Source organism: Lissotriton vulgaris, unplaced genomic scaffold (assembly GCF_964263255.1).
Source record: "Lissotriton vulgaris unplaced genomic scaffold, aLisVul1.2 SCAFFOLD_1409, whole genome shotgun sequence".
NCBI classification, from domain to species: Eukaryota; Metazoa; Chordata; class Amphibia; order Caudata; family Salamandridae; genus Lissotriton; species Lissotriton vulgaris.
Genome location: NW_028251882.1, coordinates 88,530 through 349,814, shown reverse-complemented (window position 1 = coordinate 349,814; position 261,285 = coordinate 88,530). Strand labels below are relative to the sequence as shown.

General features: G+C 46.9%; 1 protein-coding gene across 1 annotated transcript; it reads right to left on the bottom strand.

The window, feature by feature from the left end:
- Nucleotides 1-83,021: 83,021 nt before the first annotated feature.
- Nucleotides 83,022-258,071, bottom strand: LOC147662715 (uncharacterized). The gene is made up of 3 exons (XM_086950954.1): nucleotides 258,000-258,071; nucleotides 244,960-246,761; nucleotides 83,022-84,922 (listed from the first exon to the last, which is right to left on the bottom strand). The coding sequence occupies exons 2-3, from the start codon at nucleotides 246,128-246,130 to the stop codon at nucleotides 83,022-83,024; spliced, it is 3,072 nt and encodes a 1,023-aa protein (XP_086807080.1). The 5' UTR covers nucleotides 246,131-246,761; nucleotides 258,000-258,071.
- Nucleotides 258,072-261,285: the final 3,214 nt, after the last annotated feature.

The following is a 261,285-nucleotide window of genomic DNA, read 5'->3' as shown; positions in this document are numbered from 1 at the left end:
TAATCTAGAAATTCTTGCAGGATAACTTAGGCTGCCCGCATGCAACCTCCAAAGAAATTTCAGACCTTGAAAATGTTTTAATTGCAACAAAATCCACAATTTGAGTATCTGAAAGTTACAAAACTCTCAAGGTCTTTACTTGACACAGAGAAGTGTTAGTACTTGCAAACATCAACTAATTAACAAAAAATTCACAATATTAATGTCTTAAATTTTCTCCACCCAAAAGGTTTCTACCCACACTTGTTTCTTAACATATGACTGAAATCTAGATTTTCATGCTAAGAATAGGCCTAGGCGGTGTTTCTCAATGAAGAACTCGGCAAAGTGTCAAAAAAACTCAACCGCTCAATGCAGAGTTCTGCGAGCAGCAGAGTGTGTTAGGGTCAATTTGAACCGCTTTTTCGGCGAGTGGCACGCTACTCCAGGATCCAAAAATGATTAGTGGTGAATTAGTGTAGGGAAATATAAAATGTATTTGAGAGATGGACATGTTGGTCTGTTAGTTGGGTTGAAAAAGAGACTGGACGGATAGAAGAGGGAAGGTTTTGCATTTATATAGCGCTTGCTACCCCTGATGAAGTGTTGAAGCGCTTTTCAGGGAGTAGCATGCTACTCCAGAACCCAAAAAGATGAATAGATAGATCAATTATTGTGGGTAGGTTGTTTTATTATATAAATACAACTGTATGAAAATTTATAAAATTCTCTTGTAAAGTTGTATCCAAGTGGCAAGTATAGTCTCTGATAAGGATTAGTTACTTACCTGTAATCCTAGTTCTCTTCCAGGGGTATCCTCATCAAATTCATAAGCATTAGAATATTCCCGCCCATGCGCGGGACCCCGGAAACAATATATTATATGTGCCCCACATATATATAGACATATATATATACATTTTCTTTTCACGAGTGCCGGTAGTGGAGAAGCACTGTCGGCGGGCGGTCCGAGCCGGGCACCAGCAATCCCAGTTACATCTTTTCAAGAATCAGTTCTGTATGAATTGATACCCCGGACACTTTTTCTGTGCAAATATAATGTAGATTTATTGGCAACAACAACGCGTTTCGGCGGTTAAGCCTTGATCACGCGTTATGAAGGGCTTTATCTGCCGATGAACTAATCATCTGGTTTGCCACCAAACAGCCCTCTGTCACTGTCTCCTCAAAGTCCTTCTGGTCCTCCTTGGGCAATTTCTCCTTGAATCGTTCCATGGAGTCCCATAGGGCTCTATCGTACCTTCCCAGAAGGGCTGATGCACTAGAGACTTTCAGGGATGAAGCTGCTGTGCTGCATACCCTGCGTCCCCACGAATCTTGCGTCTTGCTGTCTTTGTCCGGCGGGACCGAAGAAGAAGGAGCGACAGTGTGAGTCTTTTTAGCTGAGGCTACAATGACTGAGTCTGCCGCAGGCTCTCCCTTAACAAAGATAGGATCTGACTCGGCCGGCCTATATTTCTTCTGGATACGTGCCGGTACCGCCTTGACCGTTGCTGGCGTGAGGAAAAGCTCTTTGATTGGATCCATTATCCCTGGAACCAATGGGAGTAAAGGCCGGGTATATGATTTGTGACGAAGGGTCTCAAAAATCACAGTAGCGGACACCTCTGGAACAGCCATCTCTATATTTAGCTTGTGAGCCCCCCTTTGTAAGACGTCCAGATACGTGTTGACGTCGTCAATCGGGGAAGCTCTGGAGCGAGGGCTGTCTACCAGCGTCGGAGAGTAATCCCCTTTAGAAGATCTAGATGAAGATGAAGAAGAGGATGATGTAGTTCTCCTTCTCTGATGAGATTTCTCCTTCCTCACTGGTGATCTTCTCGGTCGTTCTTCCCCTCGAGGAGAACGTTATTTTCTCTGATGCTCCCTTCGGGGAGATCTCGATCTCTCCGCCCGTTCCTCCCTTCTCGGTGTTTCTCGGAGATCTGGGTTGCTCCCTCCGTGGTGATCGGGAGACCCTGGGGGTATGCGACCTTTCCTCTCTCCTCTCCCGAGAGCGTGATTGGTGCCTGGTAGGACTCTGTCTGTCTGCCTCTTCTACCAGCTTCTGAAGAGGTGACCTGTAGTGTGGACTTAAATATCTTCGTAGCCTCTCCGTCGCTCCAGAATCCTTCCATTTACTCAACGGACCATACCATCTTGGCGAGAGTCTTGCCTGTGTGATATACCGTCACTGGGGTGTCTGTTGCACCGGACTCCTACTCCTAGAAGAGGACCTCGATGAACCAGAGGTACTCAAGGAGGAATGGTGAGAAGCAGATTGCGTCACTAGAATGGTCGAAGGCACTCAAGGAGATCTTCGTCTCACAGGTGTTGGAGGACGTCTCAAAAGTCTTTCCCTCGACGTCGAACGCCTCTGCGGCGTCGACGGAGTGATAACCTTCGACGTCGAACGCCTCGACGTTGACCTGTGGTCCCTCGACGCCGACCGGCGATGATGAGCCGACGACAGAGTCTTCTCCCTCGACGTCGAACGGCGTTGCCCTGCCTTCGAAGGAGGTCTCGACGTCGAACGGCGTTGCCCTGCCGTCGACGGAGGTCTCGACGTCGACCGACGTTGGTCTGCCGGCGACGGAGATATCGATCAACGTTGTCCTGTCGTCGACGATGCCCTCGACGTCGACCGAACACGTGGCGACGGCGGAGGATCAGACAACCTCGACGTCGAGCGCCGACGCGCCGTCGACGATGATCTCTTCCTCGACGGCGATCGTCTGAGGGGGCTCTTGCTCCTCGACGCCGAGCGCCTCCGTGGAGACGTCGGCGGAGGTGTCACACTCTTAGAAGTCTGTCGACATTGAGACGACGGCGAGTGTGATCTGTCTCTCGACGCCGATCGTCGCCTGGTTGACGACGGCGGAGTTGTCTTATGTCTTGACGCCGATCTTCTCGTCGACGGTGACCTCGTGGCTTCTCTCGACGCCGATCGTCGCCTAGTAGACGACGGCGGAGCTTTCTTCGTCGTCGGTGAACTTCTTTTCGATGACGATTTCTTCATCGACGCCGGTCCCGACGTCGACAGAGTTTTCTCTCTAGAACTGTCCATCAGATGTTGTTTTTTCAGCGCCGAGCCCGGCGCTGAGGTTGATGGACGCTCTGACTTGCCTTTGGAGGGAGTTCTGGGTCTCTTTGAACTCTTCCTCTCTGTAGATCTTCCCCTGGTGGATCTCTGGGCCAGACCATAGAGCCTGTTCCTTTCTCTGTCTTTAAGAGTCCTCTCAGACAGGTTTCTACAATGTGAACAGTCTTTAGGATCATGATCCTCTGGCAAGCATAAAATACAGACCTCATGAGAGTCTGATTTTGCCTTCTTGTGGCCACAAGAAGGGCATTTATCAAATAGTGTGGGCATCCTGACAGGAAAACCTCACAAAAAATTGTCTGCTATGCAGTTATTTACTTGACACTGTTGTTAAAAGTCAAAGTAAATCAAAAAATTGTTCTTTAGAAGATTTTCTGACTGAAAAAGGCAGAAAAGTGTGGAGCTGTGTATCCAGGGTCCTTCCTGAAGGAGCCGGAAAGAACAACTGACCTAACTGTAACCCCTGAGGCATGATGGGAAGCTAGGGGCAGAGGTGCCTTAAAGGCACGGCGTCAGTTTTAGTACATACAGCTACAAGTTAGCTTTTCAGTCTTTTTAGACTGGGTATTTGCAATGTAGCCTGGGAGCTGTATATGCTTACAGTGTGTTATAAGAATTTCTACTGCTTTCTAAGCATTAAAACAGTTTCTAAACAAGCATTGGTGTTGTTTCTTATGTTTTTAATGCAAATACACATGTATGGTGGAAATTCTTCACAGCATATTCCAGCTCTACTGTTTTATTTGGCTGCAATTGCTTATTTTTTTATATATATATATATATATATATATATGTATATATATATGTCTATATATATGTGGGGCACATATAATATATTGTTTCCGGGGTCCCGCGCATGGGCGGGAATATTCTAATGCTTATGACTATTGATGAGGATCCCCTGTAAGAGAATAATGTATACAAAGTTGGCTTGCCATCAAGACTGATGCCCCGTAATATTGATGCAAAGTCAGTTGTGCTGAAGTATTTTAGACTCTTGTTGAATTGTAACATCCACCTAGTAGTGTTGTAGTTGAATCTAGGACCCTAGTGTAATTTTCCCGATTCATGCCCTTATATAGGTATAATTTATTATATCCTTATATAGGCATAAGAATCATAACCATATTTAGACATAGCCAATGCAGTCCAAATACGACATGGCTACTTCCACAAGTTCCTAGAATCCACAACGAATTCTTGGAGAAACTAAACTTCAGCAGTCCGGGACTTCCCCCTGCTTAAGTATTGATTTGTCCAAGAACTCAGGAAGTTTTCAAAGAACTGCGAGTTCTTAGTGAGGTTATTATGTCCAATCTTACGTCGAACTCTGCACCTTCCAGGTATAAATATACCCACATCTGCCCTAGCAAACACACAGTGGTTTGGAGCTGATCGACTAACTACTTTCCCGATACCCTGCTGTAGCGAGTGCCGAAGGAAGCCGACCTTCCAGCTGATGCACTGAGAAAGGCGCTGTCTTTTCTCCTGCCGAGAAATCCAGCTCCAGTGTTTCCCTGCTACCCTTGCGGGTTACTGGGAGATTGAGTCCTGAGACCTCCTTCATTCTAAAACCAAGGTATGGAACTCATTAGACCCTTAGAGAAATTTTGGATAGATTCTTGGCAGAAAATACTGAACTTAAGCTATACCTCACTTACTTCTTCCCTCGTACTAGACTTAGGTTAGGTACACCGGGGTAGGTGTATTTTAGAAGCACCAGTTGAGTACTTATAGTCAATATTTATCATTGTATGTATTTTATCTGTTTTATGTATCTTATGGCTTAGAAACCATATCATGCTTTTACAGTAATATTTCATAATACTCTTTTTACTGTACGCACTTTACTTTATAACAAGTATTGCCATTGTAGCAATTCACTTCTCTTGCATGAGAAAGAAGACTGCTCAATAAATAACCTTTTTTATTGAAAACACCCGTCTCTCTACTTCTCTGCAAATCCTGGTGAAACGAAGCATGCACAATTGACTGAGTGAAATCGCAATGTATTGTTTCCGCGACTCTAGAGATATATTTCTTATTCTTGGGGAACAAAGTTGTCATGTTTATGCGGTTGTCAGAAACTAATCCCTTCTTGTGAATTCGAGAAAGTTTCTATTGACCTCTGATCTAGCTGGCATTCACAATTAAGTCTAACATATTCAATAGTGACCTAGTCGACTTCAGTCCTACGTCTAAACTATTGTTTATGTTATTCCAATGCGCAGAGCCTATTGGGAATATAGGAACTACACTACAGTAGGTACTGTTGTTTGTATCATGTCCACATTGTAGGCAGACACAAACGCCGAAATTGTGCACTATTTATATTAAGCATAATGTAGGTGAACAGATTACAGTAACCAATGTACAAGCTGTAGTAGGTGCTTAGAAGTAGAGTGACATAGAGGGCAATAAACACTCATTTTACTCTATCACTAGCTTAGTACAGACGAACGCCAAAGGCTTCGTACATGATGAAGCATCAGAGTGCACCCTCTTTCTGCGTCCCATGGGCATTTTGGCTTTTGTTCTACAGAAGAGGCTGCAGACACTTACATAGCCCTTTATGTAGCGTGGATCACATAGGAGAGATTCTCAGCGGGCATGCTTTCCTTTGTATTGGGCATGGCCACATTCAAATGTGGGAATACCTTTTGTCTTGCGACTGCACTGTATTATTGACACGGGCGAAAGGGCAAACAAGCAGTTAGGAGTCGCACTGATTGTATACCCCCACCTGACAGGATGGTGACAGACCCCAACCACCTGCAGGGGAAACGTGCCACCTCGTTTAATAGCTGCCAGACGCTTTACTATGTAAGCAGACTGGTGGTTTACAACTGTACCTACGTTGGGGCACAACATGCTTTTTCCAGCATAATCTGGTGTACTTCCCCTGTGTGACATGACAGCACCCACTGAAGACTGCACCGTTGTGTAGTCTGGGACAGTGCACCTTACCTGTAATTCTGAACTGGGCCTTGAAATACGGTACTATTTTGTGTGCCTATTTAATTCAGGTATACAAAGAATGTGGTACTACTTGTATACTAAGGTACATAATGAGATGACGTAGATTACACCCCTCTGTGCCTAATGCTGCCATTTGCATTTCAAGACCAGTGATTAATGTGGCTTTATGAAGTTCAACGCCATTGGGTGTTCCCGACCTGTCTGATACTTGCATATGGAAAAGATGGGTCATTTGAACCTAAAGATAGATAAACATATTCATAGGTCACAATTTAAGTCTGCATCTAAAATAAAACTGAAAATTAGGAGAGGTGATAAGTGAGATGTTAAAAGGCAGCCGCTTATCGAGTTGCATTTGTAAGTAGGCCTCCTGATATTATGAGATCTATTCCTGCTTCAGTCCTTAATTGCAATGAATACTTTAATACCCAGGCATGAAGTCATTGTCGAGCTGTTTAAATATCCACCTGTCTCCCCACCTCTTCCCCAATGCATCCTTAACCAGTGGCCTAGCCAGTGTGCCCTGGGCCCTAAGGCAAGAAAGGAAATGTGACACCTGCCCTCTGTTTGGACTGTGGAAAACAGCAATAATTGTTCTGTGGGCCCCTCATGCCTTTGTCTGAACTGTGACAAACTGCAGTTATCAGGGTTCAGTGGGCCTTTAAGGCGTCTGGGACCTGGTGCCACTGCATCTCTGCACCAATGGGAAGCTAATCCCCTGCCCTTAACAGCTTCTATTCTAGCCCCACTGGTAAACTGAACCAGCCAAGTACTGATCTGGCCATACCTGCAAGCATGCAGCCGCCTCTTCGACTGAAGGGATTTAAGTCACATGAAAGAAGCATGCGGGAAACAACTATTTCTGAGGCAGTCAGCCAACCTGAATCCATTTAAAACCAGGGACGAAAAAACTGTTCATCCTCATCTCTTGCTTATCAAAAGTGTAAAACAGATTCATCTAACACTACAGTGTACCACATACAAAATTGTGGTTCTGTGTACAAATTAACACTAGCATGCATAAAGAAAGGGGAGCCTTTGGCCAAAATAGCCATTTTCCCTACCCATACTTCTAACGCATCTTATAAAAAAAAAGGCTAACTACATTGTCATCCGGAAATAGTCATTAGCGCCTACTCATAAGCAAATGACATTTAGAATTCACTTTCACTTCAAGCTTTCAAAAGTAAAATGATATAAAAGCAGTTTTTAATTTTTATGACATTGTGTAGTCTTACCAAAATTTAGAGCATCTATTTTATATGACACGCCATAGAAAACAGGACTTCTATACATATACTAAACCTCCAGAAGCATTCGATTAACCAGTTATAAAGTCACGTCTAGCTTAGTTAGTTTATAGTCTTCTTTTTTAAGAGAAATTCTTTCACATTGCTACTGGATCTGCATGGCTAAACACTTATAAGGTCCCAAAGGCGAGACCTATTGGCTATGCTAATGCTTGTTATTGACAATGAGCAGCAGCACTTTTGATTAGGTCCTGAAGAAAACCGCAAACACCTCCTTGGAGGGTTAATAGGCTGAAACATGTTGACCTCTTATTAACTTTCACTCGGCTGCCCCCACTACCCTGAGCTCATTTTTGTGGTATTTAGTATACCTTTCTCTATAACAAAACATGCCTGAACTCCTCCATCACAGTGAGGTGGCTGTACCCTGTACTGTGACTAGTTATAACGGTGGGAGGAGATTCCGAATGAGGAAGCATGCCAACTATGGTGGGTGAAGGAAATCTTCACTTTAAAGGGATATTTCATCTTAGCTAGGTCTTCATTTGCAACAGTAATCCTCATAGACTCAAGGGTTTCTTGATTGTGGTAGAAATACAAATTTGATTTTTGATACCACAAGGTTTAAGAAATTAGGGGATCTTTATCTGATATCTTTATCAGTAAATTATCTGAAATTATTGGACATAAACTTTTGCAAGTATTATTTCTAAAGATAAAGGAAGTTCTATATTTGTCTTTTCTAAACGAACCCCAGTGCGTATGACTACAATAACCACCCCTCTCAAATCAACATTGTGCTTGGTTTAGTGAGAAAGTTAAATAATCTAGGAGAAAGCAGGACTGCGCGTCAGTAATTTTCTTAGGAAGCTTTAAGTTAGAGAGTGAAAACACTTTTTAGAATGCCCCAAAAATTGTGATAAAGACATTTCAATATGTTTGACAAAAATAATAGGTACATTTCATGACAATATTGCAATGGGAAATAAAATATTAGAAACAAATATTTACACCACATGACAAAAATATTAGAGACTACATTTCAGCAATATATAGGAAATACTGAGGTTCATGTATTAATAATCCATTTGGTAAAAGTGGTTGCTTGTGGAGTCAGCACACTACTCTGTCTGTGATTGCTTTTAAATAAAGGCATTTTTAATGCACCCCATTTTACTTTCAGATTCACAAATGTCCCCTCGGGTTACTACCTCCTGTTACTGTTTATCAGCCCACGTATGGTTTCAAAGCTTAATACATACCTTAAGGATGTATTACGTATTGAGAAGGGACACTATTAACATTCCCCTTCCAAATTCTTAATTGTTAAATGGGCTTAGTACATTTCAAAAAGGGGGTTAGCATTTGCAAACTCCGTGAATTACCGAACCAGTGGATTTTTGAACAATAAAACCCTTGGTACATGGGTCAATTTTTCTCAATTCCCTCCAAATTAAGTTTGCTAATAATGTTAGTTGAATGATAACCGGTGCACATACCTATTTAATGTTAGTGTTACTTCAGATCAAATAAAAACCATCACACAACGCTTAAAGACAGAATTTCTGACATCCAGCTTTAATGTTTTGTTCAATATATTTGCAAATGTTGTCACTTAAACAGGAAAGCATCTAAACCGGTCTCTGGACATAAAATAGGATGTAATCAATTTCTGAGTTTCAGGAACAATGTGTGTCATCTATGTTTACTCTAAACCACTATAATAAACATATTCAATGCTTTTATATGTGATCTGTTTGCACTGGTTTCTGTTGCAGACAATAATCTAGATTTAGACCAAGGATCAATTCCACCCATGGCTTTTAAAATCTATTTATCATTGATCTCTATCAGTGTTATCGCAAATAAAACAGTAATAGAAAGGATTTGAGAGATTTACCTTCAAGTATTATGCCTAGTCAATTTATTGAACAAACTATGGAGTTAGAATCTGAATAGATTAGATCCACAAGCATTGCCTGACCACTGTATTAAACATCAATAGATTGCTTATCAGCACATGTTGTCTAAGTACAATTCACTCATCTTCAATTTTTCATGGAGCTCATCATGGGTCTGTTTGAATTCTTTTAAAATGTGACATTTAAATGTCCAAAAGTTCAGGAATTCTAGTTTCAAGCCTGGTCAAACCTCAATGAATGCTATACCTAAAGATGCCCTTCTGTTCCTACATTTTATTGTGCACCATGATTCAGAAATGGCATGTTTTTGCTTTCGGAAGTAAAATACTAAACATATCTATTGTTTTTGCCATCTGAAACATTATCACTAATTGGGAAAATAACAACAAATGGCCCTGTGATGCTTGCTGGAATGGGAAGCGTTTAATCAAAAGGTGGATTGAATTCAAGTTAAGGTGACCATTTTACAAAAGTTTATAGATTTTGTATATATTTAAAATTGTTGATTCCAAAAAGGCCTAAATCAATAAATTGCATTGAAATTCAAGTTTATCACTTTAATCCTATTGTTGGAAAAGATGTGATTTTGAACCCCATGAGGCGGTTCCTTTCCCGAAAGCATTCAAGATGTAATCATGAGTCAAATAATGCCGAGGAGGTTAAAATATTCAAATTGAATTCTAATTACACATGAAATGTTCATTGTTCAATATATTTCTCTTAGTATTTTAATGTGAGGACTTTATTGCTTAAGGAAAATATTTAGTATTTGTTTTTCTATACGTAGGAAGCATTACATTAATGAAACTACTGTATCCCACCTTCTTTCTCTCCTTTCCTGTTCTTTATTAATGTTTCTATTGTTAAACTTTATAGATTGCCTGAAATTAAGAATTGTGCTCCACATAACTTTGCTGTGTTACAGTATGTTGATTTGTATGTACAACTATTGTCTCTTATGTGTAGGGCAACTGATGTTCTGTTTTGCTTTAATAATCAGCTTATGTTTATTAGGTTTTATTATTCAATAAAATGTTTCAAACACAACAAATGGTAGTTTATATGTATTTATAACTGCAGCATTTTTATTGTATGGGCACTTTCAAAGGGGCCAAAAATATGGTCTGTGGGATTACGGAGGACCACATTGGCATCAGCAGGGAGAGGTTTGAACAGGTGATTGGGGGTATATGTAAGGTTGGAAGTAGGGGGAACAACGCATGTACATTGTGTGGACTGTGACTCCTGGAGTTATTGTGAGGGATACCATGCTACCCTGTAAATGAATCCCCTAGTGATTATTATCAACAAACTTGATTCGGTTTTATAAAAGAAAACCATAAAAGTCATACATAAAATTATAAAACTTCTTCCAAGTTACAGATTGACAAATATAATATGTCCTAGTTAATCAGAACATCAAGATAAAAATTTCATGAATTACAGTACAGAAGTTTATCTCAGCTTGACCTGAGTCTAACAGCGACCCATAAAAAGTTAAGCGTATGCAAAACAGTGTCATTAGAGACGAGTTGTTAAAAGATAAGAGCTGGTCTCACCCACCTAAAACCCGCTATTTTGAGAATGGGAATAATAAATAACTTTCTAGGGACAGCATAAAAACTACGAAACATTAAAAAAGTGCATCATGTCCTGAGGAGACTCACCGTTGCAGCAACAAGGCATGAGGCACGAGCCTCTGTGGAAGCCGCGAGGGTGTGCCAAGAGGTAATGGAAGAGGCTGAGCCGAAACCGGTCCAATAGAAAACGATCATGGATGCTTTTAAGCCCTAGAAGATAAGGCTAAGGTGGTTGGTGCAGTTTTTAACACAATGTACTTACGCACACTAGGCTTACACAGCTCATTTCCCTCTCTATCACAGCAAGTCATTCTTTAAAAAACACTCTTGGACCAGAGAAAGGTCCCTCTCACATATGCGCTCAGGGTTAGCAAATAGTTCCTACCTACCCTGACGAGGCCAACTCTTATATACTGGAGCCATCAGATGCTTGAGACATGGTCAAGTGAAAGGCGTTCCTGTAGGGCGTCTTTGCTAAGTGTATTTTCTTAATTAGCCCAAATATTAAGCCACAAAGCCAGGGGACGGAAAGTCAGTACATCTGAGAGGAAAGACACCCCATCTCTTCGTGCACGGCATAAAACGGGGTGCTTTGTAGGACAGAAAGGGCCCATCGCAGGAAAGAGTTTTCAGCACTTTGAACTGCCCCTACCCCAAAGTGGCCCCATATCTCACTCCCATAACTAACCTTTGAAATATATTTGTCTTCATATGTCTTCAAAGGAGCCCCTATTGCTTTCCCTCCCACTCTGCTGGCAAAGTTAAAAACAGCTGCAAAAGCTTTCACTAGATCCCCTTTCTTCCAAGTAAGCAAAGGAGGCAGACATTCCAGCACCTCCCCAAAGGCCCACTAGCTTAGCAGCAGGCATCAGCAGTGAATGTACTCTTTCCTGGTCTGCTGGAGCCTGCCATTGTCAGGTCAAGAGAGCAGTCGGTCTGCAGCAACCTAGTGCCAGATATCAGTGACAACTCGAACGACATCATGTCTGCAGCCAGCAGACTCGCATTCAGGTGGACTAACAGCAGCCCTGAGCCTGGGTCCCAGCATGAGCACCACTGCCACGTCACCAGTGAAGCGCTCCGATGGGCAGACACGCTACCCCACGCACTTGTGAACTGACAGCCTGGGGGAGTCCTGCAATAGGGCCCAATTGACAAATGTAAAATGAGACGAAAGTCTATGTATACTACTCGTAAATCCCCTTTGTGAATACCGAAAGTCGTAAAGTTAGACCTTTGTCTCAGTTTCCCTTGGTGAATCAGGCCCGGAGTCTGTACTGAAGTTCACTCTGACGCTGCAGGCATATGTTGTAACAGTGGTAGGCCGTAATTCCAATCAGTTTACACCAAAATGAGACAGAGGCATAGTTTTCTTCATTTATATCTCACTCTTTTGAAATGGACAAAAATGTTATGCAAGAGTGAAGGAAACATGCACGAAAAATATGAAATGAATGTTGTGTCTTCAGGGACTTCTTAGAGTTTGTCTTTGCTCAAATGGGTGTCATTTCTGATATTTATGTTCCCTATATGTTTCATTGCTTGATTTTCCTTGCGAAAAAGTGTCACTCATAATCATTGAAATGTCACTCATAATTACACTGAAATTATGAAAATGTCGCACATAGCGATCTGAAACCTTGGCAGCTCTGTGTATGTTTTTAAGATACGCTCATTCAAGTGCAGGCCTCACACTTGGTTGCTGCTAGAAAAGTAGTTATAGCTTCACTTCACGTGAGCATCTTCCAAAACCTGCTATTGAGAACTAAAAGTCTATACAGAAAGTTGACATTTGGAAGTGACAGATTGTATTTCATGGGATAAATGAGAATATCGGACAGTGGTGCAATTTTTAAGAACGTTATCAGGTTTTTTCAAATGCACAGTGTGGAACATAGCAAAGCAAACAGAGAAAAATACCACACAGTTTTATGCACTAGATCAAATAAATTGTGTGGCATAGTTCATGTGTCAAAGCAAACATTTTAAGAAAAGATTGCTAGTTTTCCTATGTCTGTGGAAAATTCCTAATATTTAACATGGTTTGACATAATTTTTTTTTTTTACAAATGTTTTCTTTATTAATGGAAACAACTTACAATAAGACTAACAATCCCAGCTCAGAGACAGGCAAAATTCCTATATTGAGATCCTAATAAAAGTGGGTCATGACAACGAAGCTCACACATGAGGCGGAGCTTCATAATAGAAAATTGAAAAACAATTCTTGCCAGGGGCACATGGCCTGTTGGATCAGCTTAACAATTAGCTCTTCTGATATCTATGTTTAAACAACTGGCACCAACCTTGGCCCGTTTTGTTAGGTGCTACATTCACATTGGGATCATTCACAGATCTCACCACTACAAATTGCTTCCTGCCTCCAAAAATCTTTTTTTTTTTTTACTTTATTTTTTCAGTTTATTCAACAGGTAAAAAAAAAAACCTCAATTTGCATAATTACAACACATGTACACAGTTCGACCCTCTCATTATCGCACCTGGGGATATAGGCTTCACCTGGATAGGTACGGACACATGAGGAATAACAGTTTAGCAGGCAAATAAATACCATCATGAGGAACAGGCCAGGCCACGCACAACTCCCTGTAATAAATAAACACTAGGAAACCCCCCTCCCTCCCCATCAGATCCCCACCCTATTGGCGATAACAATTCGCCACTTGCCCCATCAGACTTGCCCTGGGAAGACCGCCCTCTCTCCACTAGTCCCAAGGTACACATGCTTCGCCAGGCAAGTAAATCTTCCTGCAGTTTCTCATCCCTCCGAGTGAGATGCGTATGAGTTTCCTCAGCCAGGGACCACTCTCTCACATCTCTAAGCCAAGTGGGCACCTCTGGGGCCCTCTGTCCCATCCAAGTAATCGCCACCCTATGCCTGGCAAGCACCAACATCAGTTGCAATAGTTTATAGGAGAGTTTCCTTTTCTTAGGCTTGGGGGCTTAGGGACTAACGCCAGTAAACAATGCAAGGGATTCATTGCTATCTGAAGGCCTGTAGTGGTGACTATGTGATCTACCACGCCCGCCCAGAAACTCCTGATCAAAGGGCAGTCCCAGGCTAAATGCTGGAAGCCCGCTCCCCCTGCACTACATCTGGGGCAGCTGTCCCCCTGTCTCCAGACAAGCGCCTCAACGAGATCGGGGTTAGGTAGGTGCGTGCAGGAAATTAAAGTGTATCAATTGGAGTCCTGTTTCATAGCCACATATAGCAGAGAGATTAGTCTACGCCCCCTGCAACAGCAAAGGAGAATGTTTAAGGTGTGTGTCATTGGTGGGGCGTCCGGGCACTGAGGCCAGGTCACCTTTACCACATCCTGCAGTCCCCGATAGTGCAGGTACTGCCCTCTTCCTAGGCCGAAGGTCTCCTCTCTCTGCTCATAAGTCAGGAAGGACTTGTTGGGGTAGAGAGCGGCCAAAACCTCGCATCCCCCCTCCCACCAGTGTGAAAGGACATATGTTTTTCCATAGCAACAAAAGGGGCCAGTATCCAGACCGGTAGCTACCTATGGAAGGGCGCCAGCCGCAAGACTCTCTCCCCAAACCGCTGCCAGATGGCCGCCGTGTGACGCACAACATAAGGCAAAGTTTCGTCCGCTCCCCTTCCCTGCATCAATGCGACCTGTAGCTCCTGTACGGTCACTCTGCCCGCCAAAAGGCACGTCTCCCATTTATCCGCATCTGCAAACCACCTGGCTGCAGGCTGTAGTTGTGCCAGGTAATAATAAAAGTCGAAGCGCGGTGCCTCCAGGCCTCCCTCTTCATAGTTACTCACGACAGTGTGGAGAGCTACCCTGCTGCGCCGACCCGCCCAAAGCAGGGACGTGAGCAGCACGTTGAGAGTGCGAAAGACTCGTGGGGGCAAAGGACACAGCGAATTCTGAAGGACGTATAGCGTCCTGGTAAGCATTACCATCTTGGCGACGGCTAGCCGCCCCATTAAAGAAAGCGGCAAGGAATTCCAAAAGGACACCGATTGCTGTAGGGACTTAAGTATCCGATTGATATTCCGGGCCAGCAACTGTGAGTCCGCCGGGGCCACCTGAATTCCGAGATAACGGAATCCCTCCCGTTCCCGGCGCAGCCGGAGATCTGGCAAGTCTTCTAGTGGCACCGAGTCAAAGCCCGCCAGCGGGAAAATCAAAGACTTGCCACGGTTGATTTTCAGCTCCAACGCCTCACCGAACTGATCCAGGTGGTGCAGCAATATCGGCAGTGCCTCTCTCGGAGCTGTCAAATAAAACAAAGGGTTATCCGCATATAAAGAGATGACACTGCATGTGTCTCCCACCTCGATGCCCCACTGTGCCATCTCTGTTCGGACTCGAACAGCAAAGGGCTCTATGGCCAGGGCAAACAGGAGTGGTGAGAGGGGACACTCCTGGCATGTACCCCATCCTAGTCGCCACTCTTCCGACCGTGCAGCTCCAAGTCTTATCCTGTCGCGAAGGGCCATATATAGGATGCGAATCCAGCTACAAAAGTTGGGGCCCAACCCCTCTGCCCGGAGGACCTCCAGTAGATACTCCCAATCGACTGTATCAAACGCTTTAGCGAGATCGATCAACACCAGAACAATCTGCTCCTCCCCGCCACGCACCTCATGCATAATGTGATTTAATCGCCACAGGTTCATGGCCGTGTTGCACCCTGGAATAAACCCGCACCGGTCTGCATGGACCAGGTAGGACATATACGGCGACAGGCGCGTGGCTAATAGCTTGGTCAAGATCTTCACGTCTGTGTTGATCATCGTGATCGGACGATGCGAAGAAGGGTCATGCTTGTTCCCCCCCCCCCCCCCCCCCCGGCTTCAGGATCATACAGACTTCCCCTGTGTCATACTCAGCGGGAGAGTTTCGTGCTCAAATGCCTTGAGAAATACTTGCAAGACGAGGCGGGAAAGTGTACCCTCGAATGCCTGATAAAATTCAGGAGGGAACCCATTGCTCCCCGGGGACTTAGCACGCGGCAAGTGGCCCAATGCTGCACGCACATCACTCAGCGTTAGGGCCTCATCTAACTCCTCCTGTGCCACCTTGGGAAGGGTCTGCAGGGTCAACCTCTGGAGGTATGGGAGATAAGGCCACGGTGATAGCGGGGTCTGCGGCATATACCTGTCGTCAGTGGGACTGGAGAACTCGGAGGATGCCCACTTTTGAGTGAACCATGGCCCCTGTAGGGTCCTTCAGGGCTACAATACGCTCCAGGGCCTGCTCCCGCCGAAGGATCCAAGCCAAATGGTGACATTATTTATCGCCCTCCCTGTGAAGGCGCTGTCTATATTGGCCGAGGGTATATTTGTCAAGCCGATCGAGGATGTCATGTACGCGAGACTGAGCAGTCTGTTCCTCCTCCCGCTGTAAGGCATCAGGGGTTGTTGAGGTTTGCAAGTTTAAGAAATTATCCTCCGCCTTCCGTAGGTCCTGGTTGAGCTGTCTCCGAACCCCATAGGTGAGACCCATGCACGCCCCTCTCACCGCCGCCTTCAGGGCATCCCACCTAGTGGTTAAGGGAAGCCCCCCCCTCCCAGTTAAGGTCCACATAGTCGTTAAGACCTTTCCCCACGTGGTCCTGAAGGATATCTGCCGGCAACCTCCAAGTCCGGGGGCGGGAAAACGGAGCTCCCCAATGCACAACGCACACCACTTGGGGAGTGATCAGATAAGAAACGAGCCTGAGGGGTAACCTCGAGGGACATATTTGACTCTGTGTTTGCCACTAGTACCCTATCCAAGTGACTATGTGTGTTGTGAGTGGGGGAAAAGCAGGTGTACACTTTCTGTGTCAGGTTTCTCTGGCGCCAAACATCAAGAGCTCCTATATTCCCCATGACCTCCCTAAGCTTCGCAGTCATACGTGGCTTTGTGCCAGCTCGGGCGGAAACCTATCCAGTGCGGGATCAAGGACACAGTTAAAATACCCGAACCAAAGCACCGGCGCCTCCAGGTCAGGGATTAGGACTTCCTGAAGGGTCTGGAAAAAGACAGGGTCATCTGTGTTGGGTGCGTATGAGTTCAGTATGGTGACTTCCCTGTCATCCAGTTTCGCCCGGAGGAGCAGGTAACTTCCGAGTATGTCCACCTCCACATATTGGATAGCAAACGGGACCCCGGGTACCACCCATATCAGGACCCCTCTGGCATATGTGGAAAACGAAGAGTGGAACACCTGACCCGCCACTTTTTTCTCAATTTTTGGGCTCCATCATCTGCAAGGTGGGTCTCCTGGAGGCACGCAATGGAAACCCTATGTCTGCGAAGGAAGGGCATGACCCTTTATCTCTTACTGCATGTGCCTAGCCCCCTCACGTTCCAGCTCATAACTTATACCCCATGTCTGATGATGGGGAGAGGAGTTGGCCTAACGGCTTAATGGCTAGGGCGCTCGACCTCGGACCTGGAGAACCTGGGTTCGAGTCTCGGTAATGACGCCAAAACATCCTGCGATTCTGGGCAAATCACTTAATCTCCCTTTGCCTAACAAAAATGAATGTGTGTCCTCATGTAACATAACTGGTACTATGTAAAGCGCTCTGATACCTGATTCAGGTCTAGTTCGCGCAATATAAAACTCTAAAAAAAATATTTTCAAAAAAAAGTTGGATGGTAATCTTTCCATGCAGGCACAGATCCAATCAGTGGCTGGTTCTTGCGTTGGCCTGCTCAAAATGCTGAAACAGTTCCTGCCCCTCCTGTCTATCACCCACAGAAAAACGGTGGTCCAGGCATTAATAATCTCCAGGTTGGACTACGTGAATGTACTCTATCTGGGGCTGCCTGAGTATGTACCGACTAGACTGCAGGTGACCCAGAACGCTGCAGCAAGAACCATACTCATGCTTGGCCCCAGAGCCCGCATGTCCACACAGCTGAAATCCCTACACTGGCTCCCGGTCCACAAAATGATCCATTTCAAAGCCATGGTTTTGGCTTTTAAGGCTCTCCACGGTTTAGGGGCTGGGTACATCACAAAGAGAGTCCAATTTTACCACCCACACCGTGTACTCAGGTGTGCAGCATTGCAACTGGCTTGGACCCCCAGATACCTTCGGGCACGTATCGGGGGTCATTCCTTCCAGGTGCAATTGTGGAACAATCTACCAGTGGATTTAAGGTTGACACATGATCTCCTTGTGTTCAGAAAATCTCTAAAAACGTGGTTGTTTCACCTGTAAAAATTCCAGAGCTTGATTTTTCCCACCTGGCTTGGCCTTCATCCTGCTTCAGCGCCGGGACACTCAATTGAGTAGTTGTGCGCTCTACAAATAATCATTTAACATAACATAACATAGTCCAGACGGCTAAGCACAAGAGCCTGCATCAGGGTTTTTCTTGTGGAGGAAGGTAGCATGGGATACACTCCTCCATGAAGGCTGAGTGTGTGATAGCAGATACCAGCGGTGGTAGTGGTGTGTGCTTCAAGGGTAAGATTCTTGTTGATCCGGACACCTTGGTTCTTGACCACTCCTTTTGGAGTGGGAGCAGACCCCAGTTCCTCCGGCCACCAGCTGGGAGTCCAGTTTATTGCTGCACCTCCAAACAACATGAACTCCAACTTTTCAGCATTAAGTTGTAGGTATTTAGCTCTCATCCAGGCAGCGATGGTCTTTATGCCCTCCAAGAAGGAGAATTGTATATTGGAATTGTATTTGTCGAAGGTGAGTAGGAGCTGGGTGTCGTCTGTATAAGAGATGGGACTGAATCCCAGGGTTCTCATCAGATTGGCCAAGGGAGTGACATAAATGTTAAAGAGGGTAGGGCTCAAGCAGGAGCATTGGGGTACTCCCTTGATGACTTTGGTGGTCTTAGATCTGAAAGTACACAAAGTGACTGCGTTCTATCTGTTAGAAAGTCTGTCAACCATTTTAGAGTGACCCCTTGAAACCTGATGTCCTGGAGACTCTCCAGGAGTATTTGGTGAGAGATACTCCACACTATGCCACTCCACTGTAAGACACTCCGATCTATCACACTACACTCACCCCACTGCACTCCTCCCAACTCCACTGCACACCAATATACCCCACCCCCTTCAGTTTACAGCAAGTGGATGGGGTAGAGTGGGGGAGTGGAGTTGGATAAATTGGAATGGAATCAAGATTGGAGTGGAGTGAGGTAGAGTGCAGTAGATTGGAGTGTAGAGGGGTACATTAGGGTGGAGTGGGGGTTGAGTACATTACAGGGGTAAAGGCTGGATTGGAGTGAATAGGGCAGATTCTGGTGCACTGGATTGGGGTAGATTTGAGTGGAGTGTGGTAGACTGGAATAGAGTAGATTTGGGTAGAGTGGAGTGGACTGGGGTACAGTGTGCTAGAATGGAGTACATCGTGCTAGACTGGAGTGGGGTCAATTGGAGTGGAGTGGATTGATATGGCGTGGGATAGGTTGCAGTGGAGTTTGGAGTGGAATATTGGAATGAAGTGTGGAAAACTGGACTGGGGTAGATTGGAGTACAGTGGGTTGGATTGGAGTAGGCTGGAGCAGAGTGTGGTAATCTTCTCTGGAGTGTGGTAGACAGAAGTGGGATGTGGTACAGTTGGGTGGGGTTGATTGGGTTAGATTGGAGTGGAGTAGATTGGAGGGAAGTAGGGTAGATTTGATCAAAGTGAGTAGATTGGGACAGATTGGGTTGGAGTGGTGTGGGACAGGGTAGACTGAGTGGGGTATATATTGTTGCAAACTGTATGTTGGTGTGCAGTGGAGTGGGGAGGAGTGCAGTGGGGTGAGTGGAGTGTGATAGATTTGAGTGTCTTACAGTGGTGTGGCATTGTGTGGAGTATGTATTGTGTGGTAGCCCACTGCCATTACAGACAACACATTTTCAATTGAAAGGACCATTACATGCGCACCGAAATATGGAGTTACTGCCTAAAACCGATAATGTGTGCTAATGTCATCACGTAGTGTATTGATGTGTCACATTCAAATATTTGTTTCCACCACACTTCAGAATAAAACATAAAAGAAAATTTGTACTACATCAGCGTAGTTCAATTTTGTAGTGTGCTAGGAAGAAAAACGACCAACAAACTCTTCTCTTACATGGGTACTTAGCAGGACTGTCACATAAATGCTCTCTCTTTGAAGTCAGAAAAAGAAAAATTAACACCAATCCCTTTGAAAGAGAAAGCCTGACATTTGACCTCTGTCTTTTGAATGCACAGCAAATGTGATAAGATAAGAACAATATTTAAAAGTCTGTTAACAGATAGCACATTTGTAAGAATACAGTAAACAAGGTTTGGACAACAGGAGGCGCGAACTTGTGCTGGACAGCCGAAAGCAAAATAAAGCCAGAAAATAGAAAGCCAGAAAAAGTGCTTTACAAACCACAAAGCCAATGGTAAGCAAAGGGTGAATGCATTCCTAGGTCAGTTTTCTGAATCTCCCCAAGATGTTTTCTGCAAACCAGACAACTGCGCTGTTCGGCAGGCTTTCACCTAAAAAGGAGCTCTGTTATGTAGATTAAAAACAATAAAGAAAGGAAGAGTGTGAAACATGGTAGGAATAACGAAATTGTGATGAAACAAAATCGAGAGGAAAGTGACAAAAGTAGAAGGGGAAAAGAGAATAAAGGGTAGAGAGAGGAGAAAGAGGAGACCGAATGAGCTTCAAGAAAAAATTCTTTTCTAGGTTATTCAGCCCAGGTGTTGGGGATTTCCCTAAAAGTATTCATGCAATAGACGTAAATTGCAAGGACGTTCATGCAGGCCTCTTCTTCCACTGGCCTGTTGTGTCATTTACATTTCTGTCCCACCCAGTGCAGCATAGAGCATGGTCAGAGGGTCAGTCAGCTCAATGACTAACTTCAAAGTGACCCCGCTCTTACTTTCATAAGGAAGACATTGCGAGACTGCGTAGTTCCTTTCAGTAACTGCTATAGCAAGTATGCTATCTGAGTACAAAACAAATCCTAGCTCTTAGCTATTTGTTTTAGGCTCAAAAGGACGACGAAGCTTCTGCTAACAGTAAAGTTTTGCAAAAGACATGAAGGTTCAAAACGAGCAGAGACAAAGTCAGAAGGCTGGCGGGCAACGTCAGACCTTTTTTCTTTGCCTGGTCCGGTTTCCCACTGTATTCTGTACCTATAGGGCCAGTTTTATATTCTGATAAATATGACCACAAAGCCCAGGCTCACCTGACTGTACATACATGGATGTGAGAAACTCAGAGGTCTGCTTGGATCTGAAACAATCATGCAGGAGGCCAAAGTATTCCAACACTGTGTTTCAACTACCCCGACATCTACATATATGTTTTACTGCGCACATGATAGCAGATATTGGCATTTGAAATAGTTGATTGCAGAGTTGGGGAGATCCAAACAGCTGGGACCTTATATCTGACACCCCTGTGTCCCTTACCACGGGCAAGACTCAAAATCAATGTCTCCAGGGAAAAGGGCACGAGTCAGGAGCAGTCATTGTCGCAATGTGTAGTGTTCATAGAACGTTGGTGTAAAACAACGCTATTCACAGCATTTCACCAATCAAGGCACAAGTGATAGGAGGGTTGATTGGAAAGACATACACTATTATCCTGGTGGTTCCTAATGTTGAAAATGTCTCGCCCCAGCAGCCAGACCCAGCAGTGACTGAAGAATAGCTTTGCAAATTGCAGATCCCATGTGAGGTGAAACTCAGCCGTGCGCCCGGAAGACGTCTCAAATCATGGTGGATAGAGGACATACCCCCGGAAAAGCCGGAGGACTGACCCCATGATGAAAAGCACACGGACAGGGGTTGCAAATACGGAGTCCAAACCTAAAAGCAAGCATTTGCAATTCAATAGGTCTCGCATCAGGAAAGTCTGAGCTATTGGTATTGTAAATGACACATTTTTTAGTTATGTGTTTGTTTTGAAAATAGCTAAATTAATAGCTTTGCCATTTACAATGCCAATAGTTTTAACTTTCGCAAATGTGACACCTATAGCATTTGAAATGCAATATGTGTTGTATTTAAGTGACTTAGATGCATTGATATTACAAATAACAATGGCTTTTAATTTTTTTAAATAATTAAAACGTAAATAAAAGGTATGGTAATTTATAATGGCAATAGCTTAATAGCTTACACTTTTGTAAATAACTTTTGTGAAGATTATGTTCAGTGTATTTTATTGTGACAAAATCCAAGAACAGTAGTGAAATATCTACATCTTTTTGTGACATTTGTAATAAAGCTTGAAACATTGAGAGAACATATTTGAACCAGTTATTGTTGAATGGCTGCACAGATTGATGCTGTGGTGGCTCTGAATGATGTTGTGGCGTTCAGTGATGCTGTGGTAGCGCATAATGATGTTGTGGTGCCCCTGAGTGTTGCTGTGGTGGTGCCGAGTGATGCTGTGGTGATGCGATAGATAGTGAGGGCGATGGATAGATAGAGGGGCGAAAGATCGATAGAGGGAGGGCGAAAGATCGATAGAGGGGGGGCGAGAGATAGAGGGAGGGCAAGAGATAGAGGGAGGGCGAGAGAGAGATAGAGGGAGGGTGAGAGATAGAGGGAGGGTGAGAGATAGAGGGAGGGCGAGGGATAGAGGGTGGGCGAGTGATGGAGGAAGAGTGGAAAGGCCAAGACAGTGAAGGGGCAGGAGAGATTGAGACAGAAATAGAGGAAGAGTGGAGAGGCCAAGACAGGGAATGGGCAGGAGAGAGTGAGACAGAAATAGAGGAAGGATGTAGAGGTCAAGACAGTGAAGGGGCAGGAGAGAGTGAGACGGAAACTGAGGAAGAGTGGAGAGGCCAAGACTGTGAAGGGGCAGGAGAGAGTGAGACGGAAACAGAGGAAGAGTGGAGAGGCCAAGACAGTGAAGGGGCAGGAGAGAGTGAGACGGAAACTGAGAAAGAGTGGAGAGGCCAAGACAGGGAAGGGGCAGGAGAGAGTGAGACAGAAACAGAGGAAGAGTGGAGAGGCCAAGACAGGGAAGGGGCAGGAGAGAGTGAGACAGAAACAGAGGAAGAGTGGAGAGGCCAAGACAGTGAAGGGCCAGCAGAGAGTGAGACAGAAATAGAGGAAGAGGGGAGAGGCCAAGACAGTGAAGGGGCAGGAGAGAATGATACAGAAATAGAGGAAGAGTGGAGAGGCCAAGACAGTGAAGGAGCAGGAGAGAGTGAGACAGAAATAGAGGAAGAGTGGGGAGGCCAAGACAGTGAAGGGGCAGGAGAGAGTGAGACAGATATAGAGGAAGAGTAGAGAGGCCAAGACAGTGAAGGGGCAGGAGAGAGTGAGACAGAAATAGAGGAAGAGTGGGGAGGCCAAGACAGTGAAGGGGCAGGAGAGAGTGAGACAGAAATAGAGGAAGAGAGGAGAGGCCAAGACAGTGAAGGGGTAGGAGAGAGTGAGACAGAAACGAAAGGCACATGGCGAATTGCAAACAAATGTGAACATTAACCATGCAAAAATACAACAAAGCAAGGCGAAGTTGTGGTGTGTATGGACCTAGCACTGTCTAGGCTCGGCCTAAAAAGAAGAAAGATCAGATTGTTTTATTAAAAAGCAATCAAAACCATGGTGGTCTCCTGACCCCAGCAGACCACCATCCCTGTGGTGACTACAATCTCTAATGGGTCACAAATTGGCCGGCCTTACTTCCTCTGCACCCCCCCTGGAGATGCCTCACCTCCTCTCCACCCCAACGTGACAGGCCTAACCTCTTCTGCACCCCTCAAGCACAGGACAGGCCTCAGCAACTCTGCCCCCTCTGGGCAGGCCTCACCTCTTCTTCATCGTTAAGGACAACCTGCCTCCTCTGCACCACCTGAACAAGTCTAACCTCCTCTCTACACTGATGGACAGAACTTACTTACTCTGTACCTTTCTTAGACAGGGCTCACCTTCTGTTCACCCCTATCAGGACAGGCACCCCTCCTGGGCAGTCCTCACACCCTCTGCACCCCACAAGCACAGGACAGGCCTCACCTCCTCTGCACCACTTGGACAAGCCTCACTTCCTCTGCACTCCGAAGCACAGTACAGGTCTCACCTCCTCTGCACCCTTCTGGACATGTTTCACCTCATCTGCACCCCCCTGGACAGGCCACACCTTTTCTGCAACCCTGGACAGGCCTCACCTCCTCTGCACCTCTGGACAGGCCTCTCCTCCCCTGCACCCCTGCACAGGCCTCTCCTCCTCTGCACCCCTGGACAGGCCTCTCCTCCTCTGCACCCCTGGACAGGCCTCGCCTCCTCTGACCCAACCCGCCTAAACCCCCGTAGAGGCCTCACCTTCTCTCACCCCCCACCCCACAGCAAAACAGTGGACAGACCTAAACTCCTCTGAAACCCCCAGCACATGACAGGCCTTGCTTCCTCTGCACCACCTGGACAGTCCTCACCTCTGCACCCCCAGCACAAGACAGGCCTGACTTAATCTAAACCACCCCTGGACAGTCCTCACCTTCTCTGCACCACCCCTGTACAGGGCTCACCTCTTCTGCACCCCCCTGGACAGGACAGGCCTCACCTCCTCTGCATCCCTTGGACAGGCCTCACTTCCTCGGCATCCCTTGGACAGGCCTCACCTCCACTGCATCCCCCTGGACAGGCTTCAGCTCTTCCCACCCATTGGATCGGCCTCACCTCCTCTGCACCCTCTGGACAGAACAGTCCTCATCTCCTCTGCATCCCTCCTGGACATGTCTCATCCCCTCTGCATCCCAAAAACACAGGACAGGCCTCACCTCCTCTGCACCCCTTAAACAGGCCTCACCTCCACTGCAACCTACATGACAGGCCTCACCTCTTTTGCACCCTGTGGACACCACCGTGGCACCCCTTTGGAGAGGCCTTATCTCCTCTGAACCCCCTGGACAGGACTCTTCTCATCTGAACCCCCCAGCACAGGACAAGTTTTACTTCTCTGCACACCGCCGGACAGGCCTCATCTCTGTACCCTGAAGCACAGGACAGGCCTCATCTCTTCCTCACCCCCCTCGACAGGCCTCACCTCCTCTGCACCTCCCCCCCCTCCCCCCGGACAGGCCTAACTTCTTGTGGACCCCCTCAAGCACAGGATAGGTCTCAGCTACTCTGCCCCTTCTGGACAAGCTCCTCTTCATCGCTAAGGACAAGCCTTGCCCCCTCTGATGCACCCCTTGGACAGGCCTCATCTCCTCCTCACCCCCTGGACAGGATTCACTTCATCTGCCTTCCCCTCGACAGGCCACTCCTCTTCTGCACCCCTGGACAGGCCTCACCTCTTCTGCACCTCCTGGACAGGTATCTTCTCCCCTGCACCCTTCGGAAGAGGTGTGGAGTACCGGCCAGGGCTCAGCACCATGTGACTCTGTGCAATAGCTTGCTTAATTTTCCTGACAGCCCCAGCGCCTTGACGCCCTTGGGCAATTGTTCGCGCTTTTCAAAAACTGGATTTATTCCTGGACACAGGCCTCACCTCTTATGCATCCCCATGAACAGTGCTCATCTCCTCTGCACCCACCCCACCCCAAGAAGAAGACAGGCCTCAACTGCTCTGCATCCCTTGTACAGGCCTCACCTGATCTGCACTCCCTGGCAGGCCTCACCTCCTCTGCACGCTTCGACCGGACTTATGGCATCTGCACCCCCTGGACTGACCTCACCTCCCTCCCCCCGCAGCCAAACACAGGACAGGCCTTGTAAGAGAGTAGGGTCTGCTTTCCTATGATCACAGTGTACTATAGGTACCCAGGGCATAGGTGCACCCAAGGCCTACCAGGGGCTGCAGCATATCTTTTGGCACCCCTGGCTGGCCATACAAGCTGAAACTGACACAACTGGCTGATCACTCGGCTGGGGCAAGGTCGTGTAATCACCCCTTGCTTAGATATAGTATTCCTATGTCTAACCTTATATCTAGACACATATACAACTATAAGTCCCTCCTATGGCAGGCCTTAACAATCCTGAAGGCAGAGTGCTTGGTTTTATGTGAGATGGTGCTCTAGCATGAGCTGAGCCTGTCTGCAGCTTTCGGAACCATGTCCTTATAACTGTTCTAGGATATTGCCATACCATATACTCTTAAGTGCATTATGAACCTCGCGGTTAGATGCTAACTTTGGTTTGGCTTTATCAAAACATGTCGTGTAAAGTGTCATATGCTTTGGAATACTACCCCCTCGCCAATTCTGGCGACGGGGTAGCATTCCACCCTTCTATAGAGAGAAGACATGTTACTTCCATTAATCCCGGTTAAAGTTAACCAGAGCCTCAGCATCACAAAATGGACGCTGCTGCCACAGACACAAGTCTGACCTCCTGCTGCTGGGAGTCCTTCCAGCGAGGGAGGCTTGGACAATAGGTTTCCTGTCACGGGGAGGTGCTAGCACCAACCCAGACAGGCTATAGTGTATTGGGGCAGGGAGGGCTGAATGAAAAGAGACACTGCCTGGGGCACACAAGGTGTCCCATGCATAGTCCAGTTCAAACCGGTGCTGGAGCAGTCCAGCCCCAGCTCTGGCGTGAAACTGGACAAAGGGAAAGGGGTGTAACCACCCCCTTCCTGGGTCCCACCCATAGGAGGGACCTAGCAGGTAATCCAGCCCCTAGATTTGGTATATAGGTAGGAGCTGAGTCCCAAGACTTTAGATGTTTTCCTGACTGAAACTCTGAAACAAAACTCTGGACCTTCGACATCCTACTCGACGTAGAAGACTGAAGAATCTCCCTTGTGGTCAATGAGTGACCACCCTGAGCAAGCAGGCACCATCAAGGGCTCAACGGTTTGCTTTGTTGTTCCTCCCGCCGGAGCCCGAACACAGAGCCTGACAAGACCTGGACTTCCAGACATCCAACAGCCCTGATCCACAGTCACAGCAAAGTTGAGACCCTTGGAGGCGACGGGAGACGTGGGACTGGCCATCTTGTAAAGCCAGTGAGACGCTTTCCGTGCAGCTTCTGAGGCATCCTCAAAGTTGTGCATTGGGGATTAAGAAGCCCCAGCCCCGAGCATTCACTGCACCAAAGATCTCCTCTCCGCACTCACCGAGTGCTGTGTGGGGCCCTTTTGCATTTTCCTGCTCGACGCGTCTGTCCGGTCACTTGCTTGTTGGCTAGTGGCCTCTGTGACGACAAAACCCGAAATCTACACCACTGGTCTGGTTGCTCCAGACTGGCCCTTGCTTCCCTGCGAAGGAGAAGCCCCTCAGTCCTTGCTGGCCTAAGTAAGAAGCCCTCTTCGAATCCTGCGTAGGTTGCCTTTGCCAAGGCTTGTTGATCCAATCCGGAAGCCGACACTGCCAACAGCGAGAGCCTTTGTGGGACAGTCTGTTCCCAGCTCCTGGTCGTTGTCAACACCTCCTGGTTCACGTGGCAGCAGAGACTAGCTTCGCGACATCACCTGATTGCTCCCTGACATCGCCTGGTTCCTTCCTGGTTCCATCCTGGTCCCTGGCTAGTGACCCAGACTCTGTCCCCTCTGTTTTCAGGTACTCTTCATCCTCGATCCGCCCTTGGATCCAACCGGACTCTTCTCTCCTGGTCGCCTGCAGCATCTGTTCTCCAGGGCTCTATAGAACTCCGACACACTTTGGGACCTATGCACCCGCTTTCTGTGGGTGAGGTAACCCGAGTACTGCAGTGCTCCTGTGAAGATTAACTCTCCTAGTTTCCTAGTTTCAAGTGGTTAGCTTCTAGTCCAGTCGGAAGACTCCTAAATCTTTAACTTTCTAACTTTACGTACCCATTGACTTCTATGTGTGCACGCGTGTGCATTTAGACTCTGCACCCGCATCCCGTGGGCCTCCTGCTTCCTAACTACTGTTAGTCCAGTGTAGTCCCAGCGATTCCCAAGGCCCTAGGCCTTTCCTTTGTTCGTGACGTGGTTCTTATACCACTATTTTAGTATATGGTTTAGCGGGCCACCAGGGCCTATCCATATTGTGCAACTTATTGTATGTTATATTGAGTTACTTGTTATGCGCTTGTGCTTCTGTGCTCATAAAGAGTTCAGGGGATTGATTTAGAAATAAATACATATATATTTTGAATATATAACCTATGTGGTGTCCTTTCATTTGGTATCAAAAGGATTGCATATGGTAAAACAGCTGGCTTCACATGCCCTCTTGAGTTTAGCCTAAGACTGCTTTTGTCCTTGCTACCCCTAGGATAGCTGGTCTATAAGGTTGACTTTACAACCATCACCATAAGGGTTGTTTGGACTGGTGCAAGGTGCTCACTAGAAGAGTGACATCAGATACCAGGCCAACTTCTCACAGGCCTGACCTCCTCTGCAACTCCTAGCACACGACACGCCTTACTTCCTCTGCACCCCCCTGTAAAGGCCTTACTTCTTCCGCAGCCCTTGGAGAGGCCTCTCCTTGTCTGCACCCCTGGACAGGCCTCACCTTCTCTGCACCCCTGGATAGGCCTCACCTCCTTTGCACCCTCTGGACAGGCCTCACCTCCTCTGCACCATCTGGACAGGCGTCACCTCCTCCGCACCCCCTGGACAGTCCTCACCTCCTCCGCACCCCCTGGACAGGCCTCACCTCCTTTGCACCCTCTGGATGGGCCTCACCTCCTCTACCCCCCTTTAGACAGGCCTCACCTCCTCTGCGCCCTTGGACAGGCCTCACCTCCGCTGCACCCCCTGGACTGGCCTCACCTCCTCTGAGCCCCTGGACAGGCCTCACCTCCTCTGCACCCCCTGGACTGGCCTCACCTCCACTGCTGCCCCTGGACTGGTCTTACCTCCTCTGACCCCCCTCTATCCCCAGAGAGGTGTCACCCTCTCTGCACCCCCAGCACAGGACAGGCATTACTTCCTCTGCACCCCCAGGACAGGCCTCACCTCCTCTGCGCCCCTGGACAGGCCTCACCTCCTCTGCACCCCCAGGACAGGCCTCGTCTCCTCTACACACCCCAGACTGGACTCACCTCCTCTGCAACCCCTAGACTGGACCTACCTTCTCTACACCCCCTGGGTATGCCTTACCTCCTTTGCACTCATTTGACAGGCCTCACCTCCACTGCACCCTCCTGGACAGGCTTCACCTCCTCTGCACCTACTGGACATGCCTCAGCTCCTCTGCACCCCCTAGACAGGCCTCATCTCATCTGCACCCCCTTGGACAGGCCTCGCCTCCTCTGCACACTTGGACTTGCCTCACTTCTGTAGTAGGGGATCTCTGTGTATAGTCATAATCTAGTGAATAGTCCCGCTCATGTGCGGGGACCCCGGAGCAATCAATAATAATCTCTCTTTATGTGCAGTCCTGCATAGATACTGAAGAGAGAATTTAAAGACAAATAATGCAGCCTATACTTATCAGGTTACACTGTCCAGTACTTCAACTAGATATTCCACCAAAATTAAATGCAGCACAGCCCGCCAAGTTTCTCTCGTAGAAAAACTTCCCCTTTTTACCAAGAAAGCCTCTGGAAGATAGAGAGGAAGGGTTGGACAGACAAGCCCAATAGGCAGCCATTATGTGCCTCAAAAAGGGATACTGTGCCTTTAAGGAAACGTTCTAGAACTCTCAGTATCCCATAATGCACAGCAGCTCCCCTCCACTTCCAGTTCTTTTTTCCGGCTCCTGCTAGCAGGACCCTGGGGCATTGAGCTCTCCCTTTTTAGGGTTTATTTATTTATTTTTTGCACTTTTAAAGTGTTAGAGTGTGTTCACTCTACGTGTTTTTGAGCCTTCTTTAATTACTGGTGTTTTTCTGGTAATTCTGAGCCCTCATTTATCAAATATGCCTGCCTTATTTGATAAATACCCTGAGTGCTCTAGGAAGAAGGCCAAGTCCGATCCACACGAGGTGTGTATCCTGTGTCTCCCTTCTGCACATGTTCCTGAAGAGTGTGAGATCTGCCAGACTTTCACCTCCAGGACCCTGAAGGACAGACAGAAGATCAGGCTCCAAGGACTGGAGCAAAGAAAACATCAAGGTCAAGGTGGGTCTGGGCATGCTGGATCTGCTTCATCTGCCTGTGCTGAGGCCTCTGGGGGGTCCCCAGTGAGAAGAAGGCCAGAAAATGCCACCAGTCTCCGTCGACGTCGATAGCCTCGACGTCAGTGTCGAGAGGAATGACCACGGTCTGCTCCCCGTCTCCCCAGGGCTCTGGGTCGAAGCGGCGTCGACGTTCGATGTCGAGGGGACTGATGTCGAGACCTCCGTCGATGTCGACGTCGGGTACAGATTCATTGTCATCGACGTCGAGAGAAGTCACGACGGCGCCGGCGCTCGCCGTTCGCCGCCGACGTCGACTCGGCGTTCGACGTCGAAGAGGAGATCGTCGACGTCGAGAAAATCATCGACGTCGAGACAAAGAGCATCGAGGTCACGGAGATCTTCGACGTCGAGAAGGAGAAGTCCGACGTCGAGACATAGATCATCGACGTCGAGACGCCGCTCGTCCGCGTCGAGAAGGCGTTAGTCGATGCCGAAGAGGCGCTCGGCACCTAAGAGGAAGGCTTCCTCCTCCAGGAGACGTTCTGACGCCAGAAGCTCCTCCAGATTATCGGGGGCACAGCGACGACGTCGTTCACCGACAGGGGGCACGGCCTCTCGGTCTCCCCAGTCGGGTCAGGCTAGGAAGAAAAGGAGAGAGAAGTCTCCAGGCTCTGTGTACTCTGTGGTATACTCGCCCCCTAAACCGAGGTCGCCTTCACCACCGCCTCCGTTGCCAAAGGATCCGTCCCCTCGGATTCTGACGCCACCTCTGGCGCCACCTCCTCCTCAGCACCCTCCTCCTCCGCCGCCTCAAGGGCTGCCACCGAATCCACTTCCGCCACCTCATGGGGGGCGGCCTACTCCACCGAGGTCGACCTCGTTGCCGCGCTTTCGGACTCCGCCTGCAGGGCCTCTTCTTCCGAGGCTTCCGGTCAGGCCGCCACAACTTCCGCCGCTGAGACCTGAGGAACGACCAAGGCCGAGGAGGTCTAGATCCCGCTCCGGCCGGAGAGGAAGATCCAGGAGTCGCCGTCGTTCGTCTACTAGATCTAGACGGTGCCACAGGAGGGACAGGTCTAGATCTCGTACGGATTCGTCCAGCGCCAGGGGCTAGTCTCCTACCCTGTCGGGGTCCCCTCGGACGAGGGTGTCCCTGTGGACGACATTATATCCTTCCAGGATGTACTGCTGAGAGGGGCGAGCAAGCTGGGCATAACGTTTATTGTGCCCACACCGACGACCTCAGTCATTTTTGAGACCCTTCATAAGAAGCATTTGTCTCGACCTCTGTTGCTGTTAGTTCCGGGATTGGAGGAGCCCACCATGGAGTTGTTCCTCACTCCTGCGACTACGAAATCAGCCCCCTCCAGGCTCCAAAAGAAGTACAGGGCTCCTGACTCGGACCCAGCATTTCTCAGGGTGGATCCAGCACCGCATTCGGTGATAGTGACGGCGGCGCGAAAACAACATGCCACCACCCCGTCATCTACCGTGCCTCCAGACAAGGAGAGCCGCTGGATGGATTTGGCAGGCAGAAAGATCTGCGGGACATCCGCCACCTCCATGAAGGCCGCGAGTGCATCGGCGTTGTTGGGAAGGTACGATCGGGCTCTGTGGGAGTCCCTCCAACAGTTTGCTGACCTCCTTCCCAAGGAGAAGAGGGAGGATTTCATGGAGATCCTGAACGAGGGGCTGCTGGTCTCTAATCAACTGATCAGCGCAGCTGCGGATTCATCACTCCTGGCAGCCCTTGGGTACTGCCATGGAGTCAACCAGAGATGTCATGCCTGGTTGCGGCTTACGTCCTTGAAACCTGAGGCCCAACAGAGAGTGGCCAACTTACCCTCTTTGGAAAGCACGCTGACGATGAAATGGCCCAGATGAAGGCTGAGGCTGAAACCCTGACGGCTGTTGAGTTGGAGAAGCCCAAGGAACAAAAGAAGACCTACCGCCCGTTCCAGAGACGGTACGGGGCGCAGGGCAGGGGGCGAGGCCAGCAAACTGGACAGCAACAACAACAGCAGTTCCAGAGGAGGCCCTTCTAAAAATGTCAGAAGGGCCGGGGTGGGCAGCAATCTGCCACTGCGACCCAGGGCCCGGCCGGGTCTAGGCCCTGAGCTGTTACTCTCCCGTCCTCCGTTACGCACTCCGGTGGGGGGAAGTGTCCAATACTAACTGGCAGAGTGGAGAAAAATTACTCAGGACAAGTGGGTGCTGAATATTGTTTGCAATGGATACAGTCTTCGGTTCATCAGCCCGCCTCCAGCAATTCCACCGGTTTGCTCGCAGTTTCAGCTGCGCGAGCTCCAGGCGGAGGCCAACACCCTGTTAAGAAAAAAGGCGATAGAAGACGTCCCTCTGTCTCAAAGGGGAAGAGGTCTTTACTCACGGTTCGTTCTGGTACGCAAGAAAGACAAGAACGAGTTCAGGCCCATTCTGGATTTGCGGCAAGCAAACATGGATTCGCAGGGAAAGGTTTTGCATGCTGTCTTTGCACCAGATTTACCCTCAGCTGCAAAGGGGAGACTGGCTGTGCACGATAGACCTACAGGATGCATACTTCCATGTGCCCATTGCACAGAAACACCGGACGTTCCTGCGATTCCAAGTGGGCGCCAATCATTATCAATACACAGTACTACCCTTCGGGCTGAAGTCTGCTCCCAGGACCTTTTCAAAATGCATGGCAGTGGTAGCGGCACACCTGGGAAAGAACAAGGTGTTTGTCTACCCTACCTGGACGATTGGTTGATCAAGGCATCCTCCTTCGCAGAAGCTCAATCGCACCACCAGAAGACGTCCGTTCTCTTGAACAAGCTGAGGTTGCACATCAACATGTCCAAGTCTGTCCCGACGCCGGTCCAGTGCCTCCAGTACTTGGGAGCCTCCATCAATACGCTGTCAGCAAGCTTGTCTCCTTCGGAGGAGAGACGTTTATCACTTCTTCGGAAGGCTCAGGCTCTTATGACCGTTCCATCTACAACAGTGAGGATGGTGTCTTCTCTACTGATGTCGATAGCCTCCTGTATCTTCCTCACGCCACACGCACGTCTGCACATGAGACCGCTGCAAGAGTATCTGGAGGATCAGTGGGACCAGTGGCGAGGGAAGTGGGACGACAAAATACGACTGTCTATGCATGCTCTGCAGTCTCTGAAATGGTGGTGTTCAGCGGAGAACCTCCTCAAAGGGGTTCCCTTCCACAAAGACATTCCCACTCAGACCATCGTGACGGATGCTTCTCTCCACGGCTGGGGAGCGCATTCCGGAGAGTTACAAATACAAGGAACGTGGTCCCCGACGGAGTCCACGTATCATATCACTTTCCAGTAACTCTGAGCGGTTCACTTGGCACTGAAGGCCTTTCATCCGTCCTTTCAGACCAACTCTCTGCTTGTACAGATGGACAATACGACCACAATGTATTACCTCAACAAGCAGGGGGGTTCGAGATTGCGTTCTCCGTCGCAAGAGGTGCAGACGCACTGGCTGCTGGCCAGAGGACTGACGATAGCGGCTACCCATCTGCCAGGTGTGCAGAATGTTCAGGCGGACGCACTGAGCAGACTGATTCAGGAAAACCACGAATGGGTCATAAACGACGAAGTACCCAGAGACGTCTTCGCCAGGTGAGGCACTCCAGACGTGGATCTGTTCGCCACCGCCGAAAACAGCAAATGCTGATACTTTTGCTTCCAGGTATTACCAGCATGGGACGCTGGGGAATGCGCTATGGATCAACTGGTCGAACAGCTTTCTGTAGACTTTTCCACCCATTCCCCTGATTCCGGCAGTGCTCATCAAACTGTCCCTGTCCAGGGCGCGGATGATCCTAATTGCCCCGGAATAGACCAGACAGTGGTGGTTCACGGACCTGCTTCACCGCTCTCTCCTCACATACGGCTGCCGTGCCGGCCGGACCTTCTCACGAAGTTCGGGGGACAGATGGTATACCCCAACCTCTCGTCTTTGAGTTTGGCGGCATGGCTCCTGAGATATATGGCCATTTGAATCTCCGTGCAGATTGTATGGACATACTGAAGGAGGCTAAGAGACCTTCCACTAGGACTTCTTATGCTTACAAGTGGAAGAGATTCTGCATCTGGTGCAAGTCCGAGAACTATGATCCGACGACATGTAAGGAAGATGTCATCCTTCCATACCTTTTACATTTGGCGCAGTCTGGCCTTAACTTCCATTCCATTAAGGTCCATCTAGCTGCGCTGACTGCCTACAGAAAATGCCTTTTTCCAAATTCCTGTGATAACGGAATTCTTGGAAGGCTTGAAGAAAGTGTTTCCTCCTGTTCGTCTTCCCTCGCCTTCATGGGAATTGAATGTGGTGCTGTCCAGATTGATGAAGGAACCTTTTGAACCTATTCATAAGGCTTCGCTACAGCACCTGTCCTGGAAGGCGGCGTTCCTCGTGGCCATTACATCGGCCCGCCGGGTGAGTAAAATTCAGGCATTGTGTTGCCAAGACCTTATACTGTATTTCATGCTGCTTAGGTTGTATTGCGTACTCACCCTAAGTTTCTTCCTAAGGTTATTTCTGATTTCCATGTTACCCAGACTATAATGTTACCTACATTTTTCCAGAATCCTTCCGCTCCAGCGGAAAGATCTCTCCCTGGATGTCAGAAGAGTGTTAAAATTTTATCTGGATAAAACCAAGGATATTCGTAGGTCAGACCAATTGTTGGGTCAGTCAGGACTGGTCTTGCTACCTCTAAACAGTCCATCTCGAGGTGGATTGTGTCCTGTATACAATTGTGCTATCAAAAGGCTAATAAGACCTTAGGGGTTAAGCCTTAGGCTCATTCCACCAGGGGCAAAGCGGCCACGACAGCTTTGCTCCGTAATGTTCCCATTGCAGAGATCTGCAGAGCTGCCACTTGGAAGTCGGTCCATACCTTTGCTAAGCATTACTGTCTGGACTCTGATGCCAAGGCAGATGCTCAGGTTGGGCAGGCTTTGCTGCGAAATCTGTTCGCACAGTAGTGGTGTAGTATTTCTTCTTCTCCACCGCCGCTTTGGTGTTGGGGATGGGCTTGCCATTCTATTCACTAGATTATGACCATACACAGAGATCCCCTACTACAGAAGGAGTAGTTTCTTACCTGTAACTCCAGTTCTGTAGTAGGGGTATCTCTGTTATAGTCATAAGCGCCCGCCCTCCTCCCCGGTGGACAAAGATGTTCATGTACTGAATGCTACAGGTCTAGCTTTATATGCCTCCAAAAAGAACTGAAAGTGGAGGGGACCTGCTGTGCATTCTGGGATACTGAGAGAGTTCTAGAAAGTTTCCTTAAAGGCACAGTATCCCTTTTTGAGCCACATAATGGCAGCCTATGGGGCATGTCTGTCCACCCTTCCTCTCTATCTTCCAGAGGCTTTCTTGGTAAAAAGGGGAAGTTTTTCTATGAGAGAAACGTGGCAGGCTGTGCTGCATTTAATTTTGGCGGAATATCTAGTTGAAGTACTGGACAGTGTAACCTGATAAGTATAGGCTGCATTATTTGTCTTTAAATTCTCTCTTAAGTGTCTATGCAGGACTGCACAGAAAGACAACTTAAGAGATTATTTTTGATTGCTCCGGGGTCCCCGCACGTGAGCGGGACTATTCACTAGATTATGACTATAATAGAGATACCCCTACTACAGAACTGGAGTTACAGGTAAGAAACTACTCTTCCTCTGCAAACCCTAGACTGGACTTACCTCCTCTGCACCCCCTGGCAGGACTCACCTCATCTGCACCCCTTGGACAGGCCTCACCTCCACTGCACCATTCTGGATAGGCCTCACCTCCTCTGCAACCCCTGGACAGGCCTCACCTCCTCTGCACCCCTGGACAGGCCTCAACTCCTCTGCATCTCTGGACAGGCCACACCTCCTTGCACCCTCTGGACAGGCCTCACCGCCTCTGCACCCCTGGACAGGCCTCAAGTCCTCTGTACCACCCTGGACAGGCTTGTGCTCTTCCTTTATTTCTGTTGTTTATAAGACCGCTTTCAGGCTTCATAGCAGGTTTACTTGCTCTGAGTAGGCAACGAGCAGACAAAGACGTCGGTATCTGCATCTAGGTACGCGCTTGTTAGCTGGTACGCTTTGTAAGATCTAATGACCGCTCTATCTAATTGATTGGTTTTAATAGTGATGTACGTCATCCTTTGCACTTGCATTTTACGTCAGATCATGGATGATTCGCAAAGTGTTGTAGTTTTTTAGGTCTCGGCTAAAAGACGCGCGTAAGCGCGTCTCCGCCGAGATCTTATGTCAGCGAGTAGCAGTCCCAGGAGACAGTCCAGGTCACGCACATCCTTCCAGGCGATTTGTAACTGGAACGCGCGCTGTGGCCAGGCGCTGTCTCCTGGGAGGCGCAAGCACAACACACGCATGCGCATACACACACACACGCGCCCATGCACGCACGCACATACATACATACAGAGACACCACCCCTGACTCATACTCACGCGCGCGCACACACACAAGTGCACCGAGGCCCCCCCTCCCCCTCCCCCGCCGTCACGCACATACATACACACACACACACGACCATACACACACACAAGTGCACCAATCGCGCTCCAGACCCCCCTCCCCCGCCGTCACCGTCGCGCACATACATACACACACACACACACGAGCATACACACACACAAGTGCACCAATCGCGCTCCAGAACTTACCTTACCTCAGCACGCGGCGCCCAACCTCCTGCTGGCGCGGCCCCGGGGCTCTACACCGCTCACAGGAGCCCCGGGCCGCGAGACGCTACGACTCCGCCTGCCTCCTCTTCCGGTGTGAACGTGGCCCCGCCCCCGTCACAGGCGACCGTGCCTGACTTCCGGGGCGGCCGCGAGTTCAATGATGAAAGACGCTTTGTTTACATCACCCATTGATTGAACTCATGCAAGAAAATCGCTTGCCGTACTGCCAAATTCTGTCTCTCTCTCGTTGAACCCGCATCAACATTTTGGATTAAAGCATACAGTGAATTCCAACAGCCCTCAAGCCAACGTGCGATAGAATGTGAACGTTTATATTTTAACATATTCAGAAGGACGCGACCACAGAGTTAAAAACAAGCATTGGAAAAGCCAATAGGTCTCGTCTACATAAGGTATTGGGTTTGTCAATGCTTAACCCGCATCAACATTTTGGATTAAAGCATACAGTGAATTCCAACAGCCCTCAAGCCAACGTGCGATAGAATGTGAACGTTTATATTTTAACATATTCAGAAGGACGCGACCACAGAGTTAAAAACAAGCATTGGAAAAGCCAATAGGTCTCGTCTACATAAGGTATTGGGTTTGTCAATGCTTGGTGGTGGTGAGTGGTGAGTGCAGAGTGGTGAGTGGTGAGTGCAGAGTGGTGAGTGCAGAGTGGTGAGTGCAGAGTGGTGAGTGGTGAGTGCAGAGTGCAGAGTGGTGAGTGCAGAGTGGTGAGTGGTGAGTGCAGAGTGGTGAGTGCAGAGTGCAGAGTGGTGAGTGCAGAGTGGTGAGTGGTGAGTGCAGAGTGGTGAGTGCAGAGTGGTGAGTGCAGAGTGGAGAGTGGTGAGTGCAGAGTGCAGAGTGGTGAGTGCAGAGTGGTGAGTGCAGAGTGCAGAGTGGTGAGTGCAGAGTGCAGAGTGGTGAGTGCAGAGTGCAGAGTGGTGAGTGCAGAGTGGTGAGTGCAGAGTGGTGAGTGCAGAGTGGTGAGTGCAGAGTGGTTAATGCAGAGTGGTGAGTGCAGAGTGGTGAGTGCAGAGTGGTGAGTGCAGAGTGGTGAGTGGTGAGTGGTGAGTGCAGAGTGGTGAGTGCAGAGTGGTGAGTGCAGAGTGGTGAGTGCAGAGTGGTGAGTGCAGAGTGGAGTGGTGAGTGGTGAGTGCAGAGTGGTGAGTGCAGAGTGGTGAGTGCAGAGTGGAGAGTGGTGAGTGCAGAGTGGTGAGTGCAGAGTGCAGAGTGGTGAGTGCAGAGTGGTGAGTGCAGAGTGGTGAGTGCAGAGTGGTGAGTGCAGAGTGCAGAGTGGTGAGTGCAGAGTGCAGAGTGCAGAGTGGTGAGTGCAGAGTGGTGAGTGCAGAGTGGTGAGTGCAGAGTGGTGAGTGCAGAGTGGTGAGTGCAGAGTGGTGAGTGCAGAGTGGTGAGTGGTGAGTGCAGAGTGGTGAGTGCAGAGTGGTGAGTGCAGAGTGGTGAGTGCAGAGTGGTGAGTGCAGAGTGGTGAGTGCAGAGTGGTGAGTGCAGAGTGGCGAGTGCAGAGTGGCGAGTGCAGAGTGGCGAGTGCAGAGTGGCGAGTGCAGAGTGGCGTGTGCAGAGTGGCGTGTGCAGAGTGGCGAGTGTGCAGAGTGGCGAGTGTGCAGAGTGGCGAGTGTGCAGAGTGGCGAGTGTGCAGAGTTGCGAGTGTGCAGAGCAGTGAGTGCAGAGCGGTGAGTGTGCAGAGTGAGTGTGCAGAGCAGTGAGTGCAGAGCAAGTGTGCAGAGCATTGTGTGCTGTTGAGTGCAGAGTGCTGTGTATTGGCAATGTTAATGACAATGGCCATTTATTTTTGATTTAAAGAAAAAAAAAGAAATGTCATGAGCAATGCCAATAGCTCTACCTTTAATGATGCCGAGACCATTGCATTGCAAATGCTTGTATATGAACTGTGCTTACGTTGTTTTAAGTGAATTATGATTATTTTATTATGTGCTGCAATTTTCAATGTTTTTATTGCTATGGCATAAACTGCTGACAATAAACTTTTGCTATCAAGTACCATACCTGCAGGAACGCTCAGTGGGTTGTGCGAGGCTACATTTATCCTGGATTCCCTTACTTAGTGATGGTGCACTCAGTCCTTTAGCCTGTGGGTTAGGAAACTAAACCCTGGAGACCAGACCTGGCCCCTCTGCACCACAATTAGCATTATGCTCTTTACTCCTGCATGGGGTGGGGATCAGACTAGACACAGCTCGTGAGCCCCGGCCCCAAAGGTTGCATTTCCCTTCTTGTGCCCGTAGTTTTGGTTCGGAGTGAGGATAAGACAAGACACCTCATTTGTCCCTTTAAGGTGACAATGCCAATTATTGTTCCCTTCAGCTCTGTATGGGGGAGGATCAGACTAGGTACAACTTGCACCCCCCCAATTTGGCAATACACTTGTGGTGCCATTTGCTCCTGTACGTAATGAGGCTCAGACTAGACACACCATGTACCCCCAATACAAGAAAGGCTTCTCAATGGAACTATTGTATCAGAAGTCACCTCAGTTTGTGGGAGACGGGCTCAGGGAGTGGCCTTCAGCCTTGCCCTGTTTATCATACCTGGGCAAAGCTGTGATAGAGAATAGCTAAACACGAGAGAAGGTACGCTGTGTGATCCATCTTAAGAAACTGTTTTCATACTGGGGCAAAGCTGTGATAGAGAATAGCTAAACAGAGAGAGAAGGTACGCTGTGCGATCCATCTTAAGAAACTGTTATCAGACTGGGGCAAAGCTGTGATAGAGATAGCTAAACAACGAAAGAAGGTACGCTGTGCGATCCATCTTAAGAAACTGTTATCATACTGGGGCAAAGCTGTGAAATAGATTAGCTAAACACTGAGAGAAGGTACGCTGTGCGATCCATCTTAAGAAACTGCTATCATACTGGAGCAAAGCTGTGATAGAGAATAGCTAAACTCCGAGAGAGAAGGTACGCTGTGCGATCCATCTTAGGAAACTGTTTTCATACTGGGGCAAAGCTGTGATAGAGAATAGCTAAACAGAGAGAGAAGGTACGCTGTGCGATCAATCTTAAGAAACTGTTATCATACTGAGGCAAAACTCTGATAGAGAATGGCTAAACACCGAGAGAAGGTACGCTGTGCGATCCATCTGATAAGCGTGGCTCAAATCCACCCGAGTGACTTACCGCACTCACCTATAGTCACTATATAGGAAGTCAGCCGGACAGTGGAGAAGAATAAACAAAAGTCTTTATTAGGCCAAACAACACTCATATGAGAGGGCCCTGTCCGACCTCACTCCTATGAGTGCGAACGAGAGGACTGACTCTCCGCATTACGGCAATACATTATAATGCAGTATAGTTCGTTTAGGGTACGCCCCTTCCGGAAAATTACTGAAACCCAGACCAGTGGACAATGCCATCATACAGCAGGCATCTGCACCTGAAAAAGAAACATCGCTATCTTTACTCAAGGCCATGGAGCTAGGCTTCAGCGTCTCTGGGGCATGAGAACATTACTGATAACGAGACTTGTTAGTTTCGGCCACAGTAAGCCGAGAAACGAAACCTGCTGTCTTAGTGAAATTCTCTATTCCTGCGGGAGGGGTAGATGAGCGAGTGAGGCTCGCGGACACAGAGGAATACACAAAATGGCGGCACTCAGGCTAAGCTAAGGAACTAATATATTCACACATGCATTTGAATAATAAGGTAGCAAATGGAATAATTCAACATAGGTACATATACGAACTTCATTAGTTAGCCATATGATGCTAACTTACATATGAGAAAGGATGATTGGGGCATCGAAAAGTGAATTCTATCAGACCCTCCTTTTAGCATCATTGGCTAACTATGGCCACATTTATTTGTCAAAAGGTAGTGTCGACATCCATTCTAGGGGCAGGACATTTCTACACCTTTCTTTTTATTTCTTTAGTCTAGAACAGGGGTACTCATAGTACGGCCCGCGGGCCGGTGGCGGCCCGGCAAGCCTTCCCTGGCGGCCCGCGGACCTTCCAGACATCATACCTGAGTGTTTTTTTTTAATTAAAGGCTGTCTGCAACCAGAGCTCGACTCAGAGACTCTGCTGCCTGTAGGGGCCGGGCGATTCCCGCCGTAGTCAGAGTGGGGCTGCAGGGCCTGAGAGGTGAAAATAGCCTCATTAACATGCTAATGGTCTTCTAAAGACCTGTGAAATGCTTTGATGCGGCTGTGTGAGCATGCCTGGAAGCTGTCACAGCCCGGGAGGGGAGGGCACACAGGCAGGTTCACCCTTTTGGCCATGTCAGAGCAGTGGAGCACTGCGCAGTTCTTGACGCCTTTGGCCCTGTCAGTGCTCAGATTACTTAATTGGACAGAATCCCTCAGCGAATTAAACACTCACGATTGAGACATGCAGTGATCTGCAGGTCACAAATTCGAATCCTCGCAAGGCTGCCTGGGACTTCTAGCCTTCTGGTGTCGTTCAATGCAGTTCTGTGACTTTAAGTAATAGAAACATCTTTTAATCACGGCACTTACAAAGAATAGATGTGTGGCTTGATGTGCTGTATACAGGTCTTTCAAAGACCATTTGCATGTTAATGAGGCTATTTTCACCTCTCAGGCCCCTGCAACCCCATCGCCCGGCCCCCACAGGCAGCAGAGTCTCTGAGTCGAGCTCTGGTTGCAGACAGCCTTTAAAAAAAAAAAAGGAGTGAGACGGAGGGAGGGAGGGAAAGCGAGGGAGGGAAGGAGAGCGAGGGAGGGAAGGAGAGCGAGGGAAGGAGAGCGAGGGAGGGAAAGCGAGGGAGGGAGGGAAAGCGAGGGATGGAGGGAAAGCGAGGGAGGGAGGGAAAGCGAGGGAGGGAGGGAAAGGAAGGCAGACCGAGGGAAAGGAAGGCAGACAGAGGGAGCGAGACAGAGGGAGAAAAAGGGAGGGAGAGCGAGAGGGAGGGAAAGAGAGGGAAAGTGAGGGAGGGAAAGGGAGAGCGAGGGAGGGAAGGAGAGCGAGGGAGGGAGGGAGAGCGAGGGAGGGAGGGAGAGCGAGGGAGGGAGGGAAAGCGAGGGAGGGAGGGAAAGGAAGGCAGACCGAGGGAAAGGAAGGCAGACAGAGGGAGCGAGACAGAGGGAGAAAAAGGGAGGGAGAGCGAGAGGGAGGGAAAGAGAGGGAAAGTGAGGGAGGGAAAGGGAGAGCGAGGGAGGGAGGGAGAGCGAGGGAGGGAGGGAGAGCGAGGGAGGGAGGGAGAGCGAGGGAGGGAAGGAGAGCGAGGGAGGGAAGGAGAGTGAGGGAGGGAAAGGGAGAGCAAGGGAGGGAGGGAGAGCGAGGGAGGGAGGGAGAGCGAGGGAGGGAAGGAGAGCGAGGGAGGGAAGGAGAGCGAGGGAGGGAGGGAGAGCGAGGGAGGGAGGGAGAGCGAGGGAGGGAAGGGGAGCGAGGGAGGGAAGGAGAGCGAGGGAGGGAAGGAGAGCGAGGGAGGGAGGGAAAGCGAGGGAGGGAGGGAAAGCGAGGGAGGGAGGGAGAGCGAGGGAGAGCGAGGGAGGGAAGGAGAGCGAGGGAGGGAGGGAGAGCGAGGGAGGGAGGGAGAGCGAGGGAGGGAGGGAAAGCGAGTGAGGGAGGGAAAGGAAGGCAGACCGAGGGAAAGGAAGGCAGACAGAGGGAGCGAGACAGAGGGAGAAAAAGGGAGGGAGAGCGAGAGGGAGGGAAAGAGAGGGAAAGTGAGGGAGGGAAAGGGAGAGCGAGGGAGGGAGGGAGAGCGAGGGAGGGAGGGAGAGCGAGGGAGGGAGGGAGAGCGAGGGAGGGAAGGAGAGCGAGGGAGGGAAGGAGAGTGAGGGAGGGAAAGGGAGAGCAAGGGAGGGAGGGAGAGCGAGGGAGGGAGGGAGAGCGAGGGAGGGAAGGAGAGCGAGGGAGGGAAGGAGAGCGAGGGAGGGAGGGAGAGCGAGGGAGGGAAGGGGAGCGAGGGAGGGAAGGAGAGCGAGGGAGGGAAGGATAGCGAGGGAGGGAGGGAAAGCGAGGGAGGGAGGGAAAGCGAGGGAGGGAGGGAGAGCGAGGGAGAGCGAGGGAGGGAAGGAGAGAGAGGGAGGGAAGGAGAGCGAGGGAGCGAAGGAGAGCGAGGGAAGGAAAGCGAAGGAGGGATGGAAAGGAAGGCAGACAGAGGGAGGGAAAGGGAGGGCGAGGGAGAGCGAAGGAGAGCGAGGGAGGGGGAGGGAGGGAGACAGAGAGAGGGAGGGAAACAGAGGGAGGGAGTGAGAGAGTAAGAGTGAGTGAGACAGAGGGAGAGATGGAGACAGAGGGAGAGATGGAGACAGAGGGAGGGAGTGAGAGAGTAAGAGTGAGTGAGACAGAGGGAGAGATGGAGAGATGGAGAGATGGAGACAGAGAGACAGAGGGAGAGATGGAGGGATGGAGACAGAGGGAGAGAGGGAGTGAGAGGGAGTGAGAGAGAGTGAGAGGGAGTGAGAGAGAGTGAGAGGGAGTGAGAGGGAGTGAGAGAGAGAGGGAGTGAGAGAGAGAGAGGGAGTGAGAGAGTGAGAGGAAGTGAGAGGGAGTGAGAGAGAGGGAGTGAGAGAGTGAGAGGGAGTGAGAGAGTGAGAGGGAGTGAAAGAGTGAGAGGGAGACAGAGAGTGAGAGGGAGAAAGAGAGTGAGAGGGAGACAGCGAGTGAGAGAGAGACAGAGAGTGAGAGGGAGACAGAGAGTGAGAGGGAGAGTCAGAGGGAGAGGGAGAGTCAGAGGGAGAGTCAGAGGGAGAGTCAGAGGGAGAGTCAGAGAGAGAGAGAGAGAGAGAGAGAGAGATATGTGTGTCTATGCCGGGTCTGGTGGCGCAGTGGACGAAGGCATCCGCTGCAGGGACCTATGATCAACCTCATGGTCACAGTTTTTTTTGTTGCTCTAGCCCCGCCCCTTCCCCACTGACCCCGCCCCCACCAGTGCGGCCCTCGGACACAAACCACACTGTAAATTTGGCCCCCGAGAGAAAGTTTGTGAGTACCCATGGTCTAGAACATCCTCTGCAATAAACATCAACCAACTTGCATCAGCAGGAATTTCAGTAATCATAGAAGTTGTGTATTGACCAGGTAACTTCTTTTTCGGACGTAAATTCGTAGCACACATAGAGCAACATGGAGGGAGGCAATATACACAAAGGCAGCATGTCAGTATTACGCTCACCACTCCAACCGAACCCATCAATATTTTCCAACCCCAGGAAGAGAAGGCACCCCAGAGCCACCCCTGTAAGGACCATGTCCCATTATCCTGATGCAGTTCAGTCGCTAATCTATGTAATTTCTGTACTGCCAAGTTAACAGTCGGAGCTGAGTCAGGGATATACACGCAACAAGATGTCCCGATGACGCGACAGGCCCGCCCCTATCTGCCAGGATGACGTCAAGCACCATCCTATTTTGAATCGTAAATAATCTCATAGCTTGAATCTCAACGGACATGTTAGTTGAAATGTCAGCTTCAGTAAGAACTACCTTCTCCATTACCCTGGACAGTCGTCGGATGGCTCTACTATTAAATATCGGACCCCAGAAAGGTAACAAGCCCTTAAAAAAAGTCAGTCCATTGCTGGTACGAGGTGTCTGTCTGGTCAAAGTCATCTACCTGAAGCTCCCTCCTTTTTCGCTGCTCTTGGGGACTGGGGAATCGACGATGAGTTTTGTGGTAATCAGAAGGAGCTACATATACAGGAGGAATCATGTAGGCTAGGTAACACACCCCACCCCAACCCTCGGGCAACCATAAGTATCCATTATCTCCACACACGAAATAGATGCTGGGTGGGGCAATCAAAGAGGGGCTGAGAGGCAAACGTATCGATGCAGTCACATTACAGGAGCTATTACCAACTTTGATGGGACCCCTTCCCTCTATACAGAAAAATGGAGAAGGACCTACCACAGCCAGGGGTATCAGAGACTTGGCACTGTTGTTACCCTTCGGGGGGTGTCTGTAGGACAGAGAAGCATTCAATTTCAGGAAACTTTCCCTAACTTTGTCAGTATCATTTGGTATCAGAAACCGGCCCAACTTTTTCTCACACGTCTCTATAAAGGTCTGGTCAAAACGTCCGTCAGTGTATATTCGTCCAAGGGAAGATGGAGGCAGAGGGCGTACTCGCATTGTCATTGTCCACCCCCTATTCTGCAGTCGAGGAGTCAGGAAATCTGGCTGCTGGAAATATTTAACAAGACCTATGAGAGTATACCACCCCACACAACTATTCACAGGCGTCAAAGGGAGTGCTAGAAATCTATCTTTCTTATAGGCAGCAGAAGGCAGGAGCCCACAAACCCAACAATCTGTCAAATTGGTGGTGGCATGTGCATGGTGCAAAGTCTTAATAAAAACATTTTCTTTGTAACACTTTCTCAACATTCTTTCACCATAATCTACAGTAATCATATTATGTTCAGGAATGGCAGTGGGTGTGGGTGCAAACACATGAACGGGATAAGCTTTATCCAGGAAAAACAATATTCCAAGAGTCACTATAAAAGCAATTAGGACAATTATTATCACCACTATTTTTCCTTTTCGGGGAAGGGCCAACCAGGGGGAATCAGGTACAGGTCTCGGAGGAGCCGCAAAGGGCTGCTCCTCATCAGGGATGGGACGGCCAAAGGGATACATTTTCAAGAGCGTCCAAAATATATCAAAAATGAAGAAAAGGAAAAAACACTTCTACTAAAAAAATAGTCCCAGACAATCCTCGACCGGCCAGAGGGGTTCTTCAACCCTTAAAAAGGGATCTTCTCCCTGTGTCCTTCAAAGCCTCACAGGCAGGCTTTTACCGTCCATACCTTATTCCAACGTCGCTTTTAACAATTGAAAACAGGGGAGCACTTAATCCGGGTCCCGCACCACTCTATAGTCTCATAAAACGCAATCTTCGGCTAAACACCAGGGCTCTTACAAGTCCATCCCTACCACTAAATCTTCGTATTCAGGATGTTCACTAAGCCCTTCTTCCAGTGTTTAGTCCATCATATTCATCACTGTTACTTATCTTCTTCGGGCCGCAGATTATATCGAGTGCTCCCTGGCACTTTGGGGTCAGTGAACAAAGCAGGTGTATCTGTGGCAGATGCTGGACTCTCTGGTGTCTCTTCACTAGTAGCAACAGGAGTAGTAGAGCTCACTGAATTCTCTATTCCGCTTCGCTCTTCTCCAATCAGTGAAGCATCCGAGAAGGGAACATATCTTGGTATATTCTCATGCTCCTCATCAGCAATGCCGTCCTTTACCCACTGGTCATAGGGCAACGGGAGCGGGACCCTCTTCACGTGTGAGGCGTGGGTCCACGCCTTCCTTCCTTCCACCCGAAGCGCCGTACGTGGCTCCGACCACCTTGGCTCCAGACAGGACTTCCACTGATATCTTCGGACGACAACCCAGTCCCCTGGGTTGATGGAGTGTCCTGGCCCCTCCGGCAACGGCTTCAGAGTGTCTGCTACCTGCTGATGAATAGAACGAAGATCTTTAGTCAAAGCATACAGATAGTCTATCAACAAAGGATATGGTACTTCTGAAAAACACTTAGGCCTGGGCACTCCCCAGATATTGGCCGGGCAGCCGAATACCACTTCATGGGGGGAGACGCCCGTTTTCGAATTCACTGTTACTCTCGTTGAAAGCAAGGCTAAGGGAAGGGCATCTGGCCAACGGAGACCTGTACTCTCATGTATTTTGGCCATTTTCAATTTGAGCGTTCCGTTAAACCGCTCCACAAGTCCTGCTGCCTGAGGGTGTAAGGCCGAATGAAATTTTTGGGAAATCTGTAAGCCTTTACATATTTGCTTGACTAGTTCTGCATTAAAGGACGTGCCATTATCACTCCAGATCACCCTAGGTAATCCAAAGCGAGAAAAATACTCCTTTATCAACATTTTTGCAGTAGAAATGGCCGTGCAATCTTTCGTTGGATACGCCTCCACCCACCTACTAAAAGCGCATACGACTACAAGGACGTACTTTAAGTTGTTGACCCTTTCCATTTCGATGTAATCCATCTGAATCACCCCAAAAGGGAAAGAAGGAGGTGCAAAGTTTCCAGCTGGGACAGGGGTACCCTTTCCAGGATTATGCCTCAAACACACCATGCACTGTCGAACCAAGTGAGTCGCCACTTTAGAGATATTCTTATTGCTCCACACTGGGTCTAACAATTTACAAATCCCTTTTGCACTAATATGTGCAGGCCCATGCGCCATCGTCACTACTGGAAGAACATATGCATTTGGGAGTAACCATCGTCTCTTATCTGTCACATCTGTCCAACATTCATCCGCATCCAATCGTCCCTGCCCATCCTTCCATGCCCTCAATTCAGCTTCGGTCGCTTTTCCCTGTATATTCTTTACACTCTGTACAGTATCTGAGAACATATGAACATCTGGGACCCATCTAGCTGGTCCTGCCACAAACATTCGTGGTAATTTTTCCCGAGCAGTCTCTTTTGCTGTTTCGTCGGCGAAGGCATTGCCTCGCCCTACATCATCCACTATTGTCTTGTGTGCGCTACACTTTATCACAGCCAATCTTTTGGGTAGTGTCAGTGCCGCTAGCAGTCGTAATATCAGTGGGCCATGTTGTATGCGTTGTCCATGAGAAGTCAGAAATCCCCGTTCTGCCAAAAGTCACCCATAATTATGAGCCACGCCAAAAGCGTATTGGCTGTCAGTATAAATGTTCACGTCTAGCCCCTCACTCAATTCATATGCTCTCAGTAAGGCTATAATCTCAGCAGCTTGGGCCGAATTATAAGGTATCCTAGAGGTCTCCACTACCGTCTGTAATGTTGTTATTGCATATGCTGCTGTCGATGTACCATCTGGCAGTTTAAAACAGGACCCATCCACATACAACTCCCCGTCTGGTTCGTCCAAAGGCCTGTCTGTCAGATCCACCCTCCCCTTTGTCTCCTCCTCTGTCCTAAACAGACAGTCATGTATGTCATCGTCCTTTGTATCTGTGGGGATAGGTAACAATGTGGCAGGATTCAATGTAGCACACCTTTTGATCGTAACATGGGGCGCAAAAAGAGTCATCTCATAACCCGTAAGACGAGCACTAGTTAAGTGCTGCGTCTGTGTTCTGTTCAACAAAATGTCCACAGCATGCAGTACCATGACTGTGAGATCTGATCCCAATACGAGCCCTGCCGATTGTCTTATGGAGACCGCAGCACCCGCCGTGGCTCTCAGACAACTCGGCAGCGCTCTTGCCACATTGTCAAGCATTGCAGAAAAATAAGCGCAGGGTCTCTGTTTCCCCCCGTAACACTGAGTTAAAACAGACAACGCGCAACCTTCCGCCTCATGTACGTAAAGAACAAAAGGCTTCTGGTAATAAGGGGCTCCAAGAACAGGCGCAGAACATAAAGCCGTTTTTAGTGACTCAAACGCTTCTTGACATGCGGGGGTCCAGGGTAGGGGTTCGCGCACTTCCTTGGTAGTCAGATAAAATAGGGGTTTTGTTAGTAACGCATAGTTAGGTATCCACTGGCGACAGTACGATGTTATGCCCAAGAATGCGCGCACCTCTCGCTGCGTGTTAGGTACCTTCATGTTATTGATAGCTTTTATGCGCTCTGGCGTCAATCTCCTCCCCACTTTCGAAAGGAGGTGACCGAGGTAGGTTACTTCCGTTCGACAATATTGAAACATTGGAAGGGACACTTTATGCCCCCTTTTTGCCAAATGGTGCAGTAATTTCACAGTAGCATCCCGACAACCCTTCTCGTCGTCCGACGCTATGAGGATATCATCCACATACTGCAACATGATGTTGCCAGGTGGAAGTTCCAGTTCATCCAATTGTCCCTTCAGAGCCTGACTATATATGCTCGGACTCTCAGTGTACCCCTGGGGAATTCTCTTAAAGTGGAAGCTTCGGCCAGCCAATGAGAATCCGAAGAGATAACGGCTTTCTTCATGTACTGGAATACTGAAGAAAGCATTTTTCAAATCCAGGACAGAGAAATATTTAGTGGAGGGGGGAATCATTGTCAATATTGTAGTGATGTCCGAGACCACCACTACTCTATTTACGTGGCGCAAATCAATCACAAACCTATAGACATCAGGAGTATCATCAGTAGCTTCAGGTGACCGTCTTTTAAGGATAGGTAAAATAGGGCTGTTACATATGTTCGAATCCGTCTCTTCCACTACACCAGACCGTATTAAATCTTGTATTATTTGTAACAGGGCCTTCTCTCCCTCCCTAGGAATCCTGTACTGTGGAACCCTGGGTAATTTTGCCCCCACCTTCACTCTTATGGTCACCGGGGCAATATCCATTTTACCTACATCGGTATCATTGACAGCCCACAAGCTGTCGGGTATGCCTTGAAATTCAGGTGGTAATGGGTCATCTTTTGAAAAACACTGTAATGGGCGGGCGACATTCGGGCCCAAAGTAAGGTACACGCCATCTGGGGAACAATAGATGGTGGCGTGCAACCTTTTCAATAGATCTAAGCCCAACAAATTTTCCCCACAATTCGATGTCAATAGAAACGGTGAATCAACAGTGAAAGGGCCAATCATCAACGTGAGAGGTTTAGAAATGGGGCTAATCACCGGGGTACCTGCGAAACCCACAGAGATGTTATTTTTGCCAGACAGAGCCGCCCCTGGGACCCGAGAACGAGCCACTGAACTTTTCATTGCACCCGTATCCACTAGAAATTTTTGTTGAGACCCCAATAAGTCTGCCTCGACATAGGGTCCCCTCTGATCAACTTCCACAAGTACTGGTCCCATGCTCTGTCCTACGCTGTCCTAGTTGTGAGAGAACCCTGTCAAATCGTCCACTGAGTAATCATCGTTATAGTACTGACCACCGCCCCTCTGCAACTGTTGTCTGTCTGCCCCATTGTCAAAGTAATTTCCTCCCGGTCTCCCGCCTCCTTCTGACCGTGCAGCCTGTCTCCCAAAATCACCACTACCTCTTCCTCGTCCTCGCCCTGGACCAGCATTCGACTGAAGCAGTGGGCAATCCCTCCACCAATGCCCCTCCTGCTTACACTTCGCGCACTGATTCGGTCCCAGCCTTTCCCTGCTCTCACCTCTCTCAAAGCCGCCCCCACGACTCGGCGCTGCACCCCTTCCTCTGCCTCTAGCCACTTGCTGCAACAAAACCCTTGTCTTTAGATCCTTAGCCTTCTTTTCCTGCTTGTCCTTACTCTCATTTTCTCTGTGCTCATAATACTGTGCCATACTGAGGATACCCGAAGGAGAGGACGTTGTCCACGTGCTCTCCGACGCTTGCAATCTCGCTGAAATTTCAGGCAATAAGTTCATGACAAACCTATTAACAAAAAGCCGTAACCCTCCATCCTGTGACACATCTTGCCCACTAAAATCTATGAACTTTTCCTCAAACCTCGTAAAGAAGTCCGAGACTGCCTCATCCTTTTTCTGCTTACAAGCCGTCAACTTGTCCCAATCTACCTTTTTCGGGGGAATGAGGGAATGCATATATTTTATTATGCGCCCGGTAAAGCTAAAATCTCAGCCTTCGGCTTCTCCCCTGGCTTACGCTCCTTATCCCAGTCCTGCAACTCCTGCCACGTACCTCCTAACTCTTCCGCATGATCAGTACCTTTCACTTGCCGCCACACATCAACTGGGACCAAAAGCCCGAAAAACAATTCAACATCAGCCAAAGTCATTACAGTGGAAGACGCAGCTTCTGTTATCTCTTTGTAGTAGGCAGTCGGGTTCTTTCTAGAATCTGGTAGCTGAGCCTTCAATGATAATACCTCACTTCTCTTCCATGGCGTATACACCCATTGCTCCTGGAAATGCGCATCTATCCTGTCCCTGGTGACAGCCCTCGTGACTGGATCTACCAACTCGGGGATCTCGGGATGAAAAATAGGGTGCACCTCGCGCATTAGATGGAGACCTGGGAAATGGGGTGTGCCTGCAGAGGGCAATTCATTTCTGTATTGTAATAGAGCACGTAAACTACTCATCACTTCCTTCACTCCAGTATTCGTCTTATAGGCTCCGTTCTGTATATCTCGTAAAGTCGCTGGAGCCACACCTCCATACCCCTGCTCCCATAGCGGTATCAATACATTTGACATGTGCCACAAAGCGTGCTGTTGCATCAAAGGCTCAAAATCTTTCATAGTGGACCAAATATCCTCAAACGAATAAATATTATTCCTGGCCCACTGACATGCCTGATTAGCCACCATACTCTTCTCATCTAAACCAACTGTAGAACGCGTAAGCAACTTCCGTACCTGCGAGAATAATCCGCTATCTGCGCCTCGACTCGGCGTTAGCATCTCCTGACTGGGGGTGGTACTAGCTGAAACAGTAGGGAGTGCTAAAGAAAATTGGGAGGGTGCAGGTGAAGTGTTCTGGAGTAAAGAAACGAGGGGTGTCGATTGTTGGGGGGCACTTGCTGAAAGACCCGGAACTCCACTAATGGGGGCCGGAACTGGCAAGGAGGGGTACAAGGGCTGTGGGGCATAAGGGGGAGGGGGTCGGGTATTCAAAATGTCTTCCATCTCATCTGGGTCGTCCTCTCGCACGACATAACTTTTATTTTCTTTCAACCTACAAAGTCTATCTGAGCGCTCCATGCGTAGCGCATTCTCATTTCCAACCTGTTCTCTCGCCTTCTGCGCCATAGTCTGAGTGGACTTTTTATAAGCCTCTTTCTCGTCTCTCAGCTACGCCTAGCAAACAATTTGTCCTGCAAATAATCCAATTTAGCTTCATCGAAAGAACCCGTTAAAGGCCATTGTAAATCCACATTATCAGCAGTGTACCGGTGCCACAAAGTACCAAACAAAAGCGGAACCAATCCATGCTTGACATACATATCAAAGCTTGGAGTGCCTTCAGGGGGTGCAGGTTGGCTCTCGGCCAGTCTAGTATCTGAGGGTCGACAACAACATCCAAAACATCGTAACTTACTAAAACACGGCATCTCTACTTCGGTGTGAAAGAAACACTTCTCCACAGACTACGTTACCTTGAGTCGCTAGTTCGAGCTCGTTCATACACACATATAGACATACATTAGGAAACCACACACGCACGTATACAATACCTCCAAACACGTGTTACCAAATGGGACAAGGCCCGTCGACCAAGTCCTGGGGAACCTGGACTCTACCGCAGACCGAACAGTACACTAACTGTTCTGAGGATGGGGAAACGAATCCGCTCCCCGTGCGGCACTACGGATCACTGCGCACTTTACCACGGGAGACCCAGGACTCACCTCCACTGAACCGCCACTCTAGGAGTTCAGGGCAAGCACCGGAGTCCACCCGCGATGAGCCACTCCTTCACCACAGTACCACCCGGTCGGATCGCTACAAACAATACATCTAGATATTTCCCCAACCTCGTCAAGTCTGTCAGCGCACTTACTCGTACTCTGAGTTCCCCGGAGCACACTAGCCCCAGGAGCACACCGGCTCCTCAAACCACTGGAGACACCCTAGTCTCCCGGAACACTCCTGTTCCTGAAACAATCACAGGTGGACCACTCACCTTCCGTAGGCGGCACCGACCTCTACCGTTCTCCACCTCTGGCTGCCAGGACCAACACGGTCAGCTTCGAGTTCCGCCTTCTGGACCCCGGCGTAAGATCCGAACCGGGACCTCTCCCGATCAGCAGGGTGGGGCAGCGCTGCGAGAACCAAGTTCAGCATCAGATGGGTACCCGGGCCCACCGTGCCGACCAGCGGGTCCCCGGTCTTCTGCTACCCACTTACGGGTGAGAAAGATCCTTATCGCGGGGTCCCTATTCGGGCGCCATCTGATAAGCGTGGCTCAAATCCACTCGAGTGACTTACCGCACTCACCTATAGTCACTATATAGGAAGTCAGCCAGACAGTGGAGAAGAATAAACAAAAGTCTTTATTAGGCCAAACAACACTCATATGAGAGGGCCCTCTCCGACCTCACTCCTAGGAGTGCGAACAAGAGGACTGACTCTCCGCATTACGGCAATACATTATAATGCAGTACAGTTCGTTTAGTGTACGCCCCTTCTGGAAAATTACTGAAACCCAGACCAGTGGACAATGCCATCATACAGCAGGCATCTGCACCTGCAAAAGAAACATCGCTATCTTTACTCAAGGCCATGGAGCTAGGCTTCAGCGTCTCTGGGGCATGAGAACATTACTGATAACGAGACTTGTTAGTTTCGGCCACAGTAAGCCGAGAAACGAAAACTGCTGTCTTAGTGAAATTCTCTATTCCTGCGGGAGGGGTAGATGAGCGAGTGAGGCTCGCGGACACAGAGGAATACACAAAATGGCGGCACTCAGGCTAAGCTAAGGAACTAATATATTCACACATGCATTTGAATAATAAGGTAGCAAATGGAATAATTCAACATAGGTACATATACGAACTTCATTAGTTAGCCATATGATGCTAACTTACATATGAGAAAGGATGATTGGGGCATCGAAAAGTGAATTCTATCACATCGCAAGAAATTGTTAGCATACCAGGGCAAAGCTGTGATAGAGAATAGCTAAACAGAGACAGAAGGTACGCTGTGCAATCGATCTTAAGAAACTATTATCATACTGGGGCAAATCTGTGATAGAGAATAGCTAAACAACTAGAGTAGGAATGCTGTGTGATCCATCTTAAGAAACTTATCCTACTGGGGAAAAGCTGTGACAGAGAATAGCTAAAAAGAGAGAGAATGTACGTTGTGCGATCCATCGCAAGAAACTGTTAGCATACCAGGGCAAAGCTGTGATGGAGCATAGTTAAACAGAGAGGGAGGGTACGATCCATCTTAAGAAACTGTTATCATACTGGGGCACAGCTGTGATACAGAATAGCTAAACACAGAGGGAAGGTACGCTGGGCGATCCATATTAAGAAACTGTTATCATCCTGGGGCAAAGCAGTGATAGAGAATAGCTAAACAGAGAGAGAAGGTATGATGTGCGATCCATCTTAGGAAACTATTTTCATACTGGGGCAAAGCTGTGATAGAGAATAGCTAAACACAGAAAGAAGGTACGCTGTGCGAACCATCACAAGAAACTGTTAGCATACCAGAGTAAAGCTGTGATAGAGAATAGCTAAACACTGAGAGAAGGTAGGCTGTGCGATCGATCTTAAGAAACTGTTATCATACTGGGAAAAAGCTGTGATAGAGAATAGCTACACACAGAGGTACGCTGTGCAATCCATCGCAAGAAACTGTTAGCAAAGCTGTGATAGAGAAAACCTAAACACCGAGAGAAGGTACACTGTCCGAACCATGTTAAGCAACTGTAATCATACTGGGGCAAATCAGTGATAGAGAACAGCTAAACAGAGCAAGAAGGTATGCTGTACGATCGATCTTAAGAAACTGTTATACTGGGGCAAAACTGTGATAGAGAATAGCTAAACTCCGAGAGAAGGTACGCTGTGCGATCCATCGCAAGACACTGTTAGCATGCCAGGGCAAAGCTGTGATAGAGAATAGCTAAACACCGGGGGAAGGGATGCTGTGCGATCGATTTTAAGAAACTCTATTTACAGCTTTCTAGTTACTGCTTGAGCTAAGTTTTAGCATAGAGCTTGGAAACAGAGTTAGGGTCGCGGGATGATAGAACTTGCAAATCATGTTAGAAATGTTCCTTTTGTTTTCACTGACCATGTCATGCACTACTGCACTTATTTTTGCATTCTATTTAGTTACTGTTCATATTAAATACACTAAGCTTGGGTTTTAGAAGTAAACATTTTTAATCATATCCCATGTTTCTTATTGCAATTTTGTTTTTAACAATATATTTTATTGAGTTTACGCAATATATACCGGGCATTGGCCAGGAGGATACATTTTGATGGATAAATGTGACAATGCATACTTCTAATCGTGATTTCAAACAAAAACAGCATTGCGCAGCTCGTCTCAGCTTATTGCAATTTTGAGCGTATTATACACTTATGAAAGAGGTTTCGGAGTCCCTCTTTGTCGCTGACTTCACCCATTGAGGCTGATAACCCAAAAACACTTCCTGCACAGTGCTGCTCAGTGGGTGGTGTATGGGTGGCAGTTCAAAGTGGTTTCCTAATCATATTGGTGCACTGAAATGAGTCCTTGCACCAGGGGGTTTGAAATCCAACCCTTGGGGGTCATAAGGTGCGGGCAAGATTGTGACACTTTCATCCTTGAAAGTTTGAACTTTCCAACCATCACTTGACTATGCTTTCCCACCCACAATGAAAGGTGCATTGATCTGTCTAGCAAATGAGTTATGAGTTAGAAAATCCCGCCTGATGGGCATTAAAAGTAAGCCTGGGCAGAGTTCATGGGAACTCAGCGAAGTGACAAAAAAACTCTACTGCGCTACTCAGAGTTAGGGTCATGTCGTTTGTGGTGATTTTGAGTGCCGGGTGTTTGACCAGTACTGTAAAATCATTGCGAGCAGCACCATACGCAGGGAAAGAGGGCGCACATAGATTTTCTACTCCAGCTGCAGCTTTCTCAAGGTGAACGGAAGGTTTCTCAATGTGAGTGGTCGCGCCCTGCCGTGACCACTTGCACTGACAAATCCGACCACCCGTGTTCAGAAATCTTGAGAGGAGGTTATTTATTTATTTATTAACAGTTTTCTATAGTGCGGACATGACCCATGGGTATCAGAGCGCCTAACATCATATGGTATGGGTTAAAAACACAATGTACATAGAGCAGTAAGATCGTACAGACTTAAATATTGTCATTTTAGACCTAGCAACTAAAAGGCTAATATAGGGGAACAATAACGGATCGGTAGTGATTAAGACATGAGTTAACAATATTCTGAGGTAGTATTTCTTTAAGGCTCTATCATTTCTATTCCCATATTGGGTATCTGGTCATCAAATCAATGATAAGTCTTCGGAGGCGCTTGTCTTGTTTATGGGAGGAACTTACTCATAAGAAAGATCTTAATTTCTTTCTTGAATGTTGCAGTGTTTGTAATTATTCTGATGTTTGCGGGAAGGGAGTTCCAAATCCTGGGAGCTACGCCTGAGAATGTCCTCTCATATGTTTTTTTCTTCTTAAAGATAGGTGGTTTCAAAAGCAGATAATTGGCACTCCTGACAAGTCTGTTTCTTCCTGAAATTTCTATTTTGTGGGCGAGATATTTAGGTGTGTTGCGATGAATCGCTTTATGGGTGATACATGCCATTTTCAGCTGTACTCTGGCTTCGTACGGTAACCAGTTTAAGGCTTTCAAGTGTGGCGAGATATGGTCAAATTTCCTCGACCCTGTAATAAGCCTTGGCGCTGCATTGAGGCAGGCTTTTAGGGGTGCTGTGGAAATTTTTGGTAGACCAGCAAGTGTAGTACAACCATATTCAATCCTAGAGACAACCAGTGATTGCACAGCTAGTTTCAAGTCTGTCTCCGTTAAAAAAGATTTCTTCTTTCTCAGATAGTTCAAGTGGAAAGAGGCGTTTTTTGCCATCGATTTAATGTGGGTTTTCATATCAAGGATCTTATCCAGTGTGATCCCGAGGGATTTCGCCGAGTCAACTAGAGTAGGGATGCAATTTAATGCTGTGATCATTTTGGACCATTCTTTCACTATGGATTGATTTTTTTGTGGTGTAATGAGTAAGAATTCTGTTTTGTTAGCGTTAAGCTTGAGATGATTGTTAATTAGCCATTTTAGCAATATTTTGAGGGCATCATTCACTGTGGTTATGTCTTCCAGGCTAGCAATCTTGATGTAAAGTTGCGTGTCGTCTGCATACATGTGGTAGGATATTTTGATTTCCGCAGAATTTCTGTAAGAGATTCGATGTATAAGTTAAACAGTGAAGGAGGTAAGGTGGATCCTTGCGGTACTCCGAGTGTGTTTGGGCATGATGGCGATAGTGATTGGTTTACTAGGAATATCTGAGTTCTGTTCTTTAAAAATTATTCCAACCATTTCAGTACCGTGCCAGACATTCCCATCCTGTCGTGAGGTCTGTTCAGTAATTTTTCGTGGTTAACTGTGTCAAATGCTGATGACAAGTCTAGGAGGATAAGTAGGCAAGATTGATTGCAATCTAGAGCTTGAAGTGCATCATCGACAATGTGTAGGATTGCTCTTTCTTTTTTTTAATTTTTTTTTTTTTATATTTTTTATTAAGAATTTTTTCCCCATTTTCTTTATAACATGAGCAGGGCACAATAATTACAATACAATATAACACAGAGCCATATATACATATTCAAATATTCATCTAGACAGATTCTTGGTCTTTTAACAGTCAGTACCTAACTTCCATCGAATAAACGGACCCCACATTTGCATACCCAATTTCTTACCCTTTTTTCCCTTCCTAGCATATATGGCTGATTCCAGTTTTTGTATTGACAGTACTTTACCTAACCATTGATGGTATGATGGAGGGTTAGGATCAAGCCAAGCAGAAGCCACTAACAATCTCAGGATTGCCATTGCTACAAATATAAAATTTCTACAACTCGACTGCCCATCAGCACTTATCCCCAATAACATAATAGCTGGTGTTAACTCTATTGTTGTTGACAGTGCATTCCGGAAAAATTTCACAATATCCTGTTTCGTCTTCTCCAAATGGGGACAAACTAAAAAAATGTGTATCAAATCAGCATCTGTACTGCCACATCTAAAACAAGTAATACCAGATGTACCCCCCCACTGGGCAATCTTCGCGGGTGTATAATATAAATGGTATAATATCTTATAGTCTTTGGCCTGAAGAGACGATGAGCACAGCATTTTTCTCCCCATTTCTAATGACTCAGTAAAGATATCCCTGCCTATATCTAAATCTATGGACCATTTATCTATCCATTTCTCTAAATCATCTTTCTTTAATTTCGTCATTTCTGAATAAAACCTCTTAATAGTGCAATCAAAGCCACCTTCTATAAGGTCCATCACCATATTTCTTTCGAATCCCAATGTGCCCCCTTGTTTATTTGATATGCAGCTTCTTATCTGAAGGTGTTTAAAGAAATGTTTTGTGTCCAAAGCATAGCTGTTTTGCAATTCCGTAAATTGTAATATACCATGGCGGCCCAACATATCTCCAAACTTTCTTATCCCCCGCCTCTTCCATTCTTGAAAGACAGCTCCTGAAAAAACCTCACTAGGTAGGGAAGGGTTATCTTTTAATCTAGTATATGCATCATACTTCCCAATTCCCACCTTTTTAACAAACCCTTTCCATATATGCAGCCATTACTGTCTTGAAACGTGTTCTTTTGAAGTAGCTTCCCTCCGTGAATGTCATAAATACATTTTCAGCATTTGTACCCAGAACCAAACCATAAATAGCGAGCGAGCCAAACTTGTCCCAACCATCCACTTCTGCACCTCCAATCAAACCCACCATACATTGCAATGCTGCTGCCCAATAATAAAGCTTTAAATCCGGTAGTGACCAGCCTCCTCTTTCCCGCGGGAGCGATATGAATATCAGTGCCCTCCGCGTCTTGCCTTTTGCCCAAATAAAACGGTTAACCATTTGTTCACAAGTTTTAAACCACTTATTGTCAACTAAGAGTGGAATTGCTCTAAAACATACAAACATTTTGGCAAAACCAGCATTTTGATAATGTTGACTCGTCCTACTAGTGACAAGTGTAGATTCTCATATCGATCCAGATCTTTCTTTACTTTGTCTATTATTGGGTCGATGTTTTTTTCCACCAAGGTATCAAGATCAGCTGAGATATTAATCCCTAAATACATCCCTGCCGGGACCACTCGGTTATCATCACAGAGAGTCATAAGGTTTTTGATGATCTGAGTCTTTAAAGTATTGAGGGCATAACCCGACACTTGCCCAAATCTGCGAGCCTCTGCCTCTACCAACTCAATCGCCTCCATGGGGTTTGGTGTTATCACTGCCACATCATCGGCATAAGCAAGTATCTTACAGGGGCCCAATAATGTATTTAACGGGGTGATATCTTTTTTTTTTTTTTTTAAACCTTTATTTGGAGATAAGCCAGAGAAAAGGCAGTGCAATCATGATACATACAGTCGTACATGGACAATACAAAAAAGCGATTCAATCAACGAGTCCGGAATACAGGGTGACATATAAATCAGTGCAGTCAGTAACGGATAAAGGCAAGTATCACTCACAAATGGGCATCACATAGTACATACTAACAGAATGGCATACAATGGCATGGGCAGAAGCTGTCAGAACAAAAATCCAAATGAAAGGGAGAGTCCCACCGTACCAGCAGAGAAAAGCACCCTCCAAGCACGATATAGTCCATACAGGCCCCCCCTCGTTCGCCAACAGAAAGCAGACAGGGATTGGACCACCAACGCGGTCACAGGAGTGTCACAGAAGGGAGTTTAAACCCCTCAACTCAGCAGGAGAAGGAGATAATCCACCCCCCACCCAACGCCAGAGAACCAGCAAATGCAATAAAATATCTCAAACTCTACGCCGGTGTTAACCAACCCCAACCCTGTCCTCACTTTCAGATTCAGAGTCCTGCACCGCTCTAGTGAGGAGGTACACCTGTAACGGGCTCCAAAAATCCTTGGGCCTACACCTCACGGGCATCAACTCCGCGTAGACATTATATTGGTCCTGACAATAAATGAGATCACGTAGCCAATCCTTGAACTGTGGCACCCTGCCACGACCCCAACAACAGGCCACTCTACGTTTGGCTAACAACAAGGCCACGTCAGCAAATCTACGGTGGAGGGCAGGCACGTCCCTGGAATAACCCAGCAGCATCACTAAGGGGTCGAAAAACACTCCATCCTCAGTCATAATCTGAAGGGCCGCATGGACCTGAACCCAATACTCCAAAACCCCTGCACATTCCCACGCCAAATGCAGAAAGTCGGCACCCTCTGCTCGGCATCTAGCACATCTGTCATCGTCCGCTAAATGAAACCGAAGTTTCCTCGCCGGGGTGTAATAAAACCTTTGGACGAATTTGTAATGTATGATTTTCAGACGGCAACTGGAGGAGACATTGGCAGTAAGACCACAGCAGTACGTCCATTGCTCGTCAGTAATAGGGACGCCCAACTCAGCAACCCACTGCTCCCGTACCCGACTGGTCGGGACAGAACGTTGCCGCCGAATGGCACCATACAACTTCGAAACTAAATGACGACCATCTGAGACCAGGAGCACATGGAGAGGGAGGGTCACCTCCGGTTCCGAAGGGAAATCTGGCAACAAGGCACGTAAGCCCTGTCTCAGACGCACATAATAAAACAGCTCCAAAGGGGAACAGTCGGCAGTTCCAAAAAACTGAGCCTGGGTACGGAAAGCACCCTCATGAAAAACGCCACCCCACGTAAGGATTCCAAGCCGCTTACAAAGTCGCTGAAACCCCGTTTCCTGCAACAGAGATAAATCAGGGTGATAGGCTAGAGGCAGTGCCGGCGAGTAGAGAAAGGAAACACCCAACAATCGCACCACCCGTTTCCAAGCGTCTACTGTGCATGTCACCGTCGTTTGATGCGTGTTCACATCAGACACATTGCCCAGCACCAGTCCCTCCAGTGGGAGCGGATGGGCAACCCAATGTTCAGCCGCAACTTGTGGCATAAACGGCGTGGGGCGCATCCAATGGTAAGCATAGTGCGTTTGAGCGCTAAGGTAGTAAAGCTCAAAATCAGGGACATCAAAGCCCCCATCGGAATAGGGTAACGTAAGGGTAGTCCAGGCCACACGTGGCTGTTTGCCCCCCCAAAACAATCGAAGGAGCTCCGAACGGAGCCTACGAAAAAAGTAAGCCCCAGGGTGATACGGAATATTTTGAAAAAGGTATAGAAACCGGGGCAGGACCACCATTTTGATAAGGGACGCCCGACCAGCCATGGAAAGAGGCAATGACATCCATCTAGTGACGTCATCCGCCAGCTTGGTAATCGCTACGCCATAATTAAGCCTGACAGTCTCCTCCCTGTCCAATGACACAACAATACCGAGGTACCGCAGCTCTGAATCGCACCACTCCAATGGGAAGTCAAGAGGAAATCTACGAACCGCCGCAGTGAGCGGGAAGAGTTGGGATTTCTGCCAGTTTATGTGTATCCCGGAGACACCCCCGAAAGCGACCAGCCCACGCAATAGCGCATTAAGGTTGTTCTGTGGATCCTTCACATAGAGCGTGACATCATCCGCATATAAAGAGATCCCGACCTGGCGTTGAAAACAATTGAAAGCGCTCTGCTGGTGTCGCTGGCGAATCCTGCAGGCTAAGGGCTCTATGGCAATGGCAAATAGGAGGGGCGAAAGGGGACACCCCTGTCGGGTTCCCCTAGTAAGAGGAAATTGGGGGGAAAGCACACCATTCACCACCACTCTCGCCACCGGGTCGGTATATAAGAGCTTGACCCAAGATATAAAGATCCGGGGAAACCCCATCCGGCATAGGACATCAATAAGGTAACCCCACTCCACCGAATCAAACGCCTTAGTGGCGTCTAGGAAGATGGCGGCGACCGGGATCTCAGGAGCAATGGTCGGGATAAGGGAAAACAAAGTCCGAAGATTGTGGGAAGTAGCGCGACCAGGCACAAACCCCGACTGGTCAGGCAAGACAATAACAGGCATGAGCTCAGACAATCTTACCTCCAAAACCTTTGCGAGTATTTTGACATCACAATTAAGTAATGAGAGGGGCCTATAGGAACCCACGTCCAGGGGATCCTTACCCGGCTTGAGCAACGAAGTAATAGCGATTTCTCTCATGGAGCACGGCAGTCGTCCCTCCTCCAGGGACTCCTCAAAAACCTCGCGGAGAACGGGGGCCATAATATCCACATAACATTTATAGAATTCAGCAGGAAGGCCGTCCAAGCCAGTGGCCTTCCCGTTATTCAGAGACATGATGGCACTCCTGATCTCTTCCACCTCCAGAGGTCTACCCAAGAACGCCCGATGATCGTCCAACAACCAACAGTGCGCCAAATCATCCAGGAATCCGCCATATCGTGTCTCCCCTGACTGCTGTGTTGTGTACAGTTGGGTGTAATGGTGAATAAATGTACGCTGAATCTCCGCAGTGTCCCGACAGCGAGTGCATCCGGCAAAACCAATTCCAGCACGTCCGAACCATACCTTTGATGCCTAGTAAGCGCAGCAAGGACCTTCCCCGGCCTCTCCCCTTCACAGTACCTCCTCGCCGTCCAGTACTTCCCCCTATGTTTAGCCTCCCTGGCAGCCTCTTCCTCATATTCAGAGAGCTTGGTGCGGAACTGGCCCAGTAGATCCGGATCAGAACCAGCCTGCAATCTGCGCTCCAAGTTTCGTAAATCCCCCTCCAAGCCCTCGAGAGTTCGAACAATCAATTTAAGCATCCCACAACTCTTGGATATTGTGACACCTCGGATCGTAACCTTAAAAGCCTCCCAAATAACTCGACACTATCAACAGAGCCTTTGTTCCTCAGGAAGAACGCTTCCACCTCCTCGCCAAGTTCCGCTTTAAACACAGGGTCAAGCAAGGCAGTCGGGAAAAGGCGCCAAGGTGGGCGCGGCCTGTGCAGCCCGGGCACAGAAAGCACAACCCTCACCGGGCAGTGATCTGAGTACGTCCGAGCTAGATGTACCGCCTCCCGCAGACCAGCTACCAGCCCCCTGGAGAGAAAGACATAGTCCAGCCTCGCCCATGAGCGTGCATGCGCTGTGTAATGTGTGCCCTCCCTAGTGGCAGGGTGAGAATACCTCCAGCTGTCAATCAATCCAGCTTCCTCCACAATACCCCGCAAAACATCCCTAGCTTGCACATTGTACTGAGGGCATCCGTCCGACCTATCCATCTGAGCTTGAAATGCAAAATTGAAATCCCCCCCCCCACACAATATGGGAGGCATCGACAGCAAGCACATGGCCCCACAGGGTAAGGAAGAAAGCTGGTGTATCAATATTAGGAGCATAGCAATTGACAAACAGCACAGTGATCTGCCCAAGCCGCCCCCATAACAGCACATAGCGTCCCTCAGGATCCTCCACAGATCCTAGTTCTTGAAAGGCGAGCGATCTTTTAACAAGAATAACAGCCCCACGAGCATACGAGGAGTACGATGTAAATACCCTAACCGCAGCCCACCGCCCACCAAACCTAGGAGCAGGCCCAGGCCGCAGATGCGTCTCCTGCAGGAGGGCCACATGAATAGCATGCCTATCCAAATACTGTAGCACATTTCGACATTTCCTGGCATCATTAAGACCCCGTACATTCCAGGACAATATTGATATCTTGTCTATAGTTTCAGTCGACATCAGCCATGATCGGGCCACCATAGGACCCAGTGATACGGGGCAGTGTGCCAGACTCCCAGCGCCAGACAGCAACACGTCACCAGCCCAAACCACAATCGCCCCACTACATACACTCCACAGACATCCCAGCCATCTCCAAACCAACCAACCAGAACCCCACCTCCCATCCCCAAACAGCACCAACCGTGCAACAGGCACGCAAGAAATACAACACACAATGCGCAGCATACACATCTCTCCCGGTCCTCAAGACGCACGCGCATTCCCCATGTAGCACGCCCACTTCCATCCAGCAAACGGAGATAGCGGCCATGACGTTCAGGCCCAAGGAGCACGAAGGCATGGGTCCCAGGACCATTAATGTCCAGCACGTCAAAGGACCAGCCAGTGCAGCGGAAATGTATCCGTATCTGCGCAGACACACAGCAAGAGCAAACAGCACAATAATCCAAAGGACCGGGCCGAACATGTGTCACCCACATAGTCCCCTCCCCCACCTCCCACCTGACGAATCCCCAACTATCAGGACACTCGAACACCAACCCCCCTCCATTCCCAAACACCCATCCAGTCAACCAACAAAGGACTAGAAACCAAACCAAAGGTAATAGTGGGGAACACCCTATGGGGTACCCACTAGAGGTGCACAGCACCACTCCCACACACCACGCCAGTCTCCGAGACAACGAGTCACACACGGCCCAGGCGCAGTGCGGGGGGTGGGTGCCCGGAGCGCAACAAAGGCGCCAACCATCGTTCCCATACTGTCCCCAAGGACCGTCACTCAAACATAAATCAGCAATCCACCACGATTATCCCCCACAGTACAAGGCAAGGTAGCACCGAGGCCACAGAAACAGTCAAGCGCATGGGCGCGCAAGGCAGGCACCATGAACGTCTCATGAATGTAAAATCACCCCATTCAAGCGACCTCCTCCTCAGCCGCCGAATGGTCGCCGTCGGGGTCCCGGTCACCTCTCCAATCCGCAGCAGATCGTTCACGCTTGAGACGCTTTACAAAGTCCTCAGCATGCTGCGGGTTGGTGAAAAAGTGCTGCTTTGCCTGATGAGTCACCCTCAGCTTAGCAAGATAAAGCAAAGCATAGTCCACTTGAAGGTCTCGAAGTTTCTTTTTTACCCCTAGGAACTTACGACGCTGGTCCTGCACCATCGGCGTGAAATCCGGGTACACAGTAAAGGAAACCCCATCAAAAGAGAGGGTACGATTAGTGCGGGCAGCCTTGACGGCAGCGTCCCGGTCGCGGTAATTTAGGAGCCGTGCAATTATAGGGCGCGGCGCAGCCCCAGAGGCCAGCCGTGGCCCCAGTGAACGGTGCGCCCTCTCAACGATGAACTGCGACGAGAAGGCCTCCGTACCAATGGCACCAACAAGGAGTCTCTCCACATATGTCTCCATTTTCCCAACATTCGTCGACTCCGGCACACCTACTATGCGTATGTTGTTGCGCCTACTCCTCGCCTCCAACTCCTCATTCTTAGCGGCAATCACCCGCAATATATTGTCAATCCTCGCCAACTGGGTGGTATGGGTGGCAGCAGTATCATCGTGGTCAGAGATGCGCTGTTCCGCCGATGTTAGGCGTTCCTCGTGCACATCTAGCTTCTGCACCACCGCATCCATGCGCGACAACAGTTTGTCCACTTTGTCCACTATAGTGGCAAACCCTTGCCTCATCTCCTGCATCATCTGCTGAAAGTCCGGGGCTTGTGGCTGCGGCTCCGCATCAGCGACAGGCGGGGGGGGGGAGACCGCGAAGTCCCAACGTCCTGCACCTGGCGCGTACCCCTCCTGGCCACCCCCGAGTCAAAGGATAATTTGGACTGCTTAGTGTCCGGTTTCCCCATGATAAACCGCTACCAGCTCGGGGGGGCAACAAGTCAATAAAGGTCAAGTTGTAGGCTGTTCCCAACACGCAACCACTCACCACAGTCGGGGACACGAGCAGGCGTGGATACCCCGCCACTCCCGACGAAACAATGGCCGCCGCTCCCCTCAGGCCAAGGGTTCATCTACTGAGCGCCTAAACGACAAGCCGCGGCGTCTTCGCAATTCAACAGCTCCAGGACAGTTAGAAGTGGAGACCGTCACCCAGTCCCGTCCCAGGGGAGCGCTCCGCAGCGCGCCCAGTCGGCAATCAGGTCCGGAGGAGGGAGGGGGACCCGGGCCTCTACCCCACGTGCGAAGCCTCGGGCTAGAGTAGAAGGTGACGCCGGGCTATGGAGCACCCGACATCCAGAGCGCGAGTCGGGGAAACTTGGAGCCCTCGTAACTTCGGCTAGCAAGCTCCGATCTGCACAGGAGTTGGACCGTGGGTGGTCAGTCGGTATACCAGCAGAAATCTGGGGTCAGATCAGGGCGCAGTGATGGTCAGCAGGATGGTCAGCAGGATAATAGCTCCGGGCAGCAGGAGCCTCACGGCGGTGCGGCCATTCTGCAGTGCGCCCCCTAGCGCCCCCCATTTAACGGGGTGATATCTGCACATAACTCTATCCTGCGGATTAGTGGATCCATGTACATGGCAAATAGCAGCGGGGAGCACGGGCACCCCTGCCGTGTGCCTCTCTTAATCTGAAATTGCCTTGTAGTGCCCCTGTTTACTCCTAAAGCCGCAACCGGTTCCCTATACAGAGTCTGTAGAGCTTTCACGAAACCCCCCTTAATCCCAGCTCTTATTAGGGTGTGCCACAGATAGTCCCAGGAGACCCGATCAAACGCCTTCTCAGCATCTAACATCATTACGGCCATCGGATCTCCTGTGACCTCGGTGGCATCAAACATGGTTATAACTTTCCGGGTGTGGTGTGTCGTCCCTCTTCTGGGAATAAAACCATGCTGGTTGCTACTGACTAGGGCACCTATTATTCCTGCGAATCTCGTTGCGAGGGCTTTTGAATATATTTTTGTGTCATTATTCATCAGCGTGATTGGTCTGTAGGACCCTGGCTCGGTCGCCGGCTTCCCTTTTTTAAATATTAGAACAATATCTGCACCCCCCCCCCCAAGATTTTGGGATAGACTCCCCCATCTGAGCGGCTTGAATCGTTCTGCTTAAATCCTGCCCTAGACTCCCCCAGAAAGTTTTTATAAAACTCTAAGGGCAGCTGGTCCGGGCCAGCGGCCTTTCCCGAAGGGAGGTTGCCCATGGCTTCTTTGATTTCAGTATAATCCAGTAGCTTCTCCAGTCCTTCTGCGTCTTCAATAGAAACCCTCACAACTGGAATATTCTGAAGATATTCACTTATCTCTTCAGCGTTACTGGGGTATTGATCATCATATAGTGTCTGATAAAATTTCCTAAAGACTTCCCTAATTTCCTCAGAGTCTGAGTGTAGCCTTCCATTTTCATCCCTAATCTCCCTGATAGTCCCAGCTGCCGCTATCTGCCTAGTACGCATGGCAAGAACATGTCCAACTTTTTCGCTAAACTCGTAGCATCTCTCCCTTCTAATAGTGTAGTACTGAGTTGCCTTGTTTGCCAAGTCATCCTCGGCTTCACTTTTTGCTTTCATCAATTCTATAATTGATTGTTCTATCGGATCACCCATTATTACGCACTTATGAAGCTGTTCCTCCGCCTCTGAGACGGCCCTCTCTATGCCACTATCCCTAAGTCGTTCTAATTTCCGTTTATATGCGCTAAAGCTGCATGTCTCTCCACGAGCACCGGCCTTAAAGGCATCCCATATAACTCCTACCGGAGCACTCCCTCTATTATTCTCAAAAAACTCACTAATCCATTTAGACATATGCTGTATATAATTATTGTCCAGAAGGAGCCCTCTTTCAAAGGTCCAAACCCTACTTAATGTAGTTCTCCCTTCTAGCTTCATTGTTAATATTAGAGGGTTGTGATCACTGAAAATTCGTGGGAGCCTGTCAATTTCTACTCTAGTCATCAAGTCAATAGATATCAAGAAATAATGTAATCTGACACATATACGATGTGGTGCGGAGTAATATGTAAAGCTTGTTTGATCCGATCTAATTCTACCCCAGACGTCTTGCAGAATATTATTCTCTAAAAGATCAACCAATGCTTTATGTACTCTTTTCTTCCTGTCTTTATAACTTCTAGTCAGTCCTACCCCAAGCCCATCCGCCCCATTCATATTTAAATCACCTCCTATAATAACCTGAGGAGGCCAACCCGCTAACTCGGCATCTAAAAACTGCAAAATTTCTGGATCATCCTAGGTTGAAATGCGAAAAGTACAAGGGACCGCTGCACTCCAGGTGTACTGAGTTTTACTGAGTATTTCAAAGAACGATAATCCGTTTAGGGTGCTCAGGATGTTGTCCCTGCTGTCCGAGAGGGACAGGGTAGAATAAGCACAAAGAACCTTGTGGGCACAAGGTGGATAACCTGAGCACTCCTATGTGCTGAACAAAGCAATAGTCAGGTACTTTGTAGATGTGATAAATAGTTTTATTCACTATATATCATATTGTAGTTCAAGTCAATTTCAAAATCAATTTCAAAAGCTCTCATTGTAATTGTATGACATGTTTCAAACTACAGTGTTCAACAATGTATCCGAACGTGAATCTCAATTCCAATCATGGAACAATATTTGTAATCCAAATGCCATAGGTGATCAAAATCCCCGATGCATTTCGAGCATCAAGCTCTTCGTCAGGGGGTTGGAGTCATACTGTAACAAATAGAAAGGAGGTGGGGTCAGTCAGGAGCCGGGTGTTTCAAGCAAGGGTGTATGTGAATCTGAGATACTCCCAATTGGTGCCAAAGGAAATGAGGTCGCCGGACGGAGGTGTCTAGCATCTCAGAAAAGTGATGCTGGAAAGTGACATGCCAAGAAATGAAACGAAAACAGGGTGACCAAAAAGTGGAGTACGTGGTGTGAGATAAGAAATGCCTTTCCGTGGTGACCAGATACGGCAGGAGAACAAGCGGGAAGTGCATCCGATGCGATAGGTAGTCTGACTGTGATGTCGTGAGAGCCCATCCGCCCCATTGATATTTAAATCACCTCCTATAATAACCTGAGGAGGCCAACCCGCTAACTTGGCATCTAAAAACTGCAACATTTCTGGATCATCCTGGGTTGAGCCATAGACTGCCACCAAAGTTGTCCATAGTCCCTCTATTAGGATCTCAACCATAGCCCATCTACCCCATTGGTCTTCTAATTTTTTTCCAATTACCACATTTTTACTTCTTGAAAGAATAGCTACCCCTCTGTTTTTCGTCCCTTGCTTGGACCTTGCTATTAAATGGAACCCCAACTGCTTAAGACAGAACTCCTGGGTGCTCATTATATGTGTTTCTTGCAGAAATACGTAGTCTACATTCATCTGCCGCAATCGAACTGCTATCTTTTGTCTTTTTTGGACATCGTTTAACCAGACATTCCACGTTATGAATCTAAGAGGCATATCTAGTTTTTAAGGGGCTACCGACTGACTGCTCACTACTAATTACCAATCTTCCAGGCTTGTTCTTCAGTACTTCTATTTCAAAGACTCCCATTTTGGTACTCTCAATCCATTCGACTCGATACCCATACTCATATTTCCATTCTAGATCAACTTCTTCATGATCATGACAAATTCCAATGCCCATGTGCCCTGCCCCTGCTCCCCACCTCCCCCACCCCGGACAACCCTCCCACAGATACCCACCCCCCCTACAGGCAAATAGGTCCAAAGGACCTATGTCTGGCCGACGATGCCTACAGGATGTCACGCCCTCTCTCCCCTGATTCTCAAAAACCATAAATTTCACTCATGGTGCTCCCCCAAGGATAATGTTGAACCCCATCTCCCCCCGATATTACCTAGAACTATTAACACCCACCAATACAGCAATACACACCGATACACACCTGCCCCTCTCCCGACCTAAATAAGAAATATGCAATCTTAACTCATAAGTCAAATATTTAAACAAGCAATAGGCTTCTCCTACTGCATAGTGTTATTAATCTCTTCTTTTTACTACTTCTTCCGGGAAAAGTCTCTAATAGCAACCACTTGGGCGTCATGCTCCACAAGCTCCTTATGTTGTGCCTTATGTTGACCTCTGGTCTCACGCAAGAAACTAAGGTACTCTTGTGCCATAATTTCAGAATAGAAAATCTTAAAGTTTCCATTTAGTCCAATCTTCAATCGTGCTGGGAACATAAGATAAGCCTCACAACCAATGTTCTGAAAGGGGGTGATTATCTGCCTCATCCGCCATCGCCTTTCCACGGTGGCGTGGCAGAAGTCAGGACGGGCAAAGAAAACAACATCCTTATAAGTACGCTTTGCCTGCGGTTTTGCCTTACGGATTATCTCTTCACGTAGTAAAAAGTTCCCTACATAAAGTAATATTGCTTACCCTGTGTCTCCTTCCGCGTCATCGGGAACCGGTGTGCGCGTTGTACCTCGTGCTCCCAATCCCATGAATCCATCTCCGGAAAAGCACCCTTTAATAACTCAACAACAAACCCCCGTACATCCCCCCCCTCCTTTCCTTCCTGTACTCCAAGTACTCTGATGTTATTACGCCTTTGTCTATTTTCGAAATCCTCCAGTTTCCAGAGCATATCCGCTGTTGTCTTATCCTGATCTCTCTTGGTTTCCTGCAGTTTCACGAAATCGTCCTCCAATTTTCCCGTTCTGTCCTTCACCTCAGATACTCTCCCGACCACTTCTTCGTACATTTTATTGATTTTATGCAAAGAAGTTTGAATTTTTTAATTTGCATGCCTGGCTCTTCTGCTTGCCCTTTGACTCTCAGCTCGAGCCTCACCCTGTATTTGCTTTAGAGTAGAGAGCAGGACTTCAAAGTTAGAGGCACTCCCCTCAGGCCCCTGAGAGTTAGCGTCGTGGATACCCATATTCGTATTCTCGGGCCCTCCCATAGACAGTGCATGACTTTCCAGTGTATTGTCTCAGTCAAGTTTCTTTGCAACTGATTTCACCGGAGCTCCCCGAGATGCTCTGGCCAAGTTCTTTCGTCTAGAGTTATTTTTAGCTTTACTCTTACATTTGGATTTGCTGTTCAGTACTGGCTTATTCATCTCTATGGCAGCGGTCTTTTGACATACCTTTGGGACTTTTTGAACTGTCTCTTGCTCCAAATCGATAGACTCCCTGTCACTATCCAGAGAGACTGAAGCACTGTCCGATTCTGTCTCATTATCAATATCTAAATCAGTACCCACTTCAGAGCCTACTGACGTTTCCAGATCTGAGTCTGGCTCCAATTCCGAACTACTGTTCTCACTCTCATCCTCGTCATCTGCCTCATCATTACCTGTGAAGAAAACATCCTCACTAGGGGAAGCCAAATTAGATCCTGATATAATTGGTAGTTTTTTTCCAGTTTTGTGGGCTATATTTGCGTTTGCAGACTTCTTGACCCCTGATTTCACTGGGTCGAGGGCTGCCTCTTTATCCACATTCTCTTGGGTCAGCTCTGATGTTGATGTTACAATAATATGCCCATTCTTATCAGTCGCGTCTGCATCAGCATGGGCTTTAGGCGATTCATGGGCTGTCTCTGTCTCTTTAAATGTAGTTTCTTTTGTAGTTGTAGTTTCTTTCGCTTTTGATTGGTCAGCCCCGCCCCCTACCATGTCCGTAGAAACCCCTGACGATCTCGAGGGCTCTGTAACTTCAATGCGGGTAGCGGGCTCCACCAAGCCGGTCGTTCCCTCAGTCGCTCCCGCGAGGCTGTTAGGCTGTTTCTCTCCAATTGAGCTGCACAAGGATGCCAATGACGGAACCACGAACACCCGATGCAGAGCCGGCTGGACACTCGGTAAAGGTAAAGGTGAGAATGTTTCCACTATCGTAGTTTGTCGAAGCGACATCTCTCTCCCTACCATCTCGCCAGGAAAAATCTGCGCCACGTTTCTTTTGTTAAGTGACGCAGTCATCCTTTTCTTCTCCATTTCTTTTTCTCGGATCTTCCGCATTTTGCTCTCCTTCGCAGCCTTTCGTCTCTGTTGCGCCTTTGATCTCGCTTTACCTCTCAGGTTAGAAGCTGGGGCGCCTGAGTCATCTGTGAGCGCTTCCTCCTCATCATTGCCCCATCTATCTCGATCACAAGTTTTCTTGGGTGACCGCAGGAGTTTAGGAGCCATTACTCTTGTTAGTCTCTTCCAATGAGTCTGTCTAGACCACACAGCCCGCGCTGCAAAGATGGAAATAACCTTGGATAGAGTCCTTTCCTTTAGCTGAGTTATATATTCTGCTCGTACAGGCCAAAAAATAGACACTCCGAGCATCGCATCTAGCATCCGGCAGCTGACTGTTCTCTTATCTATTTTCTCTGGAACCAATTGAAAAGAAGCCAAGGATTGAGCACCAGATGTACCTAATACACCACCATCAGGAGGAGAGTCAGGCGTGACTTTCCTCTACAGCGTCTCGGCGGCCATCTTGCCCCAAATCAACAGCCGGAGTCGTAGGATTGCTGTTTCAGTGCTATGATTTGCTCTGAATCCCAATTGGCAGTCATCTAGCAATGAGAAATTGTCCATATGTTTACTCAATTGATTCTGTACACATTTCTCTATCAGTTTGGCAAGAATAGGGATGTTGGTCACTGGGCGATAATTATTTGGATCTGTTGGGTCCACTGTGGGTTTTCTGATGATCGGGACTACTTGTCCAGTCTTCAGGCTTTCTGGGAGGCACCCCTGTGTGAGTGAGGCATTTATGATATCTGTCCATATTGGAATCATAGTATGGCTGATTTCTTTCAGGCATTTCGATGGTAGTGGGTCATTATAATGGTTGTTGGGTTTCGTGGTCGCAAGCGTTTTATCAATTTCATTCTGGTCTAATAATTTGAAAGTGTTCCAGTGTGCTTTGTTTATAGTCGTCTTGTTCGCATAATTCGGATCATATAGTGATGGAGGCGTGTTGTCTTTGATGTTATCTGCGGTGGTCCTAATTTCTTCTTCCAACTTATTGGCTTTGTTAATGAAGAAGGTAGAAAATTCATTGCAACTTACTTGTGTTTTAGTGACCTCTTGGACAGATTTTGCCAACTTGTTAGATTGTTGTTTTATTATTTTGAATAATTTACGTGGTCTGTTTTTGGCGTTATATAATTCTGTTCTGATAAATTCCTTTTTTGTGTTGATGATCTTCTTGTTATATTCATTTCTGATTTTTCTGAGTGATTTCAATGTAGGGGAGGATGGGTGTTCATTTTCTTTCTGCTCGTCTCAAATTACGTCTCTCTTCATTCAATATTCCAATAAACCATGGATTTGTTGTCTTTTCCGTAACTCTTTTTAATTTGAGTGGTATGGTGGCATTGACTATTTCCGTTACTGTGGTATTGTAATGGTTCGTTAGATCGTTCACATTTTTCAAGTTGTCAGGTGGGTTTAAGTCTCTCTTGCAATTTTCAGATAGCAAATCCATATTTGAGTCCTTGGTATCTCGGATCCATCTTTTCATTTTGTTAGTTTGAATCATTTTTACTTTCTACCGTGATGATATTAGGAAGGTTATGGCGTGGTGATCTGACCAGTCACACTGTTCAATGGAGAGGATTGAGATGTCCTTGTTCTACGAGATAATCCAGTCCAGTGTATCTCCTTTTGAGTGTGTTGGTTGAAGACATGCTTGGGATAGTTTTAGATCATTTAAAAATTCTTTAAAGGCGTTGACCAGTTTGTCGTTGTTGTCGTTCCAACGTAGATTGAAATCACCTAAAAATATATTATTAATGTCGGAGTTGGCGTTAGCAGTGATGATCTCCATCAGTTGGTCAATGAAGTTCATATTGTTTCCTGGTGGCTGATATAGGGCATGTAAGTTGCAGATCTGCTTGTTTGCCGATCTTATGTTGAGCCCTAGGTATTCGCATGATTCGAGGGGGTCGGATTGAAATTGGCCAACTTCTAAAATCGATCTATGGATACGGGTAATACCTCCCCCTGTCTTTATCTGTCTGTCCCGTCTTAATATGTTATAGTACGGTGGTACAAGAAGGTCCAGGACTGGGGATGAGGATTCAGATAACCAGGTTTCAGTCAGGATTGTTATGTCTATTTCGATTGATGATGATGTCGGCTATGTCAGAAGCATGTTTCACTGCAGATCGACAGTTGAGCAGTAGACATTTTAGAGATTGATTAGAGGTTGATTTTCCTCACTCGCGCTCACCAACTAGACCTTGGCGAGCAAGGAAAAAATCTCGCTGGGAGGTGGATTTTCCTCACTCAACTCACCAACTTGACGTTGACGAGCACAAGCGAGGAAAAAACTCCGCTCCTTGAAATTCTGCGTGCTCCGTGGAGTGCAGAAAACTCCTGAGCGGAGGTCACTGCCCAGGCTTATTTAAAAGGATATTTTAAACCATCTCTGAGTTCCATGACCTAACAAGGAGCTTTGTCATCAGCCTCGTTATTCTACATGGTCACAGAACCACTTAGTGACTTGCAATATCTGTATAATGTATGACAGAGGGTAATTTACAACTTGTGTAGCCTGTCTGCTTTAGATGTTCATCACTGGGTACTAGCCGAGCCCATCAACACTTGCGGTGCACTAACCCCATAGCATTTATGTATCACAGAATTAGCCTCTGTGGTAACAGGGCGATTTACATAATGAGGATAGAAGCCTGGTTATTCCTGGTCACAGAGTGCCACCATGTTCTTTACACAGAGATGAGAAATAGGAGAGGTTGTTCTCGATTCTAAAGGGCACCACACCTCAGCTTGGTTACTAAAAGTACAATGATTCTGGTTGCAGACGGCACACAATCTTGTTTACATGGCGAGGAGTCACATTAGCCTCGTGCATGTGTACATATGCACAAGCGAGCCGGGCTACAGATGGCACACAGACTCATTTACATACACGAATGGTGGCTCCTGGTTGGAGATGGCACACTAGCGTGTTTACACAGGGAGGAGGATGGGAGCCGAGTAACAGGAAGACCTTTTAAGAGATCATGCGTCTGACATATCAGGTCAAAACATTCAATCACAAATGGAAACCAGTATTCAGAACATAGCTCCCCACATCACATTGTAAGAGGGATGAGTGCTAATGAAGTTTGGACACATTTTACCTTATATATATATATATATCCTATTAATATAACCTGACTATCACTGGAAGGCATCCAAGCTCTGCACATGGTCCAAGACACTGACAGTCAACATGTGATTGGAGGGTAAATGGTTTCTATGAGTGAGAGGAGTGCTGATGCATCATAATGTGATAATCTTTAAAGAGGTACATTTTCAGCTCTTTTCTGTCACAATTTGCAGCTCTGATGATTTCATATATTTCTGAAATATTATCCCTATTACAGTGCCTTCTGCCTTGAGAAGGTTCATCCTGGACCAACATGACGACAAAACACATGCCGTCAAATCGAGGGCAAAGGGATTGTGACAAGGTTGAGGTACACTAACAACATATCCTACATCCAACCTCATGATTAACTGATGGAGCAAAGAGGGATATGAAGAAGCAGGTTGAAGAGACTGCGTTGATTTGGTTGGCCATGGTGAGTTTCGAGTCGAGGATGACTCCCAGGTTGCGTGCGTGGTTGGTAGGAGTCGGGTCAGTGCCCAGGGAGGTGGGCCACCAGGAGTCGTCCCAGGCAGAGGGGTTGGGTCCGAGGAGGAGGATCTCTGTCTTGTCCGTGTTCCGTTTGAGCCGACTGTCTTCCATCCAGTTGGCGGCAGCCTTCATAACACTGTGCAGGTTGGCTTTGGCGGTGAGGGGGTCCTTGGTGAGGGAGAGGATCAGCTGTGTGTCGTCGGCATATGAGATTATGTTGAGGTCGTGGAGTCTGGCGATGCGTGCGAGTGGAGCCATGTAGATGTTGAAGAGCGTCGGGCTGAGGGATGAGCCTTGCGGGACGCCGCAGATGGTCTTGGTGACTTCTGAGTGGAATGGGGGAAGGCGAACTCTTTGGGTTCTGTCGGAGAGGAAGGAGGTGATCCATTCCAGGGCCTTGTCGCTGAACCTTGTGCGGTAGATGCGTGTGAGTAGTGTGTGATGGCAGACGGTGTCGAATGCGGCGGAGAGGTCCAGGAGGATGAGGGCTGCTGTCTCGCCGTTGTCGAGTAGGATCCTGATGTCGTCTGTGGCGGCGATGAGGGCGGTCTTGGTGCTGAGGTTCTTGCGGAAACCTGACTGGGAGGGGTCGAGGATGTTGTTATCTTCCAAGTAGTGGGTGAGCTGGGTGTTGACGATTTTTTCGATGACCTTTTCCGGGAACGGGAGCAGGGAGATGGGCTGGAAGTTCTTGAGGTCGCTCGGGTCCGCCTTGGGTTTCTTCAGCAGGGCGTTAATTTCGGCGTGCTTCCAGCACTCAGGGAAGGTCGCGGTCTTGAATGAGACATTGATGATGTTACACAGGTGGGGTGCAATGGAGCTGTTGCCTTGCTGATGATGTGGTGGGGATGAGGGTCGTATGAGGCGCCGGAGTGGATGGTGCTCAGGGTTGTGCTCAGGGTTGTGATGGTGTCTTCGGTGGTCACGCTGGTCCATGCGGTGAGGTGGTCGGTGGGTGCTGGTGGTAACGGTGCGGTGGGGTTGGTGGGGCGCGTCCGGAGATTGAGGCTGTCGTGGATGTCGGTGATCTTGCGGTGGAAGAAGGCAGCGAGGGCATCGCAGAGGGCTTGAGATGGCGGGATGTCGTTGGTGCAGGAGCCAGGGTTTGAGAGTTTCTTCACGATGTTGAAGAGCTCCTTGCTGTTGTGTTTGTTGTTGTTGAGGCGGTCTTTGAAGGAGGTCTTCTTGGTGGTCCTGATGAGGTGGTATTGGTTGCCGATGGCATCCTTGAGGGCTGTGTGGCTATCAGGCGTTTTCTCGTCGCGCAGTTGTTTTCCCGTTTCTGACAGGGGCGCTTGGAGGCTAGGAGTTCCGGGGTGAACCAGCTTGCTTTTTGGCTGGGGTCCCTGTTGGTGTGCTGTTTCATAGGGGCTAAGGTGTTGGCACAGTCTTCCATCCAGTGTCTGAGGACGCGGGCCCCCTCCTCGGGGTTGGTGTGGTTGGTTGGGGGGTTGAGTGCGAGGTGAGCTTGTAGTAGTTCCTTCGTGACTTTGCCCCAACGGCGTCTAGGGATCTGTGGGGTGCGGTGGTGTGAGATGGGTTTCTGGAAGCTGAAGTGGACGCAGTGGCGGTCGGTCCAGGTGAGCTCGGAGGCGTGGCTGAAAGCGACATGGGGACTGGAGGTGAAGATGGCTTCGAGCATGTGGCCGGCGATGTGGGTGGGTGTCGTGAGGATCTGTGTCAGTCTGAGGGTGGAGAGGTTGTCGATCAGGGTGGATAAGTTGCTGTCATTGTTGTTTTCCAATTGGTAGTTCAGGTTGCCAAGGAGGATGTAGTTGGTGGAGGTCAGTGCTTGCGTGCTGGTGAAGTCTGCGATGGAGTTGCAGAATTGGGGGTGGGGTCCGGGTGGTCTGTAGACGAGGGTGCCTCTTAGGGTGGTCGTGGGGTCCGTGTGAATCTGGAAGTGCATGTGTTCAGTGGTGTTGAGGGTGTCGGTGGTGCTTGTGGAGACTCTGATGGTGCTCCTGTAGATGATGGCAATTCCTCCGCCGACTCCTTTAGTGCGGTCCCTGCGGGTTATCTTGTATCCGTCGGGGATGTCTATGGTGATGTCTGGGGTGGCCGTTTCGTTCAGCCAGGTCTCTGTCATGAAGGCGATGTCTGGTGATGTGGAGTCGAACAGGTCCCAGAGCTCGACGGCGTGTTTGCTTGCGGAGCGGGTGTTGAGCAGGATGCATCTGAGCTGATTTGGTTCCGTCGTGGTTGGTGGCTCGGTTTCTTTGGTGCAGGAGAAGCTGCAATTCCGGCAGGGGAAGGGGCCGTGGGTGCGCTTGGGTGCGGCCTTGTTGCATTTGGATGGTTGTCCGAGGTTGAGTGCGATGAGGGTGTTGGCATCGTACCAGATGTGGCTTCGTGGGTGGTGCTTGGTCCAGGGGTTGTGGCGCTGGGCGCGGTCCAGGCACGGACAGGCGCAGATGGGCTGGCCAGCGGTGCACCCATTGCGCGCATCCACTGCGCGGCCTTGCAGCGGCCGCCATAAATGGAGGAGTGGGAGGAAGGCTCAGCTGGGAGGAGGGTGGGTCTAGTGGGAGTGACGAATCGGCAGCAGGGGGGCGGGGACGCAGGGAAGGCAGCATTGGGAAAAACCTGGCAGCAAGCGCAGGGAGCATGGGAGGGGGCGGGGTACAGAAGGAAGGGGTTGGGGCAATCAGCAGGAAGGCGGCGTAGCAATCAGGGCGGCGAAATCACCAGGGGCCAGGAACCGTGAGGCCAGGAGCACACAAAGTGCTCAGGAGTACAGGCAGGCACAGGAGCAGCGCACAGGCAGGTCAGGAGGCGTTCACAGAGGCAGATGGCGGCGGAGCTGCAGCGGGAGGGGAGCGACCTACCAGAGGGTCAAGGGCACGGCGTGACTTGGAAGCCGATTACTTCCCAATATTTCTCAATTATTTCTCAATACATCCCTTGTTTGTGATTACCTTACAGTGCTCACATTATCATCCGCACTAGAACAGATGGGAGCTTGGGGTGTCTGCTCATAGAAGCTCATTTACATACAAAGAGGGGTGCTGTCTGTTTACAAAGCACAAATTGTTTATGTTAAATGCCTACACAGCACAGGGTAAAGTGACTCAGGTACCAGTGCAAGTGTTGTATGACAGGAGCGGGCAGTCTTAGTTGTTGAGACCTGAATGTCTGACGCATGCATCTTTAAATACTTCAACTGTTTGAGAGAGGGTGGCAGTCTCAAATTCTGGGGACCCAGCTACCAACAGCTCCCCTCATAGTCTTTACTTTTTGCATCCACAGCAAGTGCTGATTCCACCTAAGACAGTAAGCTTTTCAGCTCAGTGGTCGGCTTCCCGGAGTCACCCTGCCTTGTTCTTCCCATACTTCTTTCAGCAAAGGTAAATGTGTCTTCTATTAAAGTGTCCTTAGCTCGCTTTTGGTAATATGACTTGTGCAGTACGGCCTCGTTTGATGGTAAAGCAAAACAGTTCGAAGTCACAAATTTCAAAGAAAAAAGGGACAAGAACTTCAAGATTCTAACCAAGTTTAGATAAAGAAGAATATTTAATAATTATTCTGAAGCAAAATCAAAAGAATAATTGTGATTTAGGGATTATTAATTAGCAAAAACAACTGCCCCAAAGGAAATAAAGGATACAGTTAGTCATGTATTCTAAACCAAAAACAAATGCAAAAAAAAATGTAAATTAAAATGCTGATCCACTGATGCAGTGTTGAAGCCACATATGAAATAGTATTTGTCCTCGCTAGCCATGCTCAAGGGAGAAAGGTAAGTCTAGTCTCCGGTAATGATTAACACTGGAATTTGATGCAAGGGTTTGGAATGAACCAATCACAGAAGGTGACGAGGTGCACAGAAGTGGCTTGGAGTACAAAATTCTCAGAGTAGAGTTGGGTTATCAAGTCAAACCAAAATCTACGGCCATCAAAACGTCTGAAACTTCAGGTAGTTATAACAGGTGTGAAGTCTTCAGAGTTTCCAGGTTATGGATATGGTCCAAGGTTGATGATCCAAACCAACTCAAAGAACCAGCCAAACAAACACATCGGACGAGTGCTTTGGTGTTCGCGCAGGATCATCCCATTCGCTCTAATAATAGCCCAAGTGCTGCGTTCACTTTTGAGTTACCACAAAAATTAAACACCCAGGTTGAGTTGGACACCTCGAAGGCTATTCACAAAGGTACCTTACACCTGTGAGTAATCTATACATGCAAGCATGCTCGTAGAGTAACGTTGCTAGTTTTAGCTATTCACCATTACGAGTATAAAGTTATTCAAAAATGTGGACTTGCACATCTGTACACGCTTAAACAGAGGTGGAGTAAAATGTACAAATGTAACTTACTAGAGCAAAAGTGGAGCAATAGAGAGTGCAGCACCACGCATGGCCAATCACTGGTAATGCAACACCCTGCCTTAGAAAATAAGGGAGACAGATACTTAACAAGCATTGACAAATCAAATAGGTTTCAGCAATTTGAGAGCTATAAACGTTGTCACTGTGAATGTCTTTTAGCTAAGGATTTTTCACTTAGTCCTGTTTTGAAGATGTGTGTTGCAAACATGGTATGAAAACATCTTTACTCTGGGTGGTATTTATCACACTTGAAACATTCTGACTCAGTAAAGTTGTATTTTATTTGGTGCAATAAATATATCACCAATTACAAACCACATGCAGTAAGGGACTGAAATGTATAAGAAACACCATGTGATGTCACTTTCTGCGATGTCACTTGGTCAAAGGTTATGTGAGGTCACTGACTCAAAGACCATGTAATGTTCACTTCCTATGATGTTGCTTTGCTCAAAGATCTGCTGGTGTGGCTTCCTTCGTTCAAGCTGCTCTGAAATGCTGATATTCATGTTATATGAAATGTTCTATAGGAGGCTCGTTGACCCTAAATAGCTGATTTACGATGATTGATAGAATGGTAGCAATGGGATTCCTGGTTGGCTGAGGTATGCACCCAGGCCAGGCAGGAACCACCGCTCTCTACAGGGCAAGCTAGATACACACTAAAAGATAACCTGTGCTCAACCTCTGATAGCTTTGCACAGAGCAGTCAGGCATATCTAAAGATTTGTCCACAATTGTCTTCACTGGGAACCAAACACCCCATTGTAGCACTTGACTCTCACAGGTTAGCTGGGAGGAGCAGTCCAAGGCCTACTCAAGGGAGGTGATGTGGGCTAGTAATCACCAATCACTGGTACGCAATGACAACACCCAATAACTGATTGTCCAGTCAGTACCTTCTCTTTAGAAGAAGCAGAAGTACATTTATTTAAAACACACTTCTAAAAACTACAAAATATTTTACAAATATGTACATTGTCAGATGGAACATACATAGATGACATTGTGTAATCATTGGGGACCCCTTGGAGGGTCACCCAAACATCTCCTATTCGTTCAATCATTTGTTTTGTGACAAACACATACCTTTTGCAAAAATCATTAACATTACTGTGATAACCAATAAAACATTTGCAATCATTATGGTAACCCCAGTAAGATTTTTTCAGTAATTAACCTTGTGTTTGTGTATTCTTTCATGGGTTTGATATCAAAGCTGCAATGGTAAAAACAACCCGTAGAGGCCATCACACTGAAAAAGCATTGAATTGCAACCATACAGCCAGTCCCTAGAGGGCATAGGATCAACATCACATTTGTGGATTTCCAGGCCTTCCAGGTCTGATTAAATGCCATTAAATTACCATGCATCTGGCCCCTAGGGGTTGAAACACTACCGGCTGTAGAGTAAAAGCTACAGCCGTGGGAGAGCTCAAAAAGACACGGAAATCCAGGGGAGGTGATCGTTTTGCAGTCCCCACTAAGAGTGAGGACTCTGACAATACCTTTAAAAGAAAGGCTGTATTGTGTTGACTTTTTGGTGGTGGTCCCGTCATCCTGGGACCACCACAAGCAGAGATATGGGCCAAAAAAGTGTTCAAACAGCAAGGCCCCGAAGGCATTATGTGGCTATTTTCTGAGAAAGCAGTAAATACGGTAGCAGTGGCTCTCTCGCTGTGCTAGGGCCTGCGCAAGTTTTGTTACTTTGTGTTCCCTCCTTTTTTAAGCGGCCTCGTGTTGCGCTTCGTTTAGGGTAAAGCAGTCAGCAGATGAGACAGCATCTGACAATTGATCTCAGTCTTCAGTTTTCATGTGCGTTGTGAGGCGCGGCAGTGGGGGGGGGCGTAGAACGGTGTAAGGGATGAGAGAGACAGATGCAGAACATAGGGCGGAGCCATTGTATAGAGAACGGTCAGCAGATGTGACCGCGTCTGACTTTTGATTTCGGGCTTCAGTTTTCATGCACATTGTGAGGCACAAACACGCTGTATGGCGGTGGCGGTGGGGGGGGTGCAGGTAACGTGAATGGGGCGGAACACAGGGCGGAATCATTGTGTATGATAGCAGTCAGCAGATGAGACAGCATCTGACATTTGATTTTGGTGTTTGAATGGACAGCAAATATTATGAGATGAGAACAGGAATTTCATCCCTGTTTTCAGCGGTGCTCCATAAACCATGAGCGCCCGTCTCAAGTGCTCTAAATTAAAGAAAAAAGTAGCACTGATAACAAATGCTAAAATGGCAGCTGGGGATGGATAGTAGTAATTGGTCTATGCTCTCGTAGGTAGAGACATGACGAATGTATGCCATGGACAAATGGGGATAAATAATATTAGATCGATGGTGGAGACAGCAAATGGTAAGTCTGTGAGTGGGCTGAAGCCCATAAAGGAGATAAGCATGTCTCTTTGAGACAGCACAAGCAGTGTCTTGCCGAGACCTAGAAATAGAACCTCTTATGAAATAAAGGTACATTAAAATAATGTGTTTTGTCTTTTCAAAAAAATATTTCAATTAATTCTATACAAAACTTTTTTAAAGGCTTTGTCCCATCTGAGGCAATTTAGTAATTTAGAGTACATAATAAGAAAATACAGGGATTTTACTTTCAGTGGGATTTTTTCAACAAATCTTTAAAAAAACATTTTTAACATCTTTAAAATCAATTACATATTTAATTAAAATACAAGTTAAAGGTATTGAAGCATTTTGTTCTACATTTAAAGTATATCAAATTAATTTACAATAATATTTAACTTAAAAAGATTTATTTTTTTAAGTTTAAAAAACATTCAAAATATTCCATATATTTTTACACAGGGAGATTTCCACCCTAGTTGAACATATTAAAGATTATATTTTTTCTTAAGATTAAATTAAAGGTTTCCCACCTGAAGTAACATCTTGTTTATGTATTAATAATTATTAAATGTGCTGAACACATGTAATTTGACTTTACTAATAATTCATGTTATACTAGTGTTTAAATTTAAAAAATGCATTACAACATTAAAAAAATAATGAAATGTTTTCTTTTAAATATTTTTTGCCATTAAATGACATTTATTTAGATTTTTTTAACTAGTTTTAAATATTTAATTTAGCATTATTTCCTATAGGGTTTTATTTTATGTCCCTACCACCATTATTATTTATGGGAGTTTGCTGCAGTTCCAGTGGATGGCCATGTGTGATGTTGGACTTAATCCCCCTCTGAGCACAAGTACATTTACGATTGTTTTAGGTACATTATGACTTAGTGACTTTAGAGTTGTGGTTTTTAAACAGAAATGGGCTTACTCTTTAGTGGGTGAGTGCCTGTCTTTTCCCTAAACCCCTCCCTAACTCGTCCTTAGTTCTGCCTTCACCCCTCCCCTTTATTTATAAGCATTCCCCATTTTACAGCCACTCCTTCTGTCCCTTCCACATTTACTACTAAAAACTATACTAACGTGTGCGGAAACCGTGAAGTCGGGGCAGACAACTACACACAGAAAAAGATAGGAGAAGCAGAACAGCCGCACGTAATTTGTGAAAAGCATTTTTTAGTTCTTTAGTAGTACTAAAAATGTAATACTCAGATTATCTGTGAGACTCTCTTGGGTATGTCTGATGGGATTTTAAAGCTTGTGAAACTATCCTCAGCAGATGGGAAGTAGGTTCCATTTGTAACATAAATGGACCTGGAAAGAGGTCACTAAAGTGGATCTTTGTAATACAAAGCTGTGTCCCATTGGAACAGAAGTCATTAGGACTTTTTAGGGTAGTGACAGGAATGGTTAGCATATGGTTGGTCTTGTCTTTAGTGGCACAGAAACACAGAGACTGGAGAATGATGTGGTGGGATGTTGCTGAGAATAATGACCAGTCCTTCCATCTCATTTAGTTTTTTTCAATAATCAGTCACAAATTGCACAGGCATGAACAGACGTTGGTCCCATAGAGTCCTACGACAAAGGGACTTCTGCCGCTGGTACCTGCTGAGGCTCATTAAGGCTGGAAATAGTTTGAGGTTACTTGGATTCCAGATCCTTGGAGGCGTGGCCTCAAAGTTCAGGATCGAATGCACCTTGTGGGTCAGAGCCATGGCTTATTAACACTCAGGAAGCAAAATACACGGAATGGAATGAGGCCACAAATAGTCACTAAGGAATGAGGTTAATTCACAAATTTCTATCCCTCATTGTGCGCTTTTCTCAGTAAACAGTTTGTTGGACGATAAATTGATTGATGTCTTTGTGGCTGCTTCATGTGAAGGTTTTGTAATGCTGAAAGCTTCTCCTCAGAGCACCTTTTACTCTCCCACCTTGTCTCTGTCATGTAGAGAGGTTGCTTTTATAACTGAAGTTTTTGTCACACTGAGAGCACTGATAAATTTTTTTCTCCTGTGGATTTTCTCATGTTGAATCAAACTGAGTCTCCAGCAGATGCTTCTCTGGCATTTAGACCAATGACAAGGTTTTACCCAGTGTGAGTTTTCTCATGTTCAGTGAGACCAGATTTCTGACTGAAGCTTTTCAAGCATTCAGAGCACTGATACGGTTTTAGTCCAGTGTGAGTTTTCTCATGACGAGCGAGACCAGATTTCTCACTGAAGCTTTTCAAGCATTCAGAGCATTGATATGATTTTAGTCCAGTGTGAGTTTTCTCATGTTGCGTTAGACTTGATTTCTGACTGAACCTTGTCTGGCATTCAGAGCACTTATATGGTTTTAGTCCAGTGTGAGTTTTCTCATGTTGAATGAGACCAGATTTCCGACTGAAGCTTTTCAAGCATTCAGAGCACTGATACCGTTTTAGTCCAGTGTGAGTTTTCTCATGACGAGTGAGACCAGATTTCTCACTGAAGCTTTTCAAGCATTCAGAGCATTGATATGGTTTTAGTCCAGTGTGAGTTTTCTCATGTTGAATGAGACCAGATTTCTGACTGAAGCTTTTCCAGCATTCAGAACACTGATACGGTTTAAGCCCAGTATGAGTTCTCTCGTGTTGAATGAGATTGGCCTTACAACTGAAACTTTGTTGGCACTCTGAGCACTTATATGGTTTTAGTCCAGTGTGAGTTTTCTCATGTTGAATGAGACCAGATTTGTGACTGAAGCTTTTCAAGCATTCAGAGCACTGATACGGTTTTAGTCCAGTGTGAGTTCTCTCATGACGAGCGAGACCAGATTTCTCACTGAAGCTTTTCAAGCATTCAGAGCACTGAAAAGGTTTTTGCCCCGTGTGGGTCCTTTCATGTAAAGTAAGGCTGAATTTCCGGCTGAAGCTTTTACAGCATTCAGAGCACTGATAATGTTTTTGCCCAGTGTGAGTTACAGCATGTCGTGAGAGAGTAGATTTCTGGCTGAAGCTTTTCCAGCATTCAGAACACTGATACGGTTTAAGCCCAGTATGAGTTCTCTCGTGTTGAATGAGATTGGCCTTACAACTGAAGCTTTGTTGGCACTCTGAGCACTTATATGGTTTTAGTCCAGTGTGAGTTTTCTCATGTTGAGTGAGACTAGATTTCTGACTGAACCTTTTCTGGCATTCAGAGCACTGATACGGTTTTAGTCCAGTGTGAGTTCTTTCATGACAAGTGAGACTATATTTATGACTGAAGCTTTTCCAGCATTCAGAGCACTGAAAAGGTTTTTGCCTTGTGTGGGTCCTTTCATGTAAAGTAAGGCTGAATTTCTGACTGAAGCTTTTACAGAATTGAGAGCATTGATAATGTTTTTGCTCAGTGTGAGTTACCGCATGTTGTAAGAGAGTAGATTTCTGGCTGAAGCTTTTCCAGCATTCAGAACACTGATACGGTTTGAGCCCAGTATGAGTTCTCTCGTGTTGAATGAGATTGCCCTTACAACTGAAGCTTTGTTGGCACTCTGAGCACTTATATGGTTTTAGTCCAGTGTGAGTTTTCTCATGACGAGCGAGACTAGATTTCTGACTGAACCTTTTCTGGCATTCAGAGCACTGATACGGTTTTAGTCCAGTGTGAGTTCTTTCATGACAAGTGAGACCAGATTTATGACTGAAGCTTTTCCTGCATTCCGAGCACTGAAAAGGTTTTTGCCCCGTGTGGGTCCTTTCATGTAAAATAAGGCAGAATTTCCGACTGAAGCTTTTACAGCATTCAGAGCACTGATAATGTTTTTGCTCAGTATGAGTTACTGCATGTTGTAAGAGAGTAGATTTCTGACTGAAGCTTTTCCAGCATTCAGAGCACTGATACGGTTTGAGCCCAGTATGAGTTCTCTCGTGTTGAATGAGATGGTCTTTCTGACTAAAGCACTTCAGGCACTTAGTGCACTGATAAGGTTTGTGCCCAGTGTGGATTCTCACATGTTGAATGAGATCGCTTTTCCGACTGAAGCCTTTCTGGCATTCAGGACACTGATACGGTTTTTGTCCAGTATGAGTTCTCTTGTGTTTAGTGAGGTGGGATTGATAACTAAAGTTGTTCTCACATTCATTGCTCTTATTCAAGTTATTTGTATCTCTAAGTTGGGTTTCTTCCTGGCTACATGCCATCTTAAGTCTGAATCTAATTCCGGAGTCTGTACTTGTTTATGTTAAAACTCAACATTAACTTCTAAATTACGCTGCTGAAGCTCTTCTTCACATTTGCATTCACCTAATTATAGCTTTTATTTGGAGATCAATGTTCTTATCTTTGATGCCAGCCTATCTAAGTTGTCTTATAAACTTTCACTGAGGGGCCCCTTATTTTTATTAAGATACCCCTCATGGATTCATTTTCTCCAAGTTATGCCCACAAGGATTCCCTCAAGTAGAATTAAGCTCATTCTGACTGCAGTTTATCGCATTTAATTTAGGAGTTTTAAAAGCACTGATAGGGTCTTTGAGGATTAGTACTTACAAGTGAGGTACATTTTTTATACAAGTAATGAACATGGATTAAAACATGTTAGGGTAGTTCTCAAATTATCAATAGTGTAACACTGGCCCTTTTTAAGCTTCCTATTCCGGTGAGGCCCAAAAAGGTACACCATTAACTTTGGAGGTCTGGCACACTTGGAAACAACATAGATCAACCCAAGAGACAGAGTTGGTGGGACAAATCTTTCTATATTGTAGATGTTAATCCAGTGTCTTTGCTATAATGACATCTGAGAAGAAAATTTTCAGTTATTTTTTAAAATACAATGTTTTCTTTCCTCCGAATCACAGGAGATGGAGACATAGGCTTGCTCGTGTAAACTGAGGTTATTAGCCTTCCTGACACTTCTGTCACATCACATCACGTCTACGGATACTGATTTGCTGGGAGAGGCTTAGGTCTCCAAGGCATTTCTCATAAACCATCAGGCAGAATTTGCAACACTGAATATTCCCAAGTGCTCTGTGTGAGGATCAGTTGTTGCCAATGTTCTTTGCTTGACCAACCGTGAAATGTTTCCTTTAAGTGAAAATATTCTTATATTTAGTAGCTGCCGTAGATTTTCAATTTACATGCAGGTACAGTTATTATTTCAGAGGCTATTCAATCCCAATAACTGACACTTGGTAAATGTTCCTGGTCATTGTACATCAAGGTTTGACAACAAATAATGATTGTAAGAAAGTCGATAAATCACTTTCACATTCAGCAGTTTCTTCTGCACCAAATTCCTCACCATTCCTGGTGCATAGAACTAGTTTTTCTTCAGAGATTTAGAGTGTTTCTACTTTCCTCAAAATAACCCTTTATAGAAATGTTTCCAACATTACAACATTTCTTTTTCTTTTTGTTGCTTCAGTGACCTGTAAAAATAGAGTTAGAAATTATAAGTGAGTTGCACTCCAAGGGGGTAAAACAGTTCATGGATACTGCATAGACAGGGAACTTGGGACCACTGAGACTCAATGTTGTGAGAGCAAAAGTAGTGAATTTAGAAAGAAACACAAGTTACACATGTATCATGACACAGATTCTCAGAAGCATCCAACACCAACAATTTACTCTTCCTGTGATGATGACTGGCATCACAGTAAGGTATTTGTACCTCCTTTAATGAATTATCAGATGTTGTGTACTCCCCTGCCCATTTAAAGGACTCTGCTATTCCTTATTTCAGGCATCCATGAAGGGACATTTCATTGAACAAAGGAATCTGCCTTGTTGTAATCACTGCTTTAAATGCCACTGGCGGAGCGTGATTATTTTATTAAGAGTGTTTTGGTCACTCAATTCCTGACCCTTGGGTGTGATACTGATACATAATACATACTTAAGAAACATGACTAACAGTGTGCCTCGTGAAACACGTGAGAGTTTGAAACTGCATCGTAAAAGCAAGCAGAAGGGTCACAAACTGGTTTGAGATTAAGTCATTCATGACAGAGAGAGAAACCTACTAATGTGCTATGAAAATAATATGAAAGGTAGTAATGCAGTCTGTAGTTTTAAAACAAAATATGATTATGAGAATGCTCAAGTAAAATTAGTCCTGCTTATGTTTTCTTTGAGATGTAAATCCGAGAGAAAGTGATTGCATGTTTCTTAATGAAACGTAATTAGACTATGCCTACAAGTATAATGAAATGGTGTTTTTATATTATTTCTTATGCATCTCTAGTTCTTTAATGTTTTCAACATTAGCATGTTTTTTCTTTAGAAAATAGTGATTTAGTGGTTTTCCATGTAGGCCTCAAAAATGTATTTTGTCTTTCATTATTTCCTTCGAATAATCTAAAGATGCCCCGATTGCACTGAAGCTACGAGTATTATCACTGAAGTTTCTGTCCTACAGTTTGAAAAATGTACATCCTTTCTGTTAGAATAAAACTGTATTGACTATGTTGCAAGCTCAGAAGAGAGCGAGTGGAGTGGACACGTTGAGTTGCAAATGTATTTACTATTTCCGAAGGGAAGTGATATTGCACATTCTTAACCCTTTCGCTGTGGCGGCAATTCCGCCGCAGCGCTAAGGGGAGAGGGGGTGCGCGCGGCGCTCCGACGCTTGTGACGGAACCGCTCCGTCACACCCCTCGGGTGGGCTGTGCTTGTGATGGAGTGGTTCCGTCATGGCCCCGCCCGCTCAATAGAACACGCCGCGCAGGCGCAAGATCAGCGCTGCGCAGGCGCGGCGAGCGGGCCATGACGGAACCGCTGCATCACCAGCACAGCCCACCCGAGGGGCGTGATGGAGCGGTTCCGTCATAAGCGTGGGAGGGGTTAAAGAACAATGACCACTGAACAAAGGTATTACGTATGGGTTCCAGAAGATTTGGGTTAGAGAACGATCACATCACGGTTACACTATGGATTTTGACCAATGGAAATCATGCAAACTACCTAAAAGTTATTTTGTGGGCAGGAACTGAAATCGTTTGGAGGCATAATTGCCCCTTGGGAAAAGGACGGCACGCTGCTATTTTCCCTTGCAAATCCTTGGCCTGACCTGCTGTCGGTCTGAACTCTGATTTTTCCCTGAACTGAAATCTCCTGATTACCTCCGCACTTTACCGGCTGGTGAAGTTGAGCAGGTAAAATCTTTCAGCTGAAGAATTTATTAACCGTGGGCAATGAACTCAGGTCCGCTAGTGGAGGTTGCAGAGATTAGCTAACAACGCATTAAATTGAAAACACAGAGTTCATGCAAAAACTCTGACTCTGCCACGTAGGGAGTTAGCAACTACACCCACAACCCTTTGATAAAACAACTTTACCTTTGCATGCTAAAAAGCATATAACCAATTCACAAAAGTGAGCTTCGAAAAATATCAGGCAATGAGAGAGGTGATGATTTTGGGGTCCCCCCTAACCTAGGGGAAGGCACAAGCAGATGCCTTGAACACAAAGAGCATATCATGCTGAACGATCCAGTGGTGGTCCCATCCTCGTAGGACCACCCAAAGCAAAGTTATGGGCAAAAATACAATGCTAACCAGAGGCTCAGCAAAGCATTATGGGATGAGATTCTAGAGTGCAGTGAATATTATAGTATTAGCTCTCAGTTGAGCCGGGAGAGATGCAGCTTCAGGAATGTTTTGATATTGCATACTATAATATTCACTGCACTCTAGAATCTCATCCCATAATGCTTTGCAGGGCCTTTGGTTGGGATTGTAATTTTGCCCATAACTGACTGTGCTTGGGGTGGTCCTAGGAGGATGGGAGCATCATTGAATCGTTCAGCCTGATATGCTCTTTGTGTCTAAGGCTTCTGCTTAGTTCTCCCCTTAGGTTGAGGAGGACCCCAAAATCATCAACTCTCCCATGCTTGCTAAATTTTCATTTTCACTTTTGTGAGACGACTATATGCATTTTAGCATGTAATGATAGAGTTACTTGTTGTTTTACCAAAGGTATGTGAGGTTTCTGTTTCATTAATTGGGATGAGACGGGACGGAGTTATGGAGTGGAATTTCACCAAGTTTTTGTTCAACTCCGCAGAATTCTGCGTAGTGGTACTCCGCCAACTTCGCCTACCCTTAGAATTCATGACTCCGGCTAATGCACGCTGTGCTCTAGCGTTCTACTGGGTCCACCTTGTGTCCTGATAAATCTACAATGAATTCTTAGTTTGTATGATTCCAAATAATGTGTTCTATTTTGCAATATGTTTTCTCTCTTTTTCTCTCTTCCTTCCACAGTAGGTGTTATTTGACGATGTATTTGTTCTGGGCTGTGATGTGCTGTGACTTACCTGTATACAAAAGAATAACCGTTATTACATGATTCTAGTGCATTTTTGTGCTTTGACCATTCAATCTTGAAGTTTAGATAAAGATAACTTGATAACTATTCCATGTGTTTTTCCTTACTTATTGTTGATTTTATTAATATTGTGTGTATATTATTAGCTAGGCACTTCTTTATTACAGGTCCTCATGAAGGAGTGGCTTTCCATCTCTAGTTATCTGAGTCCCTATTAGCTCATACGGAGGACCTTAAGATTATGATTAAATTGTAGAGTTTCTATGGGTCAAACTCTGTGTTATTGTGAATTGTGTTGCTGAGGATTGAGTTTACGATGTGGTGGGTAACCTATGTTTGAGCTCACAAATTTTACACCTCTTCCCCTGGATCACCACCGTAGACTGAGGCTGTGTCCAGTTGGCTCAGTGGAATTCATCATTTCAAATTATATGGAGGATAAGGACTTACCTGGTGGCCCGGAACTTGTCACACTCCTTTGACAGGACCCAGACACTGCAACACCTAAAAAAAGAAAAAAAACTGCATAACGGGAAAGGAAAGTAAAATGGGATAAGAAAAGACGAATACTACAGAAACAGAAGAATAATAAAAAAGAGGCTATCTTCCACTCTTCTTCAAAGAGACCCAGTGCGGCCCTGGTGGTGACAAACAGGACAGGAAAGGGCAGGCTGGTGAAGAAACAAATATTTACAATACTCCTTCTCAGGGGTCTTACCAATAAGTAGTCCATTCAAGAGTGGCAAAGAAATCAACACAGAATCTGAAATATGAAAAGACATCTTTATTATCATTAATTGTGAGGCTCCGTCGCCCAGCCACGCTTAAAGCAACTGGATGAGAGAGTCTGCCTGCATGGCCTTCGCACAGGCCTTTTATACAGAATATTTCGCTTTAAGCACACATTCCTGCTTTGAAGTGCATTATGTTGGAAATTCCCAGGACGTGCATACAAAGCACCACTTTCAGGATAAGTCCAGGCTAAGAAAAGAATTGCACACATGCTTGGTTTCCTGTTCCATCAGGCCGGACAAACCCACCATAAAACCCTTCAACTAGATCGATGAACATGTCTTAAAGGAAAAGCAGCAACAGATGGGACGGAGATAGAAGCCGTGGGAATGGTGCCATAAAAGGTCGGACATGTCCTGCTCTTTGAACTTTATTGCGCCAGCTGCTGAACAAGGAACTGGCTTGGGACTGGCTTGGGAGGTTAGCCTCGAGCAACAGGGTCAGCTGTCGTCAGGTCATGCAGAAGTCAGCACAAAACCCATGCTAAGGTTATGTCCTTTAAATGCTTACTCTGCCATGGGAGAGAGCCTACTGTAAGGGCAACAAAATAACATGGCTGCTATTTACAAGATGAAACCCAAGTGTTCAATGCAAAACCTTCAAATGCACAGTGAATCCATTGGTGTAACATGACGAAAATACTCATGAATAACGCATTCATTATTTGCGGTTCACTGATACCAAATTCATAACAGAGTCATGACATTTAAAACACAGGTTCAAAATGCCAAGAACCACAGAGCATCCTTTTGCCCTTACATAGGCAATAACCTATACATGGCTATATTCATCACTAGCTGGTGTTGATGTAAATACTGTACCAAAGGAATTATCAGTAAACTCTGACCTAACCAGTTCATGTTCAGGTAAAATGTGAAACTCATGTGAAGAAAAAGAAAGAGTATGTTGGGAAGTTGGTGCAGACGTCAATAGTGTAGGGGAAAACATACCAAAATATAGTAGCCAATAAAATACATAAAAGTATTAAATCGTCATTCCTCAATACAATCTCCATTTTCTAATGTCGCTCACGCAATCTTGGTAGAGTACATCAGCTGTGATTATTAGCAGGTCATAGGGACACTGCAGGTCCTGCAGGCCTACTGCCACTACTCAGGTCACAAACTGAACCATTTGTACTCCTACGTGACCCTGCAACTGGCAAATGGTAACCAATCAAAAATTTAACAAAAAACCATAATACAATTCAGCAAGGGAAAAAGAACAACAAAAGGTCAAATGCGTAATACTTGCACAGTCCTAAGCAGACAGCAAATCCTAGAATTTTCTAATAACGTTTTATATTGCTTCCTACGCATTTCAGTAATTCATTATATGTTTAAGTGAAACAATGGTGTTCTTGATCAATGCTCTCAGATGAAAAAGGGATACTCTTCCACAGAGAGTGGACTTAATTCTGCTTTTACTAAACAGAAATACTTTAAAACAATGCCAGCAAAGCAGCAAAAATTATTTTCCAAACTTCAAGTCTATATAAGCTCACAGAAAATACCCAAAGTCCATCAGATCCGCTTCCAGTGTTTTCTTCGCGTTGGGCCTCTTCAAGTCAGGCCTTTCATGAGGAGACAATACTGTTTAGTTGGAGTGCCGTCCGGGGAAAACACTCACAGCTCACTCGAAAGTTTCAATGTTTCAAAACAATGCACCAGTGTCTCTTCTTGGTGGCAGGCACTACAAATGATGTGCTGTTCATTGATCAAGGGCACAAAGCATCTCGTGCAGATCCAAGCACTGTTTAGCAAAATCAGCAGCACTTTCAGGCTCCAACACTCATCATTTAGTGTCAGAGGACGCTCAAGCTGCTCTCTCCTGGGCACCAGAATGTAGTGCCTTTTTCCAAACGTGGATCCTTGGGTGCACTGCCTTTCCACTGGTGCAAAGCAAAAGAGGTGTGAATGTGGCCAAAACTCGGGCCAATGGCTCAAGGGAATGTACACTGACAGAGGTTTACCAGCACATAACAGGTACAGAGCCCAAACAACAAATAAACAAATCAGCTCCTCCTTTCTTCTGCAACGCCTTTCGCAAATCAAATGCCTTGCCTTGGAGGAATCACCGATGTCGCGCTGATGATCGTTCGTGACTTTCTTGTTGTAGAGCCAGGAAATCTGTTCATCTTAGAGCGGTCACTGATGGGGTGTGAGCTTAGTGTTGATCACAGGTCTGCAGGGAATCACTCTTCCTTTAACTCTGGAAGATCTTAGCAGGACCTGTTAATGATGCAGGATATGTAACACAATTGTTAGTTTCCTTCAAATCAAGCACAAAAAGCAGTTCATGTGTTTTAACAAAAGGACTGGCAAGCAGGTGACCTACAATCTGCATGGGAGTGACAATGTGCTATGAGCATAAAATACAAGAGCAAAGGCAAAAGGGCCAATCAGTATCTTTAGAATCTTCAGGTATGTTCTTTTCATTATTCTCTGTCATCTATAGCTACACAGGATTTCTATCAAAATGAATTTCCTCACACAGTGGCATTGTCTAATGGGGTAAATACATGTGTTCCCTCAATGACTAAGCCTAGGTGTTCCTAAATTCCTTATCTAGAACATCTCGAATAGAAAGATAACATCATTCACATTATCAAAGACATGAAGAAAAGTCCCTTTAAAAATGTGCATTAAGTGCACTATGCAATACAAAAGGCTAATGATCAAATGTGAAGACAAAGAACAAACACTAGAAAGTCCTGGTATTTGCATGTTTAGAACACATCTAATCCCACCAAAAAAAAAAATTAAAGCAGCAGGAACACAAGAAAGCTGAAAAATTAAAAATAGACATTGGAACCAACCTATCACTACCTTGACAGTCAGTCTGAAAAAAACATTTTACATAACATGGGGGGTCCCTAATACATAACTACAGTCTAGAAGTGTGCACATAAACAATACACCCATAATAATAAATGGGCTGACTGGTGAAAGGAATATGGGAAAAGGGGAAATGGAATTAGGACACAACTAAAATGCCTAATAACTAAGCATAATGCGACATTGGTCAGGGGCATTGGTCAGGGGCGGAACAACAAAAGGAAAATCTATAGGAAGAACAAGAGTGTGCTTGGGTGCCTCAGGCATGTAACACAGCACCAAGAGAACGGGGAATACACAAAAGACCAAAGTTACACAAATTCTAATTCTATGTTCCTGTTCTCTCTTCAGGGAGAGGAAAAAAATTAAACCTGGCTTCCTTTCAAGGGGACAAAGCCATATGCTATTTGGGAAACAAAACATAATCAAATAACGCAATATAAAAATTAGATCACCGTGAGTCACAGATCTATAATTCTATCCTTAGGTCCAATCAAGGATACATAACAATTTAGGGCTGCCTATTCCTTTAAGGGAATGTGCAGTACGTAACATCAGGTGATACACTTTGAACCTGTTATATTTGTTTAGTTATTTATTTTCAATACAGCCAAATGTATAGCCAAAGGTAGGCATGCACTGGTAAAAGTGCTGCCATCCTTCCTCACAGTATGCAAACCATATCTGTGAAATTTATCATTATACCAAATTCATCCAATACAGGAGAACTTGTGATGGTAACAACATGAACAAACATACAAAAATGCAGCACCATGGCATGTGTATTTTATGCACTTTAAACCTGCAGTCAAAAACCCAATATTTGGGCCTGTCTAAATTGTCAGGTCCAAACTCCATACAAACTCTATACCCAGCGTTTGACATTTGAGCACAACGCAGTTGTAGATCAATTGTCAAAATATAATATGTCATGACAGCTGTAAATACCGCAAACAGAAACATGTACATTTTTTTTTCTGTTAAAGAAATGACGCAAAAACACATCTTTTGTCAATTAGCCAAACTCACGTGTCTTCTCTTCTTAAGAACAATCCATGAAAAAATCTGTTGGCAAAAACAGAAAAATACACAACACAAAAACATTGTACCATACACAAAAAATAACTGTGTATTACTTAACTGTTAATGAGCAAATCTGTACTGAACGTAGGCCTGTAACCTATAACCTTCAAAATTGTGTGAAAAAGGCTGCATGTTATTTTTATCTAAAACTGGATGCATCATTTCGTTTTCCGTAAAATAAAACACAGCTAACAAACATTGTATCAAGCATTTAACACGATGTTTAAAGAAACCCCTTTTCATCTCCCTGTTTAAATCAAGGTCTTTCATGTTACCACGGTGAAACCAGAAACCAGAAACCTCACCCTTAGCAGCCCGTGCAGAGAGGTCATTCTGCATTCCTCGGAAACAAAGGCCTAATTAAAAGGCTGTAAATGGCAACACATGAGGGGCCTGCTCCATAATTTATGGGGAAACACTTAAAAGAGAACATCTCAGCGAGCGCGCTGAGCCAGCTGTTGCAGATTCTCCCAGCCCCCAGCTTCTGCCACAGTGGAGCTGACAAAGCCAGTAGGCTGGATCTAATCAACAATAATTCAAGCTATTTTAAAAAAATAATTTCTCTTTTTAGGCGCTAAAATGATCACTATTCCCATATTATTAGACTACATTCACTGTCAATGTGTCTCAAAAGCTGAAGACACACAGACCAGTTTTTAGAGTAATTTACTTGTTGCAATCCTATGGCACACACTGCATCAGTGTTAAATAAGCAAACTGTCCGTAGGCCTAGCTTGAAAGTAGAACCTCCAATCCTGATATTAAAACAAGCCTGTGTACTGGCACATTAACCCACTGAATCACAAGAAAGCACAACCTTATGTCAAAACCTAAATGCATGCATTTGCTTAAGGCTGAGACACTTTAAGGAAAGCAAAAATGCAGTTTAAACAGTGAATTTACTCAAAATCGACTTTCTGATTTTGGGCATTACAAAATGAATATTTTACAATTTTCTTGCAGAATATGTATTACTAGAAAGTCTATTACATAATCCAAGAGTCAGGTATCTGAAAATAATAATTTATACGTTATAAAAATGAGCTTGCTTGCGCCTATGGCAAGCGAATTTATACACATGTATTCTTGTCATTTAAGTGATGCAACATAGCGCAAATCACATTTTAATGCTAAGAGGTCATAGCATGAGTGTTACGCTTTATGAATATTAAAAAACGATTTTGGTAGCACTAATTTTTATGAATTATTTTTCCATAATTAATAATTTTTGTCTTCTAATAAAACCCAATTATTTCTGTTTGTGATTGGTTTTACATATAAGAGCCCGCTACATCCCTTGCCTCTTATTGAGATGCATTAACTCACAAACCTTAGCGCATATGCCTAGTTTAAAAAAAAACGTCAAATTCTGCGACACTTTCTAGGGCCCCTTTAATGTACAAGGGCCATCATGCAAAATTCCACCCGTGTTTAACTACAAAAAATGCTGGCTGAAAAAACATTCCTATCAAATATATTGCAGCTAAAAACGTTTTGCCTGTGAACATTTAATACAGTGCATTTAAGTGCAAAACGCTGTAAATGCATTTATTTCTGCAAAAACATGTTACTTCGTTTTTGGCTGGGGCCTAATTTAAATCCATTAAATGTGAACCACACACATTGAGCACATTTCAGACATAAACAGAAAGTGTGGAAAACATTTAGGACACACAATACAGCGCTCTCCAACCATTTCTTGTAAATCGCGTCGTCGCAATGTACAACAAAACTCACAAACAAAATAGACATGTAAACACACATTTTAACCACGCATTCAAACACACATTTAAACCCACAAATCAACACTCAGAACGAAAACAGGACAGTCCGGACTATACGTAGCTGTAAGTCATATTTACAAGAAACACTGCTCAACAGTGTAAAAACCAAAAATACACTCAATTCACTAGCTGCAGCTGGCAGAACACCAAAAATCGTTCTGCATATCCATTCATAAAATTATACAGAGTAAAGCATCCTTATTATGTATTATTACATATTTTAATTCCCTGCGAATACAAAATCACCAAGGAAGAAATATGTTTGTAAATCTAACCTATTTAGATAAACCGGCTAATTCAAGCGCATACAAAGTTGGCCAATACAAAGCTTCAAATTCGCTAAGATCAGGCATCTTATAGCTCACTAATCCAGCATCAAACTTCAAGGGTTACGGGATTTACCAAGTCCCTGCAAAGAACAAATACCCTCGGTTTTTGGCGTCTGCAGGCGTCAAATAACACAACAAAGAATCAAGTACTAAGAACCACAAATGCAATGGAACCATGCAACAACAAAAACGCTAGCAAAGTGTCACCGACAAAAACACTAGCAAAGCGTCAACAACAAAAACACTCGCAAAGGTGCATACGACAAAAGCACCAGCAAAGTGTCAATTACTAAGGACTATGGGAGCGACCCACATATACTTATCACAGCTGTATCAAAGAAATAGATGTCCAAATTCTAACTGCCAATTTCTAACTGCACTAACAGTCTCTTTAAAAAAACTTGCGCCAAAAAGGGTTGCTCAGTCAGGAGTGACATCTTTTGGAGAGTTTTAAGTCAGAAAAATCAAAAATATGCCAGGCCGCAAAGACAGAGAATCCCCCAGAACCTCCGTGCACAGAGTACCTCTTTTAGTAGATTCCTGTCTTGCCTTCCCCAGCACAGTTCTTTTCTCTGAAAAACTCTCTCCTCCAGGTATTCACTTCCATGATGAGCCCCCGAGTTGGGCGCCAACTGAAGAAACAAATATTTACAATACTCCTTCTCAGGGGTCTTACCAATAAGTAGTCCATTCAAGAGTGGCAAAGAAATCAACACAGAATCTGAAATATGAAAAGACATCTTTATTATCATTAATTGTGAGGCTCCGTCGCCCAGCCACGCTTAAAGCAACTGGATGAGAGAGTCTGCCTGCATGGCCTTCGCACAGGCCTTTTATACAGAATATTTCGCTTTAAGCACACATTCCTGCTTTGAAGTGCATTATGTTGGAAATTCCCAGGACGTGCATACAAAGCACCACTTTCAGGATAAGTCCAGGCTAAGAAAAGAATTGCACACATGCTTGGTTTCCTGTTCCATCAGGCCGGACAAACCCACCATAAAACCCTTCAACTAGATCGATGAACATGTCTTAAAGGAAAAGCAGCAACAGATGGGACGGAGATAGAAGCCGTGGGAATGGTGCCATAAAAGGTCGGACATGTCCTGCTCTTTGAACTTTATTGCGCCAGCTGCTGAACAAGGAACTGGCTTGGGACTGGCTTGGGAGGTTAGCCTCGAGCAACAGGGTCAGCTGTCGTCAGGTCATGCAGAAGTCAGCACAAAACCCATGCTAAGGTTATGTCCTTTAAATGCTTACTCTGCCATGGGAGAGAGCCTACTGTAAGGGCAACAAAATAACATGGCTGCTATTTACAAGATGAAACCCAAGTGTTCAATGCAAAACCTTCAAATGCACAGTGAATCCATTGGTGTAACATGACGAAAATACTCATGAATAACGCATTCATTATTTGCGGTTCACTGATACCAAATTCATAACAGAGTCATGACATTTAAAACACAGGTTCAAAATGCCAAGAACCACACTGGGAGGACGCAAAGAGCTGGAAGTCAGATCTAGAGAGAAAGAACACGGAAGATATAGACCAAGGAGAGGATAGAATCATGAGGTGTGGAGGAGACAAATGTGTTGATGGTCAAGGGACTGCTGGGGAACATGGGAGGCAAGCGTGCTGATGGCCCAGTGCCTCCCGACCCGAGAAGGGCCCAGACCTGCACTAGGGCCCCAGGACATTCATATTCCTTGAGGAATGTGGCTGCATCAGGTGGGTGCCAGGGTTAGTGGGAACTCAAAAAATGATGGGGGAGGTTTGCAGGAACATGGGGTGGCTGCCCACTGCTACAACGACCATGTGTGGCGGCACGTTTTGCCAGATAAACCTTAGTATTTATAAGAGCCCTAAAGTAAGAGGCAGAAAGAATAAAACTGTTATGAAGAGAATACACTGGCAGAGTTCAACAGTTCTTTATTAGCTTCCAAACCTTCAGGCCAACGGATGATAGAGCATTCCAAATGTGGCTGGACAAAGGAGGAATAGTGGGTTGTACCAAGTAGGTTAATTATAACAAAAAAATCACACAATTTAGGAACCCGGAGATAAATAGCCTGACCCTGCAGTATACCAACATTTGTACAGAAACACGCTTAAAACAGCTAGCATAAAAACAAATAAGGAAGAGGACTACGTAAAAGCCATGTGTTTGTTTTATTTTATTTTATTTTTTTAAGATCATAAGCTATCTAGCTAGAGAATGGTCTGGAGAGGCAGTCAAATTCTTGAAGCTGAAGAGAGATAAAAACAGAGACACAGAGATACACAGAAAGAGACTTAAGAAGAAATAGAAGAAAAGGAAACAGAAGGCACTAGGAAACGTTACCTGATGGTTATCTTGTTTATTCCTCCAAGGGAGGCAGCCGCACCACCTGGCCCGTCCCAGAATACCTTGAAAGGAAGTAAAGATTTGCTTCAACCAAGAGCTTATCTGCATCAAACGTGAATCTCACTTCCTCTCATCTTCCAAAACAACTGTCCTTAACTTACAAAGAAAAACAAACTCTTGTTCTCTGCAAAACCGTTGTAAAGCACCGTTGGTCTATGATTAAATAGAATATTTTTTTTAACCTTTTTATTCTTCTGGTATCTACGACCAAATCCACAACACCCTCCAAATCCAAACCTTGCACTGCAATGGACACACAATGAACCATGATCACTTGCTGAACAAGGTCCGAGTGAAGACACAGCCCACCAACAAGCTAAACAAGGTCTGAGTGCTCATACAGCGCACCCACAGGCTGGACAATGTTCGAGTGACGAGACAACGCACCAACAGGCTTAACAAAGTCTAAGTGCACATTCAGCGCACCCACAGGTATAGGAGACTCTGAGTGAACAGACAGCCCACCCACAGGCTGAACAAGCACTGAGTCAAAATGCAGCCCACCCACAGGCAGAACAAGCACTGAGTCAAAATACAGCCCACCCACAGGCGGAACAAGGTCTGAGTCAAAATACAGCACACCCACAGACTGAACAAGGTCTGAGTCAACATACAGCGCAACCACAGGCTGAACAAGGTCTGAGTCAACTTACAGCACACCGACAGGCTGAACAAGGTCTGAGTCAACTTACAGGACACTCACAGGCTGAACAAGGTCTGAGACAACATACAGCGCACTCACAGGCTGAACAAGGTCTGAGACAACATACAGCGCACTCACAGGCTGAACAAGGTCTGAGACAACATACAGCGCACTCACAGTCTCAGAGAGCATATCCAAACAGCTAAGCTCACTTCTTCATGACCCAATTTTTCTATTTAGAGCCCATGAAATATACAAATTAAACCAACCTGGTTGACAAACAGCAAGTTTAAGTATTTGTACATATTTCTGCCCACCCTCCATAAATCAGTCAACCACACTCAGATTTACAGAAACCATGCAGCGTCCGACCGAATGCTGAGAAATGGCAGCAATAAGGCATCAATGCATCCAATCCCTGCCCTTAAGGTGAACTAGGAGTGGAAGCGAGGAGACCCACCTGAAGGAACAATATGTGAGCCAAATGGCTGGTGGGCGATGTTGGAGTCAAATGAGGAACATTTGAGATGGCAAGACCTGAAGGCCCTCCGTTGTGATGGGAACCAGTCAGCCCATGATCAAGTGAAAAAGACGCAGATTGGATGATGACCTGCAATTAGTGACCTCTGCCCTGGAAAGGCAAGGGGTGAAGCAATGCCTTGAAGGATGGATGGTCACCCATTCACTGGCTGTCAATAGTGAACGGAGGGCAGCAAGGCTTCCCAGCACAGGGTGGGGCAAGTATATGAGCGAACAGGGAAACTATACAAGGGCCCACTGGTCATGCTAATATGGATGAATGTATGTATGTATGTATGTGGTATTACTATCAAAAGACGCACAATTGATGGACGCAATGCAGAACAAATTAACATTCACCCCCATTCAAGAGACCTGGGTTAAATCCATCATTATTTTGCTCACCATGCCACCCAGTTTAGACCTGACAATATGCAAATCAGTCTTGACCCTGTGCCCCAGGGGAACAGTCCAGCCCGAACTGTTAAGCCAGGTCCTCCCTGAACCGGAAACAAGCATCCTTGGACCTATTTCAGGGTTTCACCCCCCTTCAGCCAGGATAGCTTGAATCCAGTGGCACAGGGAGCCCGGACCCATGTCTGGGCATACTTGGCGCACTTGGGGCGAGGAAGCAAAGACACACAATTGAAGGGCGGAACACAGAAAAAACCAAAACATTCACCCCCAGTCAAGAGATCTTGGTTAAATCCATCATTCTTTTGCTCACCATGCCACCCCAAGTTTAGACCTGGCCATATGCAACTCAGTCTTGACTCTGTGCCTCATGGGAACAGTCCAGCCTGAACTGCTAAGCCAGGTCCTCCCTGGACTGGAAAGAAGTATCCTAGGACCGTTTTCAGGGTTTCACACATCTTCAGCCAGGAAGGCTTGAATTCAGATGCACAGTTGCCCGGGACCCACATCTGGGCATACCCGGTACGCTTAGGGCGAGGAAGCAAAGACACATAATTGATGGACAAAATGCAGAACAAATCAAAACATTCACCCCCATTCAAGAGACCTGGGTTAAATCCATCATTATTTTGCTCACCATGCCGCCCCGGTTTAGACCTGGCCATATGCAAATCAGTCTTGAACCAGTCTTGACGCTGTGCCTCATGGGAACAGTCCAGCCCGAACTAAAAGCCTGGCTGATGAGGGCTGTTAATCCGAAACCGGTCCCAGGAGGCTTGTTTCCAGTCCAGGGAAGACATGGCTTGGCAGTTCGGGCTGGACTCTTCCCATGAGGCACAGAGTCAAGACTGATTTGCAGATAGCTATGTGTTAGATTTGGGGGTCTCTGATTGGCACAGGTAAGTACTTGGGACATACAGGGACCCTCTCCTCTAGTCAGGGCAAGGGACTTACTCTTCAAAATAACCCCTGCTCACCCTCTAGGTTGCGTGGCGCGAGCAGACACGGCTAATCTCAGAGCATTATGGGTTAAGCATTTGTAAATACGCACAGTAACTCAATGACAACACCACAAAAGGGATACCACACTATGTTTTCTATCAAAAATAATTACTTTTATATAAGGCTTAGCACAACAACCAATTACGTTTAAAATTAGGCCACAATACTATTCAGGCAAAGCGTCCTTCAACAAATGCGTGATTCTTTTGTTCTGCGCATGTTGCGCACTGCATACATGTTGCGGACTTCACCGGTCCGGGGCACACACCCTGGGGTGCACGTCGAAGTACAGTACCTTTAGAGATGGGGAGTCCGGCTCGAATGAGGCGTGACGGCGGACTTGGAGCGGTGTCGGCCTCTCAGGGCGGTGATCCCGGCTGGTGGCGGCGTGATCTGGACGAGGCGTAGAGCGGGGGCCACGGGGCGATGAGGCGGATGATCCGGGTCCTTAGGAGGTCACAGTGCAGTGTGTTCGAGCCGTACCTTCCTTTCGGGCTGCTGTGTGGATGCGGGCAGCGCGGCACGAGGCAGCCAGTACGAGGCATACGGGCCGGCTCTTTAGTGCGGCGCGGTCACAGAAAGCAGGAGCGCGGTGTGAGGCGGCCAGTACGCTTTGTGCGTACGGGCCGTACTTCGCCTTGCACTGCACTCCGGTCTGGCTTCCAGTGGTGGGGGGGCCGCAAAGCGAGCAGAGCGGCTCAAAGGGGAGAAGGAGGTAGAGTGCGGGCGGCCCAAGCGGAACGGTGCGGACACGGCTCAGGTCAGAGCGGAGTCACCCGGGGCATGGCGGCCAGGCACAGGCTGGACAACAGACGGGGGGGCGAGGCACACTTGGTATCGCGGCTCCAGCGGCACAGAAGATCGGGCAAAAGTCCAGCAGCTCGTCAGGGAAGGCAGGGGAGAGTCCAATAATCCTGGGACTCTGTTCAGGGGGCAAGCTCTCCCACAAGCCCTTGGAGATTGTTGAAGCACAAGTTTGCAAAGTCTCTTTAGTCTTTTCCTCTCCTTTCACAGCAAGGCACCCTCTGTAGGCCAATCCCCCAGGTTAGGGACAGTACTCCTCCTTCAGCTTTTCCAGGTCCTTCTCGTCGGGCAGAGGTACTTCGTGGTTCAAGCAGGATCTGATTTCTTAGGAGCAGGGCTCCTATATTTATACCACATTCCTTTTGTTCTTGCAGGCCAGGGGGCCTTTGCCCAGTTCAGCCCAGTTCTGGAGCACTTTGTTTACAGGACTCTGGCTTCTTCTTTCAGTGTGCAGGGCAGAGACATCAGACGCTCCACTGGAGGTGGAGCCAGCATTGTGGTGGCAGAGCACAGCCCTATTCAGAGTCAAGGGGCACTCCTCCCACCCATCCTGGCGTAATCTTCCTATTCACCACCTGGCCGCCCAGACTGTCTCCTGGAATCCCCCAGCCCTGTCACACACAGAAACCAGACAGCAGATACACATCTGAGCAGAGGCGGGCTGACATGGTTAGGCAAGCAAACACCAGCTTTCTAAAAGTGGTATTTGCAAACACAGAACATTAAAATAAACCTCACTAAAAGATGTATTTTATTATTTTGAGTTCAGGCATACTAAACTCGAATTTCTACCATGTTCCCTGAGTCTGTTAGGATCATAGGATGTAACAATTCTAACAGCCCATTCTGGCCTATGAGAACAGGTAGCCTTGCAATAGTGAAAAACAAAAATGGCTGTAATTCACTATTAGGACATGCCACACACATCATGGCTTGTCCTACCTTATGCTTACAATGCATCCTGCCCTTGGGCCTACCATAGGGGTGACTCACATGAAGTAAAGGGAAGGTTTAGGGACTGGCAAGTAGGGGCACTTGCCCAGTCAGCATGACAGTACCAGACTGCACGCAGTTTCTGCAATGGCAGACCTTAGGCACATTTTACAAGGCTGCTTCTGTGTGTGGCACAATCAGTGCTGCGAGCCCACTAGCAGCATTTGGATTTACAAGCCCTGGCACTCCTGGTGCCATTTACTGGGGTCTAATAGTAAACCAAATAAGCCAATCATGGAATCCAATCAATATATACATTTTACACAGGGAGCACTTGCACTGTGGCACTGATTGGCAGTGGCACAGTGCTCTGAGCAGCTAACACCAGCAAAACACATGAGGCAACAGCAGCAAAAATGGAAGGGAGATCCACACCAAGGATGCCAGGTCTAACACTATGTCTGAACTGGGGTAGCGAAGTCAGCTAAAGAACGATGATGGATTCAACCCAGATCTGTGACTGCGGGTGAGTGTCTGAAAAGTTTCAGCGCTCCGTCTATCATTCCTTGTGTTTGCTTTGTTTGCCCTAAGTTGGCAGGGTATGCCCAGAAGTGGGTCCCTTGCTCACTTATCCACTGGATTCAAGCTAGCCTGGCTGATGAGAGCTGTTAGCCCAAAACCAGTTCCAGGATGCTTGTTTCCGGTCCAGTGAAGACATGACTTGGCAGTTAGGGCTGGACTGTTCCCATGAGGCACATGGGCAAGATTGATTTGCATATAGCTGTGTCTGAACTGGGGTGGCGTAGTGAGCTAAAGAACTATGATATATTCAACCCCGATCTGTGACTGGGGGTGAGTGTCTGAAAAGTTTCAGCGCTCCGTCCATCATCTCCTTGTGTTTGCTTTGTTCACCCTAAGTTAGCAGGGTATGTCCTGACGTGGGTCCCTTGCTCACTTTATCACTGGATTCAAGCTAGCCTGGCTGATGAGGGCTGTTAGCCCAAAACCAGTCCCAGGATGCTTGTTTCCGGTCCATTGAAGACATGGCTTGGCAGTTCGGGCCATGAGGCACAGGGTCAGACTGGTTTGCATATGAACATGTCTGAACTGGGGTGGCGAAGTGAGCTAAAGAACGATGATGGATTCAACCCAGATCTGTGACTGGGGGTGAGTCTGAAAAGTCTCAGCGCTCCGTCCATCATCTCCTGTGTTTGCTTTGTGGTATTACTATAGCATGAACCCAGCGAAAAAGGCAATGGAGTGCTGTAGATGGCCAAAGACAAGCAAAAAATTCAGGCGAAAATCCAAGACGACCTCGCGGCCATCTCTGAATGGATGGTAGTTAACTACTTTCAACTGAAGTCCACCAAGTCAGAAGTGCTCCTGGTGGGCTGAGATGCTCATCGATGGGGCAATCAATGGTGGCCTGTGGCCCTTGGAACCCCACCTCAACCGAAATCCATGGTCAAGAAACTGGGAGTTTCTATGGATGTGCTCTCTCATTTGAGGGGCACGCTAAGAAAGTGGCTGGCACTTGCTTTGGTGTCTTACATGGCCTGAAACCCATTTTGGGACTTTGACGCACCTGCTCGATAGTTGATTGTCCTATCCACCGTGCTGTCACGACTAGACTGCTGTAATGGGTTGCTACTTGGTGTTAATTGTGCTGTGACCAAAAGACTTTAATGGGCCCAGAACGTAGGCCTCTCCCCTACTACAGAGCCTGCATTAGCTCCCCATAAAAGAGAGGGTAGAGTTTAAGAGTTTATGCACGGCCCATAAGGCAATTTATGGCCATGCACCTGCTCACATCAGAGACTGTCTGGAAGTGTATAGCCCAAAAAGATCACTCAGATCTTCTGATTCTCAGCTGCTGGTCTGCCCTCGGTACAAACTGGGAACCAAGGGAGGGAGAGTCTTCTCAGTGTTGGTCCCTCAGCTATGGAATAAGCTGCCTGAGGGGCTACGCAGAGAAGTGAATCTCCTGCGGTTTAGAAAGTCCTTAAAAACATTGCTGTTTGGAAAGGTTCTGGGTGCAATGTAAGTTGGCTGCTGCACTACCTCTTTGTGTTGCATGAAGGTATTGTGTACATTCCATCGATTTCCGAGCGCCTAGAGACCTGTAGGTGATTTGGCCCGATATAAATCTAATATAACAATAACAATATAACAAGTACTGCCGTGTTTCAGACCTTCTCTGCCAGCTCCACTGGCTATCTAAAGAACAGAGAGTCTACTTTAAGAATCTGTGTATGACACACAAGATCCTGTATGGCCTGGGTCCACAAATTTTGAGCGAGCTGTGCTCTCTGTATGTCCCAGCTCGAGCCTTGCACTCTGCGGACCTGCATTTAGCCTGTGTCCCACCAGTGCACCGGACAAGAACAAGGGGGCGCTCGTTCAGAGCACTGGCATCAGCCCTTTGGAATTCCATTCTCCTTGCTGCCCGTAGCACGCAAGACCATTGGCCTTTCAGGAAAAAGATCAAGTAGTGGCTTCCTCACCGTCTGCCCTATCAGATTTAGCGCTGTGACACCATGTTGTTGGGGCAGCCATGTTCTCTACAAGTGCGTATAACATAACATAAAGTGATGGAAGAGGAGGCAGTTTGTTCACGGTTAATGCACTAGTGATGTAGGGTTCTTTAAAGAGATGCATCTTCAACTCTTTCATAAATCGGAGCAGCTTTGGTGCGTCCTGATGGATACGAGGAGGCTGCTTGAATGTGCACTGCTCACCTCTCATCCTTTAGATGAACCTGGTGAAATCTTTTGAGATGAAACATATTTTTGATGGAGAGAAGTTTGTTTGGAGAGAGATCTCCCTGATTTGGGGCCGATTAGAGCACTCGAGGGCAGTCATGTGGGATAAGATATTGGGGGGCTTCTGACATTCTGACAGGTAAGGTCAGGGAATGTACCTGAGTGCTTTGCTTCTGTGCTGCCGCAGCACCGATGGGACTGCACTCGATGGGGAGACTAACAGGAAGTGTCCAGTGTCCACCAAGTGGAAAGGTTCTATTCTGTCTGTAGTTGTTTCAACAGGTGAGCCTGCATTATCTGGAGGGATCAAGAGGGTGGGGTGGGGGAGTGTACACTGGTTTAATATGGACTGAAGGAGGGGCAAAATGAGCAACATTTCTAAGAAGTATTCATGTATTCGTAAATCATGCAGAGTCAGGACAGGCCTCACCCCACCAGAGGACAGGCCTCACCTCTGCTCTGTACCATCTAGACAGGCCTCACCTCCTCTGTACACCGTGGACAGAACTCCATTCCTCTGCACCCCCTCTGTATTGGTCTCGCCTCCTGGGCATCTCCTCTGGACAGTCCTCACCTCGTCTGCATTCCCTGGACAGGCTTCACCGCCTCCTCACCCCCCTGGACAGGCCTTGCCTCTTCAGCACCCCCTAGAGAGGCCTCACCTCCTCTGAACACCTCCCCCAACACAAGACAGGACTCTCCTCCTCTGCCCCCCCTGGACAGGCCTCACCTTTTCTGTACCACTTCCGGACAAGTCTCATCTCTTCTGCACCCCTCCTGGACAGACCTAATCTCCTCTGCACCCCTCAAGCCCAGGACAGACTTCACCTCCTCTTTATCCCCAGCACAGGACAGGCCGTAGCTACTCTGACCTTCTGGACAGGTCTCACCTCCCCATCACCTTTCCTAGACAAGCCTCACCTCCTCTGCATCCCTTGGACAGGCCTCGCCTCCTCAGCACCTGGCACTGGCAAGTTATACGTGAACATCGGGCAGCTACAATTCGAAAAAGATTGGATTATCGGTATTAGAATCAGAAGCTCAAAATCTACCAAACAAATGCTCTTGATCAACGTAGATATTTCACCAAGCGCCAGGGAGAAGAGGCTCAATTTTGATCACCTGCTCCGGATCATGTGTAACCTATTAAGTGAGTATGAATGTCTGACAACTGGAGATTACAACACAAACCTCTTTCAAGACTCTCCAGACAAGCACGACTAATAAGTCCTCCCATCATGAAACAAACAAAGCCTACCAGCAACAAATACAGTAAACTTGGTGAATAGGTGGTACCACAGTTCCACATCTGGGCTATATAACTTTGAATGGTCTTTTCTCCATGGACAACCCTACAAACTGGTCAAAAACAAATGGCCGCACTTATTCTTTTCAAAACTAAACTATATGCAATAAGGAGATGCTCGCACTGATCGAAAATAAATTACACCATCGCTGCACGAGGTGATAGTGACCATCGACCCCAAGTAATCACCTTGTCACTTAGTATAGCTCGGCACTCCACGACATGTCTGACATCAAAAGGAATTTTTACAGAGAACCTTAAAAAGCTAAAATGGTCAAATCCTTTGATAGCAACAATAATGACAGCATGCGAAGCCCAGTTAGCGACAAGGAGCCTTGATGATACCCCGCTCTCTACATCATGGGAGATCTTTTCTAGCCAACTGCTCACAAAAAAACAAAAGAGGCAACTCAACCACAACATCTGCTGAAATTAGGAAATTAAAGCACCTACGTAACTCAGCATTGTTGTGTGTTGTCATCCCTCCTTTTCAACCTCTTCATCTCGGATCTAACACAGTCACGTGAAGATGTGAACTCCCTCCCTCCAAAACTCGGGGGAACCAGGGTCAGCAACCTTTTGTACGCAGATGACTTTATCCTGATTAGTCACACCAGGATCGGGCAGCAGAGGCTGCCTGATCAGTTGTTCTCCAACACCACCTCAAATGACCTGGAATTAAATCTATATCAAAGACAAGGGTGATTACCTACGGGTGAAGGAAACAGCAAGGAGGTGGATAGCAGTATGGAAAAAGCATCGAAAAGCCCGCCTCAGACAAATATTTAGGGGTCCACATGGATAGGAGGTGCACCTTCTCAAAACCCTCTAATACCTGTTTTGAAGGCCAGAATCTCCAATTATCTTACTTACAGTCAGGAGATTATGTTAGGGAAGGACAACAGTTGTAGTGAATAAAATAACAACAAGGATCTTTAATCAAGTGTTGAGCCGACCAAAATCCTGATCCCCGGCATTAATTCGACTTGAGTTTGCCCTCCAAATCCTCGAGCAGTTGGAGCTGGAGCATTTATCAAGCTGTGCAACAAGCTACGCTCGCCCAGAGAATCGAGCCTGGAGGCTATGATGTGGCAGGAAATATCAATTGGTCAACAGAGACCATCATATCAATACTACTTAGATGATTCTTTACAACTTCTGGAGGCAAAAGAAATCTGAGACACTAATCCTTCTCAACAAGCCTCAAAATGTTGATTAAAATGACCATTTGTTCCAGGTCTTTTCACTCAGACAGAGCGAAACTGGCATATCGTAAACATACTTGGACGGTTTTATCAGGGTTTAAGGCAGGGGTTGAGGCCCCATATCTGTCATATACCTATACAGAGTACTGGAAAAAAATATGTTTGGCACCATACAAATGATAACACCATGTGTAGGGGAGCGGGAGTAGTAAGGAACCCATTGAGCACATGCTATGTCTTTGCCCTGTATTTCTTAATGACCGAAGAATGTTGTTACGGGGCGAATGAAACAAGCTTGGTGTTCGCTCCTGCCGTCAAGCCAGCCTTACATCCATGAACAAGAGCGGTAAAAAGGCTTACTCAATGTGAGAGCCGATGAGCCAACAATAATCAATTAGCACTGGGCTGCTCCAACACCATAAAAATGCTAATTTGCACATTTTCCGAATCCCTTTAAAGTTGATCTGTACTAAATAAGTGGGATTGTTAGTAGGTTTTTAGTAAAGACGAGAGCCTAGCTCCCTTCTTTTAATACGAAGTTAAAATTTAACAAATTATTAGTGACTTTTGACTGTAACGTAATTGAAGTGGTCTTTGGTTCAGAACTCACCTGGTGACGCAGTCCCACTTGAAGTAGAATGACCCTAAGAGCCCAAAAGATTTGAACAGGTGCTGACTAGGTTTTATGCAATTATTATTGTTAAATATCATAAGTTTCTACCAACTGCTCTCACACATAACACCTTTATTGGCCCAAGGCCGCATTTGGATTTTATAGATTGTGAGGAAACTATGTAGCATGAATTCAGAAATAAGTGAACCTCCTTTTTATTCTTTTCATTGTGAGTAAACATCTTAACTGCCAATTGATATATGCTTTAGTATCTGTACTTAAATTTTGTAATGATTTTTATTAATCAAATAATAAAGTAATCTATCTATCCTCTGCACATCTATCCAGACATGCCTCACCTTCTCTTCATTCCTAGCTGGACAGGCTTAACCCAGGCTGCAACCCCAAGCACAGGACAGGCCTCACCTCCCCTGCACCCTCTGGACAGGAATCCCCTCCTCTGCACCCCCTGAAACAGGCATCACCTCCTCTTCACCCCTGCACCCCTGGACAGGCCTCACCTCCTTTGCACCCCCTGGACAGGCCTCACCTACTCTGCACCCGTGGACAGGCCTCACCTCCTCTGCACCCCTGGACAGGCCTAACCTGCTCTGCACCCCTCTGGACGGGCCTCACCTCCTCTACACCCCTGGACTGGCCTCACCTCCACTGCACCCCTGGACAGGCCTAACCTCCTCTGCACACCCTGGACAGGCCTCATCTCCTTTGCACCCCCAGGACACCCCTCCCCTCCTCTGCACCCCTGGACAGGCCTCTCCTCCTCTGGACAGGCTTCTCAGGTGCTTCTAACAGGAGCTCTGGTGAAGGATTTTCATTAAGGACAGAGGAGCCCAGAGTTCATTCCACCCCATACAGCGCCTCTGACTTCGCCCTGAGTCTCGGGCGCTATACACAGGCCCGAAGAGAGACACTGCTCCCCTGGATAGGCCTCACCTGCTCTGGACAGGCCTCACCTCCTCAGCTCCCCATCTGGACAAGCCTCACCTCCTCAGCCCTCCTGGACAGGCCTCACCTCCTCTGCACCCCCAGCACAGGACAGGCCACACCTCCGCTGCACCCCTGGACGGGCCTCACCCCCTCTGCACCCCTGGACAGGCCTCATCTCCTCTGCACCCTTGGACAGGCCTCTGCTCCTCTGCTCTTCCTGGACAGGCCTCACCTCGTCAGCACCCCTGGACAGGCCTCACCTCCTCTGCACCACTGGACAGGCCTCATTTCCTCTGCACCATTGGACAGGCCTCTGCTCTTCCTGGACAGGCCTCAGCTCCTCTACCCCCTGGACAGGCCTCCCCTCCTCTGTACCCCTGGACAGGCCTCACCTCCTCTGTACCCCTGGACAGGACTCACCCCCTCTGCACCCCTCTGGACATGTATCACCCCCTCTGCACCCCTGGACAGGCCTCACCTCCTCTGCACCCCTGGACAGGCCTCTCCTCCTCTGCCCTCCCTGGACAGGTCTTGCCTTCCCTCTACCGCTGGACAGGCCTCACCTCCTCTGTACCCCTGGACAGGCCTCTCCTCTTCTGCACCCCCTCCTCTGCACCCCTGGACAGGACTCACCTCCTCTGCACCCCTGGACAGGCCTCTCCTCCTCTGCACCCTGGACAGGCCTCTCCTTCTCTGCACCCCTGGACAGGACTCACCTCCTCTGCACCCCTGGACAGGCCTCACCTCCTCTGCACCCGTGGACGGGCCTCACCTCCTAAGCACCCCTAGACAGGCCTTTCCTCCTCTACATCCCTGGACAGGCCTCACCTCCTCAGCACCCCTAGACAGGCCTCTCCTCCTCTGCAACCCTGGACAGGCCTCTCCTCCTCTGCTCCCCTGGACAGGCCTCTCCTCCTCTGCAACCCTGGACAGGCCTCTCCTCTTCCGCTCCCTAATCAGTCTCAGCAGCAGGAAGAGAGCTCCTACCTGAGCAGAAACCTGTCCGGCCTCTCTCCTCCTCCTGGGGGCCTGGGGGCAGAGGCAGATCTGTGGTGTGAGGGGGGGTCTGTGGGGGTCTGTAGATGGTGGTATCTGCCCACCAGACAGGGCTCCTTCCTCCTCTGCAGCAGGCTGGACACATCAGGAGAGGCCGGAAGTGATGCCACAGCTGCTGGTGCTGTCTCTGCCGCCGCTGACCCGGAAGAGGAAACCCTTCTTCCTTTCATCCAATGTGTGCTCAGTGGATTTCATCGGCAGGCGAAGAGCGCCCTCTGGTGGCTGCGGACGGAATCACAGCCTCCAGGCTCCAGCAGTAAATACATTTCACACAAACAAGCAATTATACCTGTAAAGACCTGGGATTTCAGACGTGAATGGTTTTAAGGGTCATACAGTTCAAGTACAGAGCCTCACACTTGGCTGCTGCTGTAAAAAAAGTATTTATAGCTTCACTTCAGAGGAGCGTCTTCAAAACACTGACGTAAAGGACTTGAGAGTGTTTACAGAAAGGTGACAACTGGAAGTGGCAGTCTGTATTTAAATGAACATATCTGAATTTCAATGAATATATCGGTATTTTAATGAATATATGAGTATTTCGGTCAGTTTTGAAATTAAAATGGGCAGCTTATTTATTCTTTTAAATAATTTATTTGGTTTTTCAAATCCACAACGTGCTAGATAGCAAAGTAAACAGAGGTAAATACCATGGAGTTTTATAAACCATATCAGTGACAATGAGGCATAGGTCATGTGTCAAAGCGACAATTGAAGGAACAGCTTATTTTTACTTTTGCTGTGTCTGTGGCTTATTCCTTATATTTGATACGGTTTTATATCCTCGAACAAGACTGAATTGTAGGTTCTAATTAAGTTTTGAGTTTCTGGTTTAAGAGCACAACTGTCTCCTAAAATATTAAGATAGCGGCCTCTTCCAGGCTTTGTTGTTTTGTTTACAATAACCACCATCCTCTCTCAACAAAGATTCACTGACAAAAAATAAAGCAATTTATCTTTGAAACAGCTAATTCCTAAGACAGAGATATCACGTATGAACCAGAAATTTCTCACACAGTTTGCATTGTATCATAAAAATGAGTGGGTGTTACTGATCTGAAGAACAGGGGAGGGGCATTTCACTACTCGAAAATATTCTACTCCTTCACAGAGGCCCCTATATCATAGTACGCTCGTCATCAATACACCATTGATTAGTGAGTGTGTCAACTCTTTGTAGCATTGTCATGCAAGCAGTCTTGAATGCCTCGACAGCAACATTAGTTCAGACATGCATACATCAGAGCCCTCAAACCTCACTCATCACGAGTGACACTCACATATTTGGAGGTCGGTCACTCAAACCTGGCTCATTCTTCCAAAATATGGGGATTAACTATAACTTCACACGTGACTATTTGGCACAGAGCAGACCCTCCGTCTCACATTTTAGGGGCAAAACTTTTCTCATATTTCACCATAAGTATTGCACACAGTTCAGTGGAATGTTAAATTGAATGTCAATTTTAGTGAGACTTGGTTGTTAATTTTATCACTTTACATTTGTTCTGATCATGTCTATAAATTTAGTAATGTCTCTTCCTTTGGAACTGTCAAAGTCAAATGTTAAGTGACCGCACTTCCTGTGTCTTTTTTAAATATGTAATTTTTTTATTGACTTTTCATACACAATGAGCATATAACAGGGATTGAAATGTCTATCAATTCAGCAGAGTCGAAGGGGGGCGTGGCTAGAGCGCCGATGTTGGAGGTCGCCTGAGCGCTCGGCTCCGCAATCGAGCCGCCATTAATCCTGTTTCCCGGGCATTAAGGGCTCCCCAACCCACCGATTGTTAGGTGAGGAGGGACGCTAAGCCGGGGGGCGACAACGGAGAGGCGCAGCGAGGCACGGCCGAGGAGAACGAAGACCGATCGAGTGCCTGCGGACCGGACGGCGCCGAGCTCAAAATGGCGCCTGTCCCGTCTTAATGCTCCTGAGACGGCCTGCGGTCCTGGGAGGCTGAGGAAACCGGCGGGGACTTCCTTCCCTTTCCCCACTGTGGTGGAGCGACGCAAGTACCAGCTGCCTGAGCGGTCGACGGCGCTCGTAAAATCTTCGAGCGGTGCCCGACGAGGACGCTGCTCGGTTGGACCCCTGGAACGCTGTGTGGCCCGGAGTTGGGGAGAGCGGGGGAAGTGGACTAGAATCCCATCGGACTCTGTGCGCCATTGGCCTTCGCCGCTCCGGACCTCTGGCATGCCGACTCGCGAGCCCGTCCTGGCCACGCTGTGAAAATACTGAGCCCAGTGTAGACGGTTGGAAGACGAATGCGGGGGAGGGGGCGGCCGGCCTAGCCTTGGGCCCAACGAAGGTGACGGAGGAAGCCTGCAGTTTGAGTCGGTAGTGGAGGTGGTTCGAAAGAGGTGCGGCCTCTGGCCGACTACTGCATATTGGTGGTAGCCCTTCTCCCGCCTCCCCGCCCCCTTCTCCGAGGGAGACTGCTGCCATCCCACGCTTGGCCCCCTGATACCGCAACCCAACAAAGTGACGACTTGAGTAATTCGAGTGGGCCCACGCCACGAGGCGAGTGCCATTGCTATTTGATCTGAGCAACCCCGGCGGCTCCACTACAGGCCTGACGACAAGTGTTAGTGGACTATAGACACAATTACGAGCGGAGCGACTCGAGTGGGCGAGTGGGCGAGTTCCTGGCTCGGCACTCCCAGACCACGAGCAGAGAAACCTAGCGGTCGGGACCCTTCCCGTCGCCACACCAGGAGCTGGCTGAATAGAGACCCGTTGGGCCGTGCCGATCCACGAGCTGAGGCGGTGGCTGGCTGCGGCTTGGTTGGTGTCCCTCGGCTGGGCATTCGCCCGGTCCACCGCCGGAGACCACGGCCACCATGGGGAAGCCGAAAGGACCCAAGGGCAGTGCGCAGGCTACCTCGGATGCGGAGGCACCGGACAAAGGAGACCAACTGGGTCCGGAGATGTCGCGGGACCCACACCTCCAACACCAACTGGACAAGATCCTTTCGGCGATAACCGACACGAGATCGGCACTCCAGCAGGACATTGCCCAGGTCGCGACGAGCCTGGGATTGCTCAGGGCTGACCATGGCAAGCTCTCGGACAGAGTTAAGGAGGTGGAGAGCTCGGTTAGCACCCTGGAGCCGGCGCAAAAAACACTGGCTGCCACCATGAAAGACGCCCTGATTCGTATCGACACATTGGAGAGGAGAGCAGAGTACGCGGAAGGACGCAATAGAAGGAACATTATCCGCATAGTGGGCCTACCCGAAAAAATTGAAGGTGGGGATATGGTGGCCTATCTGGAGGAATGGCTCAGAGCGGTGGTGGCGACCGAGGGGCTCTCCTCTTTTTACACCCTGGAACGAGCACATAGGGTCCCATCCAGACCACCCCAACAAGGCCGACCTCCGCGACAGGTGGTGGCGCGGCTGCTGCACTTCCGAGACAGGGACCTGCTTCTTAATAATGCTAGGATAAGTGGACTGTTGGACTTGGCCCTTTTGCAGGTTCACCCCTGAACTTTTTGCTTCGTGTTTGTGACTCAGTGATAGTGATTTCTGGTCTTTGCGCACTTTGACACTGTGGCGCAGTGTAAAGTGCGTGCGCTCCCTGAGTGCGTGTGTGAGATTGGCCTGCTCTCCCATAGGAATGCATGGGGAATGTCTGTGTCCATGGTAGTTCCTGATGCGTGAGGTGTGCATGGTCAAGTTTGGTATGTGCGAACTCGTGAGAGTGAATGCTGCGCAATGGTATGTGCGGCGTGTATGTGTCTTGTGCGGAAGCGCCACTTCTAGACATGGCTGTGTATGTGCTGTGAAGGTGCTGGCGTGTGATTGGCTGGAGCTGGCTGGGATGCCAGGCTCCAGGAGTCTGTGTGGTGCGACTGATGACCCTAGCCTGCCTGATGAATGAAAGGGGTGATTGAGCCATCAACAGTGCTCACAGACCAGCTGCGACTGGTTCTGCCCCCACCCTGCACCTACAGACAAAAGAAAAGGTGTATAAAAGAGGGGCTGTGACCCCATGAAAATGTTCTTGTTTCTGCTTGGATCTACCAGGGGCATGCTGCTGCTTGGGCCCAGGGGAAGGCTTGCCCCCCCCCCTGGGCCCTGCCCAGCCCCTGGCTTGCTGATGGACCTTTTGCTGGACTCTAAGGGTCAACTAGCGCTGGGGAGCGCTTTCTCTGGACCCTTTTCTGATTTATAGCGCTGGGAGCGCTGTATTCATCTGCCTAACGCCTGAGAGCGCTTTTCTTTCGCTTATAGCGCTTGGGAGCGCTTCATCCCCTTCTAGCGCTTATGAGCGCTTGATTTTGCATCCAGCGCTAGGAGCGCTTTACTTTTGGAAGCCGGAGCCCACCCGGCGTTTGCCCCGCTCCTTGCCGCTTTTCGAGTCCTCTGGCAGGTGCCCACCCTGCCAGGGACATTGCCGCCTTTGGAGCGCGTGCCCACCGCGCTTTATGGTAATTGAAGCCGGTGCCCACCCGGCATTGCCCCGTGGAAATCGCCGCCGCAGCCCGAGAGACCCGGCCGGGCCGCCGCGTTGCCTACGGCGGCCCGGAAGTCCCGCCTCCAGTCTCCCAGGGCCGCGCTGCTATTGGCTGCAGCCGCGACCCGGAAGACAGGCACAAGAAGCCCGGACGAGGGCAGGACCGGCGAGTCTCCCTTCTGCTTCCCCCGGTCTGGGGAAGCCTAGGCGTGTCCCTGGGAGACACAGCAGAGGAGCCGCGCCGAGGAGGAGCCCCCGCCCGCCAGACTCCCGGTGAGTGCGCAGTGGTGGCGAGAGAAGGGAGGGGGCGGCGGGGCACATTGTCGGTGCCCGCCCCTCCCCCCTAGTGAAAGGCTCGTGGGGGCTAGGCATGGGCGGAAAATCCGTTCCGCTCGCGGATTTTGCGGATTTTCGGGAAATCCGCAATCCGCGAGATTTGCGAATTTCCTGCAAAATCCGCAAATCCGCGAGCAGCGGATTTTGCTCGCACTGCTCGCACTGTTCGCGTGAGTTCGCGCCCCGCGAATAAGTGCGAAATTGCAGAAATATGATCTAAGCAAAACTGAAAGTAACTACTTACCAGGTTCAAAAGTTCAGGCACATCATTAGTAGCCATTTCCTGTAGTGCTTCCTGAGGGGCCCCTCCAGAGTTCAGTTGCCAGTTGAAACTATTATGTGACCCTGCTCTGAACCTCAGAATAGTTACACATATGCCACAAAGGTCATGAATTACAGCTAAGGGAGACAAGCAGGAGCCAGGCTGGAAGTTAAAATCCATTAATCAGCCCCTAATTCATTATTGTCAGTTGGGGCAGGGCAGGTGTTGTAACTAATTTTGCAACAATGAAAGCACTTAGCAAGTGCAAAAGATCACTAATCAGGGCGCACTAAGGAAGCAGGTGCCAGCTAAAAAAATATTCTGTGACACATTAATCAGCCCCAAATTAATTCAGGTCACTTGAGGCAGGGAAGGTGTGCTTTGCTTTGCCGAAAATAATGTACACTGGACAACCAGAGGGTGTGGTGATGAAACAGAGGGTGGCATGGGTGGGCCAGAGGGTGGCATGAGTAGTCAGAGAGTGGCAGTGGTGACAGAGAGTGGCAGTGATGAAGAAGAGTGTCCCAAACAGGTTGGACACGTAGAAACAACAAGTTCGCAAAACTTGCGACCCGACAGGTAAGTTCGCAAATTGCGAAATTGTAAAAACCCTCGCGAACTGGCAGAAACACGGGCGAACACAAAAAAAAAAAAATCCGCAAATTCGCGGGAATTCGCGGATTTTGCGGATTGCGAGTTCGCAAATCCGCAAATTCGCGGATTGCCAATCCGCAAAATCCGCTCATGCTTAGTGGGGGCCTTACCTGTTGTTGAGCCGGCTGAGGCTCTGGGGGCATTTACTTTGTTTAGGAGCCCAGAGGGGCTTACAGCGCCACCGTGATTCTGCGAGCCCAGAGAAGGCTCAGGGGCATTCCTGTCTTCGAGCCCAGAGAGGCTCTTGCCCCCACAGTCGTTTTAAGAGCCAAGAGAGGCTCTGAGAGTGCCATTATCTTTATTTAAGAGCCAGAGAGGCTCGAGTGCCCATTTCGTGTTGAAGAGCCTGAGAGAGGCTCAGGGCGCCATTTCTTGTCCAGGAGCCCAGAGAGGCTCCGCAGTGCCACAGTGGTGGTTCTTGAGCCCACGAGGCTCCAACGTTGCTCTAACTTTCCCTGCACCAGTTGCCCAGCACTTTGTGGGCAACTGCCACGTTTAGGCCCTGACATTGGGACACAGGGACTGTCACAGGTGGTGACTTATTGGAGTTTTGTGCTGTTGTGTTGTCCTGCACCGCTGAATGTGTTGTTGATGCATCATGTGCCTTGCTCCTTACACCGCTGAACGTGTGTTGATGCGTCATGTGTTCCTTACACCGCTGAATGTGCTGTTGATACATCATGTGTTTTGTCCCCAGGTCTATGCCCCTAAATGTATGTGATATTTAGTTGGTTGTTCTTGCTAGTACAGGTGGTGCTAGTGAGGTCCTGGTTCCCTGCGTGACCTGTTCCTAAGGTGGTTAGGATTGCGTAGGGAGTACTTACCTGATTACCAGTAGTTACTTGTGTTGTGCTACAGTGATTTTCTGTTATGTTCTAAGTGATATTCCAAGGGCTTGATACTGAGCTCGCCCCCTGACCAGAGTCTCAGGACCAGTGGACTCTATTGTGCCTTCCCTGACAAATTGCTGGGACTTGTCTGATCTCCCTTGGGCCCCTGGGGCCTCGCTGAAGTGTGCCTCGCTCATTCCCCTCGGCAGCACGTGCACGGCAGCCCGTCCAAGCCTCGAGCAGCGCCGCTCTACCCTGAGCCGCGTCGCTTCGCTGGGTCGCCTGCATCCTGCCTCCCCCCCCTCTTCTGAGCTGCACACATTGGTCGCCCCAGAGAAACGCTTGTACCTTGCCGGCAGCCCGCTCAAGCCTTGAGCCGCACCACTCTCCCCTGAGTCGTGCCGCTTCGCTGGGCCGCCCGCTCAAGTTTACTAAGGAGGTCACTCGCATTATCCCTGCAACCAGGATGGGAGGTACTGTCCGTTAGGCTCTATGTTCTACGTTCTAGGCCTACAAGTATTGTATTCTAAGTCCTGTAAATTCTGATTCCTGACAGTGGTCCAGGTGGCCCTGTCTTGTACATATCCCCTGTAAATTCTGCCCGTGCCTCTGGCACATTGTAAAGTGTGTGTTTTTATCTAATGTGTTTTGGTGTAATACAAAGGCTATTTTTATATATAACCTTGTGTGGAGTTTCCTTTGTGGTGGGTCTTGGGTGTTGTTGCTGGGGTGCTTGCGCAAATACTTAACTCATATCGCCTCCAAGCTTAGCCTTGCTGCTCGCGCCACGTTACCTAGAGGGTGAGTAGGGGTTATCTTGGCGTGTAACTCCCTTGCCCTGACTTAGGAGTGGTGGTCTCTGACTGACTTTGGCGCAAGCCCTGGCCAGCCAGGGATCCCATTTCTAACATTGGCCGCAGCGGTGAGGATAAGAATTTGTGTTTGCGCTGTACCACAGTGGCGAGAGGCCACACTTCAAAGCTCTGCATTTTAGATAAATCACATTTTGGGGATTATGGTATGGAGTTTGCTAAAAATTTCATTTCTGTGGAAATGTGTTTCTTGTGCACTTTGAGTTAGGTGTCCCTAGCTCGGGAGGGTAGATCATCCCCCTAAGTGTAGTGTGTTTTCTGGATTCACCATGAGGGTGGGATCCAGTGGTGGCAGCATAAATGTGTTCAGTGCATGTGTCCCCCGTCCCTGCCCTGGAGTTATGGTACCTGTGTCACGTGTGGTCAGGTTGAGAAATCAGGGGTGGTAGAAACTGCCTTACCAGTCTGGGGAGGGGTGTGTGTGGACGAATGGTGTGTTGCACTGGACGTGTGTGTGAGTTCTCTGGATGGGGAGCTTGCTGAATGCTTGTGTACTCTGTTGTGCTCAGATACCTAAAGTTCCGTGTGTTAAACTTTTCCCAAGAACGTCTGCAGACAGTGGAGCCGGCTTTTGATTTCTGTGGTCTATTTAGAGACAGATGTTTGGAGTTGGTAATGTTCTGGGAGGAGAGAGGCATAGGGGATGGAGTGATTCCAAAAGGAGTGGCTGAGGTGTCTTCCAGCCCAGTGTGGTGGAAGAGGTTGTGTAGCCCAGCTAGGTCTCGGTGTAGGGGCTCACGTCCTGTCTCAAGAGGAGAAGGAGTGGGTGGGACTGCATGTCTCCAGGTGCCCGAAACCCAGTGTCAGGGCCTAGAATGTTTCTGAAGGGAACGCCAGGTCGGGGGCCTAGGCGGTACCAATAGGTCATTTGAGGAAGATCTCCCAGAGTGTTTGAAGAATGTAGAACATCAGTGAACATGATTTCATGGGTGGGCCTGAAGCTCATGGGAGTTTCCCCTGCCCCAGCCCCTGTGCCATTGTGTTAATTGTTGGGGAGTGACCCTAAGGAAAGGTTCTGGTCTTCCAGTCCAGTGTGGTGGAAGTGGCTCAGAGGAGCACAAGCCTGGGCTTCGTAGTCTGGGTGTTTTTTTTCTTGAGAACACCAGGTGAGGGAGCCTCGCATGTCCGTATGGAGCATCCTTCTAGGGAGATCTCCCAGTGTGGAGAGAACGTGGAGCGCCTGTAAGCAGGGCTCTAGTAGTTCTGTTATCTGGCAGTACCGCTCCAGTTGGGAGGGTGCAGAAGTCCAGATGGAGGGGTGCGAGGGGGGATAGGTTCCCCAGTGGAGTAACCAGTGGGTCAGGGGCCAACCGGAAGGGTTGTGTCGCCAAGGAGTGACCAGGGTGATGCCACTTCTGTCCTGAGTGTCAGGCAGACTTGCACACGACACATTAGTTATGTGTCACCCTCAAGGAAGTCCTGGTGCGCCAGGCATCTGACCAAAGGGGTACGTCCCTCGGTTGGGGAGCCAGTAGCCGGTGTGTCCGGATCTGGACGTAAGGGCAACTGTACGCAGTGTCCTGAAGGAACTGCTGCCTGAAGAGAAGGAACCGGGTAAGCTGTATGGGGGATTGACCTGCAGTGGTTGCCTTGCTGCTGAAGGAGGAGTGAATTCGAATCCCAGGTGGTAGACCAGTTAAGGGAGCTGTGACTCTGTCATGACCAGCCTGGTGTCCTGTAGGCACCGCACTGAGCCGCGTCTGCCTTCGGCCGTGCAGCCTATGCCGCTCGCCGTCCCCGTCTCGACGCGGTCCGTGAGCCGCCGCCTGCGCCGCATCTGGCAACCCGCAAAGTGCAACGCCTCACTACACCGATCTTGTGCTGGTCTGACCGTGGTCACTGCTGCTGAGGGAGTAAAGGTCCCGAACTGGTGGGAGTGTTGTGTTCTGGAGGGTGCTTCAGAAGTAGAGGTAGGGTGGGGCATTCTTGCCCGTGACCTCTGGTCAGCCTGAGGGTGCGGACCCTAGGTTGAAGGATCAGTGGTAGTTGGGAACTACACTGAGAAAGGGAGTGGAGAATGGCTATTGTAGGCCAGGGGTTACTACCCCCCACTCTGAGGATTGGCAAGGACCAGTGGTATCTGGGTGGCCTAGGGCCTGGTCCTAGCCGTGGACAACTAAGGAGTACCAGTGGGGTAGCCTAATTGGGCCTGTTTTTTTTTTAAGTATGTGCTTGTCTTATGGATCAACGTGGCGTAGAACCGGAGGGTGTTCCTGCAGTGCAGGCCCGCGTCCGTGTTCTATCGCCCCAAGCAGGGAAGTCCATCACGGTGGTGATTGTTCTCCCCTGCGTTTTGGCTGGAAGGGGGTTGTGTTGGACTTGGCCCTTTTGCAGGTTCACCCCTGAACTTTTTGCTTTGTGTTTGTGACCCAGTGATAGTGATTTCTGGTCTTTGCGCACTTTGACACTGTGGCGCAGTGTAAAGTGCGTGCGCTCCCTGAGTGCGTGTGTGAGATTGGCCTGCTCTCCCATAGGAATGCATGGGGAATGTCTGTGTCCCTGGTAGTTCCTGATGCGTGAGGTGTGCATGGTCAAGTTTGGTATGTGCGAACTCGTGAGAGTGAACGCTGCGCAATGGTATGTGCGGCGTGTATGTGTCTTGTGCGGAAGCGCCACTTCTAGACATGGCTGTGTATGTGCTGTGAAGGTGCTGGCGTGTGATTGGCTGGAGCTGGCTGGGATGCCAGGCTCCAGGAGTCTGTGTAGTGCGACTGATGACCCTAGCCTGCCTGATTAATGAAAGGGGTGGTTGAGCCATCAACAGTGCTCACAGACCAGCTGCGACTGGTTCTGCCCCCACCCTGCACCTACAGACAAAAGAAAAGGTGAATAAAAGAGGGGCTGTGACCCCATGAAAATGTTCTTGTTTCTGACTTGGATCTACCAGGGGCATGCTGCTGCTTGGGCCCAGGGGAAGGCTTGCCCCCCCCTGGGCCCTGCCCAGCCCCTGGCTTGCTGATGGACCTTTTGCTGGACTCTAAGGGTCAACTAGCGCTGGGGAGCGCTTTCTCTGGACCCTTTTCTGATTTATAGCGCTGGGAGCGCTGTATTCATCTGCCTAACGCCTGAGAGCGCTTTTCTTTCGCTTATAGCGCTTGGGAGTGCTTCATCCCCTTCTAGCGCTTATGAGCGCTTGATTTTGCATCCAGCGCTAGGAGCGCTTTACTTTTGGAAGCCGGAGCCCACCCGGCGTTTGCCCCGCTCCTTGCCGCTTTTCGAGTCCTCTGGCAGGTGCCCACCCTGCCAGGGACATTGCCGCCTTTCGAGCGCATGCCCACCGCGCTTTATGGTAATTGAAGCCGGTCCCCACCCGGCATTGCCCCGTGGAAATCGCCGCCGTAGCCCGAGAGACCCGGCCGGGCCGCCGCGCTGCCTACGGCGACCCGGAAGTCCCGCCTCCAGTCTCCCAGGGCCGCGCTGCTATTGGCTGCAGCCGCGACCCGGAAGACAGGCACAAGAAGCCCGGACGAGGGCAGGACCGGCGAGTCTCCCTTCTGCTTCCCCCGGTCTGGGGAAGCCTAGGCGTGTCCCTGGGAGACACAGCAGAGGAGCCGCGCCGAGGAGGAGCCCCCGCCCGCCAGACTCCCGGTGAGTGCGCAGTGGTGGCGAGAGAAGGGAGGGGGAGCAGGGGCACATTGTCGGTGCCCGCCCCTCCCCCCTAGTGAAAGGCTCGTGGGGGCCTTACCTGTTGTTGAGCCGGCTGAGGCTCTGGGGGCATTTACTTTGTTTAGGAGCCCAGAGGGGCTTACAGCGCCACCGTGATTCTGCGAGCCCAGAGAAGGCTCAGGGGCATTCCTGTCTTCGAGCCCAGAGAGGCTCTTGCCCCTACAGTCGTTTTAAGAGCCAAGAGAGGCTCTGAGAGTGCCATTATCTTTATTTAAGAGCCAGAGAGGCTCGAGTGCCCATTTCGTGTTGAAGAGCCTGAGAGAGGCTCAGGGCGCCATTTCTTGTCCAGGAGCCCAGAGAGGCTCCGCAGTGCCACAGTGGTGGTTCTTGATCCCACGAGGCTCCAACGTTGCTCTAACTTTCCCTGCACCAGTTGCCCAGCACTTTGTGGGCAACTGCCACGTTTAGGCCCTGACATTGGGACACAGGGACTGTCACAGGTGGTGACTTATTGGAGTTTTGTGCTGTTGTGTTGTCCTGCACCGCTGAATGTGTTGTTGATGCATCATGTGCCTTGCTCCTTACACCGCTGAACGTGTGTTGATGCGTCATGTGTTCCTTACACCCCTGAATGTGTTGTTGATACATCATGTGTGTTCCTTCCCTGCACCTCTGAATGTATGTTGATACATCATGTGTTTTGTCCCCAGGTCTATACCCCTAAATGTATGTGATATTTAGTTGGTTGTTCTTGCTAGTACAGGTGGTGCTAGTGAGGTCCTGGTTCCCTGCGTGACCTGTTCCTAAGGTGGTTAGGATTGCGTAGGGAGAACTTACCTGATTACCAGTAGTTACTTGTGTTGTGCTACAGTGATTTTCTGTTATGTTCTAAGTGATATTCCAAGGGCTTGATACTGAGCTCGCCCCCTGACCAGAGTCCCAGGACCAGTGGACTCTATTGTGCCTTCCCTGACAAATTGCTGGGACTTGTCTGATCTCCCTTGGGCCCCTGGTGCCTCGCTGAAGTGTGCCTCGCTCATTCCCCTCGGCAGCACATGCACGGCAGCCCGTCCAAGCCTCGAGCAGCGCCGCTCTACCCTGATCCGCGTCGCTTCGCTGGGTCGCCTACATCCTGCCTTCCCCCCCTCTTCTGAGCCGCACACATTGGTCGCCCCAGAGAAACGCTTGTACCTTGCCGGCAGCCCGCTCAAGCCTCGAGCCGCACCACTCTCCCCTGAGTCGTGCCGCTTCGCTGGGCCGCTCGCTCAAGTTTACTAAGGAGGTCACTCGCATTATCCCTGCAACCAGGATGGGAGGTACTGTCCGTTAGGCTCTATGTTCTAAGTTCTAGGCCTACAAGTATTGTATTCTAAGTCCTGTAAATTCTGATTCCTGACAGTGGTCCAGGTGGCCCTGTCTTGTACATATCCCCTGTAAATTCTGCCCGTGCCTCTGGCACATTGTAAAGTGTGTGTTTTTATCTAATGTGTTTTGGTGTAATACAAAGGCTATTTTTATATATAACCTTGTGTGGAGTTTCCTTTGTGGTGGGTCTTGGGTGTTGTTGCTGGGGTGCGTGCGCAAATACTTAACTCATATCGCCTCCAAGTTTAGCCTTGCTGGTCACGCCACGTTACCTAGAGGGTGAGCAGGGGTTATCTTGGCGTGTAACTCCCTTGCCCTGACTTAGGAGTGGTGGTCTCTGACTGACTTTGGCGCAAGCCCTGGCCAGCCAGGGATCCCATTTCTAACATGGACCCTTCCAGGTGGAGAACAGTAAAGTAAATATCTTCCCGGATTATACCTACGAGACCCAGCGCAAGAGAGCCTCTTTCCTGGCAATTAAGCAAGAACTGAGGAGTGAGGGTATACAGTACTCATTGCTATTTCCAGCGAGGCTCCGAATCATACTAGATGGCACGACTACATTTTTTGATACCCCTGATGAGGCGTGCAGCTGGCTGGAACTGTATAGAGCTGGCAAGGATGGCCCTGGGTCTCCTTTCCCATCAATCCCGGAGGTCAATCCACGGCGGAGGTCTAAAAGGATCCGAAATGGCCGGGGCAGACTTGGTCGACCCTTGACTCTGGAGACAACTGCGGAACGCAGAGGAGTATTAGAGATGGTATCCAGTATGTGGGGGGCCTCAAGTTGGGCCCATAATTGAAGACACGGAGCCTGACGGTGGGGAAGACCACACGGACACAGAGGACTCCGAAACTGACAGTGTACCCCTACCTACGATCACCCCAGAGACGGCAGAGGGGCTTCTTGATGGTCAAGGGTGATTCCGGGTGAGCTGATTCCAACAATGGAGTGGATGGTGGGAGAGGGGTGAGCCCTCGCGGGGAATGTTATGATGATGGAAGGGTTGGGGATAAGACCTATGCTTGCCCTAGACTATAATGGCTCGATCACAATTAGGTAACTCGGGCGTAGGGAGGCTTCCTGCCGGTGCTCGACCCCCATATTGCCCTTAAGGCAAGCCTGCGGTGGCTACCTTCAGGATAGTCCAAGTTTTTCTGGGGACAGTTTGGATGGGAACTAGATTGCGATCTTTGGGACCTGTTCTGGGGAGGGCGGGGGGGGAGGTATGGTTTGGGGTTGAAATGTTGTTGTTGGGGGGCGGGTACGCCATCGGTGCAAAGCGACTACTGTGCTTGACCTTACTGGAGCGCGAATGGGGGAGAAGTGGCAGGACACAATGGGACAATGGCTGAACTATCCACTTTGAAATGTATTACCTGGAACGTGCGCGGGCTGCATACCATGTCAAGACGCCACAAGATACATGCTTATTTAGTGCGTAGGGGAGTGCAGATTGCGTTATTGCAGGAAACGCACCTCACGAAAGCAGAGGGACTAGCATTACAGCGCAGGTGGAGGGGACAGCTATACAACACCACATACTCAGCTTATGCTAGAGGCGCGTTAATTTGGATCAGAGCTGGGGTCCCTCTACAGGTGACGAAAAACACAGTAGACCCAGAAGGGAGGTTTGTGGCCATAGCGGGCAAATTGGGGGGTAAAGACATAAATATCTGCAGCATTTATGCGCCCAACGTGGACCAACTAGCCTTCTTCGCGGCACTGTCGGTTTCCTTGGCTCACTATCTGGCAGGGCCACTCCTGATCGGAGCGGACTTCAACTCGGTGGTGGACATAGACCTCGATAGATCACACCCCCCCCTAGTGGACTCACCAACATGCCGGGTGGCCAAGGGAAGACAGGAATGGCAGACAAAATGGGGACTGACGGACATCTGGCGAGCCCAACACCCGTATACCCGGGACTACTCTCATTTCTCGGGCATGCATGAACTACATGTGAGGCTGGATGGGTTCTTGGGATCAGCGGAATTGGTATACTCGGCCGCGAGATCCGAGTACTTGGCGAGGACAATTTCCGACCACAACCCTCTTCTGGCCGACTTCAGGTGGTCTCCGGGCACCCCCTGTGTTCCAACCTGGCGATTGCACCCTAAAATGCTAGAGGATTTACTGTTCCGGAGCGAACTGGAAGACAGGATCACTGACTACTTCGCGGAGAATGAGAACACGACTGGGGAGAGGGCCACAGAATGGGATGCCTTTAAGGTAGTGGCGAGAGGCTATTGCATAACTAAGAAAGTGGGGGTGCGACGGGTCCTTTTGGAGGACCTTGGAAAGGCGGATCGAAAACTCCGTGAATTGGAGCTCTTGCGACCCGGCCGCCCGGAGCTGCAACAGCAGACCGCAGCGGCGAAAGAAGCTGTGCCTGTTGAAGTGGAAAGACTGCGTAGTTTTGATTATAAGACTTACTTGACCAGATCGCTAGTAGAGGGTGACAAATCGGGGGCGTTCCTGGCTTGGCTAGCTAATCCCACAAGGTGAACCTCTCCCACGGTTTCTATGCGTGACGCTGAGGGAGTAGAGGTCTATACCCAGCCCGAAATCCTCAGTTGTTTCATGAACTACTACGAGAACCTGTATCAAAGTAGGATGATAGCGGATACTGCTCCCATTGATAATTTCTTACGGGATTTTCCCATCCCTACACTAGAACCCGAACAGGCGAAGGACTTGGGGAGAGATGTAGAAATAGGGGAGATCCGCAGTGCCATAAAACGTATGGCACGTAACAAAACTCCAGGATTAGACGGGCTTTCAGTAGAGTTCTCTTTTTTTTTTTTTAAGAAAAGGCTGACTCAAGATTTATAAAAAAAATATAAAATGTACAATACAGTGGAAATGCAACTAATCTCATGTATATGCATAAAGTAATTGCAGTGAAGGCTGTCTTTAATAGAACAATTTAGAGTACTAGGAAAAATCCTTAAAGTTCAAATATGCGTGAAAATCAGTATGAACTCAGACAGCATCACTAGTAACATAGGAAAGATCATCTGGCTCAGCCCCAAAATCCGGCATTTATGTAAGAAATCTCCCCATAGAACAGTATGAAAACTGCTTAATCGTGGCATGAGCAAGGAAATACATTTTTAGCAACTCAGCCTTCCTACCTAAGCACTGACCTACTACATAAATAATGAATACCCCTCAACCCTCTGACCTAATGTCATTTGGAGGTGTCAGACAAACTAGTTGCATAACAACAGTAAACCATTGTGAATAAATGCAGTACCACATGCAAGAGCTTTGGAAAATGTTTACATTCTAAGTACATTCTAAGTCTTCGTCAAGAACAGTGTAATTCAGAAATAAACAAACATGACTTGCTTGAGTCTGTGCAGAAAAAATAAACAGTAAATGTGACATACATTTTGACAAGATGATGTTGAAACCTAATTGAGGCCTAGTTAGCATAAGCCAGGATAACACACATCATATCAAAATCGTTTCACATGCAATAGCATCAGGACAGTATACATGTGTGAATTTGAGTGTAGATTAAGATCCTGCAAATTGTTAATAATGCACACTTTTGTATTAATACACAGTTCCTCAGCTTGCTTTCCTAGGAATCTCACATACTGCCCTGCAATCTCCCAGTACCTGCTTAATGGTTCATTCATTCAGTAAAGTTTGGTAAAATTTTGATACGTTGTATAATCTTTCCCAGCTACCTAAAAGAAATGTAAAGTCATGTTAATCGTTATCACAGCAATTTCAATGCCTCTGCTTCCTTTGCTATGCCCTTACCTACATTATACTCTTTAAAGGCCTGCCAAACCGTAGTCATCTGCGGGCCAGAGACCAGGTTGAGGTCTGAATATAAAGTGATTGCTTTATGCAGCTCATTTCCAAAAAAAGGCATCTAATTAGGATTCTGGTTTAGATCTCCATGTTCCAGTGTGTCCAGTACCATGCTTACAGTACTGTACCAGAACTATTAGAGCGTGGTCTGATAGGGATCTGCTTATAATGCCAGTGTCCCCAATCTAGGATGTCTGGCCCATAGCTACAAGCCAATAGACTATTCTTGAGCTTGCATCACGCACAGTAGATTAAATAATTGTATTGTACTGTGGTTGGATGCTAGCTCACCAAACAGCCAACAATTCACCAGCATTAATGAGTTCTGCTATCATTGCAGACTGTGTAGGAGGTCTAGTAATATAAGTAAATAAGTCCAACCTGCCAGTCCAACCGTAATTCACCCTAATTCCATTGGGTTCAAACCTAGTAGTCATACCGAGGAGGAACCCCTTCTGTAGTCACACATTCGTAATATCTCAGATCCTCACAATTGCCAATGGATGCAGGAATAGATAAGCTGCTGTACCTAGTGTGGTTCCTATGGTAACATTGCTTCTCATGAGCATCCATTCTTAATGTTGGAGGTTGTACGGCAAACATACCTCTGGCTCTCTACTTGTGTGAGTTATTTTTTTTTATTAACTTTATACTTTATTGCATATAGAAATGGTACACAGCTTATACAGCCTACAACCCTGAGGCCAGCAGCAGACCACACCACCACAACACGTCAACCCCTGGAGAGTGTACACAGCCTGCATGCCAGCATCCCGGGGGCCTGGCGGCGACAAGGGCTAAGAACATGAATGCATTACACCTTTATGTCCAAAGGCGGACCACAACCATCATTCCCTGGTATCACATAGTGTGTCCCTGATGTGCGTGCCACCACCGGCCTCGCCGATGTTTGTGCTCAGATACTATGGAAGCTTCGAGTGTGCAGGCCAGGAGTAAGCGTACCTTAAAGAGACCTGTACTACAAAAGAACCCCCCTTTAACCAAACACCCGCTCCCTGCCCAGTAGACCCTCCCACCCAAAGTGTGCCAGACTCCTCAGCGTGTGACGCGATGGACGAGTCGTCCGTGCGCCTGATGTATCAGTCCTAGTGGTCCACCAAACCGAATGAGCTCAGTGTAGGACCCAGGCTTCAGTATACACCACCCCCTTTCGACGTCATGCCCCCGCACACGTACAGGTCAGGCTCCCCCCTGTGCAGCACCTGGCCCCCGGTAGGACGGACCCCCTCCTATATACCCGCTGTCTCCTCAATCAAGCGCGCTAGCGCACTCCAGGTGCCCAGTCTCCTCTTCCCGAGCATCACATTCCTCTACGTCCTCTGGGTCAGATTCCGGGTCGGTGTCATCTTTAGAGTCTAGATAGGCCCTATACATCCCCCAGAAGTTCTTGGGGCGACTCTTGGGGGGAAGCAGTTCGCTATAAGCCATCGACTGCGTATTGCAGTACAGCAGATCAGATTCCCACCTCCTCTTCGTCGGAAGGGGCCCTCTCATCCAGCACATGGCTACCGTACGTTTGGCAGTCAGCAGGGCAATATCTGCCAATCTACGCATCGCCACCGGGAGATTTTTGGAATAACCCAGCAATGCAATGGCGGGATCAGGCTGAAGGTCAATGCCCAGGATCAGGCCTAATTCCGCGAATACCTCCGTCCAGAACCTGTGGATACCGGGGCAAGACCAAGCCATGTGTATGAAGTCCGCGTTTTGGAAATGGCAGCGTTCACATTCCACGGAACCCCTCAAGCCATATCTATGCAGCCTCTCCGGGGTGTAATAGACCCGCTGCAAGTATTTAAAATGTATCAATCTATGTCTATTGTTCAGAGATATTTTCCTGGTGTTGGAACAGCAATAGCCCCACATCTCGTCAGAGATCTGCATCTGAAGATCAGTCTGCCAGGCCTCCCTAGCCGGAGAGTGTAGACAAGCCCTATGTTTGTCCCCCATTTTTTTAAGCCTGGACACTAGTTTACTGGATGCGGGGTTCTTAATAACATAGGTAAGTTCCGGCATCTCCTGAGGTTCTGCCAGCTCCGGGCCAAGCAGTCCCTGCAGGGCACTGCGCACCCTATGGTATTGGAAGCTGTGGAGGAGCGACTTCCCCGTCTGCGACTGGAGAATCTGGGGAAGCGTCTTCAGGGTGCAGTCTAAGAACAGATCCCCTAACTTTGCGATTCCGAGTTCCTGCAGTGCCCTCACCACACCTTTGTCCGCTAGAGGGGGGATCCACACCGCCCATTCCACCAGCACCGCTAGAGGGGGGATCCACACCGCCCATTCCACCAGCATGAGAGGGGAGTACGGCCTAACACCATCCTGCCTTTTCAGTAATTCATGCCATGCATGGTGCGTAACCGTGATGGAATCCAAGACCCCTGTCCTGCGGTCCACCGGTTGACATACCGTGGCCGGGAGAGGAACCGGTTCCGCAAACAGTCTTTCCAGTTTAGCATGTGGTATGTCAGGAGCTCCGTGGATCCACGTGTGTAGATGCGACGCCTGCGCAATCCGATAATACTGTTCTAGGTCCGGTGCTCCCAGGCCCCCTGTTCATAGGGAAGTAGAAGTGTCTTCCATTGAACTCTGGGCTGTTTGCCACCCCACGCCAGCCTAATAATGGTCTGCGTGCGTCGTAAGAAAGAAGGATTTGGGGAGAACCACAGGTATGTTGGAAAAGAGGAACAGGAACCGAGGCAGTACCACCATTTTCATTATCGCTATTCTCCCCATCAGGGACAGCGGTAATCTATTCCAAGTCTCCACGTCGTCTTCAAGTTTGCTGTATGCCCTCCCGTAGTTCTCCCGAACCAATAGCTCGGGGTCCGTGTGTAGACGGATCCCCAGATACCGTATGGGATCCGAAGTCCACTCCAGCGGATAATCCAACGTGAACGGGGCAGTGACTGGAGTGAGCGGCAATGCCACCGATTTGTCCCAGTTCACCCGCAAACCGGAAAGCGCTCCAAATTTCACCACCTCCCGCAGAACTGAAGCAAGATTAGCCTCCGGTTCCCTTACATAAAGCAATGTATCATCCGCATACGTGGATATACCGATCTTATATGCAGGGAAGTTGATTCCCTCGTGTTCGTGGTATTCCCTGATCGCACACGCCAGGGGCTCCGCCACTAGTGCATACAGCAGCGGTGACAGGGGACAGCCTTGTCTGGTGCCTCTGCTGATTTCGATTGGGTCAGTGACTGTATCTCCCAGTTTTAACTGTGCCGAGGGTTTGTAGTAAAGTGCACCCAGCATTTGTAAGAAGGGTTCCCCCAGCCCGTACTTCCGTAATACCCGTAGCATAAAGGGCCACTCCACGGAGTCGAAGGCCTTCTCCATATCCAGGAATATTGCCAGTGCCTTGGTGTCTTGCCGCACATGCTGAATGGTGCCTAGAACTGTGCGGAGGTTATACGTTAGGTTCCTAGCAGGTACAAAGCCCTTCCGGGGCAACCATTTCTGGGACAATTATAGCCAATCTCGGCGCTAGTACTTTCGCATACAATTTGGCGTCCACATTCAGGAGAGAAAGCGGCCTGTAAGAACCGCACTCCCTAGGGGACTTCCCTGGTTTGGGGATTGTGACAAGAAGGGCCTCAAGCGTGGACTTTGACATACTATCCTGTTGACATATATCATCAAAGAGGGACATTAAGTGCGGTATGAGAGTATCTTTAAAGGCCTTATAAAAAGCTACTGTGAGACCATCAGCGCCTGGCGCACTGGATGACCTCATTCCTTCCAGCGCTTCTAGTATCTCATCTCGCTGGATGGGCATCATGAGGAATTCTCTTTGGAAGTTTTCTAGGAAGGGCATCCTGATATAACTCAGGTAGTCGTCAATTTCATCCTCCATTTGCCCAGCTCTAGAGCTGTAAAGTTTAGTGTAATAGTCCTTAAATTCCGCAATTATGTCAGCTTCCTCCGTGAATACCCCACCGAGGACGTAACCAGCTCCTCCACCACAAGTTGGGGTCTGCCATTTCGCATCAACCTGGCTAACAAAGCCCCCGGGCGATCCCTCTCTCCATATGCTCGGGTTGTGGCATACTTCCCCATATGTTTGATCTCCCTGTCCGCCTCCTCATTGAATTCCTTAAGTAGGGTCTTAATCTGTTCCTCCGTGTCCCTGTCCGACGTGCGCCTATGCTGCTTCTCTAAGTCTGCCAATTGCGTTTCAAGCTGTTTGAGCCTATGTCTTATAGAACGGAGTACCCCAGAGTGTTTTGCTATCGTCATCCCGCGGATATAAACCTTAAAGGTGTCCCACACCGTCTGAAAGCAATCCACTGATCCCAAGTTGGTTGCAAAGAACGTGTCTATGTCCTCCGCTAACTCCCCTCTGAATACCTCGTCCAGTAAAGAACACGGGGGAAACCGCCATGTGAATGGGGGAATTTTCCTAGCAGGTGTATGGAGGGACAAAAGCAGTGGTGAGTGGTCTGATAACGTGCGGGGGAGAATTGTGCAGTTCGTCACAGATCTCAAGAGCGGGGTCGACACAAACCAATAGTCAATCCTAGTGTGTATATCATGGTAAGCTGAGTAATGCGTGTACCCTCCCTTCCCTGGATGCCTGTGCCTCCATATGTCCACCAAGTCCAACTTAATTAGTTCCGAGTGCATGAGAGCAGCAGCCGCAGCAGGGCTGCGGGCTGACCCCGTTGAACGATCCAGACCTGGGTGCATCACAAAATTGAAATCTCCCCCCCACATCATTCTGGAACCAACATGCATTCTGCACAAATCCGCCAACGCTGAGTAGAAAGCAGGATTGTCAAAATTCGGACCATAAACATTTACCAACAGCAAATCCTGACCTTTACCCTTACACCGGGCAATTCGGTACCTGCCCTCCGGGTCTGCAGATAGGGGAGTCAGCTTTAGGTTCGATCTGGGGTTCACCCATGTCACCACCCCCCGCGAGTGAGTAGTGAAACCAGCTGCTACACTGCAGCCACCCAGACCTCTAGCAGCCAACATTTTACTGGAGAGTGGGAGGTGTGTTTCCTGAAGTAGGGCAACATCTATGCAGTGCCTATGTAGATAGCTCATAACTTTACGCAACTTCCTGTAGTCGTTCAACCCCCTCACATTCCATGACAGCACTCTCAAAAGATCCGGGTCACCATTCACACCTAGGGCTTCATTGTCCTCCATTTATATTCGGTACTGGTAGATAGTTATACTTAAGCAATCTAGAACTCTTGGGTTCTGTAGCCCGGACCGCAGAGCTTGCCACATCACACCTGACACCTGGCACATCCTCCCCTTGAAACAGAGTTCCCAAACTCATCAAAAAGAACAGCCCCAACCGAAGCAGCCAAGAATCCCCCTCCTCCCGCCCACAGCCGACCACCCCCAACCTGGTCAGACAGTTCACAATACCACCTGCCATCGCCCCGGGAACCCAACCAAACCAGTCCCTGAAATGACTCTCTCCGGAGCCTGTAAACCAAAAGCACAGGGGCAGACGTTGCCAGCAAAGCAAGTGCATATCTGTCCAAAACCACCTTGCTGCTTCACTCCAGTGCCATGCCCCTCGCAAACGTTTAGTGTCAACATAAGGTTTAGTCTTAGAAACGCTCAGTGTCTCTCCCCTCTGTCTCCGGCAATGCAGCTCCCCCCTGTGTATCAACTGCTGCACGGCCCCCACACTCAGAGAGTTAGAACTGTGTCGTGGCCCTGCCACTCCAAAAGAGGAACCCCCCCGGATCCCCACAGTGCAGAAACAAATCAGTAAGATCTCACCCAGCCGAAAATTCCAAGTTCAAAGCCAGGGCTCCATCCGTGTTGATGGCATACAACACCACCGTCACTCCGTATGCTGCACGACGCTAGGCAGCATCTACCCAACGGTGTAGCGGCGATCACAGCAAGGCCGTGACCGAACCAAACAGATGCGAAGCGCTCAATCCTGCTCCTCCAGCAGCGAAAAGGAAGCAAGGTCTTCTTGGTCTTTACTTGGGCTATTCCTGCGCTCCATGGACCACACCTTCAGTGACTTCTGCAGCTCCCTGGGATCAGTGAAGAAATGCGAGTGCCCTTGTCTGTTAATCCGAAGCTTCGCCGGGTATAGCATCGCGTAGTCCAATCCAAGATCACGCAGCTGTTGTTTGTAAGGTGCAAATTGCCTTCTCTCCTCCTGGACCTTTGCAGTGAAGTCCGGATAGAGCGAGATGTCCATCCCTTCGTATTGCAGCTTACCCTTGTCTCTAGCTAAGCGGAGTGCGGTGTCTCTGTCCCGGTAGTTCAGGAGTTTCGCTATGATGGGCCCGGCTTCGGCTTGGGACCTAGAGAGCGGTGGGCCCTCTCCACAATGAACATGGGGGAAAAGGCCTCATCCCCGAGCAGGACCTTGAGGAGTTTCTCCACAAAGAGCTCCATCTTGCCGGTTTGTGTAGTCTCCGCCACTCCTGTGATACGGATGTTGGATCTTCGTGACCTCGCCTCCAAATCTTCCGATTTGTCTTGGATCACCTGCAGGAGCCTTCCAAATTGCTTGCGGTCCTTGTCCCACTCCGACTGAGCTTCCTCCGCCTCCGTCAGCCGGCGCTCCGCCATGTCAAGGCGCTCGGCATGTTTATCCACTCGTTTCGAAATGCGATCCATGCGGTAAGACAGGGTATCAATTTTAGTCCCAACCGATGCTATACTGTCCTGTATCCCTTTCTCCATAGCAACAAGCATGTCGCGGATATCCGAGTTTATGGGACCCATTGAGGCCGACGCTTCCGGAGCCGGCACTTCGGACCCCTTGGCTCGCCGTTGCTCAAAAGTGAGTTTAGATTGTGTCCTATCGTTTTTGCCCATGTTTAGTCTGGTAGACATGCAAGCGAGCTACACCCCTGGTGTTCTAGTGTTCTTCTCAGTGTCGGTGCAGACTCCAGTCCCCAGGTATCAGTGTTTCGCTTCTTCGCAATACCGGGATTATTGGGGTTCACTACAGTAGTGCGGCCCCCCTATACAGTTCAAGTGTGGCCCACTCCGAGTCTTTGCCAGTAAGCTCACTGCAGCGCCTGTGCAGTGTTTCCCTTTGCCGTGTTGCTCGCCTTGATGAGGGAGCAGAGCAGATCCCGGGCTAGGTGTTCTCGAAGCCTCACACCATCTCAGGCTCGGAGCGTTGGCTAATCACTCCCTCCACACCTGACCGTGTCGGTCCACACCTCCTCTGTGTGGGTAGTTCTGCAATGCAGCCAAGGTGAAGTCTTACCGCTGCAGGAAATGGCCGCCTCAGGGTCAGACCCGGCTTCAAGATGGCGGCCGTCCCTTGCCCCAGAGTATGCCAGCCTGTTACCCACAGGGCGCCCCTCAACTTTGTGATCGGCAGGGCTGCCGCCCCTAGCAAGGTTCGGGGGTCGCAGTGTCCAGGATTAGGGTCGGTCGGGGAGGCAAGGCTTCACTTCCACGCCGCAGGGCTCAACGAGACCCCCAGGGTGCCCACTATCCCAATCGCCGGCGTCTCAGGTCCAGGCAGCAGTCTATCACAGGCAAAACGGATCGTTTCAGTCGCCGAGCACTCAGTTATGTGCACCGGCGGTCATAGGCCGTCCACGGTGAGATCAGGCATTAGGAGCGGCACACAGGGGGGGATCAAGGCAGCGGCGCCCGGTAGCAGCTTCCCCAGGAGCCCCGCAGCCGCCCCCCAGCAATCACCTGCCGAAGTCCGGGCGGCTTCACTGTAGGTTTCCGCCGCTGTTGCGTCTCTCAGCGAGGAGCGCAGAGAGCTCGGGGAAGTGGGCTCTCCACATCCGACTTCGGGTCCACCTGTCCGGGTCGCACAGAGCCTCACAGCCCGCACACAGAGCGACGTCGTCGGAGCGCTCCCGCAGGAAAGGCCGCGGCGTCAGGCCTGGTCCGCCACCGGATGGGTCTTCTTCCGTGGTGCTGCTCACGGCTGCCGAGTCGCCCGATTTTGGTCTTTCCGGACGCACCGCGAGGAGCAGGGAAGCTCCCCACCACAAAGAAAGCAGTAAAGGCACTTTTAGGATAGTTTTGTAGGATTATATCGGGGCAACAGCGAGGAGCTCAACGCTCACACGTCCGGCATGGACGCCAGCAAGCTCCGCCCCCTTTCAGTAGAGTTCTATGCCGCCTATGTCGACCTGCTGGCCCCACGGCTGTTGGTAGTATATAAGGAGGCGAAACGCCTGGGGCGCCTCCCGGGCTCGACGCGTGAGGCCTTAGTAGTCCCCCTACTTAAACCCGACAGGGAGAGTGGCGATCCGGCATCCTATAGGCCGTTATCGATGCTCACAGTAGATTACAAAATATTAAGCAGCATCCTAGCGTCTAGACTACTGGGACACATGGGCTCTCTGGTGCATAAGGACCAAGCGGGGTTCATTCCCAAACGAAACACAACTATGAACATACGCCGGCTGTTCCGCCTGCTGGAGGAGGGCCAGGAGGAGGCCACCCAACCCATGATACTCTCGATTGACCTGGAGAAGGCTTTTGATAGTCTGGAGTGGGAGTACCTCCGTAGGGTGCTCAGCTGCTATGGGGTAGGGGAGGGATTCTTGCGATGGACAACAGTGCTCTATGCTTCTGCGATGGCGAGGGTAAGATCGGGACCGTTAATTTCCCAGCGATATCCGGTGGAACGAAGTACGAGACAGGGCTGCTCGCTGTCCCCGCTGCTCTTTGCGCTGGCGGTGGAGCCCCTGGCGTTATCGATCCGCACCGGGGCCCACTACGGAGGACTGAGGACCCTATCGGGGCAACAGTTTATTTCCCTTTACGCTGATGACCTGTTGCTTTTCCTGGAGGATGCTGAGGGGTCCTTGGCTGGTGCTGATGCCGTGCTCACTTCCTTTGGTGAGATATCGGGCCTCAGGGTAAACTGGTCGAAAACTTGTTTATTCCCAGTTCGTAAAGGAGATCCTCAACCCGACACGCCCAGAGAAATCAACTGCCTGAAATACTTGGGGGTTTACATTTACCACTGCCCTGCTGACGTATTGGAGGGCAATATATCCCGTATCATTAGGGCGCTGAAGGGTAGCATGTCCTTTTGGGCCAGACTACCGCTGTCGATAGCAGGACGAATAACGCTGCTAAAGATGGTGGCGCTTCCCCGACTACTCTATTATTTCAGGACGCTCCCGATTTGGATCCCACCTGCCGTATTCCGGAACTTGAGATCGCTGATTGTAGCTTTTCTCTGGGGACCGGGCCGCCGCAGAGTGGCGATTAAGACTTTGATGAGACCTAAGGTGGAGGGGGGTGCTGGCTGTCCCTGATTTTGAAACTTACTACCTGGCATCCCAGCTGCAGGTCTACACTCAAGAGGTGGCGCAGGAGTTAAGAGGTCCAGAAGAGGAGAGGGGGCTGGGAATACCCAGACACGTTCTTTCTTACATCGCAATGCAGCAGAGGCTTGCCCTACGGGACCTCACACAGGAGGAACGCACTATTAGATCGTGCTCGAACCGCATGCAGCGTAAAACAGGAATGAACCACCCCTACGCCCCCGAAATACCACTGGGAATGCTTACAGCGCTGCCATGGTGGGGATTGGTCATAATTACAAACTTGGGAGGACGCGGGCATACAAGTAATCGGTGACCTGTACGAGGACGGAGCGCTTTTGCCCTTTCAGATAATCTTAGACCGCTTCGACGTACCCAGGGGCGACTTCCTGTTGCACACGGCGATCACGAGGGCACTTCAGGCATACTGGCAGAGCGGTCTCGAAGAACCGCAGACGTCCATGGCATGTCAATATGTTATGATGGCAGCGGGGACAGTTAAAGCAGTGACGTGTTTATACTTCAGGATGGTTAATGAGCGTCTGCCTCCGCTAGAGGCACTCAAGGCCAAATGGGAGACAGATATAGGGAGAGACATACCGGAGACCACATGGGCCCACCTGATGCGCCGAGCTTGGAAGAGCACACGCAACGCACGGTTCCAATTTGTCCACTTTTATATACTACACCGAGCATATCTGACCCCAGAGAAGATACAAAAACACTTTGCCTCTGACACTGCGGCATGCCCTAGATGCCGGACGAACGGAGCAGACCTAAGCCATATGTTATGGACCTGCCCTGCTTTGACCTCCTACTGGAGGAAAACGATAGGAGATACCCTTAATAGGGTGACAGAGCAAACCCTGCAGTATGACATGGCAGTGGGGATCCTACATTGGTTCCCGCACACCCCCAAAACGAAAATTACCAGCAAATTCATTGACATGGGATTACGTTTAGCGAAACGGGAAATTACGCGACACTGGAAAGCACGAGTTGGTCCAACGGGCACTAGATGGCGCAACGAGTTCCTTAAATGGGCTAAGGGTAAGAGTACCTTGAGATACCAGCTAGCGAGGCGTCAACAGAATGAGAGGGCACTGGAATCTGCTCAAGCATGGGAGGCTTTGGTGCAGGCTTTACGCGAGCACGATACGCAAAGTGACACGGACAGTGATAATAGCGAGCAGCCTTTGTCCCTGTAACACGACAGGTATAATGCATTTTACCTAGACTGCGAACAGTCTCCTGCCGTATGCCTTCTGATATTCTAACAATGCACCGATGGCGTGGGTGGGGAGGAGGGAGGGTGGAAAGAGGGAGGAGGGAGCGCTTCCAAGCTTCCAAATAACTTCTTGACAATTCGAAACGGATGACCTGCTGCTAGACCTCTGGGAGAGTTTTGTTGTGTTGGGGGGGATTTATTTCTTTTAGAAAAGCAAATGTAAAAATGTCTTCATAACTGGTCATGACTGGCTGAGCATAGGACCCACGTTCACCGTTGGATTGAAATCTGCCGCCGACCCCCGGGTTGTGGGCTGAATGGCTGTGTAACAGTGATACCTGAACCTCGCTGCTGACATCACCGATTGCACTAGTGCTGACCGATGTATAACTGTGAATTTCTATCTTCAATAAAATTATTTTTTTTTAAAAGAAAAAAATTAAGCAGAGTCCAAGATACTGTGTAAACTAGAACTGGTGAGACGACATTGATAACAGGAAAAACGATAAATAAAATAACATCTCCAGATAGAGGTGATATGTCCTAGAAGATACCGCAGAAGATCAGGGAAGGAGGACGAGGGGAACAGGAGGGGAAGGGACATGGAAACAGGAGAGAAAAGTCAGGGTGCCAGGCCCCATGGTCGGCCCCAAAAAACCTACTCCCACTACGAAGGCCGTAGCCAGCTTTCTCTTACCATGGGGTGTTAAATCATGGAATATTGACATTTTGTGAAGCAAGGTCTGAGGGGCCATGAATTGCGGTGCCACCCCTTGGTTGGTCATCAAGTTATCCCAAACGGAGCCCAGTAGCACAAAGTACTGTACAGTCCACAGGAAATGCAAAATGTCACAGGCGAGTGTGCTACACCATCAGCACCTCCAGCACTTGGAATGGTCTGTCATATGTGCTCTATAGATCCACTCCGGCGTCAGTGCCAGTGGAGTTGGAACTCGAAATAACTGATTTCAACCTGACCTCCTGAGGTATACTGCCATGATCTTTCCAAAGGTCATGGAAATCCTGCTCAGAGAGTGAGAGGCCCAGCCTCTGCTCCAGCAAACAGCATAGATTGTAGGCAGCAGTGCTTTAAAAAAGTTGTCAATCACCATGGATCTATCAAGGCATGATCATCAATAATGTCAGAGAGGATGAACCGTTCTCGGGGCTGCCTGGTCGTTTGGTTTCTGGACTTGTCAAGGTGCCATATTCCAGCACCCCCCTCATGAATACCCTGGCTGTCCAAAGGAGAGCAGGAGTTTGGTCAGCCGCCGGGGCATAGAAAAAGCCCACACACAAAGACTCATTGAGAATCTGAACCTTGGCAAAAATATATCTGCCCAGGGTGGCCCCACCATGTCTGCAGAGTGCAAACCCCCATGGATTTGTGAAAACAGATGTCCAACCCACTCTCCCTATGTTCCAAAGGAGTAGATGGCTGTGTAAGGGTAGTCAGGATTCTGCAGGCATGTAGTACGGTACTCATCCAATCCCTTCTGAATGTATCATGTTCACTAGGTGACAGGTGTGTGTCCTGGAGCAATGCTACATCAAGGCGGTGCATCTTCTGAAATGAGAGGATTTTCTGTCTCTTGATAAAATAGGTTAGGCTGTTGACATTAAGGGGCATATTTACAAGGAAGTGGTGGAGCACGGTGTTGGGCTCCTTGGCTTAACGCCACGCTCTCCACTTCTGAAATGCAGAACTACACCGTATTTACAAGAATACGGTGCAGCCCTGCATTTCTCCCTGTGCTGGTGCTGAATTTAGCTGCCTAGCGCCAATGCAGGCAGCCTTGCACCATACTGCAAGGGTGCCTGCGTTGAGGGGAACAGGCCTGCCAAGTACAATGCATCAGGGGTTAGAGTAACGCATTTCAATGTGGTGGTCCGCATCACCGTATTGAAATGCAAAGACACACATTTTTATGGCTTCCTGAGCTGTCAAGTGCTGAAGCGCTGCTATAATAATTAGAAGTCAAACTGAGCAAAGCTGGCAGAGCACATTTAGGGGTTCTGGTTTAGCTACATTCAGGCATGTTATGTATGTTGTTATGTTAAGTTAATTTCTATAGCGCATTACTCACCCAGGGGCATCTCAGCGCTTGCCTAGAAATTTGGCCCGAGGACTGAAGGTCAGAACAGAGTTAGAACAGGAATGCTTTTAGTTGTTTCCTAACGGTGCTGTATATGGAAATTTTGTTTCGGGACAGCAGTAGTTTATTCCAGTATCTTGGGGCCAGATACGAAAAAGCTTTTCCAGCAGTCTGACTCAAACGTATACGAGGAACCTGTAGAAGACCTAGAGTACTGGATCTGAGATTTCTGTTCGGTGTATGAAAGGTGAGTTTCTTTTGTAGATAGTTAGGGCCTCTGCCATTCAGCGCATTGTAAGTGAGACAACAGATTTTGAAAAAGGATCTCTTCCTTACAGGTAACCAATGCAGCTCTCTCAGCAAGGGAGCAGAAGGGAGCCAGCAGGGCGATTCAGTAACATTCTGGCCGCCATGTTCTGAATCACTTGTAATTTTGTAAGCAGGGTCTCTCCCACTTCGGCCAACAGAGCATTACCATAGTCTAATTGGCTGATGACCACGGCTTGAACTAAGGTTCTTCGATGATTAGTGGGCAAGTAGGGAAGAATTTTGCGGAGTAAACGCATACTATAGTAGCAGGAGCTAGTAGTGGCAGCACTGTGGTCTTTCATGGTTAATGACTGATCTAATTTTAGGCCAAGATTCTTAACACATTTTTTAGGAACAGGAGCTGGTCCCAATTGTGAGGGTCACCATTCATCAGACCAGCTAGCTGAGGCTTTCCCCATTAGCATGACCTTGGTTTTTCCAGGATTCAACTGGAGGCAGTTCTGTGTCATCCAGCTAGAGATTACAAGCATTCTGCGGGAGAACCGCAATTTCTCTGCTTCTATCTTTGGGCCAATAGTAACTATAAGCTGAGTATCATCGGCATATGAAATTATCTCAAAACCTAGCTGTTCTACAAATTTTTCTAACAGATGTGGCCCTAGCATGATAGTATGCGTTCTGTCTGACAAGTTCTGCAACCCCCTCAAGGCTGTCCCTTGAATGCCACAGGAAGCTAGTCTCTCCGCGAGCACTAAATGTGAGATGGTATCAAAAGCCGCGGAGAGATCTAGAAGGATCAGTACTACTGATCCTCCAATGTCTATTTTCTGTCTGAGCAAGTCAGTTACAGCGAGCATGGCGGAGAAGTGTGGCTCACTGGTTAGAGCAGGCAGACCCTGAAGCAGAGGTCAGACCCGGGACCAGGGTTCAATTCCCGGCGCGGCAGGGTCTTGAGCTCAAATGTCCATGGACTCGATAATTCTCGCTTCGGTGCCTGACCTAATCATGGGTTCACACTCTGCAACTCTGGGCATTAAGCTTGCTTAATCTCCACAACGGCCCCCCGCGGCGGGATGCCTGGCTTTCACCTTGGGGATACCCTGTAGGGGCTATCTCACAGGGAAAAAGCCAGGACGGGTTCCCAAGGCAAGCGCGGAGATACCCCTTCGGGGGTCGATTCAGGCGCTATATAAGAAACATAATAATAATAATAATGGCAGTCTCTGTACTGAAGCCCGGTCGAAAACTGGATTGTGATGGATCCAGAATTTCGTTGGACTCCAGGTATAGACTTAGTTGCTTTAGTAAACTCAATTGCACTTGAACCCTACCTTAGTTTTGTCACTAGGCCATTCCATAGGTTCCTCCTGACCAAGTTCAGATTCAATCTGATTCATTTTTATTTGGGTAGCTTTAAAACATGGGAAAAACCAGTGTTAGCCCCCACCTTGTACCTGTGATAACTTTTCGGTTCAAGATACCTTGCATTTTGTCATGTTTTGTGGGTTTTTTACAGAGCCTAGGAAAAAACATTTGTTACCTGTTTTAAAGGAGGCAGGTTTCTCCCAGGTGAGACCAGCCTTGCTCTACCTTCAATCATTGAGTAACATTCGTATCACATTTTGCATGGCAAATTTTTTAGTGGCGGCGGCTAGAACTAAATCACGTAAGACAGTATTGGGCTTCTCCTAATGAGTTTTATTTTATACATTTTTAAATATTGAAAAAATGTTCTATATAGCCCAAACAAAAGAACTTTATCACACGTATTCGATTAGCATGAAATTGTACAATAGATTTTTATCTGTATATAAATGTTTTTATCTCTTTGTATGATTTTTAACTAAATCGAATAAAGATTTCTTGACTGACTGACTTAGTTGCTTGTTAATTCTACTTTCCAGCAGCTTGCCCAATAAGGGTAGCAAAGAAATAGGGCAGTAGTTGCTGAGTTCTCGGGATCTGCAGTCGGTTTCTTCTATATTGGACGTACGAACGCTTCCTTCCATGTTATTGGAATGGTACCTGAGTATTGAATAATTATAGATATTTAGAATTGCTGATGCGCAACGAGTGACTAATAGGGCCATTGTCTTTGGAGGATAAAGATCTCGGAATGAGCGGAGGAGAGTGCATTGGAAACTTCCTCAAGCGTGGTTAATTCGAAACAATCTAAGGTGCTAGCTGCCATTATTTCTAAGCCCTCTGTTCTAGTAGAAGCTTCAAGGTCTTGAGAGGTGATCAATGAAAAGTTACCATAAATATTAAAGATCTTTTCTTGAAAATAGATTGCTAACGAATTACAAAAATCTTGGGATTCCATAGGCGATTGTCTACAGACTTGAGGAGATAAGAAGTCTCTTACTATATTAAAAAGGGCCTTTGGGACGTTACTGGCACGTTCAATTTGGTTAGGTATAAATAGACGTCTGGCTGATTATAAATTCAGATGACAGCTAGACAAGGATTGTTTAAACCGTAGTTTGTTTCTGCGGGTCTTTACTAACTCACCAAAGTCTCTCCAATCTCTTGCATTTGGATTGTTCAATCTTTAGCTCTGAAGTGCACCAGGGGGCTGATGGTGGACATTGGGGAGAGCCATAGTTTTTTTGTGGGATCACAGAATCCAAAGCTGTCACAGGTTAGATGATCGATATTAGAAAAGATTAGGTCTAACGAGTGGCCAGCTGGATGAGTTGGGCCTGTAACTGATTAGGGTGAGTACAATCATGTCAAGAGTAGAGAGGAGTTCATTAACCTCAGGGTTCGTATGATTTTCACCATGGAAATTAAAATCCCCCAACAAAAGAAATTTATTTGAGGAGAGCGCATGTATAGCAATTAGATCTATAAGTTGGTCCGTGAAATTGGTCTTAGTTCCGGGGGGTCGGTATATTAGTGCACGTTCCAACTGTCTGTGGGTGATGTAATAATCTTAAAAATTCCCAGTTCTATACTTTCATGCATGGCACTCAGATCCGTCATGTGAGACATCCTGTGATTCTGGGTAAATCATCCAATATCCCTGTGCCTAACAAAAATGAATGTGTCCATCTGTAACGCAACTGGGGCTCATATAAAGCACTATGATCTCCGATATCTTCGGGTCGAGTGCAAGCTTAATGAAACTCCGAAAAAAATGCTGGGGACATTCCTATTCCAACTCGAATGCTAACCCTATGAAGCACCCTACAACTTTAGGGCTACTTACACAAACACGGACTGTAATCCTAGTCACAGAGTTTCAAACCCAATACTTCTTGAAGTAAGCCTAAAGGAGGTTCTGGCGATGCCCCACCAAAAGAACCAGTGGAGGCCAAGTTGCGTGAAGTTTGGGTGGTTTCCTAGGGTCAGCTCTACTGCATTGGTTTAGGGAACGCGACTCTTCCCCCTTCAAGATTTTGACATCAGCCGCTGTACTAGTGGTGTATGTACGTTCTATACATTATTTTAAGGGGCTGAGCAACCCCTGGTCATAAGCACTGAACGCCCATGCTCTTCCAGAACAAGTACTGTCCCCTGTCAACACTCAGCATTTCTGTAAGGAACCTGTTACGTTTCAGCCCCACACGGGACCAAACTAGTTCTCGTGGATCTCTAGGACCAAACACTCTGGTCCCGTGATCGGCATCGATCAGCAGCCCTAGTTTTGTTGTTTTTGCCTGAATTGCTCACCCCATTGTCTGCTAAAGGTGGGTTTATGAGAGAGAGTTTAGTGTTCACTCGCCAGCCGCCTACAGGTGCTGCTGGAGAGGGTCTAGAATAGGTTTGGTTTGACAGATATGATGAGGGACGGCAGACATTTTCCATGGAGGGGCGCTGTTAGCAGATACATTTACACACTCTTGCTAGCAGTACTAACAGTGTCACACAGGGCTTGGCATCACCATCATCGTTCCTTTGTAAAGCGTACATGTTTTTATTACTTTCATGTTTTACATCTCAAACCTTGATTTCCAAACCTGTGCTGAATATTCCCACCTAGCAGCTCATCTGGACGTGGGAGGAGGGGGCCTGATCAAGTCACTTATTGCGATCAGTGAGGATAATTAAGTGGTGATAAACAGGTTCGACATTGAAATCCATCGGCTTTGAGTCTCTGTGTTGTCCCCTTTAAGATTTGACCAACCAACAGTTTTACATCAGCCCCCTCACACCTCTCCGATGAGAAACACCCTAGACCAGTGGTCTTAAAATGTTTTAATGCCATGCCCCTAACCCCACAGTGATCGTCCGGCTCCCCTCAGAATTTTTCACAATTATTCTATTCATTTTTCATTTCATTAAACTTTATTCGGTTTCAAAAAATAAAACCATAAAAGTTACATTTTATCAGCAATACAAACAAGTTTAAAAGAGGGCGGCACACGTCAGGTTACATAAATACAAGGGGCCATTACACAGGGGATTTCATAGAAATATGGAAAATCACAATATAATATTAAAAACAATTCATAATAGTACAGTTACGTCCCAATCGGTTAAAAGTCCAGACTTTTCCTGTATCTTAGGGAACATTTTAAAAAGCCTACAATCATCGGGATACATTCAGGTTTTAGCAATTGCAGGTAAAACAAAGCTCGACGTGCCTGTGAAAAGTTTAGTTTCTTTAAAAGAGATTTTAAAAACAGTCTGCGGTGGGCTTCATAAAAATCACAAATAAGGACAAAGTGTAACAGGTCCTGTGGAGACAGATTGCCGCAGCCACAGGGTGCTAACACCTGTCCTTCATGGCCCCCCCAGGTACTGCCAGTAAAAGTTGAAAATAATCCAATGCACAAATCTTTTGTGCATTGACAGAGGCCATGAGATATAATCCTCCATTCCGGGAGAGGTTCTGAGCATTAGATGTTTGCAAACTCCGATTTTCAGGATTTCCTGCTCCTCGCGCTTAACCTGCTTGCGCACTAGATAGGATTCCCTCACAAAGGCCACGTCTCGCTTTGTTATGCACTCTCCAAATGTCCCAGCTCACTAAAAGACTTCATTAAGTATTTAAACCATGGTATTACAGACATATGGTCCAAATTCAGCAGTTCCCTGTATATTTTGTGTGTGAGAACGAGATCCTTATTTAGCCAACTTTTCAGCCAGAAGAGCAGGGGGCGCAAACCCAGAGCATCACTGATATATTGGGTGCCAGTTTCTTCATGAACAGAGAAATTTGGTGCCCCTTGAGGGACCCCCAACAGTTGTTTTAAGAAGGTGTTTTCAGTCACCTGGATCCCTTCCACTCTGGTGAGCCCTCACAGCTCTCTCCCATAAGTAGTTGTAGATACACTCCTGGCTTGATACATTGTCAGCATTGCGGCCACTGGACGTTTACCCATCTTTCTCTAACAAAAGAGAGGGACCCAAGTTCCAAAGGGGTAGGGTGCCAAAAGACAAATTGTCAAGAAAGTTTTCCCCTTGGGGTGAACTAACAAATAGCCAACATTTATATCCACATCATTACAGACACCATTGGTTTGAGCAACAGATACGGAGCAAATTGAAAATAACAATAACAAAAATGATTTTAAAAGTATACATTTTATAACAGTATGAATTAAAAAACATAATATTTACACCAATCAAAAATACAAATACAGTTATACACATAATACATCCAGTGGGACAAAAAATGAGGAAGATGATTCCAATTAAAATGAGGGGAATACATTAGCCAAATAATCTAATCACACTTAAAATCCTATGCTAATAGTGTAGTCGGAGTACTTGTGTTCCAGAGACTTAATGTATCACAACTCAAATGCATCGACACGTTTCGGTTTGGTGCTTGCATTTAAAGCCAACACCTTCTTCAGGATTAAAAATTCAATTCCCACACTTCATAAAAATATCTTTCGGCAGGTCAAACAGAGGCCTCAGACCTTCAATCTTGTCCACGATACCATATAATGGTTATCTGTTTATAGTTAGTTGATCCTATGGATTCGACAATAGGCACAGAACAGAATGGTACAGGTTATACTTCCCAGTTATCTGAATTTTATTTCACATTTATATGTAGCACGATACGCTACAAATAAGATAGTGCCGACTTCCAAAGGCTATTGCCTGCAAAGCTGTGAATAGCAGCATTGCTCCTAGATACCTCCCCCCTCTTCTTCTTAGTCAAGGGGTACCAGTTCAAGCTTTCGTCCAAGAGGACACCCAAGTACGAGAAGGTAGAGGTTGTTGGCACTCTCGTTCCATTTACCACTAGGGGATATTGTCGCTTAGATCGGGGCTCTACCTGCATAATTAACTATTTTGCAATATTTATGGCCAGATCTCTTTCTGCCATGAACCCCCGAAATGTATTAAGCAGGCTTTGCAGGCTTTTAGGGGTGCGTGCCAGGAGTACCGTGTCGTCTGCGTATAGCAAGACGGGCAGTCCCCTGTCACCCACGTACAGAAAATCAACCCCAGTTTCCTGCAGAGTCCGGTCCAGATCGTTTATATAAAGGTTAAAAAGAAAGGGGGCTAGGATACATCCCTGACGTACCCCCCTTTCTATATTAAAATCCCAATTGACCCTTAGATCTTGCGAGTACCTAATGTTTGCCCTGGTCTCTCTGTGGAGATCTTTCAGGAAATCCACCAGATTAGGTTCAACCCCCATGGCCTCCATGGACCCCCACAGCCCCTCCCGATTAACACAGTCGAAGGCTGAGGATAGGCCCATGAATGCCATGTAGATTGTTCCCTGGCGGGCAATGGTATATTTTCCCAGTATAAGGTAGAGATTGACGCATTGTGCCACAGTAGATCTTCCTGGGCGGAACCCATATTGCACTTCAGATATAATGTTATTTTCTTCCGCCCATTCGCTCAGTCTGTTCAACACTACTCCCCCTACGACTTTCACAACGGAATCAATGAGGGAAATAGGTTTATAGTTCGTTGTGCAATTCCGATCCCCCTTTTTAAACACAGGGACTATTGTAGAGGATCCCCAGGATTCAGGGCATCCAGCCTTTACTGCTGCATTCAGCACTGCCACCAAGACTGGCACCCACAAAGATAGGTTGGATTTAAAAAGATCAGGTGGAGCACCGTCAGGGCCTGGAGCCTTTTTACAGGTAAGGTTGTTGATACTGTTTTCCACCACTTGTGCTGTAAATATAATCTCGTTCCCACGCTGTAAATTTAACTGCAGCGCGGGGACAGACGTTGTGCATTTAAAAATAGCACTAAAGTGAGCCACCAATTCCTCCTCTGTTATATTTGTACCCAGGTCTTCGGATTTATTGATTAAAAATAATGGGCTGTTAATACTATTCCAAAATCTAGAGAGGCTAGATAAAGTCAGGGGTTCTAAGAGTTCCCGCCAAATGTCCTCCTTCACTTCCCTTTTGCGAAGACCTATCCGCTTTTTGTATAAAGCTTGTGCAGAGCGAATTAGGCCGTTGTCCCCAGGGGTACTCTTTAAGGCAGCCTTTAGTTCTCTAGCAGCTTTTGAGCATGAGTGGTCAAACAATTCCGGGTTGTCATTGGTCTTACTCTGGCCACCAACAGTTACCAGGATCACAACTTTATTAATTATACCATTAAAGGCATTTATAGTGCCCGTGGCAGAGGACTCTGGGTCTAAACAATGCAGGAATTCCGCTTTACATGATTCTTGTAAATTTTCATAGAACAGTGAAGGTGTTACCTGGGTCCACTTAAGACGCCGCCTGCTACTGGTTGTCTTAAGGGTTCCACCGCCTCGCCTGTACTAGCTCCTTCCTTTGTAAAAGGTTATCACTTATTCTAACACAGACGGGGTTGTGGTCACTGAAGGGACTTTTCATGGTTGTGTAACCCAATACCAAGCTATGGAAATTAGTAGAGACTAATATATGATCTATAAATGACCCACCATGGCGTCCTTTAAAAGTAGGTACTTTTTGTATACTCAGTGGAGGTAACAAGCTTGTGGCTGGGAAGAGGTCAAAATCATTTAACACTTCATTTAGGGCATCTCCTTGTGTAGTATGCTCAAAATGTAAGCCCTTCACCTTCGGGCAACCTAGTTCGTTCATTTTAGAAAGCCCAGGCGCTCCACATGGGTGTATGTTAAAGTCCCCGTGCTGTTTCTTTGTGGTCCACAGTGCAACTTAACAAACTTATCCAGCTCAGTAATCTTACTACTTTCTTCCCTATTAACAGCGTTGTAAAAATGTATTAGGCATAAACTGAGGTTTCCTCGTTCGAAAGCAATAGCCTGTAAGTCTCTATTCAAAGAAGAAATAGACTTAATTTTACTTTTTTAGGGACAAGGAAGTGAAAATAACCAGCCCTCCCATAGCTCTCCCTCTAGCTACGGGAGTCGCGGGAACATAGAAGGCTTTGTACCCCTCAAGAAAAAGGTTGCAGTCGACCAACCAACCAGGTCTCCTGCAAACACATAACTGAGAAGTTACTAATGAACTGGATCCAGATAGGGTCGATGATCTTGTCAGCTATGTTCCATGAAAGGATGTTAAAAGTATGAGTCTCGTGAGAATCAGCTGTGGAGGCTGTAATTAAGATCTGGGAGGGTGTGGCCGTATGGGTTCCAAACAATGCACCAGGTATATCTCTCTGTGTCAGCACTGGAGGTGTTAGCTTTGCACTTGGTGAAACGGCTGGTTCTGTGCTCGTGTGTCCAGTACCCTATGTAACTGGTATGTTATTTGCAGATGGCTGAACTAACTGGGGTGGAAACACTATACTACCATTTAGTCAGTCGCACTCACTCAACCCAGATAGGGCTTCAAATCTATTCTGACCCTGGGTAAAGACACCCCAGGGCTTAGCCCTGTCTGCGTCAAATCTATTCAATTCCTGCGCAGGGACTCTCCGGGGGTTGACACTGACCATCCATTGGCTAGATCTGCAAGTTCTATTATCTGCCACTAAATTTAGAGGCCAGGATGGCTTTTTATTGTGATAGTGATATTCCCTGTCGTGTTGTTGCTTGTCGCCTACAGCGCATAGAATACAGGACAACAGGTATGTGATTATATCTTCTTTTATTTCTCGAGTGGGGAGCGGGTCACAGCACGTCTGTCCTCTTCCTTGGTCGTAGCTATACTGTCCTCTTCCTGTCCTCTGACCGGATGTGGTGTCCGGTGACCTGGTCACCTCCCTCATGACCCACAGGGTCCTAGTGTCCTCGGTCCCTACTTGTCAGGTCAATCTGTCCTGTTGCCCTGTCTGTCGTCTGTTTGTCAAGTCACGACATCTCCCCCTTTGTTGCAAACAAAAGTTCGTGGTACAGTTCTGATGGTCAATTCTGCGCCACCACCCTTTACATCATTGACTCATTGTTGCAGTGAGAGAGAGAGAGAGAGAGAGAGAGAGAGAGAGAGAGAGAGAGAGAGAGAGAGAGAGAGATGTCATCATTGACTGGCCTCTCTACTTTCTGACTCCTATGTTTTATCGCTTAGTCTCTTTGTCTCCTTGCATTCCTTTTCGGTTGCTGTTCTCTGCCATCGTCTTTTTCTTTTGTTTGCTTGTTGTATCCTGCTGCTCTCCGCGGGCCAGCTTCTATTTTTCCACTTCTGACTCCTTGTCGTGTGCCCAATGTCCTGGGCCAGCTGGCGCTACCTCTGTTGGCTCCTCTCTTTCTACGGCCGCCCTTTGGTTTGCCTGGTCTTTCAGTTGTTCTTTTTCGTGCCCTTCCTCTTTTTCTGATCCCTGTTTCTTCTCTTTGCTTGTTTTCAGCATGTTGTTCATTTTCTTTTTTGTTGTACGTCATAGTTATGAGACCCATTGTTTGGGCGGCGTTGTTGCTTAGCAGGCATGGTCCTGGTACGTCGCCTTTCAACACATGTATGTCTTCTTTGTTCTTTTTGTCTTTATATGTCAGTTCCCTTGTGAACTTTCCTAAGTTTGTTACCTCTTTCCTTGACCCCCAGATGAAGATCTTCACTTTGGACGCTCTCAGTGTCGGCTTTGACTCCATTTTCTCATATTCTGATGCACACATGACATTGCATGTTGCACCACTGTCCAGTACAAATTCTGCTTCCTGTTCTCCGACTCCTATCTTTGCCAGGTCCATCTTTTCCTGGGTGCTATTGCCTGTGCGAGTTGTTGTCTCTCCTTTTCTGTTTTCCCCACTCAGTTTTATGTGGACCTCCGACATGTGGTACAGTCTTTCCAATTTCTCTTCTTCCTCATCTTCGCCTGATCCTCGCGATGAGCTTCTTCTTTCTCTGTCGACATATCTGACGTGTCTTGTTGTCGACTCTTGTTGTCTTCCTGTTGTTCTCCTGTCATCTCTGAGTTGTGCGCTTTGGCACATACTGGCGTAATGATTCCTCCCGTTACATCTCCTGCAGGTCTGGCCAAACGCGGGGCACGGACCTCTGTGTGGAAATTCCATTCCACATTTGTAGCATGTTCCTTCGTGTTGTCTCCTCTCTGTTTGTTCTCCCCGGTCATTCCTCCACCGGCCTGTGCGATATTTGTTCGTCACGTAGTGTGCAGTTTCTATTTCGACGTTCTTCCCTCTTTCAATTTCTTTAGCATGTGCCGTTGCTCTCGCCTCTGCTCTTGCCAGAGACAGGATGTTCTCCAATGAGATCGGTTCTTTGAGGATTCTTGCCCTGAATCCTGTGTCGCGACAGCCTTCAATGATCCATAGTCTTATTGCTTGTTCGTTGTCAAACTTGTCAAACTCACAATGTGTCACTAATTTCCTCAGCCTTGTCGCAAAGTCATCCAGCGTCTCATCCACTTGTTGACATGCAATAGTGAATGTGTATCGTTCGAAGTCAATATTCCGTTGTGGGTCGAATTTGGCCGTTAGGCATTTCTTTAGTGTCTCATATGTCTTTATTTCTTCGGCTGGTAGTGTCACTAGAAGTTCTTCGATGTCATCCCCTGCTAGGTTCAGCAGTAACCCTAGTCTCTTTCCTTCTGTAACGTCTGTTGCTTCCATATATCTTTCAAACCGTCTGATCCACTTCTCCCACCTTATTCCTGTTTGTGGCTCCGATAGGTTGAACGGCAGTGGCCTCCTGTATTGTGCGCTGGGCTTTGGGTCTGCCATTCTTGCCTTCTTCCCTTTATCAGCTCTTTCTTCTTTTGTTCACCTTTTTATTTCTTTTTCTTCTTTTGTTCACCTTTTTTTATTCTTTCCTCTTTTGTCCTTTTATTGTCTTTTTCTGCCTCTTCTTCTTCTTTTGTTTTACTTTATTTTAACTTTTTCTAGTTTCTTTTCTCTTGTGTCTTCTTTGTTTCCTGTGTCTCCTTTATTTCCATTTTTCTTCTTCTTCTTCTTCTTTATATTTTACTTTATTTTAGCCTTTTCTAGGCTTTCCTTGTCCTTTTCTTGTCCTTTTCTTGTCTTTTTCTGCTTCTTTTATTCTTTTTTTTGATTCTGAGATGGCCGTTCTGTTGATTCCTGTTACTGTGGAGCTCTTTTTGTGCCTCCTATTCTTTTTCTTCTTTATTTCCCCTGTGTTCTGCTTATTCTTCGATTCTGCCTGTCTTTACCCAGATAGGGCTTCAAATCTATTCTGACCCTGGGTAAAGACACCCCAGGGCTTAGCCCTGTCTGCGTCAAATCTATTCAATTCCTGCGCAGGGACTCTCCGGGGGTTGACACTGACCATCCATTGGCTAGATCTGCAAGTTCTATTATCTGCCACTAAATTTAGAGGCCAGGATGGCTTTTTATTGCGATAGTGATATTCCCTACTCTCTTTTGCCCTATAAAAGTAACCCAGGGTTAGTGCCTGTATGCCACGGGCTTTGTACAATGGCCCAGTTGCGGCCTCCCCGAGTATTCTCTCAGCATATACAGAGTTACTAAAATTCACCACCATGCAGTCCCCCCTGCCCTGTTTCCTAGAGCCTCCAACCCAGGCAACTCGCCGTACCATATTGATGTTATGTGCAATATTGGGGCCTACAGATGTGTTCCTATGCAACCAATGCATAACTTTATTTTTTAACTGATCGTAATCCTCCGTTGCATCGTTCATGAGAGGCGGGGCACTTCCTATATTTCCTACATTTTTAGCTACTATTTCGATACTTTCTAGTGGGTCCTGTTTCCGACCCCCCCTGGGTTTAAAACTCAATTCCGCTGCTCTGTTACTCGTTTTATGGACTGTAGCTCCTAAAGCCCCTGTGTTTTGTGAGTGTAAAAGCTCTTCCCGCCCCATGGCAGGCACCCTCGGAGTATCAGTGTCAGTAGTAGCTGGTGTAACATCTACGGCAGTACCTCCAAGATTGATTAAAGATTGTATGTTATTTTGTTGTGCGGCTATTATCTGCTCGATGTTGTGTAGCTTCGTGTATAGTGGACCTAGTTTCTCCTCTAGGATGCTGTTCAGGGTACACTTAAAGGCTTCTATTAATGGCAAATCCGACATTGTCTGATCTACCCTACCTGTAATGCTGGTGACATTGCTTTTACGCTTTTTCTAATTTCTAATTTAAAATACTTCTAGAGCGCAGCGTACACCTTGCGGTTTCTTGGCGCTGGGGGGATCGGCAACTGAGGGGGAAGACCAGGGAGAGGTGAAGGGAATTTTGAGGGAGATTAAGTGAGGAAAGCCTGGCTGAAGAGGAACGTTTTCAGATCTCTGCGAAAGGGCTTGGCTACACATCTCGTTGCCCTTCCTCTTAATACTGCCAACAGGGCATCGCACCCCCTCATTATGGTGTGGTGAGAAGGGCAGGCAGATGGCCTTAGAGTTACTGCCAGTGTTAACAGCAGAACTGGTGCCCCCCTCCTGGGATGCCACCGTTAATTGAGTAGATTGAACAACCCCTTGTTTATTGAGTTGAATGACAGTGGGGCTTAGGGGAATCGATGTAACACCTAACGCTGGTTCTACACCCAGGGAGAGGACCCCCAGGCTTAGAGTATCTGGATTGAGTAGATTTAACAACCCCTTGTTTATTGAGTTGAATGACAGTGGGGCTTAGGGGAATCGATGCAAGACCTAACGCTGGTTCTACACCCAGGGAGAGGACCCCTAGGCTTAGAGTATCTGGATTGAGTAGATTGAACAACCCCTTGTTTATTGAGTTGAATGACAGTGGGGCTTAGGGGAATCGATGTAACACCTAACGCTGGTTCTACACCCAGGGAAAGGACCCCAGGCTTAGAGTATCTGAATTAAGTAGATTGAACAACCCCTTGTTTATTGAGTTGAATGACAGTGGGGCTTAGGGGGAATCGATGTAACACCTAACGCTGGTTCTACACCCAGGGAGAGGACCCCTAGGCTTAGAGTATCTGGATTGAGTAGATTGAACAACCCCTTGTTTATTGAGTTGAATGACAGTGGGGCTTAGGGGAATCGATGCAAGACCTAACGCTGGTTCTACACCCAGGGAGAGGACCCCTAGGCTTAGAGTATCTGGATTGAGTAGATTGAACAACCCCTTGTTTATTGAGTTGAATGACAGTGAGGCTTAGGGGAATCGATGTAACACCTAACGCTGGTTCTACACCCAGGGAGAGGACCCCCAGGCTTAGAGTATCTGGATTGAGTAGATTGAACAACCCCTTGTTTATTGAGTTGAATGACAGTGGGGCTTAGGGGAATCGATGTAACACCTAACGCTGGTTCTACACCCAGGGAGAGGACCCCCAGGCTTAGAGTATCTGGATTGAGTAGATTGAACAACCCCTTGTTTATTGAGTTGAATGACAGTGGGGCTTAGGGGAATCGATGCAAGACCTAACGCTGGTTCTACACCCAGGGAGAGGACCCCTAGGCTTAGAGTATCTGGATTGAGTAGATTGAACAACCCCTTGTTTATTGAGTTGAATGACAGTGGGGCTTAGGGGAATCGATGTAACACCTAACGCTGGTTCTACACCCAGGGAGAGGACCCCCAGGCTTAGAGTATCTGGATTGAGTAGATTGAACAACCTCTTGTTTATTGAGTTGAATGACAGTGGGGCTTAGGGGAATCGATGCAAGACCTAACGCTGGTTCTACACCCAGGGAGAGGACCCCTAGGCTTAGAGTATCTGGATTGAGTAGATTGAACAACCCCTTGTTTATTGAGTTGAATGACAGTGGGGCTTAGGGGAATCGATGTAACACCTAACGCTGGTTCTACACCCAGGTGGAGGACCCCCAGGCTTAGAGTATCTGGATTGAGTAGATTGAACAACCCCTTGTTTATTGAGTTGAATGACAGTGGGGCTTAGGGGAATCGATGTAACACCTAACGCTGGTTCTACACCCAGGGAGTGGACCCCCAGGCTTAGAGTATCTGGATTGAGTAGATTGAACAACCCCTTGTTTATTGAGTTGAATGACAGTGGGGCTTAGGGGGAATCGATGTAACACCTAACGCTGGTTCTACACCCAGGGAGAGGACCCCTAGGCTTAGAGTATCTGGATTGATTAGATTGAACAACCCCTTGTTTATTGAGTTGAATGACAGTGGGGCTTAGGGGAATCGATGTAACACCTAACGCTGGTTCTACACCCAGGGAGAGGACCCCCAGGCTTAGAGTATCTGGATTGAGTAGATTGAACAACCTCTTGTTTATTGAGTTGAATGACAGTGGGGCTTAGGGGAATCGATGCAAGACCTAACGCTGGTTCTACACCCAGGGAGAGGACCCCTAGGCTTAGAGTATCTGGATTGAGTAGATTGAACAACCCCTTGTTTATTGAGTTGAATGACAGTGGGGCTTAGGGGAATCGATGTAACACCTAACGCTGGTTCTACACCCAGGTGGAGGACCCCCAGGCTTAGAGTATCTGGATTGAGTAGATTGAACAACCCCTTGTTTATTGAGTTGAATGACAGTGGGGCTTAGGGGAATCGATGTAACACCTAACGCTGGTTCTACACCCAGGGAGTGGACCCCCAGGCTTAGAGTATCTGGATTGAGTAGATTGAACAACCCCTTGTTTATTGAGTTGAATGACAGTGGGGCTTAGGGGGAATCGATGTAACACCTAACGCTGGTTCTACACCCAGGGAGAGGACCCCTAGGCTTAGAGTATCTGGATTGAGTAGATTGAACAACCCCTTGTTTATTGAGTTGAATGACAGTGGGGCTTAGGGGAATCGATGTAACACCTAACGCTGGTGCTACACCCAGGGAGAGGACCCCCAGGCTTAGAGTATCTGGATTGAGTAGATTGAACAACCCCTTGTTTATTGAGTTGAATGACAGTGAGGCTTAGGGGAATCGATGCAAGACCTAACGCTGGTTCTACACCCAGGGAGAGGACCCCCAGGCTTACAGTATCTGGATTGAGTAGATTGAACAACCCCTTGTTTATTGAGTTGAATGACAGTGAGGCTTAGGGGAATCGATGCAAGACCTAACGCTGGTTCTACACCCAGGGAGAGGACCCCCAGGCTTAGAGTATCTGGATTGAGTAGATTGAACAACCCCTTGTTTATTGAGTTGAATGACAGTGGGGCTTAGGGGAATCGATGTAACACCTAACGCTGGTTCTACACCCAGGGAGAGGACCCCAGGCTTAGAGTATCTGGATTGAGTAGATTGAACAACCCCTTGTTTTTTGAGTTGAATGACAGTGGGGCTTAGGGGAATCGATGTAACACCTAACACTGGTTCTACACCCAGGGAGGGGACCCCCAGGCTTAGAGTATCTGGATTGAGTAGATTGGACAGCCCCTTGTTTATTGAGTTGAATGACAGTGGGGCTTAGGGGAATCGATGTAACACCTAACGCTGGTTCTACACCCAGGGAGAGGACCCCCAGGCTTAGAGTATCTGGATTGAGTAGATTGAACAACCCCTTGTTTATTGAGTTGAATGACAGTGGGGCTTAGGGAATCGATGTAACACCTAACGCTGGTTCTACACCCAGGGGGAGGACCCCTAGGCTTAGAGTATCTGGATTGAGTAGATTGAACAACCCCTTGTTTATTGAGTTGAATGACTGTGGGGCTTAGGGGAATTGATGTAACACCTAACGCTGGTTCTACATCCAGGGAGAGGACCCCCAGGCTTAGAGTATCTGGATTGAGTAGATTGAACAACCCCTTGTTTATTGAGTTGAATGAGAGTGGGGCTTAGGGGAATCGATGTAACACCTAACGCTGGTTCTACACCCAGGGAGAGGACCCCTAGGCTTACAGTATCTGGATTGAGTAGATTGAACAACCCCTTGTTTATTGAGTTGAATGACAGTGAGGCTTAGGGGAATCGATGCAAGACCTAACGCTGGTTCTACACCCAGGGAGAGGACCCCCAGGCTTAGAGTATCTGGATTGAGTAGATTGAACAACCCCTTGTTTATTGAGTTGAATGACAGTGGGGCTTAGGGGAATCGATGTAACACCTAACGCTGGTTCTACACCCAGGGAGAGGACCCCAGGCTTAGAGTATCTGGATTGAGTAGATTGAACAACCCCTTGTTTATTGAGTTGAATGACAGTGGGGCTTAGGGGAATCGATGTAACACCTAACGCTGGTTCTACACCCAGGGAGGGGACCCCCAGGCTTAGAGTATCTGGATTGAGTAGATTGGACAGCCCCTTGTTTATTGAGTTGAATGACAGTGGGGCTTAGGGGAATCGATGTAACACCTAACGCTGGTTCTACACCCAGGGAGAGGACCCCCAGGCTTAGAGTATCTGGATTGAGTAGATTGAACAACCCCTTGTTTATTGAGTTGAATGACAGTGGGGCTTAGGGAATCGATGTAACACCTAACGCTGGTTCTACACCCAGGGAGAGGACCCCTAGGCTTAGAGTATCTGGATTGAGTAGATTGAACAACCCCTTGTTTATTGAGTTGAATGACAGTGGGGCTTAGGGGAATTGATGTAACACCTAACGCTGGTTCTACATCCAGGGAGAGGACCCCCAGGCTTAGAGTATCTGGATTGAGTAGATTGAACAACCCCTTGTTTATTGAGTTGAATGACAGTGGGGCTTAGGGGAATCGATGTAACACCTAACGCTGGTTCTACACCCAGGGAGAGGACCCCTAGGCTTAGAGTATCTGGATTGAGTAGATTGAACAACCCCTTGTTTATTGAGTTGAATGACAGTGGGGCTTAGGGGAATCGATGTAACACCTAACGCTGGTTCTACACCCAGTGAGAGGACCCCTAGGCTTAGAGTATCTGGATTGAGTAGATTGAACAACCCCTTGTTTATTGAGTTGAATGACAGTGGGGCTTAGGGGAAATGATGTAACACCTAACGCTAGTTCTACACCCAGGGAGTGGACCCCCAGGCTTAGAGTATCTGGATTGAGTAGATTGAACAACCCCTTGTTTATTGAGTTGAATGACAGTGGGGCTTAGGGGAATCGATGTAACACCTAACGCTGGTTCTACACCCAGGGAGAGGACCCCTAGGCTTAAAGTATCTGGATTGAGTAGATTGAACAACCCCTTGTTTATTGAGTTGAATGACAGTGGGGCTTAGGGGGAATCGATGTAACACCTAACGCTGGTTCTACACCCAGGGAGAGGACCCCCAGGCTTAGAGTATCTGGATTGAGTAGATTGAACAACCCCTTGTTTATTGAGTTGAATGACAGTGGGGCTTAAGGGAATTGATGTAACACCTAACGCTGGTTCTACACCCAGGGAGGGGACCCCCAGGCTTAGAGTATCTGGATTGAGTAGATTGAACAACCCCTTGTTTATTGAGTTGAATGACAGTGGGGCTTAAGGGAATTGATGTAACACCTAACGCTGGTTCTACACCCAGGGAGGGGACCCCCAGGCTTAGAGTATCTGGATTGAGTAGATTGAACAACCCCTTGTTTATTGAGTTGAATGACAGTGGGGCTTAGGGGAATCGATGTAACACCTAACGCTGGTTCTACACCCAGGGAGAGGACCGCAGGCTTAGAGTATCTGGATTGAGTAGATTGAACAACCCCTTGTTTATTGAGTTGAATGACAGTGAGGCTTAGGGGAATCGATGTAACACCTAACGCTGGTTCTACACCCAGGGAGAGGACCCCCAGGCTTAGAGTATCTGGATTGAGTAGATTGAACAACCCCTTGTTTATTGAGTTGAATGACAGTGGGGCTTAGGGGAATCGATGTAACACCTAACACTGGTTCTACACCCAGGGAGGGGACCCCCGGGCTTAGAGTATCTGGATTGAGTAGATTGAACAACCCCTTGTTTATTGAGTTGAATGACAGTGGGGCTTAGGGGAATCGATGTAACACCTAACGCTGGTTCTACACCCAGGGAGAGGACCCCCAGGCTTAGAGTATCTGGATTGAGTAGATTGAACAACCCCTTGTTTATTGAGTTGAATGACAGTGGGGCTTAGGGGAATCGATGTAACACCTAACGCTGGTTCTACACCCAGGGGGAGGACCCCCAGACTTAGAGTATCTGGATTGAGTAGATTGAACAACCCCTTGTTTATTGAGTTGAATGACAGTGAGGCTTAGGGGAATCGATGTAACACCTAACGCTGGTTCTACACCCAGGTAGAGGACCCCAGGCTTAGAGTATCTGGATTGAGTAGATTGAACAACCCCTTGTTTATTGAGTTGAATGACAGTGGGGCTTAGGGAATCGATGTAACACCTAACGCTGGTTCTACACCCAGGGAGAGGACCCCTAGGCTTAGAGTATCTGGATTGAGTAGATTGAACAACCCCTTGTTTATTGAGTTGAATGACAGTGGGGCTTAGGGGAATTGATGTAACACCTAACGCTGGTTCTACATCCAGGGAGAGGACCCCCAGGCTTAGAGTATCTGGATTGAGTAGATTGAACAACCCCTTGTTTATTGAGTTGAATGACAGTGGGGCTTAGGGGAATCGATGTAACACCTAACGCTGGTTCTACACCCAGGGAGAGGACCCCTAGGCTTAGAGTATCTGGATTGAGTAGATTGAACAACCCCTTGTTTATTGAGTTGAATGACAGTGGGGCTTAGGGGAATCGATGTAACACCTAACGCTGGTTCTACACCCAGTGAGAGGACCCCTAGGCTTAGAGTATCTGGATTGAGTAGATTGAACAACCCCTTGTTTATTGAGTTGAATGACAGTGGGGCTTAGGGGAAATGATGTAACACCTAACGCTAGTTCTACACCCAGGGAGTGGACCCCCAGGCTTAGAGTATCTGGATTGAGTAGATTGAACAACCCCTTGTTTATTGAGTTGAATGACAGTGGGGCTTAGGGGGAATCGATGTAACACCTAACGCTGGTTCTACACCCAGGGAGAGGACCCCTAGGCTTAGAGTATCTGGATTGAGTAGATTGAACAACCCCTTGTTTATTGAGTTGAATGACAGTGGGGCTTAGGGGGAATCGATGTAACACCTAACGCTGGTTCTACACCCAGGGAGAGGACCCCCAGGCTTAGAGTATCTGGATTGAGTAGATTGAACAACCCCTTGTTTATTGAGTTGAATGACAGTGGGGCTTAAGGGAATTGATGTAACACCTAACGCTGGTTCTACACCCAGGGAGGGGACCCCCAGGCTTAGAGTATCTGGATTGAGTAGATTGAACAACCCCTTGTTTATTGAGTTGAATGACAGTGGGGCTTAAGGGAATTGATGTAACACCTAACGCTGGTTCTACACCCAGGGAGGGGACCCCCAGGCTTAGAGTATCTGGATTGAGTAGATTGAACAACCCCTTGTTTATTGAGTTGAATGACAGTGGGGCTTAGGGGAATCGATGTAACACCTAACGCTGGTTCTACACCCAGGGAGAGGACCCCAGGCTTAGAGTATCTGGATTGAGTAGATTGAACAACCTCTTGTTTATTGAGTTGAATGACAGTGAGGCTTAGGGGAATCGATGTAACACCTAACGCTGGTTCTACACCGAGGGAGAGGATCTGGATTGAGTAGATTGAACAACCCCTTGTTTATTGAGTTGAATGACAGTGAGGCTTAGGGGAATCGATGTAACACCTAACGCTGGTTCTACATCCAGGGAGAGGACCCCCAGGCTTAGAGTATCTGGATTGAGTAGATTGAACAACCCCTTGTTTATTGAGTTGAATGACAGTGGGGCTTAGGGGAATCGATGTAACACCTAACACTGGTTCTACACCCAGGGAGGGGACCCCCAGGCTTAGAGTATCTGGATTGAGTAGATTGAACAACCCCTTGTTTATTGAGTTGAATGACAGTGGGGCTTAGGGGAATCGATGTAACACCTAACGCTGGTTCTACACCCAGGGAGAGGACCCACAGGCTTAGAGTATCTGGATTGAGTAGATTGAACAACCCCTTGTTTATTGAGTTGAATGACAGTGGGGCTTAGGGGAATCGATGTAACACCTAACGCTGGTTCTACACCCAGGGGGAGGACCCCCAGACTTAGAGTATCTGGATTGAGTAGATTGAACAACCCCTTGTTTATTGAGTTGAATGACTGTGAGGCTTAGGGGAATCGATGTAACACCTAACGCTGGTTCTACACCCAGGTAGAGGACCCCAGGCTTAGAGTATCTGGATTGAGTAGATTGAACAACCCCTTGTTTATTGAGTTGAATGACAGTGGGGCTTAGGGGAATCGATGTAACACCTAACGCTGGTTCTACACCCAGGGAGAGGACCCCAGGCTTAGAGTATCTGGATTGAGTAGATTGAACAACCCCTTGTTTATTGAGTTGAATGACAGTGGGGCTTAGGGAATCGATGTAACACCTAACGCTGGTTCTACACCCAGGGAGAGGACCCCCAGGCTTAGAGTATCTGGATTGAGTAGATTGAACAACCCCTTGTTTATTCAGTTGAATGACAGTGGGGCTTAGGGGAATCGATGTAACACCTAACGCTGGTTCTACACCCAGGGAGAGGACCCCCAGGCTTAGAGTATCTGGATTGAGTAGATTGAACAACCCCTTGTTTATTGAGTTGAATGACAGTGGGGCTTAGGGGAATCGATGTAACACCTAACGCTGGTTCTACACCCAGGGGGAGGACCCCAGGCTTAGAGTATCTGGATTGAGTAGATTGAACAGCCCCTTGTTTATTGAGTTGAATGACAGTGGGGCTTAGGGGAATCGATGTAACACCTAACGCTGGTTCTACACCCAGGGAGAGGACCCCCAGGCTTAGAGTATCTGGATTGAGTAGATTGAACAACCCCTTGTTTATTGAGTTGAATGACAGTGGGGCTTAGGGGGAATCGATGTAACACCTAACGCTGGTTCTACACCCAGCGAGAGGACCACCTGGCTTAGAGTATCTGGATTGACTAGATTGAACAGCCCCTTGTTTATTGAGTTGAATGACAGTGGGGCTTAGGGGAATCGATGTAACACCTAACGCTGGTTCTACATCCAGGGAGAGGACCCCCAGGCTTAGAGTATCTGGATTGAGTAGATTGAACAACCCCTTGTTTATTGAGTTGAATGACAGTGGGGCTTAGGGGGAATCGATGTAACACCTAACGCTGGTTCTACACCCAGGGAGAGGACCCCCAGGCTTAGAGTATCTGGATTGAGTAGATTGAACAACCCCTTGTTTATTGAGTTGAATGACAGTGGGGCTTAGGGGGAATCGATGTAACACCTAACGCTGGTTCTACACCCAGCGAGAGGACCCCCTGGCTTAGAGTATCTGGATTGACTAGATTGAACAGCCCCTTGTTTATTGAGTTGAATGACAGTGGGGCTTAGGGGAATCGATGTAACACCTAATGCTGGTTCTACACCCAGGGAGAGGACCCCTAGGCTTAGAGTATCTGGATTGAGTAGATTGAACAACCCCTTGTTTATTGAGTTGAATGACAGTGGGGCTTAGGGAATCGATGTAACACCTAACGCTGGTTCTACACCCAGGGAGAGGACCCCTAGGCTTAGAGTATCTGGATTGAGTAGATTGAACAACCCCTTGTTTATTGAGTTGAATGACAGTGGGGCTTAGGGGAATCGATGTAACACCTAACGCTGGTTCTACACCCAGTGAGAGGACCCCCAGGCTTAGAGTATCTGGATTGAGTAGATTGAACAGCCCCTTGTTTATTGAGTTGAATGACAGTGGGGCTTATGGGAATCGATGTAACACCTAACGCTGGTTCTACACCCAGGAAGAGGACCCCTAGGCTTAGAGTATCTGGATTGAGTAGATTGAACAACCCCTTGTTTATTGAGTTGAATGACAGTGGGGCTTAGGGGAATCGATGTAACACCTAACGCTGGTTCTACACCCAGGGAGAGGACCCCCAGGCTTAGAGTATCTGGATTGAGTAGATTGAACAACCTATTGTTTATTGAGTTGAATGACAGTGGGGCTTAGGGAATCGATGTAACACCTAACGCTGGTTCTACACCCAGGGAGAGGACCCCCAGGCTTAGAGTATCTGGATTGAGTAGATTGAACAACCCCTTGTTTATTGAGTTGAATGACAGTGGGGCTTAGGGGAATCGATGTAACACCTAACGCTGGTGCTACACCCAGGGAGAGGACCCCTAGGCTTAGAGTATCTGGATTGAGTAGATTGAACAACCCCTTGTTTATTGAGTTGAATGACAGTGGGGCTTAGGGGAATTGATGTAACACCTAACGCTGGTTCTACACCCAGGGAGAGGACCTCTAGGCTTAGAGTATCTGGATTGAGTAGATTGAACAACCCCTTGTTTATTGAGTTGAATGACAGTGGGGCTTAGGGGAATCGATGTAACACCTAACGCTGGTTCTACATCCAGGGAGAGGACCCCCAGGCTTAGAGTATCTGGATTGAGTAGATTGAACAACCCCTTGTTTATTGAGTTGAATGACAGTGGGGCTTAGGGGAATCGATGTAACACCTAACGCTGGTTCCACACCCAGGGAGAGGACCCCAGGCTTAGAGTATCTGGATTGAGTAGATTGAACAACCCCTTGTTTATTGAGTTGAATGACTGTGGGGCTTAGGGGAATCGATGTAACACCTAACGCTGGTTCTACACCCAGTGAGAGGACCCCCAGGCTTAGAGTATCTGGATTGAGTAGATTGAACAACCCCTTGTTTATTGAGTTGAATGACAGTGGGGCTTATGGGAATCGATGTAACACCTAACGCTGGTTCTACACCCAGGGAGAGGACCCCTAGGCTTAGAGTATTTGGATTGAGTAGATTGAACAACCCCTTGTTTATTGAGTTGAATGACAGTGGGGCTTAGGGGAATCGATGTAACACCTAACGCTGGTTCTACACCCAGGGAGAGGACCCCCAGGCTTAGAGTATCTGGATTGAGTAGATTGAACAACCTATTGTTTATTGAGTTGAATGACAGTGGGGCTTAGGGAATCGATGTAACACCTAACGCTGGTTCTACACCCAGGGAGAGGACCCCCAGGCTTAGAGTATCTGGATTGAGTAGATTGAACAACCCCTTGTTTATTGAGTTGAATGACAGTGGGGCTTAGGGGAATCGATGTAACACCTAACGCTGGTGCTACACCCAGGGAGAGGACCCCTAGGCTTAGAGTATCTGGATTGAGTAGATTGAACAACCCCTTGTTTATTGAGTTGAATGACAGTGGGGCTTAGGGGAATTGATGTAACACCTAACGCTGGTTCTACACCCAGGGAGAGGACCCCTAGGCTTAGAGTATCTGGATTGAGTAGATTGAACAACCCCTTGTTTATTGAGTTGAATGACAGTGGGGCTTAGGGGAATCGATGTAACACCTAACGCTGGTTCTACATCCAGGGAGAGGACCCCCAGGCTTAGAGTATCTGGATTGAGTAGATTGAACAACCCCTTGTTTATTGAGTTGAATGACAGTGGGGCTTAGGGGAATCGATGTAACACCTAACGCTGGTTCCACACCCAGGGAGAGGACCCCAGGCTTAGAGTATCTGGATTGAGTAGATTGAACAACCCCTTGTTTATTGAGTTGAATGACAGTGGGGCTTAGGGGAATCGATGTAACACCTAACGCTGGTTCTACACCCAGTGAGAGGACCCCCAGGCTTAGAGTATCTGGATTGAGTAGATTGAACAACCCCTTGCTTATTGAGTTGAATGACAGTGGGGCTTATGGGAATCGATGTAACACCTAACGCTGGTTCTACATCCAGGGAGAGGACCCCCAGGCTTAGAGTATCTGGATTGAGTAGATTGAACAACCCCTTGTTTATTGAGTTGAATGACAGTGGGGCTTAGGGTAATCGATGTAACACCTAACGCTGGTTCTACACCCAGGGAGGGGACCCCCAGGCTTAGAGTATCTGGATTGAGTAGATTGAACAACCCCTTGTTTATTGAGTTGAATGACAGTGGGGCTTAGGGGAATTGATGTAACACCTAACGCTGGTTCTACACCCAGGGAGAGGACTGAGGTTCCGTGACAATCGTAAGTGTTTTTTTCGACTCGCACGAATATGGTCGAGTCTGGTATCTATGAACCGCAAATGATGAGTTTAGTGGGTGTACGCGTTTTCGCTGTACTAGCCTAAACCGTTCGTTTGTTTCGTGGGTTTCTTCATCTGAACCCACGGGTTCCATCTTAGATACGGCATCCATTTTGTTTCTTGCCCTCAAGTAGCCAGCGAACGGACGCTGTCCACTTCGCGACCCTGGGACTCCCAAACTCTTGCGGAAGACACGTTTCCTTTGAAAGTGTCTTTATGATGAGGGGGATGACACTGTAAGGCAGATGGCCCCGCTCGAGGCTCATCTTGCCGTGCCGGTCTATTGTCTTAGTTGTGCATTCATTAGGCACGTCCCCTTTGATGCCTGCAACTCGTGTACCCTGGTACCACCCCTTTTACACCCTCTTTGATCTGTTCACTGTCCTCGTCTTCCTCTGCACCTGTTTCTGTCCTTTCCTCGATTCGTTTACTGTTGATTGGAATGTACTAATGGTGGGAAGATGTACTTTTACAGTTGGGAACTGCCAAATGTTACTGTAATTATGTTCCGGGCCCTGAATACATGAAAGCGACCCCCTATGATCTTTACGATGGGAACCAGGTTGTAATCCTTTGTGCACCATGTTATCCTATGCCCGAAAACTGTATAAGAAGAGTGATCCACAGATACAATTTGAAGCAGACTCCTCGAACTTGCACACGTTGTACTTCCTGTGACTTCTGTGTTCCCTGCAGTAATAAACCTCGAATCTTTGACGCCGAAGGAAGTGTCCCGTGTCTCTGTCATTTGTACGCCGGAACAGGTTACCCACGAAGGTTTTAGGTGTTATCCCTGGCACCGCTGGGTCTTAGAAAAACCCAGTCCTTCAGGACCCCCAGGCTTAGAGTATCTGGATTGAGTAGATTGAACAACCCCTTGTTTATTGAGTTGAATGACAGTGGGGCTTAGGGGAATCGATGTAACACCTAACGCTGGTTCTACACCCAGGGAGAGGACCCCCAGGCTTAGAGTATCTGGATTGAGTAGATTGAACAACCCCTTGTTTATTGAGTTGAATGACAGTGGGGCATAGGGAATCGATGTAACACCTAACGCTGGTTCTACACCCAGGGAGAGGACCCCCAGGCTTAGAGTATCTGGATTGAGTAGATTGAACAACCCCTTGTTTATTGAGTTGAATGACAGTGGGGCTTAGGGGAATCGATGTAACACCTAACGCTGGTTCTACACCCAGGGAGAGGACCCCCAGGCTTAGAGTATCTGGATTGAGTAGATTGAACAACCCTTTGTTTATTGAGTTGAATGACAGTGGGGCTTAGGGGAATCGATGTAACACCTAACGCTGGTTCTACACCCAGGGAGAGGACCCCCAGGCTTAGAGTATCTGGATTGAGTAGATTGAACAACCCCTTGTTTATTGAGTTGAATGACAGTGGGGCTTAGGGGAATCGATGTAACACCTAACGCTGGTTCTACACCCAGGGAGGGGACCCCCAGGCTTAGAGTATCTGGATTGAGTAGATTGAACAACCCCTTGTTTATTGAGTTGAATGACAGTGGGGCTTAGGGGAATTGATGTAACACCTAACGCTGGTTCTACACCCAGGGAGAGGACTGAGGTTCCGTGACAATCGTAAGTGGTTTTTTCGACTCGCACGAATATGGTCGAGTCTGGTATCTATGAACCGCAAATGATGAGTTTAGTGGGTGTACGCGTTTTCGCTGTACTAGCCTAAACCGTTCGTTTGTTTCGTGGGTTTCTTCATCTGAACCCACGGGTTCCATCTTAGATACGGCATCCATTTTGTTTCTTGCCCTCAAGTAGCCAGCGAACGGACGCTGTCCGCTTCGCGACCCTGGGACTCCCAAACTCTTGCGGAAGACACGTTTCCTTTGAAAGTGTCTTTATGATGAGGGGGATGACACTGTAAGGCAGATGGCCCCGCTCGAGGCTCATCTTGCCGTGCCGGTCTATTGTCTTAGTTGTGCATTCATTAGGCACGTCCCCTTTGATGCCTGCAACTCGTGTACCCTGGTACCACCCCTTTTACACCCTCTTTGATCTGTTCACTGTCCTCGTCTTCCTCTGCACCTGTTTCTGTCCTTTCCTCGATTCGTTTACTGTTGATTGGAATGTACTAATGGTGGGAAGATGTACTTTTACAGTTGGGAACTGCCAAATGTTACTGTAATTATGTTCCGGGCCCTGAATACATGAAAGCGACCCCCTATGATCTTTACGATGGGAACCAGGTTGTAATCCTTTGTGCACCATGTTATCCTATGCCCGAAAACTGTATAAGAAGAGCGATCCACAGATACAATTTGAAGCAGACTCCTCGAACTTGCACACGTTGTACTTCCTGTGACTTCTGTGTTCCCTGCAGTAATAAACCTCGAATCTTTGACGCCGAAGGAAGTGTCCCGTGTCTCTGTCATTTGTACGCCGGAACAGGTTACCCACGAAGGTTTTAGGTGTTATCCCTGGCACCGCTGGGTCTTAGAAAAACCCAGTCCTTCAGGACCCCCAGGCTTAGAGTATCTGGATTGAGTAGATTGAACAACCCCTTGTTTATTGAGTTGAATGACAGTGGGGCTTAGGGGAATCGATGTAACACCTAACGCTGGTTCTACACCCAGGGAGAGGACCCCCAGGCTTAGAGTATCTGGATTGAGTAGATTGAACAACCCCTTGTTTATTGAGTTGAATGACAGTGGGGCATAGGGAATCGATGTAACACCTAACGCTGGTTCTACACCCAGGGAGAGGACCCCCAGGCTTAGAGTATCTGGATTGAGTAGATTGAACAACCCCTTGTTTATTGAGTTGAATGACAGTGGGGCTTAGGGGAATCGATGTAACACCTAACGCTGGTTCTACACCCAGGGAGAGGACCCCCAGGCTTAGAGTATCTGGATTGAGTAGATTGAACAACCCTTTGTTTATTGAGTTGAATGACAGTGGGGCTTAGGGGAATCGATGTAACACCTAACGCTGGTTCTACACCCAGGGAGAGGACCCCCAGGCTTAGAGTATCTGGATTGAGTAGATTGAACAACCCCTTGTTTATTGAGTTGAATGACAGTGGGGCTTAGGGGAATCGATGTAACACCTAACGCTGGTTCTACACCCAGGGAGAGGACCCCCAGGCTTAGAGTATCTTTCTCTGAAACTTGTAGGTGGGTGGAATATTCAGGATCCCCTAGGTCGGGAGTAAAGTGGGCTAACTCGCCCTCTTTGGTCGGCCCTATACTTGCCGAAGGAGATCTTGATAGCCGTCTGTTAACCAGATCGATCTCTCTGTCTATGGCGGTAGCTGCCCTGGACAAGTATGCATCCAATGTATTCACTGATGTTTTACAAATCCCCGGTGGTTCCTCTCTATTTGCTTGTGTATTGCGTTTCCCCATTACGAAGCAAGAGTAAAGTTGTTATATAAAATGAACTTTAAAAAAACGTAAAAAAACAGATTTCCTTCTCCTGAGTTTAATGAATCATTGATGATGTTGGAATCCCTAAGGGGACGTATACATCAATGTTGGGGATTTAAATGTTGCAACGGTTACCAAATTTACAAATAAGTGTATGTAAGGCCTAACAGTACCATGAAAAACATGAAACAGTTATTTAGAAAAACATGAAACAATTATTTAAAAAACTTTTTCATTTATTTGAGAAGATTTAAAATTAGATTAAAACATATTTTTGCAATTAAAATCATATACACAAAAGTTATTCATAAATTTCAGAAATTCCAAAACATACAGTTTTCTTTAAAAATTGCTAACCTAGCAATAGTTCATACAAACATTACACAAATATATTTGTTAATCGATGAATTTATAAAGGAACGAAATTGTCGACGCGGTGTTTCGGTGCCTCTTTTATATCCTGCACCTTCTTCAAGGACTCGTTCACAGCTTAATAATATCTTATATGTAGATTTTATCCAAACTTCAATCCGGTCCTATCTTCTGGTTTACTTGGTCGTTAGGAGGACGCCTCTGGGAGCTACCTTACGCTGTTCCATTCCTCACTTTATCTTTGTGGTGAAAGGAGATTTACTTTGTTTTTAGTCCTTGTGTGTTTATCCTCACACAGTCAAGGGTTTCCTTTGTTGAAGCTTATTATAAAATTGGCTGTTCGCTTTGTAGCTGGTAGCTGAACTGCACGGCGTCCTCCTCCTTGCCCGGTCGTTTGGAAGTTGTATAAAATGAAAACCCCTTTTAATGCAACCGAATTAACTTGTCAATCAATTAAACAGTACTTAGGTATTATGCGACATTAACTCGCCTCAGATGTTATTCAAGTTCAAATGAGTAAATCCATATTCACTGACCCGTGATTGTAAATGGTCCCTCTTGCAATTGTTCAGGGGAGGTGGCCCAGCCCGGCCTCTTTTGGCCTCGGACGGCCACAGACGGACCGCCCTTTGCCCGGGCTTCTCCCGGGATGCTCCCGCGCGCCACTCGCGGGGTGAGAGGCATTCCTTTCTCTTTAGGCATCTCCGGGCGCGTCGATGGCGTCACTGCGGCGCCTGGGTCTGGGGCAGCGGGGAGTTGCAGTCTTTCCCTGCTGCAGCCGTTTCTCTCACGGCGCGATGTTCAGCGTGAGAGGAAGATGCCGTTTCCCTCACGGCGTTTTTGGCAATGTAAAGTTGGAGCCGCTTCCCTCACGGCATGCTGCGGTGCTGCTGTCCGCTATACTGTGCCCCCGAGAGCATTCTATTCAATTGGTAATGTTTAAATATGTCTAGACTCATTTAAACATTGCAGTTAAGTACTGTTTTAAGAATGCAATCAAATACATGATTGGCAAACATACAATTCTGGTCAGGCAGGCTTTAATATAGCCTTATGGCCCGCTGACGAAGGCCTGTATCCCTGGACTTTAACAAGCGGTATATCCTGAGGCAAAAGGGCTATAAGGCTATTGGAACATTCCACCCACTGAGGGTAGAATGTTCTAAATTAAAAAGAGAAAAACATGAAGACAAACGTTGGAATGTTGGAGCTCCGGACGTATAGGAGCCATTACAAGCCCGGAGCTGCTTCAATAGAGCTCCAAACATTCCAATGTACTAATAACGGGTACAAGTAAAGTGAGTTTATTTGAAGTGGGGGTTTTGAAAAACATTTTGAGGCCCGTCCCTTTTGACACATACTCCTAGCTAGGATATTACCGACAAAACATGTTAGTAAGGCCCGCTGGAGAGCAGCTTACTGCCGCTCATTATTTTCAGCTTAAAATAAAGCACTGTTATCACCATAATGCTTCTTTTGATCAGAGCCTAGCGCCCCACCTGGAATCATCTCAGGCCCCTCTAGGAGGGCCCTCCCCCAGTCTGAGGCCCCCTGCCCGAGACATACATTTCAAGCATTCTCAGTTTCTAAAAAAGAAAATCAAATAAGAGCTGACAGAATGAGAGTGAATGAATCAACCAAGATTTATTTAGGAATTAATTAATATTTCACAAAATTGATACAGCAATAGCACAGAAGTACAAGTAAACAACTGAAATGCATTTTAACATCAACTAATCAATTCATAAACACTGGTAGGAAACAAGAAAGTGATGGATCAAAAGGTCAAGATACATCCTACATCTAAAAGTGATTACACGTTTGATTAAACATTCAAAGATACACAAACTGACTAAAAAGATTCTATGGTTAATCACGCCGCTAGTTCAATCAAACCTGCAGAAATATGCTACCAGCAGCATCCTCCAACTTATGGGTGATAGGAATTTTTAGGCTAATGAAGTCACTTTTTGACCTAAAACTGTATAGTTTGTTTGTGTCATACTGTTGGCCAATTACTACAGAAGGTTGTTGCTGGACCCAATGGACAGCGAGGCTGTCTCCTTAACATACAAGAAACTTATCAACAACCAGCCCGACCCAATGCTGAAACTACGTGCTAATTGGGAGGCGGACATGGGTGCTATCAATGACGAGGAATGGATCGAAGCGCTAGCGTCCCCCGCGAGGTAGACATTCCGATGATACTCCGGCTGGTCCAGTTTAAGATTCTACACCGTGTATATTTTGATGCTAAATTGATATTTAAATTGGGCAAGAGACCAGACACAAATTATCTTCGACATTGCAATCAATTAGGCACATTCATGCACATTATATGGGAATGCCCCCACATTAGCGATGCTGGGTAGATGTGACCCGAATAATTACTAAATCTTGTGATAAACCCATACATCCATCTCCCCGCCTATGCCTCCTCAGTATCTGGGAGGCAACAGACCGCGCCCAAACCGAACATTCATGAGCCACCATGGGATGGAGCATCACATTTGAAGTCTGGCGTGAGGCAGGGGAGGTCGCGGTTCGGCTGATTTTTTCTTGGAAGTTATACACACAGAATTTTGTGAGCTATATTAAAATCGGACACTATTAAGAGTGGATACAAAGAGCAGCATAACGATCTTGACAAGAATTTTCCCCTTACGCCACAGGAGTAGTGTGGCTTGGAATTATCGCCACACTTAAAATAATTTTGAAGTGAATCTGTTCAGCCGTGAACAAGTCGCATGTACAAGCATACTGAGGCGACGAAACACGCGTTGGTTCGGGAACTGTTCACTCATTGAAAACACGAAGACGTATTAAAAAAGAAAGAAAGAGAAAAAGAAGAACATATGGAATGATTTTTTTGTGTCTTTTTGTATTACTATAATTTGAAATTACCATTTGAAATGTACGTGTGCTTAGGTTCATAATCCATCGCAAAAAGAAATATTGCCCAGAAGTGGGGGTTGGATACTTTACCAAGGTTGCAGGATTGGGCTAATGACATGGACCGTGCTATGGTAGCGGAGAAAACTGTATATAGATGTAAAGGCTGCCCTCGAAAATGGGATCAAAAGTGGGGGCAATATCTGTATCTCTCCCGCGGTGGGAGAGAAATGCAATACTGGAGGGGGCAGACACAGAGGTGGTGATATAATTCCCCGGGCCAACAAAAATGTGCAGAAGTGGTGACTCCCAGACCTGTGGACATAAGTGTACCCTCTATACTGACCATAATACTGCTTGATCCTATTGTTGATGCTCCAGAATGATAATGCACACTTTACTTGTACTTGAATGTATGTATACACAGCTGAACTGCCTATGTAGTTTCTTCGCTGCTGCTGTTTTGTTTTCTAATAAAATTTGTTAAAAAAAAAGATCTAGCAGGAAAGGGCAACAGTAATAACCCAAATATGAGGGAAGTTGATATTGGTTATCCGCCTATTCTTTATAAGAACCCTTCACTCGTAGACTCTGGGCCCTTTGAGGGGGAAAGAGGAAGGCCTATTCCTCTTAGTTCAAACATGATCCATCATGACCCAAGGCCTAGGCCCATCCTGAATCAATAAGTCCACGAGAAAAGTGACTCGGCTAGCAATGCATATGTATATAGGTTGAGGGCCGCACCACACCCTCTACAGGGTAAGGAGGATAGGGATGTTTGAAAAAATGTAACCCCACCATCAAATAGGTGTTCTCGTATGTTTGGTTCCGGGGGGTCAGTAGGAATGGGCAAAATAGTAAATGGAATCTACATGGGATCTCAGCAAGACAAAAATCACTAAATATATCTAACAGAAGTCCCTAGATTGCTAAAGGCTGTCGCGAAGATCGCAAATCACTGCAGACGATTTTTGGTAACAACTCCTGTGCTTTGGAACTCACTCCCTTTGCACATTAAAACTGCTCCCACCCTTATAAATTTTCGTAAATCACTGAAGACTTGGCTTTTTAATCAATGAGAATGTGCTCTGATTGGTGCTGTAATCCTGAGTATTTGCTGCGCCTAGACACCTTAGGGTATTAGTTGCGCACTAAAAATGCCATAAATAAATAAATAAATACATAAATAAGGTCATTCATTGGTTTAGGGAAATTAGGCACTGCTCAATTATAAGAGAAGATATAATAAATGTTAAACGAGTAGCGGTCCCAGGCTCAGCAAAGGATGTAGTTGTCCCATTTTCCTCTTCGGCCATTGTCGAAGGTCTTATGTCAATCGACACAAGTGCCCCAAGTACACAAGTATGACTGTACAGAAGAGGATTGCTATACACAGATGAATGTATGATGCCCCCTGGTCAATCTTGGGAAGGGCTGGCTAAACAAGTGGTAGAAAAAATGGGTGTTCCCGCTAGTACGGCGGGAAGTGGTGTGCAATGGATTTGGAGGAGGAGAGGGGATCAACAGTTTCCCAAATGTTGTGCTAGGGAAAATCGATGCGAACAATTCTAGCTATATTCACACAATTACATGCTTGACAAATGTTAGAAATTTGAGAGAAGATACAGGGGTGCCTAGTATTTTGACGACAAGTAGTGAGCAAAGGAGTGGGGGAGGAGGAGAGGGGGTTAACAGTTTGCCAAATGCTGAGCAAGGGGAAACTGTTGAGATTGATCCCAGCTGTACTCTCTCAAGTACTTGCACAACAAATCTTAAATTTTTGGTTTGTAATTCTTTTCCAGGAAACTTGGAGTCTGCATACCCAATATCGGAACGGGTTCTCAACCATGGTTTGAATGCTACGAGGAAAAAGAAGGGGAAGCCATTTGGAGGCTTGGAAATTTGGGTTAGAAATGCTTTAGGCCTAAAAATAAAACTGATTCAAACAGACTCCCCTAATATAGTAGTTTTAGATCTAAATATACGTGATGATCTAAAAATTAGGATCTTTAATATGTATACTAGAGTCTTTCGGGGGTTCCGGTGATGCCTATACTATCAGAATTTTAGACCAGGGATTATCTGAATCCAATGACAGCATGAGAGCCCTGGTAGCAGGGGACCTAAACTGTACCTTTGAGCTCTTAACTATGATTCCTAGAGACCTAACCGAGGATTGGAATAAGGTCTGTCAGGTCCCCGATGTCGATCATCCCCCAGTCAGATGGTCTAAGAGAGTAGACAGGTGTTGGCTCTCTCGTTACAGCAAGACCTGAGAGCACCCAACGGGAGAACAAAGTCAGAACCAAAAGGGGAGGTAATTTATAATAGACCTGGTTATGTCAGTAGGATTGTCTATTGCCTGGTCGCACTTAGACTCTTGCCCCTAGTACATGACATGGCAGTGGTCAACCACCTGGACAGCGATCACAACGCCTTGACCTTGTCCCTTATGAATCCGGGTAGCAACAATTCTGAAATAGGTAGTTGGGGTAACAAGGGCCTAGGAGTACTTTCTATGACTCATACCACAAGAACTATTAGATGGAACTGGGTGGAGACCCATACCGGGGCACTGGAACTAGTGAAACACTTAGCACGCCAGGATGTGGAAGAACTGTCCAAATACCCCAAAGCTAGGCTAATTAGGAAGTAGTCTACCAGTCATGAAACTATGTTCAATGAAATCGGGGACTTGTTGGCCAAACCATATAAGGAGCAGAAACATGAACATAGGAAGATCCAGGCTAGATGGTACAACCAGGACTGTAGGAAAGCCAAGGCTGATCTTGTTCGGGCAGCAAAATCAAATGCCCACCCAGTTACAAGGTGGCATTAGAGTCAGCCAGGAAGAGTTGGGAAGGCTCACTTTGGACAACCCTCCAAAAGGCATCCCTGGCTAATGATTCTAAATCCTTCCTGAATCAAGCCGCCTATCAGCTAAATGGTAAAATGGTGGGGTCTGAAGTTGGAGTTTACAGTCCAGCCTGACGATTAGTTGACCCACTTTGGGGCGCTTTATGCACAAGATGACTGCGAGTTGGAGGCGCCTCCAGGTGAAAGATAAAAAACCCAGGAGGAAGCTGTGGAGGCCCTTGTGCTCTCTATGGAAGAAACCCGGGTGGCAATTGGCTCTAGTATTGAAGCTAAAGCCCCCGGACCCGATCGCATCCCTAATGATCTGTACAAAGAGGACTTAACAGTCTGGGCCCCCTATATTAATATGATCACAAATGCCATAATAGCAGGTATGGGTATTCCTCCGTCATGGAATATAGCGGAGATTATTCCAATTATTTAGAAGGGCAACAGAGCTAATACAGCCAACTATCGGCCTATAAGTTTAATTGATTCATTGCAAAAAATCTTTTGTAAACAGGTTTGCGACAAGTCCCGGACTGGATCTCAGAGCACCATATTCTGAGCGATTTCCAAGCAGGCCTTTGTGCAAACATTAGCCCATTGGACCAGGTTTTTTATTGGAGGGACTTTAGCATTAGAGGTGGCAAACTATATGTAGCCTTTGTGGATTTATGTGCCGCATTTGATTTGGTCCTGCGCGCAAAGCTGTGGAGAGTGTTGACCGAGATGGGGTTGCCACGTAATCTATTAGAAATCCTATTACGACTGCACTCCTCAAACACTGCACAAGGTAGGTGGGGGGATAATAACCAGATCACTGAGCAACTCCCTGTCACCTGTGGAGTGAGATAAGGATGTGTTTTAGTCCCCTCGCTTTTCTCCCTCTTTATTAATGGTGTGATTGGTTACTTGCATATGGATAGATGTGATGCCCCAAAGGTGGGGGAGCGAAGAGTTTCAACTTTACTCTTTGCGGATCACATCCTTTTAATTTCCAAATCTCCCCTTGGCCTGCAACAACTATTGACTAATTTTATAAAATGTTGTAAGGAACATGGCCTAGTATTAAATGAGGCAAAAACTATATATATGTTAATCTTGAGGGGGAACTCCAAGCCATCCAAGAGACAAATGTATGTAGGTGAATGTCCCCTCGAGCAAGATTTGCATTTGAATATTTAGGTATTCATTTAACCACAAATTTAAGCTGGGCACCGCTAATCGAAAAGGCACAAGCATCCTTTATCCAACAAACCGCACACTGAGGTAAGATACATTAATAAACTGTATCCAGGAAAGTGGTTCCAGCTTTAGAGATTTATAATACTAAAATATTGGGGGGAATCTAATCTCTATGGGGCTGAATTGTGGGGTATAGGAAATGTAAACTGCCTTGTCTCTGTAGAAAACAGGTTCATTTGATCAATGCCTAATCTTCTGATTAGCATGACCCTAGTACCCAAGTTCCTGGACAGAAAACGCTTCAGAATACGATGGGCTATAGCAGCTAATGTTCTGGCACCGCCTGTGGTCGGTAACCAAGCTTACACCATACAGAGCAGAGACAAAAAATCTCCTAAAGCGATCCCAGGTTAACTCCATCCGTTGATTTAGCTGTTTGAAGAATCTACCGAAGAGTCTTGGGATGGAGGAATACTGGACCTCCCCAGAAAAACTTGGCCTTATTCTAAAGTGCAGAGTAAAAAAGATCTAACAGGACGGCATTATGGAGAATAAGGCAGCCAGACGGGTGGGTACTTTGACCCAAGAATTATCTAATTTTAAATTTGCTCCATTTCATGAAGAAACCATTGATCAAATTGTCCCAACTTTGGCAAGGAAATTATTTATAGAATATCGTTTTAAAACCTTGCCAACCAAACTATTCTGCAAAAAGTGTGTTGCAATGTGTCCGTAGACGACCAGTGGCAAGCATGTAATGCTTGTCCAGAATCAATAGTCCACCTGTTGTTTTTCTGCCCTCACTACAAAAATCTGAGGACTGAGTGGATTGTGCCATTATGCAGACTGGTCGGTCCGGGTCACTATTTGGGGGCTTTGAGAATATTAGCCACGGATACACAACGGTGGTGGTATTTGATCTGGCCAGAGTCTGGAATACACTAAGGATCAAACACTCTAAATATATTACATTGTCTTCTAAATCATTGTATGCTAAAGCGGGGGCTATTTTATAGACTTTTAATTCTGCACATATCTTAAATAATGTTGTATATTGCATTCTGTATATTTTTAACCATTGTTGTATATTGTATTTGGTGCTATTTTACTGCTTGTGCTACTTTTATAGCACCTTGCACTTTACAAGATCTTTGTGATCGAAAATAAAGTATTTGATAATGAAAGGCTATCTTGGAACGCCCTAACTTGACTATTAACATGGCTCCTATGTCCTCAGCAACCAGTTTATGAGCCCCACCCCCACTTCTCAATCATGACTCCAGCTCTAGTCCCTCTCTCCTGGTTCTCGCACCACAGGTGCTCCCTAACGACATAGACCAGAGCACCCTCTCTCCTGGCCCCCTGACCCACATCACGACCTCCTGTTCCCACATTCAATCAATCAATCAGGAGTTTGTTAAAGCGCAACTACTCACCCGTAAGGGTCTCAAGGCGCTAGGGGTGGGGGGGTGGGGGGGGGGGGGGGGGGCAGGTTCCATTCCATCAAGGAGGGGGTCTGTCGAAGAGACAGGTTTTGAGGTTTCTTGTGAAGATGGGGAGCAATGTTGTCTGTCTGAGGTGGAGCGGAAGGGCGTTCCATGCTTTGGCCGCAAGGAAGGAGAAGGAGCGGCCTCCCGATCTGGTCTTTCTGGTGCGGGGGACCTCGGCGTAGGAGAGCTGGGCTGATCGTAGGGTCCTTTGGGGTGCGTGGAATTTGAGCCGGCTGTTCAGGTATGCTGGTCCGGTGCCGTGGAGGGTGTTCGAGGGGGATCCATTTGAAGGTCTTACGAAGGAGGCGGAGGGTGTGGAAGCAGGAAGATGAGATAGAGTTGATCTGGCGGTCCATTTTGAGCTCGGAGTCCAGGATGATTCCCAGGTTGCGTGCGTTGTCTGTGGGGGTTGGCGGGTTTCCGAGGGCGGTGGGCCACCAGTTGTCGCTTCGGGGTTTGGGCCCATGATGAGTACTTCAGTTTTGTTGGTGTTTAGTTGTAGGCAGCTGTTTTTCATCCATTTGGCAACGGCTTCCATGCCTTCTTGAAAGTTGCGTCTGGCGGTGTTGGGCTCGTTGGAAAGGGAGAGGATGAGCTGGGTGACGTCTGCGTATGACACGGTGTTGAGTCCGTAGGTTCTGACGACGGGGGCAAGTGGAACCATGTAGACGTTGAAGAGCGTCGGGCTGAGGGAGGAGCCCTGGGGGACTCCGCAGGTGGTAGGTGTGGGGTCTGAGAGGAAAGGGGGGAGTCTGACCCATTGCGTCCTGCCGGAGAGGAAGGAGCAGATCCAGTCGAGGGCCTTGTCCTGGATTCCTGCGTCGTAGAGTCTGCGTATTAGGGTGCGGAGGGAGACTGTGTTAAATGCCGCTGATAGGTCTAGGAGGATGAGGGCTACTGTTTCTCCTTTGTCCAGTAGGGTGCGGATGTCGTCTGTTGCGGCGAGGAGGGCGGTTTCCGTACTGTGGTTTTTTCTGAAGCCGGATTGGGAGGAGTCGAGGATGTTGTGTTCTTCAATAAATGTGGCGAGTTGGCTGTTGATGGCTTTCTCAATGACTTTCACTGGGAAAGGAAGCAGGGAGATGGGTCTGTCGTTTTTGAGGTCGGTGGGGTCGGTGGGGTCCGCTGAGGGTTTCTTCAGGAGGGGGTTGACCTCGGTGTGTTTCCAGTCGTCAGGGAACGAGGCGGTCGCCAGGGAGCGGTTGATGGTGTGGCAGAGCATGGGTGCGATGGTGTCAGCGGCTTTGTTGAAGATGTGGTGGGGGCAGGGGTCCGTCGGGGCCCCTGAGTGTATTGACTTCATTGTCTTCAGTGTGTCTTTGGTGGTGAGGGCTGTCCAGTCATCAATCGCTGGTTTCCGGGTGTCGGGGGTGGTTGGTGAGGGTTCAGTGTGTTGGTTGTCTTCGTCGAAGTTGTCGTAGATGCTCTTGATTTTGTGGTGGAAAAAGGTGCTGAGTTTGTCGCAGAAGTCTTGTGAGGGAGGGATGTCGGTAGACTCGCTGGTGGGTTGGGCGATCTCCTTGATGATGCTGAAGAGTTCCTTGCTGTTGTGTGCGTGGGTGGAGATGCTGTCTTCAATCGCTTTTTTCCTCGTTTCTCTAATGAGTTGATGGTGAGCGTTGGTGGCGGCTCTGAAGTTGTTGTGGGCTTCTGTGGATTTGGTGTTTCTCCAGGCCTTTTCGAGGCGGCGGCATGTGCGCCTGGACTCTCGAAGTTCGGTGGTAAACCATCTGGCTTTCTTGGCACGGGTATTGTTGTTTTTCTTGAGGGGGGCTATGGTGTTGGTGCTGTCCGAGATCCATCTATGCAGGGTTCGGGCTACGGTGTTGGGGTCGTCGTTTTCCGCGATGGTTAGGGTGGAGTTGTTGAGTGAGGAGATGAGCTGGTCGTCGGTGATTTTGGTCCAGTTTCTTTGTGGAAGCAGGTGCTGGTGTCTGTGGATGGTGGGTGTTCTGAAGGTGAAGTGGATGCAACGATGGTCGGTCCATGGGAGTTCGGTGGTGTGGCTGAAGGTGATAGAGTTTCCTGTAGTGAAGAGGGGGTCGAGGGTGTGTCCTGCTGAGTGCGTGGGCTCGGTCAAGATCTGGCAGAGTCCAATGTTGTGGAGGTTGTCCAGGAGGCATGTTGTGTTGGGGTCCAGTTGATTGTCGAGGTGGAAGTTGAGGTCTCCCAGCAGGGTGTAGTTGGTGGATGCGATGGCCTGCAGGGAGATAATGTCTGTGATGGAGTTGGCGAAGGGTCCATGGGGTCCAGGGGGTCGGTAGATGAGGGTTCCTCGGAGGGCGGCAGTGGGGCTGGCCAGTATCTTGAAGTGAAGGTGTTCCATCAGTTCTGTGGACTCGTCAGGGAGTGTGCTCAGGCGGAGGCTGGATTTGTGGACGATGGCGATTCCTCCTCCTGGGTGGGTGGGGCGGTCCTTCCTATAGATCTTGTATCCTTGGGGGATGGCGATGTCCGGTCCTGAGGTGGCGTTGGTCCAGGTTTCGGTGAAGAATGCTACATCCGGGGTGGTGCTGTCGAGGAGGTCCCAGATTTCTGTGGCGTGTTTGTGGAGGGATCGGACGTTGAGAAGGATGCATTGCAGGGTCTTTGGTTCGGTTGTGTTCTTGTGGGCGGGTTGTGCTGGATCCGTGTTCTTGGCGGTGCTGCAGGTGTGCCGGCAGCGGTGACAGCTGAAGGGTCCATGGGTGTCGGCTGGTGATGCTAGCTTGCAGTTGTTGCTGCAGCCTGGGTTGAGTGCGTGGAGTGCTGCTGGGTCGTAGCGTTGGTGGGGCGGAGGTCCAGGGTTCCTGGTGCTGGTCGCAGACGGGTCGCGGACGGGCGCAGACGTGCTTGCCTTTGACGCGCCTTCGGTGCACCAGCGGCGCGCCGCAGCCCGCGGCCGCCATTAAGTAGGGGTCGGGGAGGGCTGGACAGCTGGGAGGCGGGAGCGGGGAGAGGAGCTGGATTGGGCCGGTCGCGCTGGGGGGAGGGGCCACGGGGGCAGCAGCGGCGGGGAAAGGTAAAGGGAGGAAAGAAGGGATAAAGAAAAAAGGGAAAATAAGCAGAAATAAGGCACAAAAGAGCAGAGATGCAGAAAAGGGCAGAAAGGTGAAAGATGGAAAGGGTAGCAAAACGAGTGAAAACGAGTGAAGGAGCAGAGGGAGAGAAAGGGAAAATGGGCAGAAATAAGGCACAAAAGAGCAGAGCTGCAGAAAGGTGCAGAAGGGTGAAAGATAGAAAGGGTAGAAAAACGAGTGAAGGAGCCAAGTGAGAGAAAGGAGACAGAGGTCCACTGGACCACCAGGGATGAGGCCCAGGGAAACCTGCGGGTGGAGGAGGGCCTCGATCACTAACACTCAAGAGTGCAGGGGCAGGGGCACCTCACTTAATGGTGGAGCTGCAAGGGTGGGAGAGCAATTTCACTGACAATGAGTCAGTGGTCTTGCTCGCCTGTCCCCGCAGTGGCCGCCATTAAGTAGGGGTCGGGGAGGGCTGGACAGCTGGGAGGCGGGAGCGGGGAGAGGAGCTGGATTGGGCCGGTTGCGCTGGGGGGGGAGGAGCCGCGGGGGCAGCAGCGGCGGGGAAAGGTAAAGGGAGGAAAGAAGGGATAAAGAAAAAAGGGAAAATAAGCAGAAATAAGGCACAAAAGAGCAGAGATGCAGAAAAGGGCAGAAAGGTGAAAGATGGAAAGGGTAGCAAAACGAGTGAAAATGATTGAAGGAGCAGAGGGAGAGAAAGAGAAAATGGGCAAAAATAAGGCACTAAAGAGCAGAGGTGCAGAAAGGTGAAAGATAGAAAGGGTAGAAAAACGAGTGAAAACGAGTGAAGGAGCAGATGGAGAGAAAGGGAAAATGGGCAGAAATAAGGCACAAAAGAGCAGAGCTGCATAAAGGTGCAGAAGGGTGAAAGATAGAAAGGGTAGAAAAACGAGTGAAGGAGCCGAGTGAGAGAAAGGAGACAGAGGTCCACTGGACCACCAGGGATGAGGCCCAGGGAAACCTGCGGGTGGAGGAGGGCCTCGATCACTAACACTCAAGAGTGCAGGGGCAGGGGCACCTCACTTAATGGTGGAGCTGCGAGGGTGGGAGAGCAATTTCACTGACAATGAGTCAGTGGTCTTGCTCGCCTGTCCCCGCAGTGGCCGCCATTAAGTAGGGGTCGGGGAGGGCTGGACAGCTGGGAGGGTTTTTAATGACGCAAACTCACTGAGATCTCTCAGGAGCTTCATCAACTTAAGGCTGAGGTTCGAAGCCTAATATCCATCCCCTCTGAGCTCGCTAATTGTTGGTGTCCCACCGGGCCGATGGGTAAGAATAGACATTCCCTTTAGCAATCCAATACCAATCATGTTAGACGGACGTCACCCGCACATCCAATGGGATCTCAGCAATCGCACCGTCTCCTAATTTGACCTGGAAGACAATTCCCCACCCCCACGCCTCCACCTGACCCATCAGGATGAAAGATACTCAATCGGACAACAATATTTACTCCCTCCTCCTTCAGTTAAATCCACACAGAGATCTTAGGCCCAATCTCAGAGCAGGTAACAATTCCAACTTTAAGCAAATTCCCATCACTCAGGCTGCCTCCGCTATCTCCATACCCCACCTGAAAAGTACCCTACTCAATCGCAGATCAGCAGCTAAACAAAAGGTGGATTTTGCTGACTTTTTCCTTACTCATGATCTTGACCGGATAGTCCTGACTGAAACTTGGCTAAATTACTCCTTCACATTCTAGTACCGCCCAGCTACGACATCATCAGATTAGATCGACCAAACAGACCTGGTGGAGGTAACCCCTGTACTCACTGCAATAATCTCTCTATGAAGCAAGACCAAAACGTTATTCTCATCTCGTGTGAATATCTAGGCATCGATATCCTGAGTACAGATAGGCCTCGGTTCAAACTGCATGCGTTTTTTCACCCTCCAGGAGATAACCTCCCATCCATTGAACAAATTATGGAAATCACGACCAACTCCGGTGTATACTGCGCCCAAATCTTCCTTGGTGACTTGAACCTCTACTGGAATGACCCAAAGAACTAACCAGTGATTAGCCTAAAAACCTTCCTAGCTGATCTAAACTTGATCCAAATATGCAAAAGTCCTACCCACAACCTTGAAGCGACCTTGGATCTAATTATTTCTAAAGCTAATTCCATTCAACTTGAATCTATCATTCCATGTGATTGGACAGACCATCCCTGCATCACTTTGCTCATCGCTGAATTGCTGTCCTCAAAAAAGTTTCACATAAAAAAACAGACACTGGAAAACACTCAAAGATCTAATATGGCTCCCAATGGAGATGCGTGCCAGCTTCAGAACTGCCTGCTTCAAACACAAAGCCCTCCACACAGGGAAGCCTGAATATCTGCCCTCCAAACTCAAAAAGCCCGGCCCGACTAGGAACCTCAGGAGTTCCAACTCCCTTCTGCTCATTCCTATGAAAACACGCAAACAGGAAACTGCTGCACAATCCTTCACCGGAAACACACCCAAAATCTGGAACTCCATCCCAGCAGAAATTAGGACTATCCCGTACTATGTAAAATTTAAAAAACTCCTAAAAGACCCCTACCTCAACCGTAACCAGCGCAGAAGGGCACATACCTGCATTCCGCAGCACCATGACACTTTGTCACCATAATCTACCTCCTCCTAGCACCCTTTCACCCCAGCACGCTACCCCCCCCCCCGAAAATGGTTCTGCACAACACAACCGTGCACTCTGCGAGGCTCTCAGGACTGCCCTGCCTCAATGTTGCACTACACACCGGGACATCCGAGCTAATATGTATACCTATACCCTCGGGTCTGCCTTGCGCTTGATGGAGCGAGTTTCAGAAATAATTTTATTCTGGCTCGTGAAGTTAATCTTCCATAATTTGATTAATCGTATTAACAGGTTTTTGCATGATTTGTATTACTAAACCAACCTAGAGTAAAATCGCATACACCAATACACGGGATTAACATTATGTGCTTTATGTTGCATCTGTGAGTATGTTTTTAGTAATTAACTAACTTTGTTTTGTTTGTCCTATTGTCTTTGTCAACATTAATGCGGCTGATTAATTAATAGCATGTGCCTATTTTATATGTGCTTTCGTCTATGTTGTCTCTTTTTATCTTTTTCAGACATATGGAGAATCCTGCTGGACTTTATCAAGAATGGTAGATTTTAAAAACGCTGCTTGTCTTTGTGCTTTCTGCTAGGTGACTTAAACTAATGGGTTAACATTAGCAATGGTGGGTGTGTAACAGAATGACTTTCATTACCTGAATTAATTATTGTTTTGTGTTTGTTTAAATACTAGTCGTGAAAATGGCTTAAGGCCTGGAGCTTTAGGAGGGTGACCGAAAACCTGTAGTGAAAGAGCTGAGCACAGAAAAAAGTAAAGTGGAAAAGTTCTGCCACGTTGATGTGTTCATCGAAAGAAAAATGTTACTGTGCAATGACAAGCAAAGTCGAGCTCTGATGGTCCTTTCCAAGGACAGGGACAGGACTTGAGATTTCTGCCAAGCTGAGGAAGCGGCAATGAACTGTTCTTAAATGTAGCACTTCTGAGGAAGCTGGATGATGGTGAAACTATGAACAATGGGGCTTAAGATGTGCCCCGGTCTTGGTCAAAAAATAAAATGACCTAATGTGGTCTGACGGCTGTCATCCAATAAGGTTGCTGGAAGTCTCTGAAAAATTACATTTAGTTTAGATTAGTGAGTTAGAAGGGTATAAAAACTTGGCCCCTTGAGAGGAACGGTGCTGTCTTGTTCCTGAGGGCGAAGTGCTGTCCGATTTCTTGGCGCACGTAAGATAACTTAACTTGAATGTCTTTTCTTTTTCAGGTCAGAAAGCTTAACTTAGGGAATTAGGTTTCTTAAAATATTTGCTTTGTTTTATGCATTTTGAGCAATTTTGAAATGCCAGTCTAATGTGCTGATGTTTAATTAATTGCTGAATAAAAGAAATTAGTTCTATTAAAGATGCCAATTGTTTTGAAGTAAATAAAGCTAATAAAAGAATTCTTATTGATATGCTCTAACTTTAAAAATAAAAAGACTTAAAATGTCAAGCTGGTCTTGATTTATTTAGTCGTTACCATCAGTTGATTCATTGGCCAAAGTGACCTAATTAAATGTGTTCTGTTTCTTTTTACCATGGTTAAAGTTAGTTTACTGCAGTTGTATATAAAGTGTAAATAAAATGTTAGATAGTTTGATTAATTAGGCCACATGATTCAGTTGCTCAATTTCTGTCTTGGCTTCTATGGGCCTTGTGAGAGTTTTATATATAATGGTGAGTATTAGGTAGTGAGTGGTGTAGTTTGAGACAGAATTTCTATAGGGGCGCTGGATCAATTTCCTTGGTAGCAGAGTTCGGTTACTATGGTAACTGACATGTTACATTCTAATTACATAGGATCCATGTCTAAAACATGTTGTTAAGTTTGTTCACTTGTTCTATGTAGTCGAAAGGATTTTTCCTGCAGTGCGAAAATTCCTGGTTTAGCCGGCGAAAGAGTAGTGTGACAGGTGAAGTTACACAGTGCATATGTTCTGTTTCAAAATTGTGGTATAGAATATATCACAAGTATTTCGGACGTCCAACACAAGTTTAGGGACCTTAGGTGTGTCTGGTTAAATGCATAGTGAGGATTGTCTATGAAATCGTAGCATTAAGTATAGGGACCTGGTGAGCCCGTTTTAAAACTTTCTGTAAAAAGAGTAATAGATCTATCTGAGCTTGAGTGAAGGGTAAGGAAGCGTTGTCTATTCTTACTAGCGATTCTGGATTTCTATGGTTGGTTAGAGTCCTGCCAAGATTTCATGTTTGTATAATTAGGTTTTCCCGTTTAAATGTGTAAATGAATTTTTGAGAAAAATAGCGTCGTCTATTTCCATGCGAAAGATTTTCTGAATGACTGTTAAAACTATCCTTTCTTAGCGAAACAGACAAATGGTTTATTTTTCTGTAGTTACTAACTGAAGTTCATTGAAAAGTATTGTTTAAAATGGCGCTGTGAAAATTTTTTGTGAAGGAGGGGTGAGTTTACGGAGTGGCACACATAGCGAAGCTGCAGCGGCAGTGTACGTCATTGGGTTCGCACTGTGATTGGCTAGAATATGTCACAGCAAGCGCACTGGTTGGCTTACGTGACAGTGACGAGCTGATAGCTGATTGGTCCTTTCTGAATACAATATTTCTATTGGTTGAGCAAGGTGGTGACGTAGCTTAACCTGATTGGCTTGTTGGTGTCTTTCGTGCACGGATTGGCTAGAGTAGCGGAACCTCAAGAAAACATTACGATCTTTTTGAAATAAGCGTTTTTGCTTAAAAATATGAGTTATTGGTACGATAGGGAGGAAAAGAAGCTTTCATGGTTTCAGAAAATAAAAAATATATTTAATCCCAACAAGAAAATTGAAACGCGTGGTGGAAAATTACTTCATAAGTATAAAACACCCGCAGCATATATGGAAGGTGAATATGGTTACCATACTGTAATTTGGTTTGAAAATTGGATGCAGTATACAAAAAATGATGGCGTATTACCATGTCCGGAAGATGGATCATTTAATATGAAAGTTTTGAAAAACCTGAGAGAAAAAATGATGGGTCTTATACCAAAGCCTAGACCTACACAATTTTAAGCTTTAGTTGAATGGGAGGTTGAGATGATGGAACTCGAACGAGAAAGCAAATGTTCACCACCTAGAAATCCAAAATTGATTGTAAATAGAGAAACACATGAGGATAAAGTAAGACGCTGGAGAAAAGCAGACATGTATGATGGTCTGTACCCAGTAAGAATAATGATTACTGAAGATCCAGGTCAAAAGAATATTCAAAAGAAAGGTAAAATTGATGAAGAATTAGATGATGCAGTTTTAGAAGACATTTATACTTCTAAACGCAAACCGCCACCTTATCAAGCAGATTCACAATCTACCCCGAGAGTTTCTACAGGAACTTCTCCAAGTGCACCTCCTGGAGACGCTGATGAATGTTCACCCAGATTTTTAAAATTACCTGAAAGGGTAGGGTCAATAAATAATTCTAGTACACCCAGAGAAAACAGAATTCCAGAACAGAGAAATGATTTCCAGAGAAACCCAGAAAGGCTTGCTGATATGCCAGAAATTTCAAATTATATCAAAGCAAAGGAAGATTTAATTCAACAATTAACTAAAGGCATGGAAGCAGTGACAGTACCAGTAACAATTGGTCCTGTTGTACCAGTTTTTGACCAGAGAGAAAATAGACATTCAGCTTTAACAGTTCCATTAAATGCAGAAATTCAAAAAGTGGCTGAAATTTTTTTTTCGGAGTTATCAGAAATACATAGGGAAAAATCTATGATGCCAAATTTAACTTTTAACCAAAGCTTAACAAATTGCCAAACACCATCAGTTGCAGAATCTGATTCTGCTTCTTCAGAAAGAAGCTTGAATAAAATAGACTTAACGCAAAATGCACTGTCTCCAGAAGATCCTGAATTTAAAAACCTTGATATTGCAAAATTAAAGGCTGATTTGGAGGAATCAATAATTGGCACAATTGGTACTGACAATTTAAGATTGTATCAGGATGATGAACTTCTTTTTATTTGCAAAAGTATTCAGTGGAAAACAAAAAACAGATATGAACAACTGGAAGAAATGGCTGCTGAATTAGAAATTGATTTGAGCAAACAGAAACATTTGCAACAAGCATTTGCAATGCAATAGGTCTCGCAATAGAAAAGTTTGAGCTTTTGGTGTGTAAAATGTAAAAAAATAATAGTTTTTGTTTATGTTTTTAAAATTATAAAAGTATTTATTTTGTTATTAGAAATGCCAATAGTTATAAAGTTAGCAAATGTTACATCTATAGCATTAGTAAAGGTACATGTTTAGTTTCCCCCTGTCTTACATGTATTGATCTGACAAATCACAATGTTTTAACAAGAACAGAAGTGAAAACATTTAACATCTTTCTATGACATTTGTAATAAAGCTTTAAACATTGACAGAAAATATTTGAAACAGTTGTTGTTGAATGGTTGCACAGATTGATGTTGTGGTGGCGCTGAGTGATGTTGTTTTGGGGACAAGTGATGCTGTGGCATTCATTGATACTGTTGTAGCGCATAGTGATGTTGTGGTGCCCCTGAGTGATGGTGTAGTGGTGCTGTGGTGGTGCTGAGTGGTGCTGTAGTGGAAGTGTGCACTGCCGGCTGGTGGTGTGTGTGCCTGGTGGAATCATGCACTGACGGCTGGTGGTGTGTGTGCCTAGTGAAGGCGTGCACTGACGCGCCTGGTGGAAGCGTGCACTAACGGCTGGTGGTGTGTGTGCATGTTGAAAGTGTGCACAGACGCTGGTGGTGTGTGCCTGGTGAAAGCGTGCACTGACAGCTGGTGGTGTGTGTGTGCCTGGTAAAAGCGTGCACTGATGTCTGGTGGTGTATGCCTGGTGAAGTGTGCACTGACAGCTGGTGGTGTTTGTACCCGGCGAAAGCGTGCACTGATGGCTGGTGGTGTGGGTGTTGGCTAGTGAAAGCGTGCACTGATGGCTGGTGGTGTGTGTGTGTGCCTGGTGGAAGCGTGCACTGATGGCTGTGCACTGACGGCTGGTGGTGTGTGCCTGGTCGAAGTGTGCACTGACGGCTGGTGGTGTTTGTGCCCGGTGAAAGTGTGCACTGACAGCTGGTGGTGTTTGTGCCCGGTGAAAGCATGCACTGACGACTGATGGTGTCTGTGCCTGGTGAAACTGTGCACTGACGGTGTGGATGTGCGTGTGGTTCTGCGTGTGGTTGTATGTGTGGTTGTATGTTGTATGGCGGGCGTGAAACTTAAAGTACGGCTGGCCGGCTGTAAAAAAATTATTATGGGAGGAGAAGCCCTTTGATGTGGTGTCACGGCCTGGCGGGCGTGAAAAAATGCAATTAGGGTGATTAAATAACCCAATCACGAAAGGAATATAGCGTGGTTTGTTCTAAATAAAATGGTAAATGATAAGGATACCAAGTAAATTCATTGTGTACACGTGACATAATGCGGCACATTTTTTAATAGTACTACTTGAATATTTTATCATTTTTTATTGATAACACACGGTGGACATTGGTTTGCACCTCAATAGTACCAGTTTAACATCCAAATATAGCAATAAGCAACAGAAAGGTGACCAGCCTAGCTTTGCAAAGGGCCTTCCACTTCGCAGCAACACGTGTCATCACATTTTTTGTGACTTTTGAACCGTTTGATCTAGAAACACATTTTTTAAGGATATAATCTGCTGATTATGTAGCAGATGATGGAAATATGTGCCAGATGTTGCAGCTCTATAATGAAGAGAAAATCGCTGCACAGTTGCATGATTCCAGTCGCCTTGAATATACAAGATGATGAAAATCCCAGAAAAAAATCCACCATTTTTGGTCACCACGAGTGAGGCCCTAACATGGTTGAGGGGCAATAAGTGCCCTTCGGACATAGAGGACAAAGAGCGACATCCCTATAGAGAATGCATCTAGAGGCATGGCCTCTGTCACGGTTCTCCACGCGGAAGGATGAGCCCTGTAACATCTTCTGAGTTGAGTTGTAACATCTTCTCTCTCTGAGAAGTGCATTCTGTTTGTCAGCCCAAGGAGAATGCGTGGTATGACATCTTCAACTCCTTACTTAGGTGCCTGCTGGTTGCTCGCGCACGACATACTGAATCACAGCAAGACAATAATATCTAGGGACCGTTAAGATTTCTGTTTTAAAGGGGGTGATGAGCGTGTTTGACAGAAATTCTTGATATCCTTAGGCTGAATCCTTACTCATGCAATCAGAGTCAAGAAATCCAAATTTATGTAGAAAAGTTGCTTTTTATTAATCTAGATAAAACCATGAGACAGCCGACACGTGTTTCGCCCCCTGTGGCGATTTGCGCCGGGGCTTTTTCAAGGCTATTTACAGTATATTGTGTTCATTATAGATCATCATAATATGGGCATGTTTTCCACCAAAGTCCAATTTGTTTCAAAGAGTTCCAATTTGTGAGGGTGTAATACCCAATTCTCGTCTTTGTCCTTCCACTCGATGTTCGCCGCTTCCGCGTTCCGTTAAGATTTCTGTTCATGTGTGCTACCCCGGAAAGGCTAGTTACTTTCTTTATTTGTATTCTCTCTTTTAGGTAGTTTATATGAGGAAACATCCATTACCTTGCCATCTATCCGCACATGCCTTTACAGCGCATGCTTGTACCATACAATGTAAGTATAGAAAAGATGTCTGGGAGATAGGAGCATGGTTTCAGGTGCAAAGTGACTCTTGCACAGAAAATGTGCTGCAATGTTCCTTAATGTACCACTAAACAAACACAGGGAGCTGTGCAACTAGTGCTTTAAATGGGCCGGTACTGTTCGGTACGGAGTACCGTCACTTTTTAATTTTGAGAGGGAGAGTACTGGCACTTATCAAGAGAAATGCTATACTTTTAATTGTAGAGTAGCACGTCTCAGAAACAAGCAGGTACTCTGGTACACTGTACCTGCACTTCTATTTTTCCATTGCAAGCACTGCGTGCAACATTGCATCACGCTGTTCCTGCACACATCTACCGGCGCCTGCTCGGTCAGCACGTGGGCACCGACGCGAAGCCCCGTAATACTCTGCGGTTTGATTTGATTGCGACAGGTGCGCGCGCCTGCATGGTCACCGAGCACAGCTGCGTCAAGTAAACCACGCAGCACAAATAGGAGAAAACATTCCGTCAGGGAATTCCAGGGCCACGACCTTCTGACATGCCTGGTGGCACCCGTGTAACACTTCTTAGAGGTCTGCCCTAAACAAGCAGCTCCTTTCCCTGTCCGCCAGTTGTCACGCTGCCGGTTGTTTCCCCGAGGGGTGCAACTCTCGTGCCGAAGACGCAGCGCGCCTCGTTTCCCTGACAGGTCACGGGTTTGCTGTTGTAGCTCTTGAAAGAATGCGAAGTTGTTTGGAAGTTGGCCGGTCCGTAAACTGCTAACCTTGCACTTTGTTCTGGCGACCTCTGCAAAAAATACGTGTTCATGTTTCGCAGGCGGATTTAGCCGACTGCCTTGTGCCTGTTCCCATCGGGCCCGTCTGCCCGAGTCCATCACACTCCTGTTTATAAATGAAACATTTCAGCTTCATCTCGGGTTGCAGCCGATGAGAAGTGGAGAGGGTTAGATATATGTGGCGCATACTTGTTACCTGTCTAAAGGAACTTCGCAGGAGCTGGTGGAACTGGCTGAAAGCGGTGTCATCGTGCCACGCTCTCCCTTTGCTTTCACTGTTTGTTTCTTTTCTACATCGATTTCTAGGAGAGGATTACAGTGTACCTCCTGGAAATGTCTGCAATAAATGTGTCTGAAGAACTCTCTCTTGCGATGTATGAGAATTATCTCCTAAAACACAATGTTTAAGTATTTTAACCTTCCTTAAAAATAGAATGCCGAGTTTTGCGATAAACTTATTTTAACATGGATGGATGTGTTGGCAGGGGTGTGGTGATTTAAACGGAAAGGCATTGCGCTAACGGGTCTGCTGCTACCCTAATGTGCCTGCTCTGGTGTGCCTGTGTGAGTGCGTGTTATTGCATGTGCCACAGGCCCGACCCCTGCTGCGCATGAACTGTTGGCACTGCAGTTTGCACACTTTGCCTCCTCCTGTGCCCACATGCTTGCCCCTTGGCTAAGAGGCCATGCTTTCAGGAAGTGGCTACGTTTAGCTCCGGGGGCGCACTCGGCATGGCCGGGAGGGCAGGGGGAAAGTTCATGGCAGTCCGCCGCCCTGCTGACCCATGCAACTGTCCCCTCGTTGCGCAGTGATGGATGGGCGGCCGTTTAGCCGCGGCCTGCTGAACTCTGCGGGTCAGCTGCGGAAGCTCGCCCCTGTTCCTGCACACTCGCCCCAAAGAATAAAGAACAAGACAAAAGAGACAGAGGAGAAACAGTTTCTGAATTTCCAATGAGGGAAATAGCTGGCGGAGGGTATGTGCATGTCCCTTGGTCAAGACAGGACATCCTGTTATTTACAAACGATTTTCCTCGGCTAAGAGAAAAACCCGTAGAATGGTATCGTCAGGTAGACAGATTCGTTAAAGTGTCAAAAGTTCTGTGGGTTGATCTGGATGGATTCTTTGACATTGTTGTCCCATCAGATCTTTGGACAGAATGTAAAATTTCTGTGAGTTGGCCTAAAGAAGAACCTGCTCGAGACACTATTACAGGTGCCCCATCAAAAGATGTCGTGGAAATATACAATAAAGTAATTTATTGGCTGAAACAAAAAATTCCGCCGAAAGAAGTAGATTGGGTTAAAATTGACAGAACAAACCAAGAGCCAAAAGAATCAGTACATTCATTTTATGAAAGGTTACTGTTAGTCTTTAAACAATACAGTGGCTATGAAAAATTAAGTAAATAGGACATGAGTCATTTTATTTTCAGATTTGTTTATGGCCTGAGACCTGAAATAAGTGATATGATTAAAAATGGGATTGTGGGTTGGCACTCACTTACAGTTGATGACATTTTGAGAAATGCAAAATATTGCAGTGATGAAATTGATGCAAAGCAAAAGAAGCTTAAGGAAAAGGCAATGTGGGCACAAGTGAAGGTAGCTGAGCAACAGCAGATAGCCTTAGAAAATAAAAATGTCCAGCAGAATCAAGGCAAATTTAGAAACAATTTTAACAATAAACCAAAATTTAATGTGAATATTGAAGAGCTAAAACAGAAGCTCCCATGTTTTAATTGCGGGGAAATTGGACACTGGAAGCGAGAGTGCAAAAATCCGCGCAGAAATTTTAAAAATTCATCATGGAATCCACAGATGCAAAGTGAGATAAATCAGCAACAGCAGCTACAGCAGCAGTTAAACGAATTAGGTCAGCAGCGACAGCTACAGCGACAGGTAGTGAATCAGCAGAGCCAGATTCCACAAGCACCCTTTCCAAACTGTGTGAATGCTCAGAGATACACACCAGAAACAGGTTTCTGCGGAGGAGATCAGGTAAACAGATTGCCAAAAACGAATGTGTCAAATGTTTCTCAGCAATTTTGGTTGAAAGATAATGAAGCAAGTGATTCCTCTGAAGATTACTCATGACGGTGCCTGAGAGAGGAAAAAGAGTGTGTGCTTGGACCCACTCTTGAGGTAGATCAGGCTGGTCCATTTGTTAATGGTAAAATGAATGATGTTGATGTCACTTTTCTTGTGGACACAGGTGCTACCCGTTCTACTGTTAGATCAGCAGAAATTGAAAATCTTCCTCTCTCTGGTGAGTCCATCCAAGTTGTAGGTGTAGCTAATCAGCAAATTAAAACATGTCTAACAGAACCAGTAAAAGTTGAGATTGGGAATTTCAAAGACAAACACAGATTTCTAGTTTGTGATAGTAGTCCTGTAAATTTGTTAGGACGTGACATACTCTGTAAGATGAACTGTAGAATTTATTGCTCACCGGATGGTATTGAGCTATAAACTTCAGAAGTAGATGGTCTTTAAAAATTAACAATGTTTATGGTCAAAGAGGAAAGTAAATTATTTCCTGCTTTTGACAAAAACAATTTGCCTGAAGAGCTTAAAAAGCCAGTCAATCTAGAAATTTGGGACTTAACTGGAAATGATATGGGTCTCATGAAACATGTGGATCCAGTAAAAATTACTGTAAAACAAGGAGAAGATTTCCCAAACGTTCCTCAGTATAAAATGAAAGCTGAAACAATTGAAGGAGTCATTCCAGTGATTGAAAAATTCAGAAGTCAAGGTGTTCTAAAAGAGATTGAGAGCAGCCCATGTAATTCACCGATTATGGGTATCAAAAAGCCAAACGGAACTTACAGAATTGTTCAGGACCTGAGAAAAATTAACCAGATTGTTGTTCCATGTTGCCCTGTTGTTCCAAACCCTGCGGAAATTCTTTATCAGATTCTGCATGATGCAGAATGGTATACGGTCATTGACCTATGAATGCCTTCTTTAAAGTTCCACTGCATCCAGAAAGCCAACAAATTTTTGCGTTCAGGTTCCAGAACCGAATCCTAGCATGGTGTCGTATCCCACAGGGGTGTACTGAGAGTCCATCTATCTTTAATCAGTTGTTAAAGAAATCCCTGGAAGATTTAGTTTTGCCTGGAAAATCGACATTGGTCCAGTATATTGATGACCTTTTGGTGGCTGCAAAAACACGAGAAAATTGTGTAACTGACACCATTACTCTTTTGAATCGATTGGCAGATGAGGGACATAAGGTGTCACCTGCAAAATTAAAGTTTTGCAAACAAGAAGTAAAATATCTTGGTCACAGAATTGCAAAGGGAATCAAACAAGTGACAATTGAAAGGATTAAAATGATTCGAGCAATACAACCCCCGACAACACAAAGACAGGTCAGAATGCTTCTGGGAATGGTTGGTTACTGTCGTCAATGGATTAGTGGATTTTCGGTAATTGCGAAGCCACTACAGAGACTGACAAAAGCTGACATAAAAGACCCAATTACTTTGACGAAAACTGAATTAGAGGCCTTCGAGCAGTTAAAAAGAAGTCTGTGCGAAGCTCCAGCTTTAGGAATGCCAGATTATGAAAAAGAATTTGAGCTGTACTGTAGTGAAAGAGAAGGTTGTGCATTATCAGTTTTAATTCAAAGACATGGAAAACTGAGAAAGCCAATTGCTTATTTCTCAGCTGTTTTGGACCCTGTTGCAAAAGCTTTGCCAGGTTGCTTAAAAGCAGTGGCTGCAACAAGTGTAAGCCTGGAGCAGAGTGAAGGAATCATTATGGGATTTCCTGTAAAAGTGTATGTACCTCATTCAGTTGAAATTCTTCTTACCAGAAGCAAGACCCAGCATTTAACAAGTAACAGACTGACCAAATATGAGAAAACAATTCTGGGATCAGATAATGTTTCGATTGCAAGATGTGTGAACCTAAATCCTTCCACATTATTGCCCGATGGTGTTGTTACTGAAGTTAAAAATGAAATTGACATTGATCATGAGTGCTTGGATGTTGTAGATTATTGCACCAAGCCCAGGCAGACATAAAAAATGTTCCCTTGCCAGAATCTGATTTGGTTTACTTTGTTGATGGTTCCTGTTTAAGAACAGAAGAGGGCATTCTGAGAGCTGCATACTCAGTATGTACAGTCTCAGATGTTGTTGAAGGTTCCCCTCTTGATGGAATTCGTTCAGCTCAAGTTGCAGAATTAATTGGTTTAATTTGAGCTTGTGAAAGAGCAGAAGGGAAAAAGATTACCATAGTGACTGATAGTCAGTATGGATATGGCGTAGTCCATGACTATGGTCAGCTCTGGTCTCAAAGAGGTTATTTAACTTCTGCGGGAACACAGATCAGGAATGCAAAATTGATCAAAAGATTTATTGATGGCATTCAGTTACCAGAAAAGATTGTTGTCGTGAAATGTGCAGCTCATAAAAAGGGAAACGATTACATCACAAAAGGCAATGCTTATGCAGATGAAATTGCAAAGTATTGTGCTAAAAACAATTATTCAATCAATCGGGAAAAGGACAAAAGTTACATTCTGAACTCTCTCATGCAAGATGAGGCAGATGATGAAGAGAAAAATACATGGCTAAAAGCAGAGTGCAAACAGCGAGAAGAAGATGGAGTTTGGGTTTACAAAGATGACAGACCAGTAATGCCAAATTGTATGATTGCTGACGTGGCACGGATGTACCATGGTCCAGGGCATTTGGGAAGAGACTCAATGATCAGATTATTCAGAGAAACATGGTTTAGTCCAAAATTCAGGATTATTGCAGAATCACTTTGCCAGAGATGCTTCACCTGCCAACAAATGAATCCAAACAGGAAGACTGTTGTAAGCTTGGGAACCATAGGACAAGAGGGTGGTCCTTTTACCAGCTTACAGATGGATTTCATTGACATGCCACCACACAATAAGCTCAGGTATGTGCTTGTGATTGTTTGTCTGTTTTCAAGATGGGTAGAAGCATTCCCAACTCGTCACAATGACTCAGTCACTCTGGCAAAATTACTTTTGAGGGAGATCATACCTAGATATGGTTTTCCGGTTACTATTGAAAGTGATCGCGGAACACATTTTGAAAACAGATTGTTACAATTGATTTGTGAAGCTTTAGACATTAAACAAAAGTTACACTGTGCATACAGACCAGAAGCATCAGGTGTTGTAGAACAGATAAATCGTACTATCAAAAACAGAATTTCCAAAATGTGTCTTGCTACAGGAGTAAAGTGGACAGATGCTCTTCCACTTGTTCCGATGTCTTTAAGAAGTACTCCTGACAAAATACTGTTTTTCATTATTTCTCACCTGGCTGACCGGTAAACCTCTGTGCTCCTGACTCCTGACTACGAGGATTGCTGAGGGTGTTTGGATATACTTTTCATGGCCCCCGCTTCGCGGGAGCCGTTCACAGGATACCGGGTGTGAACTCTTGACGCTGTGGGACTGCGAGGCACAGCAGGCCATTTGCCGCACACCTGCCGCCTCTTCCCCCAGTGGCCACGCCCCCGCCTGCCTCCTTATAATTCCATCACTGTCCCGCGACGCGGGACGCGTGCGGGCTGGCGCCGGGCTAAGCCCGGGCAAAGGGCGGGCCGTCTGTGGCCGTCAGAGGCCGGAGGAGGCTGGGCTGGGCCCGAAACTCTGCTCAATTCTCCGCTGGATCACCTTGGACTTGTAAGCATTCATCTCTAATACGCAGATTAGCTCATTTTGTTCATTACGATCACTTGAGGTTGACTATAAAACTGTGATTGTAGATTAATCTCTTCCCGTTCAATGGCTCGCGAAACTAGAAGTAAGGCTGCAGCTGGAGGGATAAAGCTGACAGGAACCCTCGATGACTTTATAGTACACACAAACACATTGCTAGATCAGGGAACTGTGCTTATGGAGAGAAGGGTATCCCAGGATCTAGCATTTGCAAAGAGGTCATCTATGGGCCACATTGCTGAGGCCCGTAGCCCGGAAAATATAGTAAGCAATACCACCCCTTTGCAGACACATGTAGAGGTCCATAACAACACGTCTACCCAGCCGGCACTCCGGAATTCTATTCCCTGTGATTCTCAGTACCTGGTACCATCGGGGAACATCCTGATTACCACACAAATAGACTCCCAGGCGGAAAGTAGCAATATTGAGTCGCAAGGGAAAAGGGAGGGAGCAATTCCAAAGAATAGGCACACTAAAAACAATATTACCACCTCCAAGAAGACAAAATCGGCAACTGTGCATAAACCGGGAGCCGATAATAGTAAAGAACAAGTGAGGGGAGCTTCCAAAGTGGACACAGGGAAAGAAGAAGTTGGCCCTAGGACAATGCCCTTGACTATTGATGATTCCATCTTAGATGACACTCTGGCTGATATTTTTAATAACAGCACTACACCCAATAGTACAACCATCAGTATAGACAGGGAAGACCTGCTTATATCGACACTAAAGACTCATATTAAATCCCTGTTGTCTCCTCTGGAAAATAAGCTCCTGGTAATAGAAACCCAACTAAATGTCCTACATAAGGATATAGAAGCCTTGCGTTCGACCCAGACTAAAAAAGTAGCCCACTTAACCCTGCCTGTAAATAAACCACAAATAATAAATAAGCCCTTAGTTGAAGTTAATAAACCAGCTCCCAAAACACCACTGCTAAACCCTTGCCCTCCTGTGACAAGTAAAAATTCGGTTAAATCTACTCCAACCGCTGAGGCTAGCACAAAAAAACAGCCACCTTAAATGCCCCCACCCACAGTCCTGATAAACTTCTACAAGATAGGACTGAAAAACGTAGAGGGATCAATTTACCACCAGATGCATGCCCATACATGGTAATCCTAACTGGGGTTCCTGAACTGGCTGCCCAGGCCACGGAATCATTTTGGACACTTAAAAATAAGGTGCTTTACCCTTTAAATTCCAACCACCCCCTTCCACCAACCATAACTAGTAACATCTTAATGGTGCAGAGGGTTCCTTGGGTGGGAAAAACCAAAAAGAGAATTCAAGGAGACTGTGTGGTGGTAACCTTTGAAGATCCTAGAACAGTTGACCATATTTGTCTGGGGGCAAAGAGAAATAATGAAGTCACAATTGTGGCAAGACCACTCTCTTTTTTCTACATGCCAGCTCAGCCTACGGATAATAGATGGAGCTGGATGAGGGGTTCAAATTATCCTCGGGGAGGGTGGGGTCATGAAATGCTTGGGGATCCAACTCAAAATACATGGGGAGAGGGGGTAAACGATGGCTGGTCTTCAATTCAGCGAAGGGTAGGGAGAACACATTACGCCGACCGATACCGACATGCAGAATGGATGGGTTCACAATATGTTCCATTTACCATCCCCTGCTTCAATCGGTTTAGCGAATTGGAGGCTGTGGACTGACATCCAGAACACAATGAGGCCCTACAGTCCCCCTTATCCCTTTCCACCCTTAGTAAGCCAATGGATAGTAGTGGAAACCAGTCACCCCTTGATATGAGTACAAGGAAGGAAATAGAAAAAAGGCTACCGAACAAAAATGATACCACAAATGTGAGTAATACCTTGTGGAGGGAGAATAAAAAATGTAATGGAGTAGACACCAGGAATAATGGAAAGCAAACCGCTGCAGATATTAATACCCCCAGAAACAACAAATCTATAGATGAGGGGAGGGAAATAGATAATGGTGGTATGGTCCTAAATAAAGACATATGTACCATGATGTTTTGGAATGTGGCAGGTTTGAAACCAAAAATTGCCAATCCTTCCTGGGAAACTGTTACAAATGGCCTGGACATTATGGCCTTTCAAGAAACTTGGGCTATAGATCCCAAACATGTAAATGGCTACAAAACATGTTGTACCCCAGCAGTAGGTGGCGCATATGGGAGACCTAAGGGTGGCCTAACTACGTACCTCTCGAATGGTTTAATGTACGAGAAGGCACGTTTTTATTCTAATTGTCATTTCGACAATAAATTAGCGATAGATACCAAAATTGGACTGTGTCTTGTAATTATAAATTTCTATAACAATATCCCAGGTAATATGTCTCGGGATATTTTGAAATTGTTAGCCAATGATTTACAATGTGAACTAGACAGCAAGGAGAAGGAAGTAATGATTTTATGGGGGGGGAGGCGATTTCAATAGTCCATTATGTACAAAAGGCCAAAAAGGCACTTGTGGTTTACTGTTAGAGCAGGACATTAACCTCTCACATTTTAAACACACTCAAACTGGGGACTTATTGAATGAATTATTGTTTGATTATGATTTGGGTTTTGTAAATGAAATGACTCAGCAACCAACACCTTTTGTATCAACTTTTATTGGGAGGGGAGCATCCACTACCATTGACTTTAGCCTCCGCTCAAATGGTTACGGTCACAAGATAGGTAGTTTTAAAAGTTTGGACGCACCAATGAGTGACCACTTTCCTCAAATACTCGAGATTGAGAACCTTTTTGTGGCACGACGAAACGATCTGACCCTAGCGCAGGTTGCACCAGATGTGGCGCTAGGGAGGCAGAACGGGTATGCTCTCAAGTGGAGTAAGGTGGTACCGGAAGAATTTTTAAAAAAGTTGGTAAATACCTGTGCCGATAGTTTTCAAATTTGTCTGGGCAAAGATTCTGATAGTGAAAGCATAATAGAGCACTTTAATATCATTGCATCCACTATCAAGGAGAATTTGAAATTAGCGTCAAAAAATGGGTCCAAGAATGGCACAAGATGGTTTGACAGGACTTGCACCAAGGCCCTTACAGAACTTAAACATGCAATACATAAGGTGCCACGAGATATTGCTCAGATAAGAAACCTAAGGAAAAGTTATAATCAGGCACTAAAAGATAGGAAGAATGCCATCAAAAGGGTGGTATGGGAAGAACTATGTGCGGCCTCACAAACCAAAGATATATCTGCCTTCTGGAGGGTGGTAAATGCCCCCCTACCCTATGAAAACACTAAAGCTCGATTGGAAATCGCGATTAACGAGGAGGACTGGGTTGCACACTTTTCCACTCTTTACATGTCCATAGATGAGGTTCAAGATATAGGTTTAAACTCGGTAGATGAGTCAGGAGATGAGGCACATAAATTGATGGTAACTTTACTCGAGGTCTTAACAAGTCTGGAAGCCACAAAGGGCAGTAAGGCGGCTGGCCCAGATGGGATCCCGGCAGACTTGTACAAGGCGAATAGTGAAATCTGGGGCCCGATGCTTGTACAACTTTTTAATGCAGCCCTAGTAAGCGGACTGAGTCCATCTTGGTTTACATCAATCATTGTACCTATCTACAAGAAGGGAGACAGACAAAATTGTGCCTGTTATAGGCCAATATCCCTTCTTGACTCATCAATAAAGATCCTTGGTAGAGTCATTTTAGCTAAATTACAAAACTGGGCAGAGGAGTTTGGGGTAATAAGCGACCTACAATTCGGATTTCAAAAGGGCATAGGAACAACGGAGCAGGGTCTAAATTTATTTATGATCCAGCAGAAATATATTATGATAAAAAGGGAGCGTTTGTATTTTACATTTGTTGCTCTTACATCGGCTTTCGACTGTGTGTCTCATTCTAAATTATGGGACCTGATGTCAAGGCTGGGCGCAGAAAAGCCGATAATTCAATTTTTAAGGGAGTTATATTCAGGAGCCACTGCTATTGTACGTTATGGAAAAGGGGGGAATGCAGTAGGCCTTTTGGAATAGGGCGCGGTGTACGCCAGGGGTGCGTCCTGGCCCCCTTTTTATTCCTTATCTACATAAATGGCCTTGAAAGTTGTCTGTTGCAAGAGTGTGGGGATATGCCTAAGATTGGAAAAAGATTTATCCCTGCACTCTTGTATGCAGACGACGCTGTCTTAATGGCCCGTACCCCCATGGCCCTGCAAAAACTGATAAATCTTTGACCAGTTCATGCTCAGCCTGCACTTAAAAATAAATTGTAGCAAGACTTTCTCAATGAACTGTGGCACACGCATTAAAAAGCAAATGAAAACGATGTATATAAATAACGCCCCTCTAGAAAGAACATCCACCTTCCCTTATCTTGGAATCTTGTTCCACGAGACCGGTTCTTGGTCAAGTGCGGTGAAGGCAAGAACACTCCTGTTCTCTAAGACAATAATGGCACTGAAGAGTTTCATAAGAAAATTGGGGAAAAAAACGATTAGGGAAATTTTAACTATCTATAATGCAACATGTGTATCGGTGGCATTGTATGGAGCAGGGCTCTTGGGTTACTCCAACATAAAACCACTCCAAACAGTGGAAAATAAATTTATAAGGCATATCCTGTCAATACCAGAAAGTACAGCGACTTTTATTTGCCATTCTGAGTTGGGGTTGCCGTACATATCAGACATAATTAGAATACAGCCCATTCTTCTGTGGCACAGAGTTTGGACTGTAAATGAATGTGTATTAAATCGCGCCATATTACAGGATGTGCTAAAACTTGGAAAAGTAAATGGACTTGAATGGTTAAATTACATCAGAACATTCCTGATGGAAATTGACCGCTTACAATATTACGATGATCCATCTACTATGGTACACATTCCTAGAAAAACATTGAAAAAACTGTGTATGGAGTATCTGAGAGAAAAAAAGACTGCTCAAAGAAACTAAGAAAAAGACTGTTTCTTCACATCAGTTAATTTTAACCAGAGATAAATTACAGCCATACCTAACCCTACATATGCCTAATTATGATAGATTCCTCTTAACACGTTTCAGATTTAATATTGTTTTTAGATTATTTACTTTCCTGAAATAAACTCTTGGTCCAATGAATTGCCTGTATGCCCTTGTGATGAATTATCTGTACAATCTAATATACATGTTTTATTCTTTTGTAAATTTTATACTCTGCCCCATAGGAAACTTATTGTCCCTATCCTAAAAGAGATGAACCTGTATAGATGTCGCCCAGCGTTTTTAGAATTGCAAAAAATGGACAAGTTTTTACTGTTGCTTCATTATCTGAGTTTTTTAAACAGGTTTTTAAATATCGGAAATCAATTTGTCTAGATGAAATTTAATACTGTATATACTATGGATTACATGAACCGCGATAACTTCTCCCTTTACAAACACCTGTACTATTCAACACTGTAAATGTATTTCTTTTATCTGTTGCTTTTATGGTTATTGACTTTTAACCGAATAAACTTTTTGAACTTTGAGTACTGTCAGAACCTTTCTGATGTAGTAAATTCTGTATTCCATCAGGTGGGAACAGATGTGATTACAAAAGAGAAAGAGCAAGCTTATGATCTGTTACCAGGAGATTGGTCAGAACAAAAATTAATCGAAGGAGAAACTGTTTAGTACCCAGATGGCAGAAGGCAAGACAAGTGATACTAGTTACAACAAATGCTGTGAAGTGTAGAGGCCTGAAAAGGTGGGTGCATGCAAGTCACACCATTCGTGTACCACCTCCTGATGATCTTGATGAAGAAAGTGATACAACTACTGATTCAGACTCAGGAGGAGATCCTGAAGATCCAGATTCTGATGATCAACAAGAAAATCTACATTATCTGAAAGATTCAGATGCGAATCAGGCATTGAATGAAAAAGATCTGGAAATTGTAACTCTAGATCAAGAAAATGATGAAAATCTGCTAGAAAAAGAATCTCAAGCAGAGAAGGAAGATTCTGAAGCAGAAAAAGATTCTGTAGCAGAAAAATCGGAGCAAGAAGATAATCAAATCCAGGAGAGTATTTAAAACCAGACTGGAAGCTCTGAAAGCAGGAACAAGAAATCTGAAACTGGGAAGTTGAAAGTAATTCCTGAAGAAGAGGAAGAATTACCAAGTACCAGCTACAAAGATGATGTTCCTAACGGAGTGAAGCTGCCGAGTAAAGAAGTTATTCCTAAAAATAGATTTGAAGTCTCAGAAACCGACTCTGATGAGAGTGATGAAGAGTATGAAATAAGAAAATTCAGGAAAAGCTGAATGTAACAAATCTGTGCCAAAGAAGAAAATCTTGAGAAAAGGAGATATTTGGCCAAATGAAAACCTGAAGTTCAAATTAGTGAAGAAGTCAAAAGAACAGGTTAACGAAATTTCAAGCCAGAAAGGTGATTCTGAAAATAAAAACGAGAAAGGAAAGAAAATTGAAGTAATTAGTGGTAAAGCAAAAAGAGTAATTAGGCCTAACCAAAAATACAAGTCCCCAGAGTGGACGTACATTATTATACCGCCAATAGTCGATGTTGGAAGTAGCAGTCAAGAGGATTTAGAAGAAGCCAGTGACAATGATTAAGGTTGTTTTCTTTTAGATTAGGGTTTTATTTTTGGCATAAGGCTGAAGAAATTGTGTTAGGTGACACAAGGTCGAAGAAATTATGTTAGCTGAAAAACACATTCATGTGACGCAAGGTCGAAGAAAAGCTGTTAGAGGGTTACTTAAAAAAAAAAATTAAAAAGGGGGAGATATTAGTTTAATTAATTACTTACATAACTTACATTATTCACAAATTTTTTTAATTTTTGTTTTTGATTTTTGATTTTCTCATTCTAAAATGCCTAGTTCTGATACTTCAAGGTGCTCCATTTTAAGAAGATGCTGCAAAATGTCTTCAATCTGTGTGGTGCTTTCAATCCTGGTCTGGTTAATCTTAGCTGTCATTTACCCTTTTGGTATCGGTATAAATGTAAGGCATATATGACAAGTAGAGTAGAGACTAAACAGGAAAAACATGCTGGCAAGACTAACAGAGTTATTGTGCACAATCCAGAGATCCATCATGATAGATCTGTTGGAGATCTTTCTAGTAATTCCTTCTCTAGACTTTTATCTGAGTGTGTTAGAGTCATGAATGTAAAAGATTGTTATGTCTGTGTGAAGCTTCCTGCTTCTGTATCAGAGGGGGTTACTTATAATATGTTACCCCTTACTTATGGCATCACGTGCAGTGTGATTACTAGCTTGTTCTATCAGACTGGAGTACTTTTACTCAGATTATGATGAGGTTTTCGCAAACCTGAAAGTTGTAAATAGCTTGAACAAAGTCAGACCTGCAAAGCAGATGAGGGAATTCTTTTTAGTAACTAATGAGCTTAATTACGAATATGCTTACAGAAACAATTTAACATGCAAGATGAGAGCAGAAGAAAAGACTTTCCTAAACATGGTTGAGGAGAGAAGAGCAATTTATAAAAGAAATACAAATCTGAAACATGCTAAATCTAAGTTTTGGAAGTTAGAGGATGAGAAGCTTAATGGAGTTAACACAAATGCTGCTATACATATAGATGAACCAGTTAGTGGAAAATTCTGCATTAGAAGAGATAATACACTGTATGATAATCTTTTTGTGGGTGCTAGTCAATGTGAGGATACATACCTTATCACAGGGGGATGGGGATTTAAAGGTGAGAAAGATCCTATTTTTCCTGGAATTTATTTTGTTTGTGGAAACAAGGCATATTTTAGCCTCCCTGACCATTGGTATGGGACGTGCTATCTTGGATTAGTTTTTCCCAAAAATGTTCATGTTGACAGAAACGCAAAGGGTACCTTTGAATTTGGTGAACACCTGAACAGGTACAAGAGGGAAAGTTTTACAGAGATCATGGGAGACATTTTTGGCGCAATCATTCATATGGTAGGAATAACCCTAAATGCAATCAAAATAAGAAAGGTTTCCACAATTGTAGATACATTATCAACAGACACTGCAAGTGGTTTTCAATTATTCAACACAGAACTTGTTGCTACTAGAAGCATGGTTATGCAGAATCGTCTAGCATTAGACATTCTGCTTGCAAAAGAGGGAGGAGTCTGTGGAGTTTTACATGTCCAGCATTGTTGTACATATATCCCTGACAAGAGTCAGAATATTGAGACACTTATCAAGAATATCACTGAATTTCATTCGGAAATAGAACCCCTGGAAGATGAAAATTTCACCGAACGATTAGGCAAAAGGATCAAGGCAATTAAAGATTGCTTCTCAGAGATTGGCAGTTCAATCATTGGCAAAGTACTCTGTCCAGTAATCGTCATCATAATGGTGATACTTATGTTAAAAATTAGTTGCATGATCCACAAGAGGAAGAAGCATGTGAGGGTAAAGAGGAGAATTTCTAAACTTAGAAAGGAACAGGAAAAGGAAATTGAGTTAGAGGAGATGCGAAGGGCTCAATTTGAAAGTACCAGACAAACTGCTGAGACAGGAGTTTAGGGAAACTAATACTGAAAGAATTTATAATGTGACGTCTCTACATTTTGGTTCAAAATTTGCTAAATTTTGGGTGTTGTTTGGTGATTTTAAAATCACCAGATGAGGGAGTTGATGGAGCGAGTTTCAGAAATAATTATATTCTGGCTCGTGAAGTTAATCTTCCATAATTTGATTAATCGTATTAATAGGTTTTTGCATGATTTGTATTACTAAACCAACCTAGAGTAAAATCGCATAACTCAATACACGGGATTAACATTATGTGCTTTATGTTGCATCTGCGAGTATGTTTTAAATAATTAACTAACTTTGTTTTGTTTGTCCTATTGTCATTAAAGCGGCTGATTAATTAATAGCATGTGCTTATTTTATATGTGCTTTCGTCTATGTTGTCTCTTTTTATCTTTTTCAGACATATGGAGAATCCTGCTGGACTTTATCAAGAATGGTAGCTTTTAAAAACGCTGCTTTTTTGTGCTTTCTGCTAGGTGTCTTAAACTAATGGGTTAACATTAGCAATGGTGGGTGGGTAACAGAATGACTTTCATTGCCTGAATTAATTATTGTTTTGTGTTTGTTTAAATACTAGCCCATGAAAAAGGCTTAAGGCCTAGAGCTTTAGGAGGGTGACCGAAAACCTGTCGTGAAAGAGCTGAGCACAGAAAAAAGTAAAGTGGAAAAGTTCTGCCACGTTGATGTGTTATCGAAAGAAAAATGTTACTGTGCAATGACAAGCAAAGTCGAGCTCTGATGGTCCTTTCCAAAGACAGGGACAGGATTTGAGATTTCTGCCAAGCCGAGGAAGCGGCAATGAACTGTTCTTAAATGTAGCACTTCTGAGGAAGCTGGATGATGGTGAAACTATGAACAATGGGGCTTAAGATGTGCCCCGGTCTTGGCCAAAAATGAAATGACCTAATGTGGTATGACGGCTGTCATCCAATAAGGTTGCTGGAAGTCTCTGAAAAATTACATTTAGTTTAGATTAGTGAGTTAGAAAGGTATAAAAACTTGGCCCCTTGAGAGGAACGGTGCTGTCTTGTTCCTGAGGGCGAAGTGCTGTCCGATTTCTAGGCCCACGTAAGATGACTTAACTTGAATGTCTTTTCCTTTTCAGGTCAGAAAGCTTAACTTAGGGAATTAGGTTTCTTAAAATGTTTGCTTTGTTTTATGCATTATTTAATGTGCCGATGTTTAATTAATTTCTGAATAAAAGAAATTATTTCTATTAAAGATGCCCATTGTTTTGAAATAAATAAAGCTAATAAAAGAATTCTTATTGATATGCTCTAACTTTAAAAATAAAAAGACTTAAAATGTCAAGCTGGTCTTGATTTATTTAGTCGTTATCATCAGTTGATTCATTGGCCAAAGTGGCTTAATTAAATGTGTTCTGTTTCTTTTTACCATGGTTAAAGTTAGTTTACTGCAGTTGTATATAAAGTGTAAATAAAATGTTAGATAGTTTGATTAATTAGGCCACATGATTCAGTTGCTCAATTTCTGTCTTGGCTTCTATGGGCCTTGTGAGAGTTTTATATATAATGGTGAGTATTAGGTAGTGAGTGGTGTAATTTGAGACAGAATTTCTATAGGGGCGCTGGATCAAGCTCTATAAAACTCCTTTAATAAATAAATTAAATGAATAAAAGGAACCCTCGAAACATAAACCTGAATGAACTGACATCTATCAGCAATTACATCCTACCCCCTTCCGAGGACATGTCAGATGTCCAGGACCTTACTGATCATTACACTAATTCAATGACAAACATTCCAGACTCTATGGCACCCCTCCAACTAAAAAGAGTGTCCACCATAGACTCCGAGCCTTGGTACAATGGTAATCTAAATGCTGAAAGATGCAATCTAAGATTGGCTGAATGGTCATGGAGATTCTCTTCGTCGCTCGAACACCTCCAGCACCTGAACTCTCTAAAAATCATTTAAAACAAACACATACATAACTCAAAAGCAAACGTCTTTAGGAAACAGCTAGAATTTGCGAGGAACCGACCTAAAAAACTGTTTGAACTTGTTAAATTGCAATCTAACATGAAACCCAACTTGCTTTCTGGGTTTAATCTGCAGCCTAACTGCGAAGAACTTGCCGCCTTCTTCCTGGGAAAGACCAAAAAAATGAAATTGAATGAAAGACTTCATTGGATCTCCTCCCGGCGCCTTCACTCGTCAGCCCCCACCCACCCACGTGGCCTGAGCGTCCTGCATACCCCCAAAAATATTGCCCCGTGGTGTTCATTCAAATCCTGTGATGAAACGACAATACGACAAATCCTGGCAGTGGACTACACAGCTCTCAATAACTTCCGTCCTATCTCTAGCATCCCGACTCTTTCAAAGCTCCTCTAGAAATGTGCCCATACCCAGCTATGCAATCACAGAGCAATTCCAACTCTTAAACTGATACCAATCCGGATACCTTCAGGGACCCAGCACTGAATCGGCCCTGACTCACATAGTTGGTGTCTTGTTACAAATGCTTGATAAAAACAAGTATTTGCAATGCAATAGGTCTTGCATTTGCAAAGTTTAAAGTTATTGGTATTGTAAATGGCAATGTCTTTTGTGTTTAAACAGTGTAGGTCCACCCAAATACCACACCTATACTTGTTCACTTTTCCGTTCGCCCCCCAATTAAGCAGTACGTGCTGCATCTGTCTGCCTCATGTTGATATCATATTTAGCCCACAAAAAACGCATGTCAAATTAAGTCCATCTGTTTAAACAGCATAGGCATGGACATACCCTGCCTCGACGGGGCTTGGGCTCAATAATTCCACGGACTCGATAATTCTCGCTCCGGTGCCTACTCGACTCACGGGCTCACACTCTGCGACTCTGGGCAATAGCTTGCTTAATCTCCACAACGGCCCCTCGCGGCGGGATGCCTGGCTTTCACCTTGTGGATACCCTGCCGGGGTTATCTCACAGGGGAATACCAGGACGGGTTCCCTAAGCAAGCGCTTAGATACCTGCGGTGTGGGTGATTTGCGCTATATAAATACACGTACATTTACATTTACATTTACATACACTGTGTTTAAACAGTGTGGTCCCACCCAAATACTAGACCTGTACTTGTTCTCTTTTAAGTCTGCCCTGGGGTTAGCTAGCTCTGCCTTGAGGGCAGAGCTCTGTTACAATGGAATGCCAGACCAGGGGGTGAGGTTTAGACTATGCTCATCAAAGGAGGAGGGGAGGCCTAGTGACAGTCACACTTGTACACTCTTGACCAAGAGTCAAGGCTGAGCTTGAAGGAATGTGGATATTATATTTGCACCACAGAAGACGCACGTTAAGTTAAGGCAATCTGTTTAGACAGCGTAAAACGCACGTCAAATGTAGCTGATCTGTGTAAACAGTGTAGGCATAGACATCAGGCGCGCAACACCCACTGGGCTCACCGGGCTTCAACCCCCCCCCCCATCGTGTGTGGCAGCCCGGGATGAGACAGATCCCGGGCACACACACACAGCCACACCCGAACATTTCACAGGTCTTTAAAAGACCATTTGAATGTTAATTAGGCCTTGCTGGTGTTTCACCCCTTGTTGGAGGCCCTGCAGCTCCGCTCTGCCTACTGATTAAAGGTTCAGCCTCATCCCGAATTTTTTTCTTAGCCCCTCCCGAAATTTGGCTCTAGTTGCACCTCTGATAGACATACGCTATGTTTAAAGAGCGTCGGCCCACCCAAATATCAGAACTTTATTTGTTCCCTTTTCCATCCGACTTACGCTTAAACAATACTTGCTGCATTTCTGGGACTGATATGGATATTATATTTGCAACACACAAGACGCACATCAGATTAAGCCGATCTGTTTGAGCAGCTCCCCCGCCCACCTAGCGGCCTCTTTGTCTGCTGTCCCCTTACCCTGACGCCGTTTCCCTCTCTACCGCATACCCGGCGCTTTCAGGGTGGGGGGGGGATGTCTTCTAATCTTTTCTCATTTGTGTTGCAGGCGGGGTTACAGGGCGATCCAGGGGCGGAAAGGTACCCAGGAGTACCCTCTTCAGGAGCACAAAGGATACTGAGGCCTAATATCCCCAGGAAGTCTGTGCGGTGGACCCTGGGGTGCAACGGCGCCCCGCTATCTTACGGACGGTTGGAAACCTTTACAACCAGGGGTCACTTGAACGCTCCGCCCCTCGTAGGGGGGGGCGTGAGCAAGAGGGTGGACCAATGGTTCACCGGAGGTGGAAGTGGCTATCCCTCACCACAACCGCTAAGCAACGATTGGCTAAGGCCACAATGCAAGTTGGCCCATCAGGTGGTAGGCCCCGAGGGGCGGCCTGCCTTTGGATCGCCTGTAAGATAACCCACCATGTTGGCATGTGTATATGCTAATAAACCTGCAGCAATTTTTCTTCAACAAAAAGTTGTCTTGTCTGCTTATTTCTGCGACATGCATGTTGCTGCAAGAGGGCTGGTGAGTGGGACGATATTGGCACTTTACATGTTCCCTTTTCCATCCGACTTACGCTTAAACAATACTTGCTGCATTTCTGGGACTAATATGGATATTATATTTGCAACACACAAGACGCACATCAGCTTAAGCCGATCTGTTTGAGCAGCATAAGATGCATGTGAGATTAAGCTCATCTGTTTAAACAGCGTAGGCATAAACAGGCGCTTTATTTCAACAGCGTAGGCATAAACAGGCGCTCTATTTAAACAGCGTAGGCATAAACAGGCGCTCTATTTAAACAGCGTAGGCATAAACAGGCGCTCTATTTAAACAGCGTAGGCATAAACAGGCGCTCTATTTAAACAGTGTAGGCATAAACAGGCGCTCTATTTAAACAGCGTAGGCATGAACATGCGCTCTATTTAAACAGCGTAGGCATAAACAGGCGCTCTATTTCAACAGCGTAGGCATAAACAGGCGCTCTATTTAAACAGCGTAGGCATAAACAGGCGCTCTATTTAAACAGCGTAGGCATAAACAGGCGCTCTATTTCAACAGCGTAGGCATAAACAGGCGCTCTATTTCAACAGCGTAGGCAAAAGTGTTTTACTTTCGATTTTCCAACACTGATCCTTTCCCTTTAACCTGTTCACTTTTCCATCCGCCCCCACATAAACAGTACCTGCTGTATTTGTCTGCCTCATGTCAATATCATATGTGTCCCCCAGAAACACACGTCAAATTAAGCAGATGTGTTTTAATAGCATAGGCAGGGACATACGCTCTGTTTAAACAGCGTAGGCCCACCCAAATAATAGACCTTTATATGTGCACTTTTCTGTCCACCCCCCACTTAAGCCGTACCTGCTGAATCTGTTTGCCTCATGTCGATATCATATTTAGGCCACCAAAGACGCACGTTAAATTAAGCTAATCTGTTTAAACAGCTTAAAACGCACATGAAATTAAGCCATTGTGTAAAACAGTATAAGCATACACAGCGCTCTGTTTAAACAGCATGGGCACATTTTTTTACTGTCAGTTTTGCAAGACTCATGCTTTCCTTTAACTTGTTCATTTTTCCGCCCGCCTCCACCCAAATACGAGAACTCCGTTTGCGTTGTTGTGGCTGCTCCTGCTCCATGTTGGATGTGTGTTCCAGCAGTGAGGGTGCGCGCTGTGAGAGCCCCTCGGTGTCTGCCAGTCTCAGGGCCGGGTGAAGAGCCCTCCTTCCGGTGCCAGCACCCCCTTCTGGTGGCAGGCGTGCGGCATTACATAAAGACAGGGAAAAACACCAGAAACGTGAACCCTCACTACAGGCCCCACCAGGGACCCAGGGGTGGGGGGGTTTACGTCCCGAGCTCCCACTTTCCTGGATTTTGGGGTAGCCCCCACCCTCCCATTTATAATAACATATCCCCAAGGCCACCTCTGTGGACTCCTCCAGTTAGGGCACAAGTCCTAAACAAGCATTTACAATGCAATGGTTTCGCCTTTTGAAAAATTTGAGCTATTGGCATTGTAAATGACAAAATTTTGATTTATGTGTTGGTTTTGAAAAAAAAGAAATAAATGGCATTGTCATTTACAATGCCAATATCTTAATCTCTCGTAAATGCGACACCTATAGCATTTGCAATGCAATAGGTCGCGTATTTACCCGAGTTTGAGCTAATGATAATGCAGATAACAATGCGTTTTATTTATGTTTCAAAAACCAAAACATAAATAAAAGGTCTCTCACACTGCTGTCTCTCACACACTGCTGCCTCTCACACACCATGCTCTCCCACACACCATGCTCTCCCTAGAAGACTCACACTGCTGTCTATAAATTGCCCCCCACCCCAAAAATAAAACCCACAACTAAAGCGTTTCAAATTACAACCATACCTTGATGAGACACATGAAGTGGGTGATTACTGATCCTTCTATATAACTCAATCAGTTCAAGCACTTGGGACACGGGACATTACTTCCAAAGATTGCTTATTGAGAACAAATAGTATTTCACCTGCAGAAATAGTGAAAGTTAATACCAAACTACCCCCCCCAACTGAAGATGGTGTTCATTGGCTTCCAAATTCAACTGCCCACAGAGCTTCAGAACAAACCGATACGAGCAGGTCAGTGGGCTTACCAGTGCATTTTAATAGTACAGACGCCTCCCAACAACTCAATAAGTGTACCCATATTTCATGGCCAATTTAGTATATTAGCAAGACTATGGTCATTTCTTTTCTGTAGAAGGATTCGACATATACAACTAAGGTGCCCTGAAGAAACTTAAGTCAAGGCATACCATATAAAAAGCAGGGAAGCAGACGTTGTCTGGGAGAGACCCAAGAGTAGAGACGACGTAGGAAACCAGCTCTAGTTTGTGTGCCTTCGAGGTGGTCTGACCAGCTCCAGCAGTCCTTGCTCCCGATTTAGGACCATCTGCAATAGTGCACAATAGTTACTCCATCACCAACCCCCCCCCCCAATGCTGCCCACAAAAGCGAACCCGGACTCACAAGATGGATTCCAATATTTCCCTTAGGGTAGGGTGCACAATCTGCCCCTGCTTCAACACTGGCCTACGAGCCACCTAGCAGTGTTTGTGTAACAAGCTGTGGCTATGGCTCAAAACTAGAAGGTTACGGGATATGTACAACAAAATGGGTAGCAGGTTATGCATTACACCAACTGAGTTGCAGCTCCTTTTCTAGTTCCTCCTAAAAAGCTATACAATTCCAATCCCTTTACCTCAGTATATGCCTTTCCCTAGGTGGTACAAAATAAAATAAAATAAATGATGTCCCAAACATTCCTGCGTCAGGCAAACGCCCTGCTGACACTGGATCAAATGATGCGGTGTGCAAACAATCTAAACCTACTATAAACACACTGCATCGGTAAGCAAAACAAGTCCTAGAGAAAACACAAGCAGCATCACCTGCTTAAGTTTCTAAACCACCATGGAGGTCAGGGAACATTCGCAGATACAAACAGAGGATCGCCTGACCACACAAAGCACTCACGGACAGCGGGAGGGGGGCGGGCACAGGGACAGCGGGAGGGGGGACGGGCACACTACAAAACATTCACAGATACAAACAGAGGATCGCCTGACCACACAAAGCACTCAGGGACAGCGGGAGGGGGGCGGGCACACGGACAGCGGGAGGGGGGACGGGCACACTACAAAACATTCCCCAATACAAACAGAGGATCGCCTGACCACACAAAGCACTCACGGACAGCGGGAGGGGGGCGGGCACAGGGACAGCGGGAGGGGGGACGGGCACACTACAAAATATTTGCAGATACAAACAGAGGATCGCCTGACCACACAAAGCACTCACGGACAGCGGGAGGGGGGCGGGCACAGGGACAGCGGGAGGGGGACGGGCACACTACAAAAGATTTATTGGGCATTACAGACTGCAAAGGCGCCAGGACACACACAGGCTGTGGGGAGCCCACAGGTGTCATTGGAAACTCCTGAATCAAGCAGAACATGACATTCAGCAGGACACTGCAACGTCATGGCAGAACAACTACATGACAAGTCTTCTTCCAAGAAAAAAAACCTAAAAATAATATAGAAACAAAAGATAAAGAAATGACCATTGTAAGTGTAAAACCCCACATGTTCTCTAAGGCTAAACTTCATTAGTGGAATCTGTCCTTCGGTGATGGGCGCGCCCTCCGCAAGCCCAAACCTAGCTTGAGCGGCTGATGATGATGCACATGCCCATGTGAAAGTGACGTCATATGCCCACGTGAAAGTGACGCCAGATGCCCACGTGAAAGTGATGCCAGATGCCCAGGTGAAAGTGAAGCCAGATGCCCATGGACACACGGGCAGCGGGAGGGGGGACGGGCACACGGACAACGGGATGGGGGACGGGCACACTACAAAGCATTCACAGATACAAACAGAGGATCGCCTGACCACACAAAGCACTCAGGGACAGCGGGAGGGGGGCGGGCACACGGACAGCGGGAGGGGGGACGGGCACACTACAAAACATTCACAGATACAAACAGAGGATCGCCTGACCACACAAAGCACTCACCGACAGCGGGAGGGGGGCGGGCACATGGACCGTGGGAGGGGGACGGGCAGACTACAAAAGATTTATTGGGCATTACAGACTGCAAAGGCACCAGGACACACACAGGCTGTGGGGAGCCCACAGGTGTCATTGGAAACTCCTGAATCAAGCAGAACATGACATTCAGCAGGACACTGCAACGTCATGGCAGAACAACTACATGACAAGTCTTCTTCCAAGAAAAAAAACCTAAAAATAATATAGAAACAAAAGATAAAGAAATGACCATTGTAAGTGTAAAACCCCACATGTTCTCTAAGGCTAAACTTCATTAGTGGAATCTGTCCTTCGGTGATGGGCGCGCCCTCCGCAAGCCCAAACCTAGCTTGAGCGGCTGATGATGATGCACATGCCCATGTGAAAGTGACGTCATATGCCCACGTGAAAGTGACGCCAGATGCCCACGTGAAAGTGATGCCAGATGCCCAGGTGAAAGTGAAGCCAGATGCCCATGGACACACGGGCAGCGGGAGGGGGGACGGGCACACGGACAACGGGATGGGGGACGGGCACACTACAAAGCATTCACAGATACAAACAGAGGATCGCCTGACCACACAAAGCACTCAGGGACAGCGGGAGGGGGGCGGGCACACGGACAGCGGGAGGGGGGACGGGCACACTACAAAACATTCACAGATACAAACAGAGGATCGCCTGACCACACAAAGCACTCACGGACAGCGGGAGGGTGGCGGGCACACGGACAGTACTGGGCAGATCACCAGATCACCCAATTTCTCCCTCGCTCTCTAGGTCCAAGTTCCCTAACCTGTCAAACGTGAGAAAGCCTGGAAACAGACTCAACCATGCCCTCGGCGAGGCTGCATTACAACTCCGGTCTCTCTATAAGTGTCTCGTAGGGCGCCGACCATGTTTAGCACAGTGCGCTGCCGACTAGTATTTTGCTACTTCTGTATTTTCATCCAGATATATAACACAATAAGTAACATTACACCTACAACAAGCCACCACTATTGGCCTTGTCAATGCTTGTTAGTCCCATAATGTAAATAATCAACAGCTATGGCTTTGTCGTATATAATACTGAATATGCTTCAGTTTTAAAATGCTGAGACTGTGAAAGTACTATAACGAGTCTCTTGAAGTTACATCCCAGTAAAGGGTGTTAGTGCTGCAGAATTAAAATTTAATAAATCACGCTGACAGTGAGGGCAACTTTGGAGAACCCGATACAGACCTGGCCCACTTAAAGCCATGCCTTGGTCTCTGTGACCCTGTGCAGATCACCCAATTTCTCCCTCGCTCTCTAGGTCCAAGTTCCCTAACCTGTCAAACGTGAGAAAGCCTGAAAACAGACTCAACCACGCCCTCGGCGAGGCTGCATTACAACTTCAGTCTCTCACCTCCATAAGCGTCTCGTAGGGCGCCGACTTGTTGATTTGGTGCATGTTCCCCAGCAGTGGCCATGGTGCGGGACCGGGCGGCAGGTGCTTCTTCTTCCAGGAGGAGAGGAGCATGGCGAACAGAAGCAGGGCGAGCACCGCAGCCAGGAGCAGGGACAGCATGACTACGTCCCCTAGGTGGACAAATGATCTGACTGTTGCTGCCTTGTGCGCCTGCCCCGTAAGTGTGGCCACGCCCACGCTTGCCCAGCGTTTAACAGAAAATTAGACTGCCTAGTACGGGTTTTGCGTGGAAGCAGAATGTGGTGAGAGTCAGAACGACGTCAAGTATTCGTAAACCGCATGCCTCAGAAGTTTTGCTCATAAACCCAATATAAAGGCAGTTACGATACAAAAAAAGCACCTACGGGCACACGGACAGCGGGAGGGGGCGGGAACAGACAGCGGGAGTGGGGTGAGAACGGGCACACGGACAGCGGGAGGGGGAGCGGGAACGGACAGCGGGACATCGCGCAACCCACCCCTGAAAACGACACTTCCAAAATGGCGAACATAAATCTTTAAAAAAAAAAAATTTAAAACATCGCCCACCGCCTGAATGACGTCATAAAGGGGTGGGATGAGAAAAAATCTCAGGAATGCCCACGAGTCTTCCAATGGCTAGCCTCCATTTATGGAGCTAGCCAATGGAACGGAGAGCCGGGACTTTTGTCCATACTGGTAAACAAAAGTTTTCGCCTGCGCGAAACGCTGCTTGCGCAGCTGTTCGCCAGGCGAAACCTAAAAAATAAGTGGGGGGACGCTGACGTCACAACAGGAAGTTGAAGTACCGGGTTTTTAAGAACCCAGCGGTGCCAGGGAACAACACCCAAAGACTTCGAGTCCTTCCTGTTTCAGACTACAGAAACACTGAGTCTTCTAGGTGAAGTCAAAGATCGTATTTATTGGCTGCAGCCAGTAACAGGTATCCTAGAAGTACAACAGCATGTATGTTCTCAGGAGACTGCTAAATCTTACAAAGCCAGTCTTCTTCTTTTATACAAAATAATATGCTTCAGGCAAACATTCCTTATTTTACAGTTGACCATTCACATATTTTCACTACAAAGGGAAAGCAGAGTCATGATGACAAGCCCATATTTCAGTTCGTCCAGTCCGCAATCAATTACCCAGCAAGGCCCAGTATTTTCATCAGATATCGACGGACCCCCAATAAAATCGGCACCTCCTCCTCATAAAGCAAGTCATAAAGCAAGAAACAGAGGCAGGTGTGTGTAAGATTAGGCATGGTTTGTGTGCGATGAGAGGTTTATGATATGCTGTGCCTTGATACTAATCTCGCTCGGCCACTGGGAAAGGACCTGGCCGAACAGGTTTGGCTTTGGGCAGTGGAGTCAGCTTGCCCAGGTCACGGAGGAGTCAGCAAAGGTGTACGTGTCCTTCGGACTCGGTTTTGGCTTTAGTCTTTTGGCTATGTGAGGGCAATCACAAAATGGATGCCGTTCACAAAATGGAACCCGAGGGTTCGGGACGGAAATGCTGATTTCAGGGTGATTTTGTCACTCGATCATGACGAAAATGCTCATGTATAGTATTTAACTCATTACTAGTCTGCGGATACCAAAATCGTCATGATTCGACGATGTTTATGACACGGGTCCATAATTTTTAGTACTACAAAGTGACGTTACGAAAGGTATCTTGCACGTTGCAACATCAGACTAATTGCCTCCCCTCGCTCACCCCTTAGATGCGATTGCATCAGAGAAGCCAGTGCTTGAGCAGCGTTCTGAATGAGACAGAATTAAGTGGTAAAGCTTCGATTACTTGTCAGTAATAATTAGCCTGAATAATTTTCCTACTCTGCACAGAGCTCCCAGGAAAATAAGTGGGGGAACGTCGTCCACCTGCGTGGTACCCCAACTCGAGCCCTGCCTCCAGTGTCCCTTGAGGTCTTGCGTGGTGTTTTCTCAGACCCTCGCTGGAGTGTGTGGGGCCAGGTTGGCATGTCCACATGTCTGTTCTTCAGCCCATGCCCATGTGCGTGTCACCCAATAGTGCCTTGTGAGGCTGGTGTGCTAATCGGCGCTTGCCACACACAGACCTTCCCGGAAGCGGTGTCTTGGACATTGTGCCCATGGCTACACTCATCCCTCATGTAACGCAAACCACAGGTGAGCTGTGTCTTGTTTCCGATACAAAATTACTGCAGCCCTTCATTTGTTGACTTTGGAAGGCTGAAAGGGTGAGTTGGCCCTGCAGTTGTGCCTGTGCAACATGGCTGGGCTCTGCTGTGGAAGTCGGTGTTTGCATTTATATGTACATATTTCACCCCACACCATAGAAGTGCAAAGGCACTGCTGCCAGTGTAAACGGCTGGACAATTGTGTTCTGTCTGCAGCCCTGGGCTACTTTTTGCACTCTATGGCCTCAGACGCGCTGTAATCCCGCAGCGCTTCGTAGGCCGAGCTGTAGTGAACCCACCCGTGTCAGGAATGCGCTTCTCGGGCTTCCTTAAGGACGGTGCCTGGTAGAGTATAGCGCCTCGGGTTACAGCTCTCTGCCGCCCTCATGCTGCGAGTGTCTTTATGAAGCTCCCTGCTCACTGCTGTCCCATCCCAATCTGTGGCATCTCTGCAGGGAGAAAGCTGCGTGGAACACCTGTAGGGTCATTCTCAATAGTGCCTCGAAGACAGCCTTCCTACAGAGTTCAAGGCGCTGAGCTGGTGATTACTGGTGCTTAGAAACGTAGAAGTTAAAGCAGAGAGGGGCGGCCAGGCTCACGCTCCTTCCTGCTCCCTGCTCAGATACCTGCTTGGTCTCCAGCTCGCTTCCACTGCCCTCTGACCTCTAACCTGCCCTGCTGTTCCTGGGGAGAGCAGGCACTGACTGTCTGGAATCTGCCTCTGAGACGTGAGAGCCCAGAGAGCGTTGTGGTGACAGGTTGAGGAGGGTGAGACGAGTGGAGCAGGGGAGGGCTGCTCTTCACAGTAACAACGAAAAGAGACAGTGCCATTTCAGTGCCCTTCAGACACAGCAGAAACTGCATCTCAAGCAAGAGTAGGGGGTGGGGGGGTAGAGTAGCGAGGGGAGGGAGGAAACAGAAGAGGTGAGTGATGGCCCATCAGTGCTCAGAACAGGCCCTTGGAATGCCTGTGCGCCGCAGCTTGTCTGCTTAAAATAAACAAGCAGATAAGAAAAGTCTTCACAACAAGGCGCAAATCGGGCCATGGTGTATGGAGCGGCTGTCCGAAAAACGGACGGGGTGGCACCCAAAAACACTCTTTTCCATTGGGAAGCCAGCGTTTACCCAATGGAAAGGAGGGGCGAGGCTTAGAGTCCCCATTTCTAACAATATCTCTCGCAGAGGCGGAGCAGCTTCGCTGCCACGCCCACATGAGACCTAATGAATCCTGCATTTTAAGCATCCTTGACCTCTCATCAGCATTTGATACGGTCAAGAGAACCCTCACCAGTGCAGAGAAGACAATCCTGGAGAAAGGACTCGGGTTTGTCCCTACACCGACCCCCGACACCTTTCATGAAATGATAGAATTGAAGCAATTCTTCAGGAAGATACGACTGCGAGCATTTTTCGACAACAAACCGGACATCCCCTGCGAAGACACGGGCCTCAGGAAACCATCCACTTTTACTCCAACCGATGGGATGGTCCCTCCTGAGGTTTTAACGTTCGAAAGAGCTGTCCTCAGAACCTTGAGGAACATACCATCCACAAAACCGTTCAACAATTTATCTAATGATGAGAGACGGGCAGCTTCCTCGCTTGGCAATGATACCTCCATTGTCATAAAGCAAGCTGACAAGGGGGGTGCCACTGTTATTCTCGATTATGACGACTACGATCGGGAATGCAGACGTCAATTGTCTAATTCAAACCATTATAGATTATTGACAGAAGATCCCACCAACCGTCTCATGACCACTGTGATGTCCCTGGTCATTGAAGCAGAGACCAATGGATGGCTGAGCAAAAAAGAGGCAGAATTCCTGGTGACCACAGACCCTGTAACACCGTACTTTTACATTCTGCCCAAAATACACAAAGGCATCACCCCAGTCCCAGGACGACCCATTGTGTCTGGTATTGGTTCTATTTTAGAACCCCTCTCTCAGTTCTGCGATGCCTTCCTACAACCCTTGGTCAAACTCATTCCATCCTATCTGCAGGACACCAGAGATGTGCTTCGCCTTATCAATGATATGGATGGGAGAGAGGACATCGATCTTCTCCTAACACTCGACGTGGAAGCATTATACACGAACATTCCCCAACAAGCAACACTGGAATCCGTGGAAACACTCCTCCGACAAGAAGAGTGGGTGTCACCGACACCGGTTTCCCTCATTATGGAGTTGGCTCATTTGGCATTGACAGAAAACTATTTCAAATATGAGTCGAACCTTTACCACCAGATACGCGGTACATCTATGGGCTCGACCTTTGCGCCGAGCCTAGCCTGCATCTACATGGCATCATTCGAGGAAAGATGCATCTACCCCCCAGACCACAATCCATTCCGTGAGAATCTCACCTGCTGGCGTCGGTATATCGACGATATTTTGGTATTCTGGAAAGGGGACCGGACGGCCTGTGAGGCCTGTGAGGCGTTCTGCGGGTGGATAAACCAACAAGACCCGTTCCTCAAATTTACGGGCACTATGTCAAGTGAACACATCCCCTATCTTGACCTCACCATAGTTCTGGAACCCACGACGATAAGCACCACCCTCTACAAGAAAGAGACGGACAGGAACAGCCTGCTACCTTACAGCAGTCACCATACAAAATCCCTCAGGGATAATCTACCATTCGGTCAATTTCTCCGTCTCCGGAGAAACTGTAGCTCAACCGATGACTATAAAAGACAAGCACGCTCCCTCCAAACCAAACTCTTGGACCGGGGTTACCCCACCCGCCTCTTGAAAGATTCCACCAAAAGAGCTCTCAATAATAATAGAGAGGCCCTACTTGAGGTGCACCCTAAGGTACCAGACGATAAGATCACCTGTGTTACCTCATTCACCAGGAACTCCGCATTTATCAAGAAAACTGTCAATACTCATTGGGGCATTTTGAACTCTGCAGGGATGGAGATGCCACGTCCACGGTTCGCTTTCAAGAGGACGGCAAACCTTAAAGATACTCTTGTCCATACTCGCCCCAAGAAGACCACTGTTCAAACTACCAAGACATTGTGGGACCTTCCCCCTGTCACTGGACACTATCGGTGTGGCACATGCGTCGTATGTCCCCAGACCATCCAGGGCAAGACCATTACCCTTAATAACAATTTCACATGAACTTACAGCAAGCATACGAATTGCAACAGCTCCAGGTGCATATATGCCCTGATCTGTCCCTGCAATTGTTTGTACATCGGGATGACCATGCGCCCTGTCAAACAAAGGATAATGGAACATAACAGTAACATACGATGTCATAAATCTCACACCAAACTGTATGACCACTGCAAGGATAAGGAACACTCTCCTGAGAGCATTCGATGGACTGTGATTGAATCTCTACCACACCTTAATCAACAAGCACTCTTCAAGCATGAACAAAGATGGATACATCGACTGCAGTGTGAAACGTTGGGTTTAAATGACGGGGTGCCCTGGACGACACTCGCCAGATAGTCATGAGTCTGGACACGTTGTCCACTTTCACTTACATGTCTGTGCATGCCTCGTCACAAAAACACCTGAACCCATTCCAAGATGGCGCTCACACTACCGCGCCCGGTTTGCGCAGTCCTCCACGGATCCCTTCTCTCTTTTCACCCCTGTGTACCGTCGCCTAGCAACTGGACGGACACACCCTCGTAATGCGCGCGCGCCTCCCTCATTTAAACCCGGAAACGATCTGATCAACCATGCCGGCTGTCCAGACCTTTTGTTTCCAGTGGGAGGGGTAGGTGCAGAGCAGCCTGCCTGCAGCGACGCTAGAGGTAAGGTGTTGGGCGGGTATTTTACCAGCTGATTGAGTTGACGCAGTGTCTTCCTCACAGTCTGACCTTAGCAGCCCGGATTGGTTTTCACGTCCGCCTGATTCCCCTGGGGGCGACTGCCCTCTTCCTTTTTTTTCCCCCCTAGGATTTCCTCATTTCGCTGCCGGCCCCACCTGGACGGCGCGTGAGGTTTCCAGGAGGAAACATTAAGGGTAAGTGCATCGACACTGTAGATAACGATCCGGTAAATGCCACAAAACTTTTTAAAGGGCCCTTGCACTCGGTTTCCCGCCTCCCACATGATCGGATTCGGGTATATATGCACCCCCAATGCGTACTGACCCATATGACTATAGTACCGGTACACAGATTGATTATTCTCTACAGAGTGTCAAACTACGTTTATTTTTGGTTGTTCTGTGTGGCTTCTTCACTATCTTAAGCATAAAGATTCGAAACTATCACGTTTTGCGATCCAGTGTCACACGCCGCCCCATTTACTCGAGGTGTATGATTGAACACGCGTTTTGCCACGTGATGACCGACTCCATGATGTAGGCTGCAGTGTTGAATTTACGACATGGTTTAAACACACCAGTCATAACAAACCAGCCTGCCAGCATGGTTTAGTGCGAGCACCTTCCACGCACTCACTTGATTCAATTGAATTCTGATTCTCTCTCTCTCTCCCACAATAGCACTTGATGCTGTCAATCTCTAGACAAAGCCGTCCACTGGGCACGCATGTTTTGATAGCGTGCACACAGACACAGATAATATGTCACTATTAAGATAAAATAAAGGTGTCATTATCCGTGTCTATATTGTTGTCTCTTTTTATTCTTTTTCAGTTCCCAGGAGGTCCCCTCTGTGGAACCATTACGATACGACACTCTCACAGGTCGTATACTGGCGTCCTGCAAAACTTAGAGGACCCGCGTAATTTATGAGCACCCAGGTCCTGATGAATCGCCCTTAGGGCGTGAAACATGTTGACCATTTCTTGCACTTCAAGGGTCGAGCAAGGGTTGGTCCCATTACTTACCACCCCTTAGTACCCCTGTACCTTTTTATTGAAGCAGGAAGCCTGACCATTAAAACAATTACCAACAGGACTTCCCTGACTTCTTTTAACTTCACTACTATGCTCACGATTACACTCCCTTAGACCCCTCACACACACACACCCGCTGGCCCAGAATAAAAGATCTCCATCAAAAGTGCAGCTTCCATCGCTGCCCGACGGGCATTGCACCGCCAGCCTGCCGAAGGAGCAGGGTACCGATGATGACGCTGGACGACTATCGGCTGGGGCTACAGCTGTAGTCCTGTCGGTAGCCTGTGTGAGGTATCCTTTCATTCTGGAATATGGGTCTACACCACACATCTGAGACCCTCACTTCACCCTTTGTCTATATTGAGTGAGAGAGAATTACTGGTTGAGCTAAAATTTCTTCAGCTCTCCTGGGGGAACTCTGTACACCACTTATTGTTTATTGTTGTCAGGACAAGTACATTGGACCCCCTTAAAAATTGTCCAACCTTCTTTCCCCTTGTTTGATATCACAGTCAAACATGACAGCCTCCTTGACTTACTGGAAAGCAGGATCGGGCTCACTTCCAAATGGGGATCTTAAGGAAAATCGAACCCTTCCTCCCCTCGATGACTTCAAGTCAGTTGCTCACGCCCCAGGGATTTCCAGGCTGGACTACGGAAATAAACCCTTTGCGGCCTTCCTAGATCAAAGTTGTCCCCTATTAGGACCTCCCTTAACTCAGATTGAAGGTGCATTACTGGATCTAAATGTAATAACCACATCACACCTTATTTGAAATCACTAAACTGGATCCCTTACGAGGCCCAAATTAATTCTTAAATTGCTTGCATGACACACAGAGCCATACACTCCAACACCCCAAGGTACTTTGCACAAAAACTGGAGCAGCCTGGTGGCTGTAGAACCTCATTATTTCCAGAAGATGGAAAATGCACCAGAACAGTGCAGGCTGCACATAACACAAAGATAAAGGGCCTTCTGTGACTCTTACACATGCCCGGCAAGCACACAGCCCCTAGACAGCTTTTACAAAGGCCCACATGCTTATCACTGCTTTTCAAATACACACAAAATGCCACAGGCACAGCTCAACAATGTAAAATAAAATTAATTCACGTAGTGAAACCCAACAGCAAATGATCTAAAGCGTGCCGCTGGCCCCAAGGGTCTTTACAAGTTCAAGTTCAAGTTCGGGCATTTATATAGCGCTCTACTCACCCAGAGGGTCTCAAGGCGCTTGGGGAAGGGGTTCATTATTTGTCGAATAGCCAGGTTTTAAGTTCTTTTCTGAAGGCGATGTGGTTATGAGTGAGGCGGAGGTGGGTGGGGAGTGAGTTCCAGGTCTTGGCAGCCAGGAAGGAGAAGGATCTGCTACCCATGGTGGATTTTCGGATGCGCGGGACTGCGGCGAGGGCTTGATTGGACGATCTTAGTTGGCGGGTGGGTTTGTAGAAGGACAGTCAGGTGTTGAGGCATTCGGGTCCTAGATTGTAGAGGGCCTTGTGCGCGTGGGTGAGAAGACGGAATGTAATTCTTTTGTTGACGGGAAGCCAGTGGAGGTCTTTTAGGTGTTCGGTGATGTGATCTTGGCGAGGGATGTCCAATATGAGTCTCGCTGATGCATTTTGGATGCGTTGGAGTTTTTTCTGTAATTTTGCTGTGATTCCGGCGTAAAGTGTGTTACCATAGTCCAGTCGACTCGTGACCAGTGCGTGGGTGACAGTCTTTCTTGTCTCGAGGGGGATCCAGCGGAAGATCTTTTTGAGAATGCGAAGTACGTTGAAGCAGGAGGATGAGACTGCGTTGACTTGTCTGGACATCGAGAGAGAGGAGTCTAGGATGAAGCTAAGGTTACGTGCATGGTCTGTAGGTGTGGGTGCGGTGCCCAGAGCAGAAGGCCACCAAGAGTCATCCCAGGCAGAGGGGGAAGTTCCTAGGATGAGTACCTCTGTTTTGTCTGAGTTGAGTTTAAGGTGGCTATGTTTCATCCAATCGGCTACTTCTTTCATGCCTTCGTGAAGATTGTTTTTGGCGGTGTTAGGGTCTTTGGTGAGGGAAAGGATTAATTGGGTGTCGTCGGCGTAAGAGATGATGTTGAGGTTGTGTCGGCGCGCAATGGATGCGAGTGGGCTCATGTAGACGTTGAAGAGGGTGGGACTGAGTGATGATCCTTGTGGTACTCCACAGATGACTTCAGTGGCCTCTGAGTTGAATGGGGGAAGTCGGACTCTCTGGGTTCTCCCAGCTAGGAACGAGATGATCCAGTCCAATGCTTTTCCTTTTATGCCGACGTTGCTGAGGCGTTGTATGAGGGTGCTGTGGCAGACTGTGTCGAAGGCGGCAGAGAGGTCAAGTAGAATGAGGGCCGCTGTTTCTCCGTTATCCAGTAAGGTCATCATTGAACCAGGGAGCCTTTTTGCTGGCTGATTTGATCTGGTGCTTTTTCAAGGGTGCTAATACGTCGGCACTGCGGTTGATCCATTGCTTGAGATTGGTGGCCGCTTGGTTTGGGTCCAATGAGAGGGTGGGAGGGTTTTGGTTGAGTGATGTGAGGAGTTGTTCGGTGGTGATTTTGTTCCAGTTTCTTCGCGGAATAGGTTGTGGGCGGTTGTGGGTCATGGTAGTTTTGTAGCTGAAGTGAACACAGCTGTGGTCCGTCCAGTGGAGAGTTGTGGTGTGATCGAAGGAGATGTGTTTGCTGGAGGTGAAGATAGGGTCGAGCGTGTGACCGGCTACATGGGTGGGGGTGTCAACAAGTTGTTTGAGTCCGAGATTGGCCAGGTTGTCCAGAAGGGTGGAGGTGTTGTTGTCGTGTTTGTTTTCAAGCTGGTAGCTGAGGTCTCCTAAAAGAATGTAGTTCTCGGAGGTGAGGGCATGTGGGCTGACGAAGTCGGTGATGTCGTCGCTGAATTGAGTGCGGGTGCCTGGAGGCCTGTAGATGAGGGTGCCTCTAAGTGTGGTCCCAGGGTCGGTTTGGATCTGAAAGTGGAGATGTTCTGTGTTTGCAAAGTTATCTTCGGAGCTGGTCGACATTTTGATGGTGTTCTTGTGGATGATGGCGATGCCTCCTCCTGTTTGATTGGTGCGGTCTTTCCGGAGAATCTTGTAATTGTCCGGGATGGCTATGGCGATGTCGGGTGCTGAAGATGTGTTCATCCCTGTTTCTGTAAGGAAGGCGATGTCCGGTGAAGCAGTGTCGAGTAGGTCCCAGAGCTCAGTTGCGTGTCTGTGGACCGAGCGGGTGTTGAGTAGGATGCACTTCAGGTGGTTAGAGTCGGAGCTTTGTTTGGAGGAAGTGGATTTGGTGAGGGTCCTGATGCAGTTGAACTTGCAGGAGAGGCAGGCGAATGGGCCGTGGGTACGTCCTGGGGTGGCTTCGCAGCATTGTGGTGTGCGTCCGGAGTTGAGGGTGAGGAGAGTTGCGGCATCAAAAGTGATTCTAGTGGGCTGGGTGCGGCGGGGACCAGGGAGTCTGGCGCTGGGCGCGGTCCAGGCGCGGACAGGCGTAGACGGGCTTACCTTTGGCACACCTTCGGCGCGACAGGGGCACGATCGCTGCGCGTGAACGCTGCACGGGAAAGTATCTGTCATATAGGATGGTGGAGGGGGCGGGGGCGGGGGCGAGGGAGGAGCAGCTGGGAGGCGTTAGCGGGGCGGGGAGGCTGTCCACGAGGCACAACAAACAAAATGGCTGCGAAATAAAGCAGACCTGCAGCAGGGCGAGATTGGGGCACACAGATGGGGTACTAGCGCAACCACACTCAAATACTACTTTAAAACTGTACCAGTGCGAGCGATTAAATTATATGCGAGCACAGTAAGTTAGCGTGCAATGCAACCAGCGCTAAAATCAGTTACTTATCTTGCAATACAGCGTACTATGCAAACAGCGCAATTTACAAATAAATTATCTGGCAATACAGCGTACAATGCAACCAGCGCTCAAATCAATTAATTATCTGGCAATATAGCGTACAGTGCAATTAGCGCAATTTTACAATTAGATTATCTGGCAATACAGCGTACAACGCAACAGGCGCTATGACTTAATCAGATTCTGGACAGACGGAGTTACGATACCCAAGTGCTTCAAATTGGACAGGCAAGCAGTAGCACCCAAGCGCTGCGAGGATCGGGCAGAGAGGAGCGTGGGGGAGCGACCTCTTCGCACGAAGTCGAGGAGGTCACAGCGTTGGAATGCACCGAACAAGCCAGGTCAGTCCGTGGGAGGGAGGAGCAGCTGGGAGGCGTTAGCGGGCGGGGAGGCTGTCCACGAGGCTCAACAAAGAATATGGCTGCGAAATAAAGCAAACCTGCAGCAGGGCGAGATTGGGGCACACAGATGGGGTACTAGCGCAACCACACTCAAATACTACTTTAAAACTGTACCAGTGCGAGCGATTAAATGATTGTTTGAAGAACACGGCAACAGGAAGGTGTGTTAAATGCCGACCATTAACCTTTCACCAGCTGCACACGGTGACTGCCTTGACTAGATGGAACGCTGTGCTTCCGCAATCGCTCAAGTCATGCATGTGGACGTTACAACAGGTTAGCGAAGGGTTACTTGAACCATCGATTCCAATTCACACAGTTTAACTACACACATCACAGTTATCTCTCTCCCCACCGTATCCAGGGCATGTTTCCTGACTCGACACCAGAGTGCCCGCGCTGTAAACTGGCTGACGCCGGCTTCTAACATAAGGGGTAGGAGTGCCCACCACTACAGGTGTCATGGCTCGAGGTTACAGCCACCATAGCGGAACTCGCAGACCAGACACAGTCACCTACTCCTGAATCCTGCCTGCTAGGACTTCACCCTAAAGCAAAGAGGGGGCAAACACTTACACAAGTTTACAGACCTTGCATACGTACTTTTGAAGCACCAAATAGAAATGTCTTGGAAAGCATCCTCTGTGCAGGATAGTAAGAGGCGGCTGCATACTCTCCTGCACTGTGCACGAGCAGAGGCCAACACACTACACATGCTACTCACCAGAGGAGTGGGGAGAGTGGATGGGTAGGAACTAGGATATGGATATCCTTAACCTAGAAGCCAAGAACGATATTCGACCACCATGAAGGAACTATTTCTGGGACCTCATGAATGCATAATTTCTGTACAATTGTACTTAAGTTTGATGTATATCCGCCTGTTCATCTGATCTCTGTTCCCCTGTGGACGGTGGGTCCGGTCCGGGAGCCGCAACCACAGATGGCATGGATTAAACATCATGTTGATCTACCCATATGTGATCCCTGCATCCTCCCCTTACACCTACTTCCTTATTATTTATTGATTTATTGATGCATTGCCTGCTATTAGGATGGGCATGTTTTATAGTCCTCACCGTCCTCCTCGCCTTGTGATCACCCTTTACCTTAGGAGATCTTGCTCCGACACTGATGTAAATGGCAATGCTGCTGAACCATGATGTGTTTACATGTGTCACATATATTATGTCATTGATGCTCCCTGCAACCTGTATCCCTCAATGGGTTACCTCTTGTTGATGTTTTAAAAGAATAAAAAAATACATTAGAAAGTAATTAACTTTCACCAGCTGCAATCAAATATTTGTGAGATAATGAGATGCAGGCATACCTCCATCCTGCACATCCTGGGACAAGACTGCTGGAAACAGATCAATGGGAAATGAGACAGGTTTGGAGGTGAGCAAAACACTTAAACATCACCTGAAAGAGCAAAGTCGAAAAAGAGAGTTAGGAGAAGATAGATGGATATTAGAAATGTCAATAGCGACGAGCAAGAGAAGAAAATAAACTCAATATTCTTTAGATAAACACTAGCCTATGAATTTTTACAGAGCAAAAATGTTTTAAATGTTTGTAAACACTGAAAAAACACCACAATTTAGAACCCATAGAAACAGAAAACAGAAAAGCGTATGCATCTTGTTTTCAATGTGCATTATCAGAGAAGAGGACTTGCTGCATGCACGGGAGGATTAACCAAGAGATCTACAGTGGCATAACAAAACTTGAGGGGGCCCCCCAGCATAGTAGATGGAGCCCCTCGTTCCAGACCCATTCATGAGCTCTCAGGCCAGATAGTGCATAGTTCTGGAGGGGCCCCCTGGAGCTCGGGCCCATGCACTGCAGTTGTTTTTGGTATTGTGAAGCACCCGAAAAGCATAAAAAATTTGTAAAAATAGGTTTTAAAGTCATGCAATGTTTTTATCTACGTTGTCCTGTCATCCACCCATGTAGGTATTCCTATTTGCAAAGAGGAAAGTAATGGGCAATGTGATAGTCTGATGTGTAAGTGGAATACAAATATATAATTGAAGCCTCATACATGCAGGCATTATGGTAATCAAAGAGGAAATAGTAGGAATGTGACATGTTTACATACTTGGTTTCTCCATGCATGTATGTAGTCAACATTCTCTGCAAAGAGGAAATAGCGGACAATGTGACAATCTGACATGTTTATGAAATTCTCTTACATGATCATTTTCCATAAATATGGTCACTGTTCTTTGCGCAGTAGAAGTGCGAGGATCATTCCGCAAAGGAAGCACACTCCTTTCAATTCATGAATTCTTCACTGGCATTTTCGGTACAATTATACCTTTTGATAAAAAAAACATCAGTTTCTGACGCAGTTAGTAGAAAAGGCCTTAGGGAACTGCGAACCAACTACGTACACAAAACAATGTTCAAAGAGCATGGATTGTATTATATATATTTTTAGGTTTTCCCCCCCTTCTTTTGTCGCCCTGTCCTGAAGAGGCCTGATTTGTTGGAAGGCCGAATCGCGACCGCGTCAACACTTTCCAATTGGAGGAGTCTTTTTGTTTTCAATTAATTTGTGAAAGTTACACCACTGGACACATGTGAAGATTTAGGTTCCTTGAGGTTTTTGGCTTGGAACCGTTGTGTCCGACTACCTCCTAGTGTACCACCTAGATTTAATAGGAGGACACTCTTGTAGTACTGTTCTATAGGGTGAAAGATAGGTAGTACTCAACAAAGATATATATATATATATAAAATACATCCCCCTTTTTTGTTATATGTTCTGCTGTATAAAGTGTATATGTTGTCTCACTGTGTATATTTGTTGTATATAGTTATGTACATAGGTATGTTAATTTGCTGTGTATATTGCATATATTTGCTTTGAGAGGTTTTTTCGCTTGTGTTTTGTGATATATAGATAAAAGAACTGAGATAAGTATACTTTGACTGGATTACAATAAATAGAAATGTGTAATATTATCCTCCTGTGGGTGTGATGATATTTAAAAACATTTGAATAATTGTACAGTGGACTTTTGCCACAAGACCAATAGAATAATGTATTGTCATCTATCTTCCCCTTCGGGAAGAGAAAAGCAGATGCAAGGCTCTCGAACGTAAGTGGAGACTTAATTACGACCTCGAAGCCAGACATCTCTACAGAACGGCCCTAAAACAATTCATTAAACATAAAAAAAGCGCGATGAAAGACCATTTTGCCTCTCAAATTAATAAAGCTAAAAATTCATCAAAAACGCTCTTTAGTATTGTTAAAGACTTTATTAACCCTCCGGCCATGGCCCCCCAGAACACCGCTTGCCAGGCTCTTTGCGAGGGACTCTCAGATTTCTTTCTTGAAAAGATCAACAAACTCTGTGTCTCCTTCCCCACAGAGTCTGTCATCCCGTCTTCTGTCACTAGTCCCCCAGAGTCACCGTCCTTCCTTTCATTTAACAAACTCACCCAGGACGAGGCTATTAGACTATTAATTTGCTGTAAATCCGGTGCCCCCTCTGATCCTGTCCCCGCAAAAATCATGGGAGAACTGGCGCCTTCACTTGCCTGCCCATTCCTTTCCGTCTGGAATGCCTCCCTTCACCACGGCTTCTTCCCTACCACTTGGAAGGAGGCATTGGTGATCCCCATTCTAAAAAAAGCAGACGCAGACCCCACTGTCTTTACTAATTACCGTCCCATTTCCCTTCTTCCTAAACCCGCCAAGGTCCTGGAAAAAGCCGTGCAGCTTCAACTTACGGAATACTTAGAAGACCATTCTTTGCTGCATGGATCACAATCCGGTTTCAGAGCCGGATTCAGCACTGAGACGGCCCTGCTTGAAGTATCTGAAACCATCCGAGAGTGCGTGGACAGGGGCGAGGAGGCCATGCTGGTTCTCCTCGACCTGTCCGCAGCATTCGATACGGTCTCTCACTCCATCCTCCTCGACCGACTCAAGCAGATAGGCATTGGTGGCACTGCCCTCAGCTGGATTGAGTCTTTCCTCTCATCCAGAAGTCAAAGGGTACTGTTACGTCCTTTTAAGTCAGAGAGAAAACCTCTGTCATGTGGGGTGCCGCAGGGCTCCGCCCTCAGCCCCCTGTTCTTCAACGTCTATCTTGCCCCTTTGGCTGACGTTGTGGAGTCCTACGGAGTCAGGGTGGTCTCTTACGCCGACGACACACAGTTGGTGTTTTCCTTCAGGGACCACTCGGACTCCGCATTCATCAATTTTCGCCAATGCCTCAATAACATCAGTGTCTGGATGACCGCGAACCACCTTAGATTGAATGCAGATAAAACGGAGGTTCTGTTTTTCAATCAGAAAACCTCCATCCCCTCCTCTTGGTGGTGGCCCACGGCGCTTGATCCTGCCCCGTCCCCTGTTCACTCGGCGCGGAATCTTGGTTTCCAATTTGATGACTCCCTATCATGCAAAACCCAGGTTAATAAAGCTACCTCCGCCTGCTTTATGAAACTACGCATGATAAGAAAAATTCTTCCCTATCTCCCCCTGGATTCCCGCCGCACAGTCACCCAAGCCCTCATCACGTCCCACCTGGACTATGCCAATAGTCTCTATGCAGGGGCTCCCCAGTACCTGATAGGCCGGCTGCAGATTGTCCAGAATGCTGCAGCCAGACTGATCGGTAATATCCCGTACCGTCAATCTGTCTCTGCCTACCGGAGGGAACTCCATTGGCTTCCTGTGGCTAGCCGCATTCAGTTTAAGGTCCTCACCCTTACCTATCGAGCCATCAACAACTACGGACCTACTTATTTGAAAAAACGGGTTTCGATATCCCGCTCCACCAGATCCTTGAGATCCAATGACCTCCGCCTCCTGATCTCGCCCCGTTGCAGACTCTCTAGAACGGGTGGCAGAGGGTTCAGTGTCATAGCTGCCAGACTATGGAACTCCCTTCCAATTGAGCTGAGATTCTGTCCTTCCGAATCCATCTTCCGAGCCAAACTTAAAACCTGGCTCTCCTCCGGTCTTTAGTCTCTCCACTGTTTCCTCTTGCTTCACTCCCCCTCTCCCTTGGTAAACTCTGGATTTTAGCGCCGGGACACCCCTTCGGGGGTAGCTGCGCGCTCTACAAACTACATAAAATAAAATAAAATAAAATCTATTGTGAAAATTTGTATATAGTTGTTACTCCTTTTGCCAATTTTCCCTTCCCAAAGAGCATGGAATAGCACAAGAACGTTGTTCTTTAAAGAATCCATACCATAATAAATAACTCAACTTGTCTTGAACTTTAACCTGTTAAAAATACCTCTTCTGCTCAAATTACAGGAGCATTTCTTGGACTCTTAGAACCCTATTTACACTTCTTCATATCAAAACTCCTTTCATGTTTGCAGCTCATTTCAGAGCCGGTTCTTAAGTTCCTTAGGAGCTCCAACCCAAACCCACTGCCGGTCTAGCCAGTGCTTTTAACGACGACACCCCTAAGTCTGGGTGTCAAACATGGCTAGGCAAGAGCGGCATGCACGGCTGACATTTAGTATTCCTAAGGCGAGGCGGCGAGAGTAATTTTAAAACTTCATCCCAAACGGATGTCACGGACCCTGCTGTCAGCAAGTGTAGTTAGTCATGACTGCAGTACTGTGTGCGCTACTGTGCTGAGGCGGCCCCCTGCAATGGGGGGGGCTGCGGGGGCCTATGTTACGTCCATGGAGATGTAGAGTGCCATATTGGTGCACCAGGTTCAGTTTTCTGTAGTCATGCATTTCAATGGGCTTTGGGAAGAGCATTTTTTTTTAACTGTATATAACGTGGATGCTGATAAAGCTAAGGATGAAATGCATAATACTCAAGACTTTCTGACTCTTTACACTTAGAAAAATTTAAATTCTGAGCATGCACACAACACATAATGTGAATTGCGCACTTGGATGAGAACAAACAGATCCCAGAGAAGAAAAGAAGCAGAGAAGACCAAAACAGAAAGGGAGGGCAAGAAACCCATTGGACACGTCATGAGGCAGGGATGTCCTCTTTCACCCATGCTTTTCCTGATCGCCCCAGTGCCCCTCACATTTACCATATGCTGCTCTGAAGACATTTGGGGAACTGAAACCAAAGCCGGAAACCTCTAAATTATGCTGTAAGTGGACAACATACTCTTCACTTTAGCCTCCACAGAACGTTCGTTGCCAGCACTCATGTCCACCATATCAGACTTTACAGCGTTTTCCAGGTACAAAATGAACTGGACCAAAAGTTGGGAAACAGAGCCAAGTTACATTAATGCCGCAACAGAGCATAACATAGTTAAATCTAATTCTCCTCCGGCTTGCCTCCTAGGCGTATTTCCTAAACCTAAAGCCAATATGATTTCCTCAGGATGTGCAACTATAGCCCTGGCTTTTGGACGATGTTAGATAACCCTCTTTTGAAACACCTCGGGGGACCCACACTCCAAGAGTGGGGAAATGAACTAATCAAGTGGGCCACATGCAGAGAGGCGTGGCTAGCCAGCCACGATAGCGGTTGGAGGCAGTTAGAGCTCCGGTGCCGCCTAGGGGTTGCCACCCTGCAGAGTGCTTCTGGAGGGCCCCGAGAGGTCCCTGTGGCGAGGATCTGTTGACGCTGTCCCCCCGGAGCCTCCTGGTGCCAGCAGGAGCCGCGGATTACCGCAGAACACCGGAGCAGAGTTCGGGCCTGCTGCGGCCTTCCCCCGGGACAAAGCAGAGGACTAGAGTACTGCCTGAGCCCGACCCGACCCGGAGAAGTGGGACCGGAAGTGCCGGTTCTTGGGCTCATTGATTCCACGATGTTTTGTTTAGGTTTTGCTTCTTCGGCTCAGCAAGGTTCTTATGCTGCGCCAAGTTAGTTTTGTTCTTGGGTGGGAAAGGGTACGTCTCCTGGCCGATTTTAACATTACGCATTAGGAAGGGACTGGTAACACCCCGGGTTTCATCCACGCGAGGTTATGGCTGACACAATAGGGACCTATACATAGGCATGAAGGGTACCTCTTAAGAGACCTATATTGCTTTTACCAAAGGACTATATCCAAAAAACATTTACATGTAAAGGATGCTAAAGACAGAAGCCAAGACATATAGATATTACTAAAACATATTTTTATTTTATTTTTTGGGGTTTTGATTTAAACTATTACTTTATAGAGATTTGTGCATCTGTACATTTTATTTAGTCACATAACATCACTGACAGAAATTCGTAAATCTTCATTATACATTTTATGGATTTCAAACAGTGCAATAGGGACCTATAGCCTGGCTACCTGGAATGTGTAGGGGCTGGGTGCAATACAAAAGAGGCATAGGATCCATGCATTCTTGCTTCGACACAATGCACAGATTACATTCCTGCAGGAATCTCACCTAACAGTGTCTGAAACTCACACGCTGAGGAAGAGGTGGAGGGGTACGATTTACTCCACTTCCTACTCAGCCTTTTCTAGGGGGGCGACCATCTGAGTACGCCATGAGACACCATTTGTAGAAATTGAGAGGAAGGTGGATGATCAGGGTAGGTTTGTCTTGGTGAAAGGCACATTGGATGGCACGCTACTGGTCCTTGGCAGTATTTACGCCCCGAATTTTGATCAGAATACATTTCTTTGCAAGGTAGGGCGGGCATTGTCAGACTGGATGGGTATTCCCTGGATCCTGGGTGGTGACTGGAATATGGTGTTGGATGTGGGCCCGGATAGGTCGCACCCCCCCCTCCAGACGGCTGGTTTAACCAAATTGGCTGACACGTTCCAGACCTGGGTTGCAGGGTGGGGGCTGGTGAATGCCTGGCAGGCATTGAATCCGTCTCACCAGGAGTACTCTATTATTCCCCCGTACACAACTTACACACCCGAATTGATAGATTCTTGTGTTCCAGTTCCATAGTGTCCAAGATTAATACATCAGAATACTTAGCTAAAGCCTTCTCCTATCACAGACCTCTGACACTTGGCCTCCTCTGGGGTAGGTTACCGTCCCCAGTGCCCACCTGGAGACTTGACCCAGCACGTTTGGAGGATGCCCCATTTCGCGCATCTCTAGCTGACACCTTAAATAATTACTTTAGAGATAATTGGGACTCTGCATCGTCCAATTTGGTAGTGTGGGACGCCATGAAAGTGGTACTACGGGGTGCCCCCATTGGACAGTTGGTGGGGGCCCGACAGGAAATCCATAAAAGATTATGCGAAGTTGAGAACTGCCTAAAAATATTGGAGAGGGAGGCGAGTGTAGACCCGGGAAAGAAGGGGGACCTACAAGCAGGAAATATAGATCATGCAGAACTGTTAGAAACACTGAGGACCATTGATCATAAAGAGTACTTACGCCGTCAGCAAGCCGAAGCAGATAGGTTGGGCGCCTTACTGGCCCGCCTTGTACGAGATAGTCCCGACCCCCCGGTAATTACACAGATACGTGATAGGTCAAGCGGCCTCATAGTTACACAGTCCGAGATTAATAGGGCATTCCATGACCACTTGAAAGCGTTATATGCCCCCTTCCCTACGGAGTCGAATTGAGGAATTCTTACAGGACCTGCCCTTTCCAGCCCTGTCACGGGACGTGCAAAATGAGGTGGACGGTCCCATTATCAACAGGAAATCCGAGCGGCGATCCGGTCCCTTAATCGTAATAAGACGCCGGGCATGGACGGGCTTCCGGTGGAGTTTTACCAGACATACTCCGAAACCCTAGTGCCTATCCTTGAAAAGATATATAAGATGTCATATGAGGAGGGTCATTTACCTGCTTCAACGATGCAAGCCCTGGTTACATCTATACCAAAACCCGGTAGAGACACGCTCGAACTGACTAATTATAGGCCTTTCTCTCGATGCTCTCAACGGAGTACAAGATACTCAGTAAGGCCATTGCTCTGAGGGTACAAACCCATCTCTCCGCCCTGATACACCCAGATCAGTGCGGTTTCCTCCCGGGCAGGAGTACGTCCCAAAACACGCGGAGACTCCACGCTCTTATGACTGCCACGCCGCAAGAACTCCCCCAGGCTGGTTGTATTGCGCTGGACCTTTAGCAGGCGTTCGACTCACTGTCATGGACCTTTATGTTTGAGGTACTGCGACGCTTCGGTTTCCCAGATTCCCTACTAAAATGGATGCAGCTATTATACACAGATCCCTCGGCCCGAGCACGTACGGGTCGGTACATTTCAGATAGCTACCCGGTATACAGAGGTACCCGGCAGGGTTTCCCCCTGCCGCCCATCTTATTTGTCCTAACGCTGGAGCCCCTGGCCATAGCCCTTCGGGCCCGTGAAGACCGGGTGGGTATTTCGATTGGAGGGACTCACAACCTGATATCAATATACGCAGATCATATCTTATTGTACCTTCATGATTTAGAAGGCGATCACTCGGCTATAGCCGATATGTTTCATCGCTTTGAGAACGTGTCCGGCCTCGCCATTAACCACGGAAAGTCTATTGGCTTTTACTTAAGGGAACTGCCGCATCCTCCCCTCGTTCACTTTGGGAGGTGCCAGATTAGGGTTGCCCAGACCACATTCAAATATCTGGGCATCGAAGTCTATAGACTACCCGAAGACCAGATTGAGGGCAATGTTCGGAGGGCCATCACTGGCCTCCGCAGCAGTGTAGGGTTCTGGACGTCCTTGCCCCTGTCTGTGATGGGTCGAATCGCCGTCTCAAAGATGGTCCTGCTCCCCCACATGTTATATTATTTCGTCAACCTGCCGGTCATCCTTCCACAACAGATATTTAACACTTTGAATACGATTTTGATAACCCTTATTTGGGGGTCTGGGCGGAGACGTATCAGCCTACGAAAGCTTCAACTAGGTACTAGATTAAGAGGTCTTGGAGTTCCGGGCCTACGCGGATATTATTATGCCAGTCAGCTTCAGTGGCTGGCACGTTGGGTGAAGGGCATGAATCTACACAAGATTAATTTTACAACAAACCAACTGGCACACGGCGAGTTACACTCTCTGTTACTGCCCAAGGCCAGGATTCCCCCAGATTGCCATCCCCTCCTGCACACAGCTCTGATGTGCTGGAGGAAGGCACTGGCATACACTTCCAAGACCAAGCCCTTTGCGGAGAACGTTCCTCTGGTTGGGTATTCCAACACCGCAGGGACGACTTACCCAACGTAGGCTACGGCCCTGGACAGAAGCTGGGGTGGAGGATGTAGGGGCCTTTTTGGGGGATGACGCTTTACTAGATCATGAATCCTTTCTACACACCACAGGGGCTCCCCAACGGTTATACCTGCTACATGCCACTGTGTTGCACTACATACGATGTACATGGGCTCCGCAGCGAATCAAACCTGCACAACACAAATTGGTTCATCTACTCTACTATATGGGGACAGGTGGCCCCTTGGTTCAGTGGCTTTACACTGGGATTAGGGAGCATGCAGCCACATCCCTCACTACACTTGGAGATACCTGGACACAAGACACAGGGGAGGTTCTATCGGATAAGGCATGGAAGATGGCTCTTGAGCACCCCAGGAAAGTGTCCAGGAACGCTAATTTTAAATTTATCCAGGTTATGGTGTTGCACAGGGCGTACCTCACCCCCCATAGGTTACATAGAATGTTCCCGGATTCTCCCCACCATTGTCCTCGTTGTCAGGTAGATGAGGCTGGTCTTCTTCACATGCTCTGGGCATGCCCGCGATTACGCAGATATTTGGGGGAAATCTGTCATATACTACACACTGTAACGGCCCTGCCGGTGCAAGAGGATGCGCTGTATTGCTTGGTGGTATTAGAAAACAGTGGTCCAAAGACTGATATTTTATAAAGTCGCAATTCTGTCAGCGTTTCATAATTCACAAATAAGATAAATCTTACAACGCAACAGCCTTCGAACATTGAACAGTGGTGATTTATTTGTTTTCTACCACTCTTATATGATATGAATCAACTGATATGAATCAACAGTAACAATGCACATAGGTCATACTGATTGCCCCAAGGGCAGCGTGCAATATAGAGAGATAAAGTGGTGCTCAGTGATAAGGAAGAAATAGAATTGTATAAATAGTAACATAAAAACAATCTCTTTATTAATTTGTACACTAGGGTCAATGAATATACCCTTTATTCAAACCTGGCCATAAATCAATTCATGCATAAGTTTAATACATTTTGAAACCTATGTTATTTAGTCATTCAAATGTACATGGGAACGACAATATGTGGGTCCAGGTAAGTTTATCAGAAGAGCGTCGACGTTTCGACTCAGCTTCTGGCCTTTCGGTGACTTAATCCTGGGCCGTGCGAGTCTTCATCAGGATCGTTTGATGACCCTATAAGAACAAAAAATATTCTAAATGGGCTGTTGCTAAATAAACTTAAAGAGAGTAGAAGAAAGTCAGGGAGTAATAGCTTACACTGATGTTTGTAGAAATTCAATTCCTTGTTTCTAATTTTCAATTTATGTGAGGTCCTCCTAGAAAACAATATATTCTAGTGAGGGCCAAGGGGTTAAAAAGCCAATCACTGTGTGAATAAGGGAGGATGAGGATATTACCTTGATGGTTAGAAACCCTCTAGACGGTTCACTCTTATAGTTATACGTTATGGATTTTATTTTCCATCCCAACAGATCACTACTGCACAGTTTTCAAAGTCGATAAGGTAAGGCTGAAAGGGGAAGGGGGACAATACTTTAGTATTCTTGTAACTCATTACAAAAAATTAAGCAATTGCACATAGCAAAAATCGGCTTACCTAAGTTCAAGAAGAAGAAGTCAGAGCAAATAGTGATCTATGATTCTCCCGGAAGGAAAATAATATGTGATAATAGCCCGTATTGGGGGGAGCTGGAATAGTAAAATGTGACCCTGTTAGGGGACCATTCAATGTTACAAATTCCTAGTATTTACAATATCGAAATAGACTCACCTAACTCATTAGTTCCATGTGTCTCCGGGATATCACTGATTGTTTCCACAGAGTTTGTCGGATATCTCCGCCATGGAACACTGAAAAGATCAGGGCATGTCTTGATAAACTTTCCATAAGCCTTCCATTTAGACTAATAACTTGGAGAATCAAACAGCGCTTACCTAATTCCTTCGTTTAGGAGAGAGAAGATTGCCAATAGGTGTTTCTATAAATTTGGACACTGATGTATTCGATGCGCCGGATGTATTCGATGCGCCGCAATTCGGAACGCTGTAATATTAAAGCGTGGTAAAAAAGGGAGTGGTGATGGACAGAGCATCTGAATCAATCAAACACTCACACCCAGTCAAAAGATCTGGGTTTAATCTATCACCGTTCTTCAGCCCACTCTGCCACCCCAGTTCAGACATGGCCATATGCAAATCCCTGCCACACTTATGGCGGCCAAAAGCGGTACAAAAGGGGGTGGTGATTGACGGAGCATCTGAACCAATCAAACACTCACACCCAGTCAACAGACCTGGGATTAATGCATCACCGTTCTTTAGCCCACTCTGCCACCCCAGTTCAGACATGGCCATATGCAAATCAGTCTGACCCTGTGCCTCATGGGAACAGTCCAGACCGAACTGCCAAGCCATGCCTTCCCTGGACCGGAAACAAGCTTCCGAGGACCGGTTTCTGGCATTCCAGCCGTCTTCAGCCCGGCTTGCTTGAATCCAGTGGCAAAGTGAGCAAGGGACTCACGTCTGAGCATAGTAGCGAGTGTTTTTTATTTCTGGTTATAGTAATACTCCCAGACTGTTTCTCGGGTCCACCTGCAGTCACCTCTTTAGGGGCCTGCAGGACTTCACCATAATACCTTTCTCTGTTATACAACAAAGTATTCTGTGATGTACACAGCACTGGTCACTGGGTAACACATATATGTGCCAACGACACTAATATGAATTTAGTTTTCTCACTTGGGGCACTTTTTTACCACAGATACCCAGGACCATATATCTTATTAGCAATTGGCAGACCCCCCTTTTTTGTCATATCAGGTCTCTCCCGCAGGGCATTATTCCACCGTAAACTGTGGTGGTAAAGTGACGGAGAGAGTTTTTTGGCGGGATAGATAGGAGTCCATCACACTTTAATTGGGTTCAGTGTGTGTAAAGCGATTTGGCTGGACACAGAAGGATGGTGCACTAACTGTGTCCTTTTCTTTACACATCAGAGCGGGGCCTCAATTTCCCGAGCAGTTGCCGGGCGAGGTGAGGTCTTCACCCACACAAAGCTGGGTGAGTATCACTATCAGGAAATGCCTCTTAGTGGTCAAGCTAATATGCTTCATTGTTGTGCAGAACGCAAATTGTTCATGCAGGTGTTTTCTGGTTTGGTGGTGTGTGTGGTGTTATAGGGATTCATATGTGTTAATGGATACATAGTTTTGTTTATCTTTTGTTTTCTGACAGGAAGAAGATTATTCCTGTGATCAGTGGACACTGGGGTTCCAAGTTTTGAGGGGCAGATATGACTCTCTTAAGTATATTATATTACATTGATACAACTTATTCCCTCTTACATGTGTATACAACTACCACACTGTTTTGCAGTAGCTTATTATGTTTTTTAAGGTCCTGATGAAAGCTGGAGCAATACTCCTTCTAGCTGAAACTAGTCGACCACTCTGTACAGCGCCATAATGTAGTCTTACTCACCCACTACTAGGCGTGTTTTTAATCTTGGCACCTAGACTTATTTCTGTAAGCGGTTCCTTCAATCTAGGTAGCCAATTTTAGCAATCACACTTTTCAACAGCACTGCACCCTTTTCCACATTATTTCTTGAGCACTACTGTGGCTGAATTTGCCGCTCTCCATATATGCACCGCCACTGGAAGGTTGAGGCGGTGTTTGGAGCAACTACTCATTCCCATATGATGAAATGCCGCCAAATGGGTGGTCTGATGGGATTTTTTCAGCCCAGCAGGACTCAATACACTGTTTCACATTTGTGTCCTTGTGATTCCCTCTCACCATTTAAGTCAGTACACCACCCTTGACCTGGTCTTCTCTGTTTGTTTTTTCATGTATATGCAAATCAGTCTGACCCTGTGCCTCATGGGAACAGTCCAGCCCGAACTGCCAAGCCATGCCTTCCCTGGACCGGAAACAAGATTCCGCGGACCGGTTTCTGGCATTCCAGCCGTCTTCAGCCCGGTTTGATTGAATCCAGTGGCAAAGTGAGCTAGGGACTCACGTCTGAGCATACCCTGCCACACTTATGGCGGCCAAAAGCGGTACAAAAGGGGGTGGTGATTGACGGAGCATCTGAACCAATCAAACACTCACACCCAGTCAACAGACCTGGGATTAATGCATCACCGTTCTTTAGCCCACTCTGCCACCCCAGTTCAGACATGGCCATATGCAAATCAGTCTGACCCTGTGCCTCATGGGAACAGTCCAGTCCGAACTGCCAAGCCATGCCTTCCCTGGACCGGAAACAAGCTTCGGAGGACCGGTTTCTGGCATTCCAGCCGTCTTCAGCCCGGCTTGCTTGAATCCAGTGGCAAAGTGAGCAAGGGACTCACGTCTGAGCATACCCTGCCAACTTATGGCGAACAAAGTGGTACAAAAGGGGGTGGTGATGGACGTAGCATCTGAATCAATCAAACACTCACACCCAGTCAAAAGATCTGGGTTTAATCTATCACCGTTCTTTAGCCCACTCTGCCACCCCAGTTCAGACATGGCCATATGCAAATCAGTCTGACCCTGTGCTCAAGCCTCAAGGTCCAACGTCTGGGTCCGCAGTTGCTTAACTGTCATCTCCAGCTACGACGTGGAATGTTTAAGTGTTGCGACAGAGTCTTTGTTTGCCTTGACTCTCTCCCCCATGTTTCTCAGATCGGTGCGTATAAGGTTGACGTCGATGGAAACAGTGTCAATCTTATGTTCCAGTGCTGTGCAGACTCCCCTGATAGCCTCCATGATATCCAGCAACGTTGGAGCTCCGTCTTCAGTTTGCTGCGTCGCCTCCGCACCAGCCTGCTTCCCCTCTGCTTCATCTGACGTGGAATGGGCAAATGTGGACAGTTTTTGCAATGAGGATTGCCTGGGGCCCCTTGCAGAGGCCATTGCGTCTCGCTCTCTGCCTCCGGCAGGAGACTACCAGACCAGGGGAACAGCGAGACTAGGATCTGTGGGACTGCAGACAGAGGCTGATTCAGCAGCATAGGGACCCCTGTTGGAGGACCAAAGATAGGCAGGGGGAGTTAGGACCCTCGGGGCAGGAGTCAAATATTGCCGCTGTAGTGTCCAATCTGTGCTCACTTTTGGTTGTTATCAGCCCCTTGTAAATCAAAATGGCAGCGGCTGGCTCCCAGTCAGCTACTACACAGTCAGGCGGCCCCCCCAAGCCCTAGCGGGGTCACTGAGCCCGAATCAGGCATCGAATGACGTGGCGTGAAGAGGGATGCCGGATTGTTGGCTGGGAGGCCGAGTCTGCCGCCACGAAGATCAGTTGGTCACCTGTTGAGCACGCAGAGGAGGAAAGCATCCACAGAGGTATAATCCAGACAATGGGTTCCAGCACCGTGTGGATTTGCAGCGGGTGTAAGCACCAATGGGTGCCTCTAATTGTGTCCCACGAGGGCTGCCGATGGGAAAGCACTTCAGGCTGCCGCACATCGCAGGCACTCTGGACGGGTTGATCCAAGCGCCACAGGTCTCATTAAATTGCTGGCAGTTCACGGAGGCCAGTATGGACCTCCGTCCTTGGAAAGCTTAAAGCGGAAACAGCTGCAAGCAGGGCCACCTCTCACTGGGTGCCCTCCAGATCCGACGGGCTTGCCCCTGATGCGCCGGGCCGGCAGTGGGAGAAGCCGTGTGACGTCACAGCTGGATCCTCGCTCTCCTCCCAGCCATCAAGGTCGAAGGCAATTGCGCTGGTTTACACGGTCGGATTTACGCCTGTGGCAGAACGGACAGATCCCACGACCTTCATTATTGATCCTGCACTCTTCTGAAGTGAAATACTCGGCCGGGATATCACACAGCTGCTGCTCTATTTGCTCAGAGGGCAGCATTCACCAGCTGGGTTTATATAAAATGAGGGATTCTTTTTTCTTGTAAATACAAAGCCAGAATATTATTTCTGTCAACAATGAATTTCATTCATGTTCCTTGTCTTCTGAATACAGATTTATTTTCCAGGATAAGTGTCCAGAACTGTAAAGCAGAGTTCTGAATTAAAAAATTTAAACGCTGGAATTCTTTACTGTTCAAGATTCAAAAGTTAGTCCAAGCATTGTTCATGGTGTTGATTTTACAGGTAGCATGGTCAGGTGTGCTCTAAGAGGCTTGGATAGCATCCTTGATGTAGCAATAAATGACCTTGCTAGTTGGCATGGTTCAGAAATTGAGTGTTTTTCTGACTTTATGAAGGTGGTGACTTCTGTCGGTAAAAATCCAAATAAGAAAAGATATACCACAATACCCTTCAGTCCCCTCCGACGGCCCAGCATAGAAATAAATAAATTAGTAAGGGAACAATATCTATGTAAATCATCTGAAGGAGCGTGTAGAATAGCCCTATTAAAAAGAAGGAGGAGAAGGTTACAGGCCAAATTACGAAAAGAGGGGGAGGATACTATCTGGATAAAACTAAGAGGGGCCGCCTTTAATGGACAAATGAAACAATTTTGGTCCCTCATAGGCGAGGGTTGTGGGACCAGAACAAATTCGCTTCCAATTCCCATTGAAGAGCAAATATGGGTGGACTATGTCACATCCCTTTATGCAAGTAATGGAACAGTGGTCCCCCGCATAAATTTTAGTGAGGATAGTCAGCCTTTGGTTCCACTCTCGGAAAAGGCTATTGAATTGGCTATTAGGGAAATGCGCTCTTCAGGAGCAATGGGACCGGACGAACTCCCAATTTCTGTTTTAAAGCTAAATAGTGTAAAATGGAGCAAATTGCTCTGCCCGGTGTTTAACATTTGCTTTCTGAGTGGAAAGGTTCTTCCATCTTGGAAGGGGAGTATTCTGGTTCCCCTTTTTAAAAAGGGTGACCAGTTATCTCCCGAAAACTACCGCCAAATCGCCCTTTTGGACGCAATTGGCAAAGTTTTTGCAAAATGTCTTTTGAAATTAATTAATGATTGGGTGGACCAGATCAATATACTTCCCTTAGAGCAGACGGGCTTTAGAAAGAACCATGGCACTATGGATAATTCAACAGCTCTGCAAGTAATATCTGATAAATACATCAGGGTCAGAGGGGGGAGAGTCTATGCAGCCTTTATAGATTTCTCCACAGCTTTCGACAAAGTCGATCGCCCTTTGCTGTGGAGGAAACTATCGGCTTTAGGTATGCCAGTCCGCCTCTTAAACTTAGTTCAGGACCTCCACTCTAATACCTGGTGCAGAGTATTATTAGGAGGGGAGAGAAGCCTATCCCAAGCGATTTCCTTGGCCAATGGTCTCAAACAGGGTTGTCTATTGGCCCCACTATTGTTTTCCCTTTATGTGTGTGATCTCCCCCAGACCTTATCTTTAAGCGTAGGCATTGCCCCTCTTCTGGGGGACAAACCTATTACATGCTTGATGTACGCAGATGATATACTACTACTAGACCTTACCCCAAAAGGACTAAATAACTGTCTGCAGGCACTGCACGTATTTGCTGAGTCCCATCATCTGAAGATTCATATCTCTAAAAGCAAAGTAATGTGTATGATGGGAAAGAAAAAACTGAAATCTGGGAATTTTAATTGGTTTCTAGGTGGTCACAAGCTGGAAATTGTAAAATCCTATGTTTTCTTAGGGAAGATAGTATGTGGTAACTTGAGCGATAAGGCCCACATAGATAATAACACTCGGAAGGCCATGACACAGGGTAAAGGATTATGTGCACTTTATAAAGCTACAGGCAAAAGACACTTTGTTCATTTGCTAGAGGCTTTCCGGGCAAAAATTCCAGCCTCACTGCTTTATGGCATTGAACTTCTTGATTTGGGGCAATGGGGTTTTTTGGATACTGTTGAGGGCAGACTCTTGAGATATCTAACTACGGTCAACAATGCTTGTACGGTGGCATCTCTTAGGCTTGAATTCGGCATACGAGGCAGTTGGGTACAGGGCCTAGCGGAAGTAATACGCGGGTCTCTTGTCTGGCAAAGGGAAAACTGGCCACTTTAAGATACCTATAGAGATTCCCTTATTTTAAAGAAAGGTGCATCTTCTGTTATTAATTCTTGTTTACTTAAACGTATGCAACCTTATGCCTCTTGCAACCTTCCTCATGGCTTACGACGTTTTTGGTTCCTTCTGAGGCAGGATCTCCTCCCTTTAAATAAATTATTAGCTAGATGGTATGGTTCTTCCGACAAATGTAATTTGTGTACTAATTCGATCCAGGATACTGCCCATGTTCTTTTCGTATGCCCTGCCTTAATGGCTCACCGCCGAAAGTGGGTGAGACCAATTTGTTTAAAACTAAGTATTTCGTCTGCCAATTCTTTAGTCGATGCTATTCATAACCCCCCCCAATGAAATGTTTTGTTACAGAATGTTTTACTTTTTTAAATGCTTTTTAGAACTGTACTAATGGATTTGACTCTTTTACTTAGTTTCGGTGTTAACAGAGTGTATTTTATGGATTTTTGTATTTGTAATTGCTGTTTCTTATGCTCTGTGTTTTTTATGTGGACCTCAATCGAGTTCCAAATCATATATCAATACAATTGAATTGAATTGAATTGTTTGCTTGGATTTCTTTAGTTAAAACTCTCTCACAGAATAAAAACCAACAATGTTTCTTTACTTTTAGTCCACTTTGTGCTAGTCTCCCAATGGGTTTCCTGATATTTCATGTTTTTCCTAGCTGTAGGGAAATAAACAATAGCACAGAATAGACACTTTCATTGAATGTGGAGTTCTTGCTGATTTCTTTTTAGGTTTGAAGATTGACAAAAGCTTTCTGCACGTTCACTGCTATGATATGGATTTTCTCCTGTATGTCTTCGCTGATGAATCCTTAATGTTGAAGAATCACGAAAGCTGCTTCCACATTCACTGCAATGATTTGGTTTTTCTCCAGTGTGTGTTTGCTGATGTCTATGTAGGACTGATGAGCGACAACATCTCTTTCCACATTCATTGCACTGGAATGGTTTTTCTCCAGTGTGTGTTTGTTAATGATACATTTATCCTGAAGAGAAACTTAAACTACTTCCACATTCACTTCACTTGAAAGGTTTTTGTTGTAGAGGTTCTGCACATACCTAACTATGCACAAGAAAATAGGCTTTAGTGCAAGATTGGTTGTACTGCACTTACACCTAAGAACCCACAATTCCTAGACCGACTAGCTATAGTGTCTCATTACCTCCCCAGACCTTCCGAAGATATCTAATGCTTAGACAAACCCAGAACACAGAACTCCCGACCTTTCAGAGTCACTGTAGCAATGCACACCCTTTTGCTCACTCACCTCGTGCTTGTCCACACCAAATAATACAGAGTCTATGTAAAGTTTAAAGTGTTTATTTTTCAACTAACAAACTCTGTGCGTAGTTCTATAATGCAGTAAACGAGCTTGCACCAGCAGAATAATACATAAGATAAAAACAATGATCAAAGTTACAATGCCATAAAATAAGAAGGGAGAGATCATTCTGAATGACCAGTGGATATTACGGCTATAGCGCCTAGACCACCCTCCCCTGGTAGGATAATGTATATTATATTAAAGAAGATCCCTGGGCCAATTCTGATGAACACCTCACCATAGAACGTAGGAGTAAGGGTACATCATAGGCTCAGCAAAGCTCTAGTCTTCCATCTGTCTTGAGAAAGATGCTGTGTGTTAGTATAATGCAAGCATTTCTCAATTGTGCCAAGAAGTGCCAAATGTTATGTTTAGATAGTACGGACCGACCAGAACTAGAAAGCACAGTGGCTTGTTTTTCGACCTTGTACGCAGTGAGTAAACTAGAACAATATGAGCTCATGTGGGCAGAAAGGCATCTTGCACAAGAAGATACGGAGTGTTTTGTTCGCAAAAATAAAAAGACACGCAGCTAAAATGGTTGCTAACTCAGGCTAACTTTAGCAAAGAATAGTGTGTCCCTAGGGGCCATACTAGAGTTTTTCCCCAGTGTGTGCTCGCTGATGCCGTTTTAGGTTTGATAATTGAAAAAAGCTATTCCCACATTCATTGCACTTTAATGGTTTTTCCCCGGTGTGTGTTTTCTGATGCTGTTTTAGGCTTGATTAGTGGCAAAATCTCTTCCCACATTCATTGCACTGGAATGGTTTTTCCCCAGTGTGTGTTTCTGATGCAGTTTTAGGTTTGATAAGCGACAAAATCTCTTCCCACATTCACTGCAATGTTATGGTTTTTCTCCAGTGTGTGTTCGCTGATGAATCCTTAATGTTGAAGAATCACCAAAACTACTTCCACATTCACTACAATGGTATGGTTTTTCCCCAGTGTGTGTTCGCTGATGTCTATGTAGGTTTGAAGGGTGACTGAAGCTCTTCACACATTCACTGCAATGGTATGGCTTTTCCCCTGTGTGTGTTCGCTGATGTCTATGTAAGTCTGATAAGCGACAAAATCTCTTCCCACATTCATTGCACTTGAATGGTTTCTCCCCAGTGTGTGTTTTCTGATGGTGCTTTAGGTGCGATAATTTTAAAAAACTCTTCAGACATTCACTGCAATGATATGATTTTTCCCCTGTGTGTGTTTGTTGATGATAATTGAATCCTGAAGAGGAACTAAAACTACTTCCACATTCACTGCAATGATATGTTTTTTCCCCTGTGTGTGTTTGTTGATGATACTTGAGTCCTGAAGAGGAACTAAAACTACTTCCACATTCACTGCAATGATATGGTTTTTCCCCAGTGTGTGTTCTCTGATGCTGTTTTAGGTGTGATAATCGACTAAAGCTCTTCAGACATTCACTGCAAGGATATGGTTTTTCTCCAGTGTGAGTTCTCTGATGCCGTTTCAGGTCTAATAATAGACTAAAGCTCTTCAGACATTCACTGCAAGGATATGGTTTTTCTCCAGTGTGTGTTCTCTGATGCTGTGTTAGGTGTGCTAATTGACTAAAGCTCTTCAGACATTCACTGCAATGATATGGTTTTTCTCCTGTGTGTGTTCTGTGATGCCGTTTTAGGTGTGATAATTGACTAAAGCTCTTCAGACATTCACTGCAAGGATATGGTTTTTCTCCTGTGTGTGTTCTCTGATACAATTCTAGGTATGATAAATATATAAAGCTCTTCCCACATTCATTACACTTGAATGGTTTTTCCACAGTGTGTGTTCGTTGATGCTTTTTTATGCCTGATAATAGACTAAAGCTCTTCAGACATTCACTGCAAGGATATGGTTTTTCTCCTGTGTGTGTTCTGTGATGCCGTTTTAGGAGTGATAAATATATAAAGCTCTTCCCACATTCACTGCACGTGAATGGTTTTTCGCCAGTGTGTGTTCGTTGATGCCGTTTTAGGCGTGATAAATATATAAAGCTCTTCCCACATTCATTGCACTTGAATGGTTTTTCCCCAGTGTTGTTTCGCTGATGACTCATGAGTTTTGATGATTCCATAAAGCTACTTCCACATTCGCTGCAATGATATGTGTTTTTCCCCTGTGTGTGTTCACTGATGCTTGTTTAGGCCCGATAATTGACTAAAGCTCTTCAGACATTCATTGCATTTGTATGGCTTTTCCCCTGTGTGTGTTCTCTGATGCAGTTTTAGTCTTGGTAAATATACTCTGTGTTTTATATAGCAGATCCCCCATTTCATTTAACTTTCAGTTAACTGTGCTTTTCGCTGGTTGCTGTGGAATGGCCTGAAAGAGTTTACAATACACCTCTAGCACTGAATGGTGGTCTGATATCACTTTAGGAAGCAAAGTACTGGTGTAACTACCTCATGATCAGAGCTGGTATTGGACATGTTTACCCAAAAATTGGTTGACCAGTGTGGCCTTAATTTTCTAGAGGTCATCTCTTCATCTTGAGGCACGGAGGTGCACAGCTGAGACTCGTACAATCACCGAATTGCCCTTGACGGTACTTCCAAGATCTGTCAGTTTATGTTCAGGTTCGGCTGCCTCTGTCAGCACTTATGTTTTCCTGAATACTGGAACTCAATGTTTCGGGCTTTGCTTTTGCAGATTTACAGTATTATCTTCATTATTCTTAAACATTTTGTGCAATCAACGATTGTTTTCTGTCGGATGTAAAGAGATTTAAATTACTTAAATGGAAAATACCAGAATGAGCACATCCAATTTTTAATTGATTGTAAAAGCATCTCATTTATTACTATTGTTGAAACTTATGAAGACATATGTAAGACACATTTAACCATACAGAGATATTTGCATAAAACTTCCTTTGAACATGCCACATCTTATTTATTTCAGCAAAGGTGTTCATAGAGTAACTTAGCAAAAAAAGGGCGCTCGCACAGCACACATATACTATTTACAGCTTGAGGTAGATGCATATGGTCAAGGTTTTGATAAAACAAGAACAGCTCTTAGAGTAAGAGATGGGAGATGGATCAGGAAGACTTGAGACAGAAGGGTGGACATCAGGATGTTGTGCCATACATCAAATCTTATTTTTCACGGAGGTGCCTGGTTTCATTCACTACTAACTGCTAACTCTTTTTTCAGGAGGGTTCCCCTCGATGTTGTCTCAAGGCTTGATTATGGGGGCCTTTTGTGCACTTATTATGTTTGGGACCCTTGTGGCATTAAGAGGCTCTATCTGGGCCTTGTAGGCCCTGCATCATGTATCGACCCTCTCCCCATATAAAGTCCCTGCCCAATCTAAAATGACAGCTCCTCTAAGACTCTAGGAATCTAGATATCGACATAGGACTTAGCATGTCCTTCTTATGGACATGTAAGAAGGACTATCATGTTCTATAGCTTCAAAGTTTTTCCACAGTGGAGGCCATCTTAGAATAATGTTGTTTCCTAATTCTGCTTAGATTTCCAGACTGGCTCGGTCTATCAAATTTCCAAGTGCATCCTAGGCAACTGTTCATCCTATCCCCCTATCCCTCTAATCCGGATTCTATCTTCTTAATTGTGTAATCTAGTTTGGCCTAATGTATTTCAACTTCCCTTTTTTATATTTGCAGTTGTGCCCTCTCTTCAGGATTTGCTGTTTTCCACCTAGTAATCGCATGCATATAACACTGGGAAGCCCAAAACAGAAAGAGTACCTTCTTCTCTCTTGGCATCTTCTGTCATGATGCATGAACTTTCCTCCAGCCACCCCATGATTTGCTCCATCCTTTCCTTCCTTCCTTCATCTGACTATACCACCTTCTCCTCAACTCCCCTCAGCTTCCCCCCACCTGAGCATGTAGTACTCCGGTCCCTCCCCTCTTTCCACTCTGGAAATTTGGTGCCCTTAGCCATGGATTCCCTTTCTCGAAGATCACTAGACTCCAAACTAGTTTCAGACACCTGAAATTCCTACACTATTATATACCCCATAAACTATCTAAAAGCGTGTTCAAGAACTTCTAACACAGACTTCTCAAATTTCTCCCAGAAATCATTATTTCTACCCCCTATGTCTCCACGAATAAAGGCGCTACCATAAGTGACCTTATTTTTTGCATTAAAAGACCAGCACAATGAAGGAAAGCCCTTTGCTCTCTGCTACGGATCACTGCATCCACTAAATTCCCCCACAGTCTCAGACTCTCGGTAACTCCCTCTATTGTTTGCCGAGCAGAGGCAACCATCTCCCTTTATAATAATGGGATTATCCTCATCCAAGCATCTGAACGCAGCCTAGAATTACTTGATGACATTTTCCTCTCATCAAACTCTCTGTGATGAATATGTTTCCTCCCTGACCCAAGCTCCTCCTAGCCCTTTAGCCATCCCACGGGTACCTCTTTCTGTATCCTCCCCTCTCCCCACTACTTGTATTGCTCCACCCCTTTCCCCTCCTCCCTATCCCCTTCATCAGATTACCCATCAGCATTCATTTACCATTACTCTTGCAGCTTGTTTCAACCAACATTTTTTGTCATAATAGCCTGAGCCCTCATCACACCCCTAGAGCAGCGACCACTGAAATACACTGACTCGATACTAACACCTTCACCTCATCTCTGCCCCTTACCTCTGAACATTTTTTTTTAATAAAGTTTTATATAGCGCGAACAAGACCCACAAGGGTATCAGAGCGCTTTACAATGTACAGTTATGAAACATTAGATGGTTGAGGTAGTAAACATACATTTGGTATTTACCATTCAGTACAAAAGAGGTAGATAGTAGTATATGGATGGCATAGGTGACTAGTAGTCAACAACGAATGAACCACAAGGGAATCAGAATGCTTCACAATACACAGTTATTAAACATTAGGTGGTTGAAGTAGTAAACATACATTCGGTATTCGCCTTCAATACAAAAGATGTAGGCAATAACATATGGATCGCACAGATGACTAGAGTTCACAATAGAATTAAAGTCTTAGGATGTGAATTTGTTCATTTTTACTTCTTTTTAGGTCGAGCCTTCACAGCGCGCATGCGCTGCAAAGGAAAACAACCTTTTCCAAATGCTTAGGCTTTTCAGCCAAGCACGTGCACGCGTTCCATTGCCTTCAAAGGCAACGCGTGCACGTCAATACATTCACTCGCGGGAGCGCGCGGCCCACCTGGTTGCAATTATCGCTCCCGCGAATAAATCCCTCCCCCCTGCTGCCGCGCGAGTGCTTTTTTTGTTGTTCTCTCTGAAATCTCGTGCCACTTTTTCACCCACCGGTTCCTCCTTCATTTTCCCCTCTCCTCCTTTAGTTTATTTCTCCGACACCCTCTGCCTCGTTCTTTCTCGTCCTCCTTTCAGCATCTCTTTCCTTCCCCTCTCCTCCTATGGCCCTCTCAATGAAGCCATCTCCATCCGCTCGCCTCTCCTGACTTCCTCCCCGTTGTCCTCCTCGTGGGTGCCCGGGAGAGCCACGGTCCCAGCGGGTTTAATTAAATGCTAAGCGCCGTCTTCAGATCTTCTCCCCTGGAGCTCCGCGCCGTGTCGCCCGCCTCGGCTGCTGTCAAGGCCCGCTGCTCCCGGGAAGCCGCCCTGCACGGGGCGCCGGGGCCCCGGGGCCCCGGAGACGCTTCGGAGACTAACGGAGCAGGACATAGAGTGTGGCGAAGAGAGGCAGCCGGCACTTACAGCGCGCTTGTGGGCACCCGTCCGTCACTGAAGCGGAGGATGGGGCTGTCCGGGTGTGGCCCGGAGGAGAGTGGGCTCTGTAGGAAGACATCCGCCGCCCTGGAACTGTTAGTAGGATCAGTCTGTGGACCAGGGTTCAGTGATTAGGGTCAGTCTGCGGACCTGGGTTCAGTAATGCCCGGCCAGTGAGGAAGCGGAAGGTCACCAAGACATAGGGCCAAGATTCAATTGAAAGCGCTTTAAAGAACATATCCAAACAGCATCTCAAACTCAAGGTGCTAAAGGCAGAGTAATGTGATGTAGTCAGGGCTTTAAGTAGGGTGAAAAAACTGGGGGGGGGGTCTCTCAGAGGGGCGTGGCCAATGTAATTAAGGACGTGGCTAAAAACACGTAAGCTAAAAATCTGTGCTTAGCATAGTGTGTAGCCTGACTTGTATTTTGCGGTTTCTGTGTTGCATCTAGATATGATACAACAAGTAACATCATACCCAGGGCTTTATGTGGGATGAAAAAACTGGGGGGTCTCTGAAAGGGACATGGTCAATGTAATTAAGGGTGTGGCTTTAAAACACATAAGCTAAAAATCTGTGTTTAGCACAGTGTGCTGCCCGGCTTGTATTTTGCTGTTCCTGTCATTGCATCCAGATATATGATACAACAAGTCACATCATAGTCAAGCCTATTGGCTTTGTCAATGGTTGCTAGTTGCATAAGTTAAATAAGCAGCAACTACGGCTTTTATATATTATTGAAAACACTTCCACTTAAAGCCCTGGTGACACCAAGAAAATGTTGCTGCTCCTGAGATTCAAAAAGAGAAGGGAAATCCAGAGAGAAAATGACTCTCTTTAATTGATTTCCCTTCTCCTACACCGCTCCCCTGACATGACGTCATGCATAACTTCTCCACTAGTGAGAAGTGAGCAGTGTGAGCAGCGCACACTAGTGAGAAGTGAGCAGTGTGAGTAGCGCACATCGATGTGTCTGTTGTCACTTCAGTCCGGGAAAAAACAGACCATCTGTGCCAGGGCACAAAACAGAGCCCGATAGAGACCCTGCTCAGTACAATGGTGCTTGACAACTCTCTGAGCCCAGCTGTGAAAGAGATTGATTTCATTGTTCCTGGATTCATGGCTGTTCCCTTCTCTCCACCATGAGGGATCCATAGGTCATAGCCCTCGCCTCCGTGTTAGCTGGGACACTTGAAGGTCATGGCTGTGCGCCTCACCCCCTGCCTGGGTACCCCTGGCCTGTCAATCAAATCTTATCTTAACCAATGATGTAACACTTAACATGGACCTTCACACTGAAGACCAGTGTATAGACACATGCAGGGCTTACGCCAATCAAAATGACGCTAACTCGGATCTTAGCCAATGATGTAACACTTAAAGGGACCTTCACACTGAAGACCAGTGTTTACAAACATGTAGGGCTTAAACCAATCAAAATGACGCTAACTCTGATCTTAGCCAATGAGCCAACACTTAATCCAGAGACCTTAACGCTAAAGACTAAAGCACATGAACATGCAAATCATACACCATTCAATGCACAATTATACGAACTGTAATCTTAACCAATAACATCAAACTTACGTCAGTGGCCTTCACACAAAAGCCAATGTACACGAAGATGCAGAGTGGAGGCACCACCAATCAGCATGCAGTGTTCCATTGCAATAAATCTAATAGTTGATTGAATTATCTTAACGCACTCACTGGGTTTGCCGAGAGTTATCACAATAACACAGATTTACTTGGAGATATCATAAACAGCATGTACATCGTCGAAACAAGAGCCAGGAAAGGAGAAATATAAGACCACCGTCTTACGCTAGTAATATTTTCTGCAATTCAATAAATGCAATTGGTGCCCTGGGCCTCATAAGCCAGCCCGCTGCTTTACCACCAAGAGACATGCTATCAATGTAGTGCACCTTCTCCAGACAGGGTTCCCATATGTGCAAACTACATATTGTGAGAAGTTAGCCTGGCATATGATGTCACTAGTTCTAATGAGCACTTTGCACCAGTCTAATCGACCCTTATTGATGGTGGTTGTAAAGTCAACCTTATAGAAAGCTATCCTAGTGGTAGCATGGACCAGCAGTCAAAAGGCTAAGACTTCAGAGAGCATGTGAAGCAAGCTGTTTTACCAATTATAATGGCTTGAATACCAAATGAAAGGACACCTCTCCAGGTATATATCAAATATATATGTATTTAATCTAAGCACAACTCCTTTACACTCTAGATGAGGTCGGAGCTAAAAGTACATCACAAGTTACTCAATTAGCATACGGTAAGTTGCACAATATACAGTAATGCCCCAGGGGCCTCATGAACCATATACTAAAATAGTGGTATAAGAACCACGACTGAAATGGAAAGTAGGCCTAGGGCCTGTGGAATCGCTGGGGCTACACTAAACAACCAAGGGTTAGGAAGTAGGAGGCCACCGAGTGCAGTGTCTAAACACAGACGCGGGTTACCATTGACTTATAATGGAGAATGAAGAAGTCACAAAGTTACTGTTAAAGGACACTTCCGGATGGACTACAACAAAACCCCTTTAGACTAGGACACTTCGAGAGTCAAGACCCACGGGAGCCCCGGAGTACTCGTGTTACCTCACCCAGGGAAGCCGGGTGCATAGGTGCCTTTTGATGTCGGGTTTTGTCATCGTTTTCTAAGGAGAGCTGCAAAGAAGTGTTGCAGGCGACCAGAGGAAAAGTGTCCGGGTCGATCCAAGGGTGGATCGAGGATGTGAAGAACCTGAAAGCAGAGGGGACAGAGTCTGAGTCACTAGCCAGTGACCAGGAAGGTACCAGGAAGGAACCAGGCAATGTCGGGTGCTTGCAGGTGAAGAAGGTGAGTTTGTCTCTTCAGCCACGAGGTCCAGGAGACATTGACGATGACCAGGCGCTGGATTAGAGCTGTCCCATGATGGATCTAGCTGACAGCAATGTCGGTATCCGGATTGAACTCAACAAACCTTGGCAATCGCAACCCAAGGTCTGTGGCACTTTCCCTTTTCAGGGAAATTGGAGCAAGCCTGGAGCAACCAGGCCAGCAAGTTAAAGTTGTAAGAAAGTCTTTGTGGGACTCACTAGCCAACAGGCAAGGAGCCGGGAAGATGCATCAAGAACAAATGCAAAGGCGGGACCCACAGGACACTCATGGAGTGGAGGGGCCAGAGCTTCAGTGCAAAGGGTGCTCGGGCTTCTCTAACTCCAATGCACAACTGCGAGGATGCCTCAGGAGTCGAGCAGGTAGCAAATCGCAGGATGTCCAAGGTGTCCGGTCCCACTTCTCTCGTGACCACCCGTGTCTCAGCTTTGCTGTGGATGTGGGTCAGGGTCAGAGAAGTCTGGAGATCTAGTTCTTGAGTTGCAGAGTCTTCTGGATCCGATGGGAGCCTTGAAACTGCAGACCAGCGAAGTTGCTGATGGTGCCTGTTTGAACAGGGTGGTCACTCCTTGACCACAAGGGAGCTATCTTCCGTCTTCCAGTCAGAATGGAAAGTCGAAGGTCCAGGATAGTTCTTGCAAAGATTCGTCGAGGATATTCTAAAGTCCTAGGGACACAGCTCCTATACTTATACTGATCTTAGGGGCTGAACTACCTGGCTAGGTCCCTCCTATGGGTGGACCTGGGAAGGGGGTGGTTACACCCCTTTCCCTTTGTCCAGTTTCGTGCCAGAGCGGGGCTGGAGTGCCCCAGCAACTGGTTTGAACCGGGCTATGCATGGAGCACCTTGTGTGCCCAGGCAGTGTCAAGAATTGCAGCCCTCCCTGCCCCAATACACTAAAAGCCTGTCTGGGGAGGTGCTAGCACCTCCCAAGGCAGGAAACCTATTGTCCAGGCCTCCCCTGCCGGAGTTTTGTCCAGCAGCAGGTTAGACTCGTGTCTATGGCAGCAGCATCCATTTTGTGATGCTGGGGCTCTGTTGAACTTTTACCGGGTTTAACAGTAGTAACATGTCCCTCTAGAAGGGTGGAATGCTACCCCTGCTGCCAGAACTGGCGGGGGGGGGGGGTAGTATTCCAACGTGTTTGACACCTTACACAACATGTTTTGATAAAGCCACACCATAGTTAGCATTAACCATGAGGATTATAATGCACTTAGGAGTATATGGTATGGCTATATCATGGAACAGCTATAAGGAGATGGTTCCGAAAGCTGCAGAGGGGCTCAGTTCATGCTAGGGCACCCTCTCACATAAAACCAAGCACTCTGCCTCCAGGATTGTCGAGGCGTACCATGGGAGTGTCTTATAGGTGTCTATGTGTCTATATTCATAGGTAGATATAGGGATACTATATATAGGTAAGGGGTGATTACACCACCTTACCCAGGCTGTGTGAACAGACCTGTGGTGTCAGTTTGGAGGGCCAGCCAGGAGTGGCATAATACATGCTGCTGCCCCTGGTAGGCCTTGGATACACCTATGCCCTGAGTATCTATGGTCACTATACAGGGACTCACAGAAAGAACACAATACCCAATCTGGTATGTACCTAAAGTACATAGAGTCCATTTTAAAGAAAAAGCAGATAGGCTGGGACCTGATTAGCAAAGTCCCAGCCCAACTAAGTCGAAAAACCAGCAAAACACCAGGAAAAAAGTAGGGGCAACCTTATAGTCAGATTCCACCTTCCTTCACATATAAAACAAGCAGAAAAAGGAGCCGATTTTCGATATTTCAGAGATCTTCTAAAATCCACTATTCCTGTCTTCCCAATCCTAAAGATGGGAAGACGCCATTTCTGGCAATAACTCTAATAAGCCGGGCAAAGTAAGAACAAGCATTGACATAGCCAATAGGTCTCGCCTTTCGGATCTTATAAGTGTTTGCTTATCCAGCACAATATCCTTGGTGCAACAACATCAACTGTTGCATTGCTAAACACTTATAAGGTCCCAAAGGCGAGACATATTGGCTATGCCAATGCTTGTTTGAAGGAGGTAAAGGAAGAGATTCCACGTACCACTGGAGGTAGGGAGTTCCAAATCTTCGGTGCAATCCCTGAGAATGCTCTGCAGCCAGTTCTCTTTTTATGGAAGGATTGTGGTTTCAGTAGTAGTGAACTCGCACTTCGCAGTCGTCTGCATCCTTCTGATCACTCTAGCTTTAGAGTGAAGTAACTGGGGGTTTTGCTATGCAGGGCTTTATGGGTCATGCAAGCGATCTTTAGGTGTATTCTTGCCTCATAGGGCAGCCAGTTCAGAACTTTCAAGGTTGGAGAGATGTGGTTACTTCTTTTAGTTCCTGATACCAGTTTGGCCGCAGTGTTAAGCGATGCCCTCAGCGGGGCCGGCCAGTATTTGGGGAAACCGCATAGAGTGGTGCGTCCATAGTCTAATCTTGGTAGCATTAGGGCTTGTATCACCATTTTTAAGTCGGTCTGTGGGAGGAAGGGTTTAAGTTTCCTTAGTATACTCATCTGGTGATTAGCTCCCTTGGTGGCATTAGTGATTTGCGCCTGCATGTTCAGGTGTTTATCTATGGTGACTCCCAGGGATTTCGCGGAGTCAATGATGTGCGGAGCACAGTCAAAGGAAGTTAGATGTTTCAACCATAAGTCTATCTTGGGTGTGTGATTGGGTGTGGAGAACAGAAGGAATTCCATTTTTTTGGTGTTAAGCAAGAGGTGGTTGATAGTGAGCCAACTTTGAGTACTCTGTGGAATTGCGTTGAGGGAGATGAAGTCTTCTGGTGAGATTTTCATATACAGTTGGGTGTCGTCCGCATACAGGTGATATAGAGTGTTCGCTGAGTTCAATGCATTTGCCAGGGGCTCCATGAGAAGATTAAAAGGAATGGGTGAAAGTGCTGAGCCCCCGCTGTCAGCACTGATGCATCTGTGACACCCTTTCTGGCAAAGCCTTACACTTGCTATCTCGGATCCCCCTAGCATGACCAATAACATGGCTCCTATCGACTCATCAATCAGTTTATGAGTCCCACACCCCCACTCCTCAGTCATGACGCCATCTCTATTCCCCCCTCCCCTGGTTCTCCCAGCTCAGCTTCTCCCTAACACCATAAACCGGAGCAGTCTAACCTGGCCTCCTGGCCCACATCACGACCTCCTGTTCCCACATTACTAATGACGCCAAAATCACAGAGATCTCTCAAGAGCTTCATCAACTTAAGGCTGAGGTTTAAAGCCTAATATCCCTCACCTCCGAGCTCGCTATTTGTTGGTGTCCCACCAGGCCGATGGGTAAGAATAGACACTCCCTTTAGCAATCCAAGAGTCAAGTCAAGTCAAACCAGCTTTATTCGGTGTAAAATATACAACCATAAAGCATACTCGACTGAAGGTACTATATACACATAAATAAAAACAGTTTTCAAATATTTACATATTTTTAAAAAGCGGTATTTCATAACAGGCATTACATCTTTATTAAATAGATAGTACTCTGATAATTATCAGTGCAAAAATCGCATATGTACAAAAGGAGCGTTTTTGTGCAAAATCCTAACATATAACTAAAGGGGAAGAAAAAAAATGATTCATAAACATACTTGAGATTAGGATGATAGATTATATCAACATTATGGAATAATGACACAACTAAAGGCAGTCATCAGTTTTTTCAGATATTAAAGCATCCAGATGTGACAAATCCTTTCTTTTCCTAATCGCCCTTTGTATAAAATTAATAACAGAATACACCGTTTTTACATTATCCATAGTACATAATAAGTTAAAAGCGTGTTTATAACGGAAAAGCCTATTGGTTAAAAAAAGTGGTTTTATAACAATTCTCTGGATATCTTATTTAAAGGTACAAAACAGTAAGAAGTGCATAGTGGACTGGGGGGTCTTTCCATCACAGGGGAAGTTTGGTAAAATATAGGACCATTTTTCCTTACTTGAGAATGCTGTTATATAATGTAGTGTGCCAAATCTTAGCCTTTTTAAGTAGAATCTATGCTGAGTGTTTCTTACCAGAGTTAAATATGTTTAATATGTGGTAACTGATCACAGGATCTTCAAGGAAAAATATAGGGCCTGATAGGGATCTGAGTGAGTGGTGAGGGCCTCAGTGAAGCACGAGAAGGTGTCTTTATAAAGTACTCCCAACCCCCCCTATCAAGTCTGGACAGAGCATACCCTGAGGAGATAGCCTCCACCAGGTCAGGCTCTGAGCAATCTCTAGCCCAGGTTTCAGTAATAAATACCCAATCAGGCCTACGGGAGGAGACAAAATCATTAAATTCTGCCCTATGTTTAATCAGAGATCTGGAGATACCCAGAAAAGGACTGTTTCATGGGTAAGGGTAGGGCTGACACGTTTCCCCTTGGGTTTTTTAGCTACCCCCAATTGAATAACTGTCTTACATTTAACACACTCATATAGCCCAATGCTCACAGTTCATCGACCTGCAGTGCACATCCTTCTAACCTTCTCTCCTTGAAGCTCCAAGAGCTGTCCTCTGGGGTAAACAAGGGGCTTACCAGGGTCTACAATAAAAAGGACAGCGTCCCTGGCACAAGGCGTAAACTTGGCACAGACGGACACAGACAGGCGTGCCTTTGGCGCACCTGCTGCGTGCACTTACTGCGCGTCCGGCCTGGCATTCAGATTAAATAGCTGGGCCAGTCAGGAACAAATAGAGCGCTGCCCATCGATCTGGGACAGGAAGTGGAGTAGAGCAGCAAGAGTGAAACACTCACTTCCCTCCATACAATTGGCGAGCCGTGGTGGACCGGGGAAAGAGCAAAAGACCCCCACAAGCCCCCCACCCCCTCTCACCGAGATGAAGAAAAAAGCAGAAGAGTGCCTGGAAAGAATGCAGTAACCGCACACAGGTGAGCAATTATAATAGTTTTTAAAACATTCCCCCCATTAGAACGCACACAACGATTCAATAAAATTTTAAAATCACAGTCACTTTCTAAACGCAGTAACAGCGCAACAGCGTGGCAACTCTAATCAGGGTGAACCATCACCACGTGGTGTAGAGGAGGAGATAAATGTGATAATAGTTAAGAAACTGCTGGGCAAAACTAACCTAAAAAGGAACTGGGCCTGCACTACACCCCCCCAACATGTTCCAAGAGTGGAATGTGGCTCCATCATATTATTATCAGAAGTTTGATAACAACAAGAATAGTGCACAGAGAAAGTCAAAAGTTGAAGTAAAGAGACAAAAAAAAACAGAGATCAAGAAAGGGAAGAGATAAAGAAGAAACAGAGGAAAAGGAAACATAGAGTTATAGGAATCCTTACCTGACAATTATTGTATTTTCTTCTTCCGAGGGTGGCAGCCACGCTGCACTGCCTGTCATCCCAGAATACCTTGAAAGGAAGTAAAGAAATAATTTTGCATCAGACGACAATCACACTTCATCACATTTTACAAATAACCGTCCTGGATTTACAAAACAACCGAGCACAGGGAGAACCAGGGGCTGACATCAGCCTCCTTTCACAGCTATTGCTGTGAATGTTCAACAATTAACCGCCGTGGTCCCGCATGCGGCTGTTAACTGTTCAAGTTTCACAGCAACAGCTTTGAATCAAAGGTTTCGGAGTACAATGGGTGTTTCAACCCCCTCGGTCTCTGGGACACCGTTGTTTTATTAATGAACACATTCTGCCCTCATGGGGCAAACAGTGTAATGACCTTATAGTCAGCCATAGCAGGCAGTACAGCCCCTTAAAGGACCGCTTCCTTGGTAAAGGCCCTTGCCTTTTGAGCTACAACAAGCTTCAAAGCTATATTAAAGGTTTCAAATAATTACTGAAGGCATACACATGGTTACTCAGTCAGAGAAATAATTATCATAATATTTGCAGGAGAATCACATAAAGGGAACCTCTAAAGTACATGAAAAGCCAGAATCAGAAATAACTCTAGCTGTAAAGTCAATAGACAGACCACACACAACAAATATAAGAATTTTTTTTTTTATAATGTCAAATAGCAAACTGATATAGAATCTGCTCAATTAGGAATCAAGGAAAAGTTCTTACGTTTTTAGACATAGAGAACACATTATTTACATGGTTCACGATGAGGTAAAAATGACAGCAATCAATGAATGTTCATGAAAACATGGCACAACAAAATGTAATTTTAATAAACCACACCTAAAAAATGAATAATTAATTGTGACTCTTCCCCAAAAAGCCACAAGTCATTTTACAAGGTTATTCCCTAACATAATAACTGGATCTTAATCACAGTGTAAGTTTGTGGCCATTCATCATTGACCCTATTTGTACGGGAACATTTGCTGACAGCTTATTAGTTGCTTATTAGAAATGCCTACAACTTGGACTCCTTTCCCAAGAGGGGTGGGTTGGGCGCTCCCGTCAGTCTGACTGTGGCACGGGAGGCACATTTATTGATTAAAAGTGATGCTGGATTCTCATTTACTTCTTCTACAAAAGAGCCTCTCTGGGTGACCTCCAGGACTGCACTAAGCATGCAATCCTTCTCCCATCTCAGGCACCGTCATTGAGTCTGATTCATTCCACTAGAAACTCCTAGTGTAGGAGGAAGTTGTGGAAAATCCTTATTAATCACTGAAGGATTTTGTTGAAATACTGAATTTGTTGAGAATTTGGTGTTCTATTCTGCACTGGGCTGTGGGACCATCGGGACTGAAGGCATGTTCCAATATATCTGCCTTTGATTCTGCATGCTCGGCACAGAGGCCAGTTGGGCTGGGACCATTGGCTGTGACATTGCATTCTGTGCCATCTGATTCATGTTCCAGGTTCCTGCAAACATCGCAAGGAGCGTGTCTTAATCTGCACATTATTAGTGTTTGAGGTATTTAAATTGCCACTGTCAATAAAACCTACACCCTGAGCAGGGCCGGACTGGCCGTAACGGGCTTCGGGTGTTTCCCCGGGGGGCTGGAAGAGTGGAGGCTGATTCTTCAGTGCTGGGAAACGTATTGGTCACTCGGGGCTGGTTTTGCTGTGGTGCTGCTATATCACACCCAGCAACAAAAGAGGCAGGGGCTGTCCGTCAAAATTGTCAGGCCTGGTTTGGGTTCTCAGTCTGCCCCTGACCCAGAGGAACAACATTTCCTCCTTGCACATACTGAACATCATTACTCTGCACCCCAACGCCGTGCATATCCAAATTCACACCAGCAACAAACCCAGAATCAAAACGAGAATACAATCCATGAGAACCACTTTTGTCACCCGTTTGGAACTTTTTTGTCTGAGCCATCATTATTTTTATTTTGATATTTTTCTGCTTAGTAACAAAATTCCCACTACAGAACTTTGCGTAAAACAAAATCTCTTCCGAAATGTTAGTCTACGGGCCCTCACTTTTTGCAGGAAATGTGAACTAACCTCTGGATGCAACGCTAAAAGATGCGCCCTCTTTTACCCGGTCTTTGCCTTTGCAATAGTGTCTGTAAATCTGCATTAATCTCTTGTACTATATAATAAAATATTTTGAGGCACTTCACTCTTCAATTGGCCAGTTTACAAGCAACTTACACTCATTCCACAAATCTCTTGGGACAACAATTAACAAACTTAAATTCAGCTCTCGACCACCTCGCCTGGACGAACAGGCCTCATCTCCACTGCATCCCTCCTAGATAGGCCCCACCTCCTTTGAACCACCCAAACACAGGACAGGCCTCACCTCCTCTACACCTTCCTGAACAGGCCTCTCCCCCTCTGCACTCCTGGACATGCCTCACCTCCTCTACACTCCCCTGGACAGGCTTCACTCACCTCCTCTGAGCCCCCTGGACAGGCCTTGCTTCCTCTGCATCGCCCCGACAGGTCTCGCCTCCTCTGCACCTACCTCCAAACAGGCCTCACCCTCTCTACATCCCATGGACAGTCCTACCCTCCTCTGCACCTGCTGACAGGCCTCACCTTCTTTGTGCCTTCCCCTGGACAGGCTTCACCTCTTCTAACCTCCCCCCGACAGAACAGGTCTCACCTCCTTTTCCCCTCACCCCCTCTCCACAGGTCTCACCTTCTCTGTACCACCCGGACAGGTCTCACCTAGGCTGCAGAACAGGCCTTACCTCCTCTGCATCCCTGGACCGGTCTCACCTCCAGTGCACCCCTGGACAGGCCTCACCTCCTCTGCACCCCTGGACACGCCTCGCCTCCTCTGCACCCCTGGGTAGAACTCCCCTACACTGCACCACCCTGGACAGGCTTCCCCTCCACTGCACCCCCCTGGACAGGCCTCACCGACAATGCAGCTCCCTGGACAGGCCCAACCTCCTCTGCCCCCTGGACAGGCCTCACCTATTCTTCAGCCCCAAGCTCTGGACAAGCCTCACCTCCTCTGCACTACCGTGGACGGCCTGCTGCACCCCCCTTCCCTCTGCATGGCCCCACACCACAGAACAGGCCTCTTCTGTAACCCCCCACCAGAAAAGCATCACCTCCTCTGCACCCATGGACAGGCCTCACCTCCTCTGCACCCCTGGACAAGCCTCACCTTCTCTGCCCCTGGACAGGCCTCCTCTCATCTGCCCCCTGGACAGGCCTCACCTCCACTGCCCCACTGGACAGG

What these genes read in the sequence shown, in the direction of transcription:
- LOC147662715 (XM_086950954.1), bottom strand. Translation starts at nt 246,130, where the DNA reads ATGGAATCATCAAAACTCATGAGTCATCAGCGAAACAACACTGGGGAA. An exon ending in TTGTAGTGAATGTGGAAGTA is followed by an intron (nt 84,923 to 244,959) that starts GTTTTGGTGATT and finishes AATGCCAGAAAG; the next exon opens with GCTTCAGTCGGAAAAGCGAT.